This window comes from Cydia fagiglandana, chromosome 3 (genome assembly GCF_963556715.1).
Source record: "Cydia fagiglandana chromosome 3, ilCydFagi1.1, whole genome shotgun sequence".
NCBI classification, from domain to species: domain Eukaryota; kingdom Metazoa; phylum Arthropoda; class Insecta; order Lepidoptera; family Tortricidae; genus Cydia; species Cydia fagiglandana.
This window is the reverse complement of record NC_085934.1, coordinates 19,570,228-19,858,585: the sequence shown is the minus strand read 5'-3', so window position 1 is coordinate 19,858,585 and position 288,358 is coordinate 19,570,228. Positions and strand designations below refer to the sequence as shown.

Here is a 288,358-nt window from a genome sequence, read left to right as displayed (position 1 = left end):
TATGAAACAGCTCGTGATTTCGAGTGCAAATAGTTTAAAGTTTAAACTATTTGCACTTTAAACTGCTATTCAAATTTTTTACCGAAAATGGAAGTGGTTAAATATTAATAGAATTAGGCGTTACTTGGCGGAAATTCATATTGATTAAGTAGGTAATACCAAAATATTACTTTGCTAATACCGCGAAAAGATAATGTGCTAGTCAATCAGTGCTAACCCCAGTGTAGGCTGGTTAGTTTAAAAGCCAAATATCGGGTACTGGTTCTAATTTAGGCGGCCAGATTTGAATTAAAGACATACATAAAATCAAACAAGTGAAAAGAAGCTCAACATAATTTAAACGCAAGCTTCGGCTGTAAAAATGCAAGCAAGACTGTTTATAAAACGCTTTATAAAAACGATCGTTTTCCACACTAGTGCGGAAGCTATTTTATATTCCGAGCCATAAATTAGTTGGTCTTAAGACTGGAAACTATAATTTGCATGAAAACTGCGGCAATTCCGTTATTAGCGGCGAAACTTTGCATTCCTTCTCGATTCTTATTTATGGCCTAGGCCTTAAATGCTGTGATAAAAAGTTTATTTTAAAATGCCAACGCCTACTTCCCAGTAGTTCTTACAAAAACATAACTGTTCTTTTCTATGTTCTTCCAAATTGTAATAACTCATGAAATTGCCTTCCAATGAATAACATCCAGGTTTGAAAATACAGGCCGGACTATTGGAACTGCGGGAATTTTGGATTTGTACGGAAAACTTTCTATACGTCTCGCTCGCACTAATATTATGTTAGTAGGAACGAGATGCATAGAAAGTAAGTTACGTACGTTAGCGTATATGTCAGGTTTGACACTGTCAGTAAGGTGTGGTAAGGGTAAAGGTCACTTGATTGCCGGATTAAGGATGACTCACGCTAGACCGGGCCGTGCCTGGACCGAGGCGTCCGTCACATGGCTTTCCATATAAAACAAAGCGCGGGAAGCCCCGGCTCGGTCCCGGCCCGGTCTAGCGAGTTATCCTTTACTGGAGGTACCGGATAGGCAAGCGTCGGTACTTACCGAGCGCCTACTATAATTATATGTATACATAAAACCATAACATTTTCATTTAAGACGAAACAGGAGCTGAGTTTTAAATATCGTCGGTATTCGACGACCGGTCTGGCCTAGTGGATAGTGACCCTGTCTGCTAAGCCGATGGTCCTGGGTTCGAATCCCAGTAAGGGCATTTATTTGTGTGATGAACACTAATATTTGTTCCTGAGTCATGGGTGTTTTCTATGTATATAAGTATGTATTTATCTATATAAGTATGTATATCGTCGCCTAGCAGCCATAGTACAAGCTTTGCTTAGTTTGGGGCTAGGTTGATCTGTGTAAGATGTCCCCTAATATTTATTTATTTATTTATTATACTTCTAAAACATGATAACTACCTGAAACATAGTTTCGAGAAAACGCAAGTTGAAAGTTTGATCCTCAAATGTGGGAATTTAGAAACGCGTTTTTACAAATTTAGTTTAACATTTAAAATTTTTGGATATTAAAGTTGTCTATAAAGTGATAAAACTGATGTTTTTGAACCGAAAAATAATAAATATTGGCCGACAAAAACATGGGATGTGTTAGTTATCATGTTTTGCCTGTATAAAAAATGGACTGATTTTTGCCTATTAATTTATAATCATATAAAAAATAATTATATATAATTAAAAATAATGACAGTGATAAAAATACTAGTTGACACGGCATTGTAAGTAAATTCTAAAAACTACCGTTAGCAATAAAAAGTAATAAATTACATACAACATGTTATTATTTACAGGTAAACAGTTATAAGTGATTCTAATATTACAATTTTTGACTTTTCCCTCCTTTATTGAAGAAACATGTGATAATACACTCCTTATTAACTAAATTACTGCAATAAATTATGTAACTGATTTTTTTAGCGTTTAACGAGCATAATGTTAATCAGTTTAAAGTGAATTTAATATTGTCTAGTTGTATAATGGATCGCGTATTGAAAGAAATGTCTACAGGTAAATAGTAATTAATAATGTTATAATGTTTTACCAGTTGCTATAACTAGGTTCTTAATTATAGGTACATTCAGGTAAAAAATGTTAACGTTACTTTATATATTTTGCGTGACCAGTTTTATGAGATAAGGTAGTGTTAAATACTCTTATTATGTTTTAAGTGTACATTATATTTAATTTCCTGTCTGTTAGTACTTTTTTACACTGTGTAACTTTGTAAATAATAAACATAATTTAAAAAATGTCACATATATATTTAAAGCAATAAAATTTGAACAAAATTGTATAAATAACTCATTTTTGACCATTTCGTCACTTATCATGTTTTTGAAGTATACCGACGATATTTTAGGTAAATATACCCGTCTCGCTAACGGAAGCGGCACCTAAAAGTAGTGCGATAAGGACAAGGCGAAAAATTCTGCGTAAAAATTTAAAAAATCGAGGTTTCGTACTCCTCTGTTTCCTCCTTCAAAACTTAACCAATCGTAACCAAATTTGGAAATCTAAATGATTATGAAATCATCTGTGTCGGACCGTTTTGCTTTTTTGGCTAATTGATATCAGCTTTGAATGCCACGCCTCTCATTGCGGCATAGTCAATTACGCCATTTTGGCCATTTTTGAAGGGCTCTAGCGCCTTAAAAAACAAAAATATCAAAAAAAGCAAAACGGTCCGAAATCATTGCTCTAGCTTTAAAAGCCACGAAGGAAAACGAGGAGTACGTTTGCATGGAGAAATGACCACTCCTGTTGGCTCTTAAGCGCGTATTTTCATAAAACCAGAAATATTTAAATGAGATACGGCTCGTCGGTTCCCTTTGTTTCCTTTGCTTTGAAAAATATTCAAATAGCTTTGTTTCAAGGACTATTGTTCTGTATCTAGGATTCAATCGGAAGTTCTGTTGCTTAAGATTTAGCATTTTGGTAACTACCTGTGTTAGCAATGTACAAATTGCAGAACATTCCCAAAAAGCGGAAACGTTCTCGAGAATGTTCTCAGAACATTCCTGCAACATGGAAATTATTGTTTAAACAAGAGAATATACTTGAAATAAAGTTTAAATAGGCATAACTTAAAACTAAATGTTATTATGCATATATTACTGTCTATTACAGTTAGCTATTGTGTTGATGTGATAAATTTACCAATAAGTTGCTTAAATTCCCACTTTATATCAGAGAACATTTCGACTTTCGACAAATTTTTCCAAAATTTTTTTTTAGTTTCATTAGAATCTAGAGGCCTCTATCTCCCGCCATGTCAAATCTCAGCGCGGTCGGACCAACTTGAAAAAATAAAAAAAAAAGTCGGCCATTTTGTTTTTTTTTAATGCAGTTTGTTTTGTCTCGGGGCCCTCTATGACATTTGGTCGAGCACCCCCCACCTATCACGCACCGTTTAAAAGTTGCCATACAAAATAAAAGTGGCCAGTTTTCCCGCAATTGTAGCATTTTTCCAAAAAAAATTTTTTCATAGGTATCTAGGGGACCCTGAGATTCCGTGACCAAAATTTCAGCGCGCTAGGACAAAATTCAAAAAGTTTTGAAAAAAGTCGGCCATATTGAAAAAAAATGGCGGGGTCAAAAACTGCCAGGGTCCCTCTATGACATTTGGTCGAGCACCCCCCACCTAAGTCTGACCGTTTGGCCGGGCCGTCATACATTTTTCTGACCGGAAGCGGACGACCAAAAGTCGGAATTTTCTGGGGGTAAGGACTACACCTAAACTATCGTGAATATTCATGGTATAAACTACGATAAATAAATAAATTCTCGTTCTCGAGAACATTCTCAGAAGTTACCGAGAATTTCTCATGTGGAAAGTTTCGCAACTTTGGAAAGTTCTCGTGCGTGCATTGCTACCTGTGTATTATAAAGGCTACTTGCACCATTCACTAACCCGGGGTTAACTGATTAATCCTGGAGTTACCATGGTTACCAGTACAATTTGACACTGGGTTAACGGTTTAACCGGTTAACCCCGGGTTAGTGGGACGGTGCAAGTGGCCTTAAGTCTACTAAAGTAGCCGCAATTTTTCACTTTTTGATACAAAACTACTTTTTAACCGACTTCCAAATCCCAAAGGAGGAGGTTATCAATTCGGTTGTATGTTTTTTATTTATATTTTTATTTTTTTTATTTTTTTTATTTATATTTTTATTTTTTATGTTTGTTACTCCATATCTCCGTCATTACTGGACCGATTTTGAAAATTATTTTTTTGATTGTATGTATATGCATACAGATTGGTCCCGTTTTTGTCAAAATCCAGTTCTGATGATGGGATCCATGAGGAATCGACGGAACTCCTCAAATCTTAAAGGCATACATATGGTGATTTTTGTGTTTTTATCAACAAATCAAGCATATACATTCAAAAACGTGACATTTGATGAAGTGGAACTGCTGATGATGATCAGAACGGAACTCTTCAACGACGCATAGTTCACCTTTGGCGATTTGTCCTCTTCGTTATGTTTGTTAAGCAAGTTAAGTTTTTAAGCCACAATTTTATCAAGCTTGAGTTCTGATGATGGGATCCATGAGAAATCGAGGGAACTCCTCAAATTTTAAAGGCATGCGTATAGAGATTTTTGTATTTTCATCAGAAAATCAAGCATTTTCATTAAAAACTGTCGCATTTGATGAAGTGGAACTGCTGATGATGATCAGAACGGAACTCTTCAACGACGCATAGTTCACGTTTGGCGATTTGTCCTCTTCGTTATGTTTGTTAAGCAAGTTTAGTTTTTAAGCCACATTTCTGTCAAGCTCGAGTTCTGATGATGGGATCCATAAGGAATCGAGGGAACTCCTCAAATCTTAAAGGCATACGTATAGAATTTTTTGTATTTTCATCATAAAATCAAGCATTTACATTAAAAACTGTCGCATTTGATGAAGTGGAACTGCTGATGATGATCAGAACAGAACTCTTCAACGACGCATAGTACATGTTTGGTGATTTCGAATTTCGATTTTGACTTGGACTGGGACCCGGACTCATACCCGGATCCGGTTCGGACCCGGACTCGGACTCGGACCCGGACTCGGACCCGGACCCGGACTTGGACCGGGACTCGGACCCGGACTCTGACTCAGAGACCCGGACCTTGACCCGGAAAACCCCTATGATACCTAAACTAAATAAACCGCTATGATTACCTACCATAAAATGTAGGTATAAAGTATGATGATGCCAAACCCCTCCCGCTCAAACCCCCGTACACCGCACCGCATGCGCCGTTAAGTGGGTTAGGTTAGGTTTGAACTGCGATCCTCACAGAACCGAACAAAAGTGGGTTAGGTTTGGTTAGAACTGCGAGCCTTACAGAAACGAAATGCTACTAGAAAAATGGGTTTGATTAGGCTCGAACTGCGATCCTCACAGAACCGAACTGCTATCAGAGAAGTGGGTTAGGTTAGGCTAGAACTACGACCCTTACGGACACGAAATGCTACTAGAAAGTACTGTTTTTACCTCCTTTTCTACATAGTGTACCATCTACCATAATCTTTCACCGGGCCCCATAGAAGTCGGTTTTTTTTTCTTAAAAATTATTGATACAAGTTTTAGCCCCGATTTATAACTTTGTGATACAAAACTAGAGCGTCTGAGTTTTAAAGTGGTAAATTTATAAGAATTAGTAGCAAATTTAATAAACTATAGTTCGTTTTATTTAGCATTAGAAATAAGGTAAAGAATCTTGATGTGTCTTTTGATTGAAAAACACATTTTAAATATAAGTTACGGCAAATATGTAACAATTATGATTCTAATACGATCATTTATATTCTTCTGCTTTCGTAAGTAATAGTTTTTGATTTTTTAAAAGCGTTTTTAAATTAATAGACATCTCAAGATCGCTTACCTTCTTGCAACTTCTTTCTGATGCTAAAAAAAACGAACTACTTATACGTGCGGGTAACATTCCATTTCTAACCGCAGCTGCATTACTGTTCATTTTAGTATGGAAATTGACAATGAAAGCGACGTGTTCAGTACCGTTTCTATAATATTTCTCCCATTATAATATAAATAAATTGGAAATATCGCTTATTTTCTGTGCCGTTTCCGCAAATGTATCGGCAATATCCATCTAACATGGTAATCGAACACCACTCCCTCGGGAAATCAGGCAGGTGGATAGACTACCATTCGTAATGTATTAGAGCGTTGTAATCGTCGGGAAATGCTGCTTATTTAACAGGTAACATACGGATAAAAGAAACCTATAAACATATTATAAATACATCTAAGAATAATACAAAGTAGGTACAAAAAAAAACGTCCAAGAGCATGTCGGGCCATGTTCAGTGTAAGGTTCCGTAGTTACCCTTTCGACACAATAGGCCAAACGATAATAGAAGATTGTTAATAAAGGGATGAAATGATGCTTGGTGCCTTTTACCCGAGTTAAACAATCCACTTTTCGTTCTAAGACTGTCAATAGTCAACGTTGTTACGAATTCAATCAATGAAACTGTTTCAGAGATTAACAGGTGAAATAAGCGTTCATTATTTATTATCTTACATTTCACTTTATTTACATGAATAATCAACTCTATAAAAAAAATCTTTAAATTCTGACATATTTATATTTCAGTAAATAACATTAACATTAGTATAATGGTTTAGCACGTTACCTTTTCGCCGATTAGCAAAGTAAAATTTTGGTTTTAAGTAAAATAACAGTTTACCTTCACGTGACACTACCACACATGTACTAATTCAAAGTGTAAGTTAAACACAAAAAGCTGAAATTCCATTAGATTCCGTTGAAGGGTCCCCAGCATGCTCCGTTCTCCATACAAACGTAGTTTACACTCTCATTTTAAACGACTAGCTAGATTTCTCTAAAACTTTGTACTTACAAAAGGATAAGGTATAGATATCTATAGTTCGTTTTTTTAGCATTAGAAAGAAGTTGCAAGAAGGTAAGCGATCTAGACATGTCTTTTTATTGAAAAACGCTTTTTAAAAATCAAAAACTATTACTTATGAAAGCAGAAGAATATAAATGATCGTATAAGATTCATAATTGTTGCATATTTGCCGTAACTTATTTTTAAAATGTGTTTTTCAATTAAAAGACACATCAAGATTGTTTACCTTATTTCTAATTCTATTAAAACCGAATTATAGGCCTGTAATTAGTTTATGTTGCTTCAGATACTAGTTACAAAAATACAGCGAATTCAAGTTAAACTAGAGCTAAATATTACAGGAATAGATATTATACCTATAAAGTGCCATTCTATGGACCTTGCTAACTATGTAAACAAACCGCCATATTGAAATTGTCTGAATGATGAATTTACTAGTGACTTTTGTTTACATAGTTACCAAGTTCCATAGAATGACACTTTACTTCATGTCATTATATGTGCAAAGCTTCATTAAAATACAACACGTAGTTTTATGGTAACATTCCATGTCTGGCCGCAGCTGCACTACTGGTACTGAACGCGTCGGTGTTATTGTCAATTTCCATAGTAAAATGAACAGTAGTGCAGCTGTCGTTGGAAATGGACTGTCACCTTTAAAATAAGAACGAAACTGGGTCAAACAGAAAACTGTGTTACGTTTCTTCTGTAGACATACACAAGAGTTAAGGGCTATAAATTAATTAATAAAAATAAATAAATAAATTAATTAATTATAAATTATTTAATTTTCTTATTTAACCCTTACCCACGTGAAAGGTCCTCCTTTTAGTTAGAGAACTATGATAAAATCATTACTTACATGCCCACAAGCTGTTGACTATTGCCCACAGGAAAGAAAAATGTACAGTTCGCGCGAACACACTAGTTTTCTCTCCTGTGGGCAATAGTTAACAGCTTGTGGGCATGTAAGTAATGATTTTATCATAGTTCTCTAAATAAAAGGAGGACCTTTTCACGTGGGTAAGGGTTAAATAAGAAAATTAACCTTTATAGCTCTTAACTCTTGTGTATGTCTACAGGAGAGACGTAACACAGTTTTCTGTTTGACCCAACTCCGTTTGTATGGGAAGGTGAAATTCGGCCGAGTTTGATGAGGACTCTTAAAAAGTGCTTAGCGTGTTAACACGTAGCGGTAAGAGCTGCTAATGCGTTCAGACGTGGTTGTACGAGTAACCACGTTATCGCCGGACCTATTGGACACGTGAATGGGCGAATTCTAAAATATAAAATATGGTGTAAACGTATGTATGTATGATGTAAAATAATAATAGGTATAATGATTGTTTTGATATGAGAGCTTCAAATTTGCAGGGTGATTAAAGGTATATTAGGAATTCACATTTATTTTATTTTTTAAAATTTGAACATGTGGGGTTTTCTACTAAACTTTTTACTCATATTTTTATTTAGCTACTTTTGATAAAAAAAAACAGAACGCTACTGTCTTACGAGTACCTTAATCTAATCTCTATCTTAATTTAATCGACATCGATTTAAATAGTTTTACCCGTTCTCACACTTTTTAATTTTTTTTAAATAATACATTAGTGATCTTACAGGAAACACGTGACATTTCAATGAAGATCACACATTAGGTAAGTATGTTTAAAGCCTATAATCCCTTTTTAAGCTTAATAAGCTCAAACTGTCTTCTATGTCACCTACATATCAATTAATCATTCAACTATAAGCCTTATCGGTTTATAATAAGGTTCAAATGTTTGAAGTACTTATATGAAAGTAACTCAATATTCCTGGAGTCAACGCAATAGAAATAAAATACTTTTTTAAGCCATCGTGCAATTTAATGAATTTAAGGGATGGCTTAGATGATTTATGACTGGCTTAGCTCGAATTAAAAGCTTAATTTATTACTTCTAAAAATCTACTTGGAGACAGTTGCTTTTATCAATTTCAGTTAAAAATAATAAAAATGTCCAAACCCTTACTGTCATAAGAAATATTGTTTTAGAGGCGTGAAACAAAAAAACCGGCCAAGTGCGAGTCGGACTCGCGCACGAAGGGATCCGTACCATTACGCAAAACGGCAAAAAAAAAATACGTTTGTTGCATGCGAGCCACACTTAAATATTTATTTCATTCAATTTTTAGTACCTATTTCTTGTTATAAATAGCGCCAAAAGAAAAGTAAATCATCTAGGAAAATTTGTCTGTCTAGCTATCACGGTTCATAAGATACAGCCTGGTGACAGACAGACTGACGGACGGACGGATAGACGGACAGACGGACAGTGGAATCTTAGTAATAGGGTCCCGCTTTTACCCTTTGGGTACGGAAGCCTAAAAAATACATTTCCATAAAACTAAATAATAATAGCACACTACTTCAGTCCGTATCATTAGTATTTTGCGGAATCCACTTGTTTTAAGATTATCATGAGTAACATATTTGATAAGTACCAGTGGCGGCGCGTCAAACATATCCATAGGCAAGCCGGGGGGCTAATTTGGCTTACATATTTCCTTTACAACTCTGCTCAAACGTCCAAAAACAGGCAAGCCGATGGGAATCGGCTTTTAGAAATGTGATGTGTGCGACCAGCTTCGTCATCGATCACAAAGACGCTTAGTTATTTGATACGGCGCCATCTGACAAAATGTATTCCGCATGAAAACCTGCTCAATATTAAAAGCATTGCCGAACTAAAAGCTTTCGGGCTTACACGTAAATATTCGATAACCCAATATTCCGTTGTTGGAAAAACCTCCCCGGCCCGCTTGTAGTACGCTAATTTTCCATTCATCGGTCGAAGGAGCGCTTAATTTCCCTCCGGACGGACTCTGATGCCATTCATGGATCTTTGTAGGGAAACGTTTTTAAGGATTGTTACTTACATGTGTATCAAATTTTTGGATCTTTGCGTTTTTTTTACTAACTACAGTATAGGAGTTCGTAAAAAATACTTAAATTTTTGAAAATTTACAAATCCTCCGCATATTTTTAGTCGTAAGTCGTAAGTCGAAGATTGTTTGTTATTTTGCGCCATAACGAGGAATTTCTACGGGAGCTTGCTTTAATATCTTTGATAACTAATCTAAAAATCGCCTGTCTTTTTCTAATTGTATATTCTATTCTATCTCGCGGGCGAAATAGAATAGAATATACAATTAGAAAAAGACAGTCACGTTTCCCCATGGTGTGCATGTGCTTATTTAGGCCGCAATGCCCGGTAAGCACCCTTACCAAGTTGCGCAGTTGGTTCCTAGACAGCGCTAAGGCGTTCGAGGACGCCTTTTTGCTGAAGGCCTTGATAAACGCTTTGGAATGGTTCAAACCTGTTGTTTCTCTCCAGAGTAGTTATTTGTTACCCACTACTATTAATTTTACTCACGATTTAGAGTCGCATCAAGCATCCTCAGATGCGACTCGATGCAACAGATTTTAAGAAAGACGTTTAAATAAGTTATTTTTCACCACACCAGCTCGGAAAGGCTTACTTTGCACTTCAAAAACTGATAGCAAAGTTGCATTTTATTCACATGTGAGGCAAAGTAAACAAATGCAAATTTTGAGTTGTTTTCTTATGTTTGCTGGTAGAATTGACTTTTAAATGATGACTTTGGATGATAAATATTTAATAACATTCATTTGGATTTGATTTGGTTTGATTTTGTTTGATATTTTACATTTAATATTTGCTTTGGGTTGGTGTGGTGAAAAATTTTGTGTTTCACTCGGGGGCAAATTTTGTTTAACCCCCGTGCTTTGAAACCCTCGCAACGCTCAAGATTCCATTTTCGAACCACTCGTGGTTCAATTTTGGAATCTTTCGCTTGCTCGGATATCAATATTAGCACGAGCGGTTAAACAACAACTTTGCCCCCTTGTAGAACAAATAACTATTGTCTCTCTCTAACAGTCGTATTTTTGTGCGACGTTAGCGCTCCAGTCACACAGTTACAACCCTTGTTCCTTGTCTCGATTCCAACTTTCGTCTTCGTCGCAGTATTTACTACTAGGTATTTAAAAGTTTCTGATTGCAATCACGGATACTACAAGTTGTAGAAATAGCAACATTCTTAATTGTAAAATGGACCTTACTCCCTTGAAATAAGGTTCACAAATTATCACAGCGTGGGCGATATAAGCGTTTGTCTTCATGCTCAAAGTTTAAATTGAAATTAGTCCAATTACAATTTTATAATTAATTGATTTTGTTGTTATATTGTAATTGGTTTTCTTGTAAAAGATAATTGTTTAGCAAAGATATTGATTATTGAAGGATGGAATTTCTTTGAGAGTAAGTAGGTAATTGATTTTGATGAGGACATGGCAGCTAACTTAACAACCTGCGGAAATCTGTATCATATATCGATAAATTTAATGTTTTCAAATATTATAATGCCAAATATCAGCTTCTTCACTTTAGCAGAACTCTAAAAAATAGCTTTTCGCTCCCTAGCTTTTTCTGGAACGCTCCTGTATCCTTAAAAAACAAAAAGTTAAAAAGACCCGATAATTTTTCGTTGTCCGTACCTAAAGTTTGTCAAAGCTATTCAAACCTATAGATTGTGCAGCGTTCACGGCTGAATCATTTGTCAGGGCCGCGATTAATCAATGTTTCTTTGATTGATGACTGCGAAAACTGCAGTAAATCAGGGTTATTAAATATGAACCGATAGATTCTAAACTTATGCAAGTCGTGACTTATGACTTGGAAATATTTTGATTTAGTGTGATATTTGAATTTTTACGGCGCGTCCTAAATACGAGTGAGTAGTATTGGGCTCGATTCGGATTTTGAAATAGACATCTATTAGATATCTTTTAGACATCACCATAGAATAAATAATAGTACTACACCAAGATACGATAACGATATCAGGCGTGGCTCACTCCGCGATTTCGTCGCTTTGCTACAGGTAGCTAAAAGTCCATTCGTTCGACCCCAATTTTGGGGTTTGCCATAAGCCGCGCGTGGCGCTGTCACCACCTAGCAGCCATATCTGTGCTGATCGTGACAGACGCGTTTTGTTAGAGAGTGAGTCTTCTGTACCTAGTACTATTATTTATTCTGTGGCGATATGTTTAAGATCTAACCTGTCAAATTTGACATTTGCGCGATTCTGGAGATACTCTTGAACGATTTCCACAGGATATGACTTAGAGATCCAATTCACATCTAATTCTTACTCTATCTAACGTAAAAGTGACATTGGTTGCCCGAATTGCGCTGCAAAAGAGAACTGGTTGATATCTAAACTATAACGTATCTAGAATCTAGAATGGATCTAGTACGTGTCGTCGTTTTGTGAATATTTTGAACCCAAACCCAAACCCAAACCCGACGAATCTTTCCATAATTTACCTACAAACTAGTTGGACCGCTAAGATTACGACATTTTTTTTTTAATAAAACTATGTAAACGGATTATATTAAAACATAGTCCGGGATCCACGGGATTCTCAGCTTAACCGCAAACGTTGTAAAGGGTTTGAAACGTCGGGGTTTAAATTCATTATATAGGTACTTACGTGTTATAATCCGTTTACTTACATCTCGTACTGCGGTAACCGAAGACAGTATTAATCTGTTTTCTATTAAAAATACCTAGCTAGCCTATTAAAAACCTGTTTCAGTGAAAACCTATGTATAGCTTTGTATTGTATATCTAGTAACATTTATTTTACGACCCGGAACCGCAATTATTATTAAATAAGCTTCCCACCATAAACAAGGGGTTTAATTATTATTAGAGGCCTAATCTTAATAGTCCATCATATTCGAAGCAGGCCTGGTATTACATTTCGTTTTATTAGCACGGGTTTATGGATGAAATATGTTTGCCGAAAAAGCTTAGAATTTTATGATGGAAAATTAATATTCTACGAACAAGTTTCGTTTAAATAATATAATACTCGTATTAGTAGTTTTATAATTCTTTTTGTTTTTCTTAATGGATCATTAAACATTAAGCGCCATTACACCATCCCACTAACCCGGGATTAACCGGTTAAACAGTTAACCCAGTGTCAACAGTACAATTTGACACTGAGTTAACAATTTTAGGTAGAAACATATTATCAGTCTGTAGGTACTGTCACAAAAGAAATAATACTACTACCGTACAGAAAGGACACTTCCTACAAACCCGAAGTTTGACAGCGGTTCAGGGTCGAATCATGCTATCCCTTTCTAATATATCGCACTACCCCTTTCGGCAATTTAGGGTTGTCCATGGGTTGTCAAAATTCAAGTGATTATCTTATCTGTGGTCGTGCACGCAAAAGGAAGTTAAGTGGTGCCAACCCTAATAATTGCTCGGAGCAAATGCTGAGCCGAACGGAGCCGAGTTCGACCGAAGTCAGGAGTGTCTCTGGTACTGTGTCGGGTCACTAGCCGAGTAGGAAGTATATTAGGCATCTTTGTGTTTTATGAAACATGATAATACCTCGGAACCGTATCTTTATTGGGCTATTTATTTTATATGATTTATTCGGTCATATTTAAATACCTAGGTATTTCAGATATCTACGTCTGTACCTACCGTATCGGGTCAGTAGCCGAGTCAAGCGCTAGCTCGTGCATGATTGATGTGGCGGGAAGGAAAACATACTATGTCTTGTGATAAAGCGATTTGACGCATTACTACATCCAGAGATATATTAGGAGGAAGTTTTAGGAGAACAAACATGGCTGCCATCATAAACAATCAACAGCTTTTACAGAATTTAGCAACCTTGATAGCCGCAAAAGGAACATTTGTGAGATTAGAAAAAAAAAATTTTGGTGAATAGGTAAGATAATCTTCTTTTTCATCTCTCCTGTTCGGAAAGTTCACCTTTCGTAGGCTGATAACCGGGTGGAAAATTGCATTTCCCACCCTAGGGTGGAAAGTAATTTTATTTTTTATTTTTACTTCGAGCAACGGCTAACAGCCATAAAAAGCTCTCATATTAGCTTCCGCATGACTGAAATTGGCGCCGTTTACATTTTCAAGTATTCGAGTGACTTATAGTTATATGGTTTACCTATGTATCTGTTAATAATTTGTTCTAAAGAAATATACTTACCAATAATAAACCTACATTTCTCGTGTTTGACTTTCCTCATAGTCGAAATGAAAAGTAGAGTGTTTAACTCGGGTAAAAGTAACCATCTCACCCTCGAACTATTGGCGCTCTCTCTTCGTTCGAGCGCCAAAATATCTCGGGTGGAATGGTTCACTTTCCACCCTTGGTTAACAATCTACTAATTAATAATACATATTATGTTTAAAATCGAGAAGCCCATTCATTGAACAATTTTACAGTTTGAAAGTTAGGTCGTAAATTAGTCTTAAAACAGGGTACACTTACCCACATTATTTACTTAAAAAATCCCATGGAGGGTAGTTTTATCCCCATGACCTCATTATTATAAGTACTACCCTCAATTTCCACAAAACGATAACCAGTGTCTGACCCGAATCCGGGCCCCCAGGTGGCGGTCCCCAATCTCGGTGAAAAGGGTGAACAGATCCGTTTTGCCCCGCATAAATAAAACGGGGAATCTTTGTGGGGAATTTTAATTAGATAAGACCTTGTATCTCTGACTTGTATTTTAACACAGCGTGTATAAGAGTGACATTCCATTTCCAACTGCAGCTGCAATACTGTTCATTTTACTATGGAAACGCGTCGCTGTCATTGTCAATTTCCATAGAAAATGAACAGTATTGCAGCTGCAGTTGGAAATGGAATGTCACTCTAAGTCGCAAACTAAGTGCTTGTCAATATTGGAAGTGCTGAGGGCGATTGTTCGGAAAACTAAAAATGTGTTTAAAGGGGGTTTGTAGTCAAAGGCTTGGATTTGTTGATGACAATACGAGTAAGAAGAATTTGATTGATGGTATACTCTTCTTTTAAATAAACTATGATGCATTTATATACCTACATAAATATACAGGGCGTCCCACGGCGATGCCACATGGAGGGAAAGTACCTTAAATATCATAGATAGCATATTTTGCTGAAAGAAGACTTCATTTTATTTTTAAAACTTAGTAAAGTTGCATTCATACTTTTTTTAATTTTTTTTGAAAAAAATGTATGGAAAAAAATTATCGCGTCATTGGAGGAAAAGTACCTTAATTATTGTAAATGAACATCTTACTGAAAGAAGACATTATTTCGATTTAAAAAAATAAGTTGAATTGCATTTTAAATAATTTCATGGTTAAACCGGGAATCGAACCCGCTACACGAGAAAAAAAAATACCTTGTAGCTTTGTCATACCTAGTCATACCGATCGAAAGGCTTCAATGTGAGAATTAATTGGATGGAAAACATTTTGAGCATTTGATAAATTGATTTAATTTTGTATTAAAAATATTAAAATGCATGGCCTTTATTTTTATTTCGTTATTTAGCAAAAAAGTAATTCTCACATTGAAGCCTTTCGATCGATATGACAAAGCTACAGGGTATTTTTTTTTCTCGTGTAGCGGGTTCGATTCCCGGTTTAACCATGAAATTATTTAAAATGCAATTCAACTTATTTTTTTAAATCGAAATAATGTCTTCTTTCAGTAAGATGTTCATTTACAACAATTAAGGTACTTTTCCTTCAATGACGCGATATTATTTTTCCATACATTTTTTTTCAAAAAAAATTAAAAAAGTATGAATGCAACTTTACTAAGTTTTAAAAATAAAATGAAGTCTTCTTTCAGCAACATATGCTATCTATGATATTTAAGGTACTTTCCCTCCATGTGGCATCGCCGTGGGACGCCCTGTATAGAAGACTGCAAAATAATGCCAAAAAAGATAGCTTTTTCGTAGTTGTTTAAAACATTAGTTTAAAATAAAAATAGGTAAACATTGTTTTTAGGATTCCGTACCCAAAGGGCAAAACGGGAACCTATTACTAAGACTCTGCTGTCCGTCCGTCCGTCCGTCCGTCCGTCCGTCCGTCCGTCCGTCCGTCCGTCTGTCACCAGGCTGTATCTCACGAACCGTGATAGCTAGACAGTTGAAATTTTCACAGATGATGTATTTCTGTTGCCGCTATAACAACGAATACTAAAAACAGAATAAAATAAAGATGTAAGTGGGGCTCCCATACAACAAACGTAATTTTTGACCGAAGTTAAGCAACGTCGGGCGGGGTCAGTACTTGGATGGGTGACCGTTTTTTTTTTGCCTTTTTTGCATTATGGTACGGAACCCTTCGTGCGCGAGTCCGACTCGCACTTGCCCGGTTTTTATTTAACCGTGTTTCAAGCTGAACTAACTGAAATTCAACCGACTTAGTAACCCGTCTCCGAACTACACCTAATCCTCAAGCTCCCGTAAATCCTGTGCGGTGCCCCGAATTTATCCCTGCTCACTTGTTCGGCTGACGCCCGGCGAACTCGGCGGGTCGCAGTGGAAAACAAATTACATGTGATTTAGTAGGTAGTTGTGGTTTTAGTTACGTTGTGTTTATTCATGTTTCCGATGGAGTTGCATGCGGTATTTTTAGTTAGATTTCGGCTAAGCTAACTCTTCACCAGTTTTGACAGAGTAGGTATAAGTATCATTATATTGGATGGCGTTTTTTTTGTAGAAATATATCATATCTAACACACACTTCGTTAAAAGTTGCAATTTTGCAGCTAGCTTGGTCCAACTCCAGTGCATTAGTTAGTGCTTTGTTTTTTGTTAGTATAATTATCGTTTACATGACAATATTTTGCACTGACTAACAATGTGGTGAGTAGCATCGGAAAACAAGCGGTTTCTTTGGAGTTTTTTCGAGTTTTTGATGAGATATAACTTTTTAAACATATTTCATAAAATCTGTGAATATGGGGGAGGCCTTCTGATCATCACTGGGACACGACAGATTTGAATTAATTATGACAAAATTAGGTATTTTAGTAGTAGTAGTAGTAGTAAAACACTTTATTGTACAAAAATCAAAACAAAACAGGAAAAATAACATTGGTCATTAGTACAAAGGCGAACTTATCCCTTTAAGGGATCTCTTCCAGTTAACCTTTGAGCAATTGAGGGAGAATTGGAGACGGTAGGCATCCGTACAGTACCAACAGTGTAAATAAAAGAACAAGAAAAGAAAATTATAATGATAATAAAAACGAAAAGTTTCTTAGTTACTTATAAATATACACATATATACACAATTAAATACATATGTACACAACTAAATACATATATATATATTTTTTCTATAATACATATTACATATATACAACCTGTATAAAACCTACAATACCGCGCACATCCTTTAAATTAAGTTTTGTCTGCTAGCCATAACCTTTTTAAATTCGCCTTTAGCGATGCGACCGATTGACACTGTCGAAGAGAAGATGGTATAGAATTCCATAATGTTACTGAGTAAACGGTGAAGGACTTGTGATAGGAACGGTGTTTGTGAGGTGGAATACACAGAGAGAGGTTCGCGCTGGAACGGAGTCGGTGCCCGCTGCCGTCTGCTAAAAATTTAAATCTCTCCGAGAGATAAGGAGGGCAAGAGGGAGAAAACAGGACATTGAAGAGAAGGGAGAGGATATGGATGTCTCTACGGCGACGGACGGGCAGCCACTTAAGCTGGGAGCGGAAAGCTGAGATGTGGTCAAATTTGCGTAGCCCAAAGATATATCTTATGCATACATTTTGCAAACGTTCAAGCTTGCCAAGCAGTTCCTCATTGAGATCTAGAATGGCGATATCCGCATAATCTAGGAGTGGGATCAAAAGGGAGCGTGCAAGCATTATTTTTGTGTGAATAGGGAGGAAACTTTGGAGACGGCGAAGTGAGTGCAGCGAAGCAAAGAGTCTCCTACTGGTTTCAGTCACATGGGGACCCCAAGAAAGGGTCTGATCAATGACAATGCCTAAGTTCCTGACGGTAGCAGAGAAAGGAATGTGTGTTCCATCGAAGATAACTTCTGGCACTGTCACTTCAGATAACTTTGAGATGAAGTGAGGACTCCCAATCAGAATTGCCTGTGATTTCTTCGCGTTAACCATAAGGCCAAATGATGATGCCCAGTCGCGGATAGAGTCGAGATCCCGGTTAAGTTGGCATATTAAAGGACCCAAATTATCTATGCTTGCCGCTGAGTAGATTTGCAAGTCATCTGCATAAAGGTGATACGAGGAGACAAGTGATTTCGTGATTCCATCTATAAATAAGGAGAAAAGTAAAGGGGACAGCACTCCGCCTTGTGGGACCCCCGCGGTCAGTTCACAACATGAGGAAACAGAATCCTCGACCATAACCGTATTTTACACTTCTACTAAATAAAAGTTGCTTGCTCGTTGCTTAACGAGGCACTGTCGGAAACTGGGAAATTCACCTCACATTTACTATCTAGATATTATATCACTTTAAACGCTCACCGACATGCTCTAGGTCGATCAATCATATTCCTACAAGCTTAATCCATGTCATTGCAACCATCAGTCACCCAAATTGAGGTGTCGTGCTAGCCGGGACGCCGATGGAATATACACGTGTCTCATCTCAAGGCATGTTAAGTTAAGAAAGTGAATATATAAAAAAATATCGCACATAAAAGTGTTTTAAGAACATGGGAAGATCTTTCATAGTCTTTTATTTTCGCTTATAGCCCCATTTAAAATATAACAAATATGTATAAACTAATCCACTTTTATAGAAGAGAAGGTTCTCTAAAGAAAAAAAACTGTAGTTACATATTTACCATATTGACGATGATAATTTAGAACTTTAAAACAATATATGAATCCAGAATAGTAGGACATGGCGTTGTACCTTAACCCAATATTAGCTAATCTACTTTAATAAAACTCATCCAGAATTAATTATAAATAAATAAAAATAAATAAATTTGGCCATGTGATCGTCTAGTGAAATTAATACGTTGTGAACCTTAGTACCCTTCGTCTTTTATGTGCAGACTGATTAGATTTGGATTTAAAATACTACCCCTAAAATACCCTATGTCATTGTAAATATTTCTACTGTATTTCTATATTATAACACTATCATATGAAAAAAATTAAATAATAAATTATATTTTTTAGAATTTATCTTCTACCGAGCCCTACCGTGACCAGTTACCATGAACAGTAGTGTAAGCCCTTGTTGTTTGTAATTATATTTTCCTTTTATATCCATTCGCTAATCTAGCTAGCTAAAGGAAAATATGTATATGTAAATGTTGCAAAAATTAATACGTACAAACATACTTTATCTACTGTCACGCCTCGGATGAAGTCGGGTCTCTAAACTAAATAATACCTATTTTATTTTGTTTTGTTTTTAATAGGTATTCCTAAACACTATGTAATATTTACTTTTATCTGCGTTTCGGAACCTATTTTCAGACAAGAAGAAACGCCAAGAAACTTATCTGAATACACTATAAATGTATGGAATACTGAAGCGATCGTCTAATAAACATGACTTTTTAACCCTTAGATACCCAATATAGAAAAGCTCAAATTGTCACTAGTGAACTGCTTCGCCTGTCACTAGCTCCCTATAACAAAATTATTTAGTATGTCCTCAAATAACTTTGTTCCCCTATCTCACCAAATATAAAAATGTATTACCTTTAAATCATATTTAATATACGAGCCTCAGTAACCCATCCATATGCTACTAAAACTAGACTTTAATTTATTCTGTATTTTAAAACAATTAACACTCTAATGATTTTAACACTGTATGTAACCAAAATACATGTGAAAGAATAAATAATAATAAAGAAAGAAATAATAATTAACCCTAACACCCAAATAATGACTCTACCCTAACTCTACCCCAATTTCACCTATTCTAATGTGTAAGACTAGAAGCGAACCTCTAGTATTACAGGGGGGGAAGTGTGTGAGAGGGACCCTAATTTAAGCTGTAAACGTTCAGCCGACAAAACCGAGGTATTGCAAACCCTAGTGTCTGTGTAATTTGCCTCCCTCCGCAGTATAGGCCGTAGCCAAGGGTACTGACGAATAAGGCGCCCTATTCCAAATATAAAATGTGAATATATAAATATATATAACAAGACCACGCTTCTTCAATTACCAACAGATTTCAGTGAGTAAAGATTACTCTTAATGATCCACACGTGAGATCCTCACATCCCTCTGTCAGACCTTGAAGATAACGTAAGAGGTATAATCGTCACCTGTGTAGGTAAAAAGGTTGACGCCAGGCCCCTCTCGCGACCTGGACCTAACACTCTACTGGATTCCCGGAAAAGCCTGCTTATCACCGCTAGGTTAGGCGTTTCCGGTTGATTGACCGTGCAATCAGACACTAATCTGGCTCTAAAACACAAAAACACCAAAACACACGTAAGTATTTACACTGAACTAGCAATTGAACAGTCTGACAAAAAGCAGCATAGTAGCTACGTAATGTCAAACATTCAACCGTAAAAATAACACCTTTGTTTTAACGTCTACGGGCGAGCCAGAGATCGTGACAATCCGACGGACAAAAATAGAATAAACCGTTCCCAGCTTGGCGTGGGGGTATTTATAACCATAAAAGACATTAACGAAACGCGTTTGACGCATTTGACGCGTTAGGCGCACTTCAAAATTAAAACTTTGTTATTTATTTCCTTTAAACTCGAGTTCCAATCTTGAGTAGTTTTAGCAAAGAGATGTGAATCCCATAAGACAAGCAAAGTCAAAAGAAACCCCTTGCCTCGGAAATCAAGACAAAGCCACTCTCTAACAGATGGCGCCACTCTCTTGATATTCAACAATTCTAATGCACATCAATGTAAAAAACATGGATCAAAACACATGGCGTTCCAAAATTAATAAAAATCATTTATGTCTATATGTAAATATATATGTTTTATTGATATTTTTATACATTTTCATCTTTAGTTTCAATACTGCGTCAACAGATGGCAGCATAATCTTCGTGACTACAAAATTCACCGACAGTAATTCTCTATACACATTCCATTCTCTTTGGATTCAGCGAATCAGTTTTTCTGATTAATGGCCCACTACAAACTTGACTCAGTTAAGTTTTTGTTTGTTGTTTCGAATTTCTCGTGAGAATGTTTTGCTGTTATTTAAAATTAATTTACTGAATGCATATATTATAGTTACTTACATGTATTTATTTTAATTAACATTTGTATATAATAATTGAGGTTTTAAAGTTTATGAAAATAATATAGATCGATTGATCAGCTGTGTCAATCATTATTTATGTTAACTAGATCAGCTAGTGCGTCTAGTTACAGTCGCCCCCTCGAGAATTTGCAATGTATGCGTATACACATACATGTAGAATTCTCGGACCCTATTCCAATAAAAAAATGAAAATTATATCCTTAATTTGTTGGTATTATCCCCTTTTTCCCTCCCTTGTATACTAAACGTGTGGTGTATGATGTGTGTTTAAACCAATACTCATTGATTGTGATTGATCCAATATGAAACCCAGATCATTGAATCTTAATAATGTGTTATGATTATCTTTTCGTCACGATTTTCCTGCCGGTCTAGGGTATTGGGTCGTGAATCCAATAAACTCTAGTAGCTCGGTTTTATGGTTTCATCCTAGTCTATGGATCTTTCTATCCGGCGACTTAACCACATTGTCCGGTTAATAAATGAACCAATAAAACCTCCCATCACAAAGTAGAAAAATCATTTGGTATAAGTACTAGGATACTCATACTTCATTAATCAAAATTCAATCCTAATTCCATTACCAAATCACCCCTGCCAATCAAGTTTTCTTGGAAAATGTCACATACATGAACAAGATATTTGACTTCAGACTTACTCCCATATTAATAATAAAGTGTTAATGAAACCTAAAAATACCATGATAATATCCTGATACTTGTATCAAAATATTACCTTCACAAACATAACATAGATTTAAATCAAAACTACTATGTAATGTTTGTAAATAAATCCCATTGAAAATCTTTATAAAGAAAAACATACAAAAACATTTAATTTATAAATACCTACACTACTGTAAACACTTCATCATTATAATATATGAAAATAAGTCCTACTTGTAGACATTTTAATACAACTATCTATCTTTCTATTAAAAAAAAAAAACTTAAAACCATTTTTTATACAAAACCATATCTCAAATAACTCGATAAAATATATTTAAAAATAATGCTTCAATAACTCTTTTCGCAAATAATAATGTGATAATGCATGTTCATTGACATGTCATCATCGTGTTTTGATATCAAAGATCTTATTCACGATGAGGTGTGTAATTAGTCATGGTCTTAGCTTCTTGTGGAGTGTATAGTCAACAAAAACTACCCTTTGAAATGGGTCGAATCGTCATACGATTTTAGCCTACTGATAAGAATTTGTTGACTATTTTGTGTATTATTCGCAACAAAATACCAACAAATCCAGGTTGATTGCAATTTAACATTTGTCTAACCGTAAAAATCATTCTTACAAAATAAACAAAATTTCACACACTTCTTGCAAAATTAACAAATGTCCATCTATCTATTATTATAATTAAATCAGTTAATAATCTTTCATTGCCTTTCAATTGCCAGTTCATTCAACTCTTACTAGGCCCTTTCTACAGATAGCCAACGTCAATGATTTGCAATCATAATAAAATGTACCAAATAAAACTTAAATTTTTATGAAACATAAAAACAATGTTTCTGACATAACCCCAATCTCCCTCCTATTTAATAATAATAATACTAAACAGAATTTGTTTTTGCAAAATTATTTATTTTAAAGTTAAAAAAAAACAATTGAAATAACGTTAATACTATCTTAGTTAACGTTTCGTTTTATATCTTACTATGGTAATACAATAACTCATTATTTTATTATGGCAACCCCGCAAAGATGCGTCTCGGAAATGATAATAGGAAGATGCGTCGCATAACTGTCCGTTGTCATTGACCAGTTTTGAATTTTACCCGATGTAGTGAAGTTGAGTGCTATTGTGAAGTGTAATGCCATAGTGTATTTTGCTGTTGAACAAATAATTGGTAAGTTTGAATGTTTTTCTTACTTTTTAATTCTATATCTTATCTAATTATTTATTTATACAAATTAACTCGTTAATTTTGTACATTTATGCCAATGTTTCTGTATGATATATTCCACGTGTATTATTTTATCACCAATTCTCGCATAAATTATTTATTGTTATATATAATATTATTTTTAAAGTAATAACTTCAAATATAGATTTTCCTCTTGTTATATGCAGAGTAAGATAAATATTTAATTTCATGTATTTAATATATAGTTTTCATATTTTATGATAATGTAACAAATTTCAGGTTAAAGTATTTATGTTATATTCAAAAATACCATTTTTTTCATATTTTATATAGCCTATTTCTAAACTTGTTATTATTTTGTACATTTACACTATAAATACTAGAGATGCTACAAATATTTGCAATTATTCGGCATTCTACCTAGTCGACCACCTTTGCTGAATAATCAGTATTCAATCTAAATCACTATTCATTATATATTTATTCAATATGTATTGTGTGTATTTTTACTATCTAAATTAACTAAATAACACTTTATCTCTAACTTTGTACTCAAAACACCACGCATTTCAACAGCAGGTAAAAAACCACTCGAACCGTTGGCTGATTTTTTTTACTACAAACTCCAACATGTGCATTCAATATGACCCTTCCTTGTAATTCTATTGTCTTAAACGGTCCTTTGTTTATACGATCGATAGATTCGATTTCAACTTTCTAAATTTTATGACCTCAACATGTTTTCATGACAGTGTTTAATGATATTTACTTAAATCCAAGTTTAAATATTGTAAACGATTGAAATTGTTCAATTAATTTGTTTGCTAGCAACATCATTGGTGAATACTATAAGTACTTCCCTTGCTTTGTCTATGGCGTCCACAGTGGCGCCACCTGGCACAAACCATAGGTTACAAATTGTCAATTGGTTATACGCAACGAAAAACCCTCATTTGAAGTGTTAGCTTGTGTTTGTGAAGTGTACACTATTAAAAATGCAACTTAAAAAAATTGACTATAAGATATTGCAATTTCCAACAATTTGGGACATCAACAATTTATATCATGGTGATGAATTTCTGACCGAGCTTGCCCGTCTAGATCTTTTAATACTGTGTATGAATGACGAACCTCATTATAATTTTGAAATGTTAAACAAGAAAATCAGGAATTTCAAGGACCGTCTCCGCAGATTAAGGGTATATAATTTTGTTTGTATACATTTATTTAATTATATTTATATTGCATAATTATATTATTATTTACATAATTATTATATTATATCAATGTTTTGGCAAATATTTTATTTTAATAATCTGTAAATTTTTATCACAATACTATTTAACGCTAAAACAAAATATTTCTTGTTATAGAAAAAATTAGTAGCCAACGGACAACAATTCAGATATGTTATACAAATAATTCAAGCAGCTCCGGGGTCTCCACACCACGCTGTTATTAATGTTGAAGTATGTATGATTAAGAAATCAATAATGTTATTGTTGTACATATAAACATGTTTATTGCATTTAACTATGTTTATTTATTTTACAGCCTACACCAAGTTTACAAAATTTATTATTTGATATCCCGGAGCAAGTAGATGAAAACGAAGAACCTCCGCTGGATTTCAATGTAAGTTGTTTTAATTTGAATTTTACTTTCAGATTCCATAGAATCTTAATAATGTTTATTTAATTTTTAATTTTTTTTTCAGGCCCTCATAAATGAAGCCGGATTATTAGACGACATAGATGATCCTATTTAATGTAAGTAATACTCTGTTCTTTCTACTATCATACATTTTTGTTTTAATATAAACTACAATGTTTTTCTAGGAATATCAATTTGGTATCACACGATCAGAACTTTCAGTATATAGTATGTATTACGTAGTGCTAATTTATACTTAACATTTAATCTGTTATACTATTTTAGTGTCATTTTATTTATTCATAACGTATATGTATGATTAGTAAATCCAACTCATTGATTTACACCATATTATTTTTCTCGTTTAAAATCTTTGTTTACACTAACACAACATGAAAGCGTCGTCACACACACTAAAGGAGTACCTGCTAACCTTTTTTTTTCCCGATCTTTTATAAGTGGCTGAATGCGTCTCACGATGTATTTCAGCTATTTTTAGAACTTTTGTTTTGAATTTAAGATTTTTAAATTTTTACTTAATATGATTTCAGGATACATTAGACGTTCGTGTAAGATGATTATATGTAATTAGTCTTCCTAATTATGAGACATCATTTTCTAAGTAAGTATGTTTTTCATAACCTAATTTTTTTTTATTTAAATAAAACAATTTTAATGAACTATATCACAATAATGAAACATTTACTCCAATTATTTTTCAAATGATTTTTTTTTCCAACTACTTTTTTTTTTAAGTATTACATATGTATGTCTAATTAATAATTATTGATAATTTTCATCCACTGAAATTTATGTCTGCCAAAATAATTACAAAACATCTATGTTCTCTGTCTAAACTGAATACTTCCCATTTTTCAGATGTTCCACATGACAAGAGACCGAGTGTCGCTGAATGCTGTCCCTTCTTTTTATTTTAAGGTAATTAAAATGCTTACTTGTTATTAACATACCAATAATGATACTATTTTTAATTAATATTTTTTTTTTTTCAGAATAACTAATTAATTCAAAATATTTACTGTTTATCTCACTTTTATTTTAAAAATATTTTGTTTATATATTTAACTAATTATTTAATTTTTATAATAATATATATATTTTTTTTTTAAAGAAAAATCCACTACCGCTATTTGTGCCTTCGGGTAACATAAGGTAGTCCAACCCTTTAGAATACATGCTTAAAGGGTTATTGTAATTTAATATTTTTTTTTTATAAATGATAATTACCATTACACAAAATCAAAGTTATTACAAAATCAAAACCAAAGTTAGTTACCTAGTCTAATTGTATATGCATGAAACGACTTGTATATGTGAATAGTGTTACTTTCACACATACGGACTACTGTTATGCCGGATGTGGACTGAAGACCCTATTCTAACCTACCTACTTATTTTTTTTTTACATTTTTTTTTCTTTAATTCTAAAAAATCTTTATTCTAATTCGACACTTTTTTTTATAACATCTACTAAAAATCTCTATAACAATATTACTTAGTCCAAAAAATTACTTATTCTAATTTGACATTTTTTTTTTCTATTATAACCTTTATAACAATAATAATTATGTATATTTTTTTTTTTACATTTAATAAAATAAAATTCTTAATGATTTCAGCTACAATACAACATTCAACACCTTCGCACTCGACTCATCATAATAAAACCTCTATGCTACTACTCTAAACTTGGTAAGTACATCTAAACACGTCAATAATCTCAATGTTATAAAAATTTAAAAATATTATTCAATGTCTAATACACCTATCCTTATAATATCTAACCTATTTTTTTTTAACAGTTATTTTCTAGACAAACCTTTTTATCAACATGAAACATAACAATTCATTTATCTAATACATAATAATAAAAATACAGTCTTTAACAAATATCAGTCAAACATTACATTTAAATCAACGTTTGCCGGATCAGCTATTTTTACTAAATTCGCCTTTATAATATCTTGACAAATGTATTGTATTGTATTTACCTCGGTATATATTTGTATATGGATCTACTAAAATATATACGTTTGGATAGGGAATTGCTGCAATTACATAAGGTCCCTCATAAATTGCTTCGAACTTTTTTGTTATCTTTTGCTGAGCATTTGATTTATTTAATTTTTTTATTTTAACCCAATCTCCTATTTGAAACTGAATCAGTCTATAATTTTGATTAAACTTTGCCTGCCTTATCTCAGCTGCTTTCTTTAAATTTTCTCTAACCTTTTGCCTAATGTCCGCTATGTTTTTCTTCATATGACTAATAATTTCCTTGTCAAATGTTAATTGCGTAGGCTGACCATACATTATTTCACATGGAGTGAACCCTGTACTATCATGAAACGTATTATTATATAGAGTTTCTATCTTTGGTAATATTTTCACCCAACTTTGATGTCGTTTTTCACAGTAAGTCCTGAATAATACTCCAAGTTGCCTATTCACGCGTTCTGTCGTATTTGGACGAGGATTTCTAACTGTTGTATATATAGTTTTGACCCCCCTTTCTTTCATAAAACGCCTCCATTGATCACTAATAAACTGCGAGCCATTATCTGTTAAAATTGCCTTTGGTTGAATGATTTTAAAGAATTTTTTCATACTAACTACCACAGATAACGCTGTAGCCTTCCGTAACGCAAATAGTTTGATGAATTTACTAAATGAATCTTGAACTACCAAAATGTAACTCATTCCGAACTGTCCTGATGGTAAAGGCCCATAAAGATCTGCCATGACTAAATCTCCGATATCATTGCTCACTATTGACTTGCACGGTCCTACGTGTTTGATATTATCATTTTTCACCATTTGACAAGTATGACAAGTTCTTATTAGTTTTTTAACATCTTGCGTAATACCCCTCCAATAAAATCTGTCTTTTATGTATTTTATGACCTTGTAAGCCCCTTGATGACCCATTTCTAAGTGTATTTGTTTTATAATATCCGATACTAACATTCTTGGCAAAAATAGAACTTTATTCGAACTATTATCGGGAGTGAAGTACAATACACCATCCTGTAACGAGCATCTTTGAATTATTCGACCGATTTTATCACTACTATCACCATTTTCTAGGCCTTGAATTATTTCGTCAATTTCGGGATCTTGTTTTTGTAATTCTTTAACCTTTTTTAATTTACTTATCAATTCTTTATTTATTTCTGTTTCAGTATAAAGAATCTCAGGCAGCCGTACTTTATCTTCCTGCAAAAGATCAGTTTGAGGTGGGTACCTAGATAGCACATCCGCACCTATATTATCTTTACCTTTTATATGTTCAATTTCATATTGAAACTGCTCTAAGTAATTGATCCAACGTATTACTCGCGCATTATATAATTTCCAGTTTTTGACAAACAATAAAGCCTTATGATCCGTTTGAATAATAACCTTTGTACCTCTCAAATAAGTTTCGAACTTTTCTAAACAATTAATAACGGCATAAAATTCTTTTTCAGTCGTCGAATAATTTAACTGAGCCCCTCTTAGAGATTTACTATGAAACCCGAGAACTCTCATTTGCCCATTATCATCAAGTTGATAAAGTACGCCTGATAAGCCGATACCTGAGGAATCTGTTTGCAAATAATAAGGTTTGCTAAAATCAGGATGTTGCAATTGAATAACATCTACGGAAGTCCTTTTTATTGTCTCAAAAGCTTTTTGTTCATCGACGCCCCACTGCCACGTCACTCCTTTTTTCAATAAATGACACAATGATTGTACATTTTCGCTATAATTAGGGATAAATCTTCTATAAAAGTTACACAAACCCAAGAAAGCTCTTAATTGTTTAATTTTTCTTGGAGCTGGAAATTCCTGAATCGCTTTAATTTTATCCGGATCAGTCTTTATTCCATCTACTGATACTATATATCCTAGCATGTGCACCTCTTTACATAGAAATTTGCATTTTTCTAAATTGCAAGTTAGGCTCGCTTTTTCTAACTTTCCCAACACTATGTCTAAGTGTTCTAAATGTTGTTGCAAGGTACCGGTAGTAATTATGGCTAAATCGTCCAAGTAATTGACACAAAATTCGCGAACGTCATGACCAAGTATGCAATCCATAGCACGACTAAAACTTCCCACAGATGTTTTGAGTCCTTGCGGCAACACGTTATACACGTAAGATTTCCCATTGAAACTGAAACCTGTATATTTTTTACTTTCTTCCGAGAGTGGTATTTGAAAGTACGCATTATTCAAATCAATTACGCTTATAAATTTCGCTCCGTGAAATGAGTTTAATACGTCCAATTGTAAAGTTGGTTTTTCGGTTTCAGAAATCATATTCTTATTGATTTCACGCGCATCTAATAAGACTCTTATTGTTCCGTCTTTCTTTAATGTAAATGTTAACGGACTACAATATTCAGTTTGTGAACGACTAATAATTCCCTGTTCTTCTAATTCGCGTAATTTTAATTCTATTTTCTCGCGATACGCATATGGCACGGGGTACGTTCTCTTTACTACAGGTGCATGTGATTCCATTTTTATCACATGTTGATAACAATTAGCCCTGTCTAATTTTGAGTCAAATAATGTTTTATGTTTTGTTAATACCGAATGTAAAGCTTTTTTCTCACTTTCTACTAATGTTATTCCGACCTTACATGTCACTTGCGTTTGAGGTTGGTTTGACGACTCTATGCTGCATTGATCTTGCCATCCATTATATCGATCATGAAATGGTATCCAAGTGATTTCACCTTTATATTCGATATTGACTCCACATTTCTCTTTTCTTAGGTCAATCGATACTACATTTTCCTTAATCCAGTCAAATCCTAATATCACTGGAAAACTTAGATTAGGTATTACTACAAATCCGATTTCCATCTGTAAGTCATTTATACCGATAGGTAGCAATGCTGTTATTTTAATGTCTTTACTTTTGTGCCCCGACGCTGATTTGATATTAAAAGGCTTGATCGGCATTACAGGTATTTCAGGATATTTATTTTTTACAACCTCCCAAAATTCCTCAGACATAGCCGTCACATCGCTACCTGTATCTAGCAAAGCTCTTATAAGAAAATCTCGCATACGTATAATTACTTCACTCTTAAACGAACTTGGTTCCGGTATTTCTTTTTCTTCCTCAAACACGGACGCGATAAATTCGTCATCTACATCAAATTCGATCAATTCGCTTTTTAATTTTAAAACGTTAATTAAGTCATGTAACCCTATTAACTGTATCGTTTCTAAATTACTATAACCTAATCCCACTCCTTGTTCACCATTGACTATTTCTAGTTCTATTGGCGCTCGCAACCCATTATTATTTTTTCCTAACAATTGGCCTGGCAACCAATTCATTTTATACATCATTTTTAGAATTTTGACCCTATCATCTGTTTCTGTAGCTGACCCGGGGACGTTTTTATCAGCAGATATTAGTTTTCCGAGTCGTCGATAACAATTTCTTGCTCTATAACAGCTGTCGTTGCTTCTGGTTTCCGCCAATTTTGATATTGTGTCTGATTTTTTCTCATAGGCTGATTGGATGGTTTCGAGGCCCCCGACGTTGATGGTATTGCTCGCGGCTCTTGTTTGTTTACATCGTCCATCGCACGTAGAAACTCGGCAGCTTCAAAAATAGTAGTAATTTTTGATGACGCAAACGCTTGTTGTATATAACGAGGAAAGTGCCTCATTATATCAGTCACTAATTGATTCTCCGAGATAACATATGTCAACATTTTTGCTTGTCCAACCATTTGCACAAAATAATCATGCATACTATTTACTTTTGTTTTGTCCCAAACTCCATGAACAATATTCCTACGTAATTCATTTTGCTCGTGTGTCCCCCAGTAGGTTTTCAGAAAATCGGCTTTGAACTCTGCTACACTGGTCCACCTGTCTTTATACAATCTGGCCCAATTGCGAACTGTTCCCTCTAAACATTCGAGAACCGCTTCTATCTCATTTCCATCAGTTACGACCCTTTTTAGATAAAATTCTAGGTCTTCTAGAAATGTCACTGGATGCGATTTAGTTTTGCCAAACTTGGGACGTTCAATATTAGTGTTTTTAATATTGTATATGATTGTCTTCTTCTCTTCAGTAGAAAGCTCCTTTTCACTGCCTGAAACTGTTTCAACATGCTCTGTATCTTCCATTGGTTGCTCCGATGTTGTAACCGCAGTCTCTATAGTTTCCACTTGTACAGGACTAATTGCCGTTGCAAGCTCGTTACGTAGTTGACTAAGCCCCGCTGTCATTTTCTGTTCGGTCTGTTTTAGCAAATGATAGAACAATCCACGTCTAACATCTGGTTTCTTCTTTATGTTTCTACGAGCTACTCGTGCTTTTTGATTAACTCGATCAACAGTGCTTCTCTTGATAGATGGTGTAGTTTGTTGTATATTTTGACGTGTAGATTTAGACTTGGTTGCGGCCTTTCGCTGTCTTGTAGATCTCTCCATTTTAATATATTTTTAGTTAATTAATTCACTTTACGACACTGTTTTAACACTATTTTTCACTTATTTAAAACACTTAAGAAACACACTTATTTAACACTTATTTTTAATTTTATAAAATAACACTAATTTAACACTTATTTAAAACAATTAACTTTCACTGGTTTTCTACACTGTATTAATAATTTAATTTTAATACATATATGTATATGTCCGTACATATACAAATATGCATATATTTGATTGATAACATTTAACTATCGCCCCCTATTTTCTTTTGGACTTGTATAACGCATCGTATTTTTAGGTAATTTTATTTGTCTATTTACACTAACGTATTTTTATGTTTGTTTCAGGTGATGTAAGTCCCTAACACGCAAGCTACGTCAGTACAATGAAGCAGAGGAAGAGAATTTGATTTATTTAGATACTAGTATATAGAAATATTTTATTTTATATTTAATTAACTCCAAATCAAATCAGTTCACATTCCAGTTTTCTTACGGCAGCAAAAATGTAGCCAAAGAGGCTACTTTATGTAACAAACTATTCATATATTTAATCCTGGTCATTCCGGTACCAAAAATGTACCTTAACCCAATATTAGCTAATCTACTTTAATAAAACTCATCCAGAATTAATTATAAATAAATAAAAATAAATAAATTTGGCCATGTGATCGTCTAGTGAAATTAATACGTTGTGAACCTTAGTACCCTTCGTCTTTTATGTGCAGACTGATTAGATTTGGATTTAAAATACTACCCCTAAAATACCCTATGTCATTGTAAATATTTCTACTGTATTTCTATATTATATATATAATATATGTAATATAATATTATTATAATTATATATGTAATATAATAGTCGTAAGTCTCATGTAAACGTTTTGGTGCTAAACTGTAAGTTTATATTGAAATAAATAAATGAAATGAAATGAAATGAAATTATAACACTATCATATGAAAAAAAATTAAATAATAAATTATATTTTTTAGAATTTATCTTCTACCGAGCCCTACCGTGACCAGTTACCATGAACAGTAGTGTAAGCCCTTGTTGTTTGTAATTATATTTTCCTTTTATATCCATTCGCTAATCTAGCTAGCTAAAGGAAAATATGTATATGTAAATGTTGCAAAAATTAATACGTACAAACATACTTTATCTACTGTCACGCCTCGGATGAAGTCGGGTCTCTAAACTAAATAATACCTATTTTATTTTGTTTTGTTTTTAATAGGTATTCCTAAACACTATGTAATATTTACTTTTATCTGCGTTTCGGAACCTATTTTCAGACAAGAAGAAACGCCAAGAAACTTATCTGAATACACTATAAATGTATGGAATACTGAAGCGATCGTCTAATAAACATGACTTTTTAACCCTTAGATACCCAATATAGAAAAGCTCAAATTGTCACTAGTGAACTGCTTCGCCTGTCACTAGCTCCCTATAACAAAATTATTTAGTATGTCCTCAAATAACTTTGTTCCCCTATCTCACCAAATATAAAAATGTATTACCTTTAAATCATATTTAATATACGAGCCTCAGTAACCCATCCATATGCTACTAAAACTAGACTTTAATTTATTCTGTATTTTAAAACAATTAACACTCTAATGATTTTAACACTGTATGTAACCAAAATACATGTGAGAGAATAAATAATAATAAAGAAAGAAATAATAATTAACCCTAACACCCAAATAATGACTCTACCCTAACTCTACCCCAATTTCACCTATTCTAATGTGTAAGACTAGAAGCGAACCTCTAGTATTACAGGGGGGGAAGTGTGTGAGAGGGACCCTAATTTAAGCTGTAAACGTTCAGCCGACAAAACCGAGGTATTGCAAACCCTAGTGTCTGTGTAATTTGCCTCCCTCCGCAGTATAGGCCGTAGCCAAGGGTACTGACGAATAAGGCGCCCTATTCCAAATATAAAATGTGAATATATAAATATATATAACAAGACCACGCTTCTTCAATTACCAACAGATTTCAGTGAGTAAAGATTACTCTTAATGATCCACACGTGAGATCCTCACATCCCTCTGTCAGACCTTGAAGATAACGTAAGAGGTATAATCGTCACCTGTGTAGGTAAAAAGGTTGACGCCAGGCCCCTCTCGCGACCTGGACCTAACACTCTACTGGATTCCCGGAAAAGCCTGCTTATCACCGCTAGGTTAGGCGTTTCCGGTTGATTGACCGTGCAATCAGACACTAATCTGGCTCTAAAACACAAAAACACCAAAACACACGTAAGTATTTACACTGAACTAGCAATTGAACAGTCTGACAAAAAGCAGCATAGTAGCTACGTAATGTCAAACATTCAACCGTAAAAATAACACCTTTGTTTTAACGTCTACGGGCGAGCCAGAGATCGTGACAATCCGACGGACAAAAATAGAATAAACCGTTCCCAGCTTGGCGTGGGGGTATTTATAACCATAAAAGACATTAACGAAACGCGTTTGACGCATTTGACGCGTTAGGCGCACTTCAAAATTAAAACTTTGTTATTTATTTCCTTTAAACTCGAGTTCCAATCTTGAGTAGTTTTAGCAAAGAGATGTGAATCCCATAAGACAAGCAAAGTCAAAAGAAACCCCTTGCCTCGGAAATCAAGACAAAGCCACTCTCTAACAGATGGCGCCACTCTCTTGATATTCAACAATTCTAATGCACATCAATGTAAAAAACATGGATCAAAACACATGGCGTTCCAAAATTAATAAAAATCATTTATGTCTATATGTAAATATATATGTTTTATTGATATTTTTATACATTTTCATCTTTAGTTTCAATACTGCGTCAACAGATGGCAGCATAATCTTCGTGACTACAAAATTCACCGACAGTAATTCTCTATACACATTCCATTCTCTTTGGATTCAGCGAATCAGTTTTTCTGATTAATGGCCCACTACAAACTTGACTCAGTTAAGTTTTTGTTTGTTGTTTCGAATTTCTCGTGAGAATGTTTTGCTGTTATTTAAAATTAATTTACTGAATGCATATATTATAGTTACTTACATGTATTTATTTTAATTAACATTTGTATATAATAATTGAGGTTTTAAAGTTTATGAAAATAATATAGATCGATTGATCAGCTGTGTCAATCATTATTTATGTTAACTAGATCAGCTAGTGCGTCTAGTTACAGCGTCCCGTAAGGGAGAATTTTAGGACTATTATTATTTATATTGTTGGTACATTAATACCGTTATCTTCCGTGTATCGTACATCAAAAGTGCTTTTTGCAGATAATTATACACTTACCCCCTTATTCATAAACGTTTAATAAAGTTATCAAGCCGATAATAATCCTTTGTCCCTTTCCATCATACCAATACGTCGGAAAGGGACAAACGATTATTATCGGCTTGTCAACTTTAGTAAACGTTTATGAATAAGGGGGTAATAGTTTAATAAAATAAATACGAAAGCTTGTGAATCCTATCGAGCTTGGTATAATTTCATAAATACGTCCATAAATCCCTATCCCTTCTATATAAATAAAGACCCGGCAATGGCTGCGCGGACAAAACAATCAACGCTACATTTTTAATAGGATCCCTCAATAAATGGCCTCGATCAGATTTTATTCGGCTGATTTCCTCGTCAATTAGAATTTAACAGAATAAATGCGTAGGCTGGATGCCTAATCCAATTAAAGGTAATATTCCATTCGCTTGAAAAACGAGGGCTCGTACCTATTGAAAATTCTTCTTCTTCGGATGTCGCCTTCTATCGCAGTCTACATCCAGACATAGAGGTACACCAAGAAAAGTCATCAGCGATTTTGATAGCCCTCGTAGCCATTATTTCATAGAAGTTTGAGGTTAAAATGACACTTGCACTGCGAGGGCGATCAAAATCGCTGCAGACTTTTCACGGTCTGACTCTAGTTATTTCAAGCTATGACACAGCAACTCTGAAAAATGCCGTTGTGCTTGGTTGGAACGATGTGGCAGCTTTCTAAACCAAGAATGATATTCTCCTTTATCCAACCCTTCTTCTTTCATCTCAATTGTAAGATTCATTAAAATTACTAATTATTAGAAACAGATTTAATAAAATAAAGAGTTGAGTAATCGTTGGCAATCTATAATTTAATAAATTTAATAGTAACGTTATTGATAGTTGACCTTTGTAAATAGAAGGTAGTTGGAAGAAAGAATAAAAGACGACTGGCATAGCGGTTAACGGGCATTCGGTTACGGGCAGAGGTGAAGGGAGGACGATTGTGAAGTAAGGTGATTGGAGATTGAACTGTAACGGAATATTGTGATCAAGAAATATATTGTTGTTATGAAAGAAGGAATTTTTATTATACATCAGAAGTGGTAAGTACCTACAAGTCACTATGGTATTCCTGAATGTATTATATTATGTAGGTATTAATATTAGAACTGATCGAGTTAAATCTTAATTACCCAATTAATTTGTTACAATAGTAACAGTGGTGTAAACAGTGGCGGGACTTCCATACAAGCCCAAAAGCCGGGCTTGCCCTAAGGCAACTAATTGCCTTACCGAAATTACGTAGTGATAAGATCAATAAAGATTATTTTGAAAATCGCGCGCCAAACGAACCCGTATTATTAAATTCAAGCCACAGCGGCCTCGAACCGCGGCACGAGCGTGTTGCAAAATTATGCCGCGGCGTGGCGCCTCGTCCGCGCGAACTAAATCAGGCGGAGGATGTTCTAGCTATCCTGCTCGAACTCGCACTCGTTGGCTTGCAACCGTGCTTGCTTTTTCGTCCCGCTCTGGGCACTATCAGCCTACAAACCGTCAAAGAACGATGTAACTATTTGTTGGTATGTATAGCAATTTTGTAAGACGATTTATGCTTGGATTTTGTGTGAAGTTAGCTGCATAAGTTCGCACAGCGCGCGTTCGTGTTTACTTCAAGTGTATTATTATTTAGTTGAGCCGAGTCAGTGGTCGAGTCGAAAGTAACGAAAGTTTGTTTAAGTGAATTTGATTAAATAGTGAATGTGAATTTGTTCATTGTTGTGGCGCTTAGTTTAATAAGTGTTAACAATGGATCAAGAAGTGGTTCCTTGTGACGGTTTGAAATGCGTCCACGTTTTAGTCAACCAAAACAAGGTAAAGTCTTTGACCTTTGTCGAAAAACGGGACCTAATTTCCGCGGCAAAACCAACACCCGACTTGTGTATTTCTCAGTCAAGTCAGTCGCGTAAGAGAAATTTCTGTAGGGCCGTCTACAAAACTCATTGGATTGTTGGTTGTTCCCATACAAATAAGATGTATTGCTGGTGTTGCATATTTTTTTCGAACGATATTAACGTTTGGAATACTTCTGGCTATAACGATTTAAATAATTTATCTGGAGCAATAAAGAGGCACATGAATTCCGCTAAACATATGTGTGCAGTGATTTCTTTTAGCAATTTTGGGAAACAAAGGATCGAGGCCTCTTTGTCGCGACAATTATCAGAAGAAATATCAAAACATAACATGCGTGTTGACAACAATCGTAGTGTTTTTCAGAGGTTAGTCGATATTGTGTGCCATTTAGCACAGCAAGAACTTCCTTTTAGAGGACACGATGAGTCAAACACTTCATTAAATAGGGGCAATTTTTTGGAACTTGTATCGTTGCTATCAAAATATGACGGCGTTCTAGAAAAACATGTTCAAAGCGACAAACCAAGCTCGAGCTATTTGTCTAACAAAATACAAAATGACATTATTCATTCCGTAGCAGACGTGATAAGAGCTCGCATTGAAAATGAAGTGAAAAAAACTAAATTTGTTTCTGTTATAATTGACGAAACTCCTGACGTCAGTCATAGGGAGCAATTATGTTTGATTTTGAGATATTTCGGTGAAAACGATATTCACGATCGCTTTATGGGATACGTTAATGTGTCATTAAGTCGCACTGCGGACGTACTTTCTAATATTATTTTAGAACTGCTGAAAAAACATGGCTGCACAGAAAAACTAGTAGCACAAAGTTATGACGGAGCTAGCGTAATGTCCGGTATAAGAAATGGAGTCCAGCAAAAAGTAAAAGAGGTGTGTCCTGAAGCGATGTACATCTGGTGCAATGCACATGTCTTGGCCTTGGTCTTATCAAAATCGTGCAATAGGATTAGAGAGGTCAGTTCGTTTTTTTCGGCCCTGCAGTCTATAAGCACTTTCTTTAGCCACAGTACAAAACGAGCTGCATTTTATGATACTCACTGTAGCAAAAAATTGCCAAATGCGCCTGCAACTCGCTGGACATATATGTCGCGACTTGTTAATACAGTTTTCGACCAAAAAAACAATCTTGTTACTGTGTTTTCCGAAATGTGTGATCCAGAGGACTGGGACGGAGATACCATTTTAGCCGCAGGAAATTTCGAAACCTTGATGAACTCATTTAACTTCAATTTCTTTCTAAAAACATTCCATCACATATTCGAGAAGTCTGACTGCTTATACAATATTGTACAAAAATCCCAAGTCGATGTCGGCTATTGTAGCAACAAAATCAAAGAGTTTCAAACATGGTTGCGGGTCGATTTCCAATCAGAATTCGGCCAAATATATAATAACACCCTGCAAAACCACGCCGCTCCTCGTATGAGGCGCAACATAAGTTGCGCTCAAACGGAATATAAAAGACTTTTTGTCGAAATAATCGACAACATATTTTCCGAAGTCGAAGAACGATATTCAGAAATTTTTAAATTGAAGTTCTTTCAGCTGGTTAATAATAAAAAATTCGAGAATTATAACTCAAATTTTCCATCAGAGGCGTTAGATTCGTTATTTGAGACCTACCCAAACTATTTCGATAAACAAACATTGAAAAACCAATTAGCGTGTTTATATTCCTCCGCCGAACTTAAAAACTGCAACGTTTTTGAACTGATTGATTTCATCAATCAAAATAATCTCGAAGATGCCTTTCCTCAGCTATTAAAATTGGCAAATCTGGTTGTTACTATTCCGGCTACAAGTGCTTCAGCAGAACGAGCTTTTTCGTCTCTTAAGCGTATTCACACTTATCTGAGAAATACACAAGGTCAAGAGCGTCTCTCCGATTTATCGACCATTGCCATAGAAAAACAGTTACTGTTAGATTTAAAACGTTCGCCAACCTTTTACTGTGACGTAATTGACTGTTTTCTAAAGAAAGACAGACGGTTTGAACTTGTATATAAATAGTTGGTATATGGATCTAATGTAAATATGTAAATAAATCATAGATAGATTGTTCTAACCGCACATCACAACTGTATGTAACGTGTAATTATCGTGTAAATATGTTAATATTGTATATACAAATGAAATTCACTTAAATAAATTAAACGGCTTTTATCAAAGCCACCGGGGGTATGCAATTGCTGATATGTTTGTAATATTCTATCTAGTAATAGTATGCCCTCAGTGCGCTATGATTAGCTCGCCTCGTCACGCTAGCAGATGCATTTGACCCCGAAGAGTGAAGATTGGACAGTTATTACGAAAACATATCTTTCGGCTTGCCCTACTCCAAAACCCTAGGCACGCTACTGGGTGTAAAATTATTATAATTATATAGTTACCTATACATATATTAGTAACACTTATATTGGTTGTTGTTTTGTTGAAATTAATTATCATTTCATATTTCCTATGTTAGGAAGTTTATGTTTAACGGGCGCTTAGAAACAAAGACACCGTTAATTTTATCAAGAACAGAATAATTGGGTAAACCCATTTCGGCCTATTCGTTCACTCGAGAGCAATTATACTGCAAGTTTTCTCTTCAAGACCAACAGTTAGGTTTTTTTTTGTGTTTGCTGTAATGCCTATCCATAATATAATTAAAGCATTCATTACATCGCGGGTAGCGTGAAACCTTTGGAACACCGTTTTATTTTGAATAGTTCGGTTCCATATTAGCGCGACAGTGACAGTTGCATTCCTATCGCTACGGAGCGTAAGCGATTGGCATCTTGGCTACGCGGCCCGTTTCGTATTCCGGATCCCGTTTCTGGATTTGGGTCCGTGCCGGATACTGGAACCGTGCCGGGTGCATACCTGATTTGTGCCGGATGAGTTCCGGATCCATGCTGGATTCGTACCGGATCCATCCCAGACTGGTGCCGGATCCGTGCCGGATTGGTACCGGATCTGTGCCGGATTGGTACCGGATCTGTGCCGGATTAATACCGCATGTATATCATTTGCCGGATTCGTGCCGGATCTGAACCGGATGCGTGCCGGATTGGTATCGGATCAGTGCCGGATCCCGAATTTGTTCTAGATTCCGTTTCTGTACCAGTTCTAGAATTTTCCCGTTTCGAAAAGCCTGTGTTCCGGATCCGTACCGGGATACGGATCTGTTTTGGATTTAAGATCTGTTTTAAACGTCCCGCATTCTACCCCGGAAGCAGTAACGTAAATTAAATAAATAAATAAAACAGTTGAATTTAGTTTAATAAGAACAATTTATATTTGTCTATTATTAACAATCCAAAGATTTAGAACTCTTCCATTGCTGGTGTTGTTTTCGAGTTCCAGACTATGGACCATGAGGAAAAAACATCCAGGCGGCGCTTGAACACTCCTGAGCGTGGCCGAAAATCGAAATCTGATGATGGACAAGAACGTCGAAGCCGAAGTCGCAACCGCCGCCAGTCCCCGGGGAACAACAGGCGGAGTCGCAACCGTCGAAGCCGCAGCAGCGGCAGACACGGCCGAGGCAATGAGAGATGGCTTCGAAGATCAACACGGAAGGACAACGGCCAGGATCGCTTTCACGTGGAAGCCGCACAGGACAGGAACGGATGGCTTGTATATCTTTGTCATCTTCAGTTGTAGATTTTAATAGATGTCGTTTATTGCTTAAACTGCGAATATTTTGGTACAGTACCTTAAAGTTATTTGTATTGACGAAAGTTGTCTCGAGGTACGGGTTCACAGATTATGGGGGTGGAATCGTTGTCCAGGCAATGCTGTGGTGTCCTGTAGTTCGCTCAAGTTAGTTGTATGGGGCTCGTTAGCCTAATTCATAAGTTTTGATCTTGGTTGTTTCCTCTTTTGGCAAAATGTGCCGTTAACGCTGGTAAAGGAAAGACTAAGTTACGTTTCTTCAGTATTTGTTCATAATTTAGTAGGTATATAAAAAGAAAAAAAAAACAACAATAACGATCGATGCGCTATACGCTATACACCGATATTAGTACCTACCTACGTAATAATGGGTTGAGCTAGGGCAATATAGGTTGATTTGCGCTGTGGTATATCCATGACATTTCGAAGATATTTAAATGAGTGTTAGGTTATTTCCTGACACTATTTAGCTGTGGTTTGAATGTACGCTGTAAAGTTGAGTTTCTCATCTTCCTCTGTCGGTTGTCAGTCTGCTCATCCAGAATAACACCTAAGTACTTTATAGACGAAGTTTTTCTATTGTTTTACAATTACATGACGTGTGGTAGGTACCAGTGGTACCTAACCTAATATTAAATATGAATAAACTTTTGACACATTTAAGAGACCACGAGGCGGAAGCAGCTGTTTTATACACGCACACATATATCTCGTTTAGTCTGCTTTTAGAGTTACAAATTGTATTGAAGCCAGTTCGTCACCAAAGCTAGACCGCTTTCTGTGAAGGCGATTACTGCATCCCAGGAAGCACCGTGAAATAGTATTGCCGTGTCATCAGCGTAGCACAACGTCTGCATTGTTCAGATCCAAGAAAGTCAAGTCGTTAATGTAGATTAGAAACAAAGTTAATCCATTATATGTAAAGTTGTTTGTTTAAAATTACCGACTTGTTCTTTAACCCTAACACATGTGTGCGGCCCGACAGGACAGTTCCGCGTATCCGGGAAATCTACAATTTTCTAATTATTATTAGAATAATAAGATAAACAAACTGACGGGAATTTTTTTCAATCTTATAAATCTTATAATGTTGGCGGGATCATTTTGGCTGGTGTTGATTGAATAACCAAGGTTGGGCCTACACTAGTAAAGTATTCGTTATAACCGTGTATTGATTCGCTTTCAGTATCCTTGGTTTTAAGAAGTTCGTTGCATTTTAAATATTTTAGCTTGGTTATTCTAGCAAGCAAAGCTCTGCTGATTGCTGTTGATCAATTCGTCAATTGTGGTTGGTGCAACTGACGCTTAAGTGGCAAGTAATATAACGATATGATGAAAATACCTACATATGCTGATAAGTATAATATTATCGAATTATAAAATTTCTGGATTATTTTAATTAATGAGTTATGGATTAATGAGTTACGGATTAATGACTTACGGATTAATGAGTTACGGACTAATGAGTTACGGACTAATGAATTACGGACTAATGAATTACGGACTAATGAGTTACGGATTAATGAGTTACGGATTAATGAGTTACGGATGAATGAGTTACGGGATTAATGAGTTACGGGATTAATGAGTTACGGGATAAATGAGTTACGGGATAAATGAGTTATGGGATTAATGAGTTACGGGATTAATGAGTTACGGGATTAATGAGTTACGGGATTAATGAGTAACGGGATTAATGAGTTACGGGATTAATGAGTTACGGGATTAATGAGTTACGGGATTAATGAGTTACGGGATTAATGAGTTACGGGATTAATGAGTTACGGGATTAATGAGTTACGGGATTAATGAGTTACGGGATTAATGAGTTACGACATTAATGAGTTACTGGATTAGTGAGTTATTGGATTAATGAGTTACTGGATTGATCAGTTACTGGATTGATCAGGTACTGGATTACTGGATTAAGCAGTTATTGGATTAATGAGTTATTGGATTATCGAGTTATTGGATTATCGAGTTATTGGATTATCGAGTTATTGGATTATCGAGTTATTGGATTATCGAGTTATTGGATTATCGAGATATTGCATTATCGAGTTATTGGATTATTAAGTTGAGTTTATTGGATTATTGAGTTGAGTTTATTGGATTATTGAGTTGAGTTTATTGGATTATTGAGTTGAGTTTATTGGATTATTGAGTTGAGTTTATTGGATTATTGAGTTGAGTTTATTGGATTATTGAGTTGTGTTTATTGGATTATTGAGTTGAGTTTATTGGATTATTGAGTTGAGTTTATTGGATTATTGAGTTGAGTTTATTGGATTATTGAGTTGAGTTTATTGGATTATTGAGTTGAGTTTATTGGATTATTGAGTTGAGTTTATTGGATTATTGAGTTGAGTTATTGGGTTATTGAGTTGAGTTATTGGATTGTTGAGTTATTGGATTATTGAGTTGAGTTATTGGATTATTGAGTTGAGTTATTGGATTATTGAGTTGAGTTATTGGATTATTGAGTTGAGTTATTGGATTATTGAGTTGAGTTATTGGATTATTGAGTTGAGTTATTGGATTATTGAGTTGAGTTATTGGATTATTGAGCTGAGTTATTGGATTATTTAGCTGAGTTATTGGATTATTGAGCTGAGTTATTGGATTATTGAGTTATTGGATTATTGAGTTATTGGATTATTGAGTTATTGGATTATTGAGTTGAGTTATTAGATTATTGAATTGAGTTATTGGATTATTGAGTTGAGTTATTGGATTATTGAGTTGAGTTATTGGATTATTGGGTTGAGTTATTGGATTATTGAGTTGAGTTATTGGATTATTGAGTTGAGTTATTGGATTATTGACTTGAGTTATTGGATTATTGAGTTGAGTTATTGGATTATTGAGTTGAGTTATTGGATTATTGAGTTGAGTTATTGGATTATTGAGTTGAGTTATTGAATTATGAGTTGAGTTATTGGGTTATTGAGTTGAGTTATTGGGTTATTGAGTTGAGTTATTGGGTTATTGAGTTGAGTTATTGGGTTATTGAGTTGAGTTATTGGATTATTGAGTTGAGTTATTGGATTATTGCGTTGAGTTATTGGATTATTGAGTTGAGTTATTGGATTATTCAGTTGAGTTATTGGGTTATTGAGTTGAGTTATTGGATTATTAAGTTGAGTTATTGGATTATTGAGTTGAGTTATTGGATTATTTAGTTGAGTTATTGGATTATTTAGTTGAGTTATTGGATTATTGAGTTGAGTTATTGGATTATTGAGTTGAGTTATTGGATTATTGAGCTGAGTCATTGGATTATTGAGCTGAGTTATTGGATTATTGAGTTGAGTTATTGGATTATTGAGTTATTGGATTATTGAGTTATTGGATTATTGAGTTATTGGATTATTGAGTTATTGGATTATTGAGTTATTGGATTATTGAGTTATTGGATTATTGAGTTATTGGATTATTGAGTTATTGGATTATTGAGTTATTGGATTATTGAGTTATTGGATTATTGAGTTATTGGATTATTGAGTTATTGGATTATTGAGTTATTGGATTATTGAGTTATTGGATTATTGAGTTATTGGATTATTGAGTTATTGGATTATTGAGTTATTGGATTATTGAGTTATTATTTTTGAGTTGAGTTATTGGATTATTGAGTTATTGGATTATTGAGTTATTGGATTGAGTTATTGGCTTATTGAGTTATTGGCTTATTGAGTTATTGGCTTATTGAGTTATTGGCTTATTGAGTTATTGGCTTATTGAGTTATTGGATTATTGAGTTATTGGATTATTGAGTTGTTGGATTATTGAGTTGTTGGATAATTGAGTTATTGGATCATTGAATTATTGGATTATTGAGTTATTGGATTATTGGATTATTGGATTATTGGATTATTGGATTATTGGATTATTGGATTATTGGATTATTGGATTATTGGATTATTGGATTATTGGATTATTGGATTATTGGATTATTGGATTATTGAATTATTGGATTATTGGATTATCGGATTATTGGATTATTGGATTATTGGATTTTGGATTTTTGGATTATTGGATTTTTGGATTATTGGATTATTCGATTATTGAATTGGTAATTTGCTATGGATGGACGAACGGATATATGGTAACGATGGAAAAAAAAAGACGGAAATAGAGGATGTTATGTTGTGAGACACGTTTGTGTCATGAGAGTGATTCAGTAAGTAGCACAAAAAAAATGGAATGAAAAATGGAATGGAATGGAGAAAATATGGAATCAAAAAACAAGAGGAATAATGTGCTACATATAAAATTTGATTAAAAAAATGGTATGTTGTGAGACACGTTGTGTCATGAGAGTGATAAAAAAAAAAACAGAAAAAAACAAAAGAAATAATGAAAAAAAAGCAACCTAATATGTTAAGTAATGTACTTTATATGTAGTGATGATTTGTTTAAAAAAAAAAAAGTAAGTACTTTATATTATGTAGTAGTATGAGTAACATTAATAAAAACTTATATATCTAGATGGATATATTTATTGGATTTGAAATAATAATGTGAAGATATACCTAGATGAATTCAATAAATAATAAAAAAAAATGTATATAGACAGACAAAGAAATTGTATTAAATGGGTATTAATAATTTTCTTACTGAATGCCCGATGATTTGACATGCCGAGTGTAAGATTAGATGACAGACGCGATTAGTATGACTGTGCATGAGGACATGCACAATGTCAGGATGGGCGAGTGTAAGATTCATTAAAATTACTAATTATTAGAAACAGATTTAATAAAATAAAGAGTTGAGTAATCGTTGGCAATCTATAATTTAATAAATTTAATAGTAACGTTATTGATAGTTGACCTTTGTAAATAGAAGGTAGTTGGAAGAAAGAATAAAAGACGACTGGCATAGCGGTTAACGGGCATTCGGTTACGGGCAGAGGTGAAGGGAGGACGATTGTGAAGTAAGGTGATTGGAGATTGAACTGTAACGGAATATTGTGATCAAGAAATATATTGTTGTTATGAAAGAAGGAATTTTTATTATACAATATTGTTATATTTACAACCATTTTATTTGTATCTCGAATTAAAGAGAGTAAACTGATATTTCTGGCGTGTATTTAATGAGATTACCGTTCGTATAATTCGTACCTAATTTGTCCTACGTCCAGTAGCGTGCCTAGGGTTTTGGAGTAGGGCAAGCCGAAAGATATGTTTTCGTAATAACTGTCCAATCTTCACTCTTCGGGGTCAAATGCATCTGCTAGCGTGACGAGGCGAGCTAATCATAGCGCACTGAGGGCATACTATTACTAGATAGAATATTACAAACATATCAGCAATTGCATACCCCCGGTGGCTTTGATAAAAGCCGTTTAATTTATTTAAGTGAATTTCATTTGTATATACAATATTAACATATTTACACGATAATTACACGTTACATACAGTTGTGATGTGCGGTTAGAACAATCTATCTATGATTTATTTACATATTTACATTAGATCCATATACCAACTATTTATATACAAGTTCAAACCGTCTGTCTTTCTTTAGAAAACAGTCAATTACGTCACAGTAAAAGGTTGGCGAACGTTTTAAATCTAACAGTAACTGTTTTTCTATGGCAATGGTCGATAAATCGGAGAGACGCTCTTGACCTTGTGTATTTCTCAGATAAGTGTGAATACGCTTAAGAGACGAAAAAGCTCGTTCTGCTGAAGCACTTGTAGCCGGAATAGTAACAACCAGATTTGCCAATTTTAATAGCTGAGGAAAGGCATCTTCGAGATTATTTTGATTGATGAAATCAATCAGTTCAAAAACGTTGCAGTTTTTAAGTTCGGCGGAGGAATATAAACACGCTAATTGGTTTTTCAATGTTTGTTTATCGAAATAGTTTGGGTAGGTCTCAAATAACGAATCTAACGCCTCTGATGGAAAATTTGAGTTATAATTCTCGAATTTTTTATTATTAACCAGCTGAAAGAACTTCAATTTAAAAATTTCTGAATATCGTTCTTCGACTTCGGAAAATATGTTGTCGATTATTTCGACAAAAAGTCTTTTATATTCCGTTTGAGCGCAACTTATGTTGCGCCTCATACGAGGAGCGGCGTGGTTTTGCAGGGTGTTATTATATATTTGGCCGAATTCTGATTGGAAATCGACCCGCAACCATGTTTGAAACTCTTTGATTTTGTTGCTACAATAGCCGACATCGACTTGGGATTTTTGTACAATATTGTATAAGCAGTCAGACTTCTCGAATATGTGATGGAATGTTTTTAGAAAGAAATTGAAGTTAAATGAGTTCATCAAGGTTTCGAAATTTCCTGCGGCTAAAATGGTATCTCCGTCCCAGTCCTCTGGATCACACATTTCGGAAAACACAGTAACAAGATTGTTTTTTTGGTCGAAAACTGTATTAACAAGTCGCGACATATATGTCCAGCGAGTTGCAGGCGCATTTGGCAATTTTTTGCTACAGTGAGTATCATAAAATGCAGCTCGTTTTGTACTGTGGCTAAAGAAAGTGCTTATAGACTGCAGGGCCGAAAAAAACGAACTGACCTCTCTAATCCTATTGCACGATTTTGATAAGACCAAGGCCAAGACATGTGCATTGCACCAGATGTACATCGCTTCAGGACACACCTCTTTTACTTTTTGCTGGACTCCATTTCTTATACCGGACATTACGCTAGCTCCGTCATAACTTTGTGCTACTAGTTTTTCTGTGCAGCCATGTTTTTTCAGCAGTTCTAAAATAATATTAGAAAGTACGTCCGCAGTGCGACTTAATGACACATTAACGTATCCCATAAAGCGATCGTGAATATCGTTTTCACCGAAATATCTCAAAATCAAACATAATTGCTCCCTATGACTGACGTCAGGAGTTTCGTCAATTATAACAGAAACAAATTTAGTTTTTTTCACTTCATTTTCAATGCGAGCTCTTATCACGTCTGCTACGGAATGAATAATGTCATTTTGTATTTTGTTAGACAAATAGCTCGAGCTTGGTTTGTCGCTTTGAACATGTTTTTCTAGAACGCCGTCATATTTTGATAGCAACGATACAAGTTCCAAAAAATTGCCCCTATTTAATGAAGTGTTTGACTCATCGTGTCCTCTAAAAGGAAGTTCTTGCTGTGCTAAATGGCACACAATATCGACTAACCTCTGAAAAACACTACGATTGTTGTCAACACGCATGTTATGTTTTGATATTTCTTCTGATAATTGTCGCGACAAAGAGGCCTCGATCCTTTGTTTCCCAAAATTGCTAAAAGAAATCAGTGCACACATATGTTTAGCGGAATTCATGTGCCTCTTTATTGCTCCAGATAAATTATTTAAATCGTTATAGCCAGAAGTATTCCAAACGTTAATATCGTTCGAAAAAAATATGCAACACCAGCAATACATCTTATTTGTATGGGAACAACCAACAATCCAATGAGTTTTGTAGACGGCCCTACAGAAATTTCTCTTACGCGACTGACTTGACTGAGAAATACACAAGTCGGGTGTTGGTTTTGCCGCGGAAATTAGGTCCCGTTTTTCGACAAAGGTCAAAGACTTTACCTTGTTTTGGTTGACTAAAACGTGGACGCATTTCAAACCGTCACAAGGAACCACTTCTTGATCCATTGTTAACACTTATTAAACTAAGCGCCACAACAATGAACAAATTCACATTCACTATTTAATCAAATTCACTTAAACAAACTTTCGTTACTTTCGACTCGACCACTGACTCGGCTCAACTAAATAATAATACACTTGAAGTAAACACGAACGCGCGCTGTGCGAACTTATGCAGCTAACTTCACACAAAATCCAAGCATAAATCGTCTTACAAAATTGCTATACATACCAACAAATAGTTACATCGTTCTTTGACGGTTTGTAGGCTGATAGTGCCCAGAGCGGGACGAAAAAGCAAGCACGGTTGCAAGCCAACGAGTGCGAGTTCGAGCAGGATAGCTAGAACATCCTCCGCCTGATTTAGTTCGCGCGGACGAGGCGCCACGCCGCGGCATAATTTTGCAACACGCTCGTGCCGCGGTTCGAGGCCGCTGTGGCTTGAATTTAATAATACGGGTTCGTTTGGCGCGCGATTTTCAAAATAATCTTTATTGATCTTATCACTACGTAATTTCGGTAAGGCAATTAGTTGCCTTAGGGCAAGCCCGGCTTTTGGGCTTGTATGGAAGTCCCGCCACTGCCTACGTCATTCTTTTACAATACAGCCAAATATTTTATCAATCTTCTGACAGTTTATTTTCTTATTGTGGATATCAGTATATTTGTGCGGGTTTGTTAAGCCGCTGTCCTACAGTAGACAGGCAGCGAAAACGCGCGCCAAAAACTTACGCGTGGATATACATTTAGTGTATAATGGCTCCTCTACACGATGGGCCAACGCCGGCCACTCCGAAGGACGCAGCCATGCGGTAGAATGAGATAGCAATATCACTTGCTGCCTCTAACGCATAAATGCGTACCTTGGTGTGGCCGTCATCGTGTAGAGGAGCCATAAGATATGCATACTAACTTAATGTTCACTTTCAGACTGCCGAAAAATAATTAATAGTGGCTTCATTGGTATTTGCTAATCGCCTGACAAAAGTATATTTGACTTAGGTTGTTAATGGTGCGTATTGGAACGCAGACCCTATTATGGTCAAGGATCACGGTGTCAAAGTGTGAATCGTCTGCTCGCAACGCACTTACAATACAACCGCTTTGATGTTGTGGGTGTCTATGGGCCACGGTACTTGCTTACCATCTGGCAATTTAATTCGTCTTCTCGTTTGCCTCCTAAACCATAAAAATATCGAGGTAGGTCTCTTTGTTCCTGATTACAAAGTTTACAAACAACATTGTTTGATTTGACAAATTCAAATAATTTATATTAATCGATGGTTTTGCGAATATTAAATTATATATTGAAGTTTCCAATCATTTTACTCTTAGCCTCCCGTGGTAGACCGCAGCCTGTCACATAAATAAAATGTGAGATAATATCCATACAATATTACTTTATTGGATTATAATTTTGATTTCTGATTTATAACAAAACAATATTACACGATTAAGCAATGCAAACGGGTCGCTTTATATAAATAATTTGTTTACTCTGAACAAGTAAACGACTTGTAGATAATACTGTTCTCCTCCTTATAACATTTTCCATAAAACGCTATCTTACTAAATTAACAAAAACAGAATTTAAAAAATATGTAATAATAAAGTGAAGAAATTTTATTCGAAGAATCGCAACTTTGTGTGGAAATCAACGATATTTTATTACGTCTTTGTATCTAGTACACTTTCGTGATGCGTACCATCGGCATAAACTACATTCCCCTTGGATGTATTCCTATTCCTTACCGAGCAGTTCAAACGCTGATTCAAACTCCGAATAAGTACATCGAGATCCGTAGACATCAAAGACATATGTAACTTCGTACAAGATGAATAAAATCTAAGGAAAAAACGTGCCTCGGAAATCAAGAAAAAATCATTCTCGGATAGATGCCGCACACACCTTTAGCCTATACTCGGCTAGATGGCGTGACGACAACGACACCGTTTCATATTTAACAATTTTAACACATAGATATCAGTGAATGAACATGGATCAAAATGATTTAAAAATAATAAAATCATTTATCCCATATATATATATATTTTTTGATAATTTTATACGTTTTCATTTTGAGTTTTAGTCATGTGTCGATAGATGGCAGTAAATTTACTGTGACTACAAAATTTACAATTACAGGAGCCCTCTATACTATCTATTCTTTTTGGTAGACATATATTTAACGTAGGTAATCAGAAAGAGTACGTATTTATGTAACTACTTATTTAACACAAGGTACCACAGAACAATATATTTTAAAATAATATTTATTAATAAATCAAAATAATCCATTAAAATCAAATAGTCTACTAATCAACAAGGGAGATAGGTTTTAATACTTTCAATACTTGTCGAGTGTCTTGCATTGCACTGAAAGAAATATTTGCAGATAGTAATAAAAAATTTTGTTAATAGGTACCTACATGAATCACAAAAATTTGGCCCTTCGAACTACATTACACCAGCTGGCGGTCGCTTTGTAACAAAATCGGTTTTAGGGTATTATTATCAAAAAGTCTTTCTTTCTTTTTATTATTTTTTGAATTACTCAATGTGTTCGGCAAATTATTTTTTTCAGTGTGAGAGCTCTCAGATGCGCTCAACTGAGCGTACATCTTGCCTACAATTGGAATATCAGCCTTGAATTGCGCGTCGTCGCTCGACAGTAATGTTCGGAATGGCTGAATTATATTGAGAGCATCATGGCGTATTTCATTTAACCATGTGCCTACGCGGAATTCGAAACGAGGTATGTAGTGCCGGTACAAGGTGCTTCTTCATTCTCCTTTAGAGTTAAAAGACAAGACTGCAACGATTTTGATAGCACACGCAGTGCAAGTGTTATTTTAAACGTTAAACTTCTATGAAATTATCACGTATACATAAATAACACATGCTCTACGTATGCTATCAAAATTGTTGCAGACTTTTCTTGGTCTAACTCTAGCGTTTTCATCGTTGCAAGATTATACTTATAGTTAACATCAAAGTCAAGGTTCCGTATTCACCACTAAATGGTCAAAACTGCGTGCAAACTTCAGACTATGAGAGAGTAAGATTTTGCTGAATAGAAATATTGTTATGAAGAAAATTAGGTTTAATAATTCTAGATTTTATTAATATATTGCTACTTTTTTGAGTAGGTATACATATGTATAGAGTTTTTATGAATAACGCGAAGTTAAACAATTGCTAAACATATTATTGCGCGGTAGGTCACAAATTCGTTGATCAAAACTAGTCAAAAAAAATTCAGTTGACCAATCCATGAAGTACAAGACGAGCAACAGTACGGGAAGAATGGCGACAAGAGTGTGACGACAAAGAAGAAGAAGACCTATATAATTGACATTAGATGTTTTTCGATTGTTTATTCTTATTTAACTATTATTTCGTTAAAAATGTGACCTTTTTAAGCAAGTACTTAAGTTTAATTGAACAATAATCATACCACACGATCAACTTTCATAACACATCGCCAATAAATCTTTTCATTGACGTTCCACTACAGCCAAAACTCCACTTATTTCGTTCGCGACTGCCCCGCCTCTGAGGATCACACTAGTAATTGTGGCTTACGTGCCCAGTCCCAAATATTGTGAAGTAATACTACTGTATTGTAGGGATTTAGGGAATTGGGGGCTTATAGACGTGTACGTACTAACTTATCGTTGGTGGTTGGTGGTTGGTGGTATGTCTTTGAGTTAAAGTTTACAAATTTCCAGTTAACAGCTAATGGTAACATTCCATTTCTAACCGCAGCTGCACTACCGGTACTGAACGCGTCGCGGTTATTGTCAATTTCCATAGTAAAATAGTGAATTTATTTTAGAAAATTTATTGCAGTTGCAGTGCTCTAATTCCAACAAAAAAATTAAAAAAATATATATATTAATACCATTCTCAACTAGGTATAGGTACGAAGCAACTTGTTTCTTACGTTCTATTTTATGCTTTACAATATGAATTATTTAAGAAACTTTAAACGCCACTTGCAATGTCAGCACACCTACGTCAGAACTAAACGTGTTATGAGAATCTAAATTCAGGCTAGAATAGTTCTTAATTGCAAGGACTTGATCAAATATAAACTGATGACTGAAAAAAAAATTGTATGCAAGGCTTATTTTTACACTAAGATCCAGAAGGGCAATTTAGACTGCGGAATAATTAAAATAAATTAAAATAGAGTTATATCAAGAAAAGTCTGCAGCGAATTTGATAGCCTACGCAGTGCAAGTGTTATTTATTTACACGTCATAATTTCATAGAAGTTTGAAGTTTAAAATTACACTTGCACTGCGTGGGCTATCAAAATCGCTGCAGATTTTTCACGGTCTGATTCTATCTTCCATGTTTTACAATATTTAATGATATTCACATAAAACTAAAGGAGTCAATATAGGTATCACAACTTCCAGAATCAACTGTATATTTCGCCTTTGCTGGAAATAATAAGAAGTCACCCATCCCATCTCTTCGATAACGCAATCGTGTTCCGTGTTTCGTGACAGCCGGGGCTTAACTAGATCCCAAAGGCTTTGCAGGTATATCGGAGCTGACATTATGACTGCAGTTTGAAAGGTCAGTAATAGCCCCCCGGGATTACGGTACGTGGTTAACGTTTATGAAAGGAATGAGGGTTAACTTTTGGATTTTTTACACTTCTACAGACGTATAACATAACAACCCTGTGTTACTGTAGAACACTAATTCGAAAGTGTGCTTTATTGTGACTGAACAAGGTGTAGAATTGAATGGGTGAGATTTTATGCGTGCTGAGGCAATGCAGTCGCTTTTGTGGGTTAGTTTGTTAAATTTTAAATGTGTGGGGTACGGTCACGCGGGACTATTTAGACTGCAGATTTTTTTTGTATTGGACCTTTTTTAAGTTGCAGTACAATTTGTCATCTGGGAATATTGACTGATAATTTAGTTATGAAAATCAGGTCAGTGTAAACCCTTCTCATTGTCTGAGGAAAAACAACATTTTGATAATTATGTACGCAAACGTACATACATGCGGAAAGATGAGTCGGGCTCTGGAGGGAAACTACCTTAAATCCTTAAGCTGGCTTATTTTACTTAAAGGAGACATTCCTTTATTTTAAAAAATAAACAAAACTGCATTCCAAGATTCGTTCGAGTCCCGGGCGAGGCAAGCAAGTTTTAGAAAATTTTAAAATGCAGTTACAAAACTTTTTAAAAATTATGGAATGTCTCCTTTAAGTAAAATGAGCCAGCTTATGGATTTAAGGTAGTTTCCCTCCAGAGCCCGACTCATCTTTCCGCATGTATGTACGTTTGCGTACATAATTATCAAAATGTTGTTTTTCCTCAGACAATGAGAAGGGTTTACACTGACCTGATTTTCATAACTAAATTATCAGTCAATATTCCCAGATGACAAATTGTACTGCAACTTAAAAAAGGTCCAATACAAAAAAGGGCCCGATTTATCTTTCCACACTGTATACCTACTATGTTAACATTCGCATGGGATAATTTCGGAAACTCCACTTTTTTTTAAGGTTACGAAATTTTTCAATTGGATATAGTCCTTCATTTTTTGTGAGGTTCTCCAGAAATTTCAAAGACCGCTTCTTAGGCCCACTTGCACCATTCCACTAACCCGGGGTTAACCGGTTAAACCAGGAGTTGCCATGGTTAGCCATACAATTGGACACTAGGTTAATAGTTTAACCGCTTAACCCCGGGTTAGTGGAATGGTGTAAGTGGGCCTTAGTTTTTGGAATTTTTCTTTGACTTGTACATCGTTAAGGATAATCGTATTTGTCTAGGTGATATTCTTGTAGTTCTAATTGCCACTTACTCCATCCCAGTCTCACGCTAGACCGGGCTGGGGCCGGGCCAGAGCTTCCGGCGCGTCGTTTTCTATGAAAAGTACCACGCGATCACCGATCAGCCGTCATAGAAAATGCACGGCTCAGTCTAGCATGAGTCAATCTTAACCCGAGGTTAACCGGTTAAACCTGAAGTTACCATGGTTACCAGTACAATTTGACACTGAGTTAACGGTTTAACCGATTAACCCCGGTTTAGTGGGATGTTGCAAATGGCGCTAAGTTGAAAATATGAAATGCGACGCAGCGTCGCTTGACATATTGAGGGACAGACAGAACCACATAGCTTATATCCGAAGGGGTCGACCTTATTAAATCCTCTGCTGTCCGTCCGTCCATCTGTCTGTCAGCGGGCTGAATAGATAAATACTTGGAATTTTAACAAAATTTCGATGTACTCTAATGTCTGTTGCCGTGTCACTGAAACAAAAACGAATAAGAATAAAACGGAAAATTAATGAGGGAAAAAGGGCAGGCAATAAACGTAATTCGTTTTCGTGTTTGTTTTATATGAAGAGGGGTAAAACGTTTACCTATCAGATTTGTGGTAGCTACGATTCTAAATACAATCATATATGAGTAAATAGCTAACCCAGAGATAAATGGCACCCTGCAGACCTGCACCCGTGTTTGACGATCTAGATATTTTGGCGGTCGGACGAAGTGAGGAATTAAGGCACACATGGTTTGCGCAACATGACTAAGTACGAGTATTATTTTTGTACTGTAAATAATATTTTTGAGGACACTTTTAGAGAATATTTTATAGGGAGTTAAATATGAGAATGGAAATTACCACTAGTTTATTAATTCGTGGAAATTTCGTAACAAATCTACCTAGCCGTGGCGGCGTGTCCATAAAACCGGCTTGCCTGTTTTTGGACGTTTGAGCGGAGTTGTAAAGGAAATATGTATAAATTAGCCCCGGCTTGCCTATGGATATGTTTGACGCGCCGCCACTGTCACCTAGAACCCATTTTACATTGCAAATCGTAAAAAAATAAAAGTGACTTTCAGAGCATGAGAAATGAATAAAAAAAAGGAAAAAATTCCTTATACATTGTGATTGTGGGATGTCGACTAACACTAAGATGATTTCTAAGTAAATTGTAAGGGTTTGTCTCTTTTAGTTCAACAATATCTAAATACGTTATTTATAGACTCGCTACAAACCTCAATTATCTAGGAATCGCTTGTCTCAATCTGTCATTCTGACTTAAATATGTATTCGTAGGAAAGGTATAAAACACGAATTAATTAATTAAATTGAGGCTTGTAAATTTTATGAATAAAAATTCAAATCCAAGGAACTCTTTTCTCCAATATTGTATTTAAACAGAAATTCGACCTACTATTGAATAATACACAGCGCAACAACAGCGCAAGTGAGTCAAAACCGTAAAATTATTCAATGTTAGTATGTCTGAAGCTACTGTGAGAAGCGCTGGTGGCCTAGCGGTGAGAGCGTGCGACTTGCAATTTGGAGGTCGCGGGTTCAAACCCCGGCTCGTACCAATGAGTTTTTCAGAACTTATGTATGAAATATCATTTGATATTTACCAGTCGCTTTTCGGTGAAGGAAAACATCGTGAGGAAACCGGACTAATCCCAATAAGGCCTAGTTTACCCTCTGGGTTGGAAGGTCAGATGGCAGTCGCTTTCGTAAAAACTAGTTCCTACGTTAGTTGTCAAGCGGACCCCAGGCTCTCATGAGCCGTGGCGAAATGCCGGGATGACGCGAGGAAGAAGAAGAAGAGTATGTCTCACAACAGTTTAAATTCGATTAATTCGATCTAAGTCCTAAAAGCCTATTAAACAGACGACCGTGAACATTTATCCTCTAGTCTACGTATTTGTCAATCCGCTGAAGATTGGGGGAAACATTTACCAAGAATATTTCAATTCCCGTCGTTTGAATGCAAATAAAACTTCCTGTAAAGGAAACTCAAAGTCACTGAGCTGATGCGCAGTATACGAAGGCACAGTATTACAACACGGCTTTGGAAGTATTATTTGGCTTCGAATCAAATCTATGGATATGAGTAGGCATTCTAAAGGGGTCCACTGATTAACAGTCCGCCAGACGGTATCGACCTGTCAGTTAGAACAAAATTTTGACAGTTCTTCGGAACCGTCAAAATTTTCCCGTCCGGCGAACTGTTAATCAGTGGGCCCTTTAACGTTGCTGGTTTAGGAAATGTCCCTTTTAACACTGACAGATCAGATCCATAAGTTCCATATCTAATCCGGATCTCATTCAGAACCTGTTATTGAAATCAAAATACGCCTGCTAACAAGATAAATTTATTTCACACATACGTATATTTAACCCTTTTAAGTCGTACCCGCGGCGCCGAGAATGCTTAAAAATGCTATGACATGCGTTGCCAAAGTAACCTTCGACGTTTTTAGTAGGTACGGTAAGTATATATTTGTTAGTAATTTGCGTCAGAGATATTGACGTGTGCATGACGTATTTGGGTTTGACAGATGGCGTTCACAAGGTATAAGAATATTAAAACGGCCCGTCCGTCATTCACGTTTTCTACATTAGTCAAACATTGCTCAACATGTTTCACCCAATAATAAGGAGCTTTAACAGTCAATGAGACTGAATTGAGAGATGACAGATGAGTAATTAAATGAGGGCGCCACTTTCTATGTAAATCACATTTTTGATGTAAAATGCTTATCCATGTCATCAATTTAGTATGGAATCTTTTTAGTTCCATTTTATTTAATTTCTTCTTTTTTATAATTACTATTAAAAGGAAGGGGGGTACCTATAAAACTTATTGACTGAGAGTCGTCAAAAGATCCAAAACAATATTTAAGTACATTCGGTCCTGCTGTAGGTACTAGTATAATGCGACTTGTTACTCCTTCCACGAGATTTATCGTGGCCGAATGCCGTCTTTGTCTCACTCTAAATTACTTTATTCAGATGTAAGCCCCTATTTCGCCTTTAGGTTTTCAGTGATTATGTCATGAAATCCCTTTTTCAGTATTTTCCCATTTGCAAGGCCTCGGGGTTACGCGATTTCAGCAGCTCAGGGATTTTGTTTGTTTACTTTTCGTGTAATTAGGTATTTTTCATTTTATCGTTCACAAGAAATGAACTTAATATAACAGCATTTTTTTCATTAAAGTAGCTTTTGAGAAAAGGTGGCTATTAAAATTAATAAGGAATATTTATTTTACGAAAAAATATTTTTTGCAAATTTTATAAAACATTTTGAAGAAAAGGCTTAAAAAATACAGACTGCGGCGGAATTATTTCGATAATGTATTCTTTGTTTCTATGTTTTTACTCGTACAGTCAGCCAAACTATTAGTTTCCCAGTTACATTTGTGCTCTTTTGTAGTAATATTTAAGGTGGGTAACCCATCTTCTTATTACTATAATGTTATTTATTTTATGATTGCAGGTACTGAAAAGACGTACATTTTATTTAAATGTAAGTATTTAGTCCAATGTAAAGATTATTATGCATGTCGAAGCGGTGATACAACTCTTTTTGACGTCAATATCCTTTCACCGCTTACCCGTTTCAATAAAAGTCAAATTATTGAAATTTAAACCTTATGCCGCCGAATTTAAATCTATAAAACATACCTCGACTAACTTGGCAACACGAGTACCGGCCTCTATACCCGTTTACAAGTCATCTCAAAAATACTGGCACTATTCTTGTGGAACTATCAATCAAGCGGCGTTTTAATATCGGCCCAATTGACGTGACCTAGGGAACTGGCTTAGAGTCGGCGGATCCGTGACGACCTGTACGGATATGATGGTCGTTTTTGTCTACGTGACAGCGTGATAAAACGGTACCCGTCACTTTCTATCCCGCGGTGTTAAAAAGTGTCAGTTATTTTATAACGTGGATAAAACGTTCCATAATACGCCTGCTGGTAAAGCCAAATTCGTTTTATAAAGTTGAATTGAATTGAATTGTACACTATGTAAATTGTACAAAATTTTCCACGTTTAAAATAGAAATAGAAGGATATTTCTATTTTAAACGTGGAAAATTATCTGCTATTTATTCCTACTCAGAATCACGAGCTCTTTTGATCCAATAGTACGAGACCAAGAATTTAAAAAAGATTTTTATTTTCGTTCATTACATTTTTTTTAGACTTTGTATGACGATAACGTAATGGAAGAAACGAAAATTATGTGGAAATTTTGGTGTAAGGTGCAGGGGGGAAATTTAGACGGCGGGGTAATTTAAACTAATCAAAATATCCACCATCTTTTACATTATTAACTACAGTTGCACACAACACACACAACACATTTCGCTATCTGGACATACCTATATGGCACTTTAGTTAATAATGTAAAACATGGGAGATATTGCGATTAGTTTGGATTACCCCGCAGTCTAAATTTCCTGGCCTAGCCAGCTAGCCACCAGCGCTTCTTCTACGTATATTTACAAAATTCGTGCCGCACTCGTGTCGTAACACAAAATTAGCCCTATGGCTACGCATCGATCAAGACTGGAGGCTCCCGACAGTATTGTCCTCCATACAACTAGGTACCCTTTGAAGGCAATTTGCCTGAAACGTAACCCGAGCACGGAAAATGATGGATGACATTCCGAAGTTACAGATTAACTATGAGGATGGTAATCCATTCCGGCTTCTTTTATATGGTAGATACAAAATGTTTTTAATAAAACTGTCATCGTCACGTCATTAAAATGTTGGCCTAAGGTTCCATAAAAGAGACCTTTTACTGCCGTGTCACGCCCAACTCCGTTAACTCGAGTTACATGAGTTATGGGTAATCACCCATACAACCATTTCCAGTCGCCGTTACGACGCGGTGTAGACACATCTTGTGTCGACACCGTCTGTTTCGGTCACAATTCCAGTCGCAGAGTCGTCGCCGTGTCGACACAGTTACCAGAAATGGGGAAGGGTCGACACATGACACAAAGTGACATAAAGTGTGGTCGCCGTGTGCACACATTGTTTCGGGTTTGCGACTACTTTATGCCAAAATCATTCGTTCATTCGTTCATTTTGTTCCTGTCAAATGGAAACTGTCAGATGGAAAAATACTTAAATAAAAATAAGTGACATTAATACGCCATCCCTAAAACGGATTACAAGACGTAATTATATATTGTTTGCATTTATATTACAATAGGACTTAAATTATTATGAAAAATAATACACATAAATATATTATTTGATGAATTCGGATGTAATCCCATTTATCTCCGCAGGGAACAGATGGAATAGTATTTGCATGTAAATATTTCCCATTTTTTCCACCTTATCGGGGTGGGGACAAATGGCAACACACAATTTTCGGATGTATTCCCTTTATCCCCGCAGGGAACAGATGGAATAGGATTTGCATGTAAATATTTCCCAATTTTCCCACCTTTTCGGGGTGGGGACAAATGGGAACACACAATTTTCTGATGTAATCCCATTTATCCCCGCAGGGAACAGATGGAATAGTATTTGCATGTAAATATTTTCCTTTTTTCCCCCCCCTATCGGGGTGGGGACTAATGGGAACACACAATTTTCGGATTTAATCCCATTTATCATTTATCCTCGCAGGGAACAGATGGAATAAGATTTGCATGTAAATATTTCCCATTTTTTCCACCTTATCGGGGTGGGGACAAATGGGAACACACAATTTTCAGATGTAATCGCATTTATCCCCGCAGGGAACAGATGGAATAGAATTTGCATGTAAATATTTCCCATTTTTCCCACCTTATCGGGGTGGGGACAAATGGGAACACACAATTTTCGGATGTATTCCCATTTATCCCCGTAGGGAACAGATGGAATAGGATTAGCATGTAAATATTTCCCAATTTTCCCACCTTTTCGGGGTGGGGACAAATGGGAACACACAATTTTCAGATGTAATCCCATTTATCCCCGCAGGGAACAGATGGAATAGGATTTGCATGTAAATATTTCCCATTTTTTCCACCTTATCGGGGTGGGGACAAATGGGAACACACAATTTTCGGATGTATTCCCATTTATCTCCGTAGGGAACAGATGGAATAGGATTTTCATGTAAATATTTCCCATTTTTTCCCACCTTATCGGGATGGGGACAAATGGGAACACACAATTTTTCAGATTTACTCCCTGGCGTGACAATGTGACGTAACGTGACAGGTGCGACATTTCGACAAGTCTCATTGTTGCTAACGTCACAGGCATCCATGGGCTACAGTTATCGCTTACCATCGGGCGGGCCGTATTCCTGTTTGTCACCATCATTGTATTATTTTTAAAAACTTTATTATATCGGCAAAAACAGGTATTTCTTTTGCGATGTTTATGATGATAATGATGAAAATTGTCACAAGATTTCAAAGAACTTTCGGTAATTCTTGAGTTCTGTGTCGGAATTTTTGTCGTATTTCTTGTGACAAATGTCATTAGCTTCGCAAAATAAGTACTTATTAACTGGCGATATAGTGGAGTTTTTTTTAATTAACATGATGGTGGCAAACAACCACACCGCCCGTCTGATGGTAAGCGATGACCGTAGCCCATGGAGGCCTGTGACGTCAATTACAGTGATGTAGACAATTGTTGGACCTGTCACGTCCTAAAACCTATAAAATGATATTCATGACGACTTTTATGAAAAAAAAAATGCGTAGCCGCCATCTTGGATTATAAAATGGTCATCATTTTCGAATTCTGCACAACAACCTATAAATCGACATCCGTGACGACGCAAGTTATCTTTATTTTCAGATCTAACCAATTGCTACAGAATACAAAGGACAAAAAAAGAAGCAAGGAGGTAATGAAACAAGCAAAAATACTGATGATTCCTTGACGCAATTGGATGATTCTTAAATTGTGTCCAGATTTTCTTGTCATAAAAGTTTTTATTTTTCACATATAACTCACACAAGCTCCGTGACATTTCGACCTTGTAATTTTTTTAATGTTTTTGTTTATATATGCGTATCTCACTAGAATAATATAATCAAGGTATGTTTATGTTTGATGATTGAAATAGTAACTCTAAAAATTATATTTGTGTCTTATATTCCTGCCGAAGACTTTTATTTTTACACGACTGCCCAAACAAAAAGAGTGTATTGTGTTCAGCGTTCATGTTTGTATGTATGTGAGTTTCTTTATTCCACCATAACTTCTGAATGCCTTAACCGATTTAGATGTATGATATGTCATTAGAATCCTTACGTCATCCCGGGTGACATAGGCTATATGACGTCATTATAAAAACAATATGGCGGACGTAATACACAATATTGCGTGACGTTTAGAAAAAAAATCTCACAAACCTATCGAGTGGGGTCTCAAAATGAAGAGCTTTGAAAGGCGATTTAAAATATATATGCAACATACGCGCTTAAATCTTATTTTGGTTAAATAAGGATTTACAAAATGTGCTAAGAAAAATAAATTCTTCTATCTTATTTAGTGAGCTATCAAATTAAAGGGGTATTTACCGCTGGTCATAAAAATATATACAAATCATCCATATGACTTGTATAGGTATATTTTTATAAAGTAATTTTAGGAACTAAATCGCCCTATTGAAATCTAAACGTGTGAACTTCGATTTAAGCGATAGGGTTTGAATAATACTAAATGAGTCGGGCATAGCACGACATACGTGGCGCGCTGCACGTGGTCCAAAACCAGGCACCTTCGACCTTCTCATACTAAAAGAGTCGGGCGTAGCCCGACGTTGTGACACGTTTTACGCTTACCAAAGCCGGGCGCCTTCGGCGCCCTCATACTCAAAGCGTCGGGTGTAGCCCGACGTACGTGGCGCGCTGTACGCTTACCAAACCCGGGCGCCGTCGGCGTCCTCATACTCAAAGCAGCCCGACGTACACGACACAGCGACGGTTGAGCATTTCTCAACGAAAATCGCTTGCACCCAAAACTTTAAAACGTCACGCCTTCTTATATTACAAGTATTACAACCAATCACAGTCGTGCCTTAAGTATATTGCATCGATATTGTTTTTGGGTTCTTACCTGACCAACCCAAACATGTGTTGACCATCGTTATCAGTTGCATTTTAAAGGGCATTCTATGTTAGAAAGATTACACATCTGGTGCCCGTAAAACAATTGTGCGACCAAGAATACGTGGAAACTTTTTTTAATAGCCATAATGTTTGTCCAGAATTGTTAAATTTTGCGCACTTTGCGTGCAGAGACCGTGCGGCGTCTTAACTTAACATCTGCCCGCTTGAACGAATCTTAAATTGTTTAACGACCCTTACTTTTTTGGGCACGTATTTAACCGGTCAACTAATTAATCGGATTTCAGTAGCTTAAAAAATAGAAATAGGTACTAAAATGAATACCTACTTTGGCAACAAAAGCGTTAAAATATTTCAATATGAGCAAGCTACCAGTTATTTATTTGGCAACTGAATTATTATGACTCGCGCACGAAGGATTCCTTACCATTGCGCAAAAAACGGCAAACAAGTCACGTTTGTTGTATGGGATACCCCACTTAAATATTTGTTATAAAAGTAGTTAAGTATATTTTATTCTAACCTATATTATAATATAAATTAAACACATCAATAGTATTATTTATTGATCTTTGTTGAACTCGTTAAGCACTCAACTTTTTTGAGACTTAGATAAAAAAATGTGTCTAGTAAAAAGGAAAGTCCTCAAGAGATTTAATTTTACAACCGAAACTGCGAGGTAAGGAATTTGAGTTGGGTCATTAGAATGCATTCAATTTTAAGTGTTACTAGCCAGATGTTTCTTGGTGGTTTACTTATAAAAAAAGGTAAAAAAAGCTACTTCTTTCGATTTCATATCCGTTGCAAATTGTACCGTATTGTTAGGCACGTTACGTTTATATTAAAAATTTAGACTTACTGGTCAAAAATCTTGGACTGTTCCCATTGGTGGATAATGTAAATAAGTGACCGCGTCTGGGGTGCATTTGAAATCGAACTGTAGGATGCTCAACCGTCGCTGCACCCGATAGTACGTGGCGCGCTGTATGCGTTCCAAAACCGGGCGCCTTCGGCGCCCTCATACTGAAAGAGTCGGGCGTAGCCTAGGCCGTCAGCTGACGTACGTCACACGCTGTAGGTACTCAAAGCGTCGGGCTTAGCCCGACGTATATGGCGCGCTGTACGCGTTCCAAAGTCGTGGCGCCCTCATACTAAGAGAGTTGGGCGTAGCCCGACGTACGTGACATGCTGTACGCTTACCATATCCGGGCGCCTTTGGCGCCCTCATACTTAAAGCGTGGGGCTTAGCCCGACGTATGTGGCGCGATGCACGCGTTCCAAAGTCGGGCGCCTTCGGCGCCCTCGTACAAAAAGAGTCGGGCATAGCCAGTGTTTAAATGCGAAGCCCGTAGATCGAACTCCGCGTAAAGCCGAAGGCCCGGAGCGTCCGACAGGTACGCGCTTTCTACAATTTCTCCTAGTATCATAATTGAGAAGTCGCAATTCCATGCAAGGCTGAAGACCGAGCTGCGGGAGGTTAGTACTCGCGGAACTTGGTCAGATATTTGAAGAAATTGCAGGAATTGCTAGAATCCCTAGCCCTTCAACTTACGCGGAGGTATGTTATGTATTTTAACACATGTACCTACAGTGGTTTTGTGTTTCACCGCTAACGTCCCGCAGCTTAGCCTTCAGCCTCGCGTAGAAACTCGCTTCTCTTGGACGCTTTGGGTGTTCGGCCCTACGCAGAGCTCGGCATTCAGCCATCTAGTCTGTCAGGGCTACCTACTTTTATTTGGAAGTTCATCATTTGAATGTAGGTAGGTACCAGTGGCGGCGCGTCCATAAAAGCCGATTCCCACCAGCTTGCCTGTTTTTGGACGTTTGAGCAGAGTTGTAAAGGAAATATGTAAGCCTAATTAGCCCCGGCTTGCCTATGGATATGTTTGACGCGCCGCCACTGGTAGGTACTAATGAATGACCGTGAGTGTATATTTACATTCCAATTTAGATTCATAAAATTATGTGACTAACATATTAACATTATTTTTAGCTTTTCAGTTCGATTTAAAATGCAGCAGTCGTGTTTTTAATTTTTTAATTAATTCCTTTTCCTTCTACACAAGTTAGGCCAAGTAATGAGAATTTAGGGCTCTCAATTTTATCTTGACTTCTACATCAGTAAAGCTACGAGGCCATGTTTGGTATCGTTTTCGTATAAATTCACAGTACCAAATTTAGTTATGGTATCACATTGACACCATTCCGCAGTAAAAATATATAAACTTATTAAAATACTTTCTTTTAAACTCCTCTTCACGCTTAAACTGCTGAACAGTTTTAATTTAAAGGTACACATATATTTTGAGTCCCGAGACAGGACATAAGTAATAAGTTACCTCAATAATTTTTAAGAAAAAAAAACCGACTTCCATGGGGGCCGATGAAAGATTATTGTAGATGGTACACTATGTAGAAAAGGGGGTAAAACCACCCACTTTTCTACTAGCATTTCGCTTCTGTATAATGGCCCCTCTACAGGATGGGCCAACGCCGGCCACTCCAAGGGACGCAGCCATGCGGTAGAATGAGATAGCAATATCACTTGCTCCCTCTAACGCATAAATGCGTCCCTTGGAGTGGCCGGCGTTGGCCCATCGTGAAGAGGAGCCATGAGGGTCGTAGTTCTAGCCTAACCTAACCCACTCCTCAGATAGCAGTTCGGTAGAACCTAATCAAACCCACTTTTCAAGTAGCATTTCGTTTCTGTAAGGCTCGCAGTTCTAACCTAACCTAATCTTTGTTCGGTTCTGTGAGGATCGCAGTTCAAACCTAACCTAACCCACTTAATGGCGCATGCCGTGCGGTGTACGGGGGTTTAAGCGGGAGGGGCTAGTAAGATTGGCATCATCGTACTTTATACCTACATTAATTTTATGGTAGGTAATCATAGTTGTTTATTTAGTTAAGGTATTATAGTGGTTTTCTGGGTCAAGGTCCGGGTCCGAGTCCGGGTCCGAGTCCGGGTCCGAGTCCGGGTCCGAGTCCGGGTCCGAGTCCGGGTCCGAGTCCGGGTCCGAGTCCGGGTCCGAGTCCGGATCCGAGTCCGGTTCTGAGTCCGGGTCCGAATCCGGATCCGAGTCCAGGTCCGGATCCGAACCGGATCCGGGTATGAGTCCGAGTCCGGGTCCTAGTCCAAGTCCAAGTCAAAATCGAAATTCGTAATCACCAAACGTGTACCATGTGTCATTGAAGAGTTCTGTTCTGGTCATCATCAGCAGTTCCACTTCATCAAATGCGACAGTTTTTAATGTAAATGCTTGATTTTATGATGAAAATACAAAAAAATCGATACGTATGCCTTTAATATTTGAGGAGCTCCCTTGATTCCTTATGGATCCCATCATCAGAACTCGAGCTTGACAAAAATGTGGCTTAAAAACTTAACTTGCTTAACGAACATAACGAAAAGGAAAAATCGCAAAACGTGAACTATGCGTCGTTTAAGAGTTCTGTTCTGATCATCATCAGCAGTTCCACTTCATCAAATGCAACAGTTTTTAATGAAAATGCTTGATTTTCTAATGTAAATACAAAAATCTCCATACGCATGCCTTTAAGATTTGAGGAGTTCCCTTGATTCCTCATGGATCCCATCATCAGAACTCGAGCTTGACAAAAATGTGGCTTAAAAACTTAACTTGCTTAACAAACATACCGACGAGGACAAATCGCCAACCGTGAACTATGCGTCGTTGAAGACGAGTTCCGTTCTGATCATCATCAGCAGTTCCACTTCATCAAATGTCACTTTTTTGGGTGTATATGCTTGATTTGTTGATAAAAACCCAAAAATCACTATATGTATGCCTTTAAGATTTGAAGAGTTCCCTCGATTCCTCATGGATCCCATCATCAGAACTGGGTTTTGACAAAAGCGGGACCAATCTGTATGCATATACATTCAATCAAAAAAAGAATTTTCAAAATCGATCTAGTAATGACGGAGATATGGAGTAACAAACATAAAAAATAAAAATAAAAAAAAAATATAAAAAAAAACCATACAAACGAATTGATAACCTCCTTCTTTGAGATTTGGAAGTCGGTTAAAAATCATCCTTTAAAGGTGTGAAATGTGGTGCAGGGGGGAATTCAGAATTGAATTCTTGAAGTTAATACTTACTGTTTAAGTTTAGGTTTGAAGTCATGTTTTTTATCATTTTCAACTAAATCAAAGATTTAGAATTGTAGACCATCCCAAATTTCATATAAATCGGTTCAGCGGTTATTGATTTTCCGTACAAATTTTCACGCCACTTTTCACATCTTCAAAAGATGATTTTGGTTATAAGATCTATCCTATGTCCCTCAAAAATCATCCTTTAAAGGTGTGAAATGTGGTGCAGGGGGGAATTCAGAATTGAATTCTTGAAGTTAATACTTACTGTTTAAGTTTAGGTTTGAAGTCATGTTTTTTTATCATTTTCAACTAAATCAAAGATGTAGAATTGTAGACCATCCCAAATTTCATATAAATCGCTTCAGCGGTTATTGATTTTCCGTACAAATTTTCACGCCACTTTTCACACCTTCAAAAGATGATTTTGGTTATAAGATCTATCCTATGTCCTGTTCCGGGACGCAAACTATTTCTATACCAAATTTCAACGAAATCGGTTCAGCGGTTAAGCGTCAAGAGGAGTTTAAAAAATACCGGCCAAGTGCGAGCCGGACTCGCGTATTAAGGGTTCCGTACATTAAGTCCGCCTCGCGCTTGGCTGCACATGTCTAATAGGTTTTCCTGTCATCTTAATAATCGTGATAGGTAAAGGACTATTTTGTGTATTTTTTTCAAAATTTAAGACCTAGTAGTTTTGGAGATAAAGGGGGGGGGGGCAATGGTAATTTTTTGGGTATAAAATCAATTTGTTTACGTTACATGTCCGTCTTTGGGTCCCTAATTTACATATATGTACCAAATTTCAACTTAATTGGTCTAGTAGTTTCCGAGAAAATAGGCTGTGACAGACGGAGAGACATACAGACGCACGAGTGATCCTATAAGGGTTCCATTTTTTCCTTTTGAGGTACGGAACCCTTAAAATTTTTTTATTGAATTTTGTGGAACACGGCCTAGCACCTTCACTGATGTAGAAATCAAGATAAAATTGAGAGCCCTAAATAAAGTTTCAAGAGCGGATATCTCAAAAACTATTCAATATATGGAAAAAATTGACTGAATAAACTTGTAACAAATTAAATTAACTTTCATTTTGTATAAGTGGCCATGTCGCTACGATGCATAGTTTCCGAGATATAATCGAAAAACCGGAAAATGGGACCTTTAAAGCCCCTCTCTCCCCCCGCTCAAAGGCTACGGCCTTCGAGCAACACCGGCTTCCGACACGTCGGAAGGGAGGGGCCCAAGCGATATCTCGCCGTACAAATCTTTCTGCCATTTTTCGCGGGGGGAAAGGTGCACACAGTCGCATTTCTCACACACTTACATACAAAATCCAATCTGTAATGACGACACAAATACATAGAAAATGACAAACGTCAAAGACAAATCTTGCAAACCTCGATCTCTTTTTGTGTACGGACGAGTGACTAGTGTCACAACACGCACACTGACACATTTTCGTTGAAGTATGTCATTGTATTCTGAGAGATGAGAAGTCGGATTTGTCGCTCGATCGATCCGCAATTTGTACTGAGCGAGCAAAATCGATAAATCCAACAATTACTTGAGACTAAAATATTTTATAATCATTGTATTTAAATGTAATTTAACGTATGATATGTAAAAAAAATATTACATGTGAAATGTAACACTTTCTTTTTATAAATTTGACGTCCCCGACCTCTTTTTATAACAAAAAACCGAGCAAACAGGCATTTTTGTGCAGCAGTGTTCACGCGCGCGTCTGGACTCGGTCTAGTGAAAAATCCAAGTGCAACTAGTTTTATTACCCGCGCTAGATTAGATTGACGCGCTAATCTTGTACCTCGGCAGAGGGGAAATAGTGCGAATGCCGCCTCCCTTCCGTGTTGCTCGAAGGCTACGGCCGAGGACTTTTGATATGTTCACCTCCTAACTTGTCCAAACCAAGTTAAGGAGTCAAAAATTGTGTTCCGAGCATTTCCCTCTACAACTTTATTGAGCATTCGTTGCCTGACCTAGTAGCGTATTGCATTTCTTTAAAAACTTTTCTGTAAAAGGTTGACGGGTGTTGGATGTTTATATGGTTTTGGTCGATTTTTATCATTCGCATCGCCCATGATGACTTACTAGAATTACTTACGAGCACACGAGACACTAATAGTAGTTTGACAAACCTTGGTTTTCAAGAGGTATTTTATATTGACATTTGCTGTCACAAATTGGCTGTCAGATTTAGTCGCAAACCGCACGCAAAGTGCACACAAATGTGTCGACACCTTGTTACGGAAAAGTGTAGACACGGCGACGACACTTTGTTTCGAAACAATTCTAGACACATTGTGTGGACTCTGTTATGACACATCTGACATTTAGTTACCACTTTGATGATTCTGCGACTGGAATGGTTATATGGGCAGTCTAAATCGTCTTAAAAACCATTAAATATATATTTTCTAAAAGAAAATTTTGAAAACCTTCATTATTTACTAACTCATGTAACTTCATTTTTTTGCCGATGGCGTCAGGCACAACTCACAGTTAACTTGAGTTGCATGACTGACAGAACCAAAATATCACCATCGTTTCTTAAGTTACCGGAGTTAGGCATGACTGACCGAGCGCTTGGATTATACGACAACAATATTGGTAAAGTAATGCATCCCTTTTTTAATCACGCGTATGTCATGTAACTTGACTTACATGACTTCGTGTAACCACTATAGTATGGAAGAGTTGATCATGCGGAATCATTTAATTGGAATAAAATGAAAGCTATTCAATTATGGGAAAAAAAAATAAAGGGCCTAATCTGTGACCACATTTCCTACATGTAGATTAGAAAAATTAAAAAAATATGATGAACCGTTAACGATAACAGCATTTGAATCTTTAAAACTTTAAACATAATTATCTCGAAACTCAATTTTTAAAGTTACATGAGATGCGCGTGACACGGCAGTTTAAGGAAAGAGCGTAATTCCTCTTAAAGGCTAACGCCCTTGCAATCCCTCTATGACTAATATGGCTCGCTCGCGGGCTCCGATTAGTGTGAGTGATTGTCAGTCATATCAAAGATCATAACTATAACAAATTGGTTTATCAGAATCGGCCACTCTGGTCAGATATTACTATAACTACCACTTTTTACGTAGGTTAACAATTTTTCTAGCCTTATTCTTGTGTTTTATTTATTTACGTACGCACTAAATGCTTTCAGGATACATTATTAATATTAATTAAGCTTTTGTGGATAATTTTTATATAAGATTGTTTTTTTATATGCCTTTTCTTGAAACTTTTGATGATACACTTTCTCTAGCAACTTCGTCGATTTGAAACCTAATTTCTTGACCTTGGCTCAGTAGAAAAATCGCGAATATAGGTCTAAAACGCACATAAAAAATATGTACTTAATATTTTTCTCACAATAACTACAAATAACAACTACAAATTTTAAGGTTCAATTCTTTCTGTAATATCACACTTTGGTACCATTTGTAAATTAAAAATATTATTTGCTTTTTAGACTACAAATATAAAATTTCCTTTTAAAAATGAGTAAGTAAATTTAATTTTTGATCAATCTCAAACTTTTTTCTTTTTTTTTTGTAAAAACTTACAAAAAATTCCAATTTCTAATCAATATATCCACTATCCCGGGCACGCATCAGCCATCTCACTCACGCTTACTCTTGCTGCTACAGATGTAGTGCATAATTATTTTTCATCGTATTTTCACGGAAACGTACGAACGTGTCTTGCTATTTCAGTCAGCCTCGGTACAAAAAGTACTGAGGTTGACTGTAGTAGCATGACAAATATATTTCGTTCGTATACGAACGTTACCGAGAAAATACGATGGAAAACGTGCGAATTAAAAAAATCGTGTCTTTTTACGATTTTTTGATTTTGGCATATTTTAATTCCTTTTTCAATTTCCCGTCGACCCACATAAATATTTTTGTTATATCTTTATTAGTTTTGAAAATAACAATTCCGCTATGTGAACACAGAACAACATTTGAACAAAAAATAAATAGAACATAAACAAAAAATAATAGCTATGTGACTTTTTAACACACAACGAAATTAAATGCCTTGTTTTTCGTCGAGGGTGATGGCGATAATGTTGCACATGGAGATTTATTGTGAATAGATTACCCGACATAGACCCTAAAATCCGCTATGTATCATCTGTTATTTTGGCAACAAATCGCAATGTGTACAAACTCCACACATGACGATTTTAAGTTAACCAAATTTAAATCGCTATGTAGCAAAATTATTGGTTAAAAAATAATATTGTAAAAAATTACGAAAAGAACTGTTTATTCATATAAAAATCATTGATCTATAGGTATTAGAAAAAAAAATACAGGTGCAAGAAATATATTACGAACAGGAAAATAAACAGTTATTTTTGTCTCCTGAAAAGTAGCGTAAAAATACATGGCGATTTTTTTATTCGCACCGACGATATTCTACATATGTACTAAGGAGTTTGGGTTATAGAACTGCACGGCTATCACGTCTTAATATTATCACGATTACTTCTTCAAACTTCAACGATAATCGAGTTTTAAAGCCATTCTTACCTATTAAGGTCTCTGCCCACTACACCGTATCATAATATACCATGACCGTGCTATGAACGTGTCAGGCAAAAAAATTTTCTTTGTATGAAAAAGTATGAGACTATGCCCACTAGCCCGTTCCATCACCGACCATACCCGTCGCGTGCCATGCACGGACCGGCAAAATTTTTTCCGGTGCCGAAACGCTACGTGAATGGCACGCAACGTTGCCAGAACGGTGCGTGCAGGCAGCGAAACGGTGGGCATACTGGTTTTAACCGCGTATGGTGACCGTTCTAAGCCCGTTATAAACGCGTTGCTATATTTCTTGCTCGCTCTTACCAGTCTGATAACTATTCGCTGGCTCTTTCTGACGAGTATTGCTCTCGCGAATAAAACGCGGGTACTAAGGGGATGAAACGCGGATGCTACGGGGATCATAGGCGGATATGCTATGGGGATGATGCGCGGTTACTACGGACACTAAACCCGTTATGTACAATGTGGATACGGTGTAGTGGGCATAGTAGGCCGTATCCCGTTACATTCCGTGCCTGATACGTTCATAGCACGGTCATGGTATGATACGGTGTAGTGGGCAGAGACCTTTACTCTTCGCCGGCTTTAAAAAAGGTACATAACTAAACTCTGCTTAATCTAATAGCGATGTCGTTAAGTAGATTCCAGGGGTGATCAATCTTCGGTTTTATCTTTGCCTCGCCTTTGCTTGCAATGCAAGTCAGCTGTCTGTCTGTCTACAAAATATTTTGTACTCGTGACTATTGCCCACAGGAGAGAAAACTGTACAGTTAGGATGAAAACACAGGTTTTCTCTCCTGTGCCCAATAGTTAAAAACTTGTGGGCAGGTACTTAGGTAATGATTTTATCATATCCAAACAAAAAGCCTTTTATGTGGATAAGTGTACTAAACTATTAACTAAGAAAATTGACTTAATATTATAACATAGCACTTAACTTTTGGGTATGTCACAGAAAAGTGAATATGGTTTTGAGATAACTGAACTAGATAGATAGATAGATAAACCGAGCAAAATAGAGTGAATCTGATATCCATTGGTATTTCAAATATTGCATTACACACTTAAACATAGCACACTTAAAATTGTACCGCACGTCTTGTCTCTTATCCTGCAACGCCAAACATAGGCAATATTTTTATTACATTTTTTTTCTTTTTATTCTATTAAGCTTTGTGTTTCGATTTATCTGAGTCTACCCTAATGGTAACAGCTTTAACTATTCACTGCAAGCCAAAGAGAACACTCCTAAACGATTGTTTACATCCAATACGCTTAAATAAAATCCAAAGCGTTCATCCCGCACTTCAATTTGGTCCTCTTTAACTATTAACACGTTTGACCGAACTATTCGTCCCAATATAGTTCCCGCGTGGATCGCTCATCACTAGATCCTACAATATGGCCTATGAAAAAGTACGCTGTATTGAGCGTGGCAATGACAACGGACTATAGGGGCCAGTGAACGTCAATGACTGATAGAGTTAGACCAAAAAAAGTCTGCAGAAATTTTGACAGCACACGCAGTGCAAGTGTTCTTTTAATCTTTAAGGCTTCTATGACATTATGACGTAGAAATAACACAAGCGTGTCCTATCAAAATCTCTGCAGACTTTTCTTGGTCTAACTCTATGATTAAATACTGTTGTCATCGTGCTCATCATGAGCTATGTACAGTCACCACACGGGATTGTTATGCCATTTAGGGTTCTTGCTAATTTGGAAATTCTATAGCGTAAGTATAGAACAACCAATGTAGCTAGGATGCTAGCTGAATGGCACAACAATCGCGGAGCGTCATGGTACCCTAAAACAAGAACCTCAAAAAGTGAGTTTATTATCTAATTAATAGGCCGGCATGAATTTACAAAAGACCAATAAGCGGTAACGATTATGGTAGCGATGCGGCATAAATGTCATTTTACTTAACATATGCTGTTATTATTGATTGCGCAATAGTTTTAAATTGTGGGAATCGAAATAGGCCAACTAAAAGGGTGTAATCTGTGGTCCCAAAACATTAACTTCAAAAAGTGCGTTTAATAGCTGATGAATTGGCCAGTCCGAAATCCGACTCAAGTCCATTGCGGGCAAAGTTAAATTGACTGGCGTTATCTAACTTTTTAAATTTATTTAATCATGGCGTTGGGGATGTCCGCGGGGGTTTAGGTCGGTTATCATTCTTGTGACAGCATTTTTTGTACGAAAACACGTTGTAAATAATTAAATGTCAATTTAAGTCACAGTGTAAGCTGTTTAATGCGACAGGAGATTAAAGAAGGCGAATTTTGTCACTGGGACGATATAACTTAGAAAACGAGACTTTATATTTTAGAAACAATGGATCCAGTGCCATTAAAAAAACTGTTTCTTTTTTATTCTTATTTTAGATATTACTTCAGTGACAAAGCGAAAGTCTCCGTTGCAGCAAAGATACTTATATGTAGGGGAGAGGGGGCAGCTATCACTGGAGGCAGCTTAGAACAAATGCGTTTAAAAATGTATTTTTGATGCGATAATGATCTAAATCCATATTTTGGGCTTGTAACATCGACCCACACAACTGTCACCTGACATATTTGAAGTTTGACAGAACATGAACGAACCAGTAACTTATTTTGTTTTCGATACTACCCGCTAGCAGTATTTGTGCAGATTTGTAAGGTTTCTCAGGCTGTATTTGAAGGAAGTGGTCAGTGAAACTTAATTTACTAGATAGAACAATCTATTATGTTTAGTGACGAAGGATGAATAATCAAAATTTGCAAAGTTTCTGGGCATTTCTCAGGAGGGCCGTTTTTACGTGTCCGGGGCAGTAATTGATTGAATTTACTGTTCAATAAATCTGAATTAATTTAGGCATGATCTTCAGCTTATATTCTGTCTGGGACACTATCAAATTATTTATTTATTATTTATATAATACAAGAAAAAGAAATTCAAATGCCAAAAATGATGTTCGGTGGGCGTGTCCCGCACCCAGATTTTATGCAACAAAAAATTATTACTCAAGATGGGGCATTAGATCGGAGTTATTATGGGTATTCACGCATAGGGTATTAGTTCGCTTATCATATTCTTTATATCACAATAATGTGTTTGCTCGACACATTGAATAAAACCAAATTTACGATGTGTCCCGGGCTAGTGACTGATATCGGTGTAATTTGCAAAACATGTCATTACTCCTTCAAAGTTGTAGACCAGGAACTCAGTGTCTCAAAAATAGTATGCTTTAGTTGTGCCTTAACCGTTGAATAAAGTAGAGGTACAGTCACAGTACAATAAAGTGATTTTTTAAACGTTTCTCCGTCCTTCGCTGGGTTTGGTCCTATGTTTTTTTGAGATCGGTGGTGCAATTTACTCCGAAAGTTTTAGTGCAATTATCGTTATGTCAGTGATTAAGAAGTCATCGAAAGTACGTAAATCCACCATTATTACATCTCCTCTGTATCGTTCATGCTATTTCTGTAATTGCTAAAAAGCGATTAATTTTGATATCGCTGGTGTTGATTTCCCTGGTTTCGGTGGATTTTTTGACCACCGATATCAAAAAAGTGATCACTGAATTCAAATCCTGCTTTGTAAACTAGTTTGTTGTACTAATTTATCATGTCTAAAAAGTGAAAGACACGTTGTACAAACGTAAAATTATGTTTGTAAGTAAATTATGTCATAGTGGGTACACAAAATCACTAGATCACTATGAGTAGATTTTTAAACCAGACGTATAGACCCAATGTTTCTTTCTCTGTCTTGATATTCTTTTCCAACCAATTAAGTAAATTATGTTCGTTGTCCTCTGTATCACCGGAGGCCCTACACCTCGATACCTTTAAACATGTCAGCCATGTTAAATAAATGTAGTCAATTAGATCCCACTTCTTTTAAAACAACTTGTGTATGTGAGTACTATGCACGGTCCAAGGGACAGGATGTACAGAACAAGGGATTAAAAATAAAATAGCATTCTAATGTCGAGATCGCTTCAAAGGCACTGAGCGTACCTACTGATCGATATTTCTAAAGGATAGCCATAGACACAAATTGAACACAGCAAATGTTTTAACAATCCTCAATGTCTTATGTCTTTGTCAACAACTTTGTTACAATTTAGCTAAAGTGTTTGAGGGTGCTGGAGATCATAATTAATTGGTAATTGGATCTTCAAGCATTACTCGACTACTTCAAATATTATAGTTTTAAATTGACGGAGTTCACGCTTTTAAACTCTTTTATTAAAAAAATACTTGTTTTCCGTATTGCATCACATTGCTTTATAAGTACATTAAATACATATTTAATGAGCATTGAACACCACTCAAGAGTGTATTGTTTATCGGGTGCAGGTAACATAAGTTTTTTTTAGACGCGGGTGCGGTCGGATTGCGTGAAACAAACATCTTCTCCTTCATGGATATAATAATGCAATGAATAAATGATTATATTGTGCGAATTTGTGGTCGACAATGTCGACATGTTTGAAACTCGTTTCAGGACCACACATCACCCTATTATATGAGGCCAGTCATATAGTGTGGGATATCTTCTAGAGATGTTGATTTACAAGCCGTAATTTGGTTATTTTAAAATCTTGAGTCTATATCTATTAAATTTATGTAAACTTTCGAGATCATTAGCCTTGTTACATCGCTTATCAACAAATAGGATTGAAAAATATGATTAAAATATTTATATAATTGAGATATGTATAAAACCTAAATGTGATTTTGGTGTAAGCATTATTGAATTCGGTGACGCAAATTGATTTCAGCGTCTGCACATGATTTCGGTGTTTTTTAAATCTCAAATATCTTGAAAACTATAAGGTTCTAATGGAGGCCTCCACTACCAATATTTTTATATTAAGGGTAGATTTTAGGTAATAAACTCGCATATTATATAAGTTAAAATAAATTTTTGGCACCGAAGTCAGGCACCGAATGTCATCTCTGAGAATCGCCCTTCTACAAAATAACGACGTTTATTTTTTTAAGTAGGTGTTGGGGTAGTTATGAAAAATAAATAGGAGGCAGTTTTGATTAGCAGTCTGTTCAAAACTACCCCGGCCATAAGAAATGTTCATATCTGCCCCGATATTGACTGGCATGTAAATTGAAACCGTAATAATATTTTAGTAAATGCTAATATGTAATGCATTTACCTAAATTCCATGAACTAAGTGGTTCAGTACCTACTTACTACGTTTAGTCATGTTTAACATAATATTTATTAGAATTTTGTATTTAGGTTTAATATTACAAAATATTAAATTAGTATTCTATATATAATAAAACATTGCAGTTTATTGATTTATTTGTTAACGGGTAAAAATGGTAAGAAATTATTAAAAAAAAACATTAAGGGTAATTTTGAAAAATGGCAGTGGTAGTAGTAAAACACTTTATTGTACAAAAATCAAAACAAAACAGGAAAAATGACATTCGTCATTAATACAAAGGCGAACTTATCCCTGGTAAAAGTTATCCTGGTTATCCTGGTGGTGGCTTAAATGGTATGTGCAAAACTGCCTCAAGGGGGTAGCTTTAGTAAGATTTCAATACTTTTCAAAGGTACCCCACTGAGGCACCTTTGAACACTCCAAAAAACATGAATGTACTAAACTACCCCATCTTTGTTGTAACTGCAAATTATACGAGTAAACTGTTATCATGATTATTTCTAGTGACAAATTGTACCAAGTACAGATAAAAAAACGCGTATATTTCGAAATTATTGCCGTTACAGCCCATTTTTCAAATCTGCCCCTTATAAGTTCAAAGCTACCCACTGTTGGGGCAGTATCGAACATTATTCCTTGAGTTGCAAAAACCTAATTTGTACTGTTATCTTTAGCTTTATATATGTGCAAATGAATTATTTACATAGGTTAATAACGTAGGTAATTGTGTAGAGGCTTAAAACTGGTTTCAATAGGTAATATTTTGAACTATGACAATTAATGTAAAAAGTGTACCAGGCTGGCCCCCTCTGCCCTACTATGTAACCCCGTATAAGATAGTAAAGTCTATGAAAAAACGTATATCGGAAAATCAAGAAAAAAAACTTGAATAGATGGCGCCATAACTTTGGTCTATAGGTACTCGTACTATTCGTGTAGTTGGCGTCACCGCAACAACGAAAATTACAAATATCAATCATTATTTATAGTTCGTTTTTTTTGGCATTAGAAATAAGGTAAAAAATCTTGATGTGTCTTTTAATTGAAAAACACATTTTAAAAATAAGTTACGGCAAATATGTAACATTTATGAATCTAATACGATCATTTATATTCCTGTGCTTTCATAAGTAATCGTTTTTGATTTTTAAAAAGCGTTTTTCAATTAAAAAACATGGCAAGATCGCTTACCTTCTTGCAAGTTCTTTCTAATGCTAAAAAGAACAAACTATAAGTTCTCTCGTAAGGGTTTCCACGGAAGACCAGCGTCGAGATCTTTACATGGTATCTTGACATTACGCTGAGTGGAGACCTTTTCAGTGACGTTTAATAATAAATTAGTTCTGTTGTCTCATGTAATACCTAAATTTAAGCGTTTTCTGAATAAATTTCTTCTATTCTTCTATTCTATCAGAAAAAACAATTCACAAACTTTTCCATTCTGCGCCGCAGCTAGACTCTACAGACCGCAAGCCTGTCAATTAGCCTGCTAAGCTCGTTTGCATACGCCCCTGGAATTAAGCGGCGCATTTTAAAGTGTTTAGTTTGCATTTGCAATTCGGACTATATGGTCGGCAAGCGTAAAATGACATGAAACCGTTACATACATATATTATCTACATATTTACGTTAAAAATTCAAAAAGCATTAAGCAAGTGCAGGCCACAAAGGATCTTAACTACGCAAGAGAATACGACATTTACAGTAAATCACATGGTGGTATACAACATGCAGTCAAGAAGCCCGTTCCAACTTACATTGTGACATCTAAATGATGTCTGTCGTCCGTGCGTCTCACTTGCGCCAACATGTAGGGGAGACCGAGGAGATTTGTGGCATAGTCGATTTTTTGGAATCTATTAACTAGAAAGTAGGTCGCAATAGCGCGCGTTTGTTAGTTCAAGTTACGAGCTAACAAACGCACACTGTTGCGACCTAGTTTCTAGTTAATAGATTCCAAAAAATCGACTATGTCACAACTCTCCTCTATCACAACTCACCAACATACATTTTACCAAAAACATTTTATTCATTAAAGTTCACCACGTCATCTATAGGTACTAACGGTTAACAACTGTGCGAGAAATAATCGGGCAGTAAAATTGTCCCTTACATGGGCAGCAACTCTTCCTAAATAAAACAACTGCTTTTTACACATAACAGTATTATTAGATTCTTATAACAAACATCTTAAGCTCATTATGTACCCAATCTCCAGGAAATAAAACTCCACATAACAATATAACTCATCCATAAGAACGGTAACTGTGGCACTCTTTGGGGGAGGCCTAGGTCCAGTAATGGGCGTCCTCTGGCTGATACGAGTATGATGATGTTATGATATCCGATAAAAACATCAACCCCATAATGAAAACTACTAAGATAAAATTTTGTTATCTTCCGATGCTGGGGCATATTCAACATATTCATCTCATCGTCATATCATAATCATAGGTCATCTCTGGTATGGCATCGTCATAGGTAGGTAGATATCCTTTGTTCTGTTGAATATATCAAAAAACCCGCTTTTATTCGCACTTATTTTTTTATATCCCTTATAAAATTAAATTCCACTATATTTTCTTCATAAAAACTCTTCTCATGTAAACTTAATAAAAACTTCATGCTTATAAAATATCTTCTCCTTCATAAACTATTGATCTAAAGACTCATCAAAATTTATAGCGTTCGAGCTGCCACGTGGCTTTCATCTCTGAGGCCGTATTAAGAAACGAAAACATAAAATCAATATAATGCCAATTCAGTGAAGATGGATAATTATTAGGTAGGTAAGGTAAGTTGGGGTATGACTAACATACATAGGTATGTAGTTAGTTTATTTTACACGGGGTAAGACTAACAATAACAGTAACTAAAAGTAAGTAGGTATGAGGATTTCATACATGTGATAGTCTTACCCCAACCTTATAGATCGTGTCATTCACGAAGACGCGTGCGTGCCTTGACTTGTATTTTCATGATTTAAAGGTTAGATTTGACAAATCTGCGCGTCATTGTGAATGACACTAACTACACCTTAGGTACCCACCTATTTTGAAAATGATCGAACACTTAAAGTGTGGTATTATACCGGCGCGGCAACTTATTGACAAACAAAACTATGAACTCTTGAGTAGAGAACTCATAGGTACCCGTACTTACATACTCGTACCTTTGCTATAGGCAAGGCTTCATCAAAACAAGGTTTGGCAAAAAAATTCGCATCTTCTGCGAATGCGCTGCGTTACCGTACAAAATGTAACTTTTATCTTATCGAGTTGTTACTTTTAATGTGTTAATTCAATAATTATGTATCTTATAATGCCCCTGTAAACAAAAAAGTAAAAAAATCAACATGGTTTTTTAAAAATCGATTTTTCTTTGCTAGGCAGTCTAGAGACACGTAATCAGTGTTCCAAAAGTTGATTCACCCATCTGTCTGTTTGTGTGTTTGTATGTTGGCGATAAACTCGGTTTTCACCTATCAATAAATAAAGTGATACTTGAGAAAGGTTTATAATTTGTTAAGTTTTACCCGTGCTAAGCCGGTATGGTCGCTATTAGTTATACGAATAAAAATCACATATAATTTTGTATAATACAATTTTAGCACGCCAAAGGAATATTTGAGAATAATGCCCCTGAAATGCTACAAAGTTCGCTGTATCTTAATGTATTATTAGTTTGTTGAAGATTATACAACTCGGATTAATGAATTTATGTGTGCTTGCTTACGGAGCTGAAGTTTGGAAGATCCATTACTTCTCAGTCAACAACGACCCATCCAATTCTGGAAGGAACTGTTAAGTAACATGTATAAAGCGTTTTATACAGATATTTGTTCCTGAGTCATGGTTGTTTTCTATATATTTAAGTATTTATATATTACATATATCGTTGTCTGAGTATCCACAACACAAGCCTTCTTGAGCTTACCGTGGGACTTAGTTAATTTGTGTAAAATGTCCTATAATATTTATTTATTTATTATTTATTTATATGTTGAACTCTTACGCCTTGCCCGGAAAACGCGTCTGTGTGACGAAGCCTTAATACTAGCTAGACTTTGTAAAGCTAGTAACATGGTGCACGGTGCACGTCAATTTTGGTATGAATCGATTTTCGAATTTGCTTCAAAGCCCTTGGCAACAAAATAACTACGGTTATTGCGAAAATAAGCAGTCCTTACATTTGAAATAATAAATATGGAAATGGAAGAGTAACTTACTGGATACCAAATATTTAATTTAAAATGTAATTTAGCCTTACAATTATGACGTTCCACGGAAAAAGGTACCTTATAGCGGCCGGCGCTTACGTCGCATAGCGCCGCAATAACATTTGAGCGGCGTTAATAATAGCGTAAGCGTCAACCGCCATAAGGTACCTTTACCTGTGGAACGTCACAATTCGGCTTCAAAGATTTTTTTTGTGATAAATATATTTTTATAACGATGGATAAAATCTCGGGTACTATTTATTTGTTATTGAGCATTCGATTGGTTTCCAAACATAAGATATAAAAAAGATATATTTAGATATCATATACTAAAGAAAAAGTAACCAAGGTATTAAGTGTCTGAGGCCGGATTACTGGCGCCTTTAGTATTTGCGGCTGACTGATATCACCTAGACTAGACCACCGACACGGTCAATAATATAAAAAACATACTAAAAATGAATAAAAATTGTATTATTCTCATAAGCTTTAAACGGGTAGTCTGTCAGCTTTTACTGACTAACTTTCTTACGCCGACGGCCCAACGAAATCTCGTTGCGATTTGACCTTTGTCAGATCCAATCTGACACCGGCCGGCAGACAGCCGCCCGTTGTATAAATTTCGTAATAATTCCCCTTTAGAGAGCCGGCAACATCTGGCAGACTCGCTGGCAGTTTTATTAATTTTGAAACTTGAGCGTTTCCGAAAAATAAATACGTGATTAAAAGTTGTTAGGGATGTGTTGATAGTTTGTGGGAGTAGCTGGAAATAAAATTAACTATTGTACACAAGTACTAACTTAAACTCGAGCATTCCCAAGTTCAAGAGTTTAAATGCTCGTAGTTCGGAAAGCTCGCGCAGCTAGATGTTCAACTTTAGCCAGTCTTTCTTAAATGACCAGTTCATTTAAATGTAATAATTACTATAATATACAAAACATAATTAAAAGTAATTTAAGTATAACAATTACACACACGCACATTCGAGCCGATCGGCAGAACCAACCTGCTTCGTAAGGCGCCTCTCAGTGGCACCGTCCGTACACTAAAAGTGGCTAAATCAAACTGACTTGTTTGCATGTACTATGTCCGAATTTGTAAAAATCTGTTTAAATGTTTTATGTTGCTATTATAATTAATATAATTTACATACCTAGGTAGTTAGTAAGGCACTATTGTATTAGGGTTAACCTGTAAGGATAGTTGCTAAGTGATAATAAAAAAAAAAACAAAAAAAAATTCTGTTTGTTATACTTTCTAACTACTTTTGTTATTCGCTTTATTTTTAACTAATAATACTTAATTTTTGTTTAATTGCCAACTAAGGAAGAGCGCTGAATCTTAACACAGGTATTTGTTATTGTTAAATGTGTCTAAACGTAATAAACGGTTTATTCATTTATTCAGCACCTATCTGAGACCATGAAAACAATAATTATGAATCGTCGGAATATTTTTTCAGGCTCATTTACACACAAAATTGTCCCGTTTTATTAAATAAACAGTATATATAACAAACCACCAATAATAAATACAAAACTGAACACGTGTTTCGACTCTCCTCTCCACGAGGCACGAAGCTTTCTCAAGTGATGGTAGAAATGTTAACAAAAGACCGCCGAAGGAAAATTCCTTTCCCTTATCGACCTTATCGTAGTAGGTAATTACTGAGTCCGCCTGATTCAATAAATTACTTTCGGGCTAAAAGTTTTGCAACTTACCTACAAATAGGGAACAAATCAGATTATTATTTTATTTAATATAATTTTTGTACGTGACATGTAAAGAGTCATTCGTGGTAAGAGTACGTCAATCACGTTATACCGGGTGTGGCCTGTAATGTGAGCAAAAAATTAAACTGTAGGCGGTACTCCTCATACTGACCAACATTAGTTCAGCGACTTTTAAAAATAACTCGTGGTTTGATTTTTAATACACAAAGTTTTTTCTAAGACGCAATGTATTGCACATTTTGTTATGTTTAAATGCGTGACAAGCAACGTCAATCACAATGATATGGCGTGGCGATGGCGTCCATTGAAGATAATATTTATTTTGTATGAAAAATAGGGAGTCTAAATACTCCATAATTTTAAAAAATGTTGAACAAAAGTGTCACCGTTTGAGGCGTAAAATCTATATTTTAATTATTTGCTCGTGTTACAGGCCACACCCGGTATATCGCGCAAATGACACTACAATAATTCGATTCCATACATTTCCATCCATCACAAGGCGCCATTGAAACGGTACTCGAATTTTAAATTGAAATCCATTTGCGCTGTAAACTGGTACAAGTTAATTTATTACCGGTAATAATACCGGTACCGGGAATACGATATTCCGTTAAGCATAATTACATTATACTTCTCGACATCTCATAAAGCATATTAATTTCCATTGATGGCTTTCTGGTTCATACATACCTACATAATTTTCTTGTTAATGGTTCAAATTTGTAAATGTATTCGCATTAAATGTCAAAAGCAGGCTACTTAAACCAATAGTAGTTAATATGTTGTAAGAGAGGCCAATAGTATTGAAACCCAAGTAAGCGAATGATTCCATAAATATAATTAAAATGGAATTATTAAAAAAAATTGCTACCGTCGAGTGAACATTTTACACGTCAAATCTAAATCTAAATTATCTATTAAAAGTCAATTCTACCAGAGAACATGAAGAGACAACTCAAAATTTGCATTAAATTACTTTGAACCGCTCTTGTGGATAATAATGAAACTTTCTCGTCAATTTTTGAATAATAAGGAGAGCTTTAACTAGCTGGTGCGGTGAATAAATTTATGTGTAAGGGTCAATATATTTCTAATAACACTTATCCAGTTGTCATGGCTATGTCTAATGCGTTATACTTAGAAAGTATGATTTCAAAGAGTAAAACTATACATAATTATGGGAACGGAGTACCATTTCCCGCCTTAAACATTTTTCCAAAAACATCTTAGTTTTGACTCCTTGTGTTGATTGATAAATTATTTAAAAAATCATAGACGACTTATTTAATTTACCTCCCTACAACGCACGACAACTAAATACATAATATAATTCAAATACCTATCATTCTAATGTCAGTGTAAGATCGAATTGGCCTGTAAATCACATAGAGATTTGTAAAAATGCACTGCGACAACAAACCAAGCTTAAAAACAACTGCATTTGCGCACTAGACCTACCTTACAATGTATGGTAGTGCATAATTATTTTCCATAATTTTTCACAGAAATGTACGAACGTGTCTTGCTATTTCAGTCAACGCCGTATTCGAACTTCAACATATTCACAAGAGACGACACGTACTAGATCCATTCTAGATACGTTATAGTTTAGATATCAACTAGTTCTCTTTTGCAGCGCAATTCGGGAAACCAATGTCACTTTTACGTTAGATAGAGTAAGATATCTATTAGATGTGAATTGGATCTCTAAGTCATATCCTGTGGAAATCGTTCAAGAGTATCACCAGAATTGCGCAAATATCAAATTTGACCGGTTAGATATTAAACATATCGTTATCGTATCTTGGTGATGTCTAAAAGATATCTAATAGATGTCTATTTCAAAATCCGAATCGGGCCCTCAGTCTCGGTACAAAAAGTACTGAGAAAGTAGCATGACAAACGCACGTTTCCGAGAAAATACGATGGAAAACAATTATACACTACATCTGTACCAGTATGTATCGGTCCTTTAATGAGTTTCTCAAAACCTCCACAAAGGGCATTTTCCCGATATTTCGAGGATATAAGCGGACCGGCAACACAGAGTAATTATTTCGTGGAGTAAAAAAGTAATCGGGTTTTCCTTTCATTTTTCTTGCTTTGCGTTCCCATTCTTTCATTGTTTTTAGGGTGCGATGTGAAATTCGCTTCTATTATTCCTTATTTTCATGGAAATTTGAGAGTGGGCATAATTTTTTTATTACTTGAGCCAGATTCAGATTTCTTAACTTGTTACGGTTTTGGTCTTAAGACCCAATTCGAATGTTAAGATACTCAATTAATAGATCTAGAAACGATATGGATTAGATATGTCAGTGACAAATGTGACGTTTCTTCAAACAATAACGTCACTTCTGACACTGACACATCAAATTTAATCCATATCGTTTCTAGATCTATTAATTGCCGTATTTTAAAGTTCCAATCGGGCAGTTATCTGATACCAGCTTGAAGACCTATGCTAATTAAAAGGCGTGCGTAAGATGGGCGCCAATCACAAAAACGATCGTCAACGTCGTGTCAAAACCAGTTCAAAATCATAACAAATGCCTAACTTAGAATCTACCTCCTTGCTGCTTGCGTGAGCACCAATATTATTTATAAAAAAACCGGCCAAGTGCGAGTCGGACTCGCGCACGAAGGGTTCCGTATCTGGATTACGCACAAAACAGTAAAAAAACCATGTTTGTTGTATGGGAGCCCGGTTTAAATTTTGATTTTATTTTGTTTTTGTATTTGTTGTTATACTTAGCAAATAGAAATACATCATCTGAGAAAAGAAAATGTGAACAACTGAACATGCGTCACAAAACTTGTCATTATTTTGGGAGACATTTATTTACTTTTTTAAATCGATAGTCCTCGTGATTCAGAGTAGAATAAACCCAAAAGGTAATGGATTTTAGAAAAAAAATAGTACACTTTTAAGTTTAAGTGAAAATATATATTATTTTCGTTCACTTGGCGATCATTGCCATTAATGCCATTATACAACGACTTGTTTACAAAGTGGGAATTTGCCGCGAAAACATGTCGACATATCTCGTCAGCAGCGAGAGGGTTAACGCCGCCGTTACTGGGCCATTAGTTAGAGCAGTATTCAGCTAACATTAAGGCACCGACTTTGCAGGGTTATACGAGCACGTATTCTGTAATGACACGTTCAAAATGCTGCCGTATTTTCAGGATGGTTTCAGCTGATGGCGTGGTCTGTGGGGAACTGGATTCGGAAAAGTATCGTGCATTTGAACTTTCTGCACGTCTTCATTAAACGGATTTTTCTGAGTATTTCGCTCTAGAACTGAATTTTCAAAAAATAGGTCTGATGGATACGTTTTTCCTCTTTTCTTCATCTTTCAAATAAAGTTCTTGGAAGAAGAATTTATTTCCTTGAATTTACCCGTACAGAATTTATAGCTTTGTTCAATACTTGCTTATATGCTATAGTTATATATATGTTATCGAGACCTGAGCTATCACTCAACGTAAAGAAACAACTTAAAACTAGGGTTCATCACTTTTGGCCCGCGCGTCTTTTCTTTTAGCTTTTGTCACAAAAAGAGCTTCTAAAGTACAAAATACAACATTGTATTCTGAATTAAATCAATAAACGGCCGTTTCCGAGCTGGTGTGGTGAAAAGTAAAAAATATTGAATTAGATAATATTTGTACGACACTAATTTGCTTCGACAACACGTAACATGTTTACATAAAAAACAGACGTGTTACGGCTCAATATAGCTGAAAGCTATGCTGAGCTGATAAATTGCTGAACAAAACTGAAACGGATAAAATTTAATATTATAAAATGTACCTAGTTATCAATTCGCCCCACCTGATCTATTTTTTAAGTCAATTGAAAATAGAGTGCACAATTTTGTTTTGAAAAATATACAGTCGTATTGAAAATTACCTGTATTTCTTAGAAGTCGGTTCAAAATAAGCATTGCATTAGGTTCACAATAAAATGGTGTGACGTTAGTGTAACCCGTGAAGCCTCCAAACGACTCAAAGTGGAACCGTTCGGACTCGGACAATAGGGCATTCATCTTACGTCGACAAAAGATGCGTGAAAGGATCTTTGTATCATTCAGGCGCACGTTGGCCCGCCTGCTCCCTCCACCCTATGGTAATCCACCCCAGATTTACATGACACCCAAATAGAAATACAGTTTCGCTTTATAGAATAATTTATATATTGAATCTCACTAACATATCCCATAAGTTTGCATTTCATCGCGAAAATTTAGCAAGCGATCTGAAACTTTAATAGAAATCCCGAATGGCTGATGAGCGCTCGGCGAACCGTTCGACGAACGTGTTTATCCAATTTGGCGAAAGGCGCGGGTCGAGACGCCAAGGGCCTCCGAGGGCGCGCAGACGGCCCGCTGCAGCGACCTTGGCGCGCCCTACTAGCCCGGGCATGTCCTGCTCAATCACCGCTTCCGCGACGTCTCCTAATCGCGAGAGAAACTATAGGACAGAATGATCGGAACATAAAGAGATTCGAGGGCCTTTTTGAAGGGGCAGGGCCGGGTCGGCGCGCAGACGTTCTTGCGCAGCGGGTCGCGGGGCGCCCGGGGGCGGCCCAGTCCCGCGCCGAGCGCCGCTCGGGCCGGCCGCGTCACGAGCCGCATGAGCGCGCCGGAGTGCTAGCGCAGGTGCGCGGGTGTGGTATGCCCGCGCGTCGCCGCCATGGCCCCTCTGCTGGTGGCCTTGGCGCTGATGACCTTGCTGCCCGGTGAGTGAGGGCGCGCAACAGGCTGCGCCGCCCCCGCGTTTGTTTACCGTGCGGGATCGATGGCGTGACGAGGTGTTGTGAGTGTGACCTGGATGAGGAGCCGGAGGTAGAGGTAACGGTTACAGCGAGTGCCGCCAGCCAGGATCTCACGTTTTTCTAGGGTGTAAAATTGGCAGGGCTCGCCTGTGGAGCCCGGTCACGAGCCACGTGGTGGCAGGCAGACGCGCCGAAGCTCAGTGACAGTAAAGGCAATAAAACGAACAAACTCCTTTACGAGAGCTTCTGATCCTGATCCGCGCCGCGTATGATAAGATGGAAATTTTATGTTTTTTTGCTCTTAGGATTTTATGGCTCACCTTATTGAAGCCGTCTCAACCCTGATTTCCTTCGGCTTGCCTGTCTCTTTGATAATATTGTAATTTTCTCGGTGAAAATGTATTCCAGGATAATAGAAAAGGTACACGGATTTTGCTGTGGGTAGGTAGATCGTAAAGTTGGTTTACTGTTAGGGTTCTTGCCTAGTTAGCTATGACATCAGCAAAGACCTAATAATCCGTATTTTGTTACGGTTGCAAACCTACAACCTATGTTTTCTACCGTATAAATCAAATAAAAACGATAAATAGCTTTTTGCAAAAAAAGAACCTTGACTGCCAACACTCTATTAACACATTCATTACCACTAAGTGCTACGGGTTACGCTCGTAGCGCGTAGCCACGGTTTCGCCGTATGTAGCGCGTAGTCGCTACGAACAGTGTACCCGACAGTCGGGTTCTTGGTGTTGAATGTGTTAACCTACACTTCACATTATGTTTTCATGAGTCGCGCAAAATTCACACACGTTCGTTAACAAACGAAATGGACGCTCAATCATAATCTCATAACTTACGTTACTTTTCTCCTTTCATTCATAAGTGTCATGAATGATGGTCGGCATCTATCAACTGGATTGTCCAAATCTGCGGGCAGCCTGGTCCTTCATTCCCATTCCTTGCATAATACTCCCTTAAGACTGACCAGTATAGCGCTCCGATTATGCGTAGTTGTTATACTGTTTTCGGGATCGCAGGTATAGGTAGGTACTGGTTTAGCCGAGACGGGCGCTTTTTAAGTTATGGTAATGAATGCCAGGTCTCCATCGCTCACTAACTCATTCCCTCCCATCCGTTACCGTCCAATTCTGCTGGATAATATTCCACCCGCCGTCATTTCACAAACATTGGATGGGACGCCATTTGTAATTTCCCAGCCATCCCGTTATATGGAATAGTTTGCATTTCAAAATTGAGCACAGTTTTAATGTAAAGAGAACCACTTGAGATTACATTTTCATAATTAGAATGCGAATTAAATCTTCGTTCATTCTAGTGAATTTAGCTGCATAATAGCTAAGTCTTTCTCAGAACACTGAGCTAAAAGCCAGTCTATTCACGCTATTATACCTGGTAGGTTTACCTAATGGGTAGTGCCGTGCCAGGGTACGGTAAACCCATTAGACCCTAGCCCGTAGCATTTACCGTGTATAGCCACGAGTAGTTATACACAGAGTGTGCAATAAACACTAACGAGTTAGAGCACACGTAAACCGCGTTGTGCGATTTATCAGCTCGCAAACTTTACTGCCTATAATCCATTGCTTCATAAATTGTTGGGTTGTTCTTGGAACGACAGCAACATATTTTTTTTGTTTTATAGCAAACACGCGCACGATAAGTAATCGTACGAGTATGAACGCTTGCAACCGCGAGTGTCATAACTCATAAGCGCATTCTGGAAATTAGAAATACCTATACAAAGATTGACAGGTTAAGGACAAATACCGTGGTAACACTGTGGATCCTTAAGGGCTCGCAACCATATATACAATACCGGACGTGGCATGTAACAGGAGCCATAATAATAAGGTGGTAGATCCTCAACTGCCCAACACTAACTTCACTATTAAAAATAGCTTGTGTTTGATTTTAGTACCTACACTTATTTTTTTCTAGGACGCAATATAAATAAGATGCTTATGAATAACGCTTAAGTTTCATCAAATCTTACATTAACTTAACCTTACCTACGCCTAGCGAAGCATTCACACTTTTAAATCTGTTATTGATCGAATTACTTCTTCTTTTCTTGTTTCTTACATCACTAATACGAGTCAGAATACGAGAACAAGCAAGATGCACGGACAATAGATCAAAATAAGTCGAGACCGTCATTAATTTGTAATTCGAACCTGCTTCCAGGACGTTACCTTGCTTATGCCTAGTAATAATAGGCAGCCGATATCCACGTAGCGTGATGCGGGGTGATACTAATGGCGCGAATGATCGATGCTGCGACAGACGGACGTATATCGCCCGTATGACTGATGAACTTTTAATGTGCCGACTTAACGATGTAGGTGGGATGTTACAATATCATACAGGTTTTGGTATACTATGAATAAATATGGTGAATAAGTGAAAGTGTAGTAGTCAGGAATGTAGGCGGTCGCATCGAAGTACATAACAAGTAGATATTACTTTAGTTAATAGCTCGATCAAAAACACGAAAATAGCTGAAAATAAGACGGTAGAGGTAGGTTAGGTAAATAACATATACGTCTGACGATAGGTAGGTATATTAAATATATATAAAATAACATAATACCGGATGTGGCCTATAATATGAACAAAAAATTAAACTGTAGGCGGTACTACTTATACTGACCAACATTTGTTCAGTGACTTTTAAAAATAACTTGTGGTTTGATTTTTAATACACTTAGTTTATTCTAAGACGCAATGTATTGCGAATTTTGTTATGTTTAAGGCGTGACAAGCAACGTCAATCACAATGATAATGGCGTGGCGATGGCGTCCATTGAAGATAATATTTATTTTGTATGAAAAATAGGGAGTCTAAATACTTCATACATAATTTTTAAAAGTTGTTGAACAAAAGTGTCACCGTTTGAGGAGTACAATCTATGTTTTAATTATTTGCTCGTGTTACAGGCCACACCCGGTATAGTACGCACCTTCAGGAGGTTTTTTTTAAATAGTATTTATCAGTGGCTAATAAAACTTTGAGTCAAGAATCTCAAAAACGTTACCTACTTACAAAATGTTTCCAGTCATTTTACGCCAGCACTGGCGCACATAGTTACTTAGTTGAGCCAAGTCAATTAGCAAGACTACATAATTAATTCAAACTAGCGAGCGTTATTAACAAACCGTCGTAAAATCTTTATTTCGGCATTTTCATAAAATCTCAATACTTAACGTTGAACTTAGCTTAACTTTGATACTTTTATGGCTCGCTCGTTATCAGAAACTACAAGAAAAAGCGAGCGAGTGCGCTATCAAAGTTCGCTGGAAAGTGGTTACAAGTTTTCCTTTGAGCTCGACAATGGCCCAACTATGATATCCGCAGATCATCTTCCTAAATCGATTATACCCGTTTTATAAGTTTGCATTGGAACTGTGGGCTCGAACGTGCCCGGGACTGCGGCCGGAAGATTGGACGCTGCTAGTGTAATATCGGAGCTTGAATCACTGCTGCATATTCGGTGTCTATTAGATCCGCTCTGCTTTAGTTATGGTCATAGGTTTTTGCGTTTTATGCATTGCTATCGATGTGCTTTTACAATTTGTAGTTTCTTAAACAAATGATTGGCCTAGTAATTTTAAAACTAAATGTCAGAATTTGGTAATTGTTTTTACAGTACAGTTCCGCCCTAGGGCGGGATTTAGGACAATACGTGAATATATCAAAAATTTTAAGGGCCAAAAATAGGTAATTCGTAACTCGTGTCGACTTAAAAACACTCCCTTCGGTCGTGTTATAATTTATCGCTACTCGTTGCGAATTTCCTACTTTTCGCACATGTATCGTAATGTACTACCTATTAAAATCTAGATTAACATGCAATGTTGAAAACCTTTAGTATAAATGGAGATAATTTGTAGAGAGCTACATGTAATGATATAAAGAAGGTTGCTGGACCAGCTTGGAGTAGGGAAGCGCGGGAGAGAGAGCGCTGGAAGGTTTTAGAGGAGGCGTATGTCAGTGGACAAGCTGGAAATAATTTAAAAAAATAGAAGAAATAGAATAAAACATGCTACACATAATAAATATGTATCAATAAAGGCTAAAACAAATCAAAACATGTAATTACAAATACAGTTAAAGTTTTTTAAAAGCCCTTGTAGCAATAAATTATTACAGACTTATGTAAAGTTTAGTTTATTTAAAGCACGGCAAGTAAACTTAACAGACTTTAGACTTCAATATATCAGACTACGTTTTAAGAGCTAGCGTGTAACAGATTGATAATAAATTCACGAATAAAATGTGTCTCAAAGAGACACGGACTGTAGCCGGAATGCTCAGTTAAGCCCATCAAATATGAAGGTCCCACTTCGCAGATAACATGCGATCGTTTGTCAGTCGCGCGGCTCAGAGCCGTTTTATTTAGTCACGTGATAAAGACAAAGTTTTGTCAGGATACAGACAATTTGTCGCGTTCTTAAAGATATATTTGTTTTAATGAATTGGTGCTTAGACATATCTGATTTCTTTTATTTGTATTTTTATTGCCCATTTTTTAACAGCGGCTTGATTTACGAGTATTTTTTTTAGATAAGGAATGAATTGAATATATGCACGTTCGCAGCATAAAGGATAGCTCACGATATATTGACTTCTTCTTCTTCTTCATCATTCCCTCATGATCTTGACCGAGGATCGTGACCAACAACTATCGCGAACAAGGGCTATGTGGGCTGCCCTCTACATGAAACCACATGCTTGTTTTATGGAATCCGACCATCTTGCAGGGGCTCTTCCTCTAGCGCGCTTGCCTTCAACTTGCTCCAGTATGATGTCACGTTCGAGGCAGTGGTGCGGCGACCGCATTATGTGTCCGAAGAATCTAAGAGCCCTATACGCTAGATGGAAAATGAATCCAATTAATATGGAGGTACAAAATTACAAAATACAAATACAAATACAAAATTCTTTATTTTTGTAAGTTACTCGATAAATGTAAGCTAAGGGATGGAGCCTCCCTGTAAGCAAAAATAGCTTGTGTTGGGGGTATCTAATCTATCCTCCTCCTTGAATCATATTCCTCATAGCTGAGGGTCGTGACCTCTATAAATTACTTTTCGAACGATTGCTTTCCACGTGTTTCGGTCTTCAGCAGTATGAATGGCCTCGTAAACTTTCTTGCCGGAGTTGTCACTGATTTGATCAGTCCATCGCATAGGACTTCTTCCTCTTAGATATCCCTCTTTTTTTCCTATCACCAGCATTTTCTCCACCAGTGTTGTCTTCTGGCTATGTGACCGAAGAAGTCAAAGATTCTGCGTCAGATCGTCGATAGTCTCAGGGTGATTCCCACTTCGCGTAGGATAGACACATTCGTACGTATTTAATCAACCATGAACCCTGAAAACCATACACTCCTTGTTTTCGGCAGCCGTGTAAATAATAATATAATATAATCATATAGGTACTTCCAAAAGCGAACGACGATGCGTGTTGCGGATGACATATGTGAAAGTATACATTTAATTTTGACGAAACCTGAGGTGGATGAGCTATCTGTATGGTGACGAAACCTGCGCTGTGGATCTGAAGGTACTGTTATTATTATGTTTTTTTTGTGGGTCAATAAATCAATTTTTTAACTTCCAAAAATGAGATAAAAAAACAGGGCAGTATATAGAACATAAACTTGTCAGATAATTGAGGATATTTTTATCCCGTAAACCCGAAATCGAGCAGAAATCTCCATTACCTGTAAGCTCGACTAATTTATAGCTCCGAAGCCTAATTGGCGGTCATATGTGCCTACAGGCCAGACATGCCGCGGCTGCCCCCGCATTCCGCCGTTATGAGCACGTTTATGCCAAGATTCAAAATTAAATTTAATGGGTAGTTGGCGTTTATTGCTTTCGATCGGTATGTTGTGCTGTTACGGTTCCGGTGAGCGGCGAATTTAAGTAATAACTAACTACAACTGAAGGGACTTTGGGCCCGATTCGGATTTTGAAATAGACATCTATTAGATACGATACGATAAAGATATGTTTAAGATCTAACCTGTCAAATTTGACATTTGCGCGATTCTGGAGATACTCTTGAACGATTTCCACAGGATATGACTTAGAGATCCAATTCACATCTAATAGATATCTTACTCTATCTAACGTAAAAGTGACATTAGTTGCCCGAATTGCGCTACAAAAGAGAACTAGTTGATATCTAAACTATAACGTATGTAGAATGGATCTAGTACGTGTCGTCTCTTGTGAATATCTTGAAGTTCGAATACGGCAGTTTAGCTGAAGTTGTGTCGAAGAATGTCTGATCAGTTTCTTATTAACATATTCAGCGCCAAGAACCCGACTGTCGGGTACACTGTTTGTAGCGACTACTCGCTCCGTACGGCGTAACCGTGGCCACGCGCTACGAGCGTAACCTGTAGCACTTAGTGGCAATGAATGTGTTAAGACTTCTTAAAAATCGTGTAGTACATCTATCATATCTTAGGTGGTCCAGTTTTTAAATAATTTATAATAATTTAATAAAATGCAATTCTATAAAATAAATACTCTGCACGTGACCTATGTGGCAATAGATGGTCTAAATCTTGACTAGAAAGTTAGCGCTTAGTTGTTCACCTGTACTAACATTCCAACAATTTTTAGTTAATATACAGGAAAATTTAATTAGAACTATAATTTAATTTTCACCACACCAGCTCGGAAAGGCTTACTTTGCACTTCAAAAACTGATAGCAAAGTTGCATTTTATTCACATGTGCGACAAAGTAATCAAATGCAAATTTTGAGTTGGTTTCTTTTATTTGCTGGCAGAAATGACTTTTAAATGATGATTTTGGATGATAAATATTTAATAACATTCATTTGGATTTGATTTTGTTTGATATTTTACATTTAATATTTGCTTCAGGTTCGTGTGGTGAAAAATTTTGTGTTTCACTCGGGGGCAAATTTTGTTTAACCCTCGTGCTTTGAAACCCTCGCAACGCTCAAGATTCCATTTTTCGAACCACTCGCTACGCTCGTGGTTCAATTTTGGAAACTTTCGCTTGCTCGGATATCAATATTAGCACGAGCAGTTAAACAACAACTTTGGCCCCTTGTAGAACAAATAACTATTGCTACGCCTACATCTCGAAAATCCGAACTCGTTGGAGTTAATCAAAATAGCCCTTCCTAATTGCAAACTGAGTCACACGAGAGATTCACGCCGCTGCATTCCAAATTAAAACTTATTAGGGTATACGCTGCCTGGAATGCAAATGAAATTTAAGCGTATTATGAATATAATTTAATTCGTCCTATTTGGAACAGGTAGAGTAGAGTTTCAAATCAGTCACATCGAAAATGACACATTTATGTTGGTAGGGTAGGGCGGGGATGTTTGAAACACTTTATGTTTAACCTAACACCTTATGTTTAATGAAATTATATCTCGGTATATTAGTGGACTAACGAGTCCACTACACAAACGTGTGTAATTAAATACTTACTTATGTTTAACCGTCTGTAACTATTTCATTTTACAGTTAGAAGGGTATGTGCCTGAATTATTAAAGGTTATTTATTTAGTTTTTAAGTAAAATGTGGTTGAAGACCGTATCATTCATGGTTTCGTAATGATAGGGAATTAAAGAGAGTGTGGAAGAGTTCAATTGATCCCATACGTGTGTTAATTGAAACACTGTTTTATGTTAACATCTTATATTATTCCTTTATTACCTACAAGTACCTTGTTAGTAGAAGTGACCAAAACCACCTTAAAAAGCTTTTGAATAGATGTGTTCAGATTACTATAATTTAGAATTTTGAAACCTCGCCTGCTTAGCTACTTTAACTGCAATTTAAAAGCAAAGCTAGCTAACGTTATTTAAGTAAAAAAACCTGTTTCACAACACGCGCAACTTTAATTTCCTCCTCTGAACTTAACCTAAAAACATACCTACATAACTTTTAAAACGGCCTCCAAATCTCACAAACGGCGCTTCTTACCCCGGTCACGTGACCCAGCTTTGTATATTTAATCTAGGCCCGACGTTAAAAACCGGCCAGCGTCCGACGTGGGCGTTTCACTTTTCGTGGGATTATATTTTGCAAAATGCTTACGCCAACGCCTACATCTAATAAAATGGCTGGAAAGTAATTGAGACAGAGGAGTAGGTATTTTGTTGTGCATATTTTAGTTGCATTCAATTTAAACACGTCTTTGTGGTTAGCTGTCCAGAGTCAGTCTCCTAAATGTACATAATACGAATATTGAGAGATAAATTGAATTCGATCTGCGCAACGCGTCGTAAAAGCCGCCTGTGGCCGATACGTCCCGACTGTCAATTGTTCACGACGTCGCCCATGCACGTTACGTCCAAGTTCGAATTTCGAACTAAGCACGGCGCTGTCGTCCCTTTCGATACTTTCGCAACTAAGAATGAGAGCACAGAGCAAAGTGATCGAACTTCGTAGAAAATTCTGCCATTATCGTAAATGGGATTTCACTTTGAAGCGAGGGTGCTTTGTTTTCTGAAAGAAATCTCAGGTGAGCTGCGTAATTTGCAAGTCTCGACTGTAGCTAGGTACTGTTGATACCTACAGATTCGGAGCTTCTTTCTCATCTTTAAAATTCAACTCAGTTTATAGAAGTCAAACTTGATTTCTTTTAAACTTGTTGGAAATGTATAGTAGAAACACATGTCTCTAGGTACCTACTATAAATTTTTAGAAAAAAAAAATACAATCGTTTTTTTATACTGTAATAATTTAGTTAGATACACAAAGTATGACGAGGACTCTTTACCAATACATACTCTAATTTAGAAAGATCTCTCAAATAGATGATGGGGTTTTTTCTTATAAGTTATAAGACTCGCATACTTTTAAGTTGTGTCTCGAAAGGCTTACAAAGGACTTAAGACTCCAGACAGTCCTCTAGGCTTTCTCGTGAAAGTGATTCGAGTACTTCAAAATGCAAGGCCAACCTCCACCTCTAGGTGTTACTAATTCGTAACTTTTTGCACCCGAAATAGCCACGGCCGAGGGGGGAGAATTTCAATTAGTGCGGGTACACTTTTCACCGAGATTCGGGCCCCAATTCGCCACCGAATTATAAGAGTTAAGATGTATGCTTTCAAATTGCTCCCTCGCGTAAAATTTACTGTATGGTTCTTGCTTGGTTTTGTTATTGAGGAAAAAAATGTTTTTCTCCCCTTTGATGTTCTTTGAAATATTTGTAATCCATAATTACGGTTGTTGGAGCCGTTTTTTCCGAACGGGGAGCCATGCAATAATAAAATAGGAACTAGGTCGTAAATAAAAAAATCTGTTCCTATTACGTTTTGAAATATTTATGTTCTATGTGTCTTGATATTTTTTACAATTTTGAGGTTTTCTTTTTCCTTATTAAATACAATATATTTTTTAATACAGTTGCTCAAAAAGTGCTACTTTACGTAGCTGTTTAGCGTGCGGAAAGTTGGTTATCTCGAACTAGTGCTTTTTACTTTTCCAATTTTTTTAAATTTATACTTGTTCCAATTCACGACTACTTATTGATGAGTATTAATATTAGTTTCCTTTAAACGTCGTAATCAGCATAAAAACCTACCGTTAATGTAAGAATACGAAAAATATTACATATTTCATATTTAATTACTTACCTCTTCATCATTATAACACGTTTATTTTTTAATATTCAATATTGAAAATTCCGTTCTTAATAAGTTGACTGAATGGAACGGAATAGCTGCCAAACGCCCATAGATATAATATACTTAAAGACGACGTCTAACCGAGCTGTCACTGTTACCACTTTTGTTTAGTGTACGATTAACAATGTTTTTCTTATTTTTTCGCAACTGTATTAAAAAACGTCGTTCGATACACGTGCGGAAATGTCATTCTTCACTCGTCCCGAGTCTTGCCTAGAGATATCTCGGTACTCGTGAAGTAATGACATACCTTCCGCACTAGCATCGAAACGTACTATTACTGCATTTCTAAGCAAATGGAAACTCAATATCCTTGTGTCCTTAACGGATATTTTCTTCGATAACCGCAATCTTTATACAGGGTAAAGAGACTCTTTGATACGGGGAATGAGGCTGGCATTTAATCAAACGAGTAAGTAGACGTAGAACATAAATAAAAGAAGGAGGAAGTGAAATAGTGGCCAGAGATAAAGAACCAATAACACATACTGTTTGTTCGCTAAGTGATTTGTTTTTTGAGAATATATTATATATTACATACAATATGTTACACATATATACATTATAAAAAATACAGAAGCTCAATATTTAGCTACGGAATAATTTGATATTAAATTAAAATTATTTCTAGTATGGTAATGTATACTTTACCTATTAATTAAATAAAGATAAAATATACATTAAAGAATATTGCGGTAAAAGTAACTATTTGTTATTCGAATATTTACATGTAGGTAGTCGCCCGTTTTATTATTTTGATAAGCTAGATTAGTGAAAAAGTTCCAAAAAATTGGAAGTTTACCAGGATGTTTTTTTATTCAGTTTTGTCGTACAGCGTACAGTGACAACCCTAAAAAGTTATTTACATTTTAAATTGACACATGTCATGTCATTCGACAGGATCTACTTTCTATCAGGATTGAAACATACGGATTTTCGCACTAATGTTTAACAAACTACATCTCAAAAACGGTTAGAAATATTAACGTAATTAATAAGTGATAAATAAAGTACGTAGCATGAATAATTTCCAGTTTGCGTACATGTCCTTAGTTCTGTCACAGGAAAGTCACAATAGTAACTCGACCAAAAAAGTTTGTGTCCCAAAGACACAATTAAATATAACGACCCAGATGTAACGTGTCTTAGACGCAGCGTACGTCACGATAAATTACATCGTTTATTTGATGAATAGGTACACATCTCTGACATCGCTAGAAGCATTCAGATCATTGAGCACTTTGTACTCCAGTGAATTGAAACGAGATAATTATTACGTTTAATGAAATGCCAACATTCAAAATAGATACGCTGTCTATTATTGGCTAAGAATGATAGGACGTATTTGATCAGTAAAACAACCCATTTAATTTAGGAAAAATATTTAGAAAATGTTGGTAAGTAGGTAATTAAATTATGCTGTCGGTCATAAATACACATATACCTAAGTATACTCGCTTTTTTCCTTCGTCTGCGTGGGTTCCGATAGTCGTGTCAGCGAACGGTCTCATAACGAAGAGTCTCGACTACCACCTAGAGAGACTCTCGTTGAGTGGTTGGATCAAGGGCAGATGCAGAAGGCGGTAATTTTGGACACGGCAGTTCCTCATTCTGCGGCCCTGACCACCGGTAGCTTGGGCCCTGCCCCTCTGCAGGCGGCTCTCTAGGTTAGGTTTCTTATAATGTGTTTATATGTATTTATTATTGTTTTTATATGCTTTTGTATTTTACTTTTATATTCATGTTATAAATAACCTAATCTAAGATATTAAATGAATAAACAAAAACCAGAGCATAACAGAATAACAATTATAGGAGATCAAGAAGCAAGAAACCTACCGACATCGCTGTTGCTTCACAGAGACAAATACAAGACTCCAAAGAAATATACAATAACAGGATATACTTACACCCATGCAACGTGCGACTACATAACCCAACAGTCACTATCATTCACTAATGACTTTAACGAAAACGACTGGGTTGTACTGTGCGTAGGTTCCAACGAGAACAATCCGACAAAGTTCTTTGCTGAATTGTCGGTCCTGCTAAAAAAGCTAAGCAAAACAAATGTTATTATAACACCTGTAGCAAAGAATCGTCATTTGAATGAAAACAAGTTAAATGAAATGATGGCAACGTTAGCTAAACTCTTTCCAAATTGCAGCTACATTGGGTTAAATAATAATATCAGAGATTATGATAGTCAAATTCTGGCAAAATACCGACTTGAATCAATTAACAAGAAAATCGACACATCCGACTATGAGAAACTCTACCTGTCTAAAGGATCGTTGGCGCAGACATCCAAGCAAAATAGAAAAACTGCAGAACCTAAGCAGATTACCCCTAAAATAGACTCCGCGAAAGAAAAAAAAGACAGCCCCGCCATTAATAAAATAACAAATTATTTTAAGACATCAAGTAAGGCTAATGTGAGTCAAACTAGTAAGGAACCTACGATTATAGAACATAACACGACTACTAGAAAGACCTATGCTGAAATAGCAAGCAATAACAGTCATACATTTCGTGAATAAACATTCCATACAATATAATTTTTGTAACAATTTAAATATTCTATACCAAAACATACGCAGTATGAAGAATAAACGACATTTGATTGAAACAACATTAGAAGAAGATAAAAATATACACATACTTTGCCTCGTAGAAACATGGATAACGCCTTCGAAACTAGATCTCCTGCACGTCGACGGGTTCAAGCCAGCATCAGTTTACTGCAGATCAAATCAAGAAGGAGGGGGAGTCTGTTTGCTATTAAAAAATGATATAGACTATATAGAGTGTAAGGATATTGTAGATTTGTCAATAGAGTCGATATTTGAAGTGTGTGCTATAGAAATACCGGAACTAAATACTGTTATAGTAAATGTATATTGGCCAGATAGAAAACGAAAGCCTGATATATTTTTCGAGTCAATGGACCTCCTTTTAAAACATATACAAAAAAAGTATAACAAGAGGAATGCCATAATTGGAGGAGATTTTAATGTAAATGTGTTTGATAAATCCATACTCACCAGAAGATTACTTAACTTAATGACTAGTTATAATTATAAACAACATGTTGATAAACCTACCAGAATAACAAAAAATAGTGCTACTTGTATAGATTTGATTTTCACAAATTTTTCTTGTAAAAACTTAAGCATAAATGTAAATGAGTATGGCTTTTCAGACCACATGGGAGTGTTAATTAATATACCAAACAAAAAAATAAATACACGAAATGCATGGATTACATCAAAGAGGCAATTTAGTGACAAAAATATCCTAAGATTTAAAACAGAATTAAATAAAATAAATCTTTGTAACATAATCAATAAAAATAAAAGTATAAATGAAAATTATAACGCATTAAATAAAATACTAACAGATATTCTTAACTCATGTATACCAAAAACTAGTATAAAAATAAAAACAACTACAAAAAAGACCTGGTTAACAAAAGGTATAAAAATATCTTGTAGGCACAAACGACTCTTAAAAGTACTAGCATCTCAAGCCGATAACCACATACTAAATAAAAATTACAAGTTATATGAAAAGTTATTGAAAAACACAGTCACAGCGTCAAAAAAACTTCAAAATATTAAACGTATGTACAAAACAGATAATGTAGTAAAAACAATGTGGCATATAGTTAAAGAACAAACTAACAAACTCACACAAAAGAATATAAATAATATTGAGTTGAACATTAATAACAAACTAACAGGAAATCCTATAGAAGTCGCAAACTCGTTTAATAATTTCTTTTCTTCTGTAGGCGCAGTGAGTTGCTACTCTGAGCCTCCGCGAGGGCGACCTGTTATCTCACCATCAGAAAACTCTATGTATCTAAGTCCTGTCACCCAACAAGAAGTTTTTAAAATAATTAAAGATCTAAAAAATAAAAAAAGCTTTGGCCAAGACGAGTTACCACCGTATTTAGTGAAAAAATGTGCTGAGGAATTAACGCCTCCGCTAACGCTTCTTATTAATCAGTCATTTAATGAGGGCACATTTCCAGATTCGCTTAAGACCGCCGTTATAAAACCTATTCACAAAAAAGGAAACCAAAACGACTGTACAAATTATCGACCCATAGCCCTGCTACCTACTTTTTCAAAAATGTTTGAGTCTGCTATGTCCAAACGATTGTATTCTTTTTGTGAGAAGTTTAAAATATTTAATGAATCTCAAAATGGTTTCAGAAAAGGTCGTTCAACAACGTCAGCCGTGTTCAAGTACATAAACGAAATATTAAACATAATTAACGATAAAAACTATGCTATTGGTGTGCTGCTAGACATGAGCAAAGCTTATGATCGTGTTTTTTATGATATTTTATTGCAAAAATTATATGGAGTAGGCATTAGAGGGACAGCCCACAATTGGTTTATTTCATATTTAACAGGTCGCACCCAATTTGTAGAAGTAGAACACCATAATTATATTACAGGTATCATACAAACATTTAAGTCTGAAAAAACTGATATTTCTCGTTCAATTCCTCAAGGTAGCGTTCTCGGATGTATTTTATTCTTAATATATATAAATGATTTACCCAAAACTATAAATTCATTCTGCACTCTTTTCGCTGATGACTTATCTTTAATAATACCTTGCCAAAATGAATCCCATTTAAATAATAGCTTAGATTCAATCCTAATAAAAATTACATCCTGGTTAGATGATCATAATTTAATACTTAAGTATGATAAAACAAAACTTATGCAATTTAGACCTTACCAGAAACGTAGCATAAATATAGAGTATTCATTCAAAAACACCACACTAGATTGCGTAGAAGCATTTCCACTACTTGGTGTACACATTGATTCGACAATCAATTGGAAAGAGCACATAAATGCAATATCAGTAAAGTTAAGTCGATTCACCTACGCTCTTTACGAGTTAAAAAAATGTACTGATGTAAAAACAGCGTTATGTGCCTACTATGCATATGCACACGCATGGCTACAGTATGGTATAGTCCTATGGGGGAACAGTTCCGATACAACAAAGCTATTTATTCTGCAAAAACGGTGTCTTAGAACTATTGCTAACATAGATATTATGACAAGTTGTAAAGAATACTTCATCAAACACAATATCTTAACTCTACCGTCCATGTACATTTTAGAAGTAAGCACTTTCGTTAAAAACAACATTTCGCTTTTCCCACAGTACTCTCGTCCATCTAACTTACGACCCAATACTAGATTAGCCCGCCCTAACTCCAACATGAAAATGATCCACTCTGGTCCGTTTGCCATGTGTGTCAATATATTTAACAAAATTCCTAAGACAATTCAGGTGGAAACAAATATACATAAATTTAAATTGCAATTAAAGCGTTTTTTAATTAATAAAGCATATTATTGTATACAGGATTTTTTAAGTGAGAATTAGATGTATTAGTTATTTAGAAAAAATACTAAATACCTAATACTGCTATTAATATTTAATTTGTTTTTTTTTAGTTTATGTTGCTATACCCTTGCAGGGTTCATGTTGAGACTGTATTTATATTATAAGATCCTCTGTACACATGAAACGCAATAAAATATATGAGTATGAGTATGAGTATGAGTATAATTATTGATAAAAATTTTAGGTCCTTCCTAGCCTCAAAATATATCCATAACCACCAAATTTCCTTTAAATCGGTTCAGCGGTTAAAATGTGAAGAAGTAACATGCAGTCATTACTTATTTTACATGGTAGGAACCTCAAAATGAACTAAATAAATTGTTTAGTGTCTTTCTGTCTAGATTTGCAATCCAGCTTCTACTAGCATGTTTTATTCAAGCTAACAAATTAGCTACAGGTACTCTAGACACATCTAGCGTGCCTACATCCTATCTGTTTAGTTTAAGTCCTAACTAGCGCAACTAGCACGCAATGCCGCCGGAAGCCAGCGCTATTTGTAACAACATGCGAGATAACATCTGCCCCGCAGCGCCGATTCAGCATTTCTACTTCATTCTGAAATGTGGGTGGAAATGGTTTTCATTTGTAACAGCTGCTTGTGGCGATGGTTATTCAAAGTTGTTTTGGCCGAGGCTTTTGTAGATAGTGTTTTACAACTTGCAGTTTAGAGTTTTCATTTAGCTTTTTAAGTTTTAACAACTCTAGTTTTGCAATTGTCAAGGGGTTTAAACTAAGAACCCAAGCCATATTGTTGATTTACTTTCTTATGGAAGTCACGTATTTATGATATTATGATATATCAAACATGGTACGAGTATAGCGGGAGTTAATAACTAGGAAATATCTGGGGAAAAATCACATAATTTATAAAATACGTCTGTAAAAACTGGTATACATAAACATGTTGTATTGGCAGAAACTCATCTCATCATTCATACTCAGTTACTGTTTCGGGGACCAGGTTATCTTGATAACATCATACAGATACGAGCAATACTTCTGTTTATTCGGACCCATTTTGTATGGTGATGTATAGATATAGATATCCGCAGGAGAATTGAGGTGAAAACTTTATTGAATGAATGAGCAAGTGACTGTGACGTAAGCGCAAGATATTAAGCTAAAAAAACATTGAAGAAACTTTTTGGTCTATCTTGCAGTTAGCGGTTCAACTTGCTATCGATATCGGTACGAAAAAATAAAATTAATTTCAAAATCTATAGTTGATTTTATTTACTTGATTTTGTTGTTATGTGCGTGACTTCAACTCTAGTGCCCATACCTCTAGCTGCCTGTAGTTAGTTATCTGTAAACTGGTGTGACAGTTCCCTCCACTGATATAACAATAAAATAAAGGTTTAAATCGGATCACCGCCAGCGGGCTCGTTACGCAACCGGCGCCATGTGCAAACGTAACACTGGACTACGTTGTTAGTTTTAAAACCCTAACACTGTGGCTAAGCATTCTAAATGAGGCATACTAATAAAGTAGAGCGCTTGGCTAGCCAAGTAACTAGTTACATTAATGCAGTATTTTGGTATAAACTGCATGTGTGTTGAGCACTAATTGCAAAAAGTGATTAGTGCAAAATTACGATAACAAGCCTCTAACTATATACAACAATACTTACACAAAACCTAAAACTAACAACTAAAACTAAATCTTCTTCTTCCTCGCGTTATCCCGGCACTTCGCTACGGCTCATGAGGCTGGGGTCCGCTTGACAACTAATCCCATGATTTGACGTAGGCACTAGTTTTTACGAAAGCGACTGCCATCTGACCTTCCAACCCAGAGGGTAAACTAGGCCTTATTGGGATTAGTCCGGTTTCCTCACGATGTTTTCCTTCACCGAAAAGCGACTGGCAAATATAAAATGATATTTCGTACATAAGTTCCGAAAAACTCATTGGTACGAGCCGGGGTTTGAACCCGCGACCTCCAGATTGCAAGTCGCACGCTCTCACTGCTAGGCCACCAGCGCTTTACAACAACATACAACTGAAACTAAATATTAAACTTAAAATATCCCTCCTAAGCTGCCCGCTTCTGGAATGGACCCTATAATGCTGGCGGCGTTGCCCCTTTGAACCTCCAAACTTAATCTTTGAGCCAAGAAGGAGCCCGGCCTATGGTCGCCCGAGACACCTATTAATCTGGCCGACACTTCCTTTATTGACTGTTTGGTATCGATGAAACTAAGGTAGGGTTAGACAAATCGCGGGTAAGGTTCTTAAACAATTACTTGTGTGCTGCAGTACTGCACGTGAACACTACACATATTATGCTCCTAAATTCTATGTAACCCATTTATACTACGGCCTTCGATTCTGAACAGATATTTGATTTCGGGGTGAGACTAAACAGCGTTTTTACCCGAGGAGTTTTTGTCCAACCGCACACTATACATATAGATGATTGAGAGCGCTTTATCCGCCAACAAACTGTCTTTAGTTGGGCAGAATATAACGATGTAAATACAATTTAAGTTCTTTTGTGATAAATGAATTAAAAACAACTGTATAAATACCTACATCTTTTTGCGCTGTATGTATGTCAAAATTTCTATTGCACTAGAAAGTAATTTTTCTTTTTAACACCGTTTTCTCGAACTAATTTCATTGAAGTTACAAAAGTACTGGTGTATAAATTTAAAAGTCATTAATTAGTTAAATTGGATTTACCAACGGGACAACTTAACACGTTAGAGCTTCAACTTTGCTTTGAATCTCGGCACGCAAAGTGACTTAGCTTGTGTCGGAAGCTTAGCTAAAATTAAATAACAAGACACCGCTTTTCTTAAAAAAAGTGTATTCTTTAGTTAAGCATTCTAAAAAACAAATGAATAACAAGAGTGATAGTTATATTCAACAACGCGAAGACGCTAACTTTCTTTCATATTGTTTTCTTTAAATTAAAATTGTGTCGCCTTGGGCCTTAGTTTAGATTGCATTTCACGTTGAAACGATATTGAACATATATTGATTTCTTACGCTTTCTTGTTCGTTCTACAACGTCACTTATTGATTATACGTTAAGTTACTTATGTACTTAAATATTTACTCTCTGTAATAGATAAGAAGGTAACATATTTACCCAAAAATTTCTACCAACTTTCAAGATCAAAGTCAATATGTAGGTACTAAGTTTGACATATAACTCATTTACCGCATGTACCAAATTACTAGCATGAGTTTCTTTTACTAGTAATATATTTTGATATCAATCTGAGCCACTTATCCCTTGATTTACTGCAGCCAATAGGGCTTGTTTATATTTCTTATTTATTCCTTACACATCCGTCGGGCCAACTCGGGGACCTAGAAACTAGTAAGACTTAGTAAATTAGCTTTATTAGTTAGGAGAAGCTCGCGAAACTAGTTTTGCTGCGGTGTACAAACTCTGTTTTGCAAGACAGATACCGGTTTCGGTGTAAGTTACTCGTAAACTACTACAACTAAATTCTCGTACGAATACTTAAAAATAAATTGTTTTGTAATCACATATACTCTGAGCGATCATCAGTAGTATATATGAGAAATGAATTAATAATTGAGTTTATTTATACATACAGACTGCCTCTGTGTATAAGTTTCTCAATCATTCTTGTGGAATACATTACGGCAAAGACACTATATCGATTTTGCATTTTACCTCTTCGAATATTCTCCATAATTCTTCCATTAAGTACTTCAAAATTGTGTGATCCATTCAAAATAAATAACTTAAGTTAAAGAAATTATGTCACTTTCAATGACATTATAAAGCGCTGGCATTATGTCCAAACTCAGCACTGACACGTACTCGCCCAAGCGCCCAAACTCTCAAATTAATTATCCCTAGTTTCAGACTTGTTACCGTTCTTGCACTTTATCGGCCTTAATCCCGCGGAATAAGGTAAATTTTCCTGCGAATTATGTAACCACTGGGATAATGGGCATGCCTCATGTTAACATGTTTCGATTAGAGTTGGTACATTTATGTTCATATTTAGGTCAAGTTCGTATAGCCAAGGGTGTGTGAAGTGAAGTTAGCCACTAAAGGCTGATGAGTTGAGATTATCCCGCGGCTAATGGGTTAGTTCTTAGAAGTTTCCTTGGATGCGACATGTCGGTGGAGAATGATTTATTGAGTGTCATTACGGTGAATGCCCGAGTCATTAAAATGTAATACATTTTAATTACGAATAGTGTTAAATATTATTGGATGGAAAAGTTATACTTGCATATAATGTAACATGAAGCAAAGAACGTACAGACACGTACATGACGTGCAATAATAGTCTGCCGTATTCGAACAATGAGAAACGTCAAATACTAGATATTGAAACAATATGGATTAGATATGTCAGTGTCAAACAAGTGTCAAAAGTGACGTATTTGTTTGAAGAAACGTAATTTTGACACTTGTTTGTCAAACAAGTGTCAAAATTACGTTCCATATCTTTTCTAGATCTATTAACTGACGTATCTTAAAGTTGGAATCGAGCCGAGTATGACGATATTATTTATTTATTTAAACTTTATCGCACAAAAGAAAACTTATCGTACAAAAGGCGGACTTAATGCCAAAAGCATTCTCTACCAGTCAACCTTAAGGCAAAGCAGAGAGATTGTGGGCGGTGCAACTGGTACTACTACTAACAAAATTTAAATCTAATCTGTCTGTATCTTAATCTGTTTTTAAAATACCTATAACGGGTTGACTAGCACGTTATCTTTTAGCGGATTAGCAAAGTAATATTTTTGTATTAATTAATGTATTGACGCCTTCCTTACAACTGGCCGGAGAAAGCGCTAAATCGGGAGTCATGGAGAACCAGGGGAGAGGCCTTTGCCCAGCAGTGGGACACACAAATAGGCTAAGAAAAAAATAATAATATACCGGGTGTGGCCTGTAACAAGAGCAAATACTTAAAACATAGATTGCACTCCTCAAACGGTGACACTTTTGTTCAACAACTTTTAAAATTTATGAAGTATTTAGACTCTCTATTTTTCATACAAAATAAATATTATCTTCAATGGACGCCATCGCTACGCCATATCTTTGTAATTGACGTTGCTTGTCACGCCTTAAACATAACAAAATTCGCGATACATTGCGTCTTAGAATAAACTTTAAAGTGTATTAAAAATCAAACCACAAGTTATTTTTAAAAGTCGCTGAACAAATGTTGGTCAGTATGAGGAGTACAGCCTACAGTTTAATTTTTTGCTCATATTACAGGCAACACCCGGTAGATTTCCGAAAAGTAACGCCTGATTATATTCATTAATATAAGAGTCGTAAATATGAACATTCATTTTATGCACTTAGTTACACAAAATACCATTCCACAAACTTGTCCAAACAAATTCTATAGTTTATGATAATATGCCCGTCTAGACAAGTAGACATTCCGCACAACGATCGAGAAAATAGATCGCACGGGAACGTAAAACGCGTATTGTCTATTTCACTTACTTATTCTTTTATATAATAATGGGTATTGGATGTCGACGCAGCTCGTGGCGAAGATAGAGTTTCAAATGAATGCCTTGCCCAGGTTTGTTATGCAGCATAACTTATGCTACTATAGTACTTGTAGAACAGGGGATGTGTTAACCCTTAAATGCATAGTGTTGCCAAATGTCTACAAAGCATTAGACCGCTCACAGATTAAAAAAAAGAAGGCTTACGTTCTTGAACGCACCTTTATACCAAACGTTAAGTTGTTGGGTGATGATTTAAGGGTTAAATTTACGCCATATTCTTAATTTATAAAAATTACATTCGTTTTAAGACGAAAAGTCGGAAAGCTTCGTCAAACCCAGAAGTTGATCATTCTTAGTAAGTGATTTTGAACATTGTTTTCGAGGTTTGTAATTATTTTATATTTAAAGACTTTATCATATGTATATCACAAATAGTGTAAGTAGGTTCCTTTCTAATGGTAGTAAGAAATTTCATATATCTATTACTGAAAATTACATATTTACATAAATATGATTTAGCCAATTCAACTTCTAACATTGATTTCGCAATGAAAATCTAAGTTATTTTTTTTACTATTTTTCCTAGAATCGGCAAACAATTACATATGTGATACATAATTATTTATTAAATCCGGCCAAAAAGAAAAAATCGTGCATTTAAGGGTTAATAAACTTCCTAGATCCGCTGGTTTATGTACAGCATGTATATTTATTGTACTATTTATTTTTTATTGTCTACGGAAAATTACACATTTTAGGAATTAATAATTATATATACTATGCTTGTACAGCACAAGCCATAAGCCCTAAGTCTATACCCACAGATATTTTTTTATTATGTATAAATTCCAGAAAGTTCTGTTATTGGCTACGCTATAAGTTCTCGAGTTTTTTTTATATATTATTTCATATAAACACTGTTGAAATTCTCAATGAATACATAAATAATAAACTTAACGGTGCTAAATGTCTGTGGAACCTTTTTGTTTAACCCCACACAGTTGTGGAGCAAATCGCGCGAGTGTCTTGTTCTTGTTAAGCCCCCTCCAGACTATGCGCGTGAATCGCGGGCGAAGCCGCGAACGCGAGTGTGGAGTCGATTTCGCTGTCTGCGAAAATCGACGCCACACTCACGTTGGCGGCTTCGCGCCGCGATTCGCGCACGAGTGTGGAGGAGGCTTTACCGCGCCGAGTGAAATGAACGACTCTCGACTAGTGACGGGAGTGAATGTTACTAAACAACTGGTGCCTCCAACTCATTTTGTCTAATTGATCTTTTAAATTCTAACTTGCATGACATACAATGCACATCTGGTCTCCCGCGATACAGGCCTAGCCTAGTGCGGGGACTCCTGGAATCTCTGAATGTCAAGTTGGTTATGCACAACTCCTATCAGAAACTCGTGTTGTTATGTTAACACTGTATTCTTTCTGTGCAATAAAAATATTTTTTACTTTTTTTTTACTTTACTTAACTGGTTGCTACGGGCAACCACTGAAACACAGTGTAAACGAACGCAGTCTCCAGGGCTCAAACTTCATTTTTTTTTTCAATTATTTATTCATAAAATTTACATTCTACACGTCATTAGTCATTATACAAATACAGATATCGTTCGGCGAACTGTTAATCAGTGGGCCTCTTAAGTAAGAATAATCTTATATGTCGCTAGGTAGGCACTAAGGCGCGTGAAAAGGTGGATTTTGTAATCCTGTATCGTGAGTTCGAATTCGGCCAGAAGCCGTGAATTTTTAAATGTTTCCTTTAATCAAAATTTTTAACTGCTGAGTTCATGGTTTATGCAAGAAATTGAAGAAATAAAACATATTTACATTAAAAATAACGCATAATTAAAACTAGAATAGTATTAGCACCATTATTGAAAGAGTTTTGTAATACTACTTACATCCAACTTTTTTACTTTATAAAAAAGTTAGGCAACGTGTTTTTATGATGCCTAATAGCCCTGCACTACTCTCACCGTCTACGCCGTAGCACCGTAGCAGTGCTACGGGCGTAGACCGTCTACGAGGTGCTCATTCGTTATAGCTCTACCACAAAGCAAGCGCAAAAAGTTCGGCGTTTTGGTGTCTTCATATCTATATACTAAAAAAACTTTGGAATGTTTTAATAAATTTTTGAGATGTTCAAGTATTGACAACTATAATATATATCGAATACCTAGATTTATAATATCAAATATTTCTAGCACATAGGTAAATATATAAGTAAATAATATAAGTATATTTTCACACCTAACAATTTGAAAATGGCAGTGTTAAAAAAATAATTTGAATTAGCATAGGTACAAGACAAGTTACCTGCGCCATAGAAATCCCGGTTCCCTTGCCTACCTTTAAAATTTCATGCCATTTTAAGTTTTATAAATGGTTTCAAATTTTGCGTACGTACATATATCTACAGACAAAACTGCAAGTAAAGAAACGTTCAAATAACCTAATAATTGAAGCAGGTACATTAACTTTTTATAAAAAAAAAACACTACTAAACCTGTGTTGACTATGAAAGCAAATGTTCATAACTCGAGTATATCGCTCGAGTCTACTACAGGGTGCGTTTCTCGACGGGCCATTGAACCAAAGTATAATGCTATTGTCTTCTTCAGTCGAGGGTTCTACAAGAGCCGTGTTCGGTGAGTCACGGGTGCTGTGTTTTTATGACAGCGAGCTGGGGGTGATGTAATTATGTACCTATTGTGTATGTATACATGTATAGACTTCCTCTTCCTCGCGTTATCCCGGCATTTCGCCACGGCTCATGAGAGCTTGGGGTCCGCTTGACAACTAATCCCATGATTTGACGTAGGCACTAGTTTTTACGAAAGTGACTGCCATCTGACCTTCCAACCCAGAGTCTAAACTAGGCCTTATTGGGATTAGTCCGGTTTCCTCACGATGTTTTCCTTCACCGAAAAGCGACTGGTAAATATCAAATGATATTTCGTACATAAGTTCCGAAAAACTCATTGGTACGAGCCGGGGTTTGAACCCGCGACCTCCAGATTGCAAGTCGCACGCTCTCACCGCTAGGCCACTAGCGCTTCCTAATGTGTGTATGTATGTATAGTAGCAAAGAGAATAGTGTATAGAGGTGGATTGCTAAAGTAAATTATGTAGCCACGGTAAATTTACTGCCATCTTTCGACACAAGATTAACACTGTTAGAACGCCATTTGAATTTGATCATTATTCTTTCACTTATGTGTTAGCTTGTTAAATATTAATGCCAAATGCTGAAGTTGTACCATACCTTTGGCCTAATGTCGAGTAGATGGCGTTAATATTAATATTTAACAAGTTAACACACATCAGTGAAAGAATTAGGATCAAAGTCAAATGGCGTTCTAACAGTGTTAATCTTCTGTCGAAAGATAGCAGTAAATTTACCATGACAGTAACTCTCTATTTCAAAACTATCAAAGATATTTGATAGTACGAGTAGTAACTCGAGTCTTTTGAGTATACATTTGAAGAAAAGAAAAATTGTTTTTACGAAAAGTTGCACTAAAAAGTTCCGCCTTTTAAATTATATTTTCTTCCTGCAATTAAAATTTAAATATAAAAATTTTATAACCTCAATTCGATTTGGCAATCATTTTTATATTCCGTGCATATTGCTATTACTCAAAGTTTCTCCGAAGCAAGACAGATAAATCATGCTATACACCGTGTTTTTATTGAATTCCGTTAACTTCGGGGTATGGTTAAGTACGTTTAAAAGAAGTAATTGGCATAGTTAATTTCAAAAAAAAAATTGTATTTGGTTTTTTTTTTTTAATTTAAGGTTAAAAAGTAATTAAATGTAGCATATTGAGCGTTGTTGTAACACGGGCATTACATTTAACTCAACCAAACAATTTAAATCTGTGACATATCAATGTCATTTCGAACATCGGTCGACCGAGATTGTACTAAAGTTTAGTAGCAAATGTATGAATTCATTCTAAACAGTAATCAATATGTAAACCGGCCCTAAGGCATTGATCCGAAATGGAGTTAATTAGAATATCGGTGTCTTTGAGAAAGTTACTTGATTTAAGCTCAGGAATGCACCCCTGAAATTAACGCAAATCTAAAAAAACACGGTGTATAACGTTACATAAATTGTATACCGGGTGTGGCCTGTAATATGAGCAAAAAATTCAACTGTAGGCTGTACTCCTCATACTGACCAACATTTGTTCGACGACTTTTAAAAATAACTTGTGGTTTGATTTTTAATACCCTTTAAAGTTTATTCTACGACGCAATGTATTGCGAATTTCGTTATGTTTAATGCGTGACAAGCAACGTCAATTACAATGATATGGCGTGGCGATGCCGTCCATTGAAGGTAATATTTATTTTGTATGAAAAATAGGGAGTTTAAATACTTCATAATTTTTAGAAGTTGTTGAACAAAAGTGTCACCGTTTGAGGAGTACAATCTATGTTTTAATTATTTGCTCGTGTTACAGGCCACACCCGGTATGTAGAATCCACACACCTCCAGTAACCAAACACCTCCCACGCAAATGGAACAGTAACACGTCACGACATCACACAACTGACATGTTGAAACAAAACAATCGCGTTATTATCAATCATGCACCGGCCTAATATTCCAAACGCTTGTCAACCGCTACCGATCGACTTAACCGAACAAGTTAACTCTTAGCGCCACTTGCACCATCTCACTAACCCGGGGTTAACCGGTTAAACCGTGTCCAGTGTCAAATTGTACTCGTAACCAACTCCAGGCTTAACCGGTTAACCCCGGGTTAGTGGGACGGTGCAATTGGCCCAAAATGTAGTAATGTTTAGTTTTTATAGTTGCCCAATTTCACAATAGATGTCGCTGATCTATCAGCTACTTCGCGCTGTTAGCGCATAGTCGCGCTACCCCCTCTGCCACGCATACGGTAACTTTCCTCCATGTTCGAGTCTAAAGTGTCTTTGTATGACGTCCGTGTCTTTGAACGGACCAATCACGGCACGGGACTTCGCTCACCTCGTCCCGCGCACCCCCGCATTTTTGGCATCATCGGTTGCATGAAATAATTGCTCTAAACTCGGTCTAGAGGATTCCTAGTCTATGGCGCGAGTGCGACGACGCATGATAACTGACTAACATAATTCAAATATAATTCTGATGTCATTGTTTTTTCTAATAGGCCTGATCAATAGCATGTGAAATATATTGAAGTCTGAATGTCGCTTTGGTTATTTAAATGTCGAGGCTTAAGTTATGGCAACATTCCATTTCTAACCGCAGCTGCTCTACCGTTACTGAATGCGTCGATGTCATTGTCAATTTCCATAGTAAAATTGACAGTAGTACAGCTGTCGTTGGAAATGGAATGTTACCCTAACGCTCATTTTAAACTAATGATCCGTAAGCATTGGCAACAGCAGCCCTTCTCTACACCTATCATTGTCATGTACCAAACAAAAGGACAACATTACGAAAGCCCTCACATACACAAGCAAATTACGACTTTAAACGCACAGATCAAGGTTTAATTTCGAACAGGTATAATTTCGTATGTTGATTGTACGGAATTCCACAGACGGAATATTAAAGTCAGTATCATTTGGGCGGAGGCTCGAGAAATTAATTAAGGAGGGTGCCTGCGAGACATGTGAGTGACCACATAACGTGTACGAGTCCTGGAAATTATGGGGCACTAGCATCGCGTTACGGCGGCCATTTGTATATGTTGCGAGGCTGACGTATGCTTTATGTCAGCAGTCAACAATGTTCTTAGGTTTTGTCTGAATGACGGCGAGAAAATGAGTTGCGATCGATTTTACTAACGCAAGGAAAGCAGAAAAAAGGAAACTTCCTTGAGAATGTAAGCTAGCTAGTTTCCGCTAACGACAACGAAACGCTGTCTCTATCACACTAATATGTAAGAGTGATAGAGACAGAAAGCGTTTCGTTGTCGTAGCGCTAACGATTGGCATCTGGGCTAGGCACCTTGTTGTCAGTTCAGTTGGTAGAGAATGAAATAAACAATAATATTGTTATTCAGCGTCTGGCGAAAACGGATATTGAATTGCGTCCTAATGGAAGGGCCACTCCCTTAAGTACACAAAACTGATATGTACTTACATATTTAAAAAATCCATGGATCGACCTGTTTGATCCCACGGACACAAATCACAAACTGACAGTGACGTTCAATTTTGCCAACCGTAAATAGAACAATCCGAAGGGTGATTTCGAGTTCAGAAAACGTAACATTCGAGTTTGAACATGAAGTATAGTTTTTATCAAAGTGAACCCAGGAATCAATGTTAGGTATTATTATAATATTAGGTATTGTATGTGCCGTGGAATAACTCCATTCCACGGTACATACAATACCTAATATTATAATAATACCTAACAAACGCAAACGGGAAATACAAGATAGATCAAACAGATACGAAATAAATAATGAGCAAATGGAGAAAATAGATTAAGAATGCTCACCGGCAAAAAAATGGAGAAATGTTAGGATCGCGTGTCGAGTCCAACGGCTTTTGTAATGTAAGACTTTCCTGGAGTATACTAAACATTGTACAGTACTCTCAATCACTCATCTACTGCGCGATTCGGGAAATGAATTAGAAATTCACTAGATATGAAATAGTAAAGATATGTGACGTTCCACGAAAAAAGGTACCTTATGGCGGCTGGCGCTTACGCTATTATTAACTCCGCTCCAATGTTCAGCCGGGGCAATTGTACCTTTTGCCGTGGAACGTCACATATCTTTACTATTTCATATCTAGTGAATGTCAAAATCATTTTCCGAAACGCGCCGCTACTCATTGTGGAAGAATAAAATATGTTTTTAAAGCATGGGTATATTATGTTTAACGCGTTAACAGTTTCCATACAATATGTTTTTCATATCTCATGCTCTGAAAGTGGGTCGTTGTTGTTCTAAAAGGTGCGCAGAAAGTGATACGTTTATGTTCTAGTGCAGAAAAGTGGTGTACTCCTCTGCGTCCCCGTCCCACGAATAACTGGGTGGAAACAAAATGGAAAAATAGTGTCTTTATTTCCTCGCCTGGAACAATTGGTAATTGTTTAATTTTATTAATTCCACGTTGATCCTTTTTTTATAAAAAATGATATAAGTGAATTTTTAAAAACAAATTATTCTTGATTTATTTCGTTGAATTCTATTTACTCGATTTCATAAGGCGGGAACCAAAAGGAATACACCAAAAATATTTTTTTAAACCTTACACTTGCGTGAATGGGCAAAGGCAGAATCTTATACAGCCACAGTTAAACGTTTGTACGATATTAAATTTATTTTTAAAGGTATTTAGCACTATATTCATGAAAATAAAATAAAATACAACTTAAAAATTACTTATATTATTAATTAAATTGTTATTTATTATTTAAAATACTTTTATTATGTTATTACGTGGTGCGGCGCACCAAGGTCGCAGTGCGGTCCGGTAGTCTGTTGCGACACGGTAACAAATCATTTAAAAATTACTGCAGTTTGTTAAAAAATGTGTGTTTTCGTAAATATTGCAATCTAAATGATTTTCGCTAGGGGTTATTAATCACACCTGTAAAGTCTCCGATTGCAAGTAAGTCCTAAGGAAAATAAATCATGTAGTGATGTACCGTAGATCTATTAGGTACTTCCATTACTGATTTTGCGAAATTGCCTTGTCTTGTTTGGTTTCCTCGCATTCGATATGAAAAGTAGAGTGTTTAACTCGGGTGAAAGGCACCATTTCTGTCTCGGACTATTGGCGCTCTCACTGCGTTCGAGCGCCAAACTACCTCGACAGAAATGGGTGCCTTTCCACCCTTGGTTAACAATCTACTATTAATTACCTGGCAAGTATGGGTCACCAGGTACGCACTCGGAATAGTAAATGTCTTTCTGAATGCTGCTGTTTGTTTGAAGACTAAAATTCAAAAGAAAGGCCGATTAAGATATATCAAAAATATCTCTTCATTACGTTTGTTTAAGACCCCCTAAATTTAAGATACTTACCAATACTATATACCAAAACAATATACCTATAAACTGACTTTCAGCCGTATACGAACAATGAGAAGTGACGTTTTTGTTTGAAGAAACGTAAATTTTGACACTTGTTTGACACTGACATATTCAATCCATATCGTTTAAATATCTAGTATTTGACGTATCTCATTGTTCGAATACGGCTGTTTATCGAATAAATATGGGGTAAATTCTATTGAGAAAAAAATAATTTAACCCCGACTCCCAAAACCCAATATCCATAATATTATTCCACGAAACGCCCGCCTTATTGAGCGTGTTGCCATAATCAATAAATATAAAAACGCTTTCAGCGTTTCTCCATTCTCTCGGCCCCTATTCTCCCAATTCTCCATCTTTCCCATGTCGCAAAATACGCACATATTGAGTTTTTACAACATCATTATCGTTTTTGTGCGCTGACTAGCGATAAGAGCGTGCGACTTTCAATTCGGAGTTAGCGGGTTCAAACCCCGGCTCGTACCAATCAGTTTTTCGGACCTTATGTGCGAAATATCATTTGATGTTTCTAGTCACTTTTCGGTGAAGGAAAACATCGTGAGGAAACCGGACTAATCCCAATAAGATCTAGTTTACCTCCTGGCTTGGAAGGTCAGATGGCAGTCGCTTTCATAAAAACTATTCTTGGGGTTAGTTGCCAAGCGGACCCCGGATCCCATGAGCCGTGGCAAAATGCCGGGATAGCGCGAGGAAGATAATGATTATCATTTTTGCCAAAGCTGTATAGTCCGTGGCAAATTTTGTTTAATATGCTTCATAAAGGTAATGAGTATAATTCTTTTTTTGCGATAGAGAAAAATCAATAGGCAATGTAAAATTTGATATTGATAACAATAAAACAACAATAGTAAAAAATTTAACTTGTTATATGCTACTCAATTGTTTTCAAAATGTTGTGTTAAACTGTTGCAAAAAATACTACTTATCCTACAAGTATTCACCCATTTTCAGTCAAGCAGCATAAATATAAAAGCCAGACATATCAAGCGAGATAGCCATGAGCGCGTGCAATATGTTAGGTACATTGTGCACATACATACATAGGGTGGGAAATACTTCTCATTTAGCCGCGCCTTCATCCCATTACCGTGTCAGCCGCTCTGCCGTCAAATTTGACGTTCACTATAAATAACTCGTCTCACGTCGATGCCTCTCATATTAGTTAATTACAGGTTTCAAAGTTTACAGCCAGCGTACTCGTAACTGTCACTTTTTAACACCGCGGGATAGAAAGTGACGGACACCGTTTTATCACGCTGTCACGTAGACATGAACGACCATCATATCTGTACAGGTATCTTAGCAACTCTTTTCGAATTTCTAATTTTATTTATATTTTTGTAAGAGCTGTCCAGGTTTTCTCGAGGGGTTACTTCAAATGTTATGATAGCTGTAAGATTAATTAATTAAATAAATAAATAAAATAATAAAAAACAGGTTTTTAAATGGTTTAAATATAACATCCCGGGAGTTGCAGGCATTGATACGCTACGGTGAGCGCTTGACATCAGGCAGACGTTTTATTAAAAAAAACGCATTTACAGTTGATTGTTCCCTTTTTCTGGATAGTAAATCTCTATGTATTTATTACAGAGTTCATTTCATACCTTCGATTTCCATCGTCATGTCTGCTTGATGGTATTAGGTACTAGTATTGTAATATCAACAAAGTTACGTAAAGTAAGGTAAATGTCAACTCACTTGGGCATCGTGAGCTGACTTTATGTATCTTTTGTTGTTCTTGCATTCGTATTTTCTTCCTGCTATGTACATTTTTTTGTACACTTTTGTATAGCTTAAGTACCTAAAACAACAAACACGATTTAATTATCAAAACCCGCCTCTAATTCAGTACCTGCCCATAAAATTTTCAAGCCCTCATACAAACAAACGTAAATAAAAAATACTCCAAAAAAATCTAATCAAAATGACAAAGGCATTTTTCCATAATTCCAGCCTAAAATATCAAAATCCAAAACAAAGGGAAGCGTCGGAACGAAGCGAGTGAATATTAAAAAGCGGCTCAGCCATTCACTCACTCGGTCACACGGGAGTCGTTCATTCAGCCGGTCACTAACTCTTTTAACTTCGTTCTTGAATGAATACTTTTGAATTCTTAGCGCCACTTGCACCAGTTCACTAACTCGGGGTTAACCCGTTAAACTTGGAGTTACCGTAGTTACCAGTACAATTCGACACTGGGTTAACGGCTTAACCACCTAACCCTGGATTAGTGGGATAGTGCAATTGCCGCTTAATCGTTTTAGATTAACTATTCTTTTGATGTTCTGTTTTAGTTTACCCGGGGAGTTAAGGTGAAGTTGTTGGATGAATGTTACTTGTACTTGTGAATAATTTCCGTTATGTAAGACTGACGGCCCAATTCGAACTTTAAGATACGTCAGTTAATAGATCTATAAACGATATACCGGGTGTGGCCTGTAACATGAGCAAATAATTAAAACATAGATTGTACTCCTCAAACGGTGACACTTTTGTTCAACAACTTTTAAAAATTATGAAGTATTTAGACTCCCTATTTTTCATACAAAATAAATATTATCTTCAATGGACGCCATCGCCACGCCATATTATTGTGATTGACGTTGCTTGTCAAGCCTTAAACATAACAAAATTCCCAATACATTGCGTCTTTGAATAACCTTTAAAGAGTATTAAAAATCAAAGTACAAGTTATTTTCAAAAGTCACTGAACAAATGTTGATCAGTATGAGGAGTACAGCCTACAGTTAAATTTTTTCTCATATTACAGGCCACACCCGGTAGATTAGACGTGGCGTTTCTTCAAAAAAAACGTCACTTTTGACACTGACATATCTAATCCATATCGTTTCTAGATTTATTAATTGACGTATCTTGAAGTTTGAATACGGCAATGAGTCTTACTTGGATCTGTAGATGTATGCACCGTCGTCCGTGAGATTTTACAATTTATTTGTATATAGGTATGTTTTCTTCATTTTAACAATATTGTTGCCTACGCAATTCTAAACGTTGCATAATCCTGCCCGCTGCGATTCAACCGGGCATTTAGCAATCCTCTGTTCGTTAGTAAACGTATAGAATACAATCATGTATATTATGAGTGGAGCAGCCACGCAGCTGAACAATTCAGGCGCTGTGCGGACCGTAAACGCTCCTCTTCACGTTGGGCCAACGCCAACGCCAACGAGGGACGCATTTATGCGTTAGAGGGAGAAAGTGATATTGCTATCTCATTCTACCACATGGCTGCGTCCCTCGTTGGCGTTGGCGTTGGCCCAACGTGAAGAGGAGCCTTAATACCCGGCAGCGCGGAAATACTGTTGAGGCTTGACTAGGATTATTCGTTGTTGCCTATGGCTTGGATTCAATTAGTAACTTGCATTCCGCTATGAGTATTGGTCGACAACTGTAATTTGTGCTGAAATATGTTTTCATCTCCGTCTACTTTAGATAAATGCATCATTAGGATCTCAACAAAGACCACATGGTGATAATGCCGTGTTAGTCGAATAGGCGTAGCGTCTTAGGCGTAACTTCGTATAAGATGAATAGTCTAAGGAAATAAACGTGCCTCGGAAATCAAGAAAAAGTTATTCTCGGATCGATGCAGCCACACATTTAGCCTACGCTCAGCTAGATGGCGTGACGACACCGTTTTACATTTAACAATTTTAACACATATATATCAGTGAATGAACATGGATCAAAATGATATAAAAATAATAAAATCATTTATCCATATATACCTATACATTTTCTTGATAACTTAATACGTTTTCATTTTGAGTTTTAGTCGTGTGTCGATAGATGGTAGTAAATTTACTGTGACTACAAAATTTACTATGACAGGACCCCTCTATACTATCTATCCTTTTTGGTCTTAGGTATGTAGGACGTGCAGGTAGTAAGAGTATAAGGTTTACTATGTTGACGAGATTGATTATCGTTTTTAAATAGTAATAAATAAAATTCTCATTTCTGATCCGATCACGCAACGGGCGCATTCAGCGCTATACGCTATTGATTGCTTTCACGCCTCCAATTCAAACTGTTGTTTTATTTTAGAAATGATGAATAAGATCCCTATTTTGATGGCATATATATGAATATATCTTCTGTATATTTAGGTTGGTATTTAAAAAAGTATCTGTACCTATCTTTAGGTTGGTATTTAAAAAAGAGTAAACAAAATCTACCCTTAAATGGCTTCTTAAGCCAGTTGAGGGTAGATGAAAACATAACATGATCAAAAAATGTAGGTTAAAATCAGGTCGTTCAGTGACAGATCCAGGTGGTTTTGTATTTGGTTGGTTAATCAATAAATGTTATTACTACTCGAAAATGTACAAATTGTTAACTTTTATTTAAGTACTTACCTAAAGATACAGAGTATATGTATCGTGACTGCTGTGTATTGTGTTTACTCATATTATGCGTCAGGTCAACCAAATAACTTTAAACAACCTCAATCAAACCGCGGAAACCAAAATGTGCCATTCAAATCTGTTAGGCCGATCGTAGCTGTCCAAAATACAAGCTCACGTTTGCCGCCGCTAAATAACCGCCCGTCAAAGACCCCTTAGTTTGCGTGGTTCCGGTGGCTATTAATTATAGTTTTGTTAACCGCAGAGGTAACTTTGCACATCTTAGCCCAAGCCTTAAACCACTGAAGTCTCAGGTTTGCTCGGAACTTCGGGTGCGGCCCAATCCAGTTGGAAACTATTGGATCGTATTTTAACTCAATTAATATGGAAATGAATGGATGCAGAAACACTACGCAGTTTAAAATTGATATTTTCATTTTCCTAAAAATATACAGGAAATCGTTATTTTTTATTATAAATATCTGATCACATGTTTTTATAGACACCCTTAAATGCTAGGTTTCTAATTTAAATTCAGTCAATATCAGTTGAACTTCTCTGATTGAGGGCATCAGAATAAGTACATACAATGAATCCGTTTCTTTGGACAAATTCGGACTCAGCTTTTAAGCTGTAAAGAAATGGATGATTATGTGAATATGTTGCTATGACTGTGACAGCACGGAATGGTCCAAAGTTTTACTGCAAAACTTATACTTACTGCAGCTATACTACCCAGTATACTGTATTGTCTTGATTGCTTGAAGTGAATTAATAAATTTTATTTTTACGCATACTTTTACTGGGATTACATGAACCAGTTCCAGTGGGTATTCCCTCAATGTTCTCTAGGCAGTGTATTGTAATATTCTGTTTATAATGACGCTGTTCATAATTTCTAAACTAACTGCTGTTACCGCTAATATACGGGGTGTGGCCTGTAACACGAGCAAATAATTAAAACATAGATTGTACTCCTTAAACGGTGACATTTTTGTTCAACAACTTTTAAAAATTATGAAGTATTTAGACTCCCTATTTTTCATACTAAATAAATATTATCTTCAATGGACGCCATCGCCACGCCATATCATTTTGATTGACGTTGCTTGTGACGCCTTAAACATAACAAAATTCGCAATACATTGCATCTTAGAATAAACTTTAAAGTGTATTAAAAATCAAACCACAAGTTACTGATTTAAACTTTCACGATTATTAAACATTATCAAACTGCACAACGGGACTTAATCGCGTATTTAAGTTTTAAGATTTACCTACGCTACGTTTTTAAATACGCGATTAAGTCCCGTTGTGCAGTTTGATAAAACCACAAGTTATTTTTAAAAGTCGCTGAACAAATGTGGTCAGTATGAGGAGTACATCCTACAGTTTAATTTTTTGCTCATGTTACAGGCCACACCCGGTAGATTGACTAATCCCTCAGGACGGCCTACGAAAGATAAGATTTACAAATTGGAGGAGCTTTCCTGATAAAGGCCGTTTTCCTCCACACATTGTCAGAGCAACCTTCCGATCCCGCCTTCATTTATCATGAACGGCATTTATATATGGTAGCTTATTTTCATTAAGTCTCTCGGTCGCTTCATTTTTCTTGGAAATGATGAAGAGAGCGCGTTTTGTCATTGTCTCGGTATAATGGAGTTCTGTTTGTTCGTGCACAATAATAAACCCTTTAATACTGTACAGTCGCCATCAGATATATCGGAGCGGCCAAGGTGTTCACAATATCGGAACACGCACTCTAATGCCTTGACAATAGAGGCGTGCTCAGATATTTATACCTACGTACAGTTAGCACCTAGTTAGTTAGTCGGTGAAACAGTTATTGGAAATATTCTTTGTTTTAAATAATACAGTTTATTGTTAATATCGTTTTAACAGGACCATAGTTGCACCAACCGCACTTGACTGCAGGTCAAAGTCAGTCAGCAGTGAACTATGAGACTTCCCATATTCGCTATGTACACGACTGGTGCTGCCCTCATTTTGTCGGAATTTCTACGTTAAATCTTATGGAGTAAAATTAGTTCAAGCGGCTGCCGCTAGTACTAATGTCGGACATTCCATAAGATTACCTGTGTTTGTGATGATCAGCGCCACCGACTTCGCACGTTCCCAATAATGTAATTATCGAACGTTTTAACGGTGACAGGTTTGGTGCAACCAACACATAGTCTGTCCTATACAGTTCAATACAAAGTATGTACAAATAATTATGTATGTCCACCAATAATTTTAAATTTCGTATTTCACATGCGCGCCCATTGGAATAACGGCGCGATTCTGAAAGTGAATTAGAGATTAACTAGATACGATAGGTATAGTAAAGATATGTGACGTGAGCGCCAGCCGCCATAAGGTCTCTTTTGTCGTGGAACGTCACATAACTTTACTATTTCATATCTAGTGACTCTCTAATTAATATCTCGAATCGCGGCGCCAGCCGCCATAAGGTACCTTTTGTCGTGGAACGTCACATATCTTTACTATTTCATATCTAGTGTATCTCTTATTCATTTCCCGAATCGAGCCGTAAGTAATAGTATTATCACATTGGTCATAACAACAATATAAATAATAGTAGTTTATGTGACTTAGCAGTCACAGTCATAATGAAAGGCATTAAAATACGAGTGTGGGTTTATGAAACGAATGAAATGAGTTTCATAATAGTATCACACGAGTGTTTTAATGCCTAATTATGTACAGTTACATACACTGCTTTATCTACACACATATTATAAACTTTCTATGATATATTCACTAACTTCATATTACAGCCGACTTTGCTTTCTGGCGGAACTCGCGGATATTTGAGATGGCGTCTCCGAAATATCTTTATCGCACAGTTTACACGAAACATTTGTTATAGTTCCTTTAAAAACAACAAAACAAATTATTTTTTACTTATAAACTAATTAAAAGATAAACTGTACGTCAAATGGCGGCCAATGAAAACTTTTTTCCGCACGTCACGCATCCGTAGTTTTTTTTTAATTCAGAGACAAACTAGAGTCGGGGTCGATTACCATATCGTCCGATACCAACTTACATGCGAGATTTGTCAATATTGTATACAATTGTCATTTGATTTCGAATAAAACGTCATCTCAACTGATATTAGAATAGGGGTCAAATCAAATTGCTTTTTTTTCAGAGATGTTCGAAATTTGAAATGCATTACCAAATCGATTTTGATATAGTAATGAAGCTATTACCACATTTTCACAGATAAGAAATTTGCTGTAACAAAATAGTTTATCGTAATGTGGGCCATTATTTACGAATTTTGAAAGCATCATAGACAGTTTATGATATGTGTGTAGATAAAATATTATACCATTGATTACATCGATGGTTGTCGACAACCACATGCCTGGGCCTGATGTTAAAATTTATTACGACGTACCGCTAACGCACTGTATATCGCAACGATTACAAGAGTCTATATACAGTTCTGAACACCGGAGAGGCTGTAATAGTCATCATCATCATCTCAGCCATAAGACGTCCACTGCTGAACATAGGCCTCCCCCTTATGGGGGGTGAATGCCATAATCGCCACGCTTGGCAGGCGGGTTGGCGATCGCAGTCGAGTACACCGAATTTGAGGGACGCTGCTGCCCGTCCACCGGTGGTCTTGGACGTAGTTTAAGGACATACCCGGGTCCACTGTAATAGTACTAGGGTATTATAAGTAGTCAGTATTTGAATCTATCTATAAGGCATATTTTACAGGACAAGTAGTGTGGTAATCCTTCGGAAAAAATGCTCACGCTCAGCTTCCCGCTCTAGAACTTTTAACTGTCGTATTTGAACTTCAAGATATTCACAAGAGACGACACGTACTAGATCCATTCTAGATACGTTATAGTTTAGATATCAACTAGTTCTCTTTTGCATCGCAATTCGGGCACCAATGTCACTTTTACGTTAGATAGTAAGATATCTATTAGATGTGAATTGGATCTCTAAGTCATATCCTGTGGAAGTCGTTCAAGAGTATCTACAGAATCGCGCAAATGTCAAATTTGACAGGTTAGATCTTAAACATATCGTTATCGTATCTTGGTGATGTCTAAAAGATATCTAATAGATGTCTATTTCAAAATCCGAATCGGACCCTTAGTCTTCTGTTTTCCCGCTCAAAACTCCGCTCATCGAACAGCGGCTAAATATTCAACAGTTTCCAAGTTCGCGAGGTTAGTCCAAATTGAATACGAACTAATCCCAGTCTAACTACATATCTACATTGAATATATTATGTAAATACAGTTTATAGAGTCCTTGGGTTCGATGTCGCCGGAACTATGTTCGGGGAACTATTGAATTAATTTGAATTTGTTGGGATGTTTTGGTTAAACTTCTACTATAATTACTTTGGTAGGTATTTTATCCGAATTTTGTATCCCAACTTTTACTGTTTATATTAGATATGCTAGGAGCACTCATTCATCCGCATTCGAACTTTAAATTTGATTTAGATTTCTTGTTATTCATATCCAGTGGCGTAGCTAGCATGGGTGGCACCCGGCGCGGAAATTGTGGGTGTCACCCCAAAATTCAATCAAAATTGTAAAATATATTTAAAAACAGTAATTGTAATATATGTTAAATAGCTCAGTATTTACTCCATCGTTTTACATGTTTTTACGAATTTTTATAGGTGGCACTACTGATGTTCACGGGTGACTGGGTACTGATGTTCACCCCTAAATGGGTGACACCCGGGGCGGTCAAGGTAATCCTCGGCACTTTTAGTGCTTTAAATACATGTGACTAAATTAGTGGACTCTTACAGCCGTATTCATAAACAGTTAGAGCATTGATCATCAGTTGCTGATAACCGGATGTCACAAAACGTGATTCATAAACACTTTTTAGCGCTAAACAGTTGATCATCTCTTTATTAAATCCTCGGAAAGTTATGGAGCCGTGGACCCTTCTTTATCTGTTTATTATCCCTAAAATACAAGATGGCGGTCACAAAACAGCTGATTTTGACAAGACAGCATTTCACAAATTAGTGCAAACGTCGATGAGACTTGTATCGTAATTTAGTGATTTGGGTGTTCTTTTTGTTTAAAAAACGTCTAAATTTAATAAATGAGTGGTTTAATATGTGTAAATAAGGAGATAAACCATTACATACCTAGATAAAGTGCGCAAATAGCGGGAAACCTAGATATTGTGCCTTTGCTAGGAGTTGTTTGCACGATTGTATGTCGCATTCATCAAGATGCAAGCAATTTATGCGATACGAACTGTTATACCATAAGACTAGACTTCTACGACTGGGGCACCGGCGTCGGATAAAGCACCTCACCAACCTATATACCTATCATAAAAGAATGAAAACTACTCCCGGAACTCCTACAGCGCAAAGAAGTGAGTATACCTACTTTTGTTTCATACTCATTACCTGCCATAAAACGTTGATTTATTATAAGATCACGGTATTCTCAAGCTCTAACTAAAAAGTATTAATTGCGCACATATTACATAGCAACCTGTAAGGGCACAGCAATACTGAAGATACTTAATTGAATAATATGGGCAGGTATATAGGTACCTTTGTTGTGGGACATATCATATTCCAATTTGTAGGTGTATTATCATTATCACTATAAAAAACATAAACTGTGGTTGGCCTACTTTGGTTGGATTTCTAGGCACTGTTAATGCTGCCGCTGCACTGAATGCTGTGTGGTGCTATTTGCTATGAAAGAAGGGTGTACTCGGTTAATTGGTATTAATGCTAGCATACTTGAGTTCTGTGTTGAAGTCCACACTGAGCAGAGTTAATTTTTTACATTGTGATAGATAAATAAAACAAGTTCATGAGTTTTTAACTGAGATTTTTATTATAACATATCAACATATTTCATGTGTTAATTTAGGGAAATCAAACAACCCACTTAAATAAAACAATTTTATTACATTTGACAATCATTAAACTAGTTAATATTTTTTCTTTATTTCAGTACAACCAACTTCATTTGATGGCGGTGTGCAGGCCGGTTAGATGCCAGAAGAGTGTGGCCTCCGGATTGTGTAGCCAGCTCCGGACAAATAGCTGATGATGGAATACTCACAACCTGAAAAGAACACAGTTTCAATTAATATACTCATTGAATCAACCTATATCATCTTTTATTTTAAGCTTAAGTATAACATCCTAATGGATATGGCAATATGGAATAATTTCCATATTGTTGTGGTAACTATATGGAATAATGGATCTCCATCCAGGCAGAGATTCTGTTGTTGTTTGTCAATACCATAGCTATCTCACAGCAAAACTAAAGAATTACATACATGTCTGTTTTGTTCATACATACTTCTACCTAGCGTACCTACAGACACTGTTTCTTACCGGTAATTGTAGTTTGATAAAATGAAATTATACAATAATAACAAAGTTATGAATTGAAACGCTAATATACTTTTAAACAAATAATTAACCTACAATGGTGTGTTATGATTGATAAGTACCTTATGTAAAAATCATATTGATATCTTTGTTGATTTAAAATTATATAACCTACCAACAGCGACACTCCTGTGAATAATGAACATTTCTGCCTCATTATGAATTGTGCAGTTTGCCTTTTAATGCGGCTATTGGCTGAGATGTTTCACTGCAAACATTGTCATTGTCAAGTTGCATATATAAGCGCTTATCTTTAACTCTGCGCCCTAGGCGAACAAAAAAGGTTTTTAAGATAAATCACCACTTCACTGATAAATTGGTTCCATCGTGTGGTTGGTTAAGTATGTTATTCACTAATTCTAATTATAAACAGCTCCTAACTAGCTTAGTTAGCTCTGCTCTTCTAAAAAACACCGATAGTACGTCAAATTAAAAATGAAGAGGCCATAATTTTTTGGGTGTCGAGGTATGTTCATAAAAATACTACAACATTTTACGTTAAGAAATGAATAACCAAATCTTGCTCACCTGATTTATCTTCACCGATCATTTGATATGAATAGTGTCAATATCGTTTGTGTTTCGCCACCAGAACAAAATGTGTTGGAATCCGTGGTATTACGGTGGCGATGGCGCGCAGGCAGAATTCTTGACTTGAGATGTGCAACTGCCCTCTTTCCCTCATTCCACAATATATTGAAACTATAAGCAATAACACATAGTTTTATCAATATTGCTTGCAAATCTTGCAATGAACTTTACTCGTAACATATCTGATTATCAGACTATGATATAGGTGGTTGCTTACCGAGTTTCGTAAAACTTCCGGCCGTGCAATATTATTTATTTGTTTTTGTGATGCAGAGGCTATTTTAATATATAATAACCCAGAAAACTGGTCAAAATTGTGCATCGTATTGTTCAGGATTTTATGATTTACCGCTAGTGCTGCTGTCAAACTTTTTTTTTTAATTAATGTTCAGCCATATTTTTGTCTATGATGTGCCAAGATGCCAACATAACGGGTCTAATCTGCTTATTAGTTAAGAAACCCCTAATAAACGTTTATAAATCATGGTTCTTATCAACGGCTTATTAAGCCTAAACAGTGGATTAGCTAATAAGCTGATCATTCCTCATTTAAGGATTTTTTATGAATACGGCTGTAAAGCTATAAATATTTTTTTTCTCTCTAGGCTCTTCTCTGTCTGTCTCTGTCTCCTCTATCTCTGACTTTAACTATTTGTCCCGTTCTAGTTACCGCCCCCCATTTAAAACAGGTCATATAGTTATGTTATTAATTATTTAATGCTTCTAAAATCTGTGCCCCAGCACATTCCACGAATGAGATTGAGAACCGCTTTGTACTTTAAGATATTGCTATTTATTAAAGAAATAGAAATAATACAACAGTAAAAGACCTAATGAATCAAATGAAGAACTAACTAATCACAATACAATTTCACATTGATAAAGTTGAAGTGACCAAGTTTTTTCGTAGATAAAGTTCTTAATTCAAACATACAAACATAGATAAGTGGAATCGATTGCTACTTATACTACGGCATGTCTTCAAAGGATCCAAAGCACTTCACTGCTTCAAGTGATTTCGTTTGTTGCCGTCGTTTTTATGGATCTCGCGCCGTTAACTCGCAGATTAAGTATGTTAGGTCAGTGAGCTTCTGAGTAATTGAGGCAGCTCATTATTACTTTTGTGTAGTCTACATTCGTTAAGTTAGTATCTTCCGGACAATAAGATTTATTATATTTCTACGCTTTAGTTAAATTATTTTATTACAAAAGAGTTTACAAAAGAACTAAAGTCCAGGAAATGGTGTTTTAGTCTACAAATTTATGTTAGTAGCGGCTGAACACCTCAAGCGGCGCAAATATGCAGCCATTGATTCTGGCTGCATGTTTGAGCCGTTTGGGGTGGAAACCCTAGGGCCGTGGGGCTCTGGCGCCCACGGCATATTCGCCGAGCTGGCGAAGCGCCCCGTGGAGGCGACGGGTGACAAGAGGGCTGGCTCATACCTTGCGCAACGCATTGGTATTGCCGTCCAGCGCGGCAATGCCGCCAGCCTTCTTGGCACCCTGCCCCAAGGCACTGAACTGGAGCCAGTTTTTTATTTATAGGTTATTTTAGTTTAGTAGTTATTTTAGTTGTAGCTTTATGTAGTTTTAATTTTAGTTTATAATTGTTTTTATTTTGTTTATATTACATGTATTTCTTGTTTGAATATATTTTTACAACTGTTAGTAGTTGACAATAATACCTAACTAAGGCCCACTTGCACCATCCCACTAACCCGGGGTTAACCGGTTAAACCGTTAAGCTAGTGTCAAATTGTACTGGTAACCATGATGACACTCCAGGTTTAACCTTTTAACCCCGGGTTAGTGAATGGTGCAAGTGGCCCTAACAGGAACAGTAAAAACAATGAAATTATAACGCGGTAGACCCGTTTGTGTAATTAAATATATTACGAGACAAGCTAGTGTTTATTTAGTGTCTGTTTGGTGTCTGTGCACTCAAGACACGGCGGATCGGAGCGGATCGCGACAAAGAATTTCACAAAAACTCTTGAAGTCTCGAATCCCTTGGGAGCCGGTGGCATGTTTCAAACAGCGGGATAGGGTCCGTAATTTTATTTCATTTGAAATCTGGTTTAAACCGCCTTCGTCTAGACAGAGATAGTAGTGCAATGATCTTAAATAATAAAGGGGTATTCATTTTATGCATGTATTCAATTCTTAATAGCTCTGTTTGTATTTTAGAAGAGAGTTTTAACCCACGCACAGTGGATTGAGCAGAAATAATGCTAAACGGGATTCTCGTAATACATATTATGTTTTTAAGTAATTTTATTTTTCCATCATAAATATCACAATTTGCGCGAATGTTGATATTTGCTAAATTCACCAAGACTTTTCAATTTGCATTATCTTCAAGGCAATGAATATATGTAGTTTTAATGTTTCACAATTGATGTAATAACAACGGCATATAATAACTATGTGTTTTATATGGTTATGTAAAATTTTATGTAGCCAAGTAGAATACCTCGCAAGAAAATGAGGTCGCCTCCAAATTGCCTGCAAACTAATTAACATTAACTTATGCCAGGAAGTTAAACAAACTACGGCGCTCCTGATATGCATATGCTTATACGTACATGTAATTACTAGCTGTTGCCCGCGACTTCGTCCGCGTGGAATCTTATCTTCAACATTTTACATCTTTAGTACCTATAATTTTCATATCCAAGCAATGTTGAAATTAAGTACTTTTCTTTTTTAGCAAGTTGTATGAAGTTTTAAGTCAAGTGGATTTTGATGTTGGTTTCTGAAATTACTTTTCTTGTATTCTCATAATAGGTAGGTAACCTATGCCCTTATACAAAGATTCAAGTTCCGCATTCCGCACTCATAAAATATCTGATCTCCATACAAACTTTCAACCCCTTTCTCACCACCTTGGGGGATGATTTTCAAAAATGCTTGAATTAGTTTTCATGTTTTTTTAATTTATTACCTTTTTTCCAAAAAGTTAAAGTTCCTAGCTTAAAGCCAAGACGAATTTTCATCCCCTTTTTGGGAATGAAGGGATTGAATTTCCGAAAACGTTGCAATTACTTTTTTTTGTAATCGGCTATTATGTCTTTCTAAGAAGTTTCAAAGCATTTGTAATGGATTCAAACTTTGAACCCCATTTTAACCCTGTTAGGGGATGAATTTTACAAATCGCTGTAATCACTTTTATTGTCTTCTAATAATATACCCAAATAACCCAAATACAAAGATTCAAATCCCGCGCTCGAAAAAATGCATGATATCCATACAAACATTCAACCCCGTTTTCACCACCATAGAGGATGAATTTTCAAAAACGCTGAAATTAGTTTTCTTATTATTTAATATAATACCTTTTTACAAAGTTTTAAGTTCCTAGCTTCAAATAAAATTTGCACCTGAAGACGAACTTTCATCCCCTTTTTAACCCCCTTAGGGTTTGAATTTCCAAAAACGTTGCAATCACTTTTTTTTGTAATCGGCTATTATGCCTTTCTAAGAAGTTTCAAAACCATTTGTAATGAATTCAAACTTTCAACCCCTTTTTAACCCTGTTAGGGGATGAATTTTACAAAACGCTGAAATTACTTTTCCTGTCTTCTAATAATATCCCTAAATACAAAGATTCAAGTCCCACACTCGAAAAAATGTTTGATATCCATACAAACTTTCAACCCCTTTTTCACCACCTTAGGGGTTGAATTTTCAAAAACGCTGAAATTAGTTTTCTTGTATTTTAATAATATATCTTTTAACGAAGTTTCAAATTCGTAGCTCAAAAGAAAACTTTAACCCCATACAAACTTTCATCCCCTCTTTAACCCTGTTAAGGGATGAATTTTACAAAACGCTGAAATTACTTTTATTGTCTTCTAATAATATCCCCAAATACAAAGATTCAAGTCCCGCGCTCGAACAATTTTTTTATATCCATACAAACTTTCAACCCCTTTTTCACCACCTTGGGGGATGAATTTTCTAAAACGCTGAAATTAGTTTTTTTGTCTTTAAATTTAATACTTTTTTACAAAGTTTCAAGTTCCTAACTTAAAATAAAATTTGCACCCGAAGACGAACTTTCATCCCCTTTTTAACCCCCTTAGGGGCTGAATTTCCAAAAACGTTGCAATCACTTTTTTTTGTAATCGGCTATTATGCCTTTCTACGAAGTTTCGAAGCATTTGTAATGGATTAAAATTTTCAACCCCTTTTTAACCCTGTTAGGGGATGAATTTTACAAAACGCTGAAATTACTTTTCGTGTCTTCTAATAATATCCCTAAATACAAAGATTCAAGTCCATCACTTGAAAATTTTTTTGATATCCATACAAACTTTCAACCCCTTTTTCACCACCTTAGGGGATGAATTTTCAAAAACGCTGAAATTAGTTTTCTTGTATTTTAATGATATATCTTTTTACGAAGTTTCAAATTCCTAGCTTGAAAGAAAACTTTAACCCCATACAAACTTTCATCCCCTTTTTAACCCCCTTAGGGGTTGAATTTCTCAAAATCGCTTCTTATCTCTTGTACACTTTATAAATGCCATCTGGTGTGCAAATTTCAACTTTCTGGCTTTTGTAGTTTCGGCTCTCCATTGATGAATCAGTCAGTCAGTCAGTCAGTCAGTCAGTCAGTCAGGACACTTGCATTTATATATATAGATAGATAAATGCGTGCAAAATGATGAAAATGAAATATAAGGTGTCATCTTTGTACCGACTTGAAAAGAACAATGTGATGCGAACGTCATATGGTGATAGAATCAATACAAACATACATTAATGATGATATTCCTATACTTTGTTATTTCATGCAAAGTTAGTTTGGTGTAAGTAACTCTAGCCTCTGCCCGCTACATTGTCTGCGTAAAATTATCAAATTAGCTTCGACTACTATTTTTCAATATCAAGTTTGCATTGATAAAACGTATCCTTTCTTCCATAAATGTTATTCAAATCTGTTCAGCCGTTATTCGTTATTGAGCATCAAATCTCCAAATTCACATTACATAAATATCCAATGATATACTCGTAGTTATGCAAATAACAATGATACTTCAGTAAAGTTAACAACAAAACTCTTACTAGACTTATATCGACCGGGTTAAGAACCGTGATTACATTTTGTACTGATTCGAGTTACCCGTGAACAAGATGCATGTAAATATCGAGAGCTCGAAAATAATACAAAAGGTAATCTAATCACGGTAATTAATCCCAGTCGATATAAGTCTAGTGAAACTAACCGTGAATCATTCAAAACTGTTATTTTAAACTCTATTTTATCATTCTTCTATATTTTACAAGCTTTTACTTAGTTTCACCTGACCGTTGTCTGTCTGTCTGTCTGTCTGTCTGTAATCAAATCTTGCAAGTTAAATTTGATCCACTTCCCGGTTTCCGATTGAGCTGAAATTTTGCATACATACGTAAGTCGGGTGATAATGCAATATTATGGTGTCATCGAGCTGATCTGATGATGGAGAGCGGAGGTGGCCATAGGAACTCTGTGATAAAACAACGAAACCTAATTGTGTTTGGGGTTTTTAGAATTGTCTCGATGAGTATTAGTTGCATGTGGAAAAAAAAGTACAGTCGGCGATAAAAACTTGTACCAAAAATGAAATTTTTGCCAAAAACTTATTTACTCTGTATTTGGCCGATTATTGATCCAAAGTCCTTTGAAAAGAACAAATGAAAACCTAAATCCGTGTATCAGTGGTGCTGCATCGTCGGTTCGACGGATTACCCGTTGATGACAGCATTGTTCACGGGATTACATCCAAATTCCCTAATGACCTTTATAAATGACGCCTTTCAATGCCCTTTGAATATTCATAAAGTAAGATCAACGAATTCAGTAATGAATAAATTTAATAAGTTCATTGCTAATCCTATCCCCATTTAGTCGAAAGTTCGGAGAAGAAATTTCAATCTATTGTTGTGGGTTTAGTCGTAAAGTGACTTGCATCTTTTCTAATGCGAGTTGCTAAGCAACGGGATTTGCTCCAGTCACGTTTCTAATACATACCGGGTGTGGCCTGTAATATGAGCAAATAAACTGTAGGCTGTACTCCTCACACTGACCAACATTTGTTCAGGGACTTTTAAAAATAACTTGTGGTTTGATTTTTAATACACTTTTAAGTTTATTCTAAGACGCAATGTATTGCGAATTTTGTTATGTTTAAGGAGTGACAAGCAACGTCAATCACAATGATATGAGGTGGCGATGGCGTTCATTGAAGATAATATTTATTTTGTATGAAAAATAGGGAGTCTAAATACTTCATAATTTTTTAAAGTTGTTGAATAAAGTGTCACCATTTGAGGAATACAATCTATGTTTTAATTATTTGCTCATGTTACAGGCCACACCCGGTATAATATGGGCCCTTCAGGGTAAAATCATGTAGCATAAACCATAATTTAATTACCTGACCTATTTCTCCTGGTACGTCTCTCATTCCGATTCTAAAGGGGCCCACTGATTAACAGTCCGCCGGACGGTATCGGCCTGTGAGTTAGAACAAAAGTACAACTGACAATCCGAAACTGATACCGTCCGGCGGACTGTTAATCAGTGGGCCCCTTAACAATGCTTATAATATGTCACACCAATATTATGATACAGGGGCCTTATTCCACTTGTGCAAAGCTGACATTTCAAATCCACATCAAATCAACAGTTGATTGTATCGCATGTTCAATGGAATCGCATTCCTGATCTGTCAAGTCAACTGCTCTAGGTTGTTATCAGTAAATGCACTATCCTACTTCTATTTCCCATTTTCCTAATGTAGCTAGTTATTTACGAGCAGGTCACCGCCCCGACGTACCGTCTACTACACGTTCACATGTTGCAATCTCGCCACACGGCTTTATAGCGATCTCGGCTTGAGTGGCTCCATGAACCAACAATGACTGTAATCTTATAGACGTGACTTTATAGTTTTTATACATGTCGGTCAAACGTGAGTTCACAATTAAACAAATAATTCATCTTATCTACATATACATGCAATATAATTATTATCTCATATATTGCTTACCTTGCATGATGTTGCCGATTTTTAGAAGCAATTTTCAGATTTTAAGTTGTTGTGCATAATTTGATCCAAATTTTTAAAGTGCATTTTTGATCTATGTTCGTTATTTTACTCTATTGAGCGAAAGTTAAAAACTCCGGAATAGAATCGATATAGTCTCTCGAGAAAGGCCTCAAGATTGCTTATTTAATTTATGGCAGCCGTTTTTTAAAACTCAGTTTTCTGAACCTTCTGCATCTCAAAACGGGTGTAGGTACTTGACTTTGGGATAAAATAATGTAGGTTTTACGTGTATATACGTATGTATCAATATATAAATATAGCCGGTCATACAAGTTTTTCAGTAGAAAAAGGCGCGAAAATATAATTTTGTATGTGACGATAACCCTTCGCGGCTACATTTTTTAAATATGCCGCTCTTTTCTACTAACGGAAATTGCTTGACAGAGTACTGTAAAGAGGGCGGCCTATCGGGAGGACGTCGTGGGCATAGAAAACTCGAAGTAGACTTTCTTTAAATATATTTGAGAGAAATTTACATCAAGATCAACATCTATACTAGGTAGCTGCGTCTGATCGAATGCCGAATGCGCACCGCGTTCTATTTGACAGCGGGCTGATATTCTAAATTTAAATATCATAACTAACCCCAACTAAGTCACAGATTAAAAAGGCTGTAAAGGTTGCAAACCTTTACAGTACCTACTTATAAGTACGTTTCATATACAATTGTAGAGCTAGCAACACCGCACAGCTGCGGTCAGATTTTATTGCATTGGGTTTGGCGGCCATTACGTGAATCACTGGCAACACTGACGTGCTCGGTTGCGGTTTTAACATACATTGTTACCACATCGCGCATTTACGATTGAGTACCTACAACACGGTTTATGATACAGCATATATACATAATACATTGCGATTTTGTCGAATTATAAATAATTGTGTACGAGTATGATGAAAACGGGGCGTCATCTTTTACACATAGGCATTCTCCTGCCGTATTCGAACATCAAGATATTCATAAGAGACGACACGTACTAGATCCATTCTAGATACGTTATTGTTTAGATATCAACTAGTTCACACGAGCTCATTCCACCGTCCCCATTCTACCATCGGACTTTTAGACGCACGGCCGGTTTCCATCCTTACTTGGTAGATATTCCACCAATTCGCACGAAGCGCTTTGCTTCTACTTTCCTTATGCGCACTGCCAAGGAATGGAATTCCTTGCCGGCGTCTATATTTCCGTGTTTTAATAACCCGGCAACCTTCAAATCAAGAGTGAACAGGCACCTTCTGGGCGAGCTCGCTCCATCGTAGGCCACGTCTACGCCTCGGCTAGTCTGTGGCCATGAGTAAGCCCATTCATAATAATAAAAAAAAAATAGTTCTCTTTTGCAGCGCAATTCGGGCAACCAATGTCACTTTTACGTTAGATAGAGTAAGATCTATTAGATGTGAATTGGATCTCTAAGTCATATCCTGTGGAAATCGTTCAAGAGTATCTCCAGAATCGAGCAAATGTCAAATTTGATAGGTAAGATCTTAAACATTATCGTTATCGTATCTTGGTGATGTCTAAAAGGTATATAATAGATGTCTATTTCAAAATCTGAATCGGGCCCTCTTATGAAGCATAATTATTTATGTATTTATATGGAACCTATTGTGCCTATTTATCACGTAACAAAACTAACAAATGCTGTTCACGGTCATATACCGACATTTTAAATCAACTATAGTCGCACCAATAAAAGTCTGCAGCGGGTTTGATAGCCCACGCAGCGTAAGTGTTATGTATACGTCATAATTTCACTGAAGTTTGACGTTTAAAATGACACTTGCACTGCGTGGGCTATCAAAATCGCTGCAGACTTTTATGGGTCTGACTCTATGTAATAATTTTATTTCTATTATTGTTTAGTTTTATAAAATTTATTTTAATAATATGTATGCTAGTTTTAGGATATTTATGTGTGGGCCACTATTTGCCTCAAATAAGAAATGTCATTCATTATTCATTCACACTTTAAATACCGATTAACACACTTTTGGTTTTACTAAATCGCAATAACACCCTCAATATTATACCTTCATATAAAGTTGTCAGTACCTACCAAAAGACACAAGTAGCATCGCGTATTGTAAATATTAACTTTTACGGCTTTCACAACATTCTCTTTAATGCTTGTAATATTACAAGCAGTCGTTTTTACACATCACCGAGTAATAAAAGGAGCAAACAGGTGTAAGCCGAAATGTGTGTTGAAATTAATGCTTACATTTTCAGCAGCGAATTTTGAGCCGACAGTTGATGGACGGTGGTTTGTGGGGGAGAAGTGGGAGAACCAAAGCAAAGTATTGACACTTCAGCCTGGCATGTCAGCGAGGATAAAATAAATGTCGCGTGAGTCCGGTAGTGTATTGGTATGACCGAAAGCAGGCCTATGGAACTCTCCGCGCGAGCTCGGATGAATACCTACGAATCTGCTCCCGTTCACGGTAGAAAATCAAGCCAGTTGGTTGCCACACGCGCTCACGTACGCACATCACCGCGCGCCGCACTGTCAATTTTTACGATCGTTACAAGCTACGTAGTAGGTACCTACCTACTATTGAATTTATTTAATTAAACACGTAATGTTTATTATGTATGCAGTGGCGGATTTGCAGTCTTTGCCGCCCTAGGTATGTATGACAAATGTATAGTTTTAGATATCTATGTATTTGAAATAGGTAGCAAATTTTTAATTTATTTTGGTAAATGTTTATTTTAACGACAGTAGGTAAGTTAAGTTAAAGAATATTTACTTACTTACTTAACTTTACACCGGAAAGTGCCTACTGATTTTTGCTCTGGTTAACTTATAATTAATTACCTGTATTCATAGGGTTTCTATTATTTTTCTTTATTGTGTAACAATAATCTCTATTTGGATTTAAATTACACGAAGTTTCAAAACTAATTCTTGCTGGGATTATTGCGCGGTTTATAAAACGGTGTAAACACTGCGGTTACTGCAGGGACATATGACCTTTTAAAATGACTATTTCGCAAACACGCATAATCGGAATATTAGGTGTAATTTAAGATTTAGCTTTCCTTTTATTTCACTCCGCTGTTTAAGTACGTATTTTTTTATCATTTCTAAGCGGCCGTAACCCTAGCGTTGTGCCGGTGCGCGCGGTGCGGGGAGCGGCGCGTTGAAGGTCACTCCATTGTATTTTTGTGTAGGTATCAAAACTGTAGGTATTTGCGTTTTGTTTGAGAGAGAGGTATCTGTTCGTAAGAACTATTATATAATCTGTGCTCGTGCTAACAAATGGTACAAGTACGAGTGAAACGTGCGCGCGAATGATAACCAAATAACATTACTTTGACAATTTGATGTCAAAATGTGAGTTCAATTAGCATGTTATAAATACATGCTTAATTGGACATTAGTTACAGAATAGAACGAAATTGCCGCTTTTCAATTGTGTCGCTATTTTTGGTGTCACTCACGCATGTGATCAGCGAACGTGCCAGTTGATGCGGACAATGGTGACGCCGCGGCTGACCACATCCGCGCTGGACTGTAATATAATGTGTGTATTATCATACTTACTTAATAATGGGCCGTATAATGAATGCCTGAGTAATAAACAGGGTAAAATACTACCTAACACTAGGGCATGAATACCGGAATTACTGAATCTCGAAATACCGATATATCCGACCGATTTTTACGATATTCCAAGACCGGAATTGAATACCTACATCGGAATTTGTTTATCTGTATGAAAACAAAAAACAAATAAAACTTAAATACAAAAAAATTTATGAAACTAATTACTAAATAAACAATTATTTATTAATTATGAAACGCAAACTTCAAAAAACAAGTGTAGTTGAGCAGTTTAGTGATAAATAATAAAAAAAACTTTATCAAAAAATGTATGCTAGATTTTTACATGAATTCGACATCAATTAGAATTAAAGGTATATCATTTTGAACCAGTAAAGCCGACGTCTTCGGCGTCGACAAATAATGCAGAAATAACTAGTGATACCGCCGTTTTAATGGCAAAAGAAGAACATGAGAGCAATGCGTATTCAAAAATGGCTTCCAATGCGAAAAAGATACCGAAAGGCTCTGAGGAAGCCCTCTTTGACTTTATTTTATTTTAAACCGCTTACTTCAGTTCCGATCAATCAAAGTCAACGTTCTTTATTCTTCACTTCAGGCATATTACAATGCATTTATGAATGTCAGAAGGCTACCATGGAATCGTAAATAAATCGTATTTGTGTAAAAACGCCGAACTGATTTTTCGTAAAATTTATCGGTTCCGAATCCGAATGTTATACCCTGGATGTTTGCAAAAAGCGATAATAAAAATAAGACCACCTTTTATACGATGAGCGTCGACCACTTCAGTTATTTATGTTTAAACAGAGCAGTGGTTAATTCGGTCAGAACACAATAATCGAAACAAGCCGAGTCTAGAGATCTGTGTTGTTATTTAAACAAGCATTTGGAACATTCATTCAGCTGGAAAATGGTTTGTCAGTAAGCAACCGCGGGAAGCAATAAAACAAAGTCCTAAGTAGCATTTTCAAGCTGTAGAAATGCGAATCATGGCCCACAGTTATACCGTAGATGTTACTTTGAAAGTCCGATTGCTGCAGAAACGTTTTTTGCCATGTCATGCAATGTCTTTCTATCGTACAGCAATTTCGTATGTCATTCACAGGTTTTCCGGCAGCCACTTTTTTGCTTTGTATTTTTTGCAACTGCGAAAAATGTTCAACTATTTGCTAGTCCGTTTCACTCTTGATTTTGCCGGTATTTTTCATTTTGCTGTCGAGCCGATAGGTATATATGACGGCTTTAGCTTCCTGTTTGCTAAAGTCACGAGCGACATTAGGTACATCTAGGAAAGAATTTGGTCAGTGTTGTTTTACAAAGCCCAATTAACCTAATCTTTTAACAAGTTTTCATTCTGCGGAGTTTTTGCAGTATTTCGTTTGCAGAATTATTTAGAGTAATAGTAGTAAATAAAGCCATATAAGTTTTACATTACAACAGACGTTTCTTAGCTTAGTAATGAACAGCCTAATTAGCAAAAACCGGCATAACAATTAACTTTTCATATATTTACGTGTGGTAGACTAAAATAAGTTGTGATGTATAGAGCGGGAAAATCGTTTAGAAAAAAGATGCAAAAAGACGACTAACAATTCGGCCAAGATCCACCACATGATAGAGGTTAGAGTCGTTGAGCGTATATTATGCCAATACGTGAACACTGAACATGAACATGTTGTAAGTCATCTTAGAGGATATAACCAAACAGAGTAGTTAGACCAAGAAAAGTCTGCAGCGATTTTGATAGCCCAGTGCAAGTGTTATTTATGCGTCATAATTTCATAGAAGTTTCGCGTTTAAAATGACACACTGCGTGGGCTATCAAAATCGCTGCAAACTTTTCATTTCATTTATTTTGTTGTAAAGTCATGTACATGAGTAAATCCAGATGTTATACAATAAAATACAAGTCAGACCATGACACCATGTAAGGGCACACAACATTAACTTAAAGACTAAAGTTCGGATTCATTTATAAATTACAATTACATATTAATATTACAAAAAATAGATGTTATAAACTATTGTCATTAAGAAAATCATTAACCGAATAATAACATTTCTTAGTCTAACTCTGGCCATAGGCGTACCCTCTGTCGAAAATAAGCGGCCAATGGTCATACACTATGTATGGACTGACGTTTATCTGACATGACTATTTTACGTATACATTTGACGTGCCCCTCCCCCGCAAAAACCGGCAGACTGTTTTGTAGAGAAAATTACAGATAAGGCGTCTCCGTTTGATTATGCATGCCTTATTTCACTAAAATTACTGTTCATTAAAAATAAAATTAAACAAGATATTAGACGAAATATCCGATCAGTAATCCATGAGTATCGGATCTCCCTGAACCAATAAGATAGTTTTGAAATTCCTCCTCCAAGTGCATTGGCAGAACAAAGCCACTTTACCAGGTGGACTCCCGGAGGACAAGTGCAGACCGAGACCCGTCTGAAACACGTCTTTATGTCGTGTCTCTGTGCGACAATGCAAACATTGTAACCAATGTTTAGTGTGGTCATAGATAATGGAAGTGCGGCTATGTTGTCAAACGTAAGGACAATCCAGTTCAACAACAAGAATCAAGTCTAGTACAAGAACACCAGTCTTATTTAGCCTTAGAGCATTTAGTCACTGGAGACGTCATGGCTGTCATTTTCTGTACGAAACAGTCTGCCCATTTTTGCGGGAGACGGGACGTCAAATGTATTGCTATTTCTACATGATTTGTACGTAACGTGCAAATAGCCATGTGAGTCCATACAAAACGAAACGGAACGAAAGGGATTATATCGCGTATAAGTATATTGAATTCATACTACAACCCGACGTTTCGAACCCTTTACAGCGTTCGCGGTCAACGGGTGACTGACGAAAAACTGTGCAAAAACTACCCACTTACAAAATAATGAACCACCATAAACTACAAATTTTAAGGCCAGTTATACATGCAAAATTGGCTCATAAGGCTAGTTCTACATTACAACTATTTTCAAGTAAAGATAACGATACGCGATAACTAGCTGAGAGTTACGAGTGTAGTTAATCCAAACTTTAAAAAGATACAACTAAAACATTCACTAACTACAAAACTAGCTGCAGTTCCCATTAAAATATTTGTTTGTCCCCGTCGCACTACACAGCCACTTCCTTAGAGCATTCAACAACTGGAGTCGCCTTTAAGAGCTTACCCCTCTGCCGAAAAACTTGCACCATTGTGCAAATTGTTGTATGGACTGACATGGCTAAATGAACGTTACGTACAAATCATGTAGAATAGGTATATTTGACGTCCCCTCCCCCGGCAAAAATCGGCAGATTGTTTCGTAAAGAAAACGACAGCGGTGACATCTCCATGTACTAAATGCTCTCAGGCCACTTCATATAAAATTGCAGAACGTAAGCCGAATGAATGGGTAAACAAGTTCTTCAGCACCGACCCTATTAGAGAGCCAGTTTCATAGCGAAGTTCATTAATTAACAGTGGCAAAAACTTGCCAACACTCGTTTATAGCTCGACCCGCAGACATGGAATTAAATAGATCACGCAGCGACTTGTTTACCGACTCAACGGTAAAGGCCAGCATTTTGTACTGAATAAGCTTGTGCCACACACTTGTGGAATCCCGCCTTTATCGGAGCTTCAGGCGCGTCATGTTCTATGGGAAACATCACGGGATCACCTGTCATGTCATAGTAAGCACTGGAAGCTCCGGCCCGGACACGGCTCGGTCTAACGTGAATCATCCTTAATAATATATAAATAAGAAAACTCTCACGTAATTGATTGATTGCTTTAAATTCTTTGGTTTAATACAGCGGGGGTCAAACACGTTCAGGAAAACCGGTGTCTTTTCTGTGGATGTTACAAAATTTAACATGTGAATACATTTTCTTAAAAATTTCATCCTACAAATTTTAAGAAATAGAAGTTTTTCACATGTCTGTAGGGAAAGTACGAAAATTAGGCCATAAAATACGTTTGTTTTATGAAGTCCTCAGGAATGTTGCATATCCTTAATTCATACCTACTAACAAATTTTGATGAATCAAAAATTTTGCGGTGCGTTGCGTCAAAGTTTAATAGGTCAAAAACTTTACGGTGCGTTGTCTATCATATTTCAATGTCTGTGACCCGACCCGCATCAACCGGCTTGTCAAGGCATGTATGATGGCAATTTGAGTGGTAACTAGTGAAGATGTTTAGGAAGCTTTGGGTTGGTTTGGGTCGAACCGCCCTTGTTTAAATCGGCAATTCATGGTCCTTGCCCTGAAAGTTTTAATATCAATATGTTTGTACGTTATCCCACGTACCTATTTACATTGAGGGCCCTAATAACCCGTAGTTTAACTACCTATATATTTCTGGCTAGAGTGTTATTTTAGTATAGGCCCAATTTTGACATTTTAAATGACTTACTTTAAAAAAAAAATACAGTACTCTTGCGCGCTCAGTGTAACTTTGGCCATTAGGATGATTTCAAAGAAGTTATTGCATAATGGCAATAAAAGCCAAAATATATGAAAATTGCTTCCAAAAATTCGCAATTTAAATTTTTCAAAGGGATCTCATCGATTACTTTTTTTTTACTTTTAAAGCTTACAACAAATAACAATTCAAAAACACGATTTCCGCGGTCCCGAGCGCACATCCATCTTGCTTACGCTTACGCTCAGTGAGAGAACACTACGAACTTACAGGTTCCGACACACACGGCTCGATTCTGAAAATGTATTAGACCTCAACAAGTTATGATATGGATAATTTAAAGATATTTGTAAGACAGATATGTCAAATTTGACGTTTTTGCGATTCTGGAGGTCCTCTTGAACGATTTCGACAAGATAGATACGTCAAAATTGACGTTTCCGCGATTCTGGAGGTCCTCTTGAACGATTTCGACAAGTTATGACTTAGATATCCAAGTCACATCTAGTCGATATCTAATGTAAATCTAGTTGATCTCTATATCGTTTCTAGATCTTGTGATTATCTTGTTTCCCGAATACGCGTGTTAGGCGCGATTTCCGGGCGGGGTGTGAGCGCGGCGTGAGCGCTTTAAGGAGACAGTCCATTTCCAGCGACAGCTGCAGTACTGTTCATTTTACTATGGAAATTGACAATAACACCGACGCCTTCAGTACTAGTAGTGCAGCTGCGGTCAGAAATGGAATGTTACCATTATAGGTATGTAAAAGCGGCGCGCCCCACTCACGCGCCGCCCGCAAAACGCGCCTGTGCAACGGAGCCTAAGTTCTCGTACACTACTGTTTTCTTGAAGGTTTAAAGGTCATATTCATTCCCAAGCATATTCAAATAAGGCGCTCACTATCGCGCACAAAGACGCTCGTCTTATAAATCCTAAAACTTCCATTGAATTTAAACTACCACTAAATGACGGACGTAACACGGACAGTCTTGGCCTGCGAACTCTTTACGACGGGAAACGGTAAAAGTGGGCGTAAAACGTTTACGACCGAACTCTGACACGCCTCACAATACAGAAGAAGGTAATTAGTCGAGAAGGCGTATTACTTTAAAGTGCATTAGGGCAGGAAATGAGCGGGAAACGTTGTTAAGATACTTTTAGCCTATTTCGCGTGGGAAGAGTATAGATTTTGAAAACATGATGAATATTACTAAAGGTACAACCAAACGACCTACCTACATATTTAGGTACCTATAATTAGCCTGACACGATTTTGTTAACAGCAGACTGAGTTATAAACTAAAAACTAAATAATAATCATCATCATTCTAGCCTTCAGTCGCCCACTGCTGAGCATATGCCCCTCTTCGTGGCCGCCACTTCCCAACAAACAATTAGGCGACACTTAGCACTTATTTTATCACCTAAAGACATATAACGGCTGTAGAATAGCTATATACTCTAAGCTTACAGGCTCTGGTGACATCAAGGTCTTTAAGAGGTCCATGTATAGCTTTAAGATCCACAGTAGCCGTTTTGGCCGCTATAATGGATCTTAAGCAGCTAGTGTTATAGCTCAAAGTGAATTCTACCACCTTAACATCTATATGAGTAATAAGCAGCTGCAATTTTCACTTAAGGTTCTAAACAGGCGATAAAAACTCTTTTATAGCTCCGTTACTCGCAATCGCTTCTTAACTCTCTTGTCTCACTTACAGTCGAAAAGAGAAGTTATGAGTCACTTTTATAGATCATGTAGTCGCAGACGGGCGTTATTCAATACCTTAGTACATCTTATAGTGTTATTAGAGTCCTACTTACAATCTAAGGCTATAGCGCCATGTTAATATGACCGATGAATCAATAAGCAAAACAAAAACTGTTAATTAGAACGTAAATACTTAATAAAAATCGATACTTTTACTCAATATAGTGTAAGAGTAAAAACACCAGAGCACCACTTATTAACAAGATTTATTAGGGAATCACAATATGAGAGTATAGATCTGAAAATAATATGCGAGGACGCTCTCGCGTAAAACCAATCTAAGATGGACGACCACCTCTAGTGATGTGACATTGTCGGTTATCGTAGTGATGTTAAACACCGATGGATGACGATCTCGCCGTTCAGCTCGGCCATCTTCTGACCCGACCTACGTCCCGTCAGGTCACTGTTATCAAGGCCGCCACTGAAGACTGCCGCAACCAACGCAGTCGCAGCAAGCTGGGCCTTCACCAGGTGGCGGTAGCCTCCACCAGTTCATTACTGGTTGGCTCCTCCGTTGAGTTGGCTCCTCAACTGGTGGGAGGCTAACGTGGGACACGTCTCATGCATGTGCATAGGTGCCCTCCGATACAGCACATGTAAACAGTACAAACTCTTATTCACGAAACTCTGTAACATACATGTGAAAAGCCTCAGTTCCTTAATATAACCAAGGCGTTATAATTCACCCTAGCGCCATCGACAGGCTTTGACATTAGCATACCACAATGTTGTTCAAAATAATCATGATAAGATTTCGACGATATATTAATGCGCAAATGGCACAGTTAGACCCTTTGATCACAGGTCCGGCTTGATAGCCATAAAATTATACCGTAATAACCATCACAGTCAAAAGGTCTACTTCTGTAAATACATAAGAAAGATGCAGTTCTTATTGGACAGAACTCATGAGCGCTCTTTAGCAACATTGTTAATAAATTACATTATCACCCTTAATGACGACGTAATCAAGTAGGTACTTCATGTCACCGCTTTCTAGCATCGTGACTAATGGCAGTTAACCACAGATTTGATTATTGGACAAAAAGAAAACATTACCGTGTTAAAATACCACATGCAGGCTAGAATACCACTGCCCTTGTAGGGGCAACGACCGTAGAAGTCAGCCCTTCACGATAAGGCTGTCACGGAGCCCATTGCACGCACTCGTTCTACTGGGCATCTTGAACCGGCACTACCTCAACCTCTACTGGGTCCGGAACTGCGCCAGCAATCTCTAAAAGGTATTAGTGCAAGCAACCCTTTCTAGGTAACCTTGAGATCATCAGTATTAAGGTCATTTAAATATCCTTTTGTAAACAAAGTCTCAAGCCAACCTCTCAAGGTCAACAACAAATAGTACGATATAGATAAAACAGTTATCGGTAGTAGAAATAATGGTCCTCTTAAGGATAATCTCATATCACATACAATGGACCGCCTCTTAAGGCCTACACTGCAGATACCAGGAACAAACTAGCATCTTAAGAATAGTACTATGTTATAAGCAATGGACCGCCTCTTAAGGCCTACACTGCGGAAACCAAAAACAACTAGCCTCTTAAGGATAGTATTGTCATCAGCAATGGACCGCCTCTTAAGGCCTACACTGCAGAAACCAAAAACAACTAGCCTCTTAAGGATAGTTAATACTATGACATAATTGTCATCAGCTATGGACCGCCTCTTAAGGCCTACACTGCAGAAACCAAAAACAACTAGCCTCTTAAGGATAGTTAATACTATGACATAATTGTCATCAGCAATGGACCGCCTCTTAAGGCCTACACTGCAGAAACCAAAAACAACTAGCCTCTTAAGGATAGTAATGTCATCAGCAATGGACCGCCTCTTAAGGCCTACACTGCAGAAACCAAAAACAACTAGCCTCTTAAGGATAGTTAATACTATGACATAATTGTCATCAGCAATGGACCGCCTCTTAAGGCCTACACTGCAGAAACCAAAAACAACTAGCCTCTTAAGGATAGTAATGTCATCAGCAATGGACCGCCTCTTAAGGCCTACACTGCAGAAACCAAAAACAACTAGCCTCTTAAGGATAGTAATGTCATCAGCAATGGACCGCCTCTTAAGGCCTACACTGCAGAAACCAAAAACAACTAGCCTCTTAAGGTTAGTATTATATCATCAGCAATGGACCGCCTCTTAAGGCCTACACTGCAGAAACCAAAAACAACTAGCCTCTTAAGGTTAGTATTATATCATCAGCAATGGACCGCCTCTTAAGGCCTACACTGCAGAAACCAAAAACTACTAGCCTCTTAAGGTTAGTATTATGTCATCAGCAATGGACCGCCTCTTAAGGCCTACACTGCAGAAACCAAAAACTACTAGCCTCTTAAGGTTAGTATTATGTCATCAGCAATGGACCGCCTCTTAAGGCCTACACTGCAGAAACCAATAACAGATAGTGACAAGCAACAGACCGCTCCTTCAAGCCTTTGTTGCGATTACCGGCGCCAGGAATTAGCCTCTTAAGGATAGCATCCCTTGCCAAGACAAAAGTAACAGCCTTTCTTAAAGAGCACACAATAATTAAAGCTCTATAGCAGACATTGAAGCAACCGGTAGAATTATGAACCAGCCTTTAGAGTAAAATGGTTAACAGTGAGGTGGCATAAAATAACATATCGCAAGCATTACCATGGTTACTACAATATTTAATCAAGCACAATGTGTTTATTTTCTAGGTTTTGTCGGCAAACCCGTTAACAAAACACATTAGTATGACAACAGTAACCCAGTTCTAAATCTGGAATAAAACAAAATCACAACTCGGTTCCTAATCCGAGAGTATGAAATATAAATAATAACTCAGTTCTTAATCCGAGTGTTCAATAAAAGTATAACTCAGTCTTAGTCTGAAAATATAGCCAGTTCTTAATCTGAAAACGGTACCTGAAATAACAGCATTTGCCTTCATTAGTCGGCAAACCCGTTAACAAAACACATTAGTATGACAACAGTAACACAGTTCTAAATCTGAAATAAAACAAAGTCACAACTCGGTTCCTAATCCGAGAGTAAGTAATATAAATAAAATAATAACTCACAACTCAGTTCTCAATCCGATTCAATCCGAGTGTCTAATAAAATTATATCTCAGTTCTTAATCTGAGAATATACTTGTCGTCAGTTCTTAATCTGAAAACGGTACCTGAAATAGCAGCATTTGGCGTTAATATGGAAAATATAAGATAATAAGCAGTTGCTACTATGCAACCAATGTAAATGATCATGTGCAACTTGGCGTGCCTCTTCCATGCCCCTAAATAAAGGCCACACTCTTACTATACCACGGTTGAACTACAGTAGACCCTGAACAGAAGTTCATGTTATCGAGGTTCCTCTGTTACCCAGGTTCGCCTTACCGAGGTTTCACAAATTGTATTTTTCAACCATCATGAAAGTGTGTATTGATAATGATCAATCAACCGAATCAATGGCACATATGCTTAAACCATAAAGCTTCCGATTCCAAGACACACATGGTTGATTTTCTTCAGCTGTATATGTGCATTTTATGTGTAGGTAACTCATCACATCATCTTATACCTGCACAAAACTAAATAATTTTGTTAAATGCCATGCAAGCACACATTTAAAAGTAAATGAGTTCATAACATAATAAACCACAATTTATGCAGTTTGCAAAACAATGAAATAGATACTTAGTGAACCCACAAAATTTGTGAAACATTATTATTATTATTTGTATCTCCTTGGATATCACGGGCCTATAATCCCGGTTGTTTGATAGGCTTGCGTGGGGACACAGATCCAACACATTATTATTATTATTTTTAACTTCTGATTTATGAAACCCAGAAGCAATAAAAGTGTACTGTTTTATAATGCAAACAGTACCATAACACACTACAAGTTCAGACGAAAACCGTTAATAACTTCAAACAGTAGCTCATGAAATGATATCCTTCGGTCAATGTTCATTAGTAGTGAATGGGTTAAAATAGTTACTTAGAAAGCTTTAACCTTTAACCAAACTATTTACCTTCGTTTAATATTCATCCATTTAACACTCAACTGACGGGTACGTTTAGAGTCCAGTAGCACTTGCATGTAAAAGACAAGTATATTATGTAGACCGTCAAAGTCCATATTGACTCCTGGAAGTATTTACCTCGCTTACCATTAGCAACAACCTGCTTTATCAGTGTCATATTCAGCTCAGTAAATAAATATTTAGTTCAATATGTCCATCTCTTTCATAAGATTTAAACCTTGAAAACTCCTGTAATCATACTTCACCGGTGCAAATATTATAAAGTTATGATCAAAACTTCACCAGCAATCAAGTTTTGTTATAAGGAAATGCATCTGAAAAATACTGCTAGAACACAAATGATTATCTTTGTCAATAACTCAAACGCTTGACAATGTAATGCCAATAAAATTTTCATTAGTTTGGTAAGTCTGTTTAAATATATGTCTTTGGTACATTTTATAACATGACATTTTGTGAAAAATATTTGCATTGCAAACATAAACCAACATCCCTATGAACAAAACAATCACAACACAACATACTAGTTGTATGCAACGGTTGGATAAACATTTTATTCATAATTAATAAAATAATATGTACAGACAGAAATGATCCTTGTTAATTTTCTTGACACTTCTACTGAGATACTACCTTATAATATATATCAGTATGTCTCCAACTTAATATGAATCGCAAGGATGTATGAGGTTATATGAGATATGAAACATCTTTTACAATATTCAGCCCGAGGAGGATCCGGAAACATGGAGCGACTAAACCTGTCACAGACAATACTAACCAGCTACAAATAGATGCCAATAACTCCTTTTGCTTATTCACAAAGCGCATTTTACCAACCCAGTCCATGTAACACACTAACCATTAGTATCCATGTAAAACATGAACAATCATTTTATTTCTAAATAAATACCTCATTTTCCATGACATCAGAGATTAGTCCCTTATCAACATTTTCTGCATATAATGAATTACCTGAACATAATATAACTGGCATCCATAACCAACTAACTTTGAAATATTATCCATGTCGATTTGGGTTCATTATAGAGATCTGAGCTGATAGGCGCTCTAATGCCTTCAACGGTATGGTAATTCACTTCAAGAATCATTGCTGTCAAATTTCTGGAAATTACACAACTCAAAAACATACTAACAAAGCATTATTTCAGTTGCAATAAGCATGTTTTACACACACACTTATGTGAAACAACAATTCACTTTCCTTACCGGTTTGAGATTTTGAAAACTTGGAATCTATTTTAATTAGACTGTAAAGGGAAAGTATTAAGTAGCACTCATTGTTAATTGTGAGAGCATAATATCACCATACACATAGTATCAATCAAGGCTAAATTTATATTACCAAACTTGTTTGTATGGCTTTTACTTGAATATAATTCTCACACCGGAATACAAATCTTAGAAAATGATTATAGCATTGTGTTAATGTGTCAGGTGTATATAATCACATTATGTTATGTATCTGAAAGCACATGAATCACAAAAATAACACAACATATAAGAGAAGCAGTGAATATTTACCACTATGGCCGGGGCCATTCCGGGGAACGTTCCAGGGAACATTCTTATCTGTTGGATCAACGACTTCTTACCTGAGTTAACTTTAATTCTTACTTTGTAATCCCAAGGATTTCCTTTATTCATACCATACTGTCAGCCTATGTCTTGTAATCTTCTGCTGTGAATATTGTAATACATATTCATCATCATCATGGAATCAGCTTTATTACACTGTCCATATGTATTTTTTTTTTAGCCAGACATGTTCATTTATGATGGACAGTAAACTGAAATAGATATCTGAAAGTAAACACAACAAAAGGCAAAGGTACAGTACGTCGGCAGCCGACAGTGGTTTAGTAGGTTAGTTAGGTTATCCTTGTAGGTCTTGGACGGTAAGACCTTGTATATTTTAATCCCTAACTGATGAGTGGTGTTGATGCGTTTACTCATTACAATCAGTTTCATTATTTTATATAACGATAACGTTCACAACAATGAAACAAGGAATGACTTTTCCGACAAATCATATCGTAGTAGGCGAGGAATCACTATCGCACTTCTGAAGCTGTAAGAGTAAAAACACCAGAGCACCACTTATTAACAAGATTTATTAGGGAATCACAATATGAGAGTATAGATCTGAAAATAATATGCGAGGACGCTCTCGCGTAAAACCAATCTAAGATGGACGACCACCTCTAGTGATGTGACATTGTCGGTTATCGTAGTGATGTTAAACACCGATGGATGACGATCTCGCCGTTCAATAGACATAATGTTAGTATTGTTGTATTTAAAACCGGACTTCACGTATATTGTGTAATTTTGCGAAAATTAAATACGGTGGACCACAACTTAAAAAATATTATATTCAGATAAATATGCAAAGGATCAGAGGCGCTTTAAAATTTTGTTAGTAATACATATAATTATTGACAGTGTAATTTCGCCATCATAAATCCGCAGATAACACCGGCATCGGTGAACTAAAATAATTATTTGCTTTTATTTATCCGCCATTACATTTCACTTCAAGCTGTCACAGTGCAAGCTTACAAATAATAATACAAAATGGAAACATCTGCAACCAAAGCAGGCAGGGCTAAGGAAAAAATGTGCAATTACCTTCTTGAGTGTTACAAATATTGACTTTAAATGCTAATATACCATCTAAAGCTGAAAGTATCATCTATATAGCTCTACACTACTACACAAACAGTTAGTAGTCGCTTATTTGGCACCCTTTTAAATCCTAAGTTGTTAATTAACGCTATTACAGCACTACTTTAGCGCTCTTCTACTACAACAGTTTGTAGTCACCTATATGCAACCCATATAGCTCCTAAAGAATTAATTAACACTATTGTAGCTCCACTATACCGCTCTTATGTCTCTTTTTTTATCCGCTAACCCTACTGTAGCACTGTTATAAATCTTACGGTGATAAAATTTGTGCCCAATCCGGGGTTAAAACGGGGTTATAGCCGGCTATAACTCCTATTTTTAGAGTACTAACAACACCTAAAGAGTAAATAGGCGCTTATATAAATCTCTTGTAACCCTTAAATTTAGCGCCTAATGTTAGTTGGGTTATCCCGGTCCTGGGCTAGTCTCATACAAAAGTGCCCCGCGATTTTCCGAATGTCATCCACCCAACGAGCCAACGGACGCCAGTCTCTTCTACTAAATAATACCTCATCTAACCGCGCGATTCGAACTTTAAGATATCGCGACGTTAGACATTCGCTAGAAGATATGAAATAGTAAAGATATGTAACGTTCCACGGCAAAAGGTACCTTATGGCAGCTGGCGCTTACGCTTATTATTAACGCCGCTCCAATATTCAGTCGGGGTAATGGTACCTTTCGCCGTGGAACGTCACATATCTTTACTATATCTTATCTAGTGCATCTCTAATTCATTTCCCGAATCGCGCCGTAAGAGACTGATCCACATCTCAAGCATATTTTATCTCGAGTAGAAGACAAGTTTGCGAAACAACGCTAACCCCGAGCAGACGTCGTCAACAATTCAAACGCGGCAAATCTATAAATCCGCAGCCGAGTCGCGACTGCACATGCATTATTCAGCCGTCTTGCCTTTGTTTTATTTACGACGCTTCGTTATTTACAAGCCACATGTTGACGAGCCCTGGTTATAAGCGGGCTGTTATAGACTGTGAATGGTTGTTACGTTTAACGTTACCTTAAAGGTAATATTCCATTTCCGACCGCAGCTGCACTACTGCTCCAACACTGATGTAGAATATCTTCCAAGAGTGTGTTTTTTTTTTCCTTTTTTTGTAATGTATTATGATTTGTTATAGTACCTATTTTTATGATATAAAAGGCAAATGAGCAAATGAATCGCATGATGGTAAGCGATCACCGTCGCCCATGAACACCCATTTTTTGAGACAGGAATAGGTACGTTTTTTTTGAAGGTTTGAAGGTCGTATCGGTCTGGAAATACCGCAGGCGATGGTTCATTCTACAGTTTAGCTGTGCGCTGTATGAGTGCACTTACAGTTAGGTACTCCTAATATGATAAATGCTGGAATACCTTCCGTAAGATATTAAATATATCCTATTCTATTTTTTATTGCTCCTTATGTGTATATTTATTTTACTTTTCTCTAGCTAGAAAAAGCCAATTTTCTGCCAACGAACCGGGCGTTATTGTTTTACGGCCTTGTGTTTTATAGACATTTTATTACTCATGTCTTTTAACTTCACAAATACATCAGTAAATCTACAGCGAGCTGCAAAAGTGCATGGACATGCTGGTATTATGAATGAAATCCATTCATGTTTGTACTGTCGCTTTCAGATATATCGAAGCGGCCAAGGCGCTCACATATATCTGAACACGCCTCTATTGTCAAGGCGTTAGAGCGCGTGTTCAGATATTTATAAACACCTTGGCCGCTCCGATATATCTGAAGGCGACTGTACAGTGGTGTAAGCAAATGTAAGTTCTTAAATTTCTTAGGAAACTAGTCCTTACGTGGAGCAGTGAATTATATACAGAGTTGGGAACAATACTCCATTTCGTATTCTCCGAGGAATGGTCTAGCATTACGGCTATTTTTCCGTCCAGGCTGTTGCAAAAGTACTAGTCACAAATCGTTTTCCTGAATATGTAAGCGCGAAGAAGAAACGCGAAGAGAGAGGGTGGTGTTACTTTTATTCAATTGGAGTGGACAGTCCCCATTAGATACCTGTATGAGAGCGGCCAAGGTGCTCAAAAATATCTAAATGTCCGGTTTAACGTCTTGATAATAGAGACTTTGTTCCCTATTTGTGAACACCTTAGCCGCTCCGATGGGATCCTATCTAATCACATAATAATTGATTGTCATAATGTAATGTTACGCATAAATCTCTTTTCGCATATTTTTTCTCCAGCTGAAACAGAAAGTATTTTCGAAAATATTTTGCATAGGTTGTGTAGAATAGGGTAGGTTAGGTTAGGTTTGTGTTATAATTTTTCAGAAATGTTAAAATTTCCAGCACAATAACAATCATGCGAAATGAGTTTTATGCGTAACATTACATTAGGACAATAAATTATTATGCGACCCAATATGGACCCCGCTCCGATATATCTAATGGCTAATGTATTAATATTAAAACTCTTGTAAAAAAACAAACAAACAAATCCCTTTAACACTTTGGTGCAAGATAATACGTGTATTCTTACTAAGAACGATTTCTCGAACCCACAAAGCTCGGGAAAATGTTACAAAAATCCTAAAGCATTCACGAAACTTGTGACTCAATTGTGCTTCCCGCTGATAGAAAAATTTCATCTTTAAACCGCTTGGAACCCACTGCACTTTATAATATGTAATACGAACCGTTACTTTGAACTTAAAAGGCCTATTAGGAGTTCGAGATAATCACAAGATCTAGAGACGATTTAGAGATCAACTAGATCTACATTAGATATCGACTAGATGTGACTTGGATATCTAAGTCATAACTTCTCGAAATCGTTCAAGAGGACCTCCAGAATCGCGGATACGTCAAATTTGACATATTTATCTTACAAATATCTTTCAATTATCCATATCGTAACTTGTTGAAGTCTTGTAGAAATCTAATACATTTTCAGAATCGAGCCATCAGACATTGGAGCGTATTGCGCGGTTGTAGTGAAGATTTTTAGTGCAAGAATATGGCGCTGGTGTTGTATTCCCATGGCCGGTTTAAGCTTACACACACTTTTCTTAAGTTAACAAGTGCTTAATGAAATTATATCGTGGTAGACCCGTTTGTGTAATTAAATATAAGTACTTATGAGATGATCTCGAGTTCTGTAACGTCTTCTTAGGATAGAAAATTCACAGCAGCCATCAAATCAAATTTACGAAAAACTCTAATAAAGTAGTAGTAGTAATAACTTTCGGCGCGCTTCGGGAAATGAATTAGAGATTCTATAGATATGATATAGTAAAAATATGTGACGTCCCTTGGGTAAAGGTACCTTATGGCGGTTGGCGCTTACGCCGCTCCAATATTATTGCGGAGCTAATATATATTTCATATCTAATTCATTTCCCGAATCACGCTGTTTGTTGTATATGTGTTTCAGCTATAATCTTTGAATAGAATAGAATGAGAGGGCGTTAAAGATGTTTTAAAAATGTCTCCTGTTCTCGGCTGACGACTGGAATGTCGCTGATGGCTTCTTTCGCACATGAGCGGTTATCTTGGGCACTTGTGGCGCATCTGGGGCACTTCAGTGTCGAAGCGTACAACTTTACTGACGCCGACGCGTACAATTAGGGCATGAAAATTTTAAGTTATACATTTTTCACAAAGAAATAAAAAAAAAATGTTAAATACATCTTTCTATTGATGGTATATTACTCTGCATCTTTTAGTCCATATATAAGACGCAGATGATTAGTACATCGGTGATGGTTTCGTTCGCACATGAGCGGATATCTTAGGACTTGTGGCGCATCTGGGGCACTTCGGTGTCGAAGGGTATAATTTTACTGACACCGACGCGTGGCAGGCATACAATTAGGGCATGAACATTTAAAACTAGAAGTTTAGAGATAAGGGCAATTTAAATAAAACGGTCTTCAAAAACATCTACTAAGTACCTATATAAATATTATAGCTTAGGAACCTAATAATACGTCTTTAACTATAGATCAGAAATTTTGCAATCACTATTAGCAAAACAGGGCTGCCAGATCGTATAATAGGCTACGAAATTCGTATAATGAAATTATTTTCGTATACCTACATGTCGTATAGGTAGTTGATCAATCGGTATAATTCTATACGAAAAAAACACCGATGTCAAACTACTGTCAATGCTTCAGCACAGTTTGCCAATCAGTGCCAATACTGTTATACGATTTATGTAATGGACGGCAACTACTTAAATACACGTCAACGTGGGCTATAACCGCGAAAATCCAAGTTCGCAAATTGCGGGCATCTTTCTTTGTCACTAATTACGCAGTCATTGGAGTAAAAGAGAAAGATCCCCGCAATTTGGGGGCTTACCGCGAAAACCGAAATCAACCAGTTATTAAAAAATCGATTTAAAATAGTTAATATAAAATAATAAAATAGTTTTTTTTTACTCGTATAATGCAATCGAATTTCGTATAATTGCGGGCACAGGATCGTATAATCAAGATTTATGTACTGGCAGCCCTGTAGCAAAATGACAGGGAAATGTGGAAAGTCTACCAAATAAGAAAATGAGTGTTCGGTGGTATCATATCTTCACAAAGATTAAAGGGATTCCACAAAAAAAATGTTACAAAGGATAATTTGGCATAAAACAGCATGAAAACCCCTGAAGTAAACATAATTCTAAGATAATATGCCTGAAAAATATGTCTGTTAATCCCATTGGTCTAATAAACAACAATAAATGAGCGATTATTGTGAGAAACTTAGGGAAGTTTTATTATAAACGGGGCTGTCTCACGCTCATCGCCTTCCTCATCAACTTGATGTGCAAATAACTATTCCTATTTAAGAGGAAAAGGGATGAACGCTTCTCCATACAAACGTAGTCCTCCTTTTCCTCCCTGGATATTAATATTACCTACAGAAAATATTGTTAACAATTTGATGTATATTATCCATAGCCACGATCTTTAGTTTGATTTTTTATTATTATTTTAAGAGCTGAGCGCTTCTTTTTTTTTGCCATTTTTGTGTTACATTTATTTGTGTTATGTATTTCTAGTCAGGATCGCGAGCCCTTTTCATCCTTACAGGAGAAAAAAAGTGTCCTAAAATGTCGATACATTTCTCAAACTTTCCTTTTTGTTACCGCCATCCCCACAAAGTATATGGGGAAATGGTAATTAACACAATAGGAAAAAAACTCTGGTACATATTCTGAATAGAAATAACACAAAAGTTCCAAAAAAGGTCATATATAAAAATGGCAAAAAATAAAAGAAACTATTAGTTATTAAGCTTTTAACAATTTGTATGAATTTTTTTTCGCTCCCAATTCTTATAATAATCAGAAAATTGAAAAAAAAAATCAAGCAAAAAGGCATACAATAAATTGTGTAACAATAATTTCCATAAAGTCATCCAGAGAGGGAAAAGAGGACTTTTGTATGCGGAATCGGTTGTCCACTGTTCGTCTTAAGAGTGCTATTACATTTCGGGGTTGAGCGAGTTTAGGTATTTTACGCGCTGCGGCAGGCCGTGCGAGCTCAGTATTCCGATCCCTTCTACCACACTCGCACTACAATGATGGATTAAACATTCTTGATCCTTCGCGAAGCATATTGAAATTAACCATAACAACACTAACTGTACTTAACTTATAAAGTCCTAAAACTGTTATTTGGTAAGTACGAAAATACTAAATGCAGTGCAAATGTACATAGGGGCTGTTCATAAATTACGTCATCTATTTTTGACCCCCCCATCCCTCAAATCATCCAAAAATCATGCTTCGGATGACTCTGTTTCCTCCTACGTCATGCTACCATCATCCGATGTCCAGACCCCCCCTCCTCCCATTTGAAACGACGTAATTTATGAATAGCCCCATACTCGTACTTATGAACGTATATTACTCGAAAGAAATTATAGGTACTCGCTTATTTACAAGAAACAAGTTACAAGAAACTGAAGATACACAGGGTCTGATGATGGAGCTGGAAGGTGGCCACGGGTACCAGTCTCTCATGTAACTAAACAATTTCGTGTTTGGGCTCGTTTGATTCGTCTCAACAAGATCTTTGACACAAGACAGTACTCAGGGTCTGATGATGGAGCTGGAAGGTGGTCACCATTACCAATCAACCATACAACTAAACCACATCGTGTTTACTTCCAGCTCCATCATCAGACCCTGAGTACTATCTTGTGTCAAAGATCTTGTTAAGACGAATAAAACGAGCCTAAACACGAAGTGGTTTAGTTGCATGGTTGATTGGTACCGGTGACCACCTTCCAGCTCCATCATCAGACCCTGAGTACTATCTTGTGTCAAAGATCTTGTTGAGACGAATCAAACGAGCCCAAACACGAAATGGTTTAGTTGCATGGTTGATTAGTACCGGTGACCACATTCCGGCTCCATCATCAGACCCTGAGTACTATCTTGTGTCAAAGATCTTGTTGAGACGAATAAAACGAGCCTAAACACGAAGTGGTTTAGTTGCATGGTTGATTGGTACTGGTGACCACCTTCCAGCTCCATCATCAGACCCTGAGTACTATCTTAAGTCAAAGATCTTGTTGAGCCGAATCAAACGAGCCCAAACACGAAGTGTTTTAGTTGCATGGTTGATTGGTTCCGGTGACCACCTTCCGGCTCCATCATCAGACCCTGAGTACTATTTTGTGTCAAAAATCTTGTTAAGACGAATCAAACGAGCCCAAACACGAAGTAGTTTAGTTGCATGGTTGATTGGTACCGGTGACCACCTTCCGGCTCCATCATCAGACCCTGAGTACTATCTTGTGTCAAAGATCTTGTTGAGACGAATAAAACGAGCCTAAACACGAAGTGGTTTAGTTGCATGGTTGACTGGTACTGGTGACCACTTTCCGGCTCCATCATCAGACCCTGAGTACTATCTTAAGTCAAAGATCTTGTTGAGCCGAATCAAACGTGCCCAAACACGAAGTGGTTTAGTTGCATGGTTGATTGGTACCGGTGACCACCTTCCGGCTCCATCATCAGACCCTGAGTACTATCTTGTGTCAAAGATCTTGTTGAGATGAATAAAACGAGCCTAAACACAAAGTGGTTTAGTTGCATGGTTGATTGGTACCGGTGACCACCTTCCGGCTCCATCATCAGACCCTGAGTACTATCTTGAGTCAAATAAATACATATAGAATGTCAGGTCGTTTCAAATATTTTTAATCCTGTCCGGTAGTTTATTAAACTGTACCATTATAAATTATAATACTATAAAAACAGTGCTAGGATCAAAGTCTCTCGTTGCGGTTTACACGCACACAGTATAGCGTTTTACACGGCGCCCGCCGCACACAATGATAAAAAACCTCGTCGTCGCCGTTGAAAATGTGCGGAGCCGACCGACACACGTCCTACCTGTACAAGCTCTGCCGCGGCACTGAGCTGGCGAGCGCGCGTCATCGGTAATATAGAGTAGTTTTAAAAAAATTGCCAAAAAATTATAGTAGAATTTCATAAACACTAATGTATACCAACAGTATAAGCAAACGTTGCAGATTACTTGAGTATGAAAATGACTTCGATATTAAGTAGATTTTCGTAGAAATTGACACTTGTTTCGGAGAGAAAATTGAGTTCGTTTTACTTTGATTTTCTCTTTCTCAAAGGTATGTAGGAAAAATATCGTTTGATATGCCTAAAGTACAGGGTATTAGTAATACAAAATAGCCAGGTTTAGCAGAGTAAACTTCTCAACATTTCCAAATAAGAGCTTGCCGTTCAGTGCTTCACGGGGTTTTTCGGAAACGACCATCAGAAAAAAATTCATTACTAATTTAATAAGTCCTTTTTCTAATATTTACAACGATATTTAAAAAGATAAGAAGACGCTTTTACTGGAACAAGTACTCATTGTTTCTAATAATGAGCACAAAGTCCTGAATTTCGTCGACTAGTATCATCAATTTTGCATTATTTCGACTTTTCTTGTAAGAGCGCTCTAACTCTCACTTCTGGCCCAGCGCCCGCATTGTGCCATTATTACAACAATTCTTTGTGATGGACCTTAAGGACGATGTTTCAGGGCTGATCAAGCGAACCGGACAATGATTATTGTGACGGCTATTATATGGGAAGTTGTTGTTCACGTTCACACTGGGAATGATAAATATTAAATGAACAAATAGAGGTTGAGGTTTGTTGTCTTATAGAGTTAGATCAAGAAAAGTCTGCAGCGATTTTGATTGTCCACGCAGTGCAAGTGTTATTTTAAACGTCAAACGTCTATGAAATTAACACGTATGAATAACACTTGCACTGCGTCGGCTATCAAAATCGCTACAGTCTTTTCTTGGTCAACACTAGGAATTTGAGAAACCGGTGTCAAAATATTTGGTCATGTTTCAATACAAAAAAATGCTTGGTCTATTATGGTCTATCATTTTTGGATCCATCGTCTTTAAGGAGGTATTTAATAAAATACTAATGCCAAGTAAAACAATTTATGAGACCCGTTGTCATTCGTTGCCCATGGTCTCCTGAGTCACGCTTAATAACCATAATATATACAGTCTAAGTTCTTTCATGGGTGCACTGAGCATAGTAGTAGAATGTAATAGCAAACCATAGGTTTTCGCCATGGAACGTCACATATCTTTACTATTTCATATCTAGTGAATCTCTAATTCATTTCCCGAATTGCGCCGTGAGTCTGAGACGCGCCTTATAGTGATAAGGCGTTGTAAATTACCCCCAACAAGCGTAGTCACAACCATGAAGTCCATAAACCCTTTGCGGAGTAATAGGTCATTTGCCACATTTGGAGTGTTCGTTTTAATGCACCAACTGAATAGCCCATTAGTCGGCGACCCCAATTAATTACGAGGTGGTTTAGTTTCCAGTCGTTAACGGTGACTGAATTAAATTTACAGATGGTTTATTCACAATAGATGAGTGTATCAATTTTTTTTGTAGTTAATCGGTCCCGTCAGCCAAGCGACAATAGCAGTACCTATAGTTTGCTATTACGTTCTACTACTATGCTCAGTAGACTCATGAAAGAACTTAGACTGTATATTTGGTTATAAAGCGTGACTCAGGAGACCATGAGCAACGAATGACAAGAATAGTTACTATCAGATAGTATCGGTCTATTTCATTTCCCGAATCGCGCCGTCAGTACATATCACACTCTGTGAGTTGAATGGCTAGATCATACAAAAAACTTTAGAACCAAAAGGAACTCATTCGCGCTCCTTAGATACATGACAGAGCGGCTACCGCGAAAACCGAAATTCGCAAATTGCGGAGATCTTGCTCTTTTACTCCAACGAAGGCGTAATTAGAGTGACGGAAAAAATTCCGCAATTTGCGAACTTCGATTTTCGCGGTTCTAGCCCAGGACCTGCACTACCTGCAGACTATGATATGAGTTACATCCTAAGGTATTTAATTTGCGCTATGACATCAGAGTTCTTTAAAAAGCGGGTATTCAGGTTTCAAAGGGTCAGCATCGGATAAGTGGCTCCTCCGATGTTATTTATGTCCATAAGTAACAGTGACTGCCACTCATGGGCTCGTCTATTCGTTTGCTGACTATCCCATTAAAAAAAGTTTTATAATTAAAGCTAAGTATAGTTTGATGAAGAAAGTCAAAGTCAGTTAATAATACCTACTGCCCGTACAGCTGGGTAAACGACCTAAAAGCAATTAGTCTTGAGGCAGGTTCTCTTATTTATCGCCGAAAATGGTATGGCCGATTATCACTTCCCAACTCACGTTTGGCGGAATTTTATTACGCCGAATTTTCATTTCCCAATTTATCAAATGGTCTTTTTTTATTTGCCAACCGTACAGTTACCAACTAAACGTTTGGTCTGTGTTTTATAATGCCAATTTTCAAAATGCCAACTTTCATGTCGCAGAATGTTTTAGTTGGCATAATATACACTTAGTTGTTTATTGTCTACAAATTGCTTCATTTGGTCAGACTGAGCCAAAGGGGGGCCGTTTTGTATGAATAACTTTTCTCTAAAATCAAAAACGGCCGAGATATTTGACACGAAAGTTGGGATATTTGACCCGAAAGTTGCTGTGTAATTACGTACTTTAGGTTGTTGAAAAAAAAAAATAACCTCGAAGACCTAACCATACCAACCATAACCTAACCATATCCAAGTCGGCTCTGCCCAAGAAGGTCTTGCTCGCTCGCTTCGCTCGCTCGCTGCCACTGGCTTCAAATATTAAAATATACATTATAAAAAGGCGAACAACTCGGCCATTTTTGATTTTTTGGTATGTATCTTTTTCTTATTTGTAACTTGCCTAATGTATAAAAAGCGAACTGTTAGCTTCAACGAAACGTTATTCGTCCAAGAGTTGTTCGACCAAGTGAAAGATTTGACAAAATGATAAGTCTCCCAAAAGTTTAGAGGCGTTATAATAATCTGCTTTACAATAATTCTACCAATTGAAACGTTGTCATACAAAAATTTGCTAATCGTTAGTTGTCAAAGTGAAACGTCGGCGAAATGTTGGTTGGCAAATGAAATTCCGCCAAAAATAGTTCTGCGAAAAGGCAGAACATCCTTGAGGCACCATTAATAATGAATACCAACAAATTGGCGCTTTTACAGAAATCACATTCCAAATTGCGGAAACGTGCAAACGCTTTTTTCCTTTTTGCTAAGACTTGTTGCTTCGGCCGGTCGGCTGCCAAGACTCTAGAAATTTTAGAAAGCTACATAGACTAATCTATTAAACAAGCTAGATCGTCCTTTAAAAATTGAGAAAGGTACGCCTTAACTACAGTTAATAGCCCGCAATTCGGTTTGTCGTAAGCATTAAAGATTATAGCTTGATATAAAACGCTTACTGTTTCTGTTTTCTATAACAATGACATTTATTGTAAAATGGTGGACGTAATGATCTTTACGTCCGGTATCTTTATTTTTGGCCATTAAGTCTCTGGAACCTTCTATCTTTATAAAGGCATTACATTCTGTTTTAAAATAAAGTGCCGTATTGATCGATGTCATTTCCTCTTAACTCATCCTTTAGAGCACAGTCCACCGACCCGGAAGGCGTCTCGCTTAACGCCCGCACGCTCAGTGCTCAGCAGTACAGCTTTTGTTGTTTATATCTACGTTAAATTGCTTGAACTACGGCTAAACTGTTCTAGAAACTTCCAAACAATTTCAAAATACACACCAAATAACCGAATAGTGCTATAAACACTATCCGTAAACAACACCCGCTTTTGACAATAGTGACCCATAAATAAATGAGTAAACACCGAGCGCTTCACGACGGTTTCCGAGGAGGCCCGAGGCGGACATTTTATGGGCCATAACGCGCAATATGGCGGCCGGCGGGAAAATATCTCGGCGCGAAATTTGCGACATCGAAACGAAAGCGTCATACAGGATTTATAGTATCGCGTTGTCTTTGGGAATATTGGGCATCACTGGGCCCGATTCGGATTATGAAATAGACATCTGATCCTATTAGACATATTTTAGACATTTTTTAGACATCACCAAGATACTTAGAGGATATAACCAACGGAGACGCCATGTCTATAATTTTCGGTACAAAATAGTCTGCCGTTTTTTGCGGGGGAGGGGCAAATCAAATGCATACGTAACGTCAACATAGCCATGTCAGATAAACGTCAGTCCATACATGTGGTTGACCATTGGCCGCCTTTTTTCGACAGAGGGGAACGCCTGTTAATGACCACTCCGTTTGGTTATATTCTCTAAGCCAAGATACGATAACGATATGTTTAAGATCTAACCTGTCAAATTTGACATTTGCGCGATTCTGATGGAGATACTCTTGAACGATTACCACAGGATAATGACTTTAGAGATCTAATTCACATCTAATAGATATCTTACTCTATCTAACGTAAAAGTGACATTGGTTGCCCGAATTGCGCTGCAAAAGAGAACTAGTTGATATCTAAACTATAACGTAGAATGGATCTAGTACGTGTCGTCTCTTGTGAATATCTTGAAGTTCGAATACAGCAGACTTACGCCTGTAAGTAAAAACACGCGCGGTAAACATGAGGCTTGGAATTGCCTGGGATTCTTTAGGAGCGCATTTTTTATCACTTGGATGTTTGTAAGCGTTTTATGTGATGGCTGAATGTCAGTTCCGTTTTTGTTATTTGGTGCTTTACGTTGAAAGTTACCGAGTTCGTAAACATGTCTTTGAACTCTGGTACTTTAGAAATGATTGAATATTACCGGGCAGTTCAGCCTAGTTAAATTGTTACTGTGTCTACAAAATTGATGGTCGAAACGGAAACTATTACTGATTAAAGGAATTTTCTATGAATTTTGTCACTTAGTAGAAGTTTAAATTAATGTGAAACATTTATTTACATACAAAATAAATACAGTGGTACAACTAAACGAAATTGATATCTAGCTTAAATCTAAAATAGGCCCCTGAGGCATTGTACCAAGGATGCTGGCGGCATTTCCCCGGTGTATCGCAATACTGATACGTTGTGCGAGGTAGCCGCCAGCTCTTCGGTCACCAGTTACGTCAACCAGACGCTTCGCGATTTCTGCGAAGATGTGAAACTATATAGGTCGAACTGCGTATAAGTTTGCCCCCAAATATTTAGGTATTTTACTCTCATGAAAATACAAATATTAGTCTCCCTTTCTTCTCTCTTTCTCAAGCATCACTTTTCCACATAAAAGTGACAAACTATTCCCCTTTTAACCCCAAAAACCTTCGTGTCGTCACGTACCGTGACAGATAATAAAATAACTAAACGGATGACCGAGGAGTAATAGCCCCGCCAAGTGTCGACGCATCCGAATTCGATTATATTATCTCCGAGACGGAAACCGCCGATATCGAATGCCTACGAACTCCCAAGACTACCTCTATCAGATTCCACATCTGGATCCGTAGTGATAAATGAAGACTCGCGATCATAAAACATAGGCGCTGTTAAGGTGTTGGTACTGGTGCTCTATTATGCGGTCCCAGTACATAATATATCATTTTGAAACTTGAGTCATTGTCAATATTGGTGACAGCAAGGTGTCAATGTCGTCTATTGGGCATTAGCATGTCGAGCTAGTACCACCACCTTATATGTACTTGTAAAGTACATATCATCTGCAATAATATCTTAGCGAAACGCGCAAATAAATATGGCAGGCTCTTTGGCTCTAAAATAATAATGTTTCAGATTTATTGTAGTACGTACCTGTAGTAGTACGCCACAAGCCTTGCTATTCAGTTGCATTAAAAGCAACTGAAATGAGCTCGAACAATAAAATGACCAATCCTAACATGTGGCCACGCCGTATGCTTTGTCTAGTCGGCCCGTGATCTATCCTGCAGCCACAACATGAATAGCTAGAAACAGCGCAATAACTGTCACGCAACCGGTGGATTGGGGCCGAATTCGGCACTTTGGGAGATACTTCGGTTTGGGTTTATTGCTGAAACAGTTATTACTATTAGTTTATTGGTTGTGTCTAAACGAGGATGGTACCTATACAAATATACAAGGCAATCTTTAATTAAATACAGATAGAAGAACAAATTCCTATTTATTAGTAACAGTCAAAGAAAGTGACTCTTAGAGAATAACTATAAATAATAGGTACTTTTACTGCGTTAAATATACCAGTGGTACTAGTGCTCGACATGCTGATGCCCAGTAGGTGACACCTTTCTCTCAATTTGCTACGTGCACGACTAATATCACGCAACCTAGCATCCGCAAATCTAGGGATAAACGTCAATTCACTACATCTTAAAAAACTACTCCAAAACTCCAAAAGTACTGAACGGATTTTGACACGATGTTCATCTATCAATAGAGGGATTCTTGAGGAAGGTTTAAGTATATAACTTGTTAAGGTTTTGTATAAATTAGTTGAAGTATGACGATGTTGTAGGAACGACTATGTTAAGACGAAAGGGGCCGAGATGACGTGACCACTTCTCCACACAAACGCAGTTTCTACCTTCCTCTCCGGATATTAACATTTTGGAAAATATGTTCATGTTATACTATTGTAAAACATAGCAAGCGTGGCTCACTCCACGATTTCGTCGCTTTGCTACAGGTAGCTAAAAGTACATCCATTCCCCACCAATTTTGGTGGCTAGCTATAAGCCGCGCGTGGCACTGTCGCCACCTAGAGCCAATATCTGTCCGATCGTAACGGACGCGCTTTGTTAGAGAGTGAGTCTTCTGTACCTAATGCTGGGGTTCAGATTGCAATGCATTATGACAATCTGAACCCTGAAAGTTGTAGGCTTAGAAACATACTTGTCGTGCGTTGCGTTGCGTATGACAAGTATGTTCCTGAGCATACAAATTTCAGGGTTCTGATGTCATAATGCATAGCATACGTTACGTACGTGGGATACGTGTGTCCCGAGCTTTATTTATTCTGTGAACATAGTAGGGATCCTGTCAATCTGACGAATTACCGGTGTAAACAACCTTGACATAAACATAAAGTTACCCCCGCAGATACTTCCACATAAAATACCATCTCGACACGGCTACACATCGACTCCATAACATATCGCACGTCCTGTCAAGGAAATGTAGCGTTAATAAATAAAGGGGATCAAAGGCCTGCATACGCCGAAACCCTCTTACAAACGAGGTCACTACTTTCAGTTTCATCTGAATAGGGTTATTGGGGGAGGTTAGGTTTGATACATATCGAATAACGTGGGTTTTGTGCGTAAATTATTGAGTCCATTTATAGAGTTTCGGGATATAAAATTAGGTAAGAAAGTGTTGAAAGAGTTAAGGTGACAGTACATTTCCAACGACAGCAGCACTACCATTCATTTTACTATGGAAATTGACAATAACTCCGACGCGTTCGTACTAGTAAGTGCAGCTGAGGTCAGAAATGGAATGTTACCCTTATGCCTAAGCTCATAATACTGATGATGTGCGTCACGCGACTTTAAGCGGCTTTCGCTATATTTTGCGAATGCTGTATTGGGCTAAGGCGTAAATATTACACATGTGCTTTGCTTAGGCCGTAGCTAGGCCTCAGAATGCTAGACTCATAGACTGTTATAATATTTCATACAAAATGGTCACGCATCACTCCGCCTAGAATGGAACCTCACCCCGCTACGCCAGATTAATTAGAGATTAACAAGATCTCAGTTCGATTAGCAACTCAAAGATGGCAACTGCACAATGCTAGTATTATGCCATGTACTGGTACTTGTCAGTCAGTGATCACGCTTTGATTTTGCATTTGATTACCCTAAGGAACTTTGATCAGTGATCAAATATTGATGCTTAGTGATTGTGCAGGCTAAATAGTTAGGTGGGTACTAACACGATTTCCGTACTATGGGCCCGATTCGGATTATGAAATAGACATCTATGAGACATCACCAAGATACGAAAACGATATGTTTAAGATCTAACCTGTCAAATTTGACATTTGCGCGATTCTGGAGATACTCTTGAACGATTTTCACAGGATATGACTTAGAGATCTAATTCACATCTAATATATATCTTACTCTACCTATTAATGTAAAAGTGACATTAGTTGGCCGAATTGCGCTGCAAAAGAGAACTAGTTGATACCTAAACTATAACGTATCTAGAATGAATCTAGAACGTGTTGTCTCTTGTTAATATCTTGAAGTTCGAATACGGTAGTATATTAGCTTGTCCTGTGCATATGTTCCTGTGCTAGAATCAAAGAAATTTGCAGCTCTTTCTGTGTACTAGTTAGTCATAGTTCATATTAGACAAAAGATAAACTTGCGATGGATAAAAAACTACAATTTTCTGTCAGCCTCCTCTTAAATAAAAGTCATTCACGTCCGCTAGAGTAGATCGGGTGTGTAAATTCCATTTGGATATGGAAAGCGTGAACTGTATAAAAGGAATTTTATACAGTTCACGCTTTCGTCCTTTGAATTTAGTACGGATCATTCCGGCCTTGGCCGGTCAGTAGGTATCGTTTACCGACAAAGTTGTTTTCTAGATCTAACTAACTATTTACAACTATCATATTTTATAACCGAAAAAGTTTTAAGTATTTGCCAGATATTCGAACTTCAAGATATTCACAAGAGACGACACGACACGTACTAGATCCATTCTAGATACGTTATAGTTTAGATATCATCTAGTTCTCTTTTGCAGCGCAATTTGAGCAACCAATGTCACTTTTACGTTAGATAGTTAGAGTAAGATATCTATTAGATGTGAATTGGATCTCTAAGTCATATCCTGTGGAAATCGTTCAAGAGTGTCTCCAGAATCGCGCAAATGTCAAATTTGACAGGTTAGATCTTAAACATATCATTATCGTATCTTGGTGATGTCTAAAAGATATCTAATAGATGTCTATTTCAAAATCCGAATCGGGCCCTTACTTTATCTAAAAACTTGACTTTTTAGACGCGTTCAGTCTGCTAAAGACATTGAGCAAGAGCTTACGCTCTACCTATATATAAATATTAGGCGCCTAACATACATACAGATTGAGAAAAACACACATAAAAAATACCTGATTGAAGATACTGTCATCAAAAAGGTGTCAGTCAATCAGCCCAGCCCTGATCTCCCCCTCTCAGATAAGGAAGTCTTTTGTTGGCCGTACATTGAATAAGGTTCGCTCGTTTATACCCCGTCTTGTATGGGACGTGTTTGTGTAGGGCTTCATAACGTGATGTTTATGATGATGGTGGGAAAACGCTTTCAAGGTTTGTTTTGTATAATCTGCTGATTGAATTTTGGGTAGAAATAAATCTCTAGAGGGATGACGTCACAGTGCGTGTTATGCCTAACATAATGTAGTTACATTCTCTAAATTTTGCGTTAATTTTAGATTGATAATTAGTTAATTACGGTTGAAGTGCCGGTAAGATGTGTACAGTCGCCATCAGATATATCGGAGCGGCCAAGGTGCTCATTAATATCTGAGCACGCCGCTATTGTCAAGGCGTCAGAGTGCGTGTTCAGATATTGTGCACACCTTGGACGCTCCGATATATCTGATGGCGACTGTACGTAACTTTTTCTTGAGTGTAGTAGGTAACATATTTATTTCAATATATAATTGAGTGACGTTCATTCCAAACTACTGATATTTATGATTTCACAATAACATTCGATTTAAAAAAATAAAACCGAAAACATGACCGCCCTCGGTTCACCAGCTATTAACGTAATAAACCCGTTAATGTAGTTCGATGCAGTCTTAATGAGATTATCAAATTAATAAATTCAGTGGCGGATAATCCCCTAAGGCCCATAGTAATTGTGTATTGGTAACGTGTCCGATAAAAGTAATAATTTAAGGAAAAATATTATTAATTAAACGTACATTGCATCTATACTTGTTACGTAATGAATTCCTTTGATTATTAATTATTAAAATAGGAATACATTACTATTAAATGGAATTATAAATTAAAACAGATCCATTTTTACATAAGAGCCTCAATATATTTAATTCTGAGAAGGTGGCACTGATTAAAATAACCGACTTGGTTTCACATTACATCTCAAAACTTTTTTGTAGTAGAAGTGTTGCGAGACTTGCACCTTTTTACATGTAACGTTTTTGATGGGATTACCTAATTATTAAAATAGGAATACATTACTATTAAATGGAATTATAAATTAAAACAGATCCATTTTTACATAAGAGCATCAATATATTTAATTCTGAGAAGGTTTTATCGCGACACATAAAGGATCCCACCCCATACCCTTCCTTATTAGCATAGGGCTAGCAATCCCATAAAGAAACGTGGAAGAGATGTCCAGTGGACAGTAAATTAACCCTTTTTAGTGGCATTTGGAATTCTAATTTATTATGAACGAACGAAACCCTTTATTTTAACCCACAAGCCCCTGTCACATATAAGTATTATTTTTTATTAAGTAGATTGATAAGGACAAAGGTATGGTGTCGTCGTTTCCAGCGATGGCACCATATTTTTGGCCTATACTCGAGTAAATGGCGACACTTTTTGACATTAAACAAATTTAACACATATTCAGTGAAAGAACAAGTATAAAAGCCAAATGGCGTTCTAAAAGTTTTGGCAGGCGGGCGAAAGATGGCAGTGAATTTACTGAGGTTACAAAAATTACTTTGAAAATACGCCTCTATATCAAATTCTCTTTGATAGGGATCATTAAAACTTTTAAGGAAAAGAGAGTAAACCGTTTAATTCTGGATCGGACTTTTTAAAAGTCATACTAACCTAACCGCCGCCATACAATACAATTGAAGTTACGCTCACATTTGAAAACGAAATTCTCAAGTAACATGTAATTTGATATGGTCATTCAAGTTTTAACACATATCTATGTCTGGTACAGTCAGCAGCAGAAGTTGTTAAGCGGGCGAGGTGTTGTGTTTCAAGCCGAAATAAAACTATTTACAGCTAATATTTCATCATCATCATCTCAGTCATAAGACGTCCACTGCTGAACATAGGTCTCCCCCTTGGATCTCCATAAGTACCGGTTGGAAGCGACTCGCATTCAGCGTCAAAATAGTTCATATGCATACATAAGAATTTGGTAAGTAACAAAAATATGCTAATTGTTTGCAGACGTCTGTGCTTAATACAAAATTAATTTAAGAAATTACTGTTTGAACCTTTAGACTTCGTTTTGCTACAATGTATAAACTATAAGATCATATTTTATCACATAACGAACTATCTAAAATTAACTTGAAAAACAAGTCTTTTACAGACGGATACTTTCAAAGGCGCTAATGAGGCTGCTTCCCACTTCAGAATTCTTTCAAAAGTGTTATAGACTTTATGCCATCGCATAAAAGTTCAACATCGAATGGCAAAAAGCCGTAATTCCTGCAAAATTTCACGTGTAGATTGTAACTCATATCACGGCATCTCGGCTGCCCTAAGCAGAAAACAAGTAACTCGAAAATTTTCAAAAACGGTTTTTTTGGATTTTCGGAATCTACAATTTCCGGCGCATCTTTCACCAAAAAAAATATTGTAATATAATGTGTAGTTTTCAAAATATTCATGTTTTTAAAATCCGAGTATCTTTTTTTGACCCTGTATTCTACGCTGAATTCAAGTATATGTCCCATTTCTACGCTAAAGTCAAGTAACTAAACAGAGATACTTGTAATTCATATAGATGACCGAGATACTTGAGTTTAGCGTAGATGTTCGTAGCTGCAAATAAGTTTATTACAATGGTAAAACAAGTATCTCCCAACACAATCTGCGATTTAGGTTACAAATTAGTTACATAGTTATACAGAAAGTACCTTGTTTAAAGACATACAAAGAAAACAAATTTGCTTAGCAATATTCGTGTCAAAGGTGAAGAGTCTGTGAGATTTAAGTTTAAAGAAAAAGTGTTGTTAAAACAATAAATTATCTGTATTGTCTACACTATAGTATCTACCTACAGTAATAAAAACAGAACACTAGAATACGCCAAAGAAAGAGGAAATCATAGTTTTGGAACAAAATAGAAACAAACAACAACTTACTGGATTCAATTGACCAAAAGTGAAATATTTAATCTAGGAATAATGCCAAAATTTGATTTTTTATAAAGACACTTATTATGTGGTAAAGTGAATCATCTGAGGTCAATCTCGAGAAGTCTATTAGTAGAGTTAGACCATAAAAAGTCTGCAGAGATGTTGAGACCACACCAGTGCCAGTGTTATTTATGTCATAATTTCATAGAAGTTTGACGTTTAAAATAACACCTGCACTGCGTGTGCTCTCAAAATCTGTACAGACTTTTCTTGGTTTAACTCTAGCCACTATAGAGATCCACCAATTACTTACCATATTAATAGGTGTATATCAGCCAAATTTCAGATCGATATGGTTTTATAAGAAATAGGTAAAACTGACTTGAAGGGTTTAATTAGATTTTTACTTTGTTACAAGTAAAGTTAAATAGTAAATAATTAACTATGTAGGTACCAAAGTATGTATTTATAATTATATATATCGTCGTCTAGTACTCATAGTACATACGAGTACTTTGCCTAATTTGGGGCTAGGTCAATCAGTGTAAGATTGTCCCCAAATATTGTCAAATATCTTTCTAATAGGATTATAAAAAATGCAAGTCGGACTCGCCCACCGAGCGTTCCTTACAAATATAGTATTTTTTTTCCTTTTTATAGTTTTCAGATTATTCCCTGTACTTAGAATGTAATACAATATTACTTGCCAAATTTCATAGTTCTAGGTCAACGGGACTTCTAGTTGACCTAGCTACCTACTACCTACCTATTTAGGTACCCTTTTAATTTTGAATCCCTTGAGAATGTCGAAATATACTTACGTATTTTGGCATAAACGACCGTATCTTTTTTTTACGTTAATGTAGATGTTTGATTTTTTTTTCACAGCTTTAAGGGAATGTAGACCTGAGTATATGGTTTTAAATTCAACTCGATACCTCCACGCGTTTCCGAAATAAAGGATCTTGACAGACAAATGGACTGAGAACGGACGGATAACAAAGTGATTTTATAAGGGTTCCGTTTTTTCCTTATGAGGTATGGAACCCTAAAAAAGAAAAGTTCGGAAGCAGGAACACAAAATAATCTAGCAATATCCATGTGTCAGAAGCTCCGAGGATGGTAACATCAACTACTAATTAAAAAAAAATCTATTATCCAATAGAAAAGAACTTTAAAATATATGTAGGTATAATAAAAAACAAAATTTTCAAGCGTTTTATTATCTAACAGGGATTTTGAACTCGATAAACCTAAAAGAAATAAAAATGAGTTTTCGGTAGCTTATGTTATTAGCTTTCATTTGATACCATTTCCTTCTGAATTGCATGAAAATTGGAAAAGTTATTGAGCGGAGATCCAAATATGTTTAGTATTTAAAAAGCTAAAGTGCTTGCTATTTCCAAGCTAAACACGAGATACTTGAATTTGTGTAGAATGGTTCTGAGATTTTCGGGCAGTAAACTACACAGAAAACATTTTATACCTGTACAAAGTTTAATATACAAGAATAACAAAAAATAAAGTCTGTATAAGCTTAATTTTATCGCCCTTAACATAATGGTATAAACAGATGTTACATTTTAGACCAAATACCTAACAAAACTGACAAATAACGTTTTTTTGCTCTCCTCAAAAATTTGTCAAAACCGAGTTACTTGTTTTCTGCTTAGAGCAGCCGATCTGCTGCCAGGCTCGTGTAAATCCGAACCACTTTATCCGTACGCGGGTAGGAAATTAAGACAGACACGCATTTCATTATTATCATATTTCTCGCGTCTTCCGCCCATGGAGCTTGACGTTTCCAGTAAAAGAAGAACTTATGCACCTAGGAAATCATGTAGCATTTGCTCTTTTCAATCCACAAGGGTATTGTAATGCCGAACGCCACATGCAGCTTACGACGGACCCAAATTACACGCCACATAAGTGTTATACAACGTTTATATAACCCTTGTACTGCCTTCATATAGCTTTTATATGATCTTTGTGTAAACGCGGCCAATAGAAATGCGATGTCACAATTTGCGCGCGAGATTATCGTTATATGGCCCTTATTTTATCAAGCGCGGGATATGAGATGGGAGGGGTTGAATGTATTATAGAATAATCATGTTATAGAATAATTTGTCATTTTACACAATCTCTTACGACATTTTTGTTGACATTGGAATTCCAATTTCACCGTCATAGTCAAGATTTACCTACTGGTTTTTAAAATTTACAAAAGCAAGCATGTACAAAATTTCAATTATATCTCAGCTCAATGTATACTTTATAATCTTTATATATGTACAATATTTTGTATTCATTCAATTTAAGAAGTTTCTTCGCACTCGGTAAGATTGGTCTAATCGACCGATCCACAAATTACGTCTGAAATCGTTAAGCAAAGCCTGCCTGCTTTGGATCATCCCTCTGAATTTACTGATTATTATCAAAACCTCGCTTCTTCAAGGCATCTTTTGAATTTGAACTTTATTCTGAACAACGAAGGGTTCGTTATGCAAGAACTCAATTAGTGAAAATATCGTTGCGAAGGTAAGTAATCGGATACTGATGAATTGGATTTGCTCAGGGTTGGCACCTTTGAAGGATTTTTAGGAAAAATGGGGTCCTATTTAATTCACATAAACTCTTATTCCTTGTGTTTAATTTATATTTAATTTAATTTACACAGATGTTTATTAGATCTTAAGATCTGATTGAGTAATTTAGACAATGTATACGGACAATTGCGTAGATTAAATTTAAGTAAAAAAAGTAGACTTAATTATAGATATCTATATACGCATTAAATATTTTGATTTGCATTGCGTTCTTAGCAATCTAGGTACATATGGGTCACCGCGCCAACCAAGTAAGAAGGTATGTGTACCTTGTATACTTATAATGTTGTACATGATTGCAATGATTAAATCAATGTCCAAAATATAGATAGTTTGAAGGATGACTCGCGTTAGACCGGGCCGTGTCCGGGCCGGAGGTTCCGGCGCATCGTTTTCTGTGGAAAGCATCACGTGATCGCCTTTCATGTCATAGAAAAGTAAGCGCCGGAAGCTCCAGCGGCCCGGTCTAACGTGAGTCATCCTTTAATGGACGTCCACATTTTATGTTAAAACCTATTATGGTATAGTGTCTGTACCTGGTCGGACCGATAATCGCTCAACATAAAAGCAACTGCTTTACTCGCAGCAGAGGGCCTACCGCGAACCACGTTCGACGTGTTGCCTCTCTGTCACACTTACGTACGAATTTACAAGTGCGACAGAGAGGCAACCCGTCGAACGTGGTTCGCGGTAGGCCCTCAGTATCCTGAACCATCCGTCTCTGGGCGGCACCTACTCTAAATAATTAATTGCGAGGCGACGCGGCGCCTCCTTGTGGCGCATTTGTCACTCCATACAATTTGCAAAAGTGGACTTCCCAGGGATCCCTATTGCCAAGTGTACATGCATACATAATTTATTGAACTTTCCAAAAAAAAAAATATTTTATTAACTAATAAGTACAATAAAAACATTAAAACTAAAAGGCCTGCTACACGGTCGCCGACAAGCCCCCAAACCGCGTGGCCTTGGTCTGTCCCGGACCGTGTAGACAGTTGTTACCAACAAAATTTCGTTTGACCTCCGGACGCCCTTGGCATGCGAGCGCGCGCCAGCGACCGCGGTCTGAGCGGTCGGTCCGGAACCGTGTAGCCGCCCGTCGCCGACCGCACTAGGCCATTTCGCTTGGAGGACGCGCCGTGTGCGCTCGTGTGGTTATAGCCATGCCATGGGTACTCAGTAGCATTTCTAAAAATTCATCAAATACTTTTCTCTTCATTCTCAGAAAGTTACCCAGCAAACATTTTTGGTCGATATTCCGAAAAAGGCACCTATTTTAGGTCGCACAATTTAGGAGACCAAAATGAGGCACGTCGAATCGACGTCGTGGGCACGTGCCGGCGACATAAATGGGGAAAAAACGCACGTGCCGGCGACGTATTTATTGACGGTAAATTAGTGATTACAACCATTAGGTCAACGCTAGGTCATGTTTCCGACGTGGATTCGACGTCGCTACGACGTGCCGCGTAGTTGAAATGTACTAATTTGGTAATCTTTACCACCTTTAGACGTGATGGTGACATATTTTTATCCATATAGGTAATTACTCTGCGAGGCAATATTTAGATGAGACGCGATGAAGAGAAAAAGAGACACAAACATTACGCTTATATATTCTTTTCACTCAGAAACAAAATGTCTAACAAGAAAACAACTTTAAGTTGTGCAATGATAATGGCGGCCACTAAGTCATGTAAAATAATTTAGGCCGATTACGCAGATGCAGAACGGTGAAATCTAGTGCGCAGAAAATTTTTTCGTGCAGTACGTTAGGTTTACATACAAAACTATCGATGGGCTTTTGAAATATTAAAGTTTTCAGCATTGTCTAAAATCAAAATGCATATATTTGCTTGTAATTGAGTGTTGTAATTGAATATTTGTGTGTGTGAGTGTATTAACTCGATCAAAAATATTGTTTTATTTTGAATATTAGCACAATGAAGTACCGTGTGATGGCACCATACAAGATATAAAACAACTTAAATTATGCAATTTATATTTAGCATCTCGTTATAATGAAAGAAAATGGCGGCACAACCTTATGGTGTTGATAGTAATTTACAAGTGTTTTTAACTATATGGTCGCAATTTGTGGTCTATTTTAAGTAACATTTACCTAAAATTAGTAGCTAAATCGACACAAAATCGACGACCTAAAGGTCTCCGTATAAGAAATAATTACGTCGCAAATACACTTAAAATGTCTTATTAGTACATTTGACCTATTGTTCAAACTTTGAAGTTAATTTTACCTAATATTTTGACTTATTTTCAACCATTAAGTCCCTGACTTCATGGTACCCGTATAAGAAATAATTACGTCGCATATACACCTAAAATGCCTTATTAGTACATTTGACCTACTGGTCAGGGTTCGAAGTTAATTTTACCTAATATTTCGACCGATTTTCAACCAATAAGTCCCTGACTTTATGGTCTCCGTATAAGAAATAATTACGTCGCATATACACCTAAAATGCCTTATTAGTACATATGGCCTATTGGTCAGGGTTCGAAGTTAATTTTACCTAATAATTCGACTTATTTTCAACCATTAAGTCCGTGACTTTATAGTCCCCGTATAAGAAATAATTACGTCGCAAATACACCTAAAATGCCTTATTAGTAGATTTGACCTATTGGTCAGGGTTCAAGGTTAATTTTACCTGATATTTCACCTTATTTTCGACCCATAAGTCCCTGACTTCATGGTGTATTTATGAAGTGAAATTTACGTTTTATTGTCCCTATATTTTGACTTGAAAGTAAAAGTGTACAATACGTAAAATTATTGGTGACTTAGGACGTAATTTTTACTTAAATTGGTAAAATCTTCTTCGAGCCTAGGATTCTTAGGAAAAAATACTTAAAATGTTTGCTGGGTATGTATGGCCCCGTAGCGTAGTCCAGCAAATTTCATCAAGTTGAAATGACTCAACAAATGTCGTTTTTTGAGCCACCGTTTCATTCATATACCCTTTTCTTTTTTTACAAGCTTTTTATTAACTTGCAATATACCTAATGTAAGTATGTAAATATGTTTGTACGGGTCAAATCTTGCAAGTTAAATTAGACCTACTTTCTAGTTTCCGATGGAGCTGAGCATTTGCATACATATATAAATCGGGTGACAATGCATTATTATGGTACCATATAGCTGATCTGATGATGGAGACAGGAAGTGGCCATAGGAACCCTGTGATAGAACAACGCGACCTAATTGTGTTTGGGGTTTTTAGAATTGTCTCGACGAGTATTTAATTAGTTGCCTGTGGAAAGAAAAGTACATTCAGCGATAAAAGCTTGTACCAAAAATGACATTTTTGCCAAAAACTTATTTTTTTGTCATTGCACTAGTATGAGTAGATTATGAAATTTGGCGCCCCGCCAATAAGTTTTGCCGCCCCAGAAGTCAAGGAAGAAAAACAAAATGCAATCCGCAAGGTTAGGGGCCATTTTGTGCGCTTGCAAATTGCAATACGTGTTGTCCGTCCGCGAGTTCTGAACACACTGTGGTCTGCCACCGTCTAGCCAGCCAACTCAGACGGACCCACATACCAAGGACAGACCAGGGTCAGACGGTTAGTAGGCTTGTCGGCGACCGTGTAGCAAGCCTTTAACTATGAAGGCCACCGGTGGACGGGCAGCAGCGTGCCTCAAATTCGATGTACTCGACTGCGATCGCCAACCCGCCTGCCAAGCGTGGCGATTATGGCATTTATCCCCCAAAAGGGGGAGGCCTATGTTCAGCAGTGGACGTCTTATGGCTAAGATGATGATGATGATGATGATGAACTATAAACTAAACATTTAAATAATCTTTTCTTAGTACATCAGAAGCGCTCAGAAAACACTTAAAATCCAGCCAAGTAAGCGTGAAATTAAAAGTGACCGTTCATTTTGTGCTGTGATTGGAGATTTGCTTTTAGCATAAACTTGTCAAGCTTCGCCTTCCGCAGGTCGGCTAAGTAAACGGCCTCAAATTAGTCCTACCCGAGTCTACCTTAAGACCCTGCCAGTGATGTATGAGACAAGGGGCCCGATTCGGATTATGAAATAGACATCTATTAGATATCTTTTAGACATCACAAGATACGATAACGATATGTTTAAGATCTAACCTGTCAAATTTGACATTTGCGCGATTCTGGAGATACTCTTAAACGATCTCCACAGGATATGACTTATAGATCCATTTCACATCTTAATAGATATCTTACTCTATCTAACGTAAAAGTGACATTGGTTGCCCGAATTGCGCTGCAAAAGAGAACTAGTTGATATCTTAACTATAACGTATCTAGAATGGATCTAGTACGTGTCGTCTCTTGTGAATATCTTAAAGTTCGAATACGGCAGAAGGGCTTTGTTAAGCACTTTGAATTTCATTAAGTACATTTTAACTAAAAGATAATTATGTGCGATATCATTATATTAAATTCTTGGAAAATGCCTTTAATGTTTTGGCGTTTCCATAGACAGTTTACGCTTGTTTTTGAAGTTGATGCCGTGAATACTTTCATCAGAAGTTGAGCTTAATTAGAGACGCGGGAAATGATGGGCCTTTAATTATTTTTAGGCAATAATTAGTATGTCATTGCTTACACCCATAGTACTTGTAAGAACAGGATTCGCCAAAGTAGCAGTTACAAGTGACTTTCTTGTACAGTTTAACAGGCCTGTTGTAATGATGATGATGATGAATATTAAGATTTGAAATAAACAACAACCATAAGTTTGGTCTAAGAATGATACAAATAAAACATTCTGTGTCTGTTCAATGATAGACACCAAAACCAAAAACATAAAAGTCAAAGACAAACTAAACTTCTTCTTCTTCTTCTTCTTCTTCGTCGTTCCCTCATGACTGAGGATCGTGACCAATAACTATGTCCCTCCATTTATCGCGAACAAGGGCTATGTGGGCTGCCCTCTGCATGGAACCACATGCTTGTTTTATGGAATCCGACCATCTTGCAGGGGCTCTTCCTCTAGCGCGCTTGCCTTCAACTTGCCCCAGTATGATGTCACGTTCGAGGCTGTGGTGTGGCGACCGCATTATGTGCCCAAAGAATCTAAGAGCCCTCTCCTGGCAGATTGTTGAGAGTCGTTTGGTGATTTTGAGTTCTCTCAGAATGGACTCATTTGTTCTCATTGCGGTCCATGGTATACTTAACATCTTCCTCCAACACCACATCTCGAAAGCATCGATTTTGCTCCTGTCCAAGCTTTTGATGCACCAGGTTTCTGCACCGTACATAAAGATGGAGAATACCAGTGTCCGCACCAAACGTGCCTTGGTACCAAGGCATATACCTCGATTCTTCCACAACTTTTTGAGGTTAGTCATTGCACTTTTAGCCATTCCAGCCCGTCGGCGAATCTCTTGCGTGCAGCCACCACCATTTGTTATTAAGGACCCTAGGTATACAAAGTGGTCCACTTTCTCATAGCCATTTAGAGCATTGGATTGAGGAAGGACTTGTGCTCTGTCCACCACCATGATCTTGGTTTTACTGTGGTTAATTTTCAATCCAAGTTTGAGGCTCTCTGCTTCCACTTTCTTCAACAGAAAAGCCATCTCTTCCTCGTTAGATGCTGCAATAGTGGTGTCATCTGCATATCTCAGGTTGGTGATCTTACGGCCGCCTATTGTGATGCCGACTTCCACGTCCTCCAGTGCTTTCCTCATGATGTACTCGCCATATAAGTTAAATAGTTTTGGAGACAAAATGCACCCCTGACGAACCCCTCGTTCTGTATGAAACGGTTTCGACATCTTGTCATCTAACTTAACAAAGCTTGTACCATCTAGATAAAGATTTTGTATCAGAAATACAAGGTGTTCAGGCACTCCCATCTCTAAGAGTACATCCAGCATTGTACTCCACTGCACGCAATCAAATGCTTTAGCATAATCTATGAAGCACAGGATCACAGGTTTATTGAACTCTCGGCATTTCTCAATGAGCACACGAACATTCATAACTTGATCTCTGGTCCCCTTACCAGCAACAAAACCAGCTTGTTCACAAGGGATCTGCTGATTTGTAAATGCGGATAGTCTAGCATTAATTATGTGCAAAAGGATTTTACTAGCGTGAGACATCAACGATAGCGTGCGGTAGTTTTCACACTTTCTTGTAGACCCCTTCTTGTGAAGAGGAATGACAGCGGATTGTGTCCAGTCATGTGGCCATTGACCAGTTTTCCAGACTTTATTGCACAATCTGTGTATAATGTTGGTACCCTCTGTACCCAGGTGCTGGATCATTGCCGCTGATACACCGTCTGGACCCACCGCTTTGTGCTTCAGCTTTTTTATAGCATTCTGTACCTCCGAAAGGAGTATGGCAGGTTCTTCAGTATGCTCATCCCATCTTCTCTTTGTAGTGGAGCCTTTCTCATCACGATATAGGTCGCAACAGTAACCTCTCCACCTTTCCAGCACGTCCTACAAACTAAACATACTCTACAAATTCCTACTCAATACCTAAAATAAATAATATTGGTTCGAACGACAAGTCTACCAGTGAATAAAATATCAGTAATATTTTTTGAGTTTCAATGCCGCTATATTTCTTTTAACACTAAGAACCCTATGAAACCGCATGTAAATCTAATTAATAACATACCTAATTCTATTCAAAGTACTACCGCTATATAAAAACATTGTCATCGACAACTTTTCAGTTATGATCAAGTCATTTGGTTTTTACAACAAACGAATAAAACTTTTAGTTCACGGCACAGTGTTGCAGTTAAAAAAAAATAATTAAGTTCAAAATTTCACCTTCGGCTACGCCCTACAATCTACATAGTCAGTAGTCACAGTGCGTTTGGATAGCCCTAGTACTTATTTTTGATCATCAATGGACATTGAACCTTACGCGCTTACGATAAAGTCGAATTCAATGAATTTCGCCGAGTTAATAAACCGCTTAGCGACCGTGAGCAATTTGAATGCTGTGCGTGTAATAATAAGGATTAAAGTCGTTTATTTTGACGCGATGTAACTTTGTAGGCATCGACAAGCGGTGGTCCAGGGTTGCCAAACGAATACATAATTGATCAGGGCTGTCAGGCCACAGAGTCGCTATGCGTACGGTGTTAGGGCCGTTATACACGATAAACTACTTATGATTATTGAAGGCGTGTGGTCTATTGTGTTACTTGCCGCGAACATTATACCGAAATATGGTAGTAATATTTCTATTATTAATATTGCCGATGGGAGTGCATTCGGAAGATTGGGGTTCTCTTATGGTTATGACAAGCTCGGGATATTTGGCGTATCGAACAATAGGGTGTCGTAATGTGTTTTCTGAATTGTAATAGGCGTGGAATATTTTCTTTCTTTCTTTATAGTTCAATCGAGAACTGGAGCAATGTTTAAATTACTATACGAGTATTTACGGTATGCAGCCTCAATGTCGGTATTGTGAGTGGTACTAAAAAGTGGATAAAAAGGTCATCAGAATGTTCACATGCAAAATGACCAGAAAAAGTTTTTAAATCCCACTAAATATTACACTTTACAAACCTTCATCCAAATCTGAAAAAAACATGTCATCACAAAAAAACTGTTTGTAAATCACGATTATTCAGCAGTGGCGCTAGTGTGCACGTTGATGGGCTCTTAACAAGCAGCGTTTAATTTAATTTAATATTTAAAAAATAGGATATTACGTACTCTTAGATAGCGAGTAGGTATCTTAGTTTAGGCTGGATGATTAAGACCCGAGCTATCCGATCCGATCTTGCGGATAAAGCCAGTTTTATCCCGGATCATCGGTAGACCCCAGAAATTCCCAATTTAGTTATTATATTACCGTCGTAGCTTAAGGTGTAAATGTCGGAATGTTACGTTTACTGAATTCATGGGTTTCAAGTTATGGATATTTGAGTGAATGAGAAAATTTAAGATAACGCAATAATATCAGGGGGCCTAGTCTAGATGACGATCGTACAACGACAAACGCCAATCGAAAAGAAAAAAACCGTACAGTAAACTTGGGTTACTTTGTCCCAAATGAAAACCTTATGGGTCTAATAAAAAACATAAAAACGTCAAAGGTTAGTTAAAACCAACACAATTCAAGTGCAATAAATAATCTGGACCGAGTAAATCTCAATGGCCAAAGTTACCCTCCGGGGCTAAAGTAACCCGACATTACGGTATCAGGTTAATAGATGCTACGTGACTATGTCCATACATTATTTAAGTTTTGATTGACGATTTTTACCAACGAAATAAAATTCATCTTAGCTATATTTACCTATAGTCAGACCGTAAAAACTCTGCAGCGATTTTGATAGCCCATGCAGTGCAAGTGTCATTTTAAACGTCAAACTTCTATGAAATTATGACGTAGGTTATACATAACACTTACACTGCGTGGGCTATCAAATCTGCTGCAGACTTTGTTTGGTGCGATTATATCTAACTTCCCACAGAAGCTAAGTCAGGCAAAAAGCAACGCATTCGTATTCAGCCAGTCTTGCAGCAATTGTAACACTTCTAGCTCCGTCGGTCTGAAGCATAGACTAGGAATCCTCTAGACGGAGTGTATAGCATTTATTTCATGAAACCGATGCTGCCAAAAATACGGGGGTGCAGGGGACGAGGTGAGCGAGGTCCCGTGAATGGTCCGTTCAAAGACACGGACGTCACACAAAGACACTTTCGACTCGAACATGGAGTAAAACTACCGTATTTGTGGCAGAGGGGGAGGAGCTACTATGGCGGTCAGCATGATATAATCAGCGCGTGTCGATAGCTTAGTATAGATTAGAGCACGCGCTGATTCAGTTGAGATATTGTGCGTGTCGCCGCCGATTAGAATTGTGATGTAAAGATAACAGGCTGTATAAAACGCCTAGGTATGATTGAATAAATCAGTCTAATACTACCAGTCAACGGAGTTTTACTCACCCTATCCAGTCCCTCTAAAGCTACTATGCTCAGTCTGGAGGATGTCTTGTCTGTGGTCTGAAGCCTCGGGGCGTCGCGGGCGTCAGTTTGAGATGCGACTAATAAAGGATCTTTGTCTGGCACTTTGAGGCCTGCCTTTGCGTCTGTTGGACGATTTTTTCGTTTTTGTAACCGTCTTGTTAGTTAAGGGTTAAGGACCGACTACACCACACTTAAGCGGCGTATAACAGTACAAGTATAGTATTACACTTTTGCACCTTCGTCCTTTATAATAATGAGGAGAAAAATATTGTAACTTTGACATACACTGTATTTTCCTTGTGTTTATTTATTACTAGCTTTTGCCCGCGACTTCGTCTGCGTGGAATTAGTGACAGCAACTAAAGTCAGTATAGCGCCTGGATAATGCTAATAGCAATCATTCAATTCGCGCATTGCTTAATTCAATTATTAGGCGATTCATTAACTCTTTCAATTCCACCCCCCTTTGCACTCTCTTCAGGGATGATTTCCGACATAAAAACTATCCTATGTCCTTCCCCGGGACTCAAACTATACCAAATTTGAACTAAATCGGTTTAGCGGTTTAAGCGTGCAGAGGTAACAGACAGACAAACAGATATACTTTCGCCTTTATAATATTATATATGGAAGTATGGATTTGTGACGTAAAATCTACATAACCTATTTTCAGTACCGGATTGTTTGGCTTGTTTATAGCCCCAACAGGACTGGATAACATGATAGCGAGAGCTCTGCTATTGACGGTCAATTCTCTGTAGGGCGCCAAAGGCGACAAGATAACGATAGGCTATGGCAGAATTATCATGACGCCACCCCGACACTTTCTGTAGCAATGAATTTAATCTATGTATAGCTTTGGTTGCCACCCTAAGATTTCCTTCCATCACTTAACTTTTATTTGTTACTTAAAACCAAAATATTACTTTCCTAATCCGCGAAAAGATAACGTGCTAGTCAATCAGTGCTAACCCGTATATTTACTTGCATATTTTTTACATGCAATTAATGTTCCCACCCTCCCACCGCACAAAAAAACGCAAATAAATAAAACAAACCACCACCAAAAGAATAATACTCGACACGAGTTTCGCCTCTCTACGAGACATCCTCAGGAGATATTGAGGGTCTTTAATTGCATGTAAAACATACGCAAGTATAACGGGTTAGCATTGATTGACTAGCACGTTACCTTTTCGGAGATTAGAAAAGTAATATTTTGCTTTCAATTAATATGGATTTCCGCAAAGTAACGCCTGAATCTATTCACTATTTATTTGTTATTTTTTTACAATTTTATTACAATTACATTTTGATTTAGCAAAATCTAAAAAGCTGTGTTTAAGCCATATCGCCTGACAGCATTGCAATCGTTTCGGTCTGTAATGGCGCACAAAGGGAGGCGGGCGCAGTCAAAGTGAGACACGCGGACAGCTCTGGCCGCAGTAAGCTGCCTTAATAAGTTTTTATTAAAGAAATGTTACGGTATTTTCATCCGGTTTGGAAAATATCTTCATAATTAAATTATTATGATTCTTTACCCGACTAACAAACACGGGGGTAACGCTCGTTAAGTTTTTATTGTAGACATTTTAATGACGACAAAATTGCGATGAAATGTCGACAAAATGAAATATTTTTATATCAGTGACAACCCTACATAGTTATTGTTTTAATGAATATTTTTTATTTACAAATACATTTTACAGATGTATTGCATAATTACTTTACATCGTATTTTCACGGAAACGTACGAACGTATCTTACTATTTCAGTCAGTCTCGGTACAAAAAATACCGTGGTTGACTGAGTAGCATGACAAATACGAACGTTCCCGAGAAAATACGATGGAAAAAAAAATACTACATCTGTACTAAATGAAAAACTTCAATAAATTTAACAAAGGAAAGAGTGTGTAAGTACAAATACCTGCCATAACTTAAATCTTTTGAAATCCTAACCTTTTGTTATTTTTTTCTGTATTTTACTATGTCGCCCATTCCAACCGATTAGATACAAGTTATTCTTAGACCAGTACGCCCTTTGGTAGCTTACACGAAATGCCTATAAGGCCAGTTATTTTTTTACATTTTCTAGATTAAAAATTGACCCAATTCTCCGATGACCTGGCGCGGCTAAATATAAATGCGGCAAATTACCACCAAACATGACGGAACAGTGCGCGCCTTGCCACGGGGTGCAGCAGCCACAAAAATAATGCTAAATTTAAAAATATATTATAAACTGGTCATATATCTTGACTTTGGATAGTATACAGTTGGAAATTAATTATAAATATCAGTGTCTTTGTCAATAAGACATTACGTTATGTGTGAAAACACAAAAAACAACTTACGATATGACTCTTTAGTCACTAGTTTCAAGTAGGTGAGCACAAATTCTGGTGTTAATGTCATATTTTCAATTACATAACACATATATTCAAATCAAAATTATACTGCGTATGTTTTCAGTGTACCACTTTGCTCAAAAGTATTATGTATGTCTCAAACATTGAGCGCACCGTTTGAATTTAACAAACTAAACAGACCTCATCAGATTTTAACTAGCTAACTAGATTTTCGTTGTCGTTGTGAACAGTATTCAAAATTAAACTACACAACACAACAAAAATCGTGACTCTTTAAAACCAGTTCACCGGCACATGAGAATTTCTACCTTAAGCTTTACACAATGCGGTTTTTTAGTCTTTGTGCAGTCCACGAAATTTAAAAGGAGATTGACGCTTCTGCGCAAATCTGGGTTTTTAAAATTCGGAATTCGAAAACAAAAACATGGCATGTATGCTTCGGTATTCTGGCCGTTTAGTGAATTCGTGGAACAGAAGCTTTTCATAAATACAAGCCTAAAACCTTATCTGCATTATATTTGTTTGCTTTAATATTTTATAAATGATTACCAAAATTGGATGTAGTTTAGCGAAACGGATCAATCCTCTAAAATTAGTCATTTTATTGAATAACTTCTTTTTGACATAATGTGACAGATACTGATTGATATTGTGGATTTTATGAACCACTCGATTTTCTAGTTAACTTATGATTAACTCATGTCTTAAACGTAAGTATGTCATTAATATTACTAATGTATTGACCTATTATTGTATAAAACGTTGCAATATTTGTACACCTGCATGCAGGTTGAATACGCATGTACTACTTTAAATTAAATTAAGATCCCATGTGAACCGTATTATGACAAATAAAATATTGATTGATTGATTGATTGATTGATATGTATACTCATATTTACACTCATTTATTTATAATATAATTTTATTTACATAAGATAGATATTTTAATATCAGAAATATACACGTAAAAATGTTGCTATACTACAATATTATTTATATTTGCACGGCAACACATAAGGGAACCTCGTTCATTGAAGAAAATTGTTTTCCCGAATCAAAAATGAACGACGACGTGATTGGCCTCATAATATTTCCGCGCCGAATTTCATTTTGCGAAATTTCATTTTTCTTGTTAAATGAAGTGTGGATATGGAGGTAATGTGGGTATAATGATGTAGTCTCTGAGTGTCGTTACATATTTGTGGCTGAATTTTTATATTATGTTGGTAAAGTAACGACTTGAAATAAATATGTATTATACCTAACTAGCGACCTGCCCTGGCTTCCCACGGGTAAACCTTAACAAATTGTAGCAATTCAATTGTATTTTAAACATACTCTTTCAATCAAAAATCTGTAATAACATTGTGTCGTATTATAATTATTACTGTAGAGTTACACCAAGATAAGTCTGCAACGATTTTGATTTTGAAATTATTACATATAAATAAAACATGCACTGCGTGTGCTGTCAAAATCGTTGCAGACTTGTCTTGGTCTGACTCTTACTACAAAACCCACATCATGTAGCGGCTTAGCGAGTGCTACGACAAATACAGTATGTCTATTCACTCTCACATACTAGAACCATATGCGTTTCTCATTCACCCATTAGATTCCATTCGTAGCAATTGAGAGTGCGACATAATTCGCCGGTTAAACTGCTACGGTTACGGCGTAGACCGTCTACGAGCTAGCAGCCTCTGTATTACTACGGCTTGGCGACCTCTTTCTTCCCATAAGCCAGCAGCAGCGGTATCATGCACCTGTCATGCTATGTGTCACTTTCGCACTTACATATTTGTTAGAACGTGACAGGTTTGGTGACAAATGATAAACAGCCATCTTAGCCCTACAGGCGAAGCATTTTAATCAAATGCTATAAATCTATTTGATTTGTTATTGATACTTCATTGCTTGCTGCGCATCTCGCTCGCACTCATAACTAGCTACAGTCAGTCATCATCTTATATGTATTTAAAATACCGGTTGGTCAAAAATATCTCAACTAGCACTCTAAGGTCTTGGCGATAGCGACGTGTTCAGATATTGTACTTGAATAAAATTATCGTCTGTAAAGTCGGTTTACGGTTAATAATTTTGCGTGATAACGCCATAAGAAAACATTGATGAAAAATTTCATACTTTGGCCGTAACGTTACCATGGAGATCTGTCCACAACGTTACCGTGGAGATCCGTCCACAACGTGACACTTTTTCGTGCATTCTACCGGTGTTCATCGATTTATAAGACGTTCACTGAGAGAAAAATCATTAGTAAACTAAACCAGGAATTAAAAAACAGTTCTGTACTGGGGGAAAAAATAAAGTTTAGTAATAATTATTAGACGTTTCACTATTTCTGTAAAGTTTATTTATTTCTACAAACAGCTCAGTAATCCTAAATCTAATTTCAACAAACAGATAATAGAAATTGCAAGAACTTAATAGAAAATGCAAAAGTCAATTTGTTCCTATTAGTTGACTCTCCTTGTCCCCGGATTAAGTTCATTTTTGTAATTCTAAGTGTGTTTTTGTTATCCCTTTCTCTCAGTGTTATCACGTCAAAATTAGGATCGACTGAGACAGTACTTTCTGCAAGCAGTTAAAATGTAGTCCTAGTTGAAATCTCGGTTTCAACCCGCTTGGATTCCAGCTATTCGACTGGATATTTGCACAATGCACTGTTAGCTTAAAGAAAAATGGTAATATGCGCAAAGAACCGTAAGTCGCTTACTGCGTTTTGGTACCGGTGGTCAGGGCGAATACAGTACGTAAGTTAACTCGTGCTTGGGAATTGGCTTTACTTAGAAGAGATACTTGTCTTTTAACCAGATGTTAGATAATGTTAAACGTTTACTTTAAAACTGTTGTAAAAATATTTGTGTAAGATTTCAGTTGACACTTGAATAACTTTTTTATAGTAATTTAGCGCATTTATAGTTGAGTAAAATCTTCATGTTAGTTTCTTGGATTGCATGAAATCACGTCAAATTTTTCACCGGCCCTTAAGGGAAAAATGAAGCTGTGTGAAGAACCATAATTTTAATGTTATTAGTCACCATTATACCTATTTTTTACTAGTTTATAGGCTGTAGGTACGTTATTTTTTAAACCCGATCTCCATTGCGTCTTTCTATATTTTATATGAATAAATATATATATTTTATATACAATATATATATACAGTGGTACTACTAAATGAAATTAATAACTAGCTTAAATCTAAAATAGGCCCCTGAGGCATTGTGCCAAGGATACTGGCGGCATTTGCTCGCTGTATCGCAATGCTGATACGTTGCGCAAGGTAGCCGCCAGCTCTTCGGTCACCAGTTACGTCTAATTAATTATTTTATTAATTTTACCCAGATCGACCTAGGGCCCATTTGTCGGACGATATTAGACTAATATTATTAGTTCACTAACTGTCAAATTGTATCGGTTGCCATGGCAACACACTAATAATATTAGACTAATAGCGTTTGAGAAATGGGCCCCTAGATGCCCAGTACGTATGAATAAGGCTTGTGTTGTGGATAGTTACTAGACGAAGATATATTTTGCAGGCATTTCCTTATAATAGTTATAGTATAATTATACCGTTGTATATCGCGGCGCTCTCGTGTAAGACTGTAGACCCCATATACTTGAACCCATATTTTTGAAGATTAAGGGTAACATTCCATTTCCAAATACAGCTGCACTACTGTCAATTATACTATGGAAATTGACATTGACAGCGACGCCTTCAGTACCGGTAGAGCAGCTGCGGTTAGAAATGGAATGCTACCATTAATCGTTATAAGCAAAGCGAATCCTCCATTCAAAACTGGCCACTATGCAAATCGTAGGCGGTTAAAGAATTCCCCTTTTTAAATTTCGAACTGGCGATCGTTCGTGATTGTTTCGTTTCACAAATGGCTCCGACTGTCGTTACGCGCGCTCACGCGTGACCGTTGAATTGATTCACCTAAATTCGAACTTCGAAATCCGAATTCGAATGTCCCATAAGTGGTGCTGAAACTTCGACCAATATTGGAACAGTGGAGCGTATTAAGAAAAGAGAAATTTATTACAAATTTTCATTTCAATGTTAGTGTATCACGCTCACTCACATGTAACTGCAGTAAAGTGATTGCGATATGTAGACATCGATATAAAATTGATATCGTATTTTGTGGAATCTGAATACGTTTAGGCTTAAAATTGTTTTTACAACGTGCCGACAAACATCAAATCATCAAAGTGCTAGGATATAACGTTTTTCAAATAGGTACTGTTAAAAATATTGGTATGAACTAAAAGTGACACCATAACATTTTTAGGGTTCCGTACCCAAAGGGTAAAACGGGACCCTATTACTAAGACTTCGCTGTCCGTCCGTCCGTCCGTCCGTCTGTCACCAGGCTGTATCTCACGAACCGTGATAGCTAGACAGTTGAAATTTTCACAGATGATGTATTTCTGTTGCCGCTATAACAACAAATACTAAAAACAGAATAAAATAAAGATTTAAATGGGGCTCCCATACAACAAACGTGATTTTTGACCCAAGTTAAGCAACGTCGGGAGTGGTCAGTACTTGGATGGGTGACCGTTTTTTTTTGCTTCTTTTTTGTGTTTTTTTTGCATTATGGTACGGAACCCTCCGTGCGCGAGTCCGACTCGCACTTGCCCGGTTTTTTTTAGTTACTAAAGTTATTTTAGTTTTGCAGTGTATATAATATACATACATAGATGTTGGTATCCAACACTTTTAAAAGTATAACATTAATTAATGCCACAAGTAGCGTTGATCTACAGGTTTGACAGTCATTTCTTCCTATTTTACTCTTTAATGGGGTAATTAGCGGGTAATATGGATATACTGAGAGTATATTTTACCTACATATAAACTTCCACATTAACCATTAATTAGGCTGCTCTCCGTCATGTCATTTAATAGTAGATTCATTAAAACTGTCATGTGATACCCACGCTCGTATTTTAACCCTTAATCAAATATCGGGAAATTATTTCCCACTTCATTCTAATTTACGAAATATGTTTTATCTTTTTAAAGGCAGCACTCAGCAACACCAACCATACAGATTTAAAATCTTAGTAACATTTTGAATTTGAAAAATGGCAACACTTTTGTAATGGCCGCCATTTGTGACCGTACGTCAAAGTCAATGTCAATTGTTGTGATTTTTTTTGCAATAACGACAATTTTTTTAGTGTTTTGAGGTCATGTGCGAAAAAAAATCTTGTAAGTGCATACACTGAATACTATCATAAACTAGATTTATTTTCCCTGTGTTTTGCTTGAAAAGAATTGTGATAGCGATATGATTTAGCCAAGAGTTTAAGGTTTTAGTAAGTGGGTAATTATTTCCCATTGTTTGTTCCGGAACGTACGATTTACAAAAATATTGGTAGGTTTTATCAAGTGGGATATTATTTTCCAGTGTTTGTTCTCCACCTAAATTTTAATTGGTTTCAATAAATAAAAATACATGCCCGTTTGCCTGTTACACAAAAAAAATCTGTGCCTGTTTTTGTTTTCTTTTTTCTTTTATTTATTTCTTTGATTTTTGAAATTAACGTCAAAGGATCATACTTGAATTCCAAGCAAAAAAAACTAACTAGTAAAAAGTTCGTAACCATATCGGACAATGGGAAACTATTTCCCACTTCATTAAAATTTTGCTATTCCGTTACGGATAACGGGAAATTATTACCCACCGCAAAACCCCCCTTTCCCCCCCCACTAAAATTCTTTTTACATATTGTTTCGTAATCTACGCACCCAAATTACCTAAAAACCATTCTTAGTTTTCAAAAATCTCATAAAAAGTGTTCCGTTTGATTAAGGGTTAATGCTTTTAATTATGTAGCAGTCTCAAAAACGACTATTATTTGAAGAATAGAAGCTACTACATTCAATAACCTGACACGCGTATTCGGGAAACGAGATAATCACAAGATCTAGAAACGATATAGAGATCAACTAGATTTACATTAGATATCGACTAGATGCGACTTGGATATCTAAGTCATAACTTGTCGAAATCGTTCAAGAGGACCTCCAGAATCGCGGAAACATCAAATTTGACATATCTATCTTACAAATATCTTTAAATTATCCATATCGTAACTTGTTGAGGTCTAGTAGATATCTAATTCATTTTCGGAATCGAGCCGTGACTCTAATCACGTCGCATTCGTGCAAAAGCTTAACAAACTTTAAAACCTGAAAACCGATTTTTTATATAATCACATCACTCGTCAGTTGGATTAATCGGCTCGGGCTGAAATCAAATTAAAAAGTTACATCGATTTGCGTAATGACGGTTTTTTAAAGTTTTCATTGGTTTTTTGCAGCGTTGCGTGGGTTGAACTCGTTATTTCCAGTGGTTTTATAGATATTGTTAACGTTTTACGTTTCTATTTATTTTTAATACTTGTACCCCGAGGCGCTGCGTACACGAGTGAGGTGAAACAATTTTCAGATTTCAGATTTCAGATGATTTATTGATAAATGTACATCACATTTACATGTCAAATAAAAATAAAACGTATTCAAAAATAAAATTAAAATTAAAGTTTGTTAATACTACATAAATTGCATGAAATTGTATATAGGTAGGAACATATCATTTTGTTTCTATTTACAGGGTTCGAATAGTGTTAGGATCAATGATCTTTTTGCTGAAACTCGTTTACATTGTAGCACGCAAGGTCAGTAAGGAGTGCTTTTAGTTTTTTTTTTATTCGTTATATAAATAGACAGATGGAATGCTAATGAGTTTCCGATGTAGATCTATCGAATGTAGCAAATTATTTGGCCTGAAATATGTATTTTATTTTTTATTTACGCTTAAAAACAACTAGCACCATAAACAAGGGTACAAGAAGTAGTTTGATATTTGATAGGTATTGGTGTTAAAACTATCTTTGTAACAATGTAATAATATAGGTACTTAAGGCCTATTTATTGCATTGCGGTATTTGATTGGTCGTCTGAATTGGGCGTAACCAACAGTCCGCAATGTAACTAAAATCGCATACGAGTTCGCGCGCCCTCTAAATCAGCCCTTGGGGGCCCGATTCGGATTTTGAAATAGATATCTATTAGATATCTTCTAGACATCACCAAGATACGATAACGATATGTTTAAGATCTAACCTGTCAAATTTGACATTTGCTCGATTCTGCAGATACTCTTGAACGATTTCCACAGGATATGACTTAGAGATCCAATTCACATATAATAAGATCTTACTCTATCTAACGTAAAAGTGACATTGGTTGGCCGAATTGCGCTGCAAAAGAGAACTAGTTGATATCTAAACTATAACGTATCTAGAATGGATCTAGTACGTGTCGTCTCTTGTGAATATCTTGAAGTTCGAATACGGCAGTAGGTCCGTTAAAACGAGTGTAACTAAAGTATTAATAAGGCAAGGATCCTCGCAGAATGTTAAGTACGCCTGGTAATTTGCAAACTTCAGGAGCTTGGCCGAAGCTCATCGACAGCCCGGGCACGACGCAGGGCTGTCACGTTGATGGCTCGAAGCTAGGTGCAGGTTCATAAAGAACCGGTGAATATTTTTTAGGGTTCCGTACCCAAAGGGTAAAACGGGACCCTATTACTAAGACTTCGCTGTCCGTCCGTCCGTCCGTCCGTCTGTCACCAGGCTGTATCTCACGAACCGTGACAGCTAGACAGTTGAAATTTTCACAGATGATGTATTTCTGTTGCCGCTATAACAACAAATACTAAAAACAGAATAAAATAAAGATTTAAATGGGGCTCCCATACAACAAACGTGATTTTTGACCAAAGTTAAGCAACGTCGGGAGTGGTCAGTACTTGGATGGGTGACCGTTATTTCTTCTTTTTTTGTTTTTTTTTTTGCATTATGGTACGGAACCCTTTGTGCACGAGTCCGACTCGCACTTGCCCGGTTTTTTAATGTTTTATGATCTATTTGAAAAATTGATAGTATTAAATTTGATCTGTATAATAATCCAATATTACTATGTAATAATATTAACATCAATAAATTGCTCTGATAATTAGCTTAATATAATATAAGTACCATTCATAAGTGCTTGTTGCTAGGCCTACATGAAACGTTCTCGAAAAAAATGCATCATTTACAAACAAAATGTTAAATATTCACTGCAAGAATATACATAGGATATAAAACCTTAATTTGGTCCTTGGCTTGAGGATTTCTTGACAAATATTTTCAGTCGTGTTTATATTCATTCTATTTAGTTGGTTATGCTTCTAGAAAGATGGGACTTTAAGTTTAAATTGCTTATTGAGGTTGTTGCATAATCTAAATGCATCGGTTTTGCTGAGATTGCAAAAATAACTAAACTAACAAGTTACGAACTTTCAAAGCGTGCGTGCGACTTCTTAAGTAAAATATATATAAGAAACAGAAATGTTTTCCATTTTAGCGACCCTAGATGCAAACCATGACACAGCTAATAAAAACTTTGCAGTGTAAGTTCTAATTCGAAGTTCAGACTGGAATTTCTTAAAAAAATACGAAGGGAATATCCTTTCCAATCAGCAATTTTTGGTCTTATTACGTAAAGTAAAAATAGCAATGTGCTAAAAAGAAGTGCATTTCATATAGAAAACGGTTTATTACACTACCATAAGCATCTATAAAAACTGAATTGTAATCTGTTAGCCTAATAAAAGTAATAAAACTTTCTATATCCTGTTCTTATAACAATATCGAATCCTGTAGGGCTACGATGATCGGTTCTTTATCTTTTGTCACGTTCTAACAAATATGTAAGTGCGAAAGTGATGCATGGCATGACAAGTGATAAAACTGATAAAAATGCGACCATGATACCGCTGCTGACTATTATAATTTACTATTTTATTTAATATTATCTCGGTATCAGTAGGTACGAGTTAATATTGGTCGATTGCCAGTCAATCGACAGAATCATGAATAATTCGAATGAGTTAACATGAAATCGGCTTATGAAACATGAGAACCACTGCCGTTCCAAATAATGTAATGATAATAAAATTTCTACAGTATAGAGCATGCGGCGTATAGATACCGATTGTAGTAACAAGTTATCATTTTGATTATTTCAATCAAAAACTTTATTTTTGGCACTGAAGTATCGTATCCCAAATCCTTATCAGATTCATAACCTGTTATTACAATCAGAATACGCCTCCATCACACCGTTCACAGTACAAACTGCCCTATTCGAACTTTAAGATACGTCAGTTAATATATCTAGAAACGATATGGATTAGATGTGTCAGTGTCAAAAGTAACTTTTTGTTGAAGACACTGACATATCTAATCCTATCCTTTCTAGATCTATTAACTGACATTTCTTAAGGGGCCCACCGGACGGTATCGGCCTGTCAGTTAGAATAAAATTTTGACAGTTTCGAACAACTGACAGGCCGATACCGTCCGGTGGACCGTTAATCAGTGGGCCCCTTTAAAGTTTGAATTGGGCCGAGAGTGTAGTTACCTAACTATCTAACTAAAATGTACGTTACATTTTAGTACATATTACATGCGAATGTGGTACGAATAGATAAAATGTTAATCTCATTCAGGGTTGGAACCAGAACTTTCAGTTCAGCATGTCTTGCATTCCTTACAGGGAAACTGTATGGTTGAACCGTGGAAAGTGGAACTTTTGAGTGCGCTTGAGACTCACATTATTGGTTCGAACCCAATGCAATCAATCTGTATTAAACTCGAGGACTTTATGAAAAAAGGGGCCCACTGATTAACAGTCCACCGGGCGGTATCGGCCTGTCAGTTAGAACAAAATTTTGACAGTTCCGAATAACTGACAGGCCGATACCGTCCGGCGGACTGTTAATCAGTGGGCCCCTAGGATGCTTTTCTGTGTCGGCTAAAGGCAAATAATTTTAATTCATTAAATCATGTTTTACAGATTGTAGTGGTTTATTCTTTAACGTCTATATCGTATGAGCAGAGTTGTAGGGTATATAAATTATGTACGTGTGTACAATGTGACTTGGAAACTCACCGATAACGGATTAATCTGTCGTCGGATTTTGATGTGCGTGGATTCGACATCAGGAAATTTCTCGTTGCTTATACAACGTATTTATGTGTGTGTATGAATTTTGTTACTTGTGAACCCATAAATTTTTTGCATAAATTATGGCATAAATAATAATAAATAAATATTATAGGACAATTTTACACAGATCAACCTAGTCCCACAGTAGGCTCAATAAGGCTTGTGTTGTGGGTACTAGACGACGATATATATAATATACACATATATAATACTTATATACATAGAAAACATCCATAACTCAGGGACAAATATTTGTGATGAACACACAAATTAATGCCCTTACCAGGATTCGAACGCGGGACCTCCTGCTTCGTAAGCAGGGTCACTACCGACTAGGCTAGGAGGCCGTTGCATAAATTATGACTAATAACATTCGAGACTAAATGAAATGTCGGTTTTTTGTACCTACATGTTGATTTACTAATTTTAGGAGTGTTCACGGCACTATTGGGTAAAATAATAATATGTATTAATCCAATTTTTGTTTTATTGTTTTAATAAAAGGTAGGTAAGTTTGTCAGAGTTGGTAAATGTGGATGGTGTGTTATTTTATGGCTGAAATACACGAAATTAGATTTTTTTTCCACAACCTACCTTATACCTACTTAAGTGAAAAGTTATAGGCTAATCGGTTTACTAGTTTATATAAGAAAACAAAATATAGCAATATGCCGAACCGAAAAAATTACCCTGTATATTATTTGAAGCACGCGATACACCTTTGCATGGATATCGAAAAGCGCCGAGTGTACGGGACGCGATATTAAAGTTTCAAGCCTGTGTTATGCGGGTTATACGAGTATGCTATGTCTGGATGTGTGTGGATATGTGCAAATATGTGTAAATGTGCGCGGATGTGTGCGGAAGATATAATGTAAATCGGAAACCGCGAACTTGCCGAACTTTCGGATACTTTGCGAATCTCCCGCTGAACTGCGTGAATAGTTGCGAAGTAAGTTTTGCGTTGATATTAAATTAGTTGTAGGTACAGTACCTACTGGTCTTCTTGTTGTTTTTATTCTTAAGCCCACTTGCACCATTCCACTAAGCCGGGGTTAAGCCGTTAAACCGTTAACCCAGTGTCAAATTGTACTGGCAACCAACCATTTCTATTCTATTTCTAATAATTCCAGGTTTAAGCGGTTAACCCCGGGTTGGTAGAATGGTGCAAGGGGCGCTTAGTGTATTACGAAATATAAAGTAGTGTACTACCATCCTCGAGAATGCATTATCCCGGCTTAATTTGACCACAGCTCATGGGAGCCTGGGGTCCGCTTGGCAATTAATCGCAAGGATTGGCGTAAACGGCGTATAACTAGAAGGCGTTTTTACGAAAGTGACTGCCAACTGACTTTTCCAACCCAGTCTAGGAAAACTAGCCCTTAAAGCTTAAAGGAATTAGTCCACTTTTCTCACGATGTTTTCCTTCGCCGAAAAGTGGCTTGTACAGTCAAGGAATTTAAATTCCGACCCATTTCGTACTTTGTCACAGTGACAACCGTATGAGGTCTCTAGCGGCTTTCATATTGATTGTCACTGTGACAAAGTACGAAATGGGTCGGAATTTAAATTCCTTGACTGTACCTAAATATTAAATGATACCTAATAAGTACATCCTACATAAGTTCTATAAACTCACAAAGGGAACTGTTAATCTTTGTAACTAAACGTTAAAATACGGTTTGGCGGCGGCTCGAAGTGAAACTAAAGGAACTAGATTTCATTGATTGGGGCGAATAAAATACAAAAACGTAATACTTACATAAAACAAGGTACAATGAATAAATATCAACATAGGTAGGGGAGACCGAGGAGAGTTGTGACAGAGGAGAGTTGTGACATCGTAGATTTTTTGGAATCTATCAACTAGAAACTAGGTCGCAATATCGCGCGTTTGTTAGTTCAAGTTACGAGCTAACAAATGCACACTGTTTCTAGTTAATAGATTTCAAAAAATCGACGATGTCACAACTCTCCTCTGTCACAACGGACCTCGGTCTGCCCTACCAGCATGTGACGTAAACATAGAGTTTGCTCAAATCATTTTTATAATTCTCCTGTTAACTGTACACTCGAGCACATAAGCGGATATCGCTCGGTCGCGTTTAAAAATTGTTACAAGCACTTGAAGACCGGCTGCGCTGCGATATTAAACTTTAGCACGGAACGGTACACGTAGGTATATTTTGTATTTGTACTCCAGTCACTATGTATTTTTATTTCAAGCTTTTCTAGTTATGCAAGTATTGAAACAATGATGTACAATTAAGCTATCCATGTCTACTTAAATTAGACGATAATTTAGTGTTATAGTCGAACAGCAACACTCTTAAGAGCCAACAGGAGTGGTCATTTCTCCATACAAACGTACTTGACTGTTTCCTCCGTGGGTTTTGATGCTAGAGCAATGTTTTTTTCAACACAGATTAATATTGTCAATATCTGTGTCGGACCGTTTTGCTTTTTTTGATATTTTTGTTTTTTAAGGCGCTAGAGCCCTTCAAAAATGGCCAAAATGGCCTCATTGACTATGCCGCAATGAGAGGCGTAGTATTCAAAACTGATATCAATTAGCCAAAAAAGCAAAACGGTCGAACACAAATAATTTTATAATCATTTAAATTTCCAAATTTGGTTACGATTTGTTAAGTTTTGGAGGAGGAAACAGTCGAGTACGAAACTTCGTTTTTTGAGAATTTTACGCAGGATTTTTCGCCTTGTCCTTATCGCACTAGTTTTAGGAGCCGCTTCCGTTAGCGAGACAACGATAGGGTTCGTTTGATGTACACACAGTTTGCAAAAGTGTATGAATTTTCTGCAAGTCACTGTACATAACTAATGAAAAGTGTATGAGTTTCTGCAAGTCGCTGTACATAACTAATTAAAATCTAAAAATTAAATCGATCTTCTCCCGCACAATTCCAGTTTTTGTTTGTCTCTTTGGTTCCGTTTTACTGAAATGTTATCGTCGGAATAGGAAAGTTTATTACTTGCTCTTCCCCCTCATAAACTGTTAATCAATACAAACTTATGTATTTTCAACACTGCTTATATCAATCAAAAATCCGTTGAACTTACCACATCACATCTGAAAGCAAACATTTCAATATTGTGCTAAAATGTAGGCTCATTAATCCATAACAAATATGTAACGCAATACCAAAATACTATAATTCACAAAAGCCATTGATAATAGACGTGTATTAATTTTCAGTAGTGCCATTTAAGAACCTCATTACAATCTATATTCACGCGTACAAAGACACCTAAATACAATTATAATTTCATCCCAAACATTTCACCACCCCTCGAATTAAGCCATGGAAATCCCACACTATAGCATACACAACCCAGTCCCAATCACTTAAGAGTTAATTTCAATTACACGCCGAATTAACATACGATCTTTCAATCACTGCTAAAGATGGTGATGTTGCTCGAATAGTGATCTTATTACCTAAGTCGTAAAGTTGAATTTCGGATGCGGAGGGTGGGGACATGGGATGTTGTGAGTGTCAGTGAGGGCTGACCTTACCGAATTCGCGGCCCTGCAGGTAACTGGGGCAAGAATCGAGCCCGGCGTTGCTAGGCGACGCCCTGGCTGTTGCGTCCCTGGCGGGGTGTACACCGACCGGACGGTATGGAGCGAAAGAGAAAAATGTAAAGTACCTATATGAAATATCGCATACTTTACTTAAAATCCAGATTGTTCAGAATAGGTATATGTTGATAGAAATGGCCGGGCATTGAAATTATTAACAATATGTCTCGTTATATATGTTACGAATACTTAAGTATACCGGAACGTTGTTATAATATACTTTTTTAATATCTAGAACATTGTTATTTAAGTATTTACATACTTTTTTTAATAACTTCTTTGATATATAAAAACATATAAAAACTCAAAAATGTGCGTTTTCCCAGAGATAAGACCTCGCTAGATCGATTTATCGCCCTCGAAAACCCCATATAGAAAATTTCATCGAAATCGTTACAGCCGTTTCCGAGATCCCGATATATATAAATATATATACAAGAATTGCTCGTTTAAAGGTATAAGATTAATTTTTTCGTGCCTTGTGTTAGTGACAATAGTATAAGGTTACTATTGTCACTGTGACAAGGTAGGTACGAAATTGTACTGAAATTAAATTCCTTGACCGTACCTTTAATTCATCTTCATATTACTGGCGTACACGTGTGGTCGGTGTGTCAGTTAATTAATGTACGACCCGTTAACAGCGGACGGCACAGACAAAACAACCTCCAGACTGAGCATAGTCGCGCTACCCCCTCTGCCACGCTAACGGTTACTCCATGCTCGAGTCGAAAGTGTCTTTGTGTGACGTCCGTGTCTTTGAACGGACCAGTCACGGCACGGGACTTCGCTCACCTCGTCCCGCGCACCCCCTCATTTTTGGCATCATCGGTTGCATGAAATAATTCCTCTAAACTCGGTCTAGAGGATTCCTAGTCTATGGCGGACGGTGGGTGTACAAACAGCAACAGTCCTAACTGTACATCGGTCGACCTTATTACAAACGGCATAAGGTCCACCGATGTACAGTTGACAGTGCGGGCGATGGTACTAAGTACCAGCAGATTATTACTTAGCGGCCGGGCACGACTTAGAGAGGATTTACGAATACGACGTATTCTTTTCCTACAATAAATTTATGTTATTGTTCGACTTTTGAAAGATAGAAAAATAAGCCAAAGCCTCTGTTGGGGTTCCGCGAAAATATACTTGTAATAATAAGAAAAAAACCAGCTCTTCTATAGGTATATTTTCTGGTCCACAGTGATGAACGAAATTTTTTAATTTGGGGTTCCGTCAAATATTTCGCTTACCGAAAGGGTTCCGTCACCAAAAAAGTTTGAGAACCGCTGTTTTAGACATTAGGTATATCTATGTTCATTATTCCTAAATACGATTTTATTTTTATTTAAAAATAAATATTAAAAGAAGTGTCAGTAGTTGAATTAATGATATTAGTAATTAAAATAGTTCCGAATATTAATTAAGGTTGAAAACGTTTACAAGGACTTTCAATTTTATCGTCCACTCTCTTTGAAGTTGCTAATGCTTAAGTACCTACAAAGAGAATAGAGTGTATAGAGAGATACTGTCATGGTAAATTATGTAGCTACATTACAATTATTTGCCATCTTTCGACAGCAGATTAACTAATAGAAGTATTAGAACAAATTAAATTATTTTCTGAAGATATTTTACTTTGTTTTTTTTTGCAAGTAGAAACACTATATGTATATAAATTATAAACTGAAATAAATGTCATATTCCTACTAAGAAAAAGACTGACTGACTGTGACTTTTCTTAGTACATGACATTTCATTTTAGAAAATTAAAACTGTTAGAATGCCATTATTTGACTTAGATCCATATCATTTCACTGATAGGTGTTAACTTGTTAAATATTAATATTAACGCCATCTACTCGAGAGTAGGCTGCAGGTTATGGAGCCATCGCTCAAAAAGATTGCACCATTACCTTTGGCCTTGTGTCGAGTAGATGGCGTTAATATTAATATTTAAAACATATCAGTGAAAGAATAAGGATCAAAGTCCAGTTTAATATGACATCATATTTTAGTTTACAATTTAAAGTATTAAAAAGCACTTAAACAAAATAATTTGATTTATTCCCTAAGTTGTATTTACAATTACCAAAGTTTTAATCATTGTTCGTAAGAAAAGTAAATTACTTTTATTTTTCAAACCTGTATTAAAGCACCTCAGATCCTTAGCAAACGCCCACTCAATTTCCATGTGACATGAAATCGGGCAATGCTCCTTAGAAATCTCTAATGGCGCCTCGGGATATTAATAATCAGAGGAGAGTAGCATTTGTAAATTTTAAACAAAGTGGGCACAAAGTGGACACCATTGTTATTTAACTTGGCATTGGTAAAGCAAGTGTTAAGGGGCCCACTAATTAACAGTCCGCCGGACGATACCGGCCTGTCAGTTCTTCGGAACTGTCAAAATTTTGTTCTGACAGGCCGATACCGTCTGGCGGACTGTTAATCAGTGGGCCCTTTAACGAAAACAGTATAATAGTCCGTCTAAGCTAACTTTGCACTGAACAAGAACAAGATGAGAAATGTCATTATTCATTATAAAAGTCATAATGTCATGAATTTTAACATAAATGACATTTTCACACTCTGTCATGTAAATGCCTTGCAGAGTTTTTTCCCAGCAGTGGACTAAAATAGGTTAATACACTTACGATATATAGATAAAACGATGAAAAGGTTTATTTAATAATAAGAGAGCGCCTAATACTGGTCCGAATTAGCTTTAGACTCGCCCATGCCCTATAAGTAATTGGTCCCCCAGTCGCTCGAAAGCTCACAAAGCAAACCACTGTAACATGACTTCAAAATGTGTAATAGCTCTGCGTACACACAGATCTCACTTACGCTGGTTCTGGCGACATTTCAGGAACACTCTTGCGACTCTTTAACAGCCTTACATTCACAACATAAGGACATATTTTCATACAAAAAGCACAGTAGTTAAGTCCTTCGGGTCAGGTCTGAATGTCTTTTGTGAGAGACACAAAGGAAATACATTAAAAATGATGTATTATGAGATTTAAACGGTGATTAATGACGTTTATCTTGATATTTGTGAGTGTTTTTAGGTGTGCCCTGACACCCCAGACATTCTGTGTGATATATTGTGAAACGTTTTGTGCCAAGTAAATGTATTTCTTACTTATACACTGACTTCTGCCCGCAACTTCGTCTGTGTGAAAAGACAATCGTGATTGATGAAAACTATCCTATATTTATGGCTTCGGACCTCAAACTATGTCGATACCAAATTTCATCTAAATCACAGTTCTGGGGTTTAAGCGTGAAGAGGTATTAAATGTTAAGATCGAATACCGTGTCCCATTGGTTTCATTTATGTAGAAAACAGTGCAAAAATGTGCAAAAATGACAGAAATTTAAGGTAATTTGCTACCAAATATCCATTTCCACCTTTCTATTCATCATCATCATCATCATCTCAGCCATAAGACGTCCACTGCTGAATATAGGCCTCCCCCCTTTCTATTCACTCCAGTTCAATTGTCAGTACAATAATTCCAGCACAATAGAATTAGTCCAGGCAAACCGAGCATAAACCATGCTTTTATATCCTGAAAGGCCTGTTTATTCGGCCCACGCATGCATAAAGAGATGTGTTAACCCCTCAAGGTCGTATAGACATTTAAAAATACGGCAAAGCCTATCGGAGCGTCGAAATGTGTGCTCGGTGCACGTGGCCGCGACCCATTCATGTCCGACCCCTTCAGGCCCCTTTCAGGCCCCTCCGGCCCCCGCTAGCCCCGCCCTGACCCCCAGCTCTCCCGCTCGAGCTGTTGCTCGCTAGTATTTGCCGAACGATAAGATTCTTGTCCTTTTTGCCTGGTTTATTCACTGTCTATTTGAGCTTTGGGTTTATGTCTTGATTTTCTGTTATACGCGATATTTGGAGTTTTGAGGCGCATTTGCATGAAGTGGCTCTCGTGGGACTGAGGAAGTTCTGTGGTATTTTTTTATGTCTAAAGAAAATGTCTCTAAATCTCGTGCCTACTTTAAAATTCTTTTTATGGCCATTTCGATGATCGTTGGAAGAAATGTTGCTTTCAGTAGATTTTTTTTTTGAAAAACTGAGATATCCATAATATCCGTTGTTAACTTCAAATTTTCACCTTCACAACGGAACGTTTATAACTAAATTTTAAAATATGAAAGCCGCGGATAGATTCGTGGAATATCCTATTTATGTAATTAAACAGGTAGCTAAGGTTAAATCTAGCAGCCGGGAGCCCGATTCACAATGCTGTAAAGGATGCTAAACCGGACCGGGCACGGGCCGAGGCATCCGACATGTTATCTATGACGGCTGATCGCCTGGTCACGTGGTGCTTTCCATAGAAAATGAAGCGCCGGAAGCCGGCCCGGTCTAGCGTGAGTCATCCTTGGGCTGATTTAAACGATACGGAACTCGCATGCGATTTTCATACCATTGCGGGTTTTGATCGGTCGGTTGAATTGGACGTAACCAACAGTCCGCAATGTAACTAAAATCGCATACGAGTTCGCGCGCCCTCTAAGGGCTGATTTAGACGGCGCGCGAACTCGCATGCGATTTTAGTTACACTGCGGACTGTGGATTACATCCAATTCAACCGACCGATCAAAACCCGCAATGGTATAAAAATCGCAGGCGAGTTCTCGCATCGTCTAAATCGGGCTTAAATCAGCCCCTTCGTTTAAGCGGGTTCGAGTTACACGTGGAGAGCTTATCTTCGTTCGGACAATACTGTCTTGATTGAATGCTTTTGTATAGACTTTAGATTATACAATGTTTGCAAAGAACATTTTATATTGGATTAAGTCCTTTGAAATGACTTTCCTTACGAGAGTTAAGTATAATTAAGTGAATTTGATTATTGGGTTACGAAACTTTGATCTGATAAATCAAGGAAGTTTGTCATTAACTAAGCGTTTAATCCTATGAAACACTAAATATGGAACAACACAAAATCAAATCTTTTTTATTCAATATTTTGATTTTGTTTTTAACCCGTTTCACTACTATAATACCTAGGTATTATTATTAAAAATCAATATTACATTAATGTACTTCCGTTCATCGCAATAATCATCAAACTTTTAAAGAAAACGAAACTTAACTTCGAATATTGTAATTTTGCAAGTAATCAAACAGTGTTCTCGATTTAAACTACAATCTGGGAGACCGAGCTTTGCTCGGAAAACATATAAAAACTCAAAAATGCGCGTTTTCCCAGAGATAAGACCTAGCTAGATCGATTTATCGCCCCCGAAAACCCCCATATAGCAAATTTCATCGAAATCGTTAAAGGCGTTTCCGAGTTCCCCGATATATATATATATATATATATATATATATATAATGTATAAATAAACAAGAATTGCTGGTAAAGGTATTGATTATCTTTCCACTAAGGGTTTTGGATTTGTAGCCAAGTAAGATAAGCGATTATACATAGTAACCACCGAAAGTTATAATGGCTTGTGCATATCAATTATGAGTTAGTAGCGGACTGTTATAAACACGACATCCCGGTTACACGTTCCAGTAATTATTTAGAGTGAATTTAACTTGCTCAGGTGACTAACTGACGGCTTAACTGGGTTTTAATGTTTGATTACCTTTGTGATTTTTCTTTGTTGTGTTTGTCAGTGTAACATCACCAAAAGCAACAATGGAGCTACTTAATAAATGACAAAAATCTGGGTATAAATATTGATTTCAATACTGCCGAAGTAGTGCAGTCTGAATCTGAATGGTACCTTAAGTTTATTCAAAAAATAATTACCTACTGCGCTTCATTTGATTTCAATGGATTATATACTTAAATTTAAAACTTTTAGATTACTTTCTCTCAGCATTATTTTTCCTTCTCTACAGTAAATCTCAATTCCTGCCTTCGTTCAATTCGATTCTAGATTATCTAGCCTAGACTTCCAAGGAGTAAGAAAGTCTAGATTTTCCGGTATTCGTTCAACCATTTTCCGGTGTTCGTTTAATAAGGTTTTTCTTATCTAGGTGATGTTCATCAGTACTTTTTCGTCAGTGATTCTGTTGGTTGGTACATCTGAACAAAAATAAGGCAGTATAGTTCAAATAGGCACCAGCAAGTTAGTTCCATACGTTTCCAACTACAAAGCATACGCATATGTTTAACCGCTTTTGTATAACACAAGCAGACAATCCCATACGCAGTTCCAAAGTTTGCCCCGATAAGCTTTTGGTGTTCAATGTTCAGATACAGTCGTACAAAAGGTCCATTGTTGCTCGCCGATAAGGTAACTAGGAAACTTTGAGTCATTCCCAACTCTAATCTAGGGTATGTTCTGTATAGAGCTAAACTTATAGATACATCATCATCATCATCATGTCAGCCATACGACGTCCACTGCTGAACATAACTAGGCCTCCCCCTTATGGGGGGTGAATGCCATAATCGCCACGCTTGGCGGGCGGGTTGGCGATCGCAGTCGAGTACACCGAGTTTGAGGGACGCTGCTGCCCGTCCGCCGGTGGTCTTGGACGTAGTTTAAGGACATACTCGGGTCCAAACTTATAGGTTATAGGTTGGTAATTGGTTGTGCCAAAGAATGTAATTACTAGGTAAAGCTACCTTGAATAATCTTCATATGGTTTTCTATCGTATGTAAAACGGAAAATGCTCTGAAGGATTCTTCGGATTAATCCCTACCGCATCTTCCCGCCATCGCATTTCACAACAGCAATTCTATCTTCACCACTCAGATAGTTGGCAGTCCTCAACTGTGCGTTTCTCCGGTAACTTCCTGCCTCGCACAATTAAACTGTGAATTGGATGTCGCCCTAGGTATTTCCGGACTGATACTACCTTCAAACATTTAAAAAAACGTATTCCCATTTTACAAAGGCGATTCGTCTATTCGCTTGCCTCCTTCATAAAAAAATGTAAGTAACTAGAAACACATTGGTAACGTAAGTTTAGCTATCCATTGGTCACAAGTTTATCTTTTGAGATAAAACTAAAGCGATCACAGTTTTTGTTTTATTATAAATCCAAAACCAGTGTCCTGCTGTTACCTCCTACCAATAGTTCCATTTTTAGTATTACTTCCATTAAGTAACTGTCGACCACATGATAAATTATTGCAAAAGACTGACAACGCTAACATCAAAAATGTTTATGAAGGTGCATCAAGCCACGCTACGTCAGATCAAATAAAATAAAAAAACCAAAACAATATGCTTCAAAAATACGGAAAATGAAACAAGGAAATGCTACAACAAATGGCTTTCAAACCTCAAATTAGCTGTCATATGTTACAAAGAGTTTACAAGCATTACATCGTAACAAAGGTCCGTCCAAATGTTTTAAACAATGTTTCAAAAGAAGTTTTTTACGGCCATCTAAAACAATTGTATTTCGAATCGCATTTAAATATCCCGTCACTTCCGGCGACCGCTGAAAAGTAATCTCGGAGCTAAGCGGCCGTCGCGTAATAACTGCATGTCACGAAACACGAGCTAAGCTAGAACCAGCTAGAAATTCGATAGGCCAGGAGCTAACCCACATTTTTTAGAGCATGCACCCAAACCTTCTCGCGTATGAGAGGAAGCCTGTGCTCAGCATTGGGACATATGAAGGCTAAATTATTATTATTATATTTATGTTATGGCGGTCAGCATGATATAATCAGCGCGTGTCGATAGCTTAGTATAGATTAGAGCACGCGCTGATTCAGTTGAGATATTGTATGTGTCGCCGCCGATTAGACTTGTGATGTAAACATAACAGGATGTATAAAACGCCTAGGTATGATTGAATAAACCAGTCTAAGATTACCAGTCAACGGAGTCTTTAACTCACTCTACCCAGTGCCTCTAAAGTGGACGAAGTGAAGTGAAGTGAAGTGGAGTGGAGTGGTTTAACGGGACTGGGTAGAGTGAGTTAAAGACTCCGTTGACTGGTAATCTTAGACTGGTTTATTCAATCATAATATATGTAATTGTGCATCCAGATAAATAATCTGTTTTCACTTTTAGTTCAACTAAGAAAAACTCTTTGGTATTTATTTAATTAATTGTTTATTGTTTTTTGGAATATGTAGAAAAACATGTGCGCTATTGCGCATGCATATAATTGACATTATCTATCCATTATTAGGTATTTTTACGTTGGAGTTGAGCAACTCCATTTACTTTACATACCTACTTAAGTCGTGAAACTCGTGAAAGAATGTTCGTGAAACTTATTTATATTCTATGTAGATAGGAAAATTGTTAATTTTAGTTTTAAAAACAGTTTTCCTGATTCTTAGTTAAATATTGCAAGAGTTAAACATTTTGATTTAGATATTTCTCGCTTCTTAGTCTGAGGAAGACTCATAAAAACTACTTTTAAAGTACAAGATACCGTGATCCTTATCCGCGCAACTTTTAACCCGGCTGAAATGAGGGCAAAGCAAGTAAATCTAACTTGTTAATTGGCCCAGAACCCAAGTGCGGTTGCTTTGATCATCAGGATAACTTTGATATTTCTTTGCAAACGGAAAAGGTAGAAATAAAAAGCTTATAATTTTGAATGAGGTACAAATTAGGTATATTTTTTTCCTCAAGTCTGAAAGAAGAAATTAAACAAATTTTGAGGCGGCTGCCTTTGTGGTATTGTATAAGTTAAAAACGCCTCTCCAATGTGTTACGCTAAATTAAAACATGAGTAGAGGCGCTATTTACTCAACATTAGTAGAGGAATATCGATTAGTAGAGGGTTCAAATATTGGTTTTGACTCTGTGTTCACAACCAGTTTTTTACAAGTTGCTTAAAAAATTGGCTCGGGCTCTCGGTCTACCGTCGTCCGTTAATTAACGGCCGCGGTCGCGCCGTAATGGAATGCTGTTTCAAACCAATCGCTTTTTTCTGATTGGTCGACGGCGTCTGCATCGTCTGCCGTGCGTATGGCTCGGACCCTGTTTCATAACCGACGGTCGGAATACTGCTGACAGAATAAAATAGCACATTTCAATGCAAGTGTGGAAAGTGTGTTATTATTTTCTTGTCCCGTGTATTTTGTTCGCCGCAACTCGTACGAGCCAACCTTTAGAACTAAATTCAAATTCGAATTTGGAACCTCTTCGGGCGTTAATATCGCCGGCAGTAAGCACGAGATTAGCCGCCATGATGCTACTTTATTGCGCATAGACAAGCAATAGCGGCCCGACCGAGCATTGTGTCCGTTATGAGAGTGTTTTTAAATTTCGAGCGCCAAAGACCTAGATTCGCGGGAGTGGATTCTGGACGATGTGATTTAATTTTATGGCATTGCATTCCGTGGTTATTCAGTTTTACGGTGGCGCAAGCCAATTTAAGTCTTGGCCAATTTGAAACTTTGACATTTACGATTTCCTTTTCAGACTTTTAAAATATTACTAATGTAAAGAATATTTATTGCTTCTGGAATGTCATTTAATGCCTATTATTTATTTAATAATGTAATTTGACAGTTCAATTATGTTTATAGACATTTTCTTTTTACAACGTAAAATGCCATAAAATGTAAGTTAACTATATCCTATGCCTGCCTACGCTATAAGGATTATTGTGAACTTAAAACAGGACAAACCAGAATATTTCAAAGTTAAACAATTATTATCTAGTCGGATCTTCACAAAGGAAAACTAACTTTAAACCTACAATATAAATTTACATTGAATTTGCGGATCGCTTGTATTTTAGTAAACAGATAAGTTCGCGTGCCTGAGTTGTCAATAGAGTTACGGCACGGCCACGACATCGGGCGACTTGCGACGGCGAGCGATAACCATAGGTTGGAGCGTGACACAGCGATCGGATCTTTCGCTCCAACCTATGGTTATCGCTCCCGCCGTCGCAAGTCGCTCGATGTCGTGGCCGAGACGTTAAGGCGGCCGTGTAACGCTTTAAATTGATCGCGACCCTTGTCAAATGCAGCCTTCACTTCAAATTAAGCCTTTGTCTATCGATGAGAGTATTATATCTGAACCTCTAGCCGCCCAGAGACCTATAAAAAGGTCTCCTGTTCCATTCTAATTTGAACTTTGTGTTGACAAAATAACATTTCATTTTGCTTGGCAAGGTTTAACGTATGGACGGCTAGATGTTAAGAGGAAAGTGGACGACCGTATTTCTATACAAACGGACTGCCCGATTTATTACTTTTGGATACGTCAAATATAACGGTTAGATACGATATGGATGAGATTTATTAGTGTCAAAAGTGACTTTTTTTTCAGGAAACATCACATTTGACACTTACATATCTAATCCATATTTATCTAGCCGTAATATTTGACGTATCCAAAAGTTCAAATCAGGCCGATAGTCCCCACTTTACAGTACTGGTCAATAATTTAAGTTCACAAATGAGTACTGCTATATTTTTTTCCAGTTCGGATGTTGAAATTAATTTCTAACAAATCCGTTACTGTTGTGAAATAAAATAAAACAACAATAAAATAGTGGTCCAATCTAAATATTATAAAATAATCCGAGCATTCGTGAAGCTTGTCCACAGAATAAATAATAGTACTAGGTATAGAAGATTCAGTCTCTAACAAAACGCGTCTGTTACGATTTAGAACAGATATGACCGCTAGGTGGCGCAAGCGCCACGCGTGGCCTATGGCTAGCCACCAAAATTGGTGTGGGACAGATGTACTTGTAGCTACCTTCTTGTTGCGACGCGACGAAATCGCGGAGTGAGCCACACCTGGTACTGGTCAAAAATTTAAGTTCACCCCTTGTTTTCGGTACAAATGGGTACTTTTGTGCTATAATTTGTTTCCACCGATCCGTTATTATTATGAAATAAAATAAAACAACAATAAAATAGTGGTCCAATCTAAATATAATAAAATAGTCCGAGAATTCGAGAAGCTTGTCTTAATAAAACTTAAATGAGCAATTGTAAGTTTCTGTTTGGCCCAATGGTTGACTGGTAGAGAATGCCTTATGGCATTACGTCCGCCATTTGTAACGAATAAACAGGCGATTGCGGTCTCAAGAACCTGTGTAACAAAGATGTCCGTAGTCTCGGGCAATACACAACAAAGCTTTAATCGAAAAACGCGAACGCGAGCAGAATACGACGGACGAACAACAATCGTGTAATTCCCCAGTTAACGAGAACATTGTCCGCTCGCGGTAAAATTGCACCGTTGCAACCACGACACGTAGCCTCTATTCCATGGCCGCACATATTTGTACAACTTTGACCGTATTGGGTGGCGACAGTTTTCTGGTCGAATACTACTTTATTTTGGCTTAGCTAGTCGCAAGTTGTGTTATTTTTGATACAAAGTTTTATCGCCAATTTCACTCAGCTTAGTCGGCCGAGAGTAGGCCGAGTAGTGTTTCCAGAAGCGGTATTATGGTCGCATTTTTATCACTTGTCATGCCATGCGTCACTTTCGCAATTACATATTGGTTAGAACGTGACAGGCATGGTGATAAATGATAGAGGCCCCTACAGGACGTTAACTACGTTAGCTAAATATGCCGGTTCGTATCCGGCCTCCGCCACTGGAGAGCTTGGTCACTTTTTCTTTAGAATTTGACATCTGTTTTAGTTTAATAAATAACCAAGTGAACTATTCTCGAAGACAATTCTAACTAGATTAACTCAATTTCAAAGATTACGTTGTTTTTATTATTGAATTCCTCAAAAACGTCACATCAAGACATATAGTTTCATTCATTTGTTTTAACTTTATTGCACATTAAAAAAAAACATACAACCGAATTGATATCCTCCTTATTTGAGATTTGGAAGTCGGTTATTAAAAAGGAAAATGACCGACTTAAATAAGACATATTCTAATAGTCAATCACTCAAACAGGCCCAAAAGAGACTTTTGTTAGGCGTTGGCGTTATGTCCTTATATTTTCACACTTCACAATACATATAATAAATAAAAGAATAAAAGCTGAATAAGCGCTAATAAAGCTTAAATGTAATATAATGCCAAAAAAGATAGTTGAATATAGAACAGATAATTTTTAACAAAAGAAAGATGAAAATAAGCAACCCAGAAAATCGCTCAAACTCCACGAATAAAAAACAATAAAGAATGCATCAAACATGCAAAAGCCAGTTAAAAAAGGGAGCTGTTCGTAAAAGAGGTTAATCAACTTCCGAGAAACTAATTACCCTGGACTTTATTATTTTTAAAGACGCCATTTACAAAGTTCGTCGATGACTTGGGCACTCCTCATTCTGCCATAAAACCGCGTTTCAGAAACGTTTTTTGTTAAAGTTTTTATGCCTCGTTTTATGAATTCGCGGGGAAGTTTGTAATGCGTTTTTAACCTAGTTTTATCTGCTGGTTACATTAAAAAGGATCGTTGTTTTCAATGTTCGAGTTGTTAGAATAGTTTTTATCTAAAGTACAAGTTGTACATAGTAGTTTGGGATTGCTTAAACTTGTAAGAATATCAACATGTACTTATGTCGAGTACGTTGCGCAATTTATGGTACAAACGAAATGCAAATAATAAGTCTAATTTTTCCCATCTCATGAAGTTTATCGAAGTATAACTCACGTTATACTGAAAAATATGACTCACGTTAGACCGGGTCGGGTCTGGGTCGAGCTTCCGGCGTTTTAATTTCGATGACATATGACGGGTGATCACTTGGTGCTTTTCATAAAAAAAGAAGCGCCGAAAGCTCCAGTCCGGCCTCTACCGTGAGTCATCCTTAGGCCTGAGTTACACTTGTAAGTTTTACTTACGTAAGTAGGGACACGGCTATACTACAGAATGAGAGATGAATATCGTTATCTCATTCTAACAAATAGCTTTGTCCCTACTTACGTAAGTAAAACTTACAAGTGTAACTCAGGCCTTAATGTAATAAAATATCACTACTTACAAAGTCTTATGGTAAAATGTACCACCAATTTTACTAATTAAAAGTAAAAGTAAAGTAAAAATTAACTAAGTAATTAATTAAGTAAATTCTTTATTTGTTTTTATTTACCTACCGAGCCAACTCCAGACCACTTAAAAGTAATTTTCTTGAAAATAGTAAGCAAAATTCAGAGTTTTACGGTGGGCAATCTCAGAAGTTATTTGAAATTAATAATGAGTCTGAAAGTCGGCTTGTTTGTCTGTCGAATATAATCGCGCTTAACTTCTAATGGTTCGTTAGATTTACGAGAAATTCGAAGTAAACGAAGACAACGAAACAGGGCTATAACCGCGAAAATCGAAGTTCGCAAATTGCGGGGATTTTTCTCTGTCACTCTAATTACGCCTTTAACTATTAGAGTAAAAGAGAAATCCCCGTAATTTGCGAATTTCGGTTTTCGCGGTAGCCGCTCAGTATACTTATTACTTACGAATAATAAACCGTTCAACTCACGTTCCAAGGGTACTTTACCTAATCTTTGACAATGTGTTTTTTTTATGTGGAACGTGAATGAATGGCTTTAAAAACCTCGTAGGGGTCGGATCAAAAGCTAAGTAATTAAGTCCGACTCACGCTTGACTGCACATTTCTAATACATTTTCCTGTCATTTATAAATAGGTTAGGTAGTAGTACTTTCGGAGATAAAGGAGGAGGGGGAAGGGGCGGACAGATAGACGCACGCACGTGTGATCCTATAAGGGTTCCGTTTTTTCTTATTGCGGTACGGAATCCTAAAAATGTAAAATAAGAGATAAATTCAGATTTTGATAATTTTATGTCTAACTATATGATTGCATTGTCAGCGCTCCGCGTACAAATTCATATTTCGGTACTAGGAAAACGCACTGAGATTTAAATCACATTTAAAAATCTCAAGTAACCTTAATTTTTGTTGATTAAAATAATAAACACGTCATACAACACACTTACCATTGTACATTTAATTGCGTGAGAATTGAAGAACCAAGCTTGAAACCTCAACTCAACAATTAAAGACTTTGACTGTACCTACAAATAACCAGGTCTGCCCTATCTCGCTACTAAACCCATCTTTCAAGTGTACCTTAACTAAATCAGTAAGCGCGACCGCACACTCGTCAAGGTGAATTCATGGAGATGGCCTGAGCGGCTACCGCGAAAACCGAAATTCGCAAATTGCGGGGATCTTTCTCTTTTACTCCAATGAAGGCGTAATTAGAGTGACAGAGAAAAATGCCCGCAAATTGCGAACTTCGATTTCCGCGTATATAGACCTGGTTCTCTTGCCGTACGAGTGGAAGCGAGTAGCGTAGCGGACGCAGGCGGGAACTTGCTGGCCTAGCAAAGGTTTCAATCGCTATCGCTTCGACAACGAAAAGCTTTATGTCTCTCTATCACTCTTCCATATTAGTGCGACAGCGACCGTTTCGTTTCGATCGCTACGGAGCGTAAGCGACTGGCACACGCGGCCTGGCCCCGTAGATAACATGCCGATCGGTATCGCTGTGTCACTGTCACACTAATATGGAAGAGCGATATAGAGACACAAAGCGATTTGATGACGAAGCGCAAGCGATTGTCACCTTGGCTAGGCCGCCAGGCAGCATACCGAAAATGACAACACTTTGGAACCTTAACAATGAAAGCAAACGACCAATCACAAAATAATTGATAAGTTCCGTTCTGGTTTTCATCAGTTTCAAGCGAAACAAGTTCTTTATGGGTAAAACCTAAAATTTCCTACAAAACAAACGTAGCCATAAAATTTCCTACAAAACAAACGTAGACGTAAACAAAAGGAGCATACGTCATTTTTGAGTTGTTGGAATTTCGATTCTATTTTAAGTAATCAAATTTCAAATTTAAATGACGTAAATTGTTCGTAAAAAACTTTTGTAAAACAACAAAACCGTTTGAAATCCCTGCATTTACATAATTCAAACTTCTTGTAAACTGTGGATCTTAAAGATATGGCCAAGTCCCATGTTGACAAACTTGAAAGGAAAGGCTTCAAGGGACACGCGACTTTAGCTGTTACTTTTCTAAGTTTAATTCTTATTTGTTTCCACACCTGTCCGAAGAATTGAAGGGTCTCGAATAGATATGTAACATTATTTCGATATAAAAGCCACATATAAATTGTTTACCTTTTTCTAATACAAAAAAAAAACGAACTATATGTATTTAGAAAAGAAATATCTGTACTTAAAAGGACCAGACCTACCAGCACAGACAAAACATCCTCCAGACTGAGCATAGTCGCACTACCCCCTCTGCCACGCATACGGTAATTTTACTCCATGTTCGAGTCGAAAGTGTCTTTGTGTGACGTCCGTGTCTTTGAACGGACCAATCACGGCACGGGATTTCGCTCACCTCATCCCGCGCACCCCCGCATTTTTGGCATTATCGGTTGCACGAAATAATTGCTCTAAACTCGGTCTAGAGGATTCCTAGTCTATGCCTACCAGACAGACAGTGATACATGAGGGTGACAGAAGAGTGGGCCTTATTATTTTATCTTGGACATTGTCTAAAATATTATTATTGTTCATCAAGTCTTTAGGGTTATGCTAGGTAGTTCCTGAAGGTGGGGTAGCGAGGTTAATTGAAACACAAAATTTACTAACACGATTATATTATAAGTACATGGAAAATTGTCAGGTGGCACATGACTGATGGTTAAGGCGAGACTGTTACATATAGCGGGGGGGGGCCCGCACTGTAGCCGCGGGCACTGCCTAGTCAGCTCATATCGCGGTACACGCGCACTTGAATATGAGCTGACTTGGCAACATGTCCCTATAAGTCCAAACAATTGTCAATTAATAATCGTTTTGATGGACAATAATTTATTACAATCTATTATTAATTTATCACAGTTTAGTGAGCTATAGGCGCTCATTATAAACTTTTTAACTACTCAGTGGTTATAACTTAGATATGGGTTAATATCATACTTACACTAATACTTATAAGTAAATAACAGCATAACTATTAATACGTTCGCATAGATAACTTACGTTTTTTGCATACACAGTAAACACTTATAACTAAAACATTTAACGTAAGCTAGAAAATTATGGAATATTGGCAGCCATTATTTAAGGTTTTTTCCAATTCGGTGGTCACGCGATTGCAGCCGCTTGCTCCATCGCTAGTTTGCTTAAATTTACGCACCAGCAACTGGTGTTTGGCATCGTTTCCCGGCCGGCGCCAATTTCATTAGCTTGCTGAATAAATAATACCGCCCAGAATACCGATGGACTTGGCCGCTTGGTTTATTTTTAATGCGGATCATTAGTGAATATCTAACAAAATGTCATTTTGTGTCTGGAAAATTATAAAATGGACAAGCGCGAGTTTTCAGTATTTGATGTTATAGCGGCAACAGAAATACATCATCTACAGACATCTCAATACAGACGAACAGACGGACAGTGGAGTCTTAATAGTACCCAATAGGGTCCCTTTTTTACCCTTTGGGTACGGAATCCTAAAAAGTAGCTATTAAGTGTCAGTTTATAGGAAATTTTGGACGCAAGAACATTTTATTTAGATATCCCTTTTAAATATTTCTTTGAGGAAAAAACCTTGGATGAATTAATAGTAATTTTATATCACTATGACCGGGTGACTTTTTCAGAAATATCACGTTACAACAAGAAAATCACTAGAGAAAGAAACGGCAATTCCAAAGACGTGGCATCATCCAAAATAATATTGTGGGTCTTAAACAAATACATAGATGGGATCCGGCTTGAATAAACTTGTGGTTGCTTAGAGGTTACAATGACATTACGTTCATAAAGCCATCAGTAAAAATAGTAACATTGATGTACTTATTTCATTAAGGTTCAGTAGAGTCAGCAAACAGAAAAACTCTGATTGCTAACTCTACTGCACCTTAACGAAAACAAAACCTTAAGAGGGCGTCGAGGAGGGTAAATTTTCAGATTCTGTCAAATTACCCCATTTCACACACAAACGCAGCTCACACACACTACCTCAATTTACTGGAACAGGTCAGTGACCCCTAATGTTTTTTTAAAGGTGCTGTTTCGAGTTTAGTGTTAACTACGGACCTTCTTTGAGGAATTTAAACTGTCAAAGCTTTCCTTTGTGAGAAGACAGAGAAAAATCACTTTTTATATATAGCTTTCCTTGTTTGTTCATGTCATGTCATAGGTATGTGACGTATTAGGTAATTAATTATTTTCGTTGTTGACTTTTATTTGTATTAAGATAGGTACAAACCGCGATGCTCTTAACTGTCCATCGGTGGACCTTATGCCTTTTGTAATAAGGTTTACGAACTGTCAGTTAACAGTGTGGTCATGGGCGATGGTATGCGGTTTGTAAACATAGTCCGAATTTACCTACTCGAAAAAAGTGGACTATATCTAAAATGATCCCCTCATTAGTTATAGGGCTTGTAATATTTTTTTACAACTAAAGACGCTTATTATATTTCACTTATAACTTAATTGATAATAAGGCTTTAAAAACCTCTAATAAAATTCAGGTACTACATATGTACTACATTTATACTTTTGTAAGTCAGTAAGTGATGCTTATCGGGAAATCAAAGAACTCATAATTACCTATATAAAAATAATTAAAGTTACTATTTCGTCTCACGTTCAATAAGGCCCGGGCCGGGCCTTGTCACCCGCACAGACAGAGGGCCTTTTTAGCCCAAGTACAAGTTCAAGAATAACAGAGAATATAGTAAGTATAATTTAGTTTATTTATCTCAATTATACAATTTTCACACAGGTAAAATGTACATACATTTCAGCTTGTAGGTACTTATCATATACCTAACGATCGTTTTTGTTATAAAAAAATATTTTTTTATTACACTGTGCTAAACATGAGAACAATATGTTATAATCTAGTTCCTTTTTATCCTATTCAGTTCACATACATTGTTCTTGGCAGTGGCGGATTTCCCATAAGGCACAGTAGGCCCGGGCCTAGGGCGGCAAGATATTAGGGGCGGCAAATTGTGACAAAAAATTCGCTGATGATAACAAAAAATTACTCAAAATTAGACCAGGCAACAAATTCTCAAAAAAGTCCCTATAGAGGGAAATGCTTGCAACACAATTTTTGACTTTGTACCTATTTTTATTTGAACTATCTAGGAACATATCAAAAGTCCCCGGCCGTAGCCCTTGAGCCAGGGGAAGAACGAGGTCTCCGAAACTGCCGGACCAATTAAGTTGAAATTTGGCACACATACTCGTATGTAAGTTTGTGACCCAAAGATGGACGTGTAACGTAAATAATAGTACATTGTGCAACATGGGGCGTAAGTTGAATATTGCAAACGAGAGTAAGTTAAATCGCGACGGCTTGCCGTAGCGATTTATAGGCTCGAGTTTGCAATATTATTACGCCCCGAGATACACACAATGTTTTTCCTCACACTTGCGATACAAAAAATAAGTTTAAAGACAAAAAACTGTTGATTATGGCACTAGAAACTTCATAAAAAGGGAAAACGAATTTTCTATAACTCCCGCTACGCCTACGTGCAATTCCACATTTACTGAGTGAGTGTGATGAAAATGAATTTTAAATATGGCCTCCATATTTTGGGGGTAAATGAGAAAATTTAAAAATAAAGTTTTTCAAACTATATCGTGTTACATATCAAATCAAAGAGCTCATTGTAAGAATCTCAGATTTTTTTTTATAATTTTAGGATAAATAGTTTAGCAGTTATTCAAGAAAACAGTTTTTAATGTTTTTGTAGGTACATGAAAGTCAATGTTATTGGTAAAACTGTCACTTAAAATGAATAAGTATTTGCTTATTTTTTTCATAAAACCTATGTTTCTATGATCATGTCACAAGGACGTATAGTTTCTAAGATATAATAAGCGAAAAACCGCAAAATGTGACCTTCAAACCAAACCCCCAACTTTTGATATGTTCACCTCCTAACGAGTCCAAAAAAGTTACTAAGTAAAAAATGTGTCCCAAGCATTTCCCTCTATAATATATCTTTCCGTTGCCTGATCTAAATGTAGTCAATATGATGGGGCTGATGCTGAGAAAGGGGCGGCTACAAGGCTTGGGGCCTAGGGCGGCAAAGACTGCAAATCCGCCACTGGTTCTTGGGTAATAAGGCCTACAAAATTTCCCTTTAGGCCTAATTATCCTTCATCTGGAATTAATTACGCCTTAAATTTAAAATGGTATACAGGGTGGAAAGATAAGTCGGGCCCTGGAGGGAGCCTTAAATCCTTAAGCTGGCTCATTTTACTTAAAGGAGACATTCCTTTATTTTTAAAAAGAAACAAAACTGCATTAAAAGTATTTTTCTTTTTTTATTCAATTTGGCTTGTCAAACGAAATCTTAAGTACTAAATATTAGATTTTATGGATATTTTGTACGACAGACGAGTGTAAGACCTAATGTTTCTTGGAGAAATGTTATCATTAACATTAACTGTATCGACTAGTAGAATAAACTTGCGAGTTTTAATTTTTTGGAATTTTTAGTCGGTTCGAGTCCCGGGCGAGGCCAGCGAGTTTTAGAAAATCTTTGAATGCAGTTTTGTTTCTTTTTAAAAATAAGGTATAATTAAGGTACTTTCCCTCCAGGGCCCGACTTATCTTTCCACCCTGTATAGTAAATTAAGGCCTAGATTCATTTGCTTGTTGGCATTTTGTTTTATAGTTTCGTGTGATCCACGATGACGCGCTGATTTGGTAAATCTAACCTTTAATAACATGGCAATACAAGTCAAGGCACGCGTTTTCGTGAATGACACGATCTATACTTTGCATTTGTAATAGGTACAAGATTGTAATATAGAGTGTTTGTTACCTAACTTACTAAAACAATCGATTCCAGGTATAAGACAATTTATTCTCAGAAGAATATACATACCTATACAAACTTCACTTTTAGAATTGATTTAAATTGTACTACATCGCAAAAGCTTAGTTTGTGTTTCGTAACGATAATTGTGTTAATACCTTACCTACCTTACGATGCTCCGCAAACTCCTGCATCTTTTAACTGCCTTTTGTTATCGTTGTAACTTTTGAAAATGTACAGTCTCCCACGAAAACGATCTGATAAACATTTTTAATGTTATAAACCTACAGAGTTGGGATGTTTAGTGGCATTAGGGTGAACAATGAAGCAGTGGATTTGTTGTTGTAAATATTTTTGGCGTGATAACGTCTTATAAATCAATGAACACCGGTCACGTTGTGGCCAAATCTCCATGATAACGTTGTGGACAGATTTCCATGGTAACGTTACGGCCACGTTTTCTTATGACGTTATCACGCAAAATTATCGTCCGTATACTGACTTTACAGACAACCATTTTTTGATGAAATAAATTAATGAATGATTCATAAAAGTAAAAAATAAATAATATTGCTAAAATGTTCATGTCTTGAACAACTTGCGATTGGAATCAACAATTCAAAATCTTGCGTATTATTACTTCATATGATGTCATACGGTTGTCAATATTATGGAAAGCCTATACTATATAATAGCACTCTGTTCCTTATTAGCTGGAGTTATACGGATTCACAATTTATGAAAAATCCATTTATGTGTCGAATATGATCTTTCTACGTGCACCGATGTTAGCGTAGCATAATGTTAAATAAGTTAAATATACGTTGACGTACCCTCAAAGTCAGCTCACATCATTTCTACCACTATAAGTACAATCAACGACAAACACATATGTTTACGTTCCAATGTTTTGATTTTATTGATATTTTCCAGAACTTCTAGTTTATCCGTTTCCTTACACACTTGTCCTAGTTGTCCTGTTTATAAGATTCGGGTATTAATAAATTCACGTATTTACAGGCCTATTCGGATTTCGAGATAATCACAAGATCTAGAGACAATTTAGAGATCAACTAGATCTACAGTAGATATCGACTAGATGTGACTTTTAACTACTATTCTTGAATGCTGGGCCTTGTTACCCGTCGAGCCTTATATTCCTCACCTAACTTTAACCTTAAATTTCTCTGTTGCCTTTAAGAGGAAAAATAGGAAAAGCCTGATTCGTTGTAGTCCAGTTATCTGGCTTTCGAAATCACTCGGTTTTATAGCTTGAGCATCGATTTTTTTAATATAAATTTTACTAAACGCTGACACTCGTTCATCTCATTTTAGGTACAACTTTGCATAAGTGTATTTATTATATTGTAAAAGATTTCAGATTTTCAAGGGTGATTAGTTGTAAACACACTCTTTAGGATAATAATGACATTTATTATAATTTTTTTTATCAAGAGATGTGAACGCTAGCGATTAAACGGTGACTGCCTTTTCCGCTGATTTTGCTCAACACAAACGATTTATAAACGGCAACTAAGCCACTAGTATTGGGTTACCTATAATCATTTTTCCGTGAATGTACTCGTAAACCTCTATCCGTTAGTATGCGATTCATTAATGGACGCACCATCGGGACACGGTTCTTTAACACGTAATGTTAATAATCAGTGAACATCTTTAATTACGCTCAAATGCTTAAGTTTCAGTACAGGTAAAAGTACATATGAGCTGTACTTTTAATTGTTAGTACAATCGGCATCAAATAGATAGTGACGGCCAAAGTGACCAAATATAGCTATAGGATCTAAATGTGGACGAATAAGGTCAGGTGAAGCATATAAGGCCCACCTTTATTTTAACTGAAATAGTTCTATTAATAATCAGGATATTATTACCAAATCAATTAAATATAGATTTCTCATCTGTTCATGTTTCTTCATATACCAAAATAGTTATATAAATATTCCAGCGCTTTTGAAAAATACACGTTTTATAAAAAAAACCGGGCAAGTGCGAGTCGGACTCGCGCACGAAGGGTTCCGTACCATAATGCAAAAAAACAAAAAAAAAGCAAAAAAAAAAACGGTCACCCATCCAAGTACTGACCACTCCCGACGTTGCATAACTTTGGTCTAAAATCACGTTTGTTGTATGGGAGCCCCATTTAAATCTTTATTTTATTCTGTTTTTAGTATTTGTTGTTATAGCGGCAACAGAAATATATCATCTGTGAAAATTTCAACTGTCTAGCTATCACGGTTCGTGAGATACAGCCTGGTGACAGACAGACGGACGGACGGACGGACAGCGAAGTCTTAGTAATAGAGTCCCGTTTTACCCTTTGGGTACGGAACCCTAAAAACCATACCATGTTGGTTCGGAACCGGGCCTTGTTACTTGCACTGACAGTTGAACACTGACTTGAACAGAAGTTCAAGAATAACAGAAAATATTACCGGGCCTTATTAGCTTTTATCATGAATTAATTTCATCTTCAATTTAAAATGGTCTATAGTAAAATACGGCCTACATGAGTCATGGAAAAACAAATTGTATTTTATTTAGAAAGTACTTATATGTTGTTCATAATCTTCAGTAAGCTGACTTCTAAGAGTCTATCTATTATAATTAATGTAGATTGACAGTTTACTTAGCAAATTGTACTTTTATACCTTTAGGTTTTATGTCGGAAGTATTTCAGCCAATTTGTACTGAAACAAGCATTTGAGCGTAATTAATGATGTTTACTGATTGTTAATCTTAAATATACCTATTATGTAGGGCACTTAAATTATTTTAGCGGACCGAGCGGATATGTATGTTTGTAGACCACTTATTTATTTAAATAATGAGGGATATAGATACCTCACCTACCTTATTACAAAGCATTACAAAAATGTCCAAAGGCCAAAGCCACGCTGATAAGACATAAGACCTCATAAATACCTATAAATAAACGTTCACTGAAAAAACTTTAAGGCATTTCTGATAAGTAATTATTTTTCGTTACTGAGTTATCGTTTTGCACCGAATATCAATGAAATAAAAGCACGTTGTTATTTGATAGATACATTTATATAAACATCGTCACATGAAACCAATATAGGTACCCGTAAACCATACCACTGCGATGGAAATATCGTTCTTTCAACTGATAATATAGCCACAAAAACTCGCTGAGACTGCAGGTCGAGTCTTGGTTTCAATTTCTTGATGATATATCATTGAATTAACTTTCAAAGCACGTGATAGCTCTCAGAATAGCAACAAAACTAGTTGAAACTAAAAATTTTATTGCTGATATTATGTGAACAACATTGCTTCGTCTTCATAAATAAAATTTTAATAATTTATATTGTTTACGTTAAAATGTGAAGAAATTTGTTGATAAATTGTCTATCTAGTATATTGACATTATGTCATATATGTTTTTAAAATGACGTAATATGAATGCCAGCACAATGAAAATTTATTCCAATAAGATAAAACAAATCTTCAAACTTTTTTCATTTTTAGTGAATTAGGAAGAAACTAATTACACTGATTTGGTTGTGTTCGTATATATTTTAAATAATTTGTTATATTTTTAAAGTATTATGACTTATAAATAAAAACAAATCAAAATTTTAATGACTCTGGATCTCCGTGTGACATTATTCATTTACCCTATTTATTTTGAACACAGTTTTTCACTGGTATCATCATTCGTATACGGACATGAATTTCTGTCAATATATATGACAAATTGAAATGTCAATTTGGAAAAAGCATGTACGCGTCCGCTTCCAACGGCCCACAGCGGGCATCTGAGGAGAAGGAGAATTTGACAGATATGGCGGATGTATGGAAATTTTACGAAAGTTTACGTTTACGATTGAATTTCTCTGTAGCCTTTAAGAGGAAAAATAGGAAAAGCCTGATTCGTTGTAGTCTAATTATCTGGCTTTCGAAATCACTCGATTTTGTAGCACGAGCATCGATTTTTTTATACAAATTTTACTAAACGCTGACACTCGTTCATCACGTTTTAGGTACAACTTTGCATGAGTGTATTTATTATATTGTAAAAGATTTCAAATTTTCATGGGTGATTCGTTGTTAACACACTCTTTGGGATAATAATGATATTTATTCTAATTTTTTTTATCAAGCGATGTGGACGCTAGCGACTAAACGGTGACTGCCTTTTTCGCTGATTTCGCACGACGCAGTCTTAACGAATCCTTAACGAAATAAGCGTTACGATTATTTAAAAACTAAATAATCGTAACGCTATTTTAATCTTGAGGCCTTTCTCTAGTAACTTCATCGATTTAAAACCTGACTTCTTGACTGTCGCTTGATGGAAAAATATTAGGACATAGCTCTTAAACGTAGAAAATTTGTAATATTTTTACACATAAGTCTAAAATATGAAAATTGCTTATTTTTGATTGAACTCATCGATAACTTTTTTTTGTTCAAACTTACAAAAAATTTAAATTTTATAACAAAATATCCGCAATCCCAGGCACGCACAACCATTTCATTCACGCTTATGGTAACATTCCATTTCTAACCGCAGCTGCACTCCTAGTACTGAGCGCGTTGCTGTTATTGTCAATTTCCATAGTAAAATGAACAGTAATGCAGCTGTCGTTGGAAATGGACTGTCACATTTACGCTTAGTCATAGCCTCCTAAAGCCCAGCCATACAAATGGATAATCCAAAATTTGCCACTGCAATTTGAACTTATCCTGTAAGAAATAGAGTTGATTTTACCTTTGTATAAAAATTGAACGACGTAAAACAAATGCAACTCTGTTCCAATTGGATATGATTTAAATTTCATCGAACTGAAATAGTCCTATAGGTAGGACCTTGGGCCTTACGAGGATATAGTGTAATGAGTAAAGAAAGATTGGTATCAGTTTACTTACCAAAACGCGCGTTATTTCGTAGTCTACATCTAGCGTCATGTAGCGGAATTTATCAGTACTGCTAGTTGACAATAGTAGAATAGTAGAAATATTATATTACTCTATGCGCTTAGTGAAAGTAATACAAGAGCCTGACCCAACAGCCTTAAGATAATTCGATCAACTAGCTTCTGTCTACTCCCACATGACTAAATCATGAACATAATCAGGGAATCTCATTGTTAGGATAAATTGATTCATAGATTTGATTATGTACCCTCCGTCTATTGTTCTGATTACTATACTGCCCGATTCGAACTTTAAGATACGTCAAATATTACGGCTAGATACGATATGGATTAGATATGTCAGTGTCAAAAGTGACGTTTTTGTTTGAAGAAACGTCACTTTTCACACAGACATATCGACGCTTAAGAATCAATACTGTCTAAGTAACAAATAATTTAAAATTTAGACAATTATGGCATGCTATTCGTTATTTTTTTCTGCACCTAACTGCATTAAAAGATAAAAAACGTCAAAAATGTTAGACAGTATTGATTCTTAAGCGTCGATATCTAATCCATATCGCAGGTATCTAGCCGAAATATTTGACGTATCTTAAAGTTCGAAGCGGACCGCTAATCTCGGCCAGGACCTCTGTTCTCACGAGCCTAAAACCATAATTAAATTTCTTTATGGACTCCAGGGGTGTTACTTGCGCATTGATGGCCCTTAAAAGCCTGTATTATTTTTAAAGAATCCCATTCTGTAGTTCTTCGAGAAAACCTCGATTCTACACGTGTGTATAATATTTGACTCTTCGATGTTAGGAGGTAGGTACATACGACGACTTAAAACTCGCAACCAAAGATACTGATTCAGAGAGGTAGATGTTGCCAAAGCTGTCCACCGCACACGTACTATATTTCACATTTTACGCTCCATACATCACCACTCCAAGCCATCGAAGCCTCTCTAATGAAACTTTATCGCCGCCAAACTGCTAAGCCAAAATGATCTCTACATCTTCGGAATACGGTCTTGAACTATCAATTGTTTGTAAACCACTCCATTTTAAAGGTCGTATCTTTATTGATACTGTGCAATACTTAAGTCGTTTTGAGACTGCATAGCTACAGGTGTTCCGAAGTTGGTTTCGATAGCTATGGATTTGGGGTGTCCTTAGGGTTAGTAATCCGGTTTTGGTTATCAATCTAGCTCTGTTCTGTTAGCGGGTTTGGTTCAGGGAGTGATTTTGGATTATAGTAAAGCTTGGGCTGAAATAAATTATAATTTACGGAGGTTGGCTTATATCTGGAGTTGGGTTCGACTAGGTAAATAGACAATGTAATGTTGGATATTATGTATATAGAGTTATGCAGAATAAGGTCTTGTACTCGTAGGTCCTATTTATCTATAATACCTATTTTACATTCTCGTGATAAGAAATTATTGAATTTATTACAGAAATATTACAGAATTTATTAGGTCAAACAGTTTGGTAGGTTTGTCTTCTCAGGTGGTTCTCTTTTGTCCCACCTTTCACACACTGTTATATGGGACTATGATGTTATAGTCCTAAACGGTCAGCTTAAAAAGTTTCAACTATAACTTCAATTCGTAAATTGGAAGTAAATATAAATGTCATAATGAATTTCGTAACGAAATATTGTAGAATATTCTAGTCGTGATTGGGCTATTTTTAAAAATATTAAACCTTCTAATAAACTTCAAAGTACAAATCAAAAAACCTCACTCATTAAGCGTCACAAATTTAGATACGCAGTGCGATAAGTTAGAGCGGTCGTGAAACTGACCCCAGAGGGATCGAGGCTGGTCATTCCAAACGCATACCGAGCACTTGCCCGCCTCATATCCAATACTGCTACGTTCTTGAATTACACATAATTATGGATCAGGTTAGACTGGTTCTCAAGAGCGCTCTAATCAATAACGCTCAAACGCTGTATAGGAACACAGGGCCCGGTTGTACAGCTGCGGTTTGCAGTTTATTAATCGGCTTTCGGGATTGTTTTATTTCGGGTACATGAGGGCTGAGTTGGGAATGGAAGGGATCAAAGTGGAACTTCAAATGAGACTTACGGTGGTTTTTGATTTTAGGGTGAACCCTTTTGGTGCTAGTGAGGGATTAAACTATATTCTTATCTGCTTGTGAAAAATACGTCATATTTCTAACGTGTTTTTTTTACTTAGAAGGTAAAAGTAGTGACACTTGTTATTATTGGTAAAAAGCTATCTCTGCCAGATAAACTTGGGGCAGTTAAGTATTTTATCAGTTTCTTAGTTCCTGCGTTAAGTTGAGAGATAAAGATATATGTTAAATGTAAACAACCATGCATTATGGTTAAAACAACAAAACAACAACAACAATAATAATATTTCTATATTTTCTGTTTTATAGGCATCTCTCTGAAATTCAACTCCATATTGAATCCAAAGAGTTACCTGAGTTACCGATACTTCAACAACATCCCATTTGTGTTTGTAAATAGATTTACCTCATACTCAAGTTTCAAATTCCTTTCATATCCAGTTTCCAATGAAATGCTACGTCTGCTTTTGAACAAAAAGGTAATAGGTAGTTAAAAAAATATGGTAAAGAAAGACCGAGCGCGAAATATGAGTGGCGTTGTGAAAGAGAAAAAACCGAAATGAAATTCGTTCAGGATTCCAGGAAATAAGTTTTGAGGGTACTTATTTCAGGGTGTTAGGACGTGTACACATTATAGATACCAAACATAAGATAACAATGTGCAGAATATTTATGTCTTATATATCTGTTTCAGGGTTTAATTGATATACGTAGAAGAACAAATAAATACCCTTGGTTTTGCAAAGGAGTCCCGATATTTCTGTGAATTTGCATTAAAAAATGTGGCAAGCAATCTTCAAGGTCATATCAAAACCAGTTCAAAACGGGTGTCGTTCGAATTGCCTGCTGAGAGAGCGATGTAATCCCTCAATGAACCACAATAGGTTATTCTCCTATTACGTGTGTTACGGCTCACGAGGTCACACTATATTGTATACACGTGTAAATGTGGCTTTACGCTTGGTTGCCAGTTACGGTTGGTTGGTGCTTGGTTACGGTTGGTTGGTTGGTTGGTTGGTTGGTTGGTTGGTTGGTTGGTTGGTTGGTTGTCAGTTGTATTTTTATGTTTGGCAGTAAAGGTCTTTTCGAAAGTAGTATATATTTTTTTTAAATTTGATAACACATTTATTACATTAAATAATACAATTTTAAACGTATTTAAAAAAACAGTTGTGCGTTAGAAAGAAGAGAAATCTAATCTTTAAGGATGGGTATTCCACAGCCGTCTTCAGATACAAATCTTTCTATCCTTCTTCTCGTTCCTCTAATTCTTAGAGAGACCGCTCTGATGATTGATATTTGTATTTAGTAGTATATCTAGTTTCACAGGTGGAAAAATATGTCTGTGGCATTTCCAACGCTCAGAGATAGGTGATCCGTTGCGCTTTCAAGAGAAAAATGCAGTAGAAGTAAAACATAGTAAAATGTATTCTATATCCTCTATTCAGATACTCAGACACCCATAGAATAGGAAGGTCTGTCTATTCGACTTTATTTTGTATAATCGAATTTAAACTGTTGTGAGACTTGTGAGACATACTAACATTGAATAATTTTACGTTTTTTCATGTTTTTTTTTGTATATTTTTTTTTCCAAATTAAAATTGTATTTCTGTATCTTGACAAGTTTTTACGTGCGGGCGGCTACAGGATATATTTGTTGAGCTCCTTATTGTAAACAATAATTGTTTTTGTTTATATTTAAAACCAGCAAACCCATTTAAGCTGTTCACACTTTGCACCTTGTCGTACATGGACGTGAGACTAATATGGCTAGACTAAAAACATGGCGGCACTCGTTTCTCTACCTCCTGGCATGTACGAATGAAAGATGAATGTAAGAGAAGTAATGACCAACTCACAAGAGCTTTGGCACGCAAGTGGCGATATTCAACAATTATATAATGTTTTTTTAGTATTTGCTTCACAGATGGGAATATTTAGGTACCCCAAGGCACCTACACTCTACAGACTTCTGGAATTTTCAACAGTTTCCATTTTATTCTGCTCTAAATTCGGAAACCTCATTTTTTTATGGCAATGGGAAAATATCATTTATTTACGAACAAGATATATACAGTGGTATTACTAAAGGTAAATCTAAAATTGAGACATTATACCAAGGATGCTGGCGCCATTTCCTCGCTGTATCGCAATGCTTTATGGGAATTGAAATTTTCCTTTGCTGAAATGGAAAATTCCTATATTTCCCGTCGCTACCCCTATATTTCCTTACCTATATTTCTTTAAATAACCCTAGAATTTTTTGAACATTTTGGTAACCTTGGCAACTTGCACATCTCTATGCAAAATTAAAAGTTTCAGTTGATTTTAATGTCAATGTCAGCATTATAAAACAGTATTGTCATATATTTCATTTTGATGTATTTGTAACATACCAATATTATAATTAGTAAAACGGAAAATACCGTTATTGAAGCAGATATAAATTCCGGAAGTCTGCAGAGAACTTTATAGCCCGTGGCAGTGTCCATCTTAATAATCTGCCCCTAGCGTGCTAAAGCTTAATTGATGCATCGTTTCCAAACGATGCCTCAAGCAGTGGACACAGAATATTGTGAGGTCGCGCGGTAAAATATACCTTGCTCTCGCACATTCGCGGGAAACCGCTGCACAGAAAAGCTTTTAAGGGGCTCTATATTCTGTATCTTTAGGTATTTAAATAAAAGTAACTAAATAACATTTATTGGTTAACCAACCAAATACAAAACCGCCTGGAACAGACACTGAACGACTTGACTTCAACCAACATTTTTCGTGTAATGTTTTCATCTACCCTCAACTGGCTTAAGGAGCCATTTGAAGTTAGATTTCGTTTACTTTTATTCAAACAACTAAAGATACAGACCATAGGTAGATCGACAAACTCCAAACGAAAATAAAAATAATGATGAACCTTAGGAGTTTGAAAATACAAATTGCTTAATGTTTTACAGCGATACTAATAAAGGACTTATATTCCAGTGTCGGAGCAAGGTCCCCACGAGAAGCGTCTACTGAACGCTCTGCTAGCGTCGTACAACACGCTGGAGCGGCCGGTAGCCAACGAGAGCGAGCCGCTGGAAGTCAAGTTCGGCCTGACGCTGCAGCAGATCATAGATGTGGTGAGTTCTATATCAATGCTTAAACTGAGTAGCTATTATCTCAATAGGTACTTAGGGCATGCTGAAAATTCCTGGACTGGCCACTTAGAAAAAATAAGTCTTCTTATATATCAGAATCCAGAATCTTTCAGTATGGCACACGTACCAATAGGTAAGCTACTTTTAAGGTTTAAAGGATGACTCACGTTAGAGCTTCCGCCGCTGACTTTCCTGTGACATGACAGGCGATCACGTGATGCTTTCCATAGAAAACTATGCGCCGGAACCTCCAAGTTGGAGGCGGCCGGAACCTTCGGAAGCCCGGGCCATGTCCGGGCCGGAGCTTCCAGAGGTTCCGGCGCATCGTTTTCTATGGAAAGCATCACGTGGCCGCCTGTCATGTCATAGAAAAGTAAGCGCCGGAAGCTCCGGCCCGGACACGGCCCGGTCTAACGTGAGTCATCCTTAACTCACGTATTTCAAGTCTCTCGCGCGTCTATCGTGACCGCTGCTCATGCACTGTTAGTGAAAATTGTGAGTTATATAAGCTCTTCGAAATATGTCGCGTATGTTTTAATAACAAAACTTCCGTGAGACAGACATTAAAATACGTGAGTGACCCGTTCTTAATATATCTAATATGTCGCGTAAGTGACTAAAAATACGTGAGTAAACCGTAAAATTAGCTTAATGTTAGTATGACTCACGAGTTAACGTTTAACGCCGAATGCGTGCGAGCCGAAAGCACTGGCGAATCAGTATAAACGCGTAGTCCAGCTTAATAAGATCCTAAGCCCGTAAACAACATTTCAATCGCTAACGCTACGTAGCGAACGCAATGCAGCTGTCACTGTCACACTAATATGGAAGAGTGATTGAGACACAAAGCGATTCGATGGCGAAGCGCAAGCGATCGTCACCTTGGCTAGGCCGCCAGTTCTCTGCGTAAACACACTGATAAGTGTGTATAAAATTATAGCACAGATGTGAAAACATATGTGTTGCAAATCTTTATATTATGGGCATGCTACACAGGTGATGTGAAATCTTATCATACACGTTTTTATATGTCTACGCAGAGTACCGGAGCCAGGGCGCAGGGTGTGTATCGGCCTTAAATACGCTCTTCAATTACAAAATCACAAATGGTTTTTACATTCTCGTATCTCTAAATCACTTTGTATTGACTCTCTTGAGAACTTGACTCGTCCGCGCTTTCGGAACCGTTGAGAAGTTATAATATAAAATTACAACTCAAGTGTACATTTGAAAGCGACAATCGAAAGATAATTTGAAGATAAGTTGCCCCAAAAACGTTGTTAAGGATTTTTAGGAGTATTTTTCCTACTTTACACATCTTTTAGAAACGGTAATTTAATATTAAAACCACAATCATTTGACTAAAACAGAAAATATTATAAATTTCACCTTCAGGTATATGAGGTTCTATTCTCAATTGGTACACCTTTTTATTGTCGTTTTCAAGTTTTATATTAAACGTTTCAAGACAAGCAAGATTATTTAGGTATAGCGAATATACATAGAGTCAGATGATAAAATTATAGATCGATTGTATTGGGATCCAACTGTACTCGTATATGTAAGACTCTTCGACGAGACAGAGGCTATCATATCGCTTCGTTCTAAATTGACTTATACAAAAAGTGTTTTAATGCTTTTTACTACGTTATATGTACTTTTTATTTTATTAGTTAGATACACCAGTTTCTTGGCTGAGCGTACAATGAATTGTCGGGTTGAAATTTATATTTACCTTTAATACTTATATTTACCGAAGTATACATATTATGCATTAGATTTTCCCACCTACATTTTTCTATCAAAGGCTTCGTCTATTTTCGCTATATCTAAGTAAAGGTTGGTTATAAATATTATAATGGCAAAGGTATATCGTCTGATAGTTGCAGAGGGAAGTTAAATTTCCTTGTGTATTCGTAAAAGTTCAGAAAATATGAAGCAGATGTATACCGTGCAGTTTTTTGTGTAAAAACTGAATATGAATATAATTTTCTCAATATTTTTGTGTGGAAAGTGAAAAATAATAAATTAATTTTGATATTTGTGGAATCTTGTATGATTATATTTACGGTATTTATTAACCGGGCATTTAGTAACTTGTCATTTTGATCGCTATTGACCTTTACCTGTTTCTTAATTAGTAAAAACATAACACAAGTTTCTATAAAAAAACAATCGTATGATGAGTACAATTCTCACCGCACTAGTATATGAGGTACTTGAAGTTGATATTTTAAAACGAGCAACGCATTCGCGACGAAATTGAGTCAAAGTGCGGTGAAGGTAATGGTCGCTTTTATGACAGATTACTGGATGCACCGGCGAGAGTGCTTTAAGGATTACAGTTAAGCGTTTTTACACGACTCTAGTGTTCACTTTTCTCTTTTTTATTCACCTCGAGCTCAAATTGTAACATATCTTATTTAAAAGCAAAGCTAGAAGGTAAGTGTTTATTTTAATTTAAGTACCTACTGACACTTAAACTCGTTTAAGGGCGCTTAAAACTGGATTAGTTACTCATTTTTAGTCAATAGAGTAATAACTGCCGTGTATATTTCAGTATTTTGTTAGCTTGTGTTGATTTTAAAAGTAAAAGTATAAAAAGGCGATAGACAGGAAACAGTAATGGAGGTCGATCCGAAAAAAGTAAAATGCAGAGTGTTAAAACAAAACTGCAACAGGCAATTGAAATAACAAATCGAGTTTTGTGAAATAGGAACCGTAAAACGGGGTGAGTAGGTTTCGCGGGGAGGGTTGGGTTATGAATGGGGAGAGAAGGTTTGAGAGGGGGGTGAGAAGGGATTTGAAGGCTACTGCTTCAAAAATAATGTAATCCCATTTAAAATGGGGCTATAGTAATACGCATAATAAAAAAAAACAATCCAACAATCTTCCAAAATCACCTTTGTATGAAAAACCCTCTCACCCCAAATAGGAGGCACTACGGGGTGAGGTGGGTTTTCCTCTTTATCGTCAAATTTATGAAATGGAACTACCCAAAATAAAATACAAACTAAAATACAAACGTCCGAACCACTTATTATATACACCATTCAGTTTTCACATGTAAAAATAACATTTTATCGAGGTTTGAAAGTCAAATTTCACCCAACTCACCCCATTTTACGGAACGCGTTTGTGGAAAGTTAAATGTACACTTGAACGAGTCTATCGATAAATTAAGCCGAACACGCTCCAGAATATCCGGTCCGTGATTTGCACGTTCCGCAACTCGAAAATGCGAAAAACACCCGTGAAAATTGAAACGTCTGAACGAAAATCCAGTTAACGATCTAAGTGGAACCTAGAATGTTCAAAAAATGCTGGAGTGAAAATAGAACAAAACTTGCTTAGATAAACGGGAAGAAAAGAGTGCGGTCGCAGACATAGCGCTGGAGGCATCATTTTTGCCTTTTCTCAAAAGCGCGTCTTCCGAACGTTTCCTAAATTAAAACTTGATTTAATTAAAAAATAAATGAAGCGGTAAAATTTTAATACCAAAGAAACGTTTTTTTATTATAAACCGGGCCTTTGTGATAAAAAGCTAGCAACATACGGGTTTTCGTTTCAAAATATCCTATTCAAAACATGAATGGAAGCGGGGCAGGGAAAGAAAACTGTGCCTATTTGCCGTTCCGTTTCAAGCATTTACATTGCCTTGTTTGCCTAATGCGAACTGCGTAATTTGTATCTCATGTTTGAAAAGAGGAATGAAGCAAGCACTTACTCAGGGGTTGAAAGAGTAATTTACTTTACAAATTAGATTGGAATTTTTTGACTTGATCAAACATTTTTTCGAAGTAATAAAAAATAAGGTGCCTGAGCTGTTTGATGTGCTAGGTGCAATTGACAAGCAAAAAAAACCAAGTTCATAGCACAAAAGAAAGAAAATTTTCACATTTAAGACAAATTTCTTATGGTTTAAGATTAATTTCGAAATATACCATTCTTGGCACCAGCTAAGTAGTGGATTTATAATCAGTCTAGAATTTTACAACAACAATTTTCTTGGGTCAAAGCAGTAATTCAATTACTCGTTCTTGGACGAATTCGTTTCTCAAAATCACATTAAAATTACAAAATATAAGATGGCGTAATATTTTTGGCCGGTAGGTAAATTGAAAGAGGTTTCGGCAATTTTATTTTATAACGGTTCGTTGAATCAGGGACGCCTCATTAATGAATTAGGTACCCGCATTTATATTAATTAAGCCCGCTTTCGCGCCATTCTGCGTAGCCGGCCGTTATGGAAAAATAGAGTTATCATTTTCAGGGCTTAGGGTGTCTACTGTAAGATGTTTAATTTCAAACGATTGCGTATCCCTGACATTAAGTATCTTATAATAGGCGCCATTAAATAAAGAAGCTTTTGAGACACAGTGAATAAATACCTAAAATACCTACTGCTTTAAGATTTTCTTTCAGAAAGTTTATCTTTAAATATATTTTATTGAACCAATATTAACTAATTTAAATAAAGAAGCAGGAACGCTATAATATCAATAAAAGTAGCACCTACCTGCAATAGTTTTCAAAACGTGCAACATTTTTTTAAGTTTGATGTTGCAGAAATCTCTTAACCAGATTCAAAATCAATATACATACTCGTACTTACTCGTAATTATAAGTATATCAAGTCGATAAAACAAACTTTCTACTAGTCCAGTCATAAAACGCTTGTCGTCACAAAACCTCTGTTCGGCGAAGATCTCGTATTTAATTGCTTTCCCTTAACGAGATCTTGCTATAAAACGGATTACAACTTCCTCTGCAAATTTATCGGGGCCAGGAGATTAAAATGAGTTTGTGGCTTAACGATCACGACTTTAATACAACTACATATTATAATAGACCTCCATTAACGAGATTAATTTAACCCTTATCTTGGCAAGGCTCAAAATATCTTAAATATAATTTTTTTTTTTAGTTTTTTGTCACCTATTGAGCATACTAGACTATTAAAAAATAAGGAAAAAAAATCCAGGTTTTTCCAATTTCGGAAAATCATATGTATCATATTTGATACAATGCCAATAACTCTACAAAATAGTTACCTACTTTGTAGAAGAAAAATGTAGTTTTTAATAAAAATAAAACATGTAATGCAACAAAAATTAGCATTTACTGCTAATTAAACACAATCTAAAGCATCAGATGACTATTAAACCTGTAAAAATAAATTATATCTACGAATACCTGATCACATGGGCGGAAAATTTGATCCCGTAAACTTTCAAAAAAGTCGTCAGCAAAAAGTTGAGTAAAATATGAAAAGTAAACAAATATTTAAAAGTAAAAAAAATAATTTTTTTTTATACTTTGGGGCCATTTTTTGCCATACACATATTTTTCCGTGCTACGGGCTACGGCGTAGCAGTAATGCTACAGCGTACGAATATATAGTTAAATAACATCTAGTACTTAAAAAAAAATAAAGTTTAATAACTAAATAATACAACAACTAATATTAAATAATTGAAGCATGTTTTGTAACCCCACAAAAATAAAGAAATAAAAAAATCATGTAAAACTATTTTGACGATAACTTGGCAATGTATTAAATGTAATACAATTCTTTCGATATGTACATTTCTGAGTTCCTGGCAGTGTATCAAATATAATACATAACAGTTTGATGTAAGGTTCTGTGTATTAAATGTTTTTAAATTCGAAGGCATTGTAAATATGTATGCACTAAGGGACAGTAAAGATATCAAAATGTAGATTATGGAAAAATATATACAAACATAAGAAATAAATGCACAACTTCCAGTACGAACCGAAATCTATTGTTTCCGCGGCGCCATGTTGATTATTACTAATTAATTTACAAGGAGACTCGTGTCCATTATTTTTTTCTATAAGTAAGGAGGGTAGCTCGACATATTGATGGCAGAATTATTTTGTTAGGTAATAAAGTGAACTTGCTAGATTTTTTTAAGTTCCATGTATCACGGGTGTTACGATGCCAAGATAAGGGTTAAGGAGCACATTATGTTCAGGGTGAATCAATCAGCTGCGCAGATTACCGTTTTGATGTTCATCATGTGTTTTCGTTCCTTTCTTGCGTCGCCGCGCGTTCGTTTTACAAAATAAGGATGAGAAAAATCAAATCCTGACCACGAACGTCTGGCTCAACTTGGTAAGTGGTAGGAGCCGGGTCTGGCGCTCGTCCCGCCTCCCGCAACCGCGCTCGCGCCTTTCTCGCTCACCATGCCACTGTACTGTTGAACGCACCTCATCTTACAATATATGTAATATAATATCGCTTCACGACACTTGGAGTGTTTGCACCAGAAGACGGTTCCGGGAGACGGGTGGGTCGAGCGCCGCCTTCGCGGCCGAGTGTCGCATGGAGAGTCGGTGTGTCGTGTTGTACACATTTCGCATAATATATCTATATTAGATTGTGTGTGAGCGACGCGCGAGGCCCGGGCACGCGCGCGCCCGTGCGTCGCGCGCCGCCGACCCCCGGTATTGTGTGTCCAGAAGGTGTCGAGTCACAGTGTTTAGATCATTATACTGACTGCGTCCTTTTTCTGTTTTTGTTGACACCGTCTAACCCAATAGGACGAGAAGAATCAACTACTTATAACCAATATATGGCTGTCATTGGTAAGTGTGATTAAAAAGAGGAAACTAAATTAACATTTAATAAAATTTCTAACCTTTTCGTTTCACTCTTTTATCTTTCTTTTCGTTCGTGTTTGTTTATGTTTACTTCTTTCGATTTCTGACTCTGTTCCCCTTCTCCCGATGCGTTCTCTTCTCTCTTTGACTGTTATTATTTAATGGAAAATTGCATAGCGTTGTGGAATATGCGGCAGTTTTGAATTTTTTTGTCATGATTATGTGTAATGGAGAGTTGTTTAGAGTTTTTGGATTGAGGGCGCCCGCGTCCGTAGCGTAGACCCTTCGTGCATCCTGCGTACGAGCCAGCTGTCACTCTAGTCCATTAGTGTATCTTTCTTATCGACGTAGTACCTAGACATTACATTTCATTATGTACTCTTTAATATAATAGTACCCTAGTATACTTATCATCAAAAGCGAGGTAAGTAAGTGGTTGTCGTGTAGACATTGTACAAGTCTGGTCAACTTTGGTATACCAGCGTACTCGTAAGTCGCAAGCTGCCGCGTAATCCGCAATGCGTTAACAATATGTACTAATGGTTGACGAAATCCGATAAAAACTAAACAATTGCTAAACGGCTGTGGCACTAGCCATGGGCGCTGGTCCTGAGAGTGGTAAAGCGGGTCGGAGAATGTCTGAATGGGAGCATTCCAATGTCAATTGAGAGTATCATATTGGTGTCTTGTTGTACGGTTGTATGATGCACATTGTTATTGGTTGAGACATGACTGTCCACTGTACATTGACTCTGCACATCCCGGGTTCGCTTGTTTTGGCTACAGATGTAGTTCTTTCATATCTGCATGGCCATGGAATGTTACGGTTACGGTAAAGGCATAATGAGGAATGAGGCAGCCCGAGTTTCGTTTGCCTGCGAACCCCGCTGGGACCATAAATAATGTTTTAAAAGTATCTTAATCGTTTTCGTTTGGTATTTTAATCAGGATTATTTTTATCGTCATGTTGTAAAGAAATTTATATTTTTTGACAGCAGAGTATTGATTAAAATGTACAAATGTAGTTTTCGTTGGTCTAGGTAGAAGGTTATTTTATGAAAAATTTAATTTTTAAAAACAGAATATAAAATAGTTTAATTCATTTTAGTTATTTCTTTTTTTACGAAACAATTTGCGTTTTTTTTTATTTCTTTATTAAAAAGAAGATAAAAAAATCAGCTTAATGCACATACTTTTGATACTGGCTGCTAAAGTTGACGTAATGTGTGAATGACAATGTTTATTTTATTTTTTCCAGCACTGAAGGTATGTTTGTTAAGCGAATTAAATAACATAATTATTTAGCATTTACCAAAATGGCAGCTTAGTAACCCCAACCGTAGTGACCCTAAGTCCTTGGTCTTGTTAAAAATAGGAGAGCAGTCTTTCTACGTCAAAAAAAATTGGCTTTTGTAATATATTCCGACTTGTGAGTGCAAACGAAAATATTATTCTGGTGCATGATGACTTGAAACTTTCCTATGCATGTGTAGTTGCTTTTGTGACCTTTTTTATTCCAATTATTAAACTGACTATTGACCAAAGACAAAAAACACTAATAGGCATTTTCGCGAGAAGAGATCCAATTAACTTTTTTCTAAAATAGGTAAATTTAATGTTTTTTTCTACTCATAATCACGAGCTGTTTCGATCCTACTAGAAAAAACAAGCGTCCCATGTTTTGTTTTTCCAATCCGTAACCATTTTTCAAACACTTTGTACGGCGGTTACTTACAAAATGGAGAAAAAAATGTCCCAAAATTTTTAGTAAGGACCCCGCAGCAAACATAGGGAAAAAGTGGTTTCAGTTAAATCTCACGAAATTTTAGTATGATGTTAATTTAGCTCTCCTAATTATTTTTTGTAAGGGCACAACTCTCTCAGAAGTATACTTTCAGAAATAATCAATATAATTGTTGATACAAATTGTTTTATACAAAATATGTGTTTGTTAACCATTATTTACGTAATTCCTCCTCTTGACAGGTGGTGGCTGCACCTTATAATGTCAGTGACTGTCAGTGCGTGTCATAACAATATATCGATTTTAGAAAACATGTCGCAGAAATAGAAAAATATATACTTGATTATTTCTGAAAGTATACTTCTGAGAGAATTGTGCCCATACAAAAAAATAATCAAGAGAGCCAAATTAACATTATACTAAAATTTCGTGAGATTTAACTGAAACCACTTTTTCCCTATGTTTGCTGCGGGGTCCTTACTGAAAATTTTGGAAGATTTTTTTCTCCTACCTTTTTTCTCTAAGATCTAAAGAGCTCGCAATTCTGAGTAGGAAAAATATTAAATTTACCTACCTTAGACAAAAAGTTGATTGGATCTCTTCTCGCGAAAATGCCCTAATAGTTTATTGCTAAACAATGGTCAGTATGATACGTATCTACTTTATATACGTATTACTTTATTATATTATTCTTATTTAATACATGCACTGTATTTTGTATTTTTGTATACATGCTAGTTGTGTCTAATGGTATCTACTGTAATATTCTGTACTATATTATATTGTTATAAACTGGTGTATTTTATGAAATATCTATTTGGTATTGGTATTGCTTTTATTGTTGTACATTTAATATTTATCGTAAGTTCTCATGAAAGTTATCGAGAATTTCTTATGTGCCTAATTAACAACAAAATCTCATTATGACAATCAAAATTCATGTTATGACTGTTTCAAATTATTTCTCTTTTATAAATTTTAAATGCAAGGTATACAAAACTAGCCTATGTCCGCGACTTCTTCTAATGGAATGATGATGATGATGATGATGATGATGATGATTAATAAAAAACTAACCTATATCCGTCTTTCCGCCTTAAACTACCTCCATATCAAATTTAATTTAAATCGGTTCAGCGGTTTAAGCTAGCTAAGAGACTGACGGACAGACTTGTTTTACAATGTCTTATTTATTCTCATTATTACTTGGTTTACAATATTAGTAGAGAAGTATAGGATTAGTTACTTTACACACAGTCATGTTGTCATAACGAGGTTTTGTAATACAATAGCATTGAATGCGAAAATTTCCTTACCAAGCAAAATTTCCACGTTAAGTATGTGTCGACGTCAAAGATATGTTTACACTTTTGCACCTTATGCCTTTGTAATAAGGCGAAAAATGTTAACATATCTTTGAAGTCGACTGTATATAACATTGGCTTATAAATAAATGTTCTCTTTGATGTTTCAATTGCTTGGTGAGGGAGTCGACGCCCTGGAACGAATAATCTATCTCACTCTAACGCGTACTGGCTGAACACAGGTGGCAAATTTACGGAATTTCCAGTTACTCTTATTCACAGATAAATACTTACGATAAATAAAATAAACTCCATGTTCGAGTCGAAAGTGTCTTTATGTGACGTCCGTGTCTTTGAATGGACCAATCACGGCACGGGATTACGCTCACCTCGTCCCGCGCACCCCCGCATTTTTGGCATCATCGGTTGCATGAAATAATTGCTCTGAACTCGGTCTAGAGGATATTATTCCTAGTCTATGCTCTTATTTTAACATTATTGAAAGGTTTTGCTAGATATTTTATGTAAGAACAAAAAGCAAATGTTACCATGACGCGCATATTATTGTATACAAAGGTAGGTAAGTACGTATGACATTCCACGATACAGGTTTTACATTTTAGTCCCTAAAGGCATTGAAATCTTTGCGTTCCCGAGCTACATCTTCAGTCAACTTTACTTATATGCGCATAATGTTAAAAACTAAAAATAATGATACATTACATTCCAATACACGTAGGTTCTTTACTATAATGTGATTTAATTAACATTTTTATAACATAATAAAAACACTTATTACCTATAGTTCGTTTTTTAGCATTAGAAATAAGGTAAACAATCTTTATGTGTCTATTTATTGAAAAAAATATTTAAAAAATAAGTTACGGCAAATATGTATGTAACAATTATGAATCTAATACGATCATATATTCTTCTGCTTTCATAAGTAAAAGTTTTTGATTTTTATAAAGCGTTTTTCAATTAAAAGACTTGTCTAGATCGCTTACCTTCTTGCAAGTTCTTTCAAATGCTAAAAAAAACGAACTATAAGTCGAAGTCGCTCGGTAGGGTGCTCAGAAGGCTGACCGCATTGCCCCGGTGGATGGTAATGCTGATCCGTTGGGCAAAGTATTGGCCAGTACTATATTAAATTTGCAGCGTAAATACATAATTATTATGTATTAGGTTTCTGATTTCCACGACATTTCGGAGTTGGGTTGAAATGTGTTGCGGGCGATAAACATACAATTTACCACAGCAATATCGAAGTTTATACCAAACTTGTATAAATGACGCCACTCACAGCGTGATTATACTGAAATATGGCATGTTTACTGCTTTATTGAGATTAATTGTCTGCGCAGTTTTGTAAATGATACTAACTAATCCGGATTTCCCTTGGGCTGTCGCGTACAATCGTGAAATTCATTAATCAGAAGGAACCTACTGATAATTGGCTTTGTGACTGCGAGGTCAAAACTGAAATAGCATCAAGTACCAATGTGCTAAGTGGAAATTAAAAAAAAATTGCAAATTTCCCATGAAAAGTTCTAGGCATTTTTTTCTGCGCGTTTATTGCCAAACTTTCTGACAGTTAGTTTCGATTTCTATGACAATTGAAATAGATGCCAATTCGAAAAAAGTGTATTTATCCCGTAGACAAAACTATAAACTCAAAGTGCAAAATCAACTTAAAACAAAACTTTGATATCAACATTTATATTTCTGATTTTTTTCGATTGAATCTTTTTTTTATACGCACAACATGCTATTTGGATTTCTTAGCATTTTCTAAACTAATGTTGAAACCACTATATCTCTTTGATACTTAATAATTCTCTCTCTGGTTCCACCACGGTCGCCCCTAGCCCGCTAAAACACTTGTCAAGTTCTGACAGTTCATGACGACCCCTCATAACACAAACCCGAGACATCTAACTTGCCCAACTTTTGTAATATGGCGAAGTTGGTAGCAGTTGCTTTGTTGTCTCTAAGCAGGTTACACTGCAATGCCTGTACACGTTATTGCGTTGACTAGGAATCCTCTAGACGGAGTTTAGAGCAATTATTTTATGAAACCGATGATGCCAAAAATACTGGGGTGCGGGGACGAGGTGAGCGAGTCCCGTGCCGTGATTGGTCCGTTCAAAGACACGGGCGTCACACAAAGACACTTTGACTCGAAAATGGAGTAAAACTACTATCTATGGTCAGTCTGGAGGATGATCTTGTCTGTGCGTTATTGTATCTGTATTCAGCCAATTGGGTGTAATTGGAAAACAATTTTGAAGATTACTTCGTCTATGGTTTGTGAAAAAGTTTTGCCTTTATGAAATAGGTAAACGCTGGAATATTGCATGCTTTAAAAAGCTTCACACTTTAAGAAAGGATTGGGTTTGTACTTTCAGTCCGTTTATCCATAGGTACTTACTTTCTATTTAAGCAAAATATTTTATAGATAAATGGATTTTCTTTCATACTTTTTACTACTCTTTGTAATATTTCATTATGTAACAAAAAATGTCGAAATAAATGATATCTGGCAAATGGCCGGGGGTCTAATTAAAGGGGCCTAAACGCGCCCCGAGCTACATTATGACGTCATTAGTCGGTTATGGGTAAGACGCTCGTTGGAAAAAATCGAAAACGATAATTTAAGACAAACTTCCAGTTTGCTAAGTAGGTACGCGTTACTGATTATCACCAGCAAAATGGGTTTTCTGTAAGTAATTTTCAGAAATATTTTATTACTCGTAAAATTCATATTAGCCGCTTTTAATCTTTCACCTTATCGATGTTTTTATGGTCTTCTTTAAATCGATTCAATATCTTCAAAATTGTATTTCAAAAATATTCTTTTTTGAACATTAAATAATTTACTTGCGAGCGATTTCATTATGTTACCAATATATAAAACAAACAATTTTTTGCTAAAAATAAAAGTATCTATTTTGCGATATAGATGTAAGCTGGTTGATCTAAAATATATACTTTAATTACTTTATGTAACTTAATTACTTGCTATGACATGTGCTCTTTTCTTTACAATATGGGTATGTATTGACATTACCTTCTGAAGTTTTCATGTTAAAAAGCTCAACATCTAATCGCATATTCAAAAGTTATTAACATTACTAACACGCTATCCTTTACTCTCACTTTAATAAGTACTTGCGTGTGACAGGAATGGAACGACTACAACCTGAGGTGGAACGATAGCGAGTACGGCGGCGTGAAAGATCTGCGCATCACACCCAACAAGCTGTGGAAGCCAGACGTTCTTATGTATAATAGGTGAGAGTATGGTTGCCGTGGGAGAGTATATACCTACTGACTATTACAGCTAAGCAGCAGTATGTATTGAATGACGACAAGTGACACTGTGACACAGACGAAATAAATGACTTGACAAAGACGTAAATACTTATAGTGCATAATTATTTTCCATGATGTCCATCGTATTTTCACGGCCAATTGACTCGAAGTTCGCGCAGATCCGCCTCCACCATGTCGCACCAGCGATATCTTGGCGAGAGATCGCACAGGACCGAGAAAAGTGGCGCTGTCTTGTGTCGGGCGACAAGTCTCATTTTGAGTCGCTGAGCCAACGGAGTAAGTAAGTATTTTCACAGAAACGTACGAACGTGTCTTGCTATTTCTATCAGTCTCGGTACAAAAAGTACTGAGGTTGACTGAAGTAGCATGACAAATACGAACGCTTCCAAGAAAATACGACGGAAAACAATTATGCACTAGGTACATATGTATAAGACATTATAGTACCTTTCAGTCTTTATCTAGTAAGTCAAAGCTAACTTTGAACAGACTGAACAAAACAAAGTGTGCGAGTGTCATTAATAGTCATTATAGACGTCATATTGTCATATAAATATGATATTAATGATGACGTTTGTAGACTTTGTCATTGCGAATATCATGCAGCGTTAGCTTGGTCCAAATCTCCTCATTTCTTCATGGCCAAGGATCATAGTCAACATGGGGTTTTATTCTTATTCTCTGTACTTAGAACTGAGAAAGTAACATTAGTTTTTATTAAAAGTTATCTGGCCATATTGGGCAGAACAGACAACATATTTTTATCCTTGCTGGTTTAATAAAATATCGGTCAAAAATCAAATTTGAGAGTTGTTTCATAAACAATTTTCTTGTTATATACATGTTAGTAATATTTTTTTGGCAATTCCACAAATTTATTATATTTGTGTCCACAGTTTCTTACTTTATCTAATGTACTATCAAAATTGATGATGTAATTAGAACAATATGTCAGCAGACGCATAAGTCGCACATGTGAGTCTGACATAACCAATTTACGAAAGAAAAAACACACGTTAAGTCTACGATGCGTGTATGTCACAGACAAATACTTTTTCCAGACATTTATTTTTCTGTGTACTTTTTTTTGTGTTTAACACAAAAAAGGGTTTTGCGAATCCCGGATTGTGCTAAATCGAGGCTTTACGAAGGCCAACACCCAGCAAAGTCAACCACCGCAAACAAATATGTGGCGATATGATTTATTTTGGGTTTTTGGGGCAGTTTTGTTGAAGGTTTTACGGGTTGACTCTCGTGAGTAGCAATGTTAATTAAATTTGCGTGAGATTCAAATTGTAATGTGTGCCATGTTATGAGTTTATAATTACAAAAGATAATAACAGAAGGGTCGTATGCCTCATTATTTGTCATTTTAAGTAAATATATATTTAAAGCCATAACTAGATTAATTAACTTAGTCATTTGTTCCCATGGGTAAATACGTGTCATAGGTCACCTTAAAAAACCATAATTTTAAATTTTAAACATGCATTTTCTTTTAATTAAAGAACCTGGTCATCAACTTACTATTGTTCTCCGACGTACTGATTTCATGAAATATCTATAAAAAAAGTTGATCGATTTATTAATACTATATGTTGGACCTTGGTATTGAACTTAATTTACAGCCAAAACTGTAAAGGTAAAAGGGCGTATTAAGTATGACAATCAGGTCAGTTACGACCTTTTAAGCAATGTTATTTAAATGTTGTCAAACATGGTGGACAAATACTGTGAAACGAACGTGACAGCGACAGTCAGCATACAAAAACTGGGGCATTGCATTCCACAAAAAAGATCTACCTTTATAGCTTGCAGTAATCTATATTATAAACTGTTGAATTTAAACCTCAGTTATCAAAAGTTATTATCATGTCACCTTAGTTTTATCAGAAGTGTTTAAAAATAGCTTCACGTAGGTACCCGACATTTAGGTATCTAGTCTCTTATCCTGTCATTGCCAACCTATTCTGTCAATTACTCAGTCAGTTTAAATTCATTTCCAATTAGGTTTTAGGGCCGTAAGAATAGTGCTCCAGGGATTTCTTCGTGGGCTGCTCTAATTGGTAGGATATTACTTTCTACTGTTATTACCTTATTTTTCCTAACGGTTCGATTAAAGAGTCAATTTAAAAAAAGGGGATTTTTATTTGAATCAATAAGCGATTATTAGTTCGTGGGTTGTTTTTTCTGGGATTGCTTTTTGTTGTTACTAGTGAGGGAGAAAAGAATTAAAAGGCAAGTTCGGAAAAATGGGTGAAAGGAATGTATCGTGATTATTCCAGACATCCGATAATCGATTATATTGTTTAGATAAGAGGGAAGAGCTTATTTGTGGCTATTATAACCCATTTAAGAGGCTACCGTAAAACGGGGTGAGTTGGTTTCGCGGGGAGAGGTGGGTTATGAATGGGGAGAGAGAGGAGGTTTGAGAGGAGGGGTGAGAAGGGATTTTAAGGCTACAAAAATAATGTATTCCAATTTAAAATGGTGCTATAGTAATACGCATAATAAAAAAGTCGATCCAATTATCTTCCAAAATCACCTTTGTATGAAAACCCCTCTCATGAGGCACTACGGGGAGATGTGGGTTTTCCTCTTTATCGTCAACGTTATGAAATGGAACTACCCAAAATAAAATAAAAACTAAAATACAAACGTCTGGAACACTTATTTTAAACACCATTCAATTTTCATATGTAAAAATAAAATGTTATCGAGGTTTGAATTTAAGTTTTGACCCTACTCACCCCATTTTACGGTATTGTAATGAATAGGTTTACAAAACGGATTAGGTTTAAAGGCAATCAATTGCACACACAATTAGCTACCTTAATTGTTTTAATTAAACATAATTCTCTCAGTAATCACTCAATACATATCCTATAGCATGCCCAAATTCAAATTGCTTTCATTTTGAACCTTTGTTGAAGTAGAGTAGGGTTGTGTTTTAACTGCTCATTTGAATGAGACGGCATTATATTTAAATTACAATACATTTCGACCTTGTATGCTTAAAAGGTCGTAACTGACCTGATTTTCGTACTTAATACGCTATTTTGTACTAGAGTACTGTGGAATAAAACGCACGTGGAGTAGTCTAATGGCAGTTGGGTTTAATCAGATTTGCGGTACGGGTTTAGAGTTGATTGTATTCATTTAATTTTGTACAAAACTGGGACGCAGCGCGACGGCTACGTAATTAGGAGTAGTTTTGTTTTCATTCGTTAGTCTAAAAATTAAGCTTATTTTCTTTTGGCTTTGACGTTAAAACTAGAATAATCGATTAATTTTAAATACTAACATTTGAACAAGAATTAATAATGTTTTATACAAGTTGAACTAATAAATATTTCCTTTGATCGTAGTTATAAGTCGGGTATTTATTATTAAAGTAAACCGAAGTGTATAAGAAGATACGAGTCTCTTGAAAAAAATGCACTGTAGTTAATTTTTCTATCCACCTCTTTTCTCTCTATTTTCTATTCATTTTCCTTTTGCAATGAATATCATTTTTCGTATGATCAAACTACGATCATACGAAAAATGATGCAAGAAGTTTCAACTGATTTTACAAAATACATTATATGTAATAAAATGTGACGTTCCACGGCAAAAGGTACCTTATGGCGGCTGGCGCTTACGTCGCATAACGCCGCAATAATATTGGAGCGGCGTTAATAATAGCGTACTTAGGCGCCAATCGCCATAAGCTACCTTTACCCGTGGAACGTCATAAATAAGTATGTTTAAATTGAACGTGGCAAGTGGCAAAACTTCAGTATTATACTAAAATAAACGTATTCAAGTAGATCTGATCTATGTTTACAAAACTAACAGTTTGAGTCTAACACAATTCTGTTGTACACTTCTGTAATACTCTTTTTCCGTAAATCTGTTATGAGCATAGTTCAAGGTTTGCTTGTGATTCAGCAACTTCTGTTTTTATTCAACATGTAAGGCCGCAATTTTGTTTAATAATTACCATCCCAAAGCGCAATATTAATATGAGCAGCGAATTTTATCAATTTGCACCTGGCAACACTGGGCTTAAGCGGCGTTCATCCCCGTTTATGTTAAACACGTTGTCTTCCATGTAAATTGTTCCGAAATTGGCCCCCAGCGTGGCGATGGTTGGCATTGCGCCAAACGCCATGTTATTCAATGCTCCTGGGCTTGCTTTCAGAACGTGTAATCTCGTAGTGATTTTTGTACTTAAGAACTATTGGATTGAGACACTAAATTTAAAAGGTATGGATACTGCAGCCTAACTTTTAGTGTTCCGTACAAAACTTTGTTCACGAAACACTTATGGGATCACTTCGGTCTTGTTTTTTGTTGGGGCTTATATGAAATAAAACTAGTCGCAACGTAGTTTTGGCTGAACAGCACCACTGGGGGCATAGGTACCTATATCTGAAAATTGTACAATAAATAGCCAACTTAAACTTATGCTTAGATTTTACAATTTTTTTGTGGATTAGCATTCCAAAAAGTTTCAAAACATGCCAGTATTTCAATCCTTCTAATTCGGCTCAAAGCTGCTACCGGTCTATCTCCTTACGGACTCCCCAGTGACACCTCTGGGTCCATCAGTCAGTTTTCCCCACTTACGTTCTTTTAGCCGTTCCATTCTCTCTTCGGTCACAAACTTCTCTCAATCTCGGTTGTTTTTTTGTATTTTCTAAGCGCGGTCATGTGCGTTGATAAGTATTTTGTATATTTTTCCCTCCGCCACCAGAAGCAGATTTTTGTGTTTTTCTCTTAGAACTAATCTCGTTTATTCACTTAGTTTTCTTAGGTTGGTAGTTGAGCGCGGCCATACTCCATGTCCCGAAAGGAGTAAACACTATAATGTGTCGACGGGTATGATTTAGTATCAGTTCGTTGCTGGCGCGAATCCAAAATGGATACCTTTGCAAAACTGCCACCTCGAGCCAACTCCATGAAGCAAAGAAACAAATAAAATTTTTTTTTAAACCATTCTTTATAGGAATGATATTGATATATGAGTACATAGATACGTAAATTATAATAAGATTACTTATAAATTCCTCGGTGATTGCATTATTTTAAAAACTAGTCATTTATTTAGTTTGCAACTTCACACAGTTGATCAGAGTATTAGAGGCTATATTTTCACAAAATTTCAGCCAAATTGACCGAACGGCTATTACCGATCATTTTGTGCGGGGTTCTTTAAAAAATATATATTTTTAGCTAATAGAGGAGCTGGTAAAAATGTTATTCTTAGGGGTGACGGGGTGACATAATCAAATAAATACTTAAATAAGACAAATAAATATTAGAAATTTTTACACAAATTGGCTTAGCCCCACAGTAAGCTCAAGAAAGCTTGACTGATTGTGTTATGGATAATCAGACAACTGTATAAATGAAAATAGTTAACTGAAATTAATAACAATCGTACACATATCGTACTCATTTTGTCAACAAGATTGAACACCCGTTTTACGAAATTAATATTTAAAATGACACTCATTAACTTGAGTAAGTAGGTGCCTATCTAAACGCTTGCTTAGATAAATTAACAGCCTCCAAAGTATAATCAGGACGCCAATGTTTACCCATTACTAAATTGCTTGCGTTCAAGTATTTTCTTGAAACAGTTGCCATCTCAACATAATATATTCAAAACCGCGGGTCCCTGTTTCTAACTACATAGAACGTTGCGTTGTTTAATTAAAGTTAATGAGGGTTGTTCAGTTCACATGTTCATTGTACCAATGTGCCTGTGTTCTGCACAGTTCATTTGTGTTGTGCCTATTTTTGGATAGCTTACCGAAAAGTCCATCGAAAAGTTTTTTGAGAAGTAGTGTAAATATGAAAGACTGTGAAAACGACTTTTATTGTAATGTAGTAATATAAAAAAAACTGCTTAAATATTAGTAAAACCTCTTTAGGTAGGTAATTGACATGGCACCAATAATGAGATATATAAACCGTCGTCGTCGATATTACAATTCTGTCATACTATGACATGTTTTGAAGGCCCCTTACCATACTGTTACAGTACGCAATTTATTACAGTGCTTGTCTATTTCTGGACAGGGAACAGTCTAAATGTTGCTCTAACGTCGAGCAGGCTTGCCAGGCATTTGATTATGAAAAGCTTTTAAATCACTTACGGATTGTAACAGACTTGTTGTTTACTGTCTAGCTAGTGTTCCCGTCGACGGCCTAGCGTAGCCGCTGTCACACCGTCTTACTATATTCTAGCTCCCCTATTCATAAATCTTAGCAATGTCTTACAAACCACTGTTACATTTTTGTCCCATTCGACAAAGAGAAATGTCAATATGACGGATAGGGACAAACAATTTATGGAGGGTAGAGATAAGGAGAAAACTCTCTTAAACTGATTATATTTTCAAGGAACAACATACTAACGGCGCGTTTCTGGAAATGATATAGAGATTCACTAGATATTAAATAGTAAAGATATTTGACGTTCCACGGCAAAAGGTACCATTGCTCCGGCTGAATATTAATAATAGCGTAAGCGCCGGCCACCATAAGGTACCTTTTGCCGTGGAACGTCACATATCTTTACTATTTCATATCTAGTGAATCTCTAATTCATTCCCCGAATCGCGCCGTAAAACATGTTGGCACGTGATCAAAGTTAAATCTAGATAGCTTTACAGGAAATCCAGCCCAGCACACGTTATGCACACTTTTAACATTCCATTAAGTAAAGGCTTTACGACACTGTGTGATACAAGCCGACTCTTGGCGGCCCGCCAGCCTCGGAGTGGTTACCCCGTACACTATTACACGAAAGGTATTGCTGAGCACCCTTCACGAGATTCCCTAGCCTTTCGGCTTCGGCTTTCAATTCGCATCCTCAAAGACTTATCTCCACTTAATCTCGAGCCAATTGCTCGTCTTTTTGCTCCGAGGGTTTTTGTCGTTGTAATTAAAAGAGGTTGGTTATTTATGGGTCAAGTTTATTGCTTTAGTTTCTCTGAGAACGGTGGAAAGTAAGTAGTGTCCTAAGACTTGGTAAAAAAGTAAATATTTATATATCATCCCTTTCTTTGTTTCGCTGTTTTTGTATATATCTTTTATCTCATATTGCAGATCATAATATTATGTAACTGCTACAAGTTAATTTAGGTTATTCTTTAACATTTGGGAAACATTTTTTGACCTAGATGATGTTATTGCCATTTGCCACATTGAATTAAATCAGAGAAAGTTAAAAACAATAAATGGGTCAAACAGTTTACAAAAAAGGGTCACTTATGTAGACAAAAAAAAGTTAATAATGCATACATTACGCATCTAAGACCAAGAGAAGGATTTTTTTTTAAATGAGTTTAAGTCAATTTAATCAGGTTTTTAACTAAAAAGGGCTCGTATCCTTAAACACGGATCCGTGTGTGGGAATTTTAATCTATTGTTTGAAATGTCACTTTTTCAATGATCATATTTAAGTAACAGGGAGCATAGGAAGGGTTAAAGGGCCATTTCAACTATAATTATTGTAGTTGTCAACCTAGAACAGTTAGCGACGATTAAGTAGTTAAGTACTTGTTGGACGCTCTACAAGTGGGCGCGAGATTTGCCTCGACGACAAATTGTCGTAGTTAGTTCCGAACTAAACTACTTCAACTACGTGCTTGTAAAAAGACTAGTTAGTTGACAAATACTGGTATAAACTCTGAGTGATACTAGACTAGGTCAAGTGTAGTACAAAATCAGGAACACGAAAACGAATTTTAGTTAGAGAGCTACTTAAATCTGGGTCAAATATTTTCAGCACCAAATATACAGGAGCGGCCAAATTTCTCAAATATATCGTAACACACCTTTGTTACCATAGAAATTAGGACTTTAACCATCACTATTTATTTGATGATAACTTTATGTAGGTTCGTACCAAGCTTAAATTATTTTTTGTCGGTTAGCTATAGTTTATAAAACTGCAAGTAGTTTATTGATTACGGTATATGCAGTGACAATATTAACGAAGAAATAACACGCATATTATATTTAACTGACATAAAACTAGAAAGAAATATTGTTTGATAACTGCCTAGTGTATAAAGATAGCTACGTTTAGCAATAAATTCTTATATAAATTTGGCGTAAGTATGTGTCATATAAATATCCTGAAATTTGCGTTTCACTTGAAATTTGGCTATATTAAAGGAAGCCGGGCCGTCTTGGCTTGGTTATAAGCTATAAATAAGCATTCAGGCAACGCGTTCACAATGCCCCACGAATAATAATGTAGAACGCATGAATTATGTCACTCATGCGCTGGCGTTCGTGAATATTATATTGTTGTTATACGATAACTGTCATCGCAAGTGCGAATGTGTTAACATCAGACTATGGAGGCAGGGGGGCGCTTTCTCGTGGGGTTCGAAACGGAGTTCTACGAGTTGTAAATTATCTCAAAGTACCTTGGAATTAAATGCTTATGTTTTATTGTACAGGTAGTGTTAAAATACTTGTACGATATACTCAGAGACAGTAAGCAGGTAGTCGTCTTTCGCTTTACATTATCCATTTGAGTACTTAGCATGTACTTGCTAACTCGTCCTGAACAAGATTTCATGACTGTGAAGGGAAAGTGTTCAAGTTAAGTACATTGTGTTTTAAATTCTGTAATCGTGTATTTTTAACTAATTTAGTTTGTATTATTAACTGTGTTCTTGGTACTGATGATAAACTGAGATTTTATTTTATAATTATTTTAGTAGGTAGTTAAAAATTAATACCAAAGCATTTGCCATTCCTTAATTTTCATAAACATGCGCTGTTCGGCCAATAAATAGAATACAAAAATATCGTTCATTAAAAAACAATTGTTTATTCGTCGAACAGCGTTACCCAGTTGAAAACCTTTTAAATAAATAAAAATGGTTGCACTTTCAATAATCATAACTTTTTCTTTTTATTAAATAAACCGACTAATTTTTATTTTTGAAATCAGTGACAACAAAGTAGGAGGTTTGCCCGAATGACGATTGGTACTCGAACCATTTTTCTCTTTTTTTTTAAAGAGTAACAATCGTCCGCGTGGATTCACACTCCTACTCAGTGTTGCCACACCTAAATAATATTAAAAGTACATGGCACGCTAGTCGCTGATTTGAGACACCACAATCGTCGTCTCGCTTGTCAGACCTCCTTTGATAATGTTCAGTAAATGGCAACATTTCACAACGCGTCCTTTGACAGTTTCGCAGTGGAAACCATGAAAGAACGATTGATGTGCCGTTTAGTCTATGGTCTGGTGGAGCGAGAGGATGATTCCTGTCGGTATCAGTGATAAATGAGTGTTTTTAAATTAACATTTTATTTATCGCTGTCGGCAGCATATAAATGGTCCCCGATGAAACCGAAGCACTATAAATTTAATACTAAACACTATAAATACTAAACTATTTTATACACCTTTTAAGATCTAGTACACACATTAGATTAGATGATAAAATATATTTTATGTATAAATTAAATGGCTCCATTCACCTTTCTTTAGCAATTTTATAGCATACCTACTTATACTTATTATAAACGCTTGATTTTTTAATTTACCTACGTAACGTTTTGGCCTAATTTCAATAAGCACAATTAACGCCCGCACACCTTCTAAATAATGAAAAAATATAAAACCAAGAATCCTTACAAAGGCTTCTCTTATAAAAGGGCTTATTGAAATTTAAAGAGCCCTTTTATTCATTAAAGAAAGCTTTTAAGTATTTGTTTCGGATTGAAAAGGGTCGATGAAGGATCGTGGACTTAGTTCAAAATTTATTATTGGAGCGAGATAAATATTTTTTTCTAGCTAAAAAACTAAGTACCTACAAGAAAACAAATCTTAATCAGGAAGGTTATCATGGTCGTATTTTTATCACATGTCATTCCATGCGTCACTTTCGCACTTACATATTTGTTGGAACGTGACAGGCATGGCGACAAATGATAAACAGCCGACCATCTTAGCCCTACAGATAGATGGGAAACATGACACAGAAACACTCACAATCGGCGTTTTGTTGAAAAATAATCTGTTTTTCAATGTATACCATTGTTTGTTAGTGCTGATGAGGGTTTTGACGGGACCTACCAGACCAATGTGGTGGTCAGAAACAACGGCAGTTGCCTGTACGTGCCCCCGGGCATTTTCAAGAGCACATGCAAGATAGACATCACGTGGTTCCCCTTCGACGACCAACACTGTGACATGAAGTTCGGTAGCTGGACCTACGATGGCAACCAGGTATAGAATAGTGAGCAACACTTTAGCTGCGTCGACCGTGCGTTTGCGCGTCTACTCGAAACCATTCCGATCGAGTCCATACGCAAACGTTTGTATTGCGATTACCCCAATCTTTTCTTTACGTGCCGCAGCTAAAGCGTTATCAGCTGCTGTTGCATTCTATAGAAATTAAGCACTTTCAATTAAAATAGTTTAAAAAACGGGTGTAACAGCAGTCTTTTGTTAAGGCTAAGATAGGATATAAAGTAGGGCTGATAATGAAGGGAACCATGTGAGAAACCAGACGGATGTTGGATATCCCAAACGTTTTGTATGTACTATTTTGCATGGAGCAAAAACTTCACACGAAGCACTTCTTACAAGCGATTATATTGAGAGATTTCAACTGCCATACGGATAACCAGTAAAAGATATAAACCATATTCAGTTACTTACGATTGTAGCACATTCATGTTTTTAAGAGTTCTTGAACATGTGGCATAAAATTGAAGCAAACAACTTGTCTTGCTTTTCTGAAAATGTTGAAATGAACATAAATAGCAACTGCTTTCCATGACATACCTAAAAAACAACTATGTGCTGCTATGATAATTTATGGTCACATGCTTGCAACCTGACTTGTTACTGCTTATCTGTCATTTGAGTTTTGTTTATACCGTTTTGTTCCATCCGTACATGATATCCATATGAGAAACTATTAATAAGAATTTATACATAAAAACTTTTATGTACTTACAACTGCACGATGTGGATCATTCATCACTGACATTATTTTGCGAACAGTTTCGGCATGGAATTGTTTACCTACATGTTATTAAGTATATTCTTTGTCCCCTGTATCCAATATTGATATTTGCGGTGTAGTCCGTATGGCAGTGTTTTAGTTATAATCTGTACTCTCTTAGCATGATTCTGCATCCCTTTAAATTAGTCTGTGTACCGTAGATGCACACTGTTCGAGGATCTCACATTCCCTATGAACCAGTGTCATGGGAGCTCCCTAAGCATGCAAATACGTGGTACATGAGGGTCTGGCATGGTTGGTTCCCGGATTACGCCCTTAGATAGTGCATCATAAGAGAATGTACGATATTTGGGACTTCACCATGTTTTGTTCTGACAGCTGGATCTGGTGCTTAAGGATGAGAATGGTGGCGATTTGTCCGACTTCATTACAAATGGAGAGTGGTATTTAATAGGTGAGTTTTGCAATGTTTTTACATTTTCTTTTTAAATACAGTACCTACATGTAAATTCACTTCTATCTTATTTTCATTTTAGTTAAAGTTCGTCGATGTTGATATGTAAAGTTTCAAATACTAATATAAACATTTTTTTTTATTCCACAGGAATGCCAGGAAAAAAGAACACGATAACATATGCGTGTTGTCCAGAGCCTTACGTGGATGTAACTTTCACCATAATGATAAGAAGAAGAACGTTATACTACTTCTTCAATCTTATAGTTCCATGTGTCCTTATCTCTTCGATGGCTCTCCTGGGCTTCACTCTTCCACCGGACTCTGGAGAAAAACTAACACTCGGTCAGTATCATTTCTAAAATTAGTTTAAAATGTAAACTTTCTTAGATAATGGGATTAGGTATAAAAATAGAATTTGCATGACAGTTCTCTGATATATTATAATTAATCATTCATGTTTAAGTTTATATAAAACTAGGCAACATAATTGCTCAAAGTTTTAATATGGACAAGAATAGAATAATATGGATACGAAATGGCCTAACAAAAAATGACTTAAGAGGCACGGGTACGGGATTAACGATAGCAAAAAATCAAAATACATTTTAGCAAGTGAACTGTCTTATTGATTTTTTGGCAAATGCCGACAGGTGTGACGATATTATTATCGTTGACCGTGTTTCTGAACCTCGTGGCGGAAAAGATGCCTTCGACATCGGACGCAGTGCCTCTAATAGGTATCGCACTGTAGGCACAAGTAACACTCGCAATCTGCTGCTGTCACTTTACCATTGCCTGATATATTTTACATAAAAACATATCGGCAGCAGTGTGCGTGAAAAATTAGATTGTGTTTAGGCTGTGATATGACTGTGTGTCTATGTTAGTACCCCTGACACTAGAACCCCAAGTGTGGTAAGTATAGGAGTAGATGTCATAATTGTGTTTCCAGCTCCACTTTTCGAGGAACAAGGCACATAGCACAGCGGTTGGATGGATTTGGAGAGTTGTGTATTGAAAGTGACTTTCGAGATATCACGCAAACTAAGCTAGACATGCAAGCTTGCACAAGATATCGGGGAGCTAGGATAAATGTAGGCTTAAGAGGCTTGATGATGCCCTGTGAGGATCGAGGGCCTCTGTAGGGTTGTTAACATTGTCTTTGATTGCAGGAGTCACTATTCTTCTCTCGCTGACGGTGTTCCTCAACCTGGTAGCCGAGACCCTGCCGCAGGTCTCCGACGCGATCCCCTTGTTAGGTACACTGCCCACACAACAACAATGCTGCCCCATCCTTCTGATCCTTGTTTTATTTCACTCTTCACGTCATGCCCCGTCACTTTGATTTCATTTCATTCTTCACATTTATTTCAATTTTATTAGCTATCATTTATTTAATTAATAAATTCGAATTAATAGTTATTTTAAAACATTACAAGAAGTTAATTACGTGCGTAAAGTTATGGTTTAAATCATTTTGTATCAAAGGTTGTTAAGATGTTTAATTAAGCTTCGATTACCGACATAAATGTCATTATCAATGTATTCTCCTATTTGTGCTTTGCTTTTGAACATCGCAATATATTTGGTGTTTCTAATTTGTGTTAAATGTTTGAATCCAGTATTTTTTTAGACTTCATTTTTTAAGTATTGTTGGAATCGATTTCGTGACATAGTATTTCCGATCGTTAGTCTTCTGTTTTTATTTCCTTACTTTGAAAAATAGGTACTAAATAGGTAAATAAAAAAAATATCGCAATAACCAGTGGCATGGCATGAAAGTTTGGAGTTGGTATATACGGATACTAAGGTAAGTAAATTGCACTACTTCTGAATTAAATGTTACACCTTTTGCCTTCTTTACACTTTCTTTACGTAATCGATTCCATGTCTCTCACATTAATGTTTTATATGTACTGGATGTTTAAAAATAAAAATCGACGGATGCAGTGTGCCGGATACTTGGAGGGTGGTAGTTTAAGAACCCTTCTAAACTCTCGTTTATCCTCTAACCGCCCAGAGACCTATAAAAAGGTCTCCTGTTCCATTCTAATTTGAACTTTGTGTTGACAAAATAAAATTTCATTTTGCTTGGCAAGGTTTGACGTATGGGCGGCTAGAGGTTATAATATATTAATATAAGGCCATAAGAGATTACTTAAACGCTAATTCTTAGTTTAAAAACAATTCTAAATGTTCTGCATGGTTTTTACTTAATTCTGTTTATGATTTTACTTGAGCTCCTGTACCGACAGCACACTTACAGGAATTCCCATTCTCGAGGTTTCTACGACATACCTCTAACGATATGTTCCATAGTTTTGTTTTTCATAGAATATTATATTGATCTTTACAGGTGTTACGATCCTCCTGTCGCAAACAGTTTTCTCCCTATTGGTGGGGCACGTTATCACAAAAACGTCAGAGGCCATCCCCCTGATAGGTGAGAAGGCCCACGCGTTTGATCAAAAAAGTTTAATGCTTTAATAACTTAATAAAAATATAATTAAAGTTCATAAACAGTGAACGCGTCTTGAGGTATATTTTCATATTGGTAATCAGATACAAAATATTCCTCTGACCGTTCTTTAAACACTTAAAACCAAATATAAAAGGAATGTATTGCTGCTTAAATTATTGGCTACAATAATAATATATATTTTTCCTGTAAACCTTTCTAAATTAAAAAAAAACTCCTGAGGTCTACAATCTTACGCTCGGCCTCACTTCAGATAGAACTGCACTAACGCGCTAAATCTTAAACTCTGTACCTCTCTCCAAGATTCTAGTTTAATTTATCTTCTTGTAATGTATTGAAATATTAAATTAATTTAAACTTAGCTTATTAGTTGCCCATAATTCATTTACATCTTAATTACTTTACATTTTTTCCCGATTTTCGGACTTAGTTGATGACTTATCGAGAATTGCATGTGGGTAATAAATTTTAATCAAGATCTAAAGCACAACTCTCCTTTTTAAAATAAATTGTTAATACGCTTTTGAGGATTGTCGCTTGTTTTCAAGGCAAGTTTAAATAAATAGTTTAAAGTTAAACGTCTACTAAAGCATCAAAGCGGATACGGGTTGCGAAGGTCCAGCCTCCAAGTACCGAACGACGGATTTCATCTTCTGGTCTGCCTCTGTCCTCTAAATAGATGGTCCTATTTCAAAACTCATTCATTCTTCCCTTTTGCATGTATTTTCTTTATGTCGAGACATTATTAAAGTGATTCATCGGCAAAAATTTCATAAGAATTAATGAACTTTTAGAAAAGGACCTCATACATGATTGGTACATTAACAAAGGCACACATAGATAATCTAAGATTCTGTTCTCAGTTCCTTTGATAATGTTCCAGCTTAATGTAGTTGCATACCTACTGTTATGCAAATCTAGATTTACATTTCTATAAACCATCTCTACCTTATTTAAGTTTTAATATTTTAACTTTGCCCGACAAATAAGTACACCGTAAAATTTATATCATGATATTCTAAACAATTTTATCCGTAGTTTAAAGCGTCTTTATTAAAATACCTAGAAAATGAAAATCTCGATTGGCGTAAAAGCTTGTTAAATGCATGTATGTAATGCTTTATTTAATTTAATTTATAAAACTATCTAACATCTGGCTTCGGCTTACTAAATAACTCCTAATTTAAAGTACTAACAATAAACACAAAATTTTTTTTAGCTAAGGAAGCTAAAATTAAAACGTGAAAATTATTTAGGTATTTAAGAGGAAAATTAATGATTATTGTTTAATTTACCATCTGAAAGACTCTTCTGATTGTAATAGCATGTTAAGATTTTGATCTGGATGTTTTACATATGATTTGTTAGTGTCAAAAGTGAGATTTCTGGATTTTTGCTATTATTACAATCACAATGCGTCTCTTATATGAGATTGAGTGAAGTTTGGTACCTACATTCAGCATCGAAACTGCAAGCGTTTTGTTATACCGGGTGTGGCCTGTAATATGAGCAAAAAATTAAAATGTAGGCTGTACTCCTCATACTGACCAACATTTGTTCAGCGACTTATAAAAATAACTTGTGGTTTGATTTTTTAATACACTTTAAAATTTATTCTAAGACGCAATGTATTGCGAATTTTGTTATGTTTAAGGCGTGACAAGCAACGTCAATCACAATGATATGGCGTCGCGATGGCGTCCATTGAAGATAATATTTATTTTGTATGAAAAATAGGGAGTCTAAATACTTCATAATTTTTAAAAGTTGTTCAACAAAAGTTTCACCGTTTGAGGAGTACAATCTATGTTTTAATTATTTGCTCGTGTTACAGGCCACACCCGGTATATTTTTCCTTCGTCCTTTTCTATAACTAATATTGAAAAAAAAAAATTTATATGTTAACGGTGTTTTCCAACACATGTTTATAAATGTCATCATTTCAATAGAAAATTTTGAAAAAACCTTTTGAATTAATTTAAATCTATTGGTAGATTAGTAAATAAACTAATTATAATATGGTTATCGACACTGCATGAATTAGTAAAAAGCATGACGTTGATGTCGGTAGTAGAATGTATCTATAAAGACGTTTAAATCCATACTAAATATTTAAATGTTATCTTAAACTCACAATGAGCGCATAATTTTCTTCTTGTGTTTATCCTTTCCCTGGTTACAACCATACTTATTGTGATTTATAATTTAGAGAATTCTTATGTCCTAAGAAGTGTTTTTGTGAATTAACATTTGACTAAAACTATGTAATTCATTCATGTCACTTTCTAGTGTAACTTTGGTATTTTGGTGCAATATTTTGCATTCTTCTTAGGGTGACTGCTTTTGCCCAGTACCTATATAGTGATTGGCCACTCTTAATAATAAGATTTGCAAGGAGTGGCCAATTTCTATATACTCGCCAATAACTATAGCAGGGTTTCTTTGTGTTATTTCGTAAAAACACTTCTATTTATGGCAGTTAGTCGATCATCAAACAATTTCCTTCAATTGACTTAAAAGCCCTTCAACGTGCACACTAGCGCCACAGCTAAATAATCGTCCCCCCTCCCCTTTTTTCAATATCTTTCGTTAAATTTAAATGATTATTTAGCTGTGGCGCTAGTGTGCACGTTGAAGGGCTCTTAATCAGTTTGGCTCATATTATATCTATCAAGTACTTTACATTTAAAATAAATTCAGTTTTTTACAGTTTATGTGTGATTGTTTGCTGTCGACAACTTATTATTAAATCCAGTGAATATTGATTAAAATTGACGGGATGTGCTGAATTTATTCCCAACTCCATATTGAGTATTTATTTTATTTCCCGACCCGTTCTGAGCACGTAACGTTATTTTAATGTGTCCCCTGATACTGTGAGGTCTCGATGAGTGATTTTACTCAAACCCTCGTGCATTTTAATAAGAGACACTGGAACTAAATAGTCTACGTAACTTTATGCAAGAATCAAATAACAACAAGCCCATTAAATTAAATTATTTAGCAGCTAAATAATTTAATTTAATGGGCTTGTTGTTATTGAGCTAAATTTTAGCTCATTCGATCGCTATAGAAACCTAGGGTGGGCTGTTTTAGATAAATAAATGTAAAATATGACGTCAGGTATTTAAGTTTTTACGCAAATATATCTACATATATTGCAAATGTTGTCGAAACAGCCCATCCTTAGATCCATATATCAAATTTGATTTGAACTAGGGTTACACTAAGAAAAGTCTGCAGCGATTTTGATAGCCCACGCAGTGCAAGTGTGTGTGTTATACGTCATAATTTCATAGAAGTTTGACTTATAAAATAACACTGGCACTGCGTGGGCTGTCAAAATCGCTGCAGGTTTTTCTTGGTCTAACTCTAATGACACTTCGGTAGTATGCGAAAGGGTCAATAGTTTTACAAATTGTCCTTATCGTGACAACGAGACTGTCACAGCGTAAGTCATTTTGACAGCATCTGTCAAAATGACTTACGGTTTTGTGACGCCGTGCGTTGTCGCGTGGATCCAAAGGACATGAAAGGTGTATTCATATTTGTAAAATAATTTAGAAAATTTGATTTATGACACGACATTCGCCCTTATTCATGAGCGCTTGAACTCAACTAAGGTCACAATCAGATCATTAAATTAATAAAGCTGAATATACCTTTGTTAGTACAGTAGGTCAGAGTTAGTGAGATTTTTGGTGGGATCGTTTGTTGGGATGTGTAACAGTGCCCTTATGTTCAGGGACGTATTTCAACTGCATAATGTTCATGGTGGCGTCGTCGGTGGTGCTAACTGTCGTGGTGCTGAACTACCACCACCGCACCGCCGACATACACGAGATGCCACAGTGGGTGAGTCCGCTTAGCTTATCGTTGTAGAACGAGCGATAGATAGCCGGTCGTAGTTCTAGGATCATGTTCATTCATGTTGTTTAATTGTTGTTACCATGACCACGATGCAGTCGAAATTAGTGATGCGCATTTTTTGGCAATATTGTTCAAGTGAATTCTTGGCAATGGTCTTGGAAATATTGCCGATCTAATCTGGCCCATCAAACATTCCTAGTTTGGACATAGTTTATCATGCTTAGGAATTATACGTAAGTTCAATATTGCTAAAAAATTGCAGCGAGTATTTTAGAACGTCCCAACGTCACACTTTTAAGTATAATTTGAGAGCTAACGCTAGGATTTAGCCACTCGCTGATGGTCTATTATGTGCAGGGACATATTTTAACTGCATCATGTTTATGGTGGCGTCTTCGGTGGTACTGACCGTCGTGGTCATTAACTATCACCATCGTACCGCTGATATGTACGAGATGCCTCAATGGGTGAGTAATTGTTTCAGCTTATCCGTGTGTAGAAAATACGGCATATAAGCCGAAAGTAGTAGCTTGTATTCGTTTAGAGTTTAGAATCTAGTTGCAGATGTGCACTGTGAGCTCTATTGTGCTACCATGTCCACGATGCAGTCAAGACCTTTTTTCCTGGGAATTATTGCCCAAAAGTTGCCTGCTTGCAATATTCCGAAAATAATATCACCACAAGCTAATGATGGCAAAATCAACAATCTTGCCAAGAATTGGCCCTGGGAAATATTGCCTAAACGGTAATTCTGCTTGTAATACTTATTACTAAACTATAAATATATCACCACAGCACTTAAAAATGGCAAAATTAACACGAATAAGAACCTAAAGCACATAGTAGAAACACGTCCACAAAAAACATAAAAGCACTGCCACACATCTTGAGCAAGGATCCAAAGCGAGGGTGGCCCTCGTTCAACGGTCTCTTGTACACAGGAACGTACTTTAACTGGATCATGTTTATGGTCGCGTCGTCCGTCGTTCTGACCGTCGTGGTGATAAACTACCATCACCGCTCCGCTGATATGTACGAGATGCCGAAGTGGGTGAGTAAGATATATCCCCAGATATAACGACGCGGAATCGGCAAAAGCCGATAGGAAAAAGCTTTATGTCAGCGAAAAAGCCGTTCGATGTGTCATCAGGCACCGGCCGATGCGAGCCGAGCCGATTGACGACTTTTTCGCTCTTATTGCGCAGATATAAAGCTTTTTCCTATCGGCTTTTGCCGATTCCGCGTTGACATATGTTGGGAAACCTGCTTTGCTTAGCTTTATGTGTATTGTATAGTAGATAGTGTTTAGAAATTAGTTTGTTGATTAACTTATACACTTGGGATTTAAATATTGAACAACTCTTGGTCTCAAACAAGTTTTAAGGTAAAAGGATTTTTGGTTGTAATATGAATTCAAAGATCAAATCACGAGTTAAAATTAAACGCATAACGATGCGGAAAAGCTCAGGAATAGAACCCTGGGGGCTTATTGCCAACGATTAAATTCATGTAACTCCATCTCTGTCATTTCAATATAGTTAGAGCGGTGGAAATGGATAAAGACGAAATTTCAAAGTTCGCGGTAGCCCTCCAAGGACCTCTTGAGATTCGGTCGAGTGCGTCGAGTGCGTGTAATTTTTCCTCGTGTTTTGATCTTTGTATACATGATAAAGCAGAAATTCGAGCGCGTTTTCAAGTATAATGTGGAATTTGGGGCAAAATCATATATAGTTGGTCAAGCAGATCTTGTCGGTGGAAAAAGGCGGCAAATTTGAAAAATGTAGGCGCGAAGGGATATCGTCTCATAGAAAATTTGAATTTCGCGCCTTTTTCTACTGCCAAGATTTGCTTGACCATCTATATAAATAAATTAATAAATACATCTTACATAGATCAACCTAGCCACAAACTAGGCAAAGTTTATTCTATGGGTGAAATTTAACAAAATGATTAATTGGTACATATCTAGATTATCTAGGTAGTTGAGTACAAGCAACTTAATTTATTAATTATTATTGTCAATTACTCTTAATAGTGCAATTGAGAGTAAAGTATCAAAAATTTAATTATTAAATATAATTGTGTATGAAAATAATATACTTAAATTTGAGCAATAAAATAAATCTTTAATTTTAAACTCTATAATAAGATTCATCCGGTGTAATGTTAATATCACATTCACGAATGCGAGCTAAATAAATTAAATATTTTCCAAAACGGTCCTTTCTCATTAAACTCATTAATATTGCGAATAACATTATTTATCCATTTCCAATACATGCTTTATCCATTTGTACTGAGTACTTATAATTACTGAGGTCACAGCTGCTTTTCGATAATCGAATTATATTATTTATAACAAAAGGAGAAGCAAATAAACAGGAGCTCACCTGGGGCCCATTTCTTGAATGGTATAACATTAATAGCCTACGAACTGCCAAGTCGTATAGGTTACCATGGAAACACACTAATAATACCTATTCAACTAATACCATTTCCCAATGTTTAATTTGTATTATAATTAGCTTAATTTTAAACGTGTATTTTAGAGAGAGCGAAAGACTTGACTTTCAAGTGAAATTGTTTACGTCTTGATATGACGTCTCAAACTGAAGTTTATTGTTTTTGTTTACGTAAGAATGTTTGTTTGATCGAATTACTTGACCCCTATTCGACAAGCGACGTTTGACGTATCGTGTTGATCTCCCGTTGATGTGGGAAAAATCATAAGTTCTCGAATACGTACAATGTCAAAATTTGACATTAACAATCCACAGTTAGGGTGACAAGCAAACCAAACCGAACCACCCTTACTTTAAAGTTGAGTTTTGGTTGTACCAAATGATATTATCCACCGTTGATGGAATCATCACTCAGTATGCAATAAAATCAACTATTGATTTGACGTGGATGCGAAATCTGACAGTTGTACGTGTCGAATTTGGCCCCTTTTCCACCTTCCAGCTTGAAATACTTGTGTTTCATTTGTTCGCTACTAATAATTATTATTTGAATATTAAAAAGTATAACTTATCATAGTAAGTTGTGAAATAACAGTCTGCATAGGTATTAGTTCAATCATTCTGATATTAGGTACCTATAACTCTCATTAAGGGAGTCTGATGATATTTGAGAATGTTAAGATGTGATTGAGTTTTGAGACCACAGAAATTGATTAGTTTAACTGGGCACTCGGATATCCAAATATCAAAATATAAACCGTGACAGTTTGACAGTATCAAGCTTGATTTGTCCCAGATAAAATCCGTACTCCTACAATGGCTGCCATGGATACTGCGGATGTCGAGGCCGGGCAAGAAGATCACCCGCAAAACCATCATGCTGTCCAACCGGATGCGTGAGCTGGAGCTGAAGGAGCGCTCGTCGAAGTCACTGCTGGCCAACGTGCTGGATATAGATGATGACTTCCGGCACGGCCCGCCAGCGCCTAACAGTACGGCGTCGACGGGGAACCTCGGGCCAGGGTAAGATGCTTATTAATGACTTAAGGATGACTCGTGCTATGACAGAGTCTGGGTTGAGGCGTTTTCGTTTTCTATTATCAGTAATAAGCAAAGAGAATTTGAAATAGAGAGTTACTGTTATGTTAAATTACGTAGCTACAGTACATTACTGCCATCTTTCAACAGACGTTTAAAACTGTTAGAACGCCATTTGAATTTGATCTTTATTCTTTCACTGATATGTGTGAACTTGTTAAATATAATATCAACGCCATCTACTCGAGAGTAGGCTGAAGGTTATGAACTTATGACGCCATCGCTCGAAAAGATTGCATAATAACTTTGGCCTATAGTTGAGTAGGTGGCGTTAATATTAATATTTAATAAGTTAACACGTATCAATGAAAGAATAAGGATCAAAGTCAAATGGCGCTCTAACAGTTTTATATTCTGTCGAAAGATGGCAGTGGCTACATAATTTACTTTGACAATCCATCTCTATACGCTCTATTCTCTTTGGTATAATAAGTGATGCTTTCTATAGAAAACGAAGTGTTGGACGCCTCGGCGCGGACCCGGACCGATCTAACGTGAACCATCATTTATTATTTCTCTTTAGTTGACGATACTTCCTTGTACAGTCACCACACGGGATTGTTATGCCATTTAGGGTTCTTGCTAAATTGAAAATTCTATTGCGTAAGTATTGAACAACCAATTTAGCTAGAACCCTAAATGGCGCAACAATCGCAGAGCGTGATGGTACGTATGGGCCAGGCAGGACCATCTGTACTGAGTCGTCATAGGGTTAGTGATACATATATTTAGGTTTTTCTTGATTGTCCGTCGTGATTTTCTACAGAAATACCACAGTAAGGTTGTCTGTATCTAGGAAGCCAAAATAGCGAATGTTTGATATAAATCCTCCAAAGACTATGTTGTTTTCATAATGATCGCGTCCATCCAGCTTAAGCTTAATATTACATTTTTCGTACTTTTAATTTTACTTGCATCTATTACTACTTGTTCTCTGTTTGGCCCGAGGGTTAACTGGTAGAGAATGCCTTCTGGCAATAAGTTCGCCATTTGTACAATTTTTACTATGCAATAAAGTTTAAATAAATAAATAAATCCAGAGATTACCAGAGTAAACTTACCATTTCAATAGATTGTCGGTTTATCTTGAGGTTTAAGCAGATTTTATTATCTTAGCCACAGTGAGACTTCTCTTAGCCATGGGCTCACTGCCAAATATAGGCCTCCCCCTAATAATTAAAACTTCAACTGTTTCGTTCCATAGCCAAATAACACCAACCCGTTAAAAACATTGTTTAAAAGCATTTGATAGTTACTTAATACTATTTAAAGCTTACAGTTTACACATCGTCAGTAAGAATAAAAGCTTAAGCCCATAAATTTGCCAGCATTAAAGGCGTTATTAAAATACCACTTACCGCGCTAAGCCCCATTTACGCCAAACGTCTATACGACCTTCATAAGCCTGATTTACAGAGACTCTATACAGCTAGTTGGGCCTAAATCACTCGCGTAATCACGCTTAAAGCGCCGAGGCAATTCGTATTTTAGTTAAAACGCAACCTCATCAACGAGCTATTTTACTAAGCACACAAATTAACATACAGGTACTTAAGTAGGTGGCATAGATTACGTCGTATAGACTCCGTACTAAGGATAGTGTGAAGCGAAGATACGCGGTCATCTAACACATTTAGGTGATGTGCTGATGTGATACATGTAATGAAGATATTATTGTTAAATGCACTACTTTGCACACACACACTATAATAGGTACTCTACATATGTATACACCTACCTACTTGGGTGCTCAATTGTGCAGATGTATTCTATTTAATCATGCACTGTTAGTAAATTTTGGTTACAATTCGGAAAATCGCGGGGCACTATTGGATGAGACTAGCCCAGGACCCGGATAAGTGGCGTACACGAAGAGAGGCATAAACCTCTCATCATCATTCATCATTCTAGCCTGCAGTCGCCTACTAAACCCTATGCTCAGCATAGAATGATGATGAGTATTGCAGCGCCTATGTGTGTGGTGACCATGCGTAGTCTCATATGTTGTAATACACACATAAAAACGAAAGTAGTGTCTTTTGTAGGTATCCGACAGCAAATTATCATGTGTGATTCTGATTACCTATAAACATTCCTGACGCATATCTCCCGTACATAATATTGGGCCTTTTGTGTTATCTGTTGGAAACTGAAAAATCAGACGAGACTGATATGTACCTATACAGTATGTGTCTGACCATGGGGCTTTAATTCCAGGACTTGATTTTACTCGCTAAACTGAGCTACTTTTACTATGGGGCCAACCCTAAACTTTTTTGGCTTTTCCATAGAAAATGTAGAAATCTGATCAGCCAAATGTATAAAAATGTAAAAAAAAATTCGGCTTGGTGCCATAATAAAAGTAGCTCAGTTTAGCGAGTAGAATCGAGCCCTAGATTTAAAGCCCGATGGTCAGTAACACCCTGTATACGAACTTCTTATACGCCATTGTAGGCCAGTAATCTGTGGAAGGCACACGCCTCCCCGTGGGAAGGCAGACTTAAATCAGCGGCAAACGACTCAACTTCGAAGCTTTGTTAAGCTTACAAGTTACGTGACAGCCGCGACTTTTTGCTTTTAATTTACGAAACTGTTTCTAAATAATGAGGATCCCTATCTCCCGGGAACTTGCCTGAATGGTTTTAGCTGACTTTGGAACAGGAACGGAATTCTAAGTTTAAAATACAGGACTTGATATGTTATATGCGCATTCGCACCGATTTTTAGAATGAAATTAAGTACATATACTTTCTTATCAGGCAACAAATGGCCCTAAGATAAATAAATACTACAAACTATCATATATCAGGGCAAATCGAACGTGCACTAGGTATAGGCCAAAGGTATGGTCACAAAAGAGATAGGTACAGAAATCAATCTACATACAAAGCGCGCTCGAGCAACGCACACATAGACACTGCTCACGGACACGATATCTCGGACCAGTTGGGACCAGTGCGAGCGCGAGTGCCATCCGCTTGAGACACGCGTCTGTGAACTTTTTTGTGCAATAATGGAGAAACAAAACAAAAAGTTATTATAACTGTACAGTGGACGGTTGTTTAAATTCAACATTAACCGGTGAATTGTCGTTTTTTAAGCTACCAGTGGTTTCAGAGAGAATGCGTATGCGAATTTATTACATTGTACATGAGAATGCGAATTTATTACACTTTAAAATATAATAATCGTGCATTTCGCCAATCTCGAAATCATTGCAAGATATTTTCTGTGGCAAATTTGTAATATAACAATGACATTAAAATTCAAATACCTATTTGAGTTATTAATGTTATTAATTTATATTTCCATTCTTCCCGTTTCATCCTCAACAATAAATCAAACAACTAGATACTAGATACGATACGATGGATACGAGTGCCACTACCACGATAGTTTTTTGTGCATAAGTCATAGTTCGCAACAATCGCAACCCTAGAGCGACCGCCGAGCGTAGGTATGAAAAGTAAAGTACATACATGTGATTGACTTCTGTACTTATCTGTTTTGTGGTATGGTGCAATCTTTTCGAGCGATGGCGTTATAACCTTCAGCCTACTCTCGAGTAGGTAGATGGCGTTAGTATTAATATTTTACAAGTTAACACATATCTATGCAAGAATAATGATCAAAGTCAAATGGCGTTCTAACAGTTTTAATCGTCTGTCGAAAGATGGCAGTAAAAGTACTGTAGCTACATAATTTACCATGACAGTAACAGAACTCTCTATTCCAAATTCTTGTTGCTCGAACTTATGGTAGGCGAAAGTGAGACGCACAGGCGAATGCAACGTGAGGACAAAATTACCTACCGTTGAGATAGGTATCATTTTGATGTCAAATGTAAATTAGAATTGTCCTCGAGCTCCCTTGGCCGCGCATTTTTTCTATAAAGTTTCCTGGGTAATTAGTAAAATGCGACATCAAAGTACCTAATATTACGGGCTAATCCGGATAACAGCGTTCATTAAGTTAATCTTGCTTGGCTCACTGCATAATTATGGTATAATCCTAACCACCAAGCTATTATTACAATTTGAACTATTAATTCCAGTACCTAATATCATAACATTATTCAGGTATTTATAAGTAGCGTTAAAATTGAGTTAGGAATGCAGTAGAGTTTGATACATGGTTTATTTATTTTGATTATCATTCGTTACATTCGTTCATAAAACCTAGTTAGTTTCTTCATTAACGGATTTTTTAAAACTTTGACTTTTATCGGCGTTAATTTAATACAATAGGTGGCCTCTAGCGGCCCAACAAGGAAAATTGGAAATCGAATTTGAATCATAGTATTAGAAAATGTTTAAAATCAAACGAAATAAAAAAAGCAATTCTATGCCATTTCATTATGATTTTAGTGTCATTAAAGGTATAGCCCGATATTTCCGAAAATAATTGAGGGCGCCACTGCCACATTTTTGACGTAAAATGCTTAAATATTACAGCAATTTAGTATGGGCTTTTTGTTACTATTTAATATTTATCGTAATATGATTTGTAGGTACTAGTATTAGGACATTGAACCCCAAGAGTTAACCTTATGTGATCTCCATAATGATTAGGAGCGCGTCTCTATCCCATTTAATCTTCCACTTTACATAGCTGCTAATACATTTAGTAAATATTTAATGTAAATTGTAATTACACGGGAGATTACATATAATCCTCGTCTTATTAAACTGTACCGGCGAAGTAGTTCATTCGCCTTGTCTTTATATTATAATTTAATGTGTCGTATCAAATGGTTAGGGAACGTACCCATACGGGACCCCCGTTTTAGGAGGGGGGTATGTTCGGCGTGGCGAGGAGGTAAAAATTTTGAATAATGATATGTTCCCTCACAGTGTAGGGTTTTACTTCTATAGTTCGTTTTTTTAGCATTAGAAAGAACTTGCAAGAAGGTAAGCGATCTTAACATGTCTTTTAATTGAAAAACGCTTTATAAAAATCAAAAACGATTACTTATGAAAGCAGAAGAATATAAATGATCGTATTAGATTCATAATTGTTACATATTTGCCGTAACTTATTTTTAAAATGTGTTTTTCAATTAAAAGACACATCAAGATTGTTTACCTTATTTCTAATGCTAAATAAAACGAACTATAGTTCTTGATTGATATATGGTTAACTTATATTTATTTCCCTTAATACAACTCTCTTCACTTCACACTACAAGTCTTCTTTATGGCAATACCTCACATACAAAAGAACAATAATATAATTTAAATACAGTAGTAAACAATGGTTTTTTAACCCACTATAGAGCTTCCATCATATTTGTTATATTGTCCTCGAGATTTCGGGGTTAGTCCTAATCAGATTGTATTATTACGGATCTCCAAAAGATCTCAGCTTGCCCGGGCCCGCTTGTGAATGTGAATATAATTGCTTGGTAGGTAATTACTGAACGTGTAAAAGATACTTTCGTAATGCAATGATAAATTAGATATCTTTTTATAAATAATGACGCTGATTATACTAAAGTAGAAAGTGAATTACTTTTTGATATACGAGTACAATTTTGTGCGGCAATTGGGTTGTTTACTCTGCAAAAAATAAATTATTTCACACCGTGCACGAAATGAAGCACCAGATAATTGGTAGAAAACCATGAATGAGTAGCAGTTATTTCATTATACAATTACTATTTAATAAATCGTAAAAAAAATTGTACAAAAGGCGAACTTAATGCCAGAAGGCATCGAAATCGTATTGAACTGTAAAACGTAGGTGAGCTTAGTTTTGATTTGACAGTTCTAAAAAAGAAGCTGATTTGACTAGTAGGAAAGTACCTAGCCAATTTTTCATTTTAACAGATACAAACTATTTAGGATTTCACTTGTATACACACCCTAGGTCTTTATGGAACAAATCATAAGTTCAAGCCTCATAAATTTGCTCTAATCACAACACAGGCCGTGACTTCCGAACTCCAATATTATTCTTACAAAAATATGTCCAATAAGAGAAATAAATAGCCAAAGAAGTCAGTAAATACGTATCCTGTTTGTGCGACCTGTTTTGATAGGGCTGTTGATATTGTTTATCCGAAGTTAAAATACCAACAAACCTACACTAGAGTTTTCCGAGTGTCGGCGTCTGATCAGCGCTATGGAAAATGGCGTCGCAGCGCAATTGCGCCAACATTGCGTTGAGACCCATAGAGTTAACTAGATGCCGACGTTCGGGAGATGCTATACTCTGTATCTTTAGGTACTTAAATAAAAGTAAACAAATAATTTGTACATTGTCGGGTAGTTATAACATTTATTGATTAACCAACCAAATACAAAATCACCTGGACCTGTCACTAAACGACTTGACTTTAACCTACATTTTGATCATGTAATGTTTTCATCTACCCTAAACTGGCTTAAGAAGCCATTTGACGGTAGATTTAGTTTAATCTTTTTTAAATGCCTATTGCTTAAAGATACAGACTATAGTGTAGGGTGACCCGTATAGGAGCATTCCACGGACTGTCTCGTACAAACGCATTTTATTTCCTGTGTTGCGACTTTTATTTGGGCATTTAAAGCAGGCGATTATTGTTCTCTGCATATTTTTGACCATTTGTCATAGAAAAGAAAACTCTTATACTTCCCTGCAAATCTTCAGAAAATACGCGTTAGGACGGGACAAACGGTACACAATTTCATGGAATGCTCCTACCCTACTTCAAAAATAAGTGACCTCTCAAGCTCCCCCAGATGCTCCATCTTCCGCACCGACTTCCGTCGCTCGTTCGTGCGTCCCTCGACGATGGAGGACGTTGGGGTCGGCCACCATCGGGAGCTGCACCTGATCCTGCGCGAGCTGCAGTTCATCACGGCGAGGATGAAGAAGGCGGACGAGGAGGCGGAGGTCATCAGCGATTGGAAGTTCGCGGCTATGGTTGTGGACAGGTTGGTGCAATTCTTAAGTAGATACATGAAATCGTTTGACAAACCCCTGGTAAATTATGTATATTCTATTAAACACACAAACAAAAGCTTGTTAGAATTAGATTAGGTGAGTTGTTCAACAGTTAACTACCCTTTTTCGAGCGGTCATATCTCACAAGTTTTCTATTTAAACAAATTATTGCGAACATTAATCGATAGACTGTTTAGTTGGATACAAATTCGCATTCAAAAAATTTTAATGTTCCTTATAGGTTTAATTTTATTATGCTTTTAGAAAAAAATGGACTTTGGCTAATAGTGTCCACCCTATAGGACAGTATTAACCTACTATATTTAAATTATGATCTTGGCAGAAACTGGGTTAATGAACTTACATCGTGCATCTACATTTCAAAATGGATAAATAGGAAAGCATTACATTGACATTCAGGGGTACCTAATGGATGTATACACAGGTCACTTGGTCCTGTTCATTATAAGTAGAACTCCACCCGACAAGGTGACAGTCCATTTCCAACGACAGCAGCTAGTGGTAATGGTAGTCCATTCATTTTACTATGGATATCGACAATTACTCCGACGCGTTCGTACTAGTAGTACAGCAGCACTACTAGTACGAACGCGTACTAGTAGTGCTGCTGCACTACAATTATTATGATCTGACTTGGCACGTTTTCCCACAGGTTTTGTCTGTTCGTGTTCAGCCTGTTCACGATCATCGCGACGGTGGCGGTGCTGCTGTCCGCGCCGCACATCATCGTACAGTGAGGCCGCATGCGCCCCACGCACCGAGAGAGAACTATGCTTAACGTAGACTACGATACCATGCGCCCCTATAGGCTGGTTTTAGTGTCACGCGGACCGTCTGTGCGGATCGCTCCGCGCCGCGAAATTGTATGAGATAGCTGTCCGCGCGGACGTCCGCGCGGAGCCGTCAGCTTTACTCTATAACGCTCCCTGAACTTAATACATATTGGTCCGGTGGGGAGCGATCCGCACGGACGGTCCGCGTGACACTAAAACCAGCCAATGGCCACTTTAGACGACGCAATAGGTCAATCTGACGACCTTGAGAATCTCATTCTGACCTATTACCGAACGCCTATTATTGTTACCCGTGGCGCAGTGGATACGTCTAATTTTAAAACTGTATAATATTGTATCTAAATACGTGGTTCAAGCGCACACGGTCCCTAAACCAAGTCGAAAGACGGTAAATATAAATAACATACGTTACGTAGTAAGTCCGACATAATTATAAAATGATTGTGATGTTGACTAGGATGTTATACAGATAAACGTTGACAATTATAATTTGTTAAAAATGTAATAATATTACTAATTAAAGGTAAAAGAGGTTTTAATGAATTGTTTTAAAGGAACGCTCGAAAGGGTTTGGCTCCGTGCGGAATAGATTTTTTTTCTAAAAATTTTTAATAAGCAATTTACGAAATATACAACTGATATTGAAGAATTTTACTGACAAATTATTTATTTAATACAGTTTAAATACATGCACAATCGACATATATATTTTGTATTGGCGTTTAAGATAGTTGTTAATTTTGGAATTGGGATCTTAGAGGCGAGAGGGAGGTCGCCCGCTCGGGTCGTAATCCTTTAAGCAAATGAGGGATCACAGATGATGACATTACCTTAGGGTAGTAAATAACGTGTATATAACATAAAGGATCAAATATTGGTAGACTCCACTTATGTATAATAACGTCGTTAAGGTTATGTTTTAAGATATAAATCTATGCGCGAGTACGCGTCACGAGCGACGCGACGCATATATCCGGGGTCTCAGTTCACTTATCTTAAATTTCCGTTGGAGCTCCAGGAATTGTTTAAGTCGTGGAATTGATACAAAATAAACAATTAACATGATGGAACCAAAGTAATGGTAGATAGTTAAAATTATCGTAAAACAAAAGCTTAAACTAAATGATAAATCATCAATTACATCTCAATTGTGTAAGTGAGCATAACCGCAGTATTAAGGACGTAGAAAAATTGGAACGTATTCTTTATTCGAGTTATTGAGCGTAAGCACGACACGAAATACTAGGAGCATTCTAGTGGTTATTTTATCTAGTCCCTTTAGCGACCCAACGAGCGCGGCAGCGACGCATTTGGTAAACGTTTATCAATAATGTACATAATAGTTATTCAATTATTAACGTGTGTATTTGTACATAATATCAAAAAATGCAGCTAAAATAAATGATATTAATTTTGGAACAGTTACTGGCACGAATTGCGAATTTATTGTAATTAACTAGTTTCAGCGCGAAAGGAAAAAAAAATGATTTATCTGTTTTGATAAGGTAAACGCCTGTCTTCACAGCAAACTCTGAACTCTCCGATAGGTATAGACCAACCGCTTAAATGACGCCTGCGCGGTGCGGGGATGACGGGGAGTGACGATTAAGGGCGGCGGGGAAGGTGCGGGTGCCGTACGCCTGCCGCCCGCACCTTCCCCGCCGCCCTTAGTCGTCCTACCCCGTCGCCCCCGTACCGCGCAGGCGAGGACTCATTTAAGCGGCCGGTCTATAGTGCCGTCGACCCGTGTACCTTATGCACTGCAGCGGTTGCAGCAACGCGCGCAGCAACAGCTCGCCACGCTCCCGTAGTGACCTATGCGCCCTCTAGCACGTATCGTAGCAACTAAACTATATCGTATAATAGTCGTATTATTTAATGAAAATAACACTAATTCACGTCTTAATCTATGTCCGTTCCTCAATTTCGCTCTTATAGATGTCGTGATAGCCTAGTGAATGTCGTGTCCCTTAATAAAAATAAGGCTATGGTTATAAAGGAAAATATGTTAAGGAAGCTCACTAGTTTAGAATAAAATTTTATGCATCTCGGTGTGTTCTTTCTAATACAATTTAAAATAAGAATACATTTTATGTTTATCATCGAACAACGTTAGTAGGGATAGTTGAATGGTTACTTGGTTTATTTGTGTTTGTTAATTACTTAATACCTAGTTAATGTTTAGCGAATATTTTAATGTACTTTAATATTGTTTTATAACTTTCACGTAGGATCAAATTTGTTCGATTAGTCCATTTTATATAAATATTTCAATATAGTTTTGAATTGATCGCGTGGTGCTCAACTAATATCATGAAAGCAAATTTTAACTCCGTATATTTGTTACAAAACTACAACATTTTAATTCTATATTAAGCTTATATAAGTAGTCCAATGTATCAAAATGTTTAAGTTAACCTTATACTTTTCAAAATTATGTTTGACTATCATAAATGATGTGTAAAAGTTTAACTGTACTTACCTACCTATTCTGTCGAAATTAATTAATAATAAGGAAAAATGAAATTGTAAAATTAATTGATATATATTTAATTAGATTTGTTAGTGCCAAAAAAATAGGGTTTATAAATGATAAATTAAGTTGGGTTATAGGGGTATAAATAAAGGATAACGTTGAGGATTTTATTGTAAAATAATAAAAAAACGAACTAGGGTCTTTGTTAACAAGTAAATTAACGTTAATGTTGTCGGGACATCGGGTCGCCACGACGGAGTATCAGCCAGTTTTAAAAGCTTATTTTGTTTAAAAAAATTATGAGGTTGTGAAACGATTATAATTCTTGTGGTCGCGACCCAATGTCTCATTAAAACAGAGTTAAGGACAGATTGTGGGAGTGGACTCGTAAATTTATGTAGCATCGTCTTAAATTAAGTAGGTACTGACGCTAAAAATAATCCACGTCAACTTGCTTTTGGATAAAAATAGGGACTTACATCCTCCATTGAATATTGATCAAGTTAAATTAAACGTTAATGAAATCAAACGCTAATTAAAAACACTTTTCATCTCCGAGCCTACTCTCGCAATAAGTCTTCGACTTAAATTTTAAACGCGAGTAGAAAATTTTCTACAAATAATAAATGCTATAAAAAAACGCCTGCTTTGGACCGGGTCACAACTAAACAAAAATGAACTGACGCACATTTTCATCTGCAGACTTTACAAGTTCTCTTTTTAAGTTTTAATGTTTTAAGCTCGACCGCCGAGGCATATTCATGGGAGAACTTTCAAGTTACGGGCAAAGTTTCTACGAGATTTGCCTTTCCATGTAGGTTTAATAGAAGTGTGGTAAACCTTGGAAGGAATTTTCTTTACGAGCTTTCCATCATATCAGACAACAAGTCAATATAAAGTAAGTTTTACAGCTCTTCGCAACTAATAACCTTCTTGACGCAAAATATACAAACTGAGGGCCTACTGCGAACCACGATCGACGTGTTGCCTCTATGTCGCACTTGTAAATTCGTGAGTAAGTGTGACAGGGAAGCAACACGTCGAACGTGGTTCACGGTAGGCCCTCTGTAGGCAACAGGTGCGTCCGATACGCATTTTCCCGGGATTTCCTCACTCTCCCGCCTGATCATGCGGCGTCAGCCATTTTGTAAACACGCAGCGTACGAAATGGCGCGTGCCAAATTCTTATAGTTTACTTTGTTATCATTTTTATAAAGAGTTAAGAATAATAACACTGCCAGTAAGCGCAAGTTAAGTAGGGTTTTGTGGTTTGTCCTATTTTAAGAAATCACTCCAGCTTTAAAACGATTCATGCATTTGCATGTTAAAGCTCAAACGCTAGTTACAAACATTTTAAATTTGCACATGAATTGTATTTATGTATTAGAAGTTGAAAGGCCAAATCACATAAACTTTAGTCAAAAGTAATCAGTGTTTTCCTGCCTTGTTCTCTCAACTGGCGTCTTGTTTGAACAGCACCAACACCTCTTTCCGAATTTCGCTTCAACACTAAGGAACCACTATACACTTTACCGTATTAAATATCTATATTTAAATATACATAAATCTTTTCATGGTGTTTAAATGGCATACAAATATGAATTAAAGGTTTGTCTTAGCAACATTTTTATTAAAATCACAACTAGAGACTCGAGTTAGTTCTGAAGATGAACTTTATAGGCTATTTTGTAAAAATATGCCTTTGCTTTTGATTTTGAAAATCATACCATTAGCATTTTAACAAAATTATTTACATCATAAACTACTACTAGTTCACTTTGTATGCCCTGAAAACATTATTCATCACTGCACAATAGGGAACTAAATGCTTTAATCTCGAAACAGGTATTTTGGACTCTAATGTACATTCTCTACCACTCACGCTGTATACTAATAAATAAATTATTTTATTTGATACAATGAACTCTTACAATGAACGTGGCTGAAATTTCATAATAAATTATACCTTAGTTGTGTTTTTATACATACTGTTCTATATCTCCAGACTTATTAGTCTTAACTGGCTTCAGTTGCAGAGTCAAAGCATTTTCAGGCTTCTTATGATTATAAAATATATACATATAGAAACATTTTTTATGTAATATAAACTCAGCTGCAGAAGTGCATGGCCACATTATGAGTGAATTGCATTCAAATATGCAGCTTTTATCTTTTTTGTCGATTGGGTTTCTTACTTTTAATGTACCTACATAATTGCCATGAATTGTTTTACCTTATTTCAAAGGATTATACATGTGATAATATGTATGACTTTATGTATCTTATATCTTTAAACGAGCCATTCTTATATATTTATTTATTTATATATTTTTGGGGCGTCTCCCAGATATTTGGTTATAATATTTACTATCAATAAATCAAAAATTACTATAAACGTTCAACATGGTGGGTACAGTCGACGTCAAAGATATGTTTACAGTTTTGCATCTTACTCCTTTGTAATAAGGCGAAAAATGTAAACATGTGTATTTGACTTCGACTGTAGGTACAAGTATATATATTTTCTGTTTCATTATTTTTCCCTTGATCGATATTGTCACTTAATCAAACCTAACAGTTTGGAGGTTAAATACAACTGACTTGAGTGAACCCGTCTGGCGTAGGCCGTATTGCCCGGTTAATGAAGGTGGGCGGCTCCCCATTTGTTATTTCCACCGATCTCTAGGACTCTCCCATTAAGTCGCATTGGCTGCTATCGTTCGCAGACATCTAAACAATTCTCAAATACATACTGTAATTATTGGAGATTTCGGTTTTTGGCTATGTGTTTGTAGATATCTTGTTATGTTATAAATAAACCTATTTGATAACACAATAAAAGTTTTAAAGTTTTCGTTAGCGATGAAGCTTAACATACTCGTACGTTTATATTCAACATTAAAATATTATGAATTTCAACCACGTTCCAAAACACACGATTTCTTAAAACTAAAAGGGTACATACTATAAGATGTCTTACGAATCTGGTTCATACAATTTTAATTATTTTACTATACTTGTTAATTAGGTAGGTACTCGCATTATTTAGAAGGGGCTATGCACTTTCATTTAAAAGGTACTTATTAAGACATGATTAAGAAACTAGCTGAAACAAGGAATTAAACAAAGTTGTATGTCTTAAATTCCTTAGTTAACGCTTGCTTGCACTCTAATTATGAAAGGGTACAAATTGAAACTATAACATTACACCTGGTGTGTTAGTTCTATTAGCTTACTTGTCGCTCACTGTACTCTGTAGGCTCTGTCAACAGGGTTAGATCATCCGTAGCCAAACTAATATCTTTGGAATTGTATTGGTCTGTGTAAGCACTAACTATACTAAAATTAGACCAACACTTATTTTATGTTGTCGCTTTTTTCTGCATGGATCACTCCACATTGTGTTCTCAGGGATAATAAAAGCCTGTGGAATAATTAATTAAAGTTAATAAAACACGACTGCAGTAAGTTGAATAAATACAACCGAGTGTAATGTAAGTTTGTAATACAAAGCCCCTATGGAGGTTTTTATAATAGTTGACAAAATAAATGATACAAAGGTAAATTTGTAAAATAAATAATTCGACGGGTAAAGTGTTTATTCGTTAAAATTGATTATCATAAGTAGCATTCGATTTGTATAAAACTAAAATAAATTAAAGCAATCTGATTTATACTAACCGAGTTGTTTTATTTCTTGTTGTTGTCCAAAACATTGTATTGTATTGTATTGTTATTATTGGCATAATCATAAAGATAAATCAGTCTCATCCTTAGTAAGACATAAGACCCTTAAGACCCCTAAGAAATATGGTGCTTAACCAGTCTTGCGTTTGTGAAAATGACACTCATTAAATATTTATCTAATTAGAGCAACCATTAATAATAAAGTCCAGAATGCTCGCATTTTGCTTTAATTTTCAAGGTATCCTTTTTATTTTATACTGTACCTACCTACTTATGAATAAATGTCTCAGACAAGTAGAAAATTTAATAACTACATTTAAAAAGCAAGGCTGGAGCATTTCATAAATATCCCACGTTTTGTTTAAAGTGGGGACAGAGTAGACTTTTTTAATGACACTAATTTGGCACACAAAGTCTACAAACACTTCAATTCTAAAAAAAATCTGTTCTCTCGAGCGTGAAAGGGATCGTTTCGTTCTAATAAAATGTAGATATCATACCGCTGCTGCTGCTAATAAAATGTATGTTCGAGTGGTAACGTTTTTTGGTACTTAAGTAATAGAGTTAATTAGTCCAAGAAAATAGCAACAATTAGAGTGACATTCCATTTCCAACTGCAGCTGCAATACTGTTCATTTTACTATATGGAAACGCGTCACTGTCATTGTCAATTTCCATAGAAAATGAACAGTATTGCAGCTGCAGTTGGAAATGGAATGTCACTTTTAGAACGAAAATAGTAGCGATTTTATAGCCCACGCAGTGCAAGTGTTATTTTAAAGTCAAACTTCTATGAAATTATGGCAATATGACGTATAAATAACACTTGTATTGCGTGGGCTATCAAAATCGCTGAAGACTTTTCTTGGTCTATCTAATTAGTGTAGAAATGTTTACCAGACAGATGTCATCTCCATACAATTTATAACCTTAATTAAATACGCAAAGTCTCGCAAAATTGTTCTGAAATTACACATGCTACCGTATCAAGACTTGAATCACTAATTTCTTCGTGTTAGATAATATTATTTCATATAGTAGCTTAGGGCGGTGAAACAGGTTTTAGGTTACTTTTGGTTCATGTTATCTCGACTAACCCTTTGCATATGTATATATTACTTATGATTGTTGTAATAAATTCTTTATGATCCATAAAATGAAATAAATAAAACACAAATCAAAATAAAATAAAAATTATCTCGACCCGAATATGGGTAAATATGGTACTGTGGTGGTAGAGTTGGACCAAGAAAAATCTGCAGCGTTTTGATAGCCCACGCAGCACAAGTGTTATAAATACGTCATAATTTTCTTAGAAGTTTTACGTTTCAAGTAACACGTGGGCTATCAAAATCTCTGCAGACTTTTCTTGGTCTAACTCTATGGTATTATCGAGTACGCGAAGTGTGTGATTTTTTAAAAACTTTCGTGCATGTTCAAATTATTTTGGACACCTGGCACGTGCTGATACGTCACTGCACTCCGATTCCAAAGAAAAAACCAGTCAAGTGCGAGTCGAACCACAGAATAAATAATAGTACTAGGTACAGAAGACTCTCTCTCTAACAAAACGCGTCTGTCACGATCAGCACAGGTATGGCCGCTAGGTGGCGACAGCGCCACGCGCGGCTTATGGCAAATCCCAAAATTGGGGTCGAACGGATGTACTTTTAGCTACCTGTAGCAAAGCGACGAAATCGCGGAGTGAGCCACGCCTGGCCGAACTCGCGATCCAAGGGTTACGTACATAAGTCCAACTCATGCTTGACTGCACATTACTAATAGCTTTTCCTGTCATCTATAGGTAAAGTACCTCCTATTTTGTGTGTTAAATTTTAGGCCCAGTAGTTTGGGGGAATGGTCGGACAGACAGACAGACGCACGAGTATAAGGGTTCCTTTTTTTTCCTTTTGAGGTACGGAACCCTAAAACCACTTTTCATTCCAACCGCATTCCCCGATCGTCATGAAATACGAGAATTTCCAAATTCAATTATCGCAAACCCAAACATTGGCAACTTTGAAGTTCTCGAGGCGTCTTCAATCCCTTAAATCAGGGGCCTCCAAGCTTTTTTGGGTGAATCAACTTAAAGAACACTGACTTCGTGTTCCTAGACTGCCTAGCAAAGAAAAATCGATTTTTCAAAAACCATGTTGATTGTTTTACTTTTTTTTTTGTTTACAGGGGCATTATTAGATCCATAAGTATTGAATTAACGCATAAAAAATTACAATGTGGTCAGATAAGAATTACATTTTGTACGGTAACGCCGCCGGAAAAAAATTGCGCAAAAAAAAAAGTGTGTCCCTGATTTTACTATGGAGGCAAACTTTTTTCTGCTGCGTTACCGTACAAAATGTAACTTTTATCTGATCGAGTTGTTACTTTTAATGTGTTAATTCAATACTTATGGATCTAATAATGCCCCTGTAAACAAAAAAGTATAAAAATCAACAAGGTTTTTACAAGCTTTTATTTACTTTCACCTGACCGTTCTCTGTTTGTCGGTCTGTAATCAAATCTTGCAAGTTAAATATGATCCACTTCCCGGTTTCCGATTGAGCTGAAATTTTGCATACATATGTAAATCGGGTGACAATGCAATATTATGATGGCATCGAGCTGATCTAATGATGGAGACCAGAGGTGACCATAGGAATTCTGTGATAAAATACCTAACGTAACCTAATTAGAATTGTCTCAATGAGTATTAATTGCCCGTGGAAAGAAAAGTACAGTCAGCGATAAAAACTTGTACCAAAAATGAAATGGGTCCATATTGGGTCGCATACTAATTGATTGTCCTAATGTAATGTTACGCATAAAACTCATTTCGCATAATTGTTATTGTGCTGGAAATATTAACATTTCTGAAAAATTATAATACAAACCTAACCTAACCTACCCTATTCTACACAACCTATTCAAAATATTTTACAAAATACTTTCTGTTTCAGCTGGAGAAAAAATATGCGAAAAGAGATTTATGCGTATCATTACATTATGACAATCAATTATTATGCGATGAGATAGGATCCCAATGAAATTTTTGCCAAAAGCTTATTTTGAAAAATCGATTTTTCTTTACTAGGCAGTCTAGGGATACGAAATCAGTGTTCTAAAAGTTTCATCCTTTTACCATGAGGGCCATATTGCGCCTCAGAAACTTTCACGCGGGCCACCGTATCTGGTTGCTGCTGTTAGGGCTTGAACCCCTGGAGCCTGGCTCCCGCGGGCCGGATTGGAACGCTGTCGGCGGGCCGGATTGAATCGCTTCGCGGGCCAGATTTGGCCCGCGGGCCGGGGTTTGAAGAGCCCTGTCTAAAATTAAAAAGTTATTTTTATGAGGCTCCAAACAGGCTGTTATCGAACTTCTTTGAAGCGAGGGCGACAGGTGCGAAGATATTGGTTATTCTGACTGTGGCGGCGCCCCCTGCTACCACCAATAAGTGAGACACAGTATTTTGACTCGTGGCTGTCAGCCGTATTCGAACAATGAGATAGGTCCGTCAAATCGCGGCGCGCTCATTCTTTCTTCCGTGGTCAAATACTAGATATTCAAACGATTTGGATTGGATATGTTAGTGTCAAACAAGTGTCAAAAGTGACGTTTTTGTATAAAGAAACGTCATTATTGTGACGACGTATCTCATTGTTCGAATACAGCTGTGTGTGTGTCTGTTGTTCAAATTATCCCAGAGAGATCGTTATTCCCGACGCAAACTACTACTACTACGCATGTTCAGATATTTATAAGCGCCTTGACCGCTTCGATGTATCTGATGGGGACTGTACTTGATCATGAAGGCTGATCTTATTATTTGATTAATTTATTTATATCAAAACATACATATAGTTAGTCATACTTACAAACTAAACACACACAAGTTACTAACTAAACATTGCTGCCGCTCCTAGACGCTTCCGGTGCAAAAGTGCCCATAATACTCGCGGCATTGCCGCGCTGGATGGTTATGGATAGCCTTTGCACCAGAAACGACTCGGAGCGGAGGTCCTCCCCCTTCTGCCTAAGTCGACGGCCTATGTCGCGCACCATGTTTTTCGCACCAACCACCATGTACCATGTTATTTGATTTGATTATTTTCTTCCTGTTATAATGATATTTTTTAGAGAATCAGGCTGTTATAATTTAATGTTTTACTCAGCCGTATCTGTCCTGGGCTAAATACGTGCATCAAATGCCAGTGCACACTGGCTGCATGTGCGTGACGTGCACGTGCGCAAAAATGTAGGAGCCGCACACGCACACGTCACGCAAACGGTGTGCCGTCTCTCATAAGGATCTGTATACTACTACGCGCACGTGCACGTCACGCAAACGGTGTGCCGTCTCTCATAAGGATCTGTATACTACTACGCGCCCGTGCATGTCATGCAAACGGTGTGCCGTCTCTCATAAGGATCTGTATACTACTACGCGCACGTGCACGTCACGCAAACGGTGTGCCGTCTCTCATAAGGATCTGTATACTACTACGCGCACGTGCACGTCACGCAAACGGTGTGCCGTCTCTCATAAGGATCTGTATTATTCTGTATAATAGGAGGCGCACGTGCACCTCTAAGCACACGCATCCGGTGTACAAAGGCCTTAATCACAGAATATATATTAAAGTACTACTTACCGTACAGAAAGGAACTTCCTACAAAACCGAAGCATGACAGCGATTCAGGGAGGAATCATATCCCTTTCTAACTTATGGCAATATCCCTTTCGGCTATTTAGGGTTGTCAAAATTCAAGCCATTATCGTATCTGTGGTCCTGCATGCAAAGGGACATCAAGTTGTGCCAACCCTAAAAATTGCTCGCAGCAATGCTGAGCCGAAGGGAGCCGAGTTTCGCACCCTCGCCTTAGGGCCACCTCACATTTAGCGTCTTTCGAGCGTCGGTGTCTGGTCAGCGCTATGGAAAATGACGTCGCTGCGCAGTTGCGTCCACGTTGCGTCGAGCAGCGGCCATAGAGTTGTAGACGCCGAGGCTCGAAAGACGCTAAATGTGGGGTGGCCCTTAATGTCGGGCACTCACACTCTTTACCTTCCATGAGACAGAAATCGTGAAAGTACTGATAAATAAATCTACATTGTGTCCCAAGGGAGGCAGGTATCGATCTTCGCTTCACAATTTCACCTACATTGCCATTCAACGGTAACTGTAGCAAAGTCGTACACACGAGATTGTCGTAAAAACAACTTTAAAGAGAATGAATAAGGTTTAAATTTCAAACGGCATTCGAGGTTTGTGTACGGGTGCGGGTGGGTTTAAGAGTTTTTGTTTGTAAAATATGTTGTCATGAAAGTATTCTATTATATATTTCTTTTTTTTAACTTTTTGTGAAAAATGTAAAAAACATATTGAAGACATTGAATAGGTGCTTGTCGTGAAGGAGTTATTATTTATTACCTTTATTTACCGACGTTTCGGCACAGGTTTCACTGGTCGTGGTCGCGGCTAACTGAGCTATAACCGCGAAAATCGAAGTTCGCAAATTGCGGGCATTTTTCTCTGTCACTCTTATTACGCCTTCATTGGAGTAAAAGAGAAAGATCCCCGCAATTTGCGAATTTCGGTTTTCGCGGTAGCCCTTCTGATGTCTCAGCAAAATGTCAAAACAGAGATTTGTGCAACTACCCGACGAAAAGGGTATGGAAAAGTTTGGGGTAGACATCACATTTTCAAACCACCCACTGCACATAATGTTAATTATTGGCAATAGTCCGACACGCAACACTCTCCATATCCACGCACACATCCGAAGATAGATCCTTTGGCTTTAACTTCTGTATCACTGGTTCCCAAGTTGGCGATAAGTTAAATCCATCCTCCCATTGACGTATATATTTATGGACTGGCCTTACAGAGACTAAAAATGGTACTAGTTCAGCGGTGGGACTCACGAATTCGAGCCAATCGTGCAGTCTAACGCAACTAGTTGCGAGTGTTGCGACCAATAGCGCGCTTGATGCGAACTCATCAATCAATCGCGTTGCCGCTACAACGCCGCTATCACACCGCTGTACTGGCCCCTGTCATGCCTCATTATTATTGCCCGTAAGGCCAGTCCCTAGATATCTATGTCAATGCATCCTCCCTATTAAAAATTCTAAGGTGTTTCTTGATTAAAGTAATGGTTCTTCTTAAATAATATATTGTTATCTTTGTGTAGCATGCCAGTATCGATTGGACGCGAGTCTAGTATCTGATTATGGTAATCCTGACCTGCTTTAAGAACTGCGCTATAAAGGTAAACATCGTGCTGCATCTACTTTATTATTTACAAAAATAGTCTGTTCTACTGTACAGTCGCTCACTAATATCTGAACACGCCTCTATTGTCAGGGCGTTGGAGTGCGTGTTCAGATATTGTGGACACCTTGGCCGCTCCGATATATCTGATGGCGGCTGTACCTGTACCATGAGTCACGTACAGTGTCAAAACTGACGTTATACGCTAATCTACCAAATTACTATCTGTGGGAATCTTCCAAATCCTACACCGGACCTAGGGTTGCCAGATGGTCGGGATTTGGCGGGATTCTCCCGATTTTTAGCATGTGTTCCCGATTTCCGACAAAGTGTAAACTGTCCCGAAAAACAGCTTCGCATTATAAAACAATAATTTCAAGTTCTGAACCTGTCGTCTAGCGAGCGAGCTGACGTAGTGCCAATAATGTAAAATATCGTTTATGTCAGTGCTAAACTGGTGGTAACCGCACTGGACTAGGCATCAAGCACGAAGCAGAATTAAAAAAAAAGAACACTGCTTAATTTGTGAAATGATACGACTAACTTGATATGACTCGAGTTGCACCGTAAGTGCTTAATAATCAGTGCGCTTCTGAATAAGTCTTCTAGAGGCAAATTCTAATTTATATTTTGACATCAAAATGATGTCATTTTGTTATCATTCGCTCATGGGTCTCGCTCGCGCCTATACAACCGAGTATAAGCGAATTAACTTTATGACACCACTACGATATCAAAATGTACGCACGAATTGGCCTCCTTGTTTGCAAGTTTTGACCTTAATCAACTACCAAACAGATATAGATAATTGGGATAAATGCGAAGGCGGGGTAATTCCGAAACTGGCAAATATCTACTAAACTAGAAACACTTTACTTTAGCAACACTTACGCCGCTGCAACGCTTACATGGCATCTTGCATACTGTTGCTACAGTAGAAAGTGTTTCTAGTTTAGCAGATATATGCCAGTTTCCAAATTACCCCGCCTTCGCATTTACCCCAATGCACCCTACATAAAAGATAGCAAAAAATATTTATTTCACTTTTTGACCTTAACATTCCAAAATACAATTAAAACCGAAACGCCGCGACAATTAGCGTGATTCATTCATAGCAGCTGACAGGAGAATTGCCGTCCGACCATCTTGGCGCAGGCCTGTCAGAGCAGACAAAACTTCCAATTATTAATCCCCTAAGTTCTGGAGAAAAGGGACAGAATTGCCGTTTTAATAATTAAAGTGAAATCTGCGAGGCCGAGCAATAACTCCGTGTGACAAAAGCAGGTCATTAAATTTAATATTTTACAGAGTGCTAGTTTCCCCCCTCGACCCCGTTACCTTGTTAGCTGCGCTGGAGGTTTAGCGCTTTAGCTGTGAAAATTAAACCGCTTTCGGTTACGAGTTAGGCATGTTTTTGCTTATCTATATTAAGGTAGTCTCTTATATTATTATTGTTTAGCTTAGAGAATATAACCAACGGAGTAGTCATTAACAGGCGTTCCCCTCTGTCAAAGAAAGGCGGCCAATGGTCAACGACATACAACCCCATGTATGGACTGACGTTTATCTGACATGGCTATGTTTACGTTACGTATACATTTGATGTACCCCTCCCCCGCAAAAAACGGCAGACTATTTGGTACCGAAAATTATAGACATGGCGTCTCCTTTGGTTATATCCTCTAAGTTGTTTAGGAATTAAAAAATTACAACACGTCGTCAACAGGGTTGTTACACTTACCGTGGAGTGGACTGTACATTCAGCATCAATATAGTAGCCACAGACTTCAGACAGATGTATTTATATCTCTTACAAACTAACATACAATACTTATAATTGCAAATTCATATTTTCCTTGGGCTTTTAAAAAAAAGCTTCAGAGAATTGAAACTTCGCGTTAAATCTAGCGATCCAGGCATTTTGGAGCGTTTGAACAAGTTAGTGACAACCCTAGACCAGAGACGAGAGTGTAATAAGGACTGCTAATCTCCATAAAACGTAGCATGCTTCAGTTATATTGTTGATTGCGAGAAATGTTAAATAAAGTGCTGTAGCGGCCCACAAATCATAATTTGCCGAGTATTTGTAATTTTGATTATTCAAAAAAGATTCAAAATACATTGGAATAGAAGAAGGCCTTACTAGCAGCTAATAGAGGATAAACAATAATAAGCTCTCGGTGAGCTTCTAGTAATACTATGCCTACATGCTGAATATTATTCATTAATTAGTATCTTCCAAAGCGACCCCAAATAGTTAACTAAAGCCAGACAAATAAAGTTAGACCGCGAAAAGCAGTGCAGCAATTTTGATAGCCCACGCAGTGCAAGTGTTAGTATACGTAGTACACGACATAATTTCTTAGAAGATTGACGTTTAAAATGACACTTGCACTGCGTCGGCTATCAAAATCGCTGCCGACTTTTCTCGGCCTGACTATAACCTCTTGTTTGTGTATGACAAGGATCCTGACCAAATTTTGCGACATCTTTTTGCATTTTATCGGAAACGATATTTTCGCTTTATAGAGCACAATCCACGATTTTTTGCACACCCACATTACAGGTTAAAAGCAGTCTTTATTTTACTTATCTCTGTCTAAAGCAGGGCTGCCACGACACGACAAACCACTCCACTGCGTCGCTTCGTAACGTGTACGCGAGACGAGAGAGAATATCTAGACACTTAAAATCATGTCGCGCGTCGGTCTAGACAACGTTTGAAATTTTATTTTTAAAGAAGAGACGCTTTGGACATAGATTTTGGTACATTGACCCGCCTCTTGATATTTCTATGGGAGTATGCATTATTATAAGTAGGGACCGTGCGTGTTGGAGGGTCTACCATCTCGTGGCCTGAATCGGAAACATATGTGCGCATGTACATTGCCAAAGTAAGTGCTACCATCTACCGTTCGTCGATACGTTTCCTTGTGCATAGTAGGTTCTGCCATCTTACGGCCTACATCGGAAACCTAAACGACACATTTACGCCTCGCGCCAAAAATCTGACGGTTCCTGCTGCTGCCCCCTATAGCTCATACACGGGGCCTATGCTGTAAAGTTCGCATAGTGACATTGACAACGGGCATCATGAGCGGGACAGCAGTATAATTATGCGCGTGCAATAGAGATAGCAACTGCATATTTTGATACTCAGTTTTCAGTAGGCTATACTAAATAAGTATATTTTGTTGCGTACGGACAACCAGAGCGAGGGTTGACACATAAAAGTGCTTCTGTCTCCAGAATTGATATTTCAAACCCTTACCGAGCTCAGGAGCAAAGCACTACTACACAGACAATTACTAGGTATGTACTCGTACATACAAAATTCTCACTTTATAACAAAACTAAATAAACTGACATAGATATCATATAAAAAAAGAAAAGCTAGCAAGTCCTCCAGTGGCCCAGGCCGAAATCGAACTGGCATTTTTAGCGTATGCGGCTAACGCGATGCATCCCATACTCTGTATCTTTAGGTATTTTTATAAAAGTAAACAAAACATTACATGCTAAAATAATGTAAGTAAAATTCAGGTCCTTCAGTGACAGATCCAGGCGTTTTATTGTATTTGGTTGGTTAACCAATAAATGTTATAACTACCCGAAAATTTACAAATTGTTTGTTTACTTTTATTTAAATACCTAAGATACAGAGTATAAGGCCACCGCAGTACCAGTCCCAATTAAATATTCGAGCCGGTTAGAAAAGTCTCTCTTGGAGTCATATTACAGGCTGTAGAGTCAGACCGTGAAAGGTCTGCAGCGATTTTGATAGCCCACGCAGTGTCATTTTGAACGTCAAACTTCCATGGAATTATGACTTATAAATAACACTTACACTGCATGGGCTATCAAATCCACTGCAGACTTTTCTTGATGCTACTCTAGATAAGTTTTCTCGAAAAGCCAATGGGAATAGATAGCCTGCACCGCTTGGCGTTGTATGGAACATTCGCCCGCCATTGTTATTGCGCACAGTTTTTCTCCATTAGCCTGCTCTGTAGGGTTGTTACAATTATGTTAAGCTATTGTGAGGTTTTTTTGCTTTGTAACGATTAGCAGTATGGATTTCAAGAACGTTGCAGTTTTAATATCAAGAAGTAATTGTGATTAGTGGTATCGCGGAGAAAATGTGATTTATAAATTACAGTCGGACCAAGAAAAGTCTGCAGCGGATTTGATAGCCCACGCAGTGCAAGTGTCATTTATATGTCATAATTTCATAGAAGTTTGACGTTTAAAATAACCAGGCACTGCGTGGGCTATCAAATCCGCTGCAGACTTTTCTTGGACTGACTCTACCTATTGACGCAAATTAAAAAGTAATTACTTAGTAGTGACTAAAAGCAAAAAAATATAACTTGGAAACTATTCAAGTCTGTTCTAATCTTAAAACGGATTGTTAGCAGTGTGTTTCGTTTTGTTACAAAACTGTCATAATTATCTCCAAAGTATTCCAAAAACTCGTAAAATCCTTGGTGACGCCCATAATTGTTCATCAGTAAATGTTAGTATTTTGTACCCACATGACAGCAAAATCCAATTATTAGGGTTCCGTACACAAGGATAAAAACGGGACCTTATTACTAAGACTCCACTGTCCGTCCGTCTGTCTGTTTGTCACCAGGCTGTATCTCATGAACAATGATCGTACAATTTCCAGAATTTTTGACACACTCTGCCGCACCAAAAATGCTGAAAAATGTACGATGCTTATGAACCGCGAACCAGTTTTGTGCAGAGCAGGGCTCGGAACCGGTTTTTCTTTATCTCAAAATAACCCAATATTTTTAATATTTATTTGCACTTTCCGTAGGACTGAATCATGTATTTAGGTAGGTAACAACTTCGTATTATTAGATTGACCCATCAAAAATGAAATAATAAACCAAAGAACGAAAAAAAAAACGTAATAATACCGGTATTTTTTGTATGAAGAAAAACCGGTTCCGAGCCTTGGTGCGAAGCTCTAAAAAAGGAAAAAAAATTGGGGAAGTAAATAAATGTTTCCAATGGCTAATACTTGTTGCCACACCATGCCCGGAATAGATTTGTAGGGGAGTGATCACGTCGGTTTGACGAGCCATAGATCAAAGTCAATACACTTATTTTTTGCAGACTCACGTATAAATCCCTCTGCGGCAGAGATAAATTGAGAGAAACGAGACGACATAGAGAAGGTAACACAATTATTAATATACTTTTGGGAAAACCCATAAATAATTGGTATTAGTTTTGGCTCAAATTATATCATTAAGTCTGCAGCGATATTGATAGCCCACGCAGTGCAAGTGTTATTTTAAATGTCAAACTTCTATCAAATTAAAAAGTATAAATAACACTTGCTCTGCGTGGGCTATCAATATCGCTGCAGACTTTTCTTAGTCTAGCTATATTTACTTATCAAGAAATATAAATACATTAACACAGTCAGAGTGGACATACATAGTGAAAATCTACTAGTTTGGTAGATTGCAACTACTTGATTTAAATAGTGTTATTGAATATTTTCAATAAATATTCAACTTTTGATACAGTAGGAAGTGATACTAGTTTAGTAGATAATTGTCATTTTCTTAACTACTCCACCTTCGAAGATACCCCAATGCTCGTTTTATCTTAGCAAACTCTCTCGTATACTCGCTCCAAGCCTACCGAGAACGAATAGGCAAGCATTAATCCACTTTGCCTGAAAAATGGTTTGAAAATATCGGCGTGGGCCGAATGCCAATTAGCGAAATGCTCTATATTTCAGACTGAAGTTAGAATAATAACTTGCCGTGTAATTTGGAAGATGCGCTGAAAGGTTTTCAGGTAGAGTTTAATCTGATTGAAGTGCCGGGGCCTCATTGGATAATGATGGCCAATCCATTCTCATATTCGACAGTAAACCTGGAAGTAAATTATATTTTAACAATTAAATCAACATTTCTTTTTTACTTCTCCTTTAAAACGGAGAAACAGTAAATCAAGCAAATAAAACTTTACTACACGCGGTACAACTGCCGTATTCGAACTTCAAGATATTCACAAGAGACGACACGAACTAGATCCATTCTAGATACGTTATAGTTTAGATATCTACTAGTTCTCTTTTGCAGCGCAATTCGGGTAACCAATGTCACTTTTACGTTAGATAGAGTAAGATATCTATTAGATGTGAATTGGATCTCTAAGTCATATCCTGTGGAAATCGTTCAAGAGTATCTCCAGGATCGCGCAAATGTCAAATTTGACAGGTTAGATCTTAAACAAATCGTTATCGTGTCTTGGTGATGTCTAAAAAATATCTAATAGATGTCTATTTCAAAATCCGAATCGGGCCCCAAATGTTTTACATATTACTCAAATTCACCTGAAAGTCGTGTACATTCAGCGAAACGCAGACAAAAGAATACATATTTTTATATGAAAATACCAGACTCAATTTTATTAATAACATAGCGAGGTTGCCTTTGGTATCATGTGTAATGCAAACTAAATTTTAGACACATACAAATAGAGTTTATTATTGTGTGTTGGTTAATTAGTGATTTCACTTTATTGTGTGATTTGCTTGTATATGATAGGCTTAGGAGGAGTGTTACTTTAGTTGTTACTTAGGTATAATTGTTAAGAAGGGGGGAGGGGGTTACATTGTTTTTTTTCAGCATTTTATATAGGGAAAATGCTATAATATAATAAGGCCAGACTTTGACCAAAACCTTAAAAGGTTGGCTTGGAAAACATGACTAATTTTTATTCATTTTCAATTCTATCTCGTTACATTGCATCTTCTTCTTCTTCCTCGCGTTATCCCGGCATTTCGCCACAGCTCATGAGAGCCTGGTGTCCGCTTGACAACTAA

At 36.5% G+C, this 288,358-nt stretch overlaps 1 protein-coding gene and 3 long non-coding RNA genes across 12 annotated transcripts; 3 read left to right on the top strand and 1 right to left on the bottom strand.

Annotated features, from left to right (window-relative positions):
* The first annotated feature begins 26,226 nt into the window (after positions 1–26,226).
* On the top strand, positions 26,227–31,878 carry LOC134680567 (uncharacterized). 2 transcript variants are annotated; one of them, XR_010100472.1, is made up of 4 exons: positions 26,227–26,349; positions 27,840–27,893; positions 28,128–28,262; positions 31,463–31,878. It is a non-coding gene; the product is annotated as an uncharacterized LOC134680567 (long non-coding RNA). The 2 variants fall into 2 exon arrangements; XR_010100471.1 differs by lacking the exon at positions 28,128–28,262.
* Positions 31,879–85,897: 54,019 nt separating this feature from the next.
* Positions 85,898–269,078, top strand: LOC134680316 (neuronal acetylcholine receptor subunit alpha-7). Of its 8 annotated transcripts, XM_063539431.1 has the most exons (13): positions 85,898–86,121; positions 226,790–226,929; positions 233,045–233,089; positions 239,810–239,919; positions 250,039–250,219; positions 251,343–251,418; positions 251,569–251,763; positions 252,072–252,158; positions 252,594–252,680; positions 257,646–257,755; positions 261,029–261,255; positions 268,053–268,247; positions 268,931–269,078. In XM_063539431.1, exons 1-13 carry the CDS (start codon positions 86,076–86,078, stop codon positions 269,013–269,015), a joined length of 1,584 nt encoding a protein of 527 aa, XP_063395501.1. In that variant the 5' UTR covers positions 85,898–86,075; the 3' UTR covers positions 269,016–269,078. The 8 variants fall into 8 exon arrangements, with proteins under 8 accessions (XP_063395501.1, XP_063395496.1, XP_063395497.1 ...); XM_063539426.1 differs by lacking the exons at positions 233,045–233,089; positions 252,072–252,158; positions 257,646–257,755 and adding exons at positions 233,518–233,562; positions 258,712–258,821 and having other exon boundaries at positions 85,899–86,121; positions 268,044–268,247; XM_063539427.1 differs by lacking the exons at positions 233,045–233,089; positions 252,072–252,158 and adding an exon at positions 233,518–233,562 and having other exon boundaries at positions 85,899–86,121.
* LOC134680314 (uncharacterized) lies at positions 124,042–145,132 on the top strand. Its single transcript, XR_010100441.1, has 3 exons — positions 124,042–124,623; positions 125,220–126,013; positions 143,299–145,132. It is a non-coding gene; the product is annotated as an uncharacterized LOC134680314 (long non-coding RNA).
* Positions 125,077–126,826, bottom strand: LOC134680312 (uncharacterized). The gene is made up of 2 exons (XR_010100440.1): positions 126,477–126,826; positions 125,077–126,370 (listed from the first exon to the last, which is right to left on the bottom strand). It is a non-coding gene; the product is annotated as an uncharacterized LOC134680312 (long non-coding RNA).
* Positions 269,079–288,358: the final 19,280 nt, after the last annotated feature.

What these genes read in the sequence shown, in the direction of transcription:
- LOC134680316 (XM_063539431.1), top strand. Translation starts at nt 86,076, where the DNA reads ATGGCCCCTCTGCTGGTGGCCTTGGCGCTGATGACCTTGCTGCCCG. An exon ending in GACGTTCTTATGTATAATAG is followed by an intron (nt 239,920 to 250,038) that starts GTGAGAGTATGG and finishes ATTGTTTGTTAG; the next exon opens with TGCTGATGAGGGTTTTGACG. An exon ending in GGACGCAGTGCCTCTAATAG is followed by an intron (nt 252,159 to 252,593) that starts GTATCGCACTGT and finishes CTTTGATTGCAG; the next exon opens with GAGTCACTATTCTTCTCTCG.